Genomic DNA, 288,358 nt, shown 5'->3' with positions numbered 1-288,358 from the left:
CCTTTCCACATCTAACCCAGTGGGTATTCCGGCACCCTGCAGCCGCCCCGAACTTGTACCTGCAAAATAAAAAGACAGTTAGAGCGCATCGTGAAGCAGGCAACAAGCGCTTACTTACGTGCTTCCAGGCGCTTCTATTCATCACACGGGCTCCATCTTCAACTCACTTCAGCCCGCCATCCGCCATCGCCGGAACCCTGCAAAACAAGAGACATCATTACTAAAGACTTTAAAGACATTAGAATTACTCGAAACTTACCGTTTGTGCAGTAAACGACGGACAGCAGTCCTCTGAAGTCAAGAGGCCTGCTCCCCTTATCCAGTGAAGAAACTGGTTACAGCACCCTGCCTCGAGGCAGATGGAGAGCACGGCGTTCACTTACCTAAGGTGAGAGCGTTAACCTTTGGGGTTCTACAGGAGAAGAGAAAGGGAAGAAGAGAGAGACATTCAATAACCCAGTTCATTAATCCCACATTTTCTATCTGCAGACATCTTACCCTTCAAACCAGACATACAGTGCACAGAGGTCCAGCCCAAAGAGCCAGTCGTGTGTTACACATCACCTTTGAAGATACGGTATACGCCCAGTCAAGACCGGCGCCTCTACGGGAATCAGGTGAGCGTTACAGAACGCAAAGCCTACCACAAAACTCCCGTCCAGGCGCTATGGAAACCTCGGATACCGACCAGCTAGCCCAGTTACTTGGGGAACTAAGGGCAGAAGTGCATGCAGCCCGTCAGGGAACGAACGCTCTAAGAAGGGAACTGATTATTTCCAAGGAGCGAACAGATGATCTCGCTAGACAATTGCTACAGTCACAAGCCGGACAGACCCCATTACCCGCATCTGGGGGAAATCTTCCTTCTACATCCTCTATGAATCCAGTGCAGATCAACCTACCTGGGAATGTACCTCTGGCTCCGCCCGAACGATTTTCTGGTGACCCAAAGAGGTTTGCAGTATTTATCAATCAGTGCCGGTTGCATTTCTTATGCCGGCCAGCAGCCTTTCCAACTGATCAAGCTAAAGTAGCTTTTGTGCTTTCGTACCTTAGTGGCAATGCGGCAGACTGGTCGATCCCTCTAGTAAATCAAGATGATCCGGTCCTCCATGATTTTCAAGCTTTTCAGCTCAGTATGGAAAAACTGTTCGCAAGACATTCACAGGGGCAGGCCTTGGACAATGAGCTTCTTTCGTTGCGACAAGGTAATCAAGACCTTTTGGCTTATATTGCGTCTTTCAACCGACTGATAGTGGAAACTCACTGGCCTGAGGACAAAAGGATTACGCTGTTTTATAGAGGTCTACGCGGAGAGCTCAAAGATGTGTTAGCCCAAGTAGTGAATCCCCCACAAGATTGTTCGGACTATATAGACTTAGTCGTTCAAATAGATCACAGACTGCAGAACAGGAAGGCCGATCGTTCCAAGTTTGATGCTCGAGTATTTTCCAAACCGCCAACTCCTTCCAAAGGAGTAGACTCCGGGGAACCCATGCAAAAAGGGGGTCTGAAAGGTCCTCTAACACAAAAGGAGCGGGAAAGGAGAAAACAGTTGCAATTATGCCTCTATTGCGGAAACTCAGGGCACTTTCTTCGAGACTGTCCGGTGAAACCTGCCAAGAAGGCAGTAGGAGCTGCAGTTACCAAAGTTACAAACTCTGAGCAGGGAAACGACCTCGCCCGACAAGAATAGAGGTCCTCTTGCCGAGCGTGAAAACCAGTTCCGTGACCTCGCATTTCGTGATACCTATGGTCCTCATTAGCCCTGATAATCCGGATCGATTACATGCAATTGAAGCTTACGTCGACAGCGGTGCCATCGGCAATTATGTGGATCATGAAATGGTTTTGAGGATGAATCTAACTCTTTGTCCCAAGGCTGTAAAGGACGTCATTACTACGGTGGATGGTACGGAGATAGCCTCCGGGCCAGTAACGCATACCACTCAAGAAGTGACGCTAGTAAGTCAAGATGGACACCATGAGAAGATCGTGTTCGATGTGATCAAGGCCCCTCAGTTTCAGATTATTCTAGGAATACCTTGGTTAGAGAAACACAATCCTCTGATCGATTGGCGAGCAAGAACGGTCCAGTTTCCAGAATGTGTCTCTACTTGTCACCCTCCACCTGGTGTTGCACTGGCAGCAATTTCTTCAGAGACTCCCCAGTTACCTCCCGAATACCTAGAATACCAAGATGTTTTCCGGAAGGAGCAGGCTAACTCTCTACCTCCTCATAGGTCTTATGACTGCCAGATCGACCTGATACCTGGATCTACTCCTCCTTGTAGTAGAATTTATGCCCTCACCGAGCCTGAGAACCTTCACCTTCGACAATACCTGGATCAATACCTGGCAAATGGGTTTATTCGTCCTTCCAAGTCCCCTGCTTCTTCAGCTTTGTTCTTCGTTCCAAAAAAGGAAGGAGACCTTAGAACTTGTATAGATTATCGCTCCCTGAACCAGATCACCGTTAAGAATAGATATCCGTTTCCTTTGATCCCTGAACTCCTGGACCAAGTCAGAAAAGCATGCATATATACAAAGCTGGATCTTAGAGGAGCTTACCACTTGGTACGAGTAAAAGAGGGCGATGAATGGAAGACGGCCTTCCGCACCAAGTATGGGCTATTTGAATATCAGGTCATGCCCTTCGGACTTTGTAATGCCCCGGCCGCCTTTCAATATTTTATGAACGATGTCCTCAGAGAGCTCATAGATGTGTGTGTTGTTGTTTACATTGACGACATCCTCGTTTATTCTTCATCGGAATCTGAACATCGGAAACACGTGAAAATGGTCCTCGAAAGATTGCGTCAACACAAACTTTTCGCTAAGTTGGAAAAATGTGTTTTCAACGTGACTGAAGTTGAATTCTTGGGATTCATATTATCACCTGGCGGAGTGCGTATGGATTCAAAGAAGGTCGATGCAGTTCTCAAATGGCCATCACCATCCTCCGTAAAAGGTGTGCAAAGCATGTTAGGCTTTGCTAACTTTTACCGCAGGTTTATCCCCGAATTCTCTCGAATAGTGCAGCCCATCACTGCCTTGTTAAAGAAAAACAAACATTTTGAATGGTCTACCGAGGCGGAACAAGCTTTCCAGGATTTGAAGACTAAATTTATCTCTGCACCAATCTTAAAACACCCTCGCCCCGAGCTCCCCTACATCGTGGAAACTGATGCTTCAAGCCTTGCCATGGGGGCAGTTCTATCACAAAAGGACCCGGTAACCAATCAGTTGCATCCCGTGGCATTTTGGTCCCGCAAATTCTCGCCTCCTGAAATCAATTACACGATTACTGACAAGGAACTTCTGGCTATCAAGTCTGCCTTTAAGGCTTGGCGGCATTATCTGCTGGGGGCCCGACACACCCTTACTGTGATTACGGATCACCGAAACCTGCAATATTTGAAAACCGCAAAAGCCCAATCCTCTAGACAACTCCGTTGGGCATTATTCTTTGCCGAGTTTGACTTCATAATTACCTATCGACCTGGTACAAAAAACGGTAAAGCTGATGCCCTTTCTCGGATGGGAGTGGAAGAACATTTGATCAACCCTAAACCTGTACCAATCATTCCCGAACAAAGAATTCTGGGTGTAATCGCCACAGAATCCATAGAGGAAGTTAAGGATAAAGCCAGGCAACTTGTAACTCCAGCAGACATACAGAATTGGCATCTGCAGGGAAAGGACTTTGCAGTAAAGGACAACTTATTGTATTTCCAAGAACGATTATACCTACCCAGCACAGATTTACAGAAAAAAGTAATCTCTTGTTATCACGATTCTTTAATGGAAGGACATCCCGGTATAGCCAAGACCTCAGAAAAGATCAAGCGCTACTTCTGGTGGCCGTCTTGGAAAAAAGATATCAGAGACTTTATAATGTCCTGTGGAGTATGCGCCCAAAACAAGAGTCAAAAGGAAAGACCAGCAGGCCTCTTACGCCCTATTGACATCCCACCTCGCCCTTGGCATACGCTTTCTATGGACTTCATCACCGATCTACCTCCATGCTCCGGATACAATACGATTCTAGTAATCGTGGACTTATTCTCCAAGATGGCGCATTTCATTCCGCTCAAAGGCTTGCCAACAGCAGCAACTCTGGCCCGAGAATTTCTCGAAAACATCGTCCGACTGCACGGTTTTCCTTCAGTTCTAATTTCGGATCGAGGTAGTCAATTTATTTCTCATTTTTGGCGAAGTTGCTGTCGGTCGGCTCAAATTGATGTGAGACTATCGACCAGTCACCACCCTCAGACCGACGGACAAACCGAGAGGACCAATCAAACTCTGGAACAGTATTTACGCTGCATGCTGCAACAAACTGAAAAAACTTGGAAAGACATCCTTTGGATAGCCGAATATGCCTACAATAACTCTGTCCATTCGGGAACTGGGAAAACCCCGTTTTTTCTTTTGTACGGCAGTCACCCTCGAACCTCAGAGTTGGATCCCCTCCAAGATCTTGAAACACCAGCAGTAGACTACCTGCATTCTACAATCACCCAAGCCTTTAAGGAAGCTGTTTCTCACCTTCAAAGGGCTAAAGAACAATACAAGAAAGGAGCAAATCAACATCGGAAGGAAGCCCCTCAATATCAAGTAGGGGATCAAGTCTGGTTATCCACCAAATATCTACCTCTAAAAGGGCCATGCACATTCAACCCAAGATACCTTGGTCCCTATTCCATCACTACCATAGTAAACCCAGTAGCGGTCAAGTTGGACTTGCCCCCGCACATGAAGATACATCCGGTCTTCCACGTCTCTCTATTAAAACCCGTGCAACCTCAAACCCGACTAACCAAATCTCCAAAACCTATCCTAGTTGATGGAGAACTCGAGTTTGAAGTCAAAAGCATTCTGGACTCCAAGATCTCCAAATCTAAACTATTCTACCTAATTGACTGGAAAGGCTACGGCCCCCAAGAGAGATCCTGGGAACCTGCTGAATATGTCCACGCTCCTCGCCTAATCAAAAGATTTCACCGAACATTTCCTGACAAGCCAAAACCCCCGGAGAAGCCCGGTTTGGGAGGGGCCTTGAGGGGGGGTACTGTCATGATCTCTGCTTCCAAAAGGTCAGGGTTTTCCCAACTCCCTTGGAAGCAGATCCATAACCCAGGTTCCGAGTGCCAACCAGTCCCAATTGGGACCTTTTGGACCCAGTCCTGGTGCCAGTGGCACCAGGCTCATAAATATGCCCAGTCCCAGCGCTGGAAGCGCCGGGCTCATAATGCTTGGGTGGACTTACCTGCAGCAGACCATGCTGCTTACTTGCCTGCCAGTTGAGTCTCTGATCCTCTTCTGTTTGGAACTACTTTTCCTGTTGGGTGGGGCAGGAGCCACTCCCTAGATTCAGAACACTGGAACTCTTCTGGAAAGCAGGAACTCTTTTCTTAGGCGTGGCTGTGGAAGGAGACACCTAAGCACTACAGGAGGCTATTTAAACCACACCCGATGGATGAATCTTGCTTTGCGTTATTCTGCATCCTCAGCAGCAGAACGCTCATCGTGTCTTCTGCATCTGATCCTGGGCCTAAGGAAAAAGGCTTACCATTCTGAATCCAGTCTTCAGCAATACCTATAAAGACAAGAAAGAACAGGTTAGCATTACGGTCTTCAGTGACAGCTCTTCACTTACCTGGTCCATCGGCTGTCACCAACGCCTCGCGCTGCATTCCGGCATCTGAAAGACAAAGGCTTACCTACTTTTCGTGCGCTCCGGAGGTCTTCACACTGCATTCCGGCATCTGAAAGACAAAAGCTTACCAACTCTTCGCACGCTCCGGAGGCCTTCGGCGCTGCATCCCGCATCTGAAAGACAAAACAAGGTGCGTTTAAAGACATTGGGGAACTTTAATACTCACGTGCCATTACTCCTTTCCACATCTAACCCAGTGGGTATTCCGGCACCCTGCAGCCGCCCCGAACTTGTACCTGCAAAATAAAAAGACAGTTAGAGCGCATCGTGAAGCAGGCAACAAGCGCTTACTTACGTGCTTCCAGGCGCTTCTATTCATCACACGGGCTCCATCTTCAACTCACTTCAGCCCGCCATCCGCCATCGCCGGAACCCTGCAAAACAAGAGACATCATTACTAAAGACTTTAAAGACATTAGAATTACTCGAAACTTACCGTTTGTGCAGTAAACGACGGACAGCAGTCCTCTGAAGTCAAGAGGCCTGCTCCCCTTATCCAGTGAAGAAACTGGTTACAGCACCCTGCCTCGAGGCAGATGGAGAGCACGGCGTTCACTTACCTAAGGTGAGAGCGTTAACCTTTGGGGTTCTACAGGAGAAGAGAAAGGGAAGAAGAGAGAGACATTCAATAACCCAGTTCATTAATCCCACATTTTCTATCTGCAGACATCTTACCCTTCAAACCAGACATACAGTGCACAGAGGTCCAGCCCAAAGAGCCAGCCGTGTGTTACACATCACCTTTGAAGATACGGTATATGCCCAGTCAAGACCGGCGCCTCTACGGGAATCAGGTGAGCGTTACAGTATTCTATCGGCGTTCCTTGTTTAAGAATCGATTTGTATATGTCTGGTGGACAGGGGTCTTTGGGGGAACCTGAATTATTGCTTTTATTTACCAGTTTAACGAATGTCTCCACTGAGATTTCTGGAAAGCTTCGTAGTTTGTTTGGGTGCTCCTCCCGGTTGTAGGTTGGGGTTGTGGTCAGATCGGACGGTCTGCTTTGTATGGTTTGTTGCATGTTGGTGATTTAGTTTTTGAAGTGGTCTGCAAGGTCGTTGCAGAGTTTCACAGACACAGTTGATGTGTTGTTACATCCTGGGGGATTTTTGATTTTCTTTATGATTTTGAAGAGCTCTTTTTGGGTGTTTGGTGCTTCGAAGATTTGGTTGTCGTAGTGTTTCCTCTTTGCTTTTTGTATTTCCTTTTTGTAAGCCCGGTTGTGTTGTAGGAATTTCAGTTTGTTCACTGCGTCGTTTTGTTTTCTCCAATCAAGTTCTAGTCTTCGTTTTTTTTCTTTTCATGGTGCAGAGGAATGGGGTGAACCATTTTGCTATTGACCGTTTATTAGAAGAAGCAAAGGCTTTTTCTTTGGCGATGTTGTCTATAGTAGATATAATCCAGGAATGCAGCAGGGTTACCTTTTTGTCTAGGTCATCTACTTCCATGAATGTTGGGTATGGTTTGTTTAGCTCCAGGAGTTCTTTCATGTTGGAGTTTGTGATGGTTCTCCAATTTCTTTTCATGGTTTTCGTTTTTTTTTTGTTAGCCTTGTCATTTTGATTACGAAGGGGATGATGAGGTGGTTTCTCCAGGGTATTTGAATTTGGGGTGCCTTGGTGAGGAGTAGCTTGTTAGCAAAGATTGCGTCAAATGTATGCCCTGCCGAGTGGGTTGCTCCTTTGACTAGTTGTTGTAGGTTCATTGCTGCTAGTTGGCTGGTTAGCGATTTTTGTATGGTCATGCTTTCTCCTTCAAACCAGATGTTGAAGTCTCTTAGGACTATCAGTTGATTGTGTTTGATGGCTAGGACGGTGATTGCTTCTGTGAAGCAGTCTACGAAGGTTGCATCCTAGGTTGGTGGTCTACATATTAGTACGAATTTCAAGTTTTTTTGGGTGTTACTGCTAGACGTATGATTAGGGATTCGCATTTATCGATGATTAGTGGGTCTTCCATTTTAATATACTGGTGTTCCATTTTGAATGATTGCCAGCCCTCCCCTCTTTTGGTTTTTCTGTTTGATTGGACGCATTTGAAGTATTCAGGCAAGCAGTTGCTGAGGGTGATCTTGTAATTGTCGTCTAGCCAAGTTTCTGTTACAAATAGGATGTCGATCCCTCCATCGCAGAGCAGATTGTATATCTCGGTGGCATGTTTGGACATTGATCTTGCATTGATGAGGTAGTTGTGGATCTTTTTGGTGTGTTTTGGTTGTTCCTTGTTTTGGTTTGTGGTTGTTTGGTTGCGGTGCATCATTGTTGGCGTTGATTGGGGTGGATGAGGATCCGCGAAGGCTGAATCTTTATTGTAGGAGGGCTTATGAGGATCAGCGGAAGCTGCATCTTCATTGAAGTGGTCTGCTTGATTGATAGCTTGGCTGTTCCGTGGTGTTGCTTCTCCGTTTGTGCTGGTTAGGTGAAGGTCTGTGAAGGCTTCTTCTTCGTTGAATTGGTCAGTTAGGTTCTTGTTTGGGTTGTTGGTTATAAGATCTTTGTCATCGTTATGTCCGGTATGGTGCGGGTGTTGAGGGTGTCCTTCTGTTCTTGTGATGTATGGGGTGATGGGGTCAGACTCTAGCCACCTTCTCCTTGGGTGTTCCCGTCTTTTTCCTGGTTGCCGCGGGATGTTCTTTGTGTGTCTTGATGTCTCTGTGTCATTGGGGTATCCTGGTTCTGGGGTTGTTGCGAGGTATGGTGTGAGATATAAGAAATTTTCCCTTTGGAATTTTGTTCTGGTCGTTTTGGTTTTTGGCATTGTGTTTCCTCTATTTGAAGTTGTTGCTTCGGTGGTAGGTTGGATTTGTGTTCCTGTGTCCAGTGCGGCTTTGTCTTGTGCCCTTTCGTGGCGTCCCTTTCTGGTCCGGGGCATTTTGGTGCTCAGAGCGGAGGTGCCGGTTGAGTGGTTGGCTGCTGTGTCTAATCATGGGAGTGCTGGCATTTCTTCTTCTATGTGTTGGTAGGCTTGGGTGATTTTGTGCTGTCTGTTCTTCCGATGGGTCGCTTTGTGTATCCTCCGATGCTGTCTGGCGTGGTTTTGGTGCTGGGCCTACTGTTGTCAGGGGTGTAGGTCAAAGTTCAGTGCTGTCTATGTAGGTCTCTCAGAAAGGGTGAGGGCGGTAGAACTATTCTATCACGGTCTGGTCCTCACTAGGTGTATGTTAAGGTGGTTACGCTAAGTTTGTGCTTGAGACTAATTCTGACTACGTTCTAGAGTCTCGTATGGTGGGAGGGAGCCTAAGGAGTATTGTAATCCTTATGATTCAAAAATTTGGGAGCAGAGTCCCTGCTAAATTTGGGAGCAGAGTCCCTGCTAAATTTGGGAGACCTGTATAGTGGGAGAGAGGCCTATCAATGTAATCTGAATGGCACAATAGTGGGAGAGAGGCCTATCAATGCAGTCTAAATATCACACAATGCAACTTGGGCACAGGGGCCCTGCCAAATTTGAGAGACCTGTACAGTGGGAGAGAGGCCTATTAATGCGATCCAAACGTCACACAATGCAATTTGGGCATAGTGGCCCTGCTAAACCCGAGAGACCTGTATAGTGGGAGAGAGGCCTATTAATGCAGTCTAAATGGTGTCCAGTCAAATGGTCGACAGACAAATGGTCGACAGACAAATGGTCGACACAATTTGGTTGACAGGTCAAACGGTTGATTTTTTTTTATTTATATATACATTTTTTAGGTTTCGTTTAGGGAAAAAAGGGTTTTTTAGCAAAAGAAAAGGGGTTGGGTGGTGGGGACCCCCCCCCCCCAAAAAAAAGTGAAAAAACAAAAACAAAATAAATTCGACCATTTGACCTGTCAACCTTTTGGTGTCGACCATTTGTCCTGTCGACCATCTATTTTCGACCAAATGACCTAGAACCAGTCTAAATATCACACAGTGCAATTTGGGAACTGGGGCCCTGCAAAATTTGAGAGACCTGTATAGTGGGAGAGAGGCCTATCAATGCAGTCTAAATATCATACAATGCAATTTGGGCACAGGGGCCTTGCTAAATTTGAGAGACCTGAATGGTGGGAGAGAGGCCTATCAATGCAATCTAAATATCACACAGTGTAATTTGGGCACAGAGGCCCTGCTATATTCGAGAGACCTGTATAGTGGGAGAGAGGCCTATCAATGCAGTCAAAATATCACAAAATGCAATGTGGGCACTGGGGCCCTGCTAAATTTGAGAGACCTGTATAGTGGGAGACCTGTATGGTGGGAGAGAGGCCTATCAATGCAGTCTAAATATCGCACAATGCAATTTGGGCACAGGGGCCCTGCTAAATTTGACAGACCTGAATAGTGGGAGAGAGACCTATTAAGCAATCTAAATATCACAAAATGCAGTTTGGACACTGGGGCCCTGCTAAGTTTGTGAGGCCTGTATAGTGGGAGACCTGTATAGTGGGAGAGAGGCCTATCAATGCAATCCAAATGTCACCCAATGCAATTTGGTCACAGAGGCCCTGCTAATTTTGAGAGACCTGTATAGTGGTTGACAGCCAGCTGGTCTGTTGGTTATCATCTTACACAGCTTGATCAGTCTCTCTTGAGGGTGTGCGGGGGAGGGGTAACAGGAAATAGTCACAGTGATTAACATTGGTTTTGCCAAGTGGTCAGGTTCCAAGGGTAGAGCTGAAGCTCTCCCCCGACTCAAGCCACTCCTACCTTACTGGTCCTTGTAGTTGCTGGTTGATGGCAGGCCACTGGCTTCCCCTGCTGACACCTCCTGGAGCTGCCTCTGTTGGAGCCGCCCTTGGCCTTGGGGCCCTAAGCCGCAGGGGGCTGCTGGATAGAGGGCTCCCCTGGAGGACCAGTGATCAAGGCAGAGAGGACCTATTACAGCGGGGATGGGCGGATAGGGAGGCGGGAGGCAGAGAGACCAGGAAGAGGGTGCGGGGTGGGAGAGGGACGCTTCTGGGACCCTAGTTTTGGGCACGAATTAAACACCAAGTGCCCAGAGATGGGCAAGGCTCATGCCCAGAGATGGGCAAGGCTCACCTCACGCCAGCTTCCTCGCTGTGGATGGAGGAACCAGTGTGAGCTGGGTCTCTAGAGGGTGTGGGGTGGGAGGGAACGCTTTTGGGGCCTAAGGGCCTAGTTTTGTTGGCTCTGGGGGCGAGGTGGGAGGCAGGAGGAGAAAGGTGCCAGGGGAAAGCGAGCGGCACGGGCCGCGGGGATCACTACATAGGCCCAAACTTAGGAAGGTGGCCGGGGGGGGGGGGGTCACAGGCCATGGCACTCACCTGCAAGCGCTCTGGATGGAGTGAGAGCATGCAGGGGGCCACTGGCGAGATGGACCAGGAAGCTCAGGGGCACTTCCCAATCAGGCTACAGGGCAGGGTGGGAGGCGGGAGTAGGGAGGGAGAGGGAGAGAAAGGTGCCGGGGGAAAGCGAGCGGTACAGGCCGCGGGGGTCACTACAGAGGCCCAAACTTAGGAAGCTGGCCCGGGGGGGTCACAGGCCACGGCACTCACCTGAAAGCGCTCTGGATGGAGTAATGGACAGGAGAAGGGAGTAGACAAGAAAACAATTGAAGGATAGATAACAGGGCTAAGTGTTGAAAACTGACATACATGTGATAACTGAAGAACGGAGGAGCACACTAAAAGCGCACAGTAACAAAACCTTACCTTTAAAGAGGAAAATGTCGAAATCCATGGTGTTTATATGTCATGTGCCACCATCCTGCTCTCAAATAGTCACCCTTCAAGAATGCACGTTCCAAATGAAAGAGAGGATCCCTCTGTTGGAATAAGATTTGTGTTGTTTTAAAACCAAAACGTACAGATCCCGAAAGTGCAGTCCCCAGCCTTCTGCATTGACCATCTATCGCCCCTGTCTCCAGCTTGCGAAATGAATGCCTTTCATCCTTGATGTTTTACGATGTCATCCGTGGCTTCGGTTTTCTTCTTTGTAGAACAACAAACTTCATTGATTCCTGTTCGTTTGCAAAGAGTGGCCCTCCTGGAAATAAAAACTTGACGTGCTTCCGTAAAACTGAACTTTACAGGTGTAGAAAATGTAGTCCAAATGCCCCTTAACTCGTCTCCAGTTTGAGAAATAATAGCCATCCTTCCTCGATGTTTTTCCAGGTCATCCATGCTCCAGTTTTCTTCTAAAGTGAAACAACAAACTCCATCTGATACTTTTTGAATGCCTTATTAACTTCACATGGCTAAAAGCACGAAATGGCACCGTTTAAATTGAATATTAAAGCGAGAGATTACTCAGAATGCAAGACAGTCCCAGAGTGTAATGAAAACATTACACGAGAAAATGAATTGCCACATTATGTGCCTACTGTTAACCTGGAGTTATATACATTTCTTTAATGTTGACATGGAACCACAGATAATAAGTATGAATATGAACTGCTATTTAACGATATTTGGAAATGTCATGAGGAAGAAATGACGGTAACATTTAATTAAAAACGTGCCTTTCACAGTGATTTTGTGAGTGGCTACATTTTCATGGGCAACTTTTTCACTGGATAACCATCTATCTATATCCATCTAACTCGTTTTCTCCATATCTATCCATGCTTCTCTATATCTTACTGTATCAATTTCTCTATGTCTTTCCATGCCGACCAGTCTTTGTATCTCTCTATACGAATAGTTCCATCTATCTCTATCCTTCTCTCTGTCTCCATCTCTAGCAATCTTTCCATACGTATATGAATCGCTCCATCTACCTCTATCCATCTCTGGCTCTGCATTTCTACGTATCCATATTTCCCCCCCTACACATCTCTCTATCTAGATTCATCTCTGTATGTCCCGACGCATATTTATATTCATCTATCTTTTTGCTTCTCAATATATCTATCCATCTCTCTTTGTTTATGCATGTCTCTATCTGTGTATATCCAGCATCCTCAATGCATCTCTCATATCTACCTATCCGTCTCATTTTATCTATTTATATACACGCCCAGCTATGCGTTTATCTTCCGCCATCCATATCTCTCTATCCATGTTACTCTATTTACCTCTTTATATGTATCAATCTAAATATCCATCTCTGTCTATCTATGTGCCTTTATACATCACAAAGTATGCATTTACCTATTGCTTTCTATCCATCTCTCCCTGCAAATGTAACTGTATGTATCCCTTTTCCTGTATCCCAATCTATCCATTCATCGCTCTCTATCCATCTACATTTATTCATCTTCCGGTATGCATTTCTACCTACCACGCTATCAATTTCTCTATATACATCTATCTCTATGCATATCTTTCTGTCTACATCTTTATACATCCATCTCTATGCACCTGTCTATAGCTCTATCCACCTCTCTCTGGATCTATGCACATTTCTTTTAGAACTCATTGTTACTAGATAGACTTGTCTGTATGTCTGTCTCTTTGTATGTCAGAAGTATTGTGTCTGATTGTATCAATCTGTGTATGTAACTCTGTACCCCATACTCTCGAAAAAACTGTTGTACAGACCGACTGTGCTTTTTAACAACCGGGTCCAGTTTATGAAGACACATTGTTTCCCAGTAAATAACTTTACATTCCTCCCTCCCCCATCCCATATGTAACTCCACTCATCTCCTCACTGTCCCTGTCACAATGTAAGCGTAGTGGCGTCTCCAGGAATCACATTTTGATCGTGGCACAGAAGGATCCATGGGCAAAAGTAGGGGGGCACCTATAAATGGGCGATGTGCATCCTTTTCTCAAACTGCTGCGGGCGATGAAGCACAAAGTGACAAAGGGGAGGTCAAAACTGTACATTTCTACAGCACAATGTTCAAGGAAATTTGGATACAAACATAAGTAATAACAAACAATTTTATAGGAAAAATTAACTATCCTAATGCATTTCCTGCCAGGCCATCAACTTTAAGTACAATGACAACTATGTATGATTGGTCAGTGTAAATTACACAAATTTTAATACTGTGCCTGTATATCTTGCAGTACACAGTGTTGGGTTTGAAGGTTTCAGCAAAGAACAGAAGTAGTTGCAAGGTCTTACCACCAAAATGGCAGATTACTTCAAAGTATACCTCAGTTTTCCCCAAATGGTGCAGGGCGCTGTCAATTCAGGATGACTCATGTGGCTCAATTAAAGGGATTTTCTAATAAAAGTGCCAACCTGCCTGGGGTAATGTTGAAATACACCTTGCTTTTCTTAAACACTGCAATGTCCAGCTCAATGTGCCAGCTGCCAGTTAAGCATAGCCATGCCAGTTTCAAACAACTCTATTTACTCAAAGCCAGCATAATGGCAGTTCCAACAGTGCCATGCAAGTTCTGACGAAGCCTGCCCTTGTATGACGTGTTCTGATGTAAGTGCAGCCTCAAATCCACCAATAATGCCAGGAAAAGCCTGTTCATTCGCCATATGTAATGTAAAGCCTGCTGTAATAGGCCAAGTGCAGCCTCAAATGCCCTAATAAAGTCTTATTATGGTTGGTAGAGTCATCATATGCACGTCAGAGCCCCACAAGTACAAACTGAAATGACCCAACACTTCTGCCACCCAGAATGTCATCCCCATACCTGGCATTGTACCCACACCACTCTGCACACAAGCCCCATACCTGGCATCCTCCCCCCAATACCTAAAGCACAAGCCCCATCGCTGGTACCCTGCCCCACTATACAGAGCACATGCCCCATTGCTGGCATCCTGTCCCCCACTTAACAGGGCACAAGTCCCATACCTGGCATCCTGTCCCCTACAGCCATAACAGAAGCCCCATATCTGGCCCCTGCCTCCCACTCCCCACAAATGAAGCCCCTCTCCTTCGAGGCCATGGCAACAGCCCATCCAAAAAAAGCTGTTACTAACAGCCTCATGATATTGGTCCTCAGGTGTCAACTCTCAATTGCATTCCTCATCTGTTCGGTGCTGTATTTCTACATAGAGAGGCAGACAGCACAGCAAACCAGGCCCACATCTGCCGCATGGGGGTTGTGTTGGAGGCACAACATTTTCTCTGGGAATCAGGTGCCCTTCCTGCCCTACCCTAGAGATGACACTATGTAAGAGATTACTTGATATTTGCAATCGTAGACCAAAATGACTATTTTGTGAACCGTTACTATTTCATTCAAATAACAGGAACCCTTGCATTGACTTCTCGTTGTTACTAAAGAACACAGTTTGAATTGTGTTAAAAAAAGTTAGTCATTATTCATTTTACCCAAATAAATTTGAATGGGAAATTCACTAGTAATTTCTTTGCAATGTAAAAGTGGCAGACCAGAAACAACACAATAACACTGCCATGTATGCATGTGGTCTTCATTGATTTATTAAGAATAATTTAAGAATGTGTATATAAATAGTAACGTTTGAAGTCAATATTATGTTCAGGTGAAGAGAAAAAATAAATGTCTTATTTTTTATGTTCAGGTCAAAATAGAAATAGGAACATAACATTGTGACTTTTGTGATAAAGGCGACATTGAAAGCAAAGTGGACCTTAGAATAGTGAAAACTGAAAAACAAGGATCATTGTTGGTTAGCCCTGAATCCCTCATAGTAAACAAATTCCAAAGATAGAATATAGCAATGAAGCTGAAACAAAAGATGCATGAAGTTGAAAGAAAGACAACAAGCTAAATTCAAGTTTCTATTCATAAGAGCTGTCAAAAGAGAACAACCTGCATTTTACATTGAGAGAATAGAAATACAGCAATTCATGTGGGTTATGTTTTCGGTATGATTATAATATTCATGTCAATGTGTGCTTGACACGAAACTAGGTACTACATTTATCTTCAAGTTCACGCAAGACAACCATTTTTTAAACTAAACTATAACGTATACCTATAAAGTTATGTTTTATTTAAATGTAGGTAATTGTGTTATTTATTTTGACAATGTGTACTAAAAAATATGTTTTTCTTTCTTAAATCTACACAGTTACGTCACAAAGATGTGTGTATGGCATGGCAACCATCTTCCTGTGGATGGGTTCTTCAATCGGAAACTGCAGCATTGCCATCACAAATGCAACAGTAATCTCCATATTCTGGGACGACGTGCCGCTCCAGTTTGCCCATTTGCAGTGCCCGCCATACGGACCAACATGTCAGCATTTCATTAATGAAGACATTGGGCCTCATCACGACTTTGGCGGTGACTCTTAAATCCGGCGGTCGCGCTATTACCGCCGGATTTAAGGGTCTGCCATATCAGAACTTTGGCGGATTTCGCCCTAGCTCTGAGCTGGGGGGAAATCCACCAAAAATTCGTGCTATTGCCGCCGGCGGGAAATCCGCCGGCGGTAAGAGCATGAATTTTCCCCATTGAGCCCAATGGGGAATGGGGCATTCCTGAATGGGCTCAATGGGGAATGGGGAATTACATTACCGCCGAACTCGTGATCCGGCGCTATTAGCGCCGGGGAGTTCGACAGTAGGGCTAATACCACCGGCGGTAATACTGCCGACGTTACCGCCAAAGTCGTGATCAGGCCCATTGTGGAGAGCAACGTTTGATTACTGATGTGTAACAAAACCTTTTTTCTCCCAAACGGAATGCAATGTGCTTAGAGAGAAAATGGATGATGGAGCTCCGTCGATTTATAATAAATTCCACAGAACTTTCACTTGCACAATTCAAGAACTAGGATTAAAACATCAAAGAATGGAATCTGAAAGATGCATGGAATGTGACTGTGGACCAAATCATGAATACTATGGCTTGGCATAAACAATCTGTTCTTCAATTGATTATGTGCAACAAAGGTTGCAATGGTTCTGTTGGATGTAATCAACTGTTTCCATTTCATTAAGAAATATAATGACCTTGTAAATTCCCGACTACAAGTAATGATTGAAAAGTGTAACTTGTTATCTTCTCTTTGTGAAAAGCGAGTAAACATGTATTTTGTGTGAATGTGTGTATGCGTGTGTATGCATCTTCTGTGTTTTGCGTTAGGTAAGGTGATGGCGTAGTTGCTGACAGCTGACGTTTGGCTACGCTGTGCACCGTCTCTACAAGAGGCATATCCTATTGGTTTTACATGGCAATGTCAGCTTGGAGGGCGGGTGTTATGATTTACTGCAGCCCATGCACTTGATATTAGGGTGATGGATCAAAGGATAAGATTATCACAACCTGTGTGGTTCACATGTGTACATTTCAGAAAATCAAAGCTAAGATGCATTGGAAAAATAATTGTGAACGATCGATATATGCTCAGAAATACCTGCCCTATCCATTGAGCAAATAAAATCCCTCAGAGAACTTCCTCTTTAAGAAGAGTGCTTACTAGAGATCATATTGTCAGTCTCTGCAAGGCACCGGTCATCACAACAATTCAATGGTGTTTCCGACCATCGTTAAATAGTAAACCATTGAACATGCGCAATGCATGTCAACGGCTTTCCCATGCTCAGATGTTCATTGCCTTGAATCCCGAGATGCCCCACCTCCAAGCACTACTCCTATGACCTCTTCAAAATAAGGTCTTGAACCATACACATCAACCTGGAGCACCCAAAACCTTTGCCCTGCAGAAGGTGAACATTTTCTACCAATATCACTAACAAATGCCTAGCTTTGGAATTGGATCTCCTTTCGGACTTGGTGAGTACCAGGTTCTCTGCGACACTTATCCTCAGTGCTGCCATGACCGCCTTCTTCTGTGTCCCAAAGTCCCTTGCTCAGCAAGGATCCTGTGTGCTGTCCCTCATCACCAGTCACGCCTGCCTCACACAGAATTATCAAGAGGGGAGGAGTATGATATGTTGCCTCTCCGAGCTTGGCTCTGAGAGGATGCTGTTGTAGTGTGAGCAGGGCTACTCACTCTGAGCCTCTCCCTAGATTGGCAAGAAAAAAGGGTGTGGGAAAGAAAAATAAATGTACAAGTTCCTCTCAGGGAAGGTGAGTATCACAGTTGTAAGTACTGGGATGAATAAGAGGAATGAGGAGGTAATATTTCCGGTTTCCAGTGTTCCCGCGGCTTCCTTGCCTCCCTTCTTCTGCTTCCAACATTTCGCCTGGCTCTGCTTGCTTAGCGCCACGTCCTCACTGTTCAGCTCTAATGTTTTGGCGGCGCAGCTTTGGGAGCCTTGGGGTCTGCATACTACATCGCGTTAGGACCCTGGAAGAGGAAAGGAAGAGAAAGCGAAAGCAAAAAGCAGCTTTTTATCACAGTGAAAGCAGACCTTTGTTGTGCAGGTCTGTGAACTCTGGGAGCTGCATTTTGCATCGTGTTGGATTTCTGGAAGAAGAAGTGGAAGTTGAAAGCAAAAATCGGACCCTTGCAAGCCTTGTAACCCCTGAAACCTGTAACCATGTGCCGCATTATTGTAAGCAAGGACTGGAAGAGCGGCAGTCTGGTCAGGTTGGGAAACCTAGGGCCTAAACTCCCAAACTCCAGATGTGATTGGTCGAAAACGCTGTCCGGTCATTTGGTCGACAGAAAAATGGTCGACAGACAAATGGTCGATGCAATTTGGTCGAAAGACAAATGGTCGAATTTCTTTTTTATTTTTATATATATTTTTCAGGTTTTCGTTTAGGAAAAAAAAGGGTTTTTAAGCTAAAAAAGGGGGCTGGGGAGGGACCCCCCAAAAAAAGAAATGTGAAAATACAAAAAAAAAAATTCGACCATTTGTCTTTCGACCAAATTGCATCGACCATTTGTCCTGTCGACCTTTTTTTTTCGACCAAATGACCGGTAACCGTCGAAAACTGCATACACCGGACCCAAAATTGTTTTTATTCAGTGTTATTTATTATTCTTTTGTTAGAAAATGTGGTCTAACTCAGTCCAATCCTGCTGAGGAGTTGTTGAGGCGCTGAGGCTACTCACTGTCACTGGTGGCTTGTCGATTGACTGTCACATGACACAACGGTTTACTGACCTTATCTTTTGGTGCATTGTCCCAGTGCATATTTGGTTCATTGGCTGTTTTAGACCAGCAGTTAAACCAAGTGACAGCCACAACACAACATAGGAGAAGGAAAACCACCATATTGAATTCCTAGATCAGATTGGCATTTTTCTTTATTGGGAGTAGCCAAGGTTGGGATATTGTAAAGAGAAAAGCCACAACTAGTCCCTTGATGATCCATCGGGTCAAGACTGGCAATGTGCTCGAGAAATACAGGTAGCAAAGGGAAAAGGAAAAAAGGGGGGAAAATCCCCCTGCCACTCTGGACCCCGATTTTGGGAAGGGTTGCGGGGCAGTTGGAGGAGCATATTAAGGCAGCAGAGAGGGCCACCTCTGCTACTATACAGAGGCTTCTGGGGGCGTTGTGTCCATCTGTGTCCAGGTCATCAGACACGAACCGCTGTGAGCCTGGCCAGCCCATCGCAACTATGAACACTGTCATGTGAGTTGTTGCTGCAGAGGAGGTCTCTTGTGTGGGGTATCCCCACATCAACTCTACTAGCTTGTCCCTCGACTGGTCTTGGTCCTCTTGGCTTTGGGCTCATTAATCCTTCCAGAGAAGTAGTCCCCATAAATCTGGTAAATGATCAGAGGTCTGTACGTGCAAACCAGGAGGGCCTCGCCCTAGCTGATGGTAATCTGTCTGGCTCGCTGCTGTCCCCACCAACTCTAATTTGGACGAGGAAGATAAGATGCTAAATGCAAAGTCAGTGTTGGATTTTTTATCAAACTTTAAAAAGGGAATTTTTAAGGCTTTGGCAAATTTGTATGGCCTGGTGAGGTCTCTTAAGAAGGATATTTCATTGATTGCAGTGTCAGAGTGTGTGACCCAACGGGGATGCCTAATGTCTCAACTGGGGAAGTGGGAGTGCAAAGGCCAGAAGAAGCGGTTGTAGTTAATCACTCCCAGGAGGCCAGAGTAGATATCCATGCAACCCATGACCCAACCTAGCTTATGCCAATCATACCTACAAAGGTGCCCACGGAGGCAACATACTTCAACTTTGTGACATTGAGGAAATTCATAGTGCTGGACTCCACTCTGGGATCGGCGCAGAATTTCCTACAACTGCCCCCTGAAGCTTTCCCCTCAGTGGGAGTGATTATGAATTCCCCTAAACTGGTTGAAGGACTTTGATCAACAAAACGACCCATTGGATTAATTCTAATATATGTGCAAGACCTGTTGACCCCCGGCAAATATGAATGGCTCGAAGGGTGCCATGGGTTTGTCTAACTAACAAATATACAGAAGGTAACTGCATAGCGGTAGCTTTTATGCAACCCTCTCTAACAGACTTTGTGGTGAATTGCAACCTGGGTTCACCAGGTAGAAAACATTGTGCACATATGGTCCAGTTGAGTCATTTTTATCCGGCGTGGGTAGGGAAGGGCTAAGGCTATGATGACTCGGGCTCATACAAAATGACCTAAGTCAGCTCCTTGCAGTGTTCCCTGTAGGGTAGACCGGCCTCTCATGTGCTCAAATGCAGTGGAATTGGATAATAGGGGACATTCTCAGACTAGTGCAGGTTTTGGGGGTGCAGCGCAGCTGGCACCTCCACTGCCCCTAACCAATCGTTATGAGTGTCTCAGTGGGATGGATGACATTGAATAACCATCACAGCCAGGGCCACATGCATGTTACATATCAGATACCCATAATGGCTCCCCTATTGGTTCTCCCAAGGTCCGGTCATTGGATTCGTTTTTGTTGGTCCTGTCATGGAACGTGGCAGGAGTTTAATCTAGGCTTGTCGCTCTTTGAAAAAGCAGACATAGTTCCCCTCCAGGAGATGTGGTCACAGGAGGAAGTAGGTATGGAACGTTTTGTGGCACACTCAGTGGTGGCTCTGTGAAATAAGAGGGGGCGGAACTATGGAGGTCTGTGCAAACTGGTAAATTCTAACCCTGTGAGCAGGTTGTTCCCCCTGGACTCTTCACACCCTTTCCGCCAAGTGGTTAGAATATGCAGAGTTGGCTTGAATGAGTTAATGCTGGTCAACTTTTATCATCTGTAATGGAGTGCCTTGCCCCCTTGATAGCCTCACAAAGCACGTTTCTCATCATAGAGGGGATTTCAATGTCAAGATGTGCAAAGGGTTCGATAATACATTGTACAATGACTCTGAGGATGCTTTGGCAGGGATCCCAACACCTGTTATGATGGATGGTAGAACCTGTGTGGAAGGACCGAGGCTGTGGCACTATATTTTTGATTGGGGGCTGCACACTGTTAATGGCTGATTCACTGATGACATTCCTGGTAAATCCACCTTCTCTTCGGCATTGGGCCGCTCTACAATTGATAACCTTTGTGTCCCGGTTAAGTCCTGGAACGCAGTTGTGGGTTTTGTAGTGGTGGGTGACATCTGCAGTGATGATTTTCCAATCAGGCTTGAACTCAAAATCCAGAGGAGGAGTGCCACGTCTCTGCAGTTGTACCTTCCTGAGGTGTTTTTGGATGCCTCTAGGCGGGGGCTCGAATGGAAGGCAAGCAAAAAGGAGGTTATGGTGAGGAAATCAGTCCAGACTAATCACAGTGAACTGATAATTTTGTTTGCAGAGCTGGGTGACCAGATCCAAACTGAATTGAGATCTTTAATGTCTAATCAAACTGACACATTTTCCCTAGTGGCTGGCAGGGGAACGGGACCAGTCAGGTCGGGCTGGTTTGACTCAGAATGCACAAGAGCAACATCTAGGCTACTTACAGCATTACCAGCATTACTAAATCTTTTGGCCCACAATACCGCCATTGTTGGTGGCAGGTCTCTCTTCAAGAAGGCAATGGCCAAGAGGAAAAGGGACATTGAAGCTGACGCGTGAGACGCATGGGTCAGAGCGTCAGCTAACGACGACTCTAGACTCTTTTGGGAAATATTGAACAAAGGGCCTTTTAATAAATATTAATCAAGTCCTCATTATACAGTGTGGGTGTGGGTATAGAAACATCTCGGCACCACCATACGGAGGTCCCTTTAGGGAATGTGGGGGATGGAAATAGGGCAAGGATCATGTTCACCATGGGCAAAATCTTAATAGCCATCAAGTGCCAGCATTGCGACAGGGTCACCTGGCCCAGATAATGTCCCAGCTGTCCTGTTCCTATCTGAGCCTGATCTGTGGGTGCCAGTCCAGGTTTTGAGTTTTAATGCAATCTGTGCAGGGCGCATGATACCAGCACCCTGGTCGCATGCCCTTATTCAGCCTATATATAAGAAAGGACCACAGGCTTTACCTGCTTCATATAGGCCTATCTCCCTCCTGGATTCCCTCTTTAAAATCTGTGTGTGCTATTTTAGCCAGATTGGAGGCATTGGCAGTGAGTAGTAACATTCTCTCACCTGTACAGCTGGGGTTCAGACCAGGTCTTGGCACTTCCAAGCAGTCTCTGAACCTCTATCTGATGGTGGCTCACTTGGTGCATGTCAAGAAAGAGCCAATCTATCTAGCCTTCGTGGATCTGAGCACATTGTTTAACAAGGTCAATCTGCCCACAAGCCCTGGTTAACCTTTTGGTTAGACTGCACTGTACAACTCAGGCCCATGTGAGGAATGGTGCTAATGGAAGACACATTGTCTTAATTACTGTGGAGTTGGGGTGCACCAGGGCTGTGTCCTGGCCCCCCTATTCTTTCGTTTATATATTACTGGCTTGCATGACAATCTGCTAACTTCCACACTGGATGTCCCTAGTTGGGGTAGCCTGCCTCTGCTGCTCTTGGTATACATGGATGATACAGTCCTAATGGCGCGTACACCCAAAGCTTTGCAAAAGCTTATCCATGATAAAAAAATAGTCATTGGCGCCCCTCTGCGAGAACGAACACGGCTAAATTACCTGTTCTTTAGGAAGGTACCCACTCGAGAATCTGCAGCCACACTTTAGCTCACCATACCTTTCACAGAAGGGAAATATCTATTTGCATATCAGTCTTTGTCCAACCCACATGGGCAGTCCAGCACCGAAAATGCTATGGCAATTCTCTTCTGAGCAAGAGTATGAACAGCGATTCCATGTGTTAATAGCCCCGCAAAGATATCGCCATACAAAAATATTGCCATATTTCTGTGGCGATAATAAGCCATGGAACCTGCGGGGGACACCCCCGGAACCCTCATAATTTGTTTAATGGAGCGGGGGACACCCCTGCAGCCCTGGGTCCCAATAACCCCATAAATTAGCTCTACTAATAATATCACCTATGGCTTTACCCCACAACCATATATGTGGCAATATTATTGGTGGGGATAATATTACCTGATACCCCAACAGCAACCCCAGATACGTGTTTTAGCCTTGTTGGGCCTCATCAGTGAGGTGGAGCTGTGCATCTCTGAGCACAGTGAGCAAGGGGTCCACGTCTGGATGACCCTAGGAAACTTAGAGTGACTAAACCTAAGTCTCTTAAACAATCAAAAAATAGACATAGGCGCCCCTCTGAGAGAACGAACACAGCTAAATGACCTGTTCTTTGGGACGGTACCCATTCGAGAGTCCGCAGTCACACTTTAGTTCACTGTATATTTCACAGAAGGGAAATCTTCATTTGCATATCAGTATTTGTCCCACCCACCCTGGCAGTCCAGCACCGAAATGCTATGGCAATTCTCTTCTGAACAAGTGTACCAACAACAACCCCAGACAAGTGTTTCAGCCTTGTTGGGCCTCATCAGTGAGGTGGATCTGTGCCTCTCCGAGCACAGTGAGCAAGGGGTCCATGTCTGAATGACCACAGGAAACTTAGGGTGACTAAAGCTAAGTCCCTTAAACAATCAAAAAATAGTCATAGGCGCCAACGATTATAGCTCCTTCATGGATGCATTGGACCTTGCTGTCAATGCTTGCAAATCTGCTGTAATGGCCTGTTACAAGGGGAAGCATACTATAAAGCTTTAGGTAATGTTCTGCAAGGGTGTACAGATTCCCCGGGTGCATAGTTTTGAATATCTGGGGGTCAGATGTTTCCTCCAACTTTAGTCCTGAGCCTCATGTGAGCAAGCAAACAACAAGATTTAAACAGCTGATGGGAGGAGTAACCAAGGCCATGGCTATGTTCAAGGCCAAACCAATTAATTTGGTGCTGAAAACATATAATGGCAAAGCAGTCTCAGTCGTCGGTTTGGCATGGAGCTGTGGGGCTACAGCAATGTGACCTTTATCCAGGTTGTGGAAAACCATTTTTTTAGAAGGTTTTGAGCTTTGTGTTTCGGCCACCAATTTTGGTGTACATTTAGAACTAGCCTGCAAATGTACTAGTGACACAATCTGAGCATAGCCTGTTCTTCATCGGTTTGGACTCTGGGGTAATGCCAAGGTTGTTCTGACCGAGGAGCTAATCAGATAGCTCATCATTAAAGACTTAATGGGAGAATTTCCTGATTGAGATATGTCAAGGAACAATTTGCAGAAGTTAATGGGGCTAATTTGTACCCACTAGTTTTAACTGTTGATGTAATCCGAAATATGTCATTGAGGGTCCATTTGTATACCGAGGGGAAGAGAATCTGTGAGATCCTGAAACCTGAGAATAGGAGGCTGGTAGTCATTATGGCGCCTGGTGTACAGAGTTACTTGCAATGGGCCGAGACACGTTCTCAGCGAATACCCATAACAAGGTCACGTTTTGATTGTGTCTTGTTACGAGCTGTGGTGGCAGCATGGTCCAGAGACATTGTCAACCAATCATGCCCTTTGTGCAATGCACCCCGGGAGAATATGCCCCAGCTCCTGTTTTTTTGTCCGAGTGTATACAAGAACTAGAGGGCAAATACTTAAACCATTGTTCCCATCCCAGGAGCTCAGCTGCAACGTGCTCGCCTTGGAAATAAGACGACACGAAGCAACACAGGTTGGATCCCCGGGTCAACGCTTAGAAACATCTGGGTATTAAGCACGTTATGAATACGCAACTAAAGCATATTCCTGTAACAGCGCCTCGATGCCCCCGGGCTGTGTGAGCGCTTAAAAAAAAGAAAATACACAAAAACAATTGTTACGGGAGATTGGGTTTGTTCAGTATGAAACTGCATTGACCTATTTCCTGTGGGTGGAGTAACCATGTGTTGGGTGGGCACTTCTGTCCTTCTTGAGGTATGCACTGTGCAACAGGAAGCATCTAATTAAATCTTTGTGAGCACGTTCTGGACACCCCTAGTTCAATTGTGTGGATTTTAGCCTGTGTGCCAACGTTTTTACATGTGATATTGTTATCTTTTTATTGTTTTTATGGAATCTATGGAATCTGTGGTGTGATTCTGATATAGACTCATGACTTAATATGTACACTCTGCTTGGATTCAACCCTTTGGCGTGAAGGTTCCACAGAGATCTTTGCAGAAGGTGAATTAACCTTATGAGGTAGTTTACCCACTTCCTATAAGCATGCAGGGGCCACTATGTTACCTGACAATTGTGGCCTCCACACTTCAAGGGCCTCCCGAGCACATCTCGGAGCCACTGCACATCCATGTTTCCACTAATTCTAACACGCGCGCGAGCACATACACACACACACACACACACACACAGACACACACACTCTCTCTCTCTCACACTCTTTCTCTCTCTCATGCAATCACATTCCCTCTACCACAAGCCCCTGCATTTTATCAATGTGTTAGTTTTGTTTGTCCCTACCCTATTGCTGCTTCTTGCCACCCCCACATTTGTTTTCCTGTTTTTCTTTATTTTTCCTCCATAGATTGCGTTACTTTGAGTGGGGAGGGGCACTACACAATTTTAGCAGATATGTTAACAGCACTGTAAGACCACTAGTGGTGACTGACACAGTATAAAAGCTTTATAACATACATTATTCATTATATTATATGTATGCATTACATCCACTTCATTCTATTATATGTATGTATTATAATTAAGAAATTGTATATTCATGTAACGCTGACTCTTGTTGTAACTAAGAAACTGTATATTCATGTAATGCGCCCAGATACCCCCGGGTTGGGAGCGCTCTATAAATTAATAAACAAACAAACAAACAAACAATAACTCAAATGACACATTTTATTATATGATACTCGTTAACTAGTCCTTTAAACCTATGTACATATTCACTGAACATATATATTCTTGGACTGTCAAATACTAACAAGTGATGTGATTTTAGACTTATGTTAAGTTTTGCAACTGCTAAGATGAAGATATCAAAATAATGTAACAGATCTTTTGAAAAATCAACTAAAACAATTTTGAATAAAAAAAACTACTGTGAGGCTGTGAAGCGAGGTGTGAGTAGTCTGCAGTCCACACCAGCAGTCTTTCTCCTGTGCCTGTTGATTGGGAGGACCCATATAACTGTGTCTATATCGTGGAGCGGTGAGCGGAGCTGTGAAGCGAGGTGTGAGTAGTCTGCTGTACTCCACACCAGCAGTCTTTCTCCTGTGCCTATTGAGTGGGAGGACCCACATAACTGTGCCTATATCGCGGAGCGGTGAGCAGAGCTGTGAGGCGCGGTGTGAGTATTCTGCAGTAGTCCACACCAGCAGTCTTTCTCCTGTGCCTATAGAGTGGGAAGACCCACATAACTGTGCCTATACCGCGCAGCGGTGAGCGGAGCTGTGAGGCAAGGTCTGAGTAGTCTGTTGCAGTCTGCGGCAGACGTGGAGCGGAGGGGCAGATGGAATCTTCCCTGAAGACGCCGCGCCCGCAGAAGGAACTAACTGACACTCTAATGCCGACTGGAGGACAGCGAGGAATGGAGCCTTAGATCAAGACACCGACACATGCCCGAGCCGGCTTCGTCTAAGAAGCAATAAAATAAAACAGAACATCTACAACCACAAGAGGGAGGTACGACTGCTTTACCTGGCGTGGCGACGTTTGAGCCAAGGCAGCCCTGCACCGCGGTGAAGAGGTCTGCTTCCATGGAATGGTATGGCGTCTGCGGTTGATGAGCAGGCCGTTGCAGGGGCGGACTTAGTGCCGCCCCAGACAGCAAGGAACCAGTGCGAGGGGAGTCCTGCGAGGTCGTGGTTGGACGGCCACACCCCCTCGAAGCAACCGGCATCCCGCAGACCAATGAGGCGAGTGAGGTTCCGACAGGAGCGGTCGGAGGGCATCCCCTGCAGGACTCTTTGCGGGTTCGCTTTAGCGACGAGGTGGGAGACGGTGGGTCCCCTCTGATACTTCCACATCTGGGTGGGGACTCAGGCACAGCTGAGCAGATGGTCGAGGATCGAACGCTTATGGAGCTGGCGAGTGCTAGCAGACCGATTAGAGCAGCACCCCCTAAGGCACCAGAGATGAGTAACATTAAAACAACACTGGAAACAGCGAATTTGAGCATGCAAAGCACAATAAATCAAAAAAGCATAATAGCTATGGTGCATTCCGCACCCCAGGCTCACCAACAAAATACAAGTGCTAAGAGCCCAAACTACTCCAAAAAGATAAACACATTGGGCCAACTGTGGCCTTCCAAAATCGTGAGGATGGCTCAGAAAGCGAATTGGAGCAGAGCAACGAGGAGGAAAACTCAGATCTGTACGCAGATGCAGGTCAGACCACAATGAGAACAAAAGGATTGAAAAATGGGAAAAAAACAGACAACCAGCAAAGAAACAATCGAGTCAAGCAAACATGAAAGCCAACAGAACAAAACAAGAAATCTATGATTCTAAAGCAAACAAGCAGAAAACTGCAGCAAGCAAGCAACCAAAAGCATACAAAAAGAGTATAGCTTCTACTAAATTCCTACCCAATCCATTGATGTCATGCCCACTAAAAACCTTTTTCACCAAATATCAAAAACGGAAATTAGATACATATACGGAACTCTCGGATGCTGAAATCCCAGAGGCCATCCAAGATACCCCCCCAGTAAACAAACTGTGCCAAACCGACGCGGCAGCTGGGCTTTTTCATAAATTACCTACAATACATACAAACCCCCTCTCATCATCGATAGTAGAAACTACAAGTCCAGACCAGGCACGACCCTTAGCAAAAATAGCAGATACACATGACAACACGCAATTAGACATGGAGCAACCAAGCCTGCAGATAGAAGGCCGAGACAATCTACAGCAGCAACCGGAAAGGCAACAACAATCAGAAGGCATCGCCAAACTGCCAGAGCAGGCCAGCACTCACCCTGAAAAACAACCCAGACACACTCCAGTAGAGCAAGTTTCTCCAGTAAGACAGTCCGATCTAGTACAGGAGGAGCTAGCAAAGGACCAGCGGTATGCCTAGACAAAAGCACATCTCAACACGGGGCAAGAATGGAAAGCATCAGTAAAAAAGGGAGAGCTGGGCCATCTGAACCCAGAAGTCCGAAGAAACAAGACACCGCCACCTCTTCTGCTACCGGAGACTGAAAACGAAGTCAACCTCTCAGTTGACAACTCAACGTTCGAGCCGCCACGTATCCCTAGGCGACCGGCCAATACCCATTCTTCGCCAAAAAACAGACGATTAAGCGAAAAATCTATAGCAGCCCAAAAAGAGTCACCAAACAAAAAAACAGACATGCTATTAATCATGTCAGCAATCACCATTGCTTTATCCCCATTTTGTAAACAATACGAATCAATTAAGGACTGCATACAAGACAATACTTCTGTACTTACCAACATAAATACCAAAATGACCTACATAGAAGGCTACATAACGGCGATGGAGGACAGAAACAACAACCAACATTGACATTATCTTATGCGGAGACCTAAACCCAAACTCCAATGAACACCTAGACAACCCTAATGAGCCGGTGTGACAGGGCTCAACGGAAGAAAGAGGAAAGGCTTGGACAATCTAACAAATCCGAGAGACCTCTACAACATCGCAAACTTTGTTTCTGCATCAAAACATGATCCCGACCTGGGAGCGCCTTAATTCTAACGCGACACTTGACTACATTTCTGAAAGTTAGGGATTACTGCCAAACCTATGCACTTTCCAGGTACAAAGAACCACCCACAGCGACCACAACCTGCTCCACTGTTCATGGTGGGGAAAGCGTCCTGTAAAACAGACCTATAACTACAGCGTTTTGGTAAATTACCACCAAACACGTCTCCGCTTGACAGCTACAGATGTGAGGATGATAAACGCCAAATACAAACTGAGTGGAACAGTGGGGTCACAGTCACAACCTGAAGTGAGGCCAAATTATCTTCCACTTCTTCTGGCCTACAGAGTAAAAGCGGCAGGGTAGGAAAACAGTGGGGACCAACCGAAACATGCTTATGGCAAGACTGTGGTCGAGAAAAGAAAAGCTCTACGGAAAGTGAAAAGAACAGCAAAAAAAACAATACAGTAGAAGCATGGTGGAGCTGACAAAATGAAGCAAAGGCTTATACCAGATGGCTAAAACAACACAGACTTAACTTGTATCAACATGATTCAGAAGAAATGTTGAGAACATTAAGCACTAAAAGAGCACAAGACTTCTGGTCACTAATTAAAAAGATGAACACACAACCTACAAATGAGATTTTGAACTCAGTATCGAAACTAAAATGGACAACTCACTTTGCTGCCCTCTTTGATTTTCCACAAGCCATCTTTCCAACCAGCGAACGAGTAGCCACAACATCGTGGGCCAACGTGACAAATCCAGAGGAGATCAAAAAGGCAATAGTTAAACACAAAATCACAAGAGCCCCGGGGCCAGACAGCCTAACAAATCTCGATTTTAAGCAGTCACCTAAGGAATGGGCAGCTGTTATCAGCACCATTTTGGACCATTGCAGTAGACCAAAAATGATCCCTGATACCTGGTTGAAGGCCATAATTGTCCTGATCTACAAAAAAGGGTGCAGAGAAGATCCAGAGAGCTATAGACCAATCGCTCTCCTAGATATCATTGGAAAAATCTACGCAACACGCCTATTGGAACTATTCAGGATATGGGCCAGAAATGCACCCTGCATGGACAACTTTCAAATGGGCTTCCAGAAAAATGGCAGTACAGCTGTCAACATCCTGCTGCTAAACATATTAAATTTAAAAGTCAAGGCAGGAGCACCGAAAGTCTACCTGGCTTTTGTGGACCTTTCTGAAGCCTTCGACAAAATTTACCGGCAAAAACTTTGGTCAAAACTAGAAGATTGGGAATGTCCAAAATCCATCTTGGAGCCAATAATTGCCCTGCACGCCAAAACAAAGATACGTGTGAAATTGAACAGACAAGGGGCACTGTCAGAGGAAATACCAGTCAATAGAGGAGTCAACCATGGTTGCCCCTTAACCCCGGCACTCTTTATCACCTTTTTAGGAGACTACCAACACTCGGAATCAAGGATAAGAGCATTCCCCCCCAAAATGGGAAAAACATTGATCTCAAGACTACTATACGCAGATGATGTGATTCTAATAGACCAAACCCAAATTGGTCTACAACGGAAAGAAACTAATCTGTCAAAGTATATTGAAGACAACAATCTGGAAATTAACAAAATGAAAACGATAATTCTGGTCCTCGACAAATCAAAGAACAAGGGAAACAAGAACCAAAATGTGTTCCTTGATAAAACGAAAATCGAAGTTGTAACCCATTTCAAATATCTGGGAGTGATAATTTATGGCTCAGTCAGAGAAACCACGATGCAGGAAATGCTCTGGGAAAAAGCAAAGCGGCTAACAGCACAAACTAGATCCGTCGACAATAAATTCGACAGATTCTCACTCCTCCCAGCCATCCAATTCTATAAGGTGAAAGTCGTACTGTTGCATATCTATGCAATGAACGCAACACTTAACATGCCCACGTCAATATTGAACAAACAAACTGGAAGGCCATGTGTGGAATGCCGTGTTGGGAGTACCTGAATCAACATCCATGGCAGAAATTAGACGCGAATTGGGCCTTGTATTCTTGGTGGCATTGGTGGAGCAAAGTTCAATGCAACTCTACAGAAAAATCTTAGTAGCCGACACACTGCCCATTTACAGCATCATAGCGGAAGAAGTCAAAAGCGAAAAATGCAAGGCATTAAACATACGGGTTGCTCGGCAAAAAGAAAAATTGATTCAGGTGGCATGCACATAAGAAGATCTGAGAAAAAACCTGCTAAGGGTAAAAAGAAAAATGGAATACAAAGACTGGATCGACACAATTGACAAAGCAAGCGAGAACAAACTGTTAGTCCACCTCCCGCCTACATTTAACAAAGTAAAAGTTCCTCAAAATTACTGTGTTAAATTTCCAAATAAACTGATGCGAAAAAAGTTCTTGAAAGCGAGACTAAATTTGCTAATGACTCATGAAATTTTGGCAATTAGAATGTCATTGGCGGAGAATGGATGCCGCCAATGCAAAAACCCAGAACAGCCAGAAACTTTAAGACATCGAGTGATGACATGTTCAAACACAAAACAAAACAGATGTATCTACCTGCAGCCCCTACTCACAGGTGTCGTAACGGTGGATGAAGACACTCTCTGGAATATTGACTGATATCAGGGGAGACCACAAGATGGACCTTGACAATTGTTAAACTAATAGACTTAGCACTGAAAAAGATGAACCAACGAACGAAAGAGAGTGCTGAAAATTCAAGCGAACACTAGAGTTGGTGGTCTCCTCGACCTCCATTCTGTGACCGAGTTCCTGCTCGAACCACACACACAACACATGTTGGAAGTCGTTGCAGTGTGACGGAGAGGTTTTAATGAATGAAATGAATGAATTTAATGAATTGCGCGAATTGCTTAACAAAGAATCTTGTAAAAATCATATCTGATTAAATTCAAGTAAAAAAAAAAACTACAATAATATAACATAAAGCTGTGACACTGAATGCTGCTTGCGCTTTGTTTATACCATGAATGCGTGTATGTGTAGTGCCACTAGGCACATATAACCCCAGAGAGATTTTAGCAGCAGTGTCATACATCACACAGGCTCCATCCATGCATTTGGATTTTAATCTGTTCAAGACATTCGGCTGCAGCTCTGGAATGTAGCATGTGTGCACCGCTGTGCTGGAATGTGGTGTCTGCATAAAGAAATGCTCTTGCGGTGAAGCTGCTATGAACTTATGATGTTTTTCTGCACACTTTGGAAACTGTAGCAGAAAGTCATGCACTTGTGATCTGTGACACCAACGTGTAAATTCTGCCCCGATGTGTTATTTGTCCCCTTGAATACTTTCGGTGAGCTCATTTTTCCTAATAACATTAGATTCCTTGACCTATAAGAGGTTCTGTAGTTAGTAGATCGAAGTTTTATTTCCGTTGACCGTTTGGAGGCGAATATGCGAAGAGTCCACTAAAGAATGATTGTTTTAGCTGTGAAATTCCCAAAATGTATGAAGCTGTAGTCACGCCTCATCCATCGTCTCAGTGTTCATGAGGTTGTGTGACAGCTGCAACCATGTGCCCAGTGTGTTGGTGGCTGGGCGGTACAGGGATTCAATAAGTAGGTGCCCTCGTTCTGCTACAAAGTATTGGTGAGGGATCAAAGAATCTGAATGCCCAGTTTTTTTTTGACTGGCGTGCATCTACTTTTAAATACTCCCAATGACAGCAGGTAAGGGAAGAGGCATAAACTGACTGGCCCAAGATGACACAATGGATGCAAGCTAGGGTTAGATATCTGGTTTCTTAGTTCTTTGGTCGACAACATTGTTGTCAAATAATATCTCCTTCCTGACTAAAACCAGAGGCGTGGCCAGCTCATGTAGTTGGGAACACCGCAGTCACATTAACTTCTGTAAATGCCCACACAGCGCTGCTCAGTGGGCACTTACAGATTTTGGGTGGGCCATGCCTGCTCAGGCCCTACCCTGTCTACGCTTCTGACTAAAACAGTGATGGTGACATCAGAAATCGCCTGACTAGTGATTGATTGATGTAGGTTTTTTGTATGGCACCACACGTCACCTTGCGACACACGAGCCGACGTACTAATGTTGGTCAAATCGGCATCTTGACAGAAAAAACTAGAAGCCATCTTGGAAAATGGCAGCCATTCCGGTATTCCGGATACTAATGCATTTTCTGGATTCCTGGCCAAATTAGACTATTGGTGTCATGTCCGGAACTTGTTTTAACAGGGGAAACATTTCCCGCCGCCATACTTATCGTAAAACCTTCAGGCTCCACTTAAACTCTACTAGTTCTTGTTTTACACCAAGGACATTTTGGATTCCTTTCAACAATTTTGTAATTTTACAAGCAAGACGTTGATGGAAATGGCCTGTGCTATCTCGAAAAGGTAACCTGTAGAAAAAATATCCAGTTTTTTTTAAAATAGGCTTTACCTTCTGCACACCTGCCATGTCATAATCATTACTCTCTGAGGCGTCACAATTCTGCAGAACCTAATAACCGATTCTTCTTCTTATCACGTTTGCCACAGCCACCACAAGCCCCTCCCACTTCCTATTACCTTTGCTATAAGGAGTCACTGTGGCCCCAAAAGGGGCTGGAAAATGGCTTCACGCTGCCCTCTCCAAGGACTGGCAAGCCAACCATTACAGAGAGGGCTGCAGGTACCAGGAAGAAAGGTGCAGCACAGGCTCAAATCACGAACTGGGGCCTTTGTATATGTGCTGCTCCCTCCGGTCCTATACCAGGCATAACATAATTTGAAAGAACATGTGCAACACGGTAGATAGGAACATAAAGGAAAGAATTAGTAGACGTCTAGTGTACTCATGTCAGAGTGCTGATAATCTGAGCAGCAATTATAAGATTACATAGAAGAAAGAAAAAGCACAGTTGAGACTCTTATACTGGATGAATCCTCACCAATGGTTGCTGGAAGGGGACACTATAGGAGGTCCTTTTGAAGAACCCCAGCTAGGAGAAGACTCTGGGGCTCATTAAACAAACATGTCGCACATCAGGCATAACACAAGCAGGAGCAGACCTAGAAATGCGGCCTATCCCGGCATGTATCAAGTGAAAAGTCTAGGCCCAGGCTTGCTTCCCCATGTGAGGAAAGAGCCCCCCAAGAGATCCACTACTGGGAGGGAGACAACCTAAAGCAGGGTCTCTTTAGTCTGGCATACCCAAAACAAAGGCGGAACTGAACTGCCCAATCGCTGAGGTACAGGCAACCTCACAGCAGGAAAGAAAGAGAAAGGATCAAGCAGTGTCAACCCATGGAGGAATGATACCTTACAAATGAGAAGTGTCCAGAGATCCTGGCCCATTGATGCGAAAACCTGCAATCTCCTGCAGAAATCCCAGAGGAAGAAGAACAAAAGAACGGCTTAAATCGGTATGATAACGTCACTCAGGGCAAGTGTCCAGTTCTTCGGTCGGTGAACAAGGGTCTAAAGAGAGAATTCCAGGACGCTGAGAAGGGTATCCTATCCAGGTTCCTTTCCAATAGGTTCCAACAAAATGGAACAGCCACATGCCAGAGAACATCAAGGTCCACTCCATAATCCTCAATTCTATGGGAAAGCATCAATGGCAGCAGAGGCTATGACACCAAGGGATGCAGTGGACAAGAAAGTTGATTCATCAAAAAAAAGGCAAACACAGGATCTACCCTTTCCTTAAAATCCAGTATGTACATGCTCTATGGGCCACAGTCAACTTTTCAGGAAGGCATACTGTTTGGGCCAGATCTAGACAGGATGATGAGGAAGACCTTTAACGATAGAACATATGTGCGGCACTTTCATGGAAGCAGGCACAAGCCAAGAAGCACCTCACCATACGCATGGTCTAAAAATTACTAGATGTGCAAGTGGAGGAGGAATACCACAGAGCAGAGGCAGATCTTCCTTCAGCAAGGGAGGCCTACATAATCCCAGTGTGCATGCAGTAATTTTGGAAGAGGATACACAGTGGAATTCACAGAGACCCTCCACTTCATCAGGACTGATCTACACATCACCAGCTACACAGTGAGAAGGAACAAGGGGGGAGCTTTCGGCACTACTAACCAGCATTTAGCATCTCCTTGCAAAGAAAGCCTTCATTATGGCGCTTTGGAAGGACAGGGAGAAGGCTTCTCATCTACAGTATTCCTTGTCCCAAAGACATCAGGTGGATTCCAGAGGATCCTAAACCTCAAAAAACTAAATCAATAGGTCCATAAATTAAAATTTAAAATGAGCGCTTTGCAGCTGATGCAGAAAGGAAAATTCATGACTTTGATAAATGTCTGCGATGCTTAATACCATACACTCATGCATGATATAATATGATAGGTTATTTATAACATGCTTAATACCCAAAGGTTTCTAAGCGTGGACCCGAGGATTGAAATTGTGGTGCTCCATGGCGTCTTGCTTCCAAGGCAAGCACCTTTCCCCTGAGCTATCCTCCCGAGACATGAATAGGACTCACCAGATGTCTCCCTGGTTTGCTGTTGCATATCACCAATACCAGTTCTGCATCTTCCCATTTGGCCCGTGCATTGCTCCAGGAAATTGTTACCAAAATAGTGAGACTGGCAGTTGAAATATTACATCAAGAGGGAAAAACAGGTCCAGCTGTATCCCAGATTTTATCCATATTTCATCATCTGAGAATTGGTTCATGATTGTCTTCAATAAGTCCCATTTAACACAGAACATGGACCTCATGTACATATGAGCCAGTCTGTGGATGGGCGCTGGAGGAGTCTTCTTTCTGTTGGGTCAGGCCTTAATGCTCAAAACCAGGCTTCATGCACTCCTACAACTACCATCTGCACCAGCCAGAACTTGGTTTATGTTCCCTTGTGAATTTGGTAGTATCAGAAATGTTATTTATTGTTTGACCTACCCCCTCCTACCAAAGTCTTTCCTCCTCTCTCAACTCAACCATTGCCTCACCTCCCTCTCTTAGTATGGCTGTTGAGAAGGAGGGTATGGTAGGCATAGTATTGTCAAGATTTCTAGAAGATTGTCTACTAGCAATTCCTTTTCACCCATTAAGTGTCATTCAAGAAATGGTGCACTGAGAAGTATCTGTTTGCAGCTACTTGCCATCTCAAGTTACACTTGACTTTCATCTGGATGATTTGTAATAGCATCTTGTTGTTTTGACTCTTAAGGTCCAATGGGTTGCCGTTATGGCTTCCAGGCTCCACCGTGGGGGATTGGATCTTCTAAATCCTACGATTCCCAGATTATTCAAATTATGTTTGCTCTGAATCCCCCATACAATAGGTTTCTTCCACCATGAGTTTTGCCTTTAAGGTTGTTGCATAGCCCATTGTTTGGACCCTTGCCTGCTTGCCCTCTGGAATTATGGGTGTACATTATTCATCTTTATCAGGAATTGGTTCTACCTGTACTATGTTCTTAACCCACTTCCTTCAAGGAGCTGGGGATCCATTGTTTAGCTGTAAAGACGACTGTTTTGGTGTGCTTGCAGAAAGTGTAGGAAGGGTTATTTTTTGTTATGTGTGTGCTGTAGTTAAAATATAAACCTTCAGCACCAATCCAACATAAAATGCATACATCTTAGAATTCATTACATTAATTAATGAAACAGCTAAGTTATAAAACATCATAAAATGCATAATTCATAATCGCTTAGGGACCAAACCAAATTCATATGGCGCCAATCAACTGACCATTGCTTTATTATCAATCAGCCTCATTGCCCCTTTCCAAATATAAAAGGCCCTAGCCGTAAAAACAATTGACCCAGCACGATAAATATAATTTCACAATTGATCGGATAGAACAAAAAACTCATGATTTTTATCCAGGGAATACCCCTTATTATATATGTTGATCATTATAAGACAGCTAGTGAGCACATGGCGAGAGGTGTCAATGGTCAGATTACATACCCTACATACCCTTTCTTCATAAGGAATACCCCTCCACCTACCTAGATGTTCATTAGTGGGGAGGATATTGAATCTTAGATAAGTTGTAAAACACATTAATTGCATGTTAGAGGATTTGGTCAAATAAGAGCACAGCTTGTTAGGGGTGAAACTCTGACCTGCATATAAAGAAAACATGTTTTTTATAATAACTTATTCAAGCTCTTGCCAGAGTCCCAAACAGCAGTTTTATTTTTGTAATAATTGCAAACCCTTGGGGCTGTCCATCAAGTCGGAGTAGGAAGGGTTTGGGTGCAACAGTTTCTCTGTGGCCTTTTCACAGAAGCCTTTGATGGCACTCATAAGCAGATGTGTGAGGACACTGATAGTTATGGAATGTTCAGTACCAGATGTGGTGCTGATTTCTATCATTCAGAGTTGGTTCACCAGGAGAGTGTTCGTATCATGGTAAGGAGGAGCTCTTGGTCTTTACGTTGTAGAGATAGCTTTATATTTAGATACATTGAGTGGCCATGAAAACAAAGTTCTGTGTTACAACTGTCAGCACTGTAACAATCTAATTCTAGGTCTCACTATTCAACATCCCTACAGTGGGGAAGAAGTCAAATTGTTATGTTATGCTATGTGTGATTCAACCAATGTGATGTATGCATTGCATTCTATGTCAAGACTGGAGGTGAGCATTATGCTCAACTTCTTTTAATTCACTCTTTCCAGCAAATTTAAATCTCAGTACTTTAAAGAGCCATCCTTTTTTTACCATAACACAGAAAATCTTCTCAAAACTTGACTTCCCATGAGCCCCAGTGTCTCTGGTAGTCCCATGTCCATATCCTGTCCCTGAGCTCCATGCCTGACTTCCTGCTCAGTTCCTGTCCTCTTTTTTTTCTGCTCTTCCAAGAGATAAGTTGCATATTCTTTAGCTCTACTTATTATACTGTATTAGCAATGTGTATAGCGTGGTATTCAGAACAACGAGTAGCAACATGTTTGATGTCATCACATGTTTGAGCGCCCATGCCTCACCTCTTACTCCTTTACCTCTATACCCTCTCCTTCCGCTCTACTCCCTTCTGCCCTACGTCCTGCTCTTATCTAGTCTTATCCTTCCCTCTCTTCTTCCTCACACCCTCTCGCCTCCCTTCTTACTTTGATTGTACCTCCACTCATACCTCCCATTCCCTCTCAACCTCTGTCCCTCTCCACTCCCTCCTTACCTCAGCAATGATGTTAATTGTTCCTTGTACTGTTTTTGAGTTGTGATTCAATTGCCATTTTATGGTTGTTGTATTTCTTCTTGTTCTCATGTAAAGCACTTTGGATTAAAGTGCTATATAAATTCAATAAAAAACAAAAAATGCAAATGGGGGATAAATGACTACACCGTAGGTTTTATTGTATAGATGCAAAACGTTTCTCTTGATTTGCTATTAAGGCTGAGCGCAGCGTTAATTTGTTCTGCCCGCGTGCGCGGCAAATGTCTTCAGAGCAGTGACGATTTTTAATTATATGCGGAGCACAGCTGGACCCGTAAGTATCTAGCTCTCGCCTGGGCCCTTGGCGGCACTCACCGAAGTGGTCCCACTCTCCCGACGTGCGGAAGCTGAACAAAGCTCAGTGTTAGCTTAGTGCCAGCCATGGGGACCGAGGGGGGGATAGGGCGGAGCACACATACTTTCGCCGTGAGATGCTTTCCTCATGGTCAAGAAAGAGCTGCATGCTACTTTTGGACACAATGTCCCAAGGCACGGACAGTGTTCTGTTCTTGTTTTTACTCGGCGATAACCATCAGTAATACCTGCACAAGCGCAGGCTTGTATTTATCAACAGACTTTCCAGCACGAGGGTGCAGCACGGACTCCAGTGAACGAGAGTCCCATTACAAGCAATCCAGCCAGTAATTTGCCGTATACAATGGCTGAGATAAGCAGGAGATTTGCCTGCAAGACATGTCAGAACAGAGCCCTCCTCAACCTACCACTTGAGCACAGTGAAGCAATTGAATAGACCCTCTCTATCCCAATAGGAGCAAAAAGTATATGGTATACAAAATCAGCAGAAACCTGTCAAGTGAAACCTAGTTCCCCACAAGGCTGCAAATCCCCCCTCCCTCCGAGAGCACGTGCCATTCAGCCTGCTCTGTTTAGACACCATGGCACTAGTGGACTAACATATCATGGAGTCAGACAAAGGTGTTGTGTGTGCAGGACTATGAGCTCACACTTTGTTTCAAAAGAGTCTTGGGTGACTCTTTGGTTGGCATAGTATCACAAGGGGTGCGCCCGGTCCAGGAGAGGCTATAAGCCCTGGAGAATCTCATTGGGGATGGCCTTAAGACAAAAGAGCCCAAGGCCAATGCCAGCACGTCCTCAGAGCAACCTGTCTCTAAGACAGCCAAGATGGGGAGAGAACAGACCTGAAAGAGAAAGTATTCTACCAATCCCCCGGGTCCTATCAAGGAGGGAAACAGAAAGCCTCTTGAGGTCATCGATGCAATCGAAAAGCTAAAAGACGCCTTCATGATGCAGTCGACTATGCCAAGCTTCCTATCCCCTTCCACAGGGGAGCAGAACATAGGGGGCGACAACTCCTCTTCAGAGTCAGTATCTTCAGACTCAAAATCCTCCCAAGTGTCTGAAAAAGGTACAAGAAAATGCAAAACAAAGCATTTGGAGGACTACAAAGAGGAATTAACAGATATGTTCGACCATGAGACAATTGTTCATCCACAAAAAAAAAAAGTGACCCTCACCTAGAGTGGCAACATACATTACACAGAGGCTCTGCAAGCCCATAGAGAAGGAGGTGAGACTGTGGATGCGCCCAGAATGCCCCAATCCAGAGTTACCAGGGAAGGTGGCTGAGATGCCAGAGTTAGATCCGAAGATGATCACCTTCATACCCAAGACCTCAAGAGATCTAAGGAGGGGCATGGGGTGAGCCTGGAAAGGGTGCCAAGAGAAGGTTTTAGATGCAGCAAGTGCCATTGCTAAGATCATGGACCTGGCAGAAAGGGCCAAAGATACAGCGAACCCGTAGATCCAGACACCCTAGAAAAATGGGCTCAGAGAGCTGTGTGCCTCCTCGGGAATGCAAACTGTGGCCTTTCATCTGAGAGTAGGAGAAGCCTACTGCTAAAGATAGACTCGAAGCTGGGTGATTTGGCTTCCTAAGAGGTGGGTAAGGCCGCACAAAGTCTACTATATGGCAAAGCTTTTGCGAAAGAGATGGGGATATTTGTGGGCACGTACACAGCCCTAGAAAAAGCTCAATCCTCCAACAACATTTTCCCCTCTTGAGTTTTTGCCAGGACCGGTTGCAGCAGAGGCCATACGTCCGGTCGTTTTCAATCACAAAGAAGACCTCAAATCCCGAGAGCTAATTATTGGAAAACCTAACAACAAGAGGCCTTTTTTCCAATGCAAGGCCACAGAAACCAGCAGCGTAGAGGACAGGGATATTATCGCCATCAAGGAGCCCAGTCAGGTGAGGAGCGCGGAAGCCTACCCCCCATTAGAGGGCAGGATGCTAGTATGCTTGCGAAATTGGAAAATGCTTTCCAGTGATGCGTGGTTACTGCAGACAATAACAGGGTTTCGTCTAGAATTGACATCAGAGCCAGTTCAGCTAAGAAGGCCTCACAGCTTTACACAGGGGTGCGAAGAGTGCGACCTACTACAAAGAGAGCTGCTCCAGCTAACGAGCAAGGACACAATAGAACACTGAGTCATATCTGAGAGAGTATTTGTGAACAAAATGTTCTTAGTTCACAGGAAAGAGAGAGTGAGGCCAGTCCTCAACCTGAAAGAGCTCAATGGGTGGCTGTTATACAGACACTTCAAAATGGAAGGGGTCCATCTCTTCAGAGACATTCTCCAAAAGGGGTATTGGCTGGTGAGGATGGATATCAAACACGCATATCTGCCAAAGAGCACCGCAAGTATCTCTGCGTCCGATCAGTCGAACAGATATGGCAGTTCAAATGCTTCCCATTTGACTTTGCCTCAGAACCTTGGGCTTTCACAAATATCATGAGACCAGTGGCAGCAGCCAGGAGAGAGCAGGGGATTTGCATAATTATTTACCTAGACAACATTTTCTTACTAGCTGACGACAAGCATGTGCTTATCGACCAGATGCAGTGCTCACTTCAGCTACTGACCTCCCTGGGATTCCTAGTAAACAAGGAGAAATCCAAGATAATCCCCTGACAGCACCTGGAACTTCTAGGGCTCATAGTGGACACAATGAAGGCAACGTTAGAACTGCCAGCTTCAAAAATGAGAGCGATAAAGAAAGAGCTGCTGGCAGCACTGGAGAAACCCATAATATCTCTCTGGTCACTGGCACGGATTGTCGGTTTGTTAGCGCCATCCAAAAAGGCCATCAAAATTCAACACCTGCAGGAAGGGCTGGGGTACCATCAAATAGTGCCCCTGGAGCAGAAAGGGAAGTTGGAACTGGAGTGGTCGTTTCAGAACATGGTAGCTTGGAACGGGCGCTCAATTTTCGGTGACGTTCCAGAGCTCGTCATAGAGTCAGATGCCAGCAGATCAGGCTGCGGAGCCCCGTGCGGGCTTCTGGAAACAGGCGTCAAGAGGTCTCAGGAAGAGTTATCTTTTCACATCAATTGCTTGGAACTGGTCACAGGCTCTTTTGCGATAAAAGGCCTTCACCAAACAGAAGGCAGATTGTTGTATCCTGCTCAGCATGGATAACATTTCAGCAGTCCGATACATAAATCACATCAAGGGCACAAGATCAGAGATGCTGGTGGAACTAACAAAAGACTTCTGACATTATTGCCTGGGTCAGAAGATTTCCTTGATGGCAGAGTATCTCCCAAGCATGCAGAATGTCGTAGCGGACTGGAACTCCCATTACTGGTACGATTCTAGCGATTCGATGTTGCACAAGGGTGTATTTGCCCAGATAGAAGCCCTGTGAGGCCCGCTGGACACAGACCTATTCACGTCAGATTGAACAAACAATTGCCAAAGTTTTTCAACTGGAAACTGGACCCAGAGGCGAAATGGGCAGATGCTTTGCAAACATGGTCTGGTCCAGTGCAGTAAATCTTTCCCCCCCTTCATGATGTTAGCCAGAGTTTTAGCAAAGATCAGGAGGGAGAAAGCAGAAGCCATCATAGTCGCAAGCATGGTTTCCAGTTCTGATGGAAAATTTGGCAGATTTCCCGCAAGTGCTTCCTCACATTGAGGTTCTGATAGCAGACCCGTCTGGGAATTATCCTCTGGTGAGGATGGGTAGCTTCCCCTGCTGGTGTGCATCAGGAGAAGTTGGAACCTGCCGGGCATTTCGGAGTCAGCTGCGGATCTTATGAAGCAATCCTGGGCCCCCTCTATACTCAAGAGCTACAAAGTTGCGTGGGGAAGATGGAGTTTAAAGTGCAGCTGGCTCAGGGTTCATCCCGTTTCAGTCCCTTTAGTTCAGGTACTCAATTATCTGGCATCTCTAGCCAGAGAGGCTAAGGCCTTGGGATGATAGGGGTCTAAAGGTCAACAATCTCAGCAAGCTACAATCCATTGGGTGGAGCCCCTATAGGGGAACACCCAACTGTAATGCGTTTACTGAAGGGAGTGAAGTTGAATACACTGTCCGTCCCTAAGTACGTGCATCTGTTGGACATTAACACAGTCCTGCGACTATTCACAATCTGGCTGCGTAACAGACACCTGTTAGTCCACCAGCACTCAGGGAAGCTAGCAATGTTGTTGTACCTGGTATCCTGTAGAAGGGTATCTGATGTAAGGGCGCTCGAAGTGGACAGGAAGACTTTTGGTCCAGAGGGGTTTCCTTCTCCGTGGCTAGGAGGACCAAGAGTCATTCAACAGTTATTTCATATCCCTAATGTTATTGTCAACCTAAACTATGCGTGGCAGAATGTGTCAGGGAATACGAAGCTAGGACAAGCGAGGTAAGACCAGCAGGGGTGTCGCAGTTGCTCATCATGCGCAGGAAAACATTCAAGGTGGTAGCTGCAGCTACTATAGCACGTTAGGTACGCAAAGTCATGTCCCTGGCAGGAATAGATGTTACTAGGTTTAGATCTCATTCAGTCAGGGGCGCAATGCCATCCAAAGCTTTTGGCAGAGGAGTGAGTCGTCAAGACATTTTGAAAGCAGCAGACTGGACTAGCAACTGTACATTCAGAAATTTTTATTTCAAGCCGATAGCGAGCATAGCAGCAGCTGTAGTACATAGCTTTGAACAAGCATAATGCTTGCCGCCGGTCTTGACATAGAATTTACCCCTGCTATAGTACAGGGAGTCTTCATTCTATTAAAGATACAGAGGCAAGCATTATCCCACCCAGCGACGCAATGTATTAAAATTGACTTGTATGAAAGTTTATCATAAGTGCTGATAATGCACTTCGCGTTGTATGATCCTCCCTACTACGTGTTTTCTCTGACTGGTGATGACCAGATGATGATCTGAGGGTCTAAGGCTGAGGGCAACTAGACTACGAGCGGCAGGTCGGCCGCGAGGATCGTGAGAGGAGCTTTGGCCTGGAGTGGCGATTAAGTGGCTGCCAGTGACGGCGTGTGGGTCTTGCAGTTTTGATTGCGTTTCCGTTAGTTCTCAGGATGTCAGTTGGAAGGCATCAAAGAAAAGGAAAAGACCTGGGCAGGAAGTGTGGCATGGAACCCAGGGACAGGATATGGACATGGGACTGCCAGAAGCACTGTGGCTCGTGGGATGTGACGTTTTGACAGGTTTTTCTGTGTTATGGTAAAAAAAAATATATATGGTTATTTAAAATACTGAGATCTAAATCTACTAGGAAGATTAGATTAAACGAAGTGGAGCATAATGCTCGCCTCTGTGTCTTTAATAGAATCAAGACTCCCTGTGCTAAGCAGGGGTAATCTTCATTGTCCTTTGTGGACTGTATCATAGTGGCCTTACTACAAGGAAAGTCAAACAAAGGTGGACCGAACATAAATCACAGATCAGAACCAAGAATCTGAAGTCCGCAGCAGCTATCCACTTTCAAGAAAAGAGACATACAGTAGCGCAAATAAGATGCATGGTCCTAGAACAAGTCAAAGCAACAAAGAGGGGTGGTAATCTGCTACAATGACTACAACAACAGGAAATATATTGGATTGAAACCCTGTCATCTTTGACAACACAAGGCACAAACACTGACTTTGCCCTTAATTGTTACATCTGAGGATATTTGCTGCAGATTTTCTGTCTCTGTGAACTAGCTGTATATTACGGCCTATTTGGTGTGTTAATAAGAACTTGTGAACTGCAAGAGCCATTGTCCAATTATGGATGTTGCATAACTGCCGCAGACAGCTCTAATACCATAATATGGTTGCCTGTTATGACTTGTTTTCACCGGGAGCTGAATGCAAGTCTTTTTTTTCGCTTCATCTCTTATTGAATTGTCCCTTTCACATGATGACAGAGATTCACATTATATTATTATAGCTTACTCCCTTTTGGTGAACCATTCAACATGTGGTGTGGTACATTCACGATGGGTGCCTCTCCCTCCTGGGAGACCTCAGACTGGACCGGTAATTACTCCCTTCACCAGAACGGAGTCGGACCAATTTTGGAGGCAGCCATGGCGCTAAAAGCGCCATGGCTGCCTCCAAACTCGGAATGAGGGCCAAAGTATTTTACGTAACTGGATATGGCTAGTACTTACCACCAGATTCAACTGGATGATATGATATAGCATTTATAATGCGCCTATGCACAAGTGTTTCAAGGCGCAATATACAGCATTTATCACGCATGATGGTGTATACCAATTTTGTAGGATGCCATTCAGGTTAATTTCGCCATCTTCAGTATTTCAGAAGGCGATGGATAAGTGGTTGGGTGACATGGAGCGTGTGTGGTGTTTCCAGGATTACATTTTGGTATGTGGAGAAAGTGAGGAGAGTCTTCAAAAGACTGTGAGGGATGTGGTAAGGATTTTAAGTAAAAAGATTATTACATTTAGAGCAGAAAAATGCACAATTGGGAAACGGGTTGTGGATTATTTTGGACATGAGATTTCAAAGGAAGCTCTGCGTCCAAAGAAGGAATTGGTTGACGGAATTAAGAAAATAAGATCTTCCAAGGACAAAGCAGAACTTAGGTCATTTCTAGACATGATAGAGTTCTATCATATATTATTTGATAATAATGTCGCTATAGTAGACAGGGTGAGAAGTCTGCTGAAGAAGAGTGTAGAGTTTGAATGAAATAGTGGATTTGAGAAGGAATTTCAAGACATAAAGAAGAGGATTGATATGGCCAATGCATTGTCTATGTTTGATACAAAAAAAGGAGTATCATATCTGTGGATGCCAGTGAGTCGGGTATTGGGGCTGTTTTGTCTCAGGGTGGTGTGGATGGCCAAGAAATGGTCATCGCTCATGCATCTAGGATGTTGAAAGGAGCTGAAAGAATTTATTCAGTTCTAGAAAAAGAAGCGCTGGCATGTCATTGGGGAATTGAAGAATTCTGGAATTTTGTGTATTTACTGAGATTAGTTTGAGTACAGACCATAAACCTCTTAAATCAATTTTCGAAAGGAAAGGTTTGGATAAAGTATCAAGGAGAGTGGCGTGTTGGGTGGCCCGACTGCAAGGTCACAAATTTGACATTGAGGTTATATCAGAAAAAGAGAATATAAGAGCAGATCATGTATCTAGACTGTGGGAAGAGAGTGAAGAGTCAAGTCAATCAGTGCTAGAAGATAGTCCCAACGATATGGTATATTTGTCGCATGATGGTGTGATCACTCGTGGAGAATGGGAAGAGGCATTAAGGTCAGATGAAATGTGGAGACGCATCATGGAATTTGTCCGGTCGGGATGGGCGGAAAATAGACTTTTGTGTGGAGAGGAGAGATCTCTGTGGGAGGTGAGGTCAGAGCTGAGTGGAATTTTGTACCAGTGGTATTGTGCTGCTGTTCCAGGTACATTGCGAAGAAGATTGGTGGAGATCGGTCACCAAGGTCATATTGGAGTGTATAAGACTAAAGGACTACTCAGAGGAGATTACTGGTGGCCGGGATTCGACAGTGATGTGTAGAGGATGGTGGGAACATGTGTAGAGTGTGAAGTGTCAGGGAAGAATGCAGTTGCCAGGCTCCAACCAGTGGTGAAGGTTGATGCACCGGATGGAGTGTGGTGTGACTTAGCAATGGATATTGCTGGACCAATGTATTTAGGAAGTGGACATGGAAGGTTCATTGTGGTTGTGATTGATCTATTTTCCAGGTGGACGGAGTTTATGATTGTGAGGGATGTATCATCACATTGTATGATAGAATTCATACAAAGTGTTTTTGAGAGGGAAGGATTTCCAAGGTCTCTCTTGACGGATAATGGGAGACAATTTGTGGGTGAGTTGTTTCAGGATTATTTGAAGTTGTGTGGGATAAAGCATAAAAGAACAGCATTATATCAGCCTCAGACCAACGGGATGGTTGAAAGGGTTAACATTTGTATTATGTAAGCCGTACGCGTGAGTGGGGCATTTGGTAAGGATAAAAAGATGGCTGTGAGAGAGCGGTTGTATGCATTACGATTGACACCACATACTTAGACCGTCGTGAGTGCCTTTGAGTTAATAAGGGGCAGGAAGCCCAATACCAAGTTATCCCCTCCATGGTTGGGGAGGGCCAGGGAGTCTGATTGTGCAGTGGAAGATGTCAGGGGAAGAATGATTAAGAGAAAAGAGGAATGGGTGAGAAGGATTAATAAAAAAACAGGAAGACTAATCAAAATTGATGTCAGAGATTGGGTGAGGATCAGGAAGGAAGTTCTAAAAAAAAAAAAGAGGATTTCATGTATTTGGATCCAGTCCAGGTGACGCAAGTGTTAAGGGGTGCTGTGAGAGTGCAAGGTGGACAAGTCTGGAATATGTCCAGAATAGCAAAGGTGGCGGTAAGGTCTGATGTGGGCAGGGTTCGAGAGAGATAAGTGCTCATACAAGTGTCCCCACTGGATCAACCAACATTTTACCAGAGACTCTGTAGAAATTTAGTGGAGAAATGTTTTTGGCATCATTTTGTACACAGATTGTGTATTATATCAACTGATGCCCATCTTTGATGATGAGAACACTTTTAAAGAGTATTGCAATGTAAATAGTTCCCTGAACATCTTCCATGTATATAGTTAGTGATGGTGGGGGTGATAATAATAAAGCTGTTCTATTTATTATTAGTAAAGTGGGGAAATGTGTTGTGTATTATGCTTAAGTGAGAGGGATGGAACATGAGGATAGAATATTAGATGGAAGTTCTTTAGTGGAATGTGATGTTATCATTTTGAGCAGTTGGTGCCAGATGCTGATGTTGCTGGTTGGGGGTCTTTATACTTCTTTATAACTTAAGAATAAATGGTGAATGCCAACCATTTAATGTGTGGAGGTCCGTCATTTCAGAACCCTTTCATATACACCAAAGCAAGCAGCTTCAACGTTGTATTCTGCAACGTTCAAGCTGCTTACTTTGGTGTGTATGAAAGTGTTCATATGCACTGCAGGTGTATATGAACACTTTCACATACACCCTGCACTGACACCGGCTTCTTGTGGCACCCCTCCAGACTAACGGCACCAAAATGGTACAGTATATGTGAGCTATTTTAGCGCACATATTAAACTGGAGGAGTGCCACAAGAATACCCTTCAAAAAAGCCAGGTTACGAATGTGGCGGTTGCTAGGTTGGTTTCCAACCCATCCTAGCAATGGCCACATGTATTCCGAAAGTGGCACATTCCTCCCGACTTTGGAAGAATGCGCCACCTTCAGAATAGGTCTTAAGTACCAAAAAGGTGGTTAACCCTTTTAACAACCTTTTCGGTACTTAACACCACGATGAGAATCGGTGCCTCGGTGTTGTCATTTGCAGGCAACGCAGTACATTTATGTAAATGGTACCCTGCACGGGACAAAGACTGATATGCAAATGAATATTTCCCATCTGTGAAAGGTACAGTGAGCAAAAAGAGTGTGCTGCAAACTCTCATCTCAGAACAGGATATCATGCCATGTTCTTTCTGGAGAGGAGCACCTGCTACCTTTTTTGATATACCCTGCACAGACAGTTAAGACTACCATTCTTCCGAAGGTTCTGAACTTTGCTTTTTTATTGTTAAAATTGACCCTTTTGGCTCTAACTGTCACACTCCCACCATACCGCTGTATTTGCATCACTGTGTCCTGGCAGGCTCAATGGCGCTTGTGGGACCGCTGCCTCCAGGGACACCGCCTCGGGGACTGCGGTGGCTTTTACTGTTGTTGCAGCCTCGAGCTGGGGGACCGCCATGTTTGCAGACTCGCGCATGCATGCTGAGCCAGCGTCTGCCTTCTGCACATGCACAGTGCGCATGGCTTGGTCCATTGTCCACGGCAACACGTCTTATGACGCTGGACTCCGGACCACATAAATAGTGCTTCACCCTCAGCGCCTTGCGTTGCAACCTTTCCTGGAGGTGACGCTTGTCCTCGGTTCCCGTTTTTGCTGCCCAGCCCCATTTTATTGGTCTCAGCTCCTTTTCTGTGTTCCCTCTGATCTCCTTCCTGATAATCTTCTTTTTCCATCATCTGCCTCCTGAACCCTTCTCTGCCAGCTTGTTTCCTTCCTGCTCCTGTAACTATCCTACAACTTCAGGAGTGGATCTTTTTCTCTCCTTGGGGTACCCACGTTCAGTGCCTTGCACCACAATAATCTGTGGGCGGTCTTCCCTGTGGTGATGGGAAAAGTCTCCCAGTTTCTGGCTGTGTTTCCATTTCTCAGTCCAGAGACGGGGGTTGACTTCCTCATAGCACTTCTGCGCACAAGATTCAATGCCAGACTTTCACCTACCCTGGATCAGTGAAGGGACAGAACAACGGGTACTCTGGAATCCGGGGGTGGGGAGAGGGCACATTTTGACTGTAACCCTGGAATTAAGGAGGTTTGCTCATTTAAAGATGGTTCCCGCCATAGCGCTCAATAACCATTCATCTCTATGGAGGGTGTCATTCAACGACTCAATATATCACGTCCCCTTTATAATCACGTGACACGCCAACAGCAGTCCTACCACTTTTCAGGCAGGACAGCGTTCGGATCAGTACACTGTGTGTACGAATATGGCACTCTGTAATAAGCATCTGGTTAATGGTGAGAATCCCTCGTTGGGTACTTTCAACATATAACGTCTTGCTTTTCCATGTGCTGTGGATTATTAGTAGCCTTTTAGAGACATATGCTACATTTTTTCAGGTTGTACTATACCATGGTGCCAAACGGAATTGTATGAGCTGCAAGCAGTATTTAACTGCAGAGAGGGCACACTCCTATTATATTGTGATTGGACATCAGTTGCTTAGTTACATGGGAACAGGTATGTGGGATATCTGCTGGACACGTCTGTATAAACTGACTATGTAAAGGGAGTCTCTGACAGTGTTTTTTGGCACTTTGCAGGTGGACTGGGTTTTGGAGAAGCTTGTATCTGGGTGTTATTTAAGGTATGTTAATCTCCTCAGTAGCAGGCATTGCCAACACATGAATGTTTTAACTTTATTTATTACATGGCGCTGTTATTATAACCCTCTACATTACATATTCCATCTGGATTTTCCTAGGAATTTAGCAAGGTTTCCTCCGTGAAGATGGGACTCCTTCGGAGATAGGCTGCACGTTATTTACATGTTCTATGGTGTGCTTTGTTCGCCTTTTTTGCAATGTTTTGCACATTGAATTTCTTTAAAATTGTCCGGTCTATTTTGGTTTACATAATTTTCTTATATTTGAAAATAATTGCTTTTGGGAATAATGTTTTCTCTTTTTTAACAATAATATCTGTTGTAAATATTTGCTCACATCCATTAAGATTGTAAGGCCGTTTCTTGGGGGCGTAGCGTTAATGGAAGCCGTAAAAGCATTGAGTAAGGTTTTAACACCTTCCATTAACATCAGTCCCCATTTTTAATCATTTGTATGGCGGAGAGGATGGGTGGAGTCTAAATTGCTTTTCCGCAACATTCCTCCCTGTCTGTAATACAAATGATCCAGCATTTGCACTGGCATGGTGTTTCAGGCTGGTACAAATGCTGCAGATCCCTATAGGGTCTTCTGGCTTTATGCACGGTCCTCTGGCTTTATGCACCAGCATAAAGCATGCAGACCCCCTGGGTAACCAATGCGCATGGCAGGCAGCGTGTACAATTACAATGAAATGCAGCCTGACATGCTCAATTGTTGGGCAGCATTTAATTGAAACTCTGAACACTGCTTACTAAATGTCTATGGCAAGCAGTGTTCACAAGTAAAATTAAACGCTGTCCGACATGCAAGAATTTCACTGTAATTGTGAATGCTGCTTACCATGCACGTGTGCCAGCGTTTGCTTATTTGCACAGTAGGGTGCACATGTTCAGGGCAAAAGGTGGAGTGTACACTTGTGTATGCCACCCTTTGCCCTGCAAACGTCACTTCGCTAATAACGCACATTTGGTGGCTGGGAACTAGCTACACCGAGTGCAAACATATAAGGTCCCTGTTGTCAAATTAAGTTTTGGAGCAACATGAGCTCCCTTGTCGTAGTCCTAAAAGAGTATCACTAAAGCCCTACATGTGTCATAAGACTTCACAGGCATGCTTGCAATGTGCAGATTGAAGCTTTGGTGCACAGTCCCACTGTATACTGTCTCGATGGTCCTGTTGACTTTGAAGGGTGCCTAACACCTGGGAATACGCGTGTTTCTGTAAAAATAAAAATGACTTTTGTTCCCAAACACTCAGTCACTCTGACTCTTTAGAACTGCTGTCCCTACAGCTAAAAATCTGCCCTCTGCTGGCAGATCATCACCCAAGAGAAATTTCCTAGTAACTGTGTAACAACAAGGAACTATAGTGTACAAAAAAAAACATAAAGTTAAAAGTAGATGGAATTCCCCTCTGAAATGAACTTGACTGACGTTTCTGGGTCCAAAAACTACAAACAAACAGGCAAATTTCCCCCTTTTGAATTCCACACCCAGAAATAGTGTTCTAAAAAACATTCCCACTTCGGGGGATTACTTAGGCACACCCATTCAGCTACTGCATGATCATCAGACACATTCTATGAAATTATCTATTTTTTAACGTTATTTATGCATTTGTTTACTATACAAACCTTAAGCACAGTTAAAAAAAACACTTGTATAAAACCATTTAAATACAATTAAAGGAACAACATATTAAACAGTATCTGCATATCTCAAATAATTATAATCACAGCCATATAAATACTCAGCTAAAATTACAGTAAGCCAATTTTAAAATGTATATGTTTCCATTCATCTGATATCATTTCGGTGTCAGCATCAGCTTAACAATAAATGGTTGGATTATTGGTTTAAGGTCTTTTGCACAGCCTCCCAAATAAAAGAAGCAGCCGCAGTGATGACAATTGAATCAGCTCTAGAAAGTGCATTCCAAAATTGGTCTGATTCAATTCATTCAATACCCATATCCTCTGACATATAGGGATTTAAGTCTAGGGCACTTTGTCCGAATATGACGGTCAGTTTCTATCTCTAGATGGCAAAGTCGACAAAGTCTTAGCTCATAAGGAATATTCTTCCAAGCTCCATGATATTCCCAACTTGGTAACAAGTTAAAGCGCAAATATAGAATAAATCTTTTCAAAGCCAGATGACAAAGCTTAGACAGATAGATACAAGGAGCGTTTAGAGAGAAACTTTGCGACAAATAAACCTTGTATCGTTTCTTAGTGGCTAGTATAGCCAAGTTGTTGATTCTATATTCTCTTGACTTCTGTTTTAAGATCTGTTCTATATTTGGTGAACCATATGCAAAAGGCAGACATACACCCAGACACGTCAAAAGTGATTTTGCCGATTGTTCTAATTCGAAGACAAAGGAATTATCTTTTCTATTTGCATCTCAATTTCCCATTATTCTCAGAAGCTTATTTGCATTGCTCAGGGGTGAAAACAATTTCAAATAAAGAAGGGTGCACTGGGGCAAGCCAAGAAGTGGTGAGGAAGTAAGTGCCAAATTCCATCCACAATGCCTCAAAGGGAATAGAACTGGGTAGATTCATAACAGAACAAAGTACTTTTCCCTCAAGCTTGTCAAGCTACTTGGCATGCCTTAAAGGAAGAGCCTGAAGTCCACACAATGTTGCTGATATAATACTTGCTCTGTAAATTGTTAACAAGCCTTCTTTGCTATTTCCACCGTGCTGGCTATATATCGTTTAATAACCAGCCATTATTTCCATGTCTTGGTGGTTACAATATCCCTATAAGAGTGAATGGTGGGATGGAGCCTTTAGGGAAAACCTAAATAGATGTAACTATCTACAACTTCAAGGTGGTCTTTGCCCAATTTCCATATAAAGGTGTTTTCTTTGGGCAATGAGCCCCCTGAACACATGATTTTATATTTCTTAGTGTTAATCATCATGTGATTTTCCTGAGCGAGAGAGTCTTTTGTGTGTTGAAGGCCAAGAGGGGCCTGAATAAAAAAGGACAGTGTTGCCCGCATATCCTAGGCATGACACTGCCTAGCTGTTAATTTTAGCAGGAAAATTTCACACAGGGTCGATCGAACTGTCCATATCTGAAACAAATAGGTTGAATAGCAGGGGAGCAAGAACGCATCGCTGATTCAATCCTGAATTAGTTTCACTGCACGAACTGAGCTTGCCCTCCTGATTTAGGCAGACTGCAACTGTCGTGCCTGTGTATAGTAGTTTGAGAACATGCAGTTTGTGCAAATCTATTCCCCAAAGAATAAGTTTGAACCACAAACGTTCGCGTGATACAAAATTGAAGGTGTTAATGCAGTCAACAAGACAGCAGTAAAGGTTGGAGTCTGCACAATGCCTTGCTTCTGCCATCAAATATTGTGTTGTACATATATTATCTAAGGTACAATACACCTTTCTAAAAACCGATCTGGAAAGGTTTTAATAAGCCTTGCTCCTGGGCCCATTCATTTAGTTTCACTAGCAATATTGTTGAGAATATTTTTTGGCTTGGATGAAGCATGGACAGAAGTCTATACTAGCACATATTTATATATATATACCTCCTCCAGCTGTCAGGAATTCACCATTTGGCCTCAATGTGTCTGAATATTTCTAACAAGACTTTAGACCAAAATTCAGTATTTTGTTCATACTAATATTAGCTATTACATCTGGCCCGGCGGCACAGGAGCGTTTCAAATCCCTCACCAAAAAACATGTCTGCATTTGATTTCTCTTTGATTTCTCTTCATCTGCTACAACATATAATTGAGTAATGTGTGCCACCCATTGTGAATCAGAGACTGCATTTAATGCTGTAGATGTAGATCCTGCCATAAGTTCCCTAAATCGAGACCAGAATATTGTATTACCATTACTCTTCAAGATTCTGAATAGAAATAGCCAATTAAAATTATTTAGAGTGTTTATATGGATGTCCGTGAGAAAATCAACTGCACCTTTTTTGTGTCTAATAATGCAGAGGGAGACCCCTCTTCCCCCCAACTTAACTATTTCCCTTACTGCACCCCTATATTTTTTTAAATGTCCCCAAAATTGGAAAAATGGTCGCTAAAAAGATGCGTCATTTCTCCATTCGATTTTTGTTTTTGCCAATATTTCTACGGATACTGTTTATGTTGAGTCAGCCAATTTTTACAGTGGGTACATTTTGCTTTTTTCTAATTTGACGAAAGATTATATTGTTTTCTAATCTTCACCTTATCCCTGCTATAGAGAATCTTTCTGTGCACGATCACAGGATCAATTTTAGAGGGATTAGCTTTGCTGACCTTGCTGTTGGTATTTGGCCTCTGACCATCTACATAGCACGCTATATTAGTCACCATAAACTCAATGTTCCAGTCATGTAAGGCTAGCCAAGGTTCACGATAGTCTTTATTTGCTGAAATGATGTTATTACTACCTATGGCCATTTTTGCAGAACACATTATGCGGTTTCCGGCATTGTTAACTTTAACTGCAGTTGTGAGATAAAGAATAGGAAAAAAATATCCTAATCTTGTAGTCCAGGAAAGTGTGGTGTGATCACTAAGATTGTTGTGGTTCATATTTAATAAATCACAGCTTCTGAGCATTTTTAAATTCACCATGAACATAGTCTAAATAAGATTTGCAGCGACCATTGGTGTGAGAATTAGGATGGTCTGGGTTTTCTCTAGGCAGACAGATCAAATAATTGCCATTGAGAAAGCGCCTCCATCCATGATCGGTGCCACCAAACTTATACATTTCACAAGATTAATGCATTTCCACACTTAAATCTGCAAGCGTATCTAAATGTAGGCCATGGACGTTAAAGTCCCCTGCAATCAAGAGCTTATCTGTAGGGTACTTACTTTACCACATTAAAATTATGCTTGCTATTAGATGTTGTATTTTAGATGTGGCCTTGCCGTTAAGGGGATCGTAAACATTAATAATCAGTATTCTTTCGTTAGATACTGGAAAGTGTAAAGAAGCCGACATTACATATGGGAGTGAGTGTCCAAAACATACAGGTTCTAAGGAAATACTAGCACGGGCACCAGTAGCCAAACCGCCGCTTGGGCGACATCTGTGTGAACTTTTAGCAAGGGTACAAAGTATATTATAGCCATCAATATTGAAATTATCTAAACTAAACTGTATCACATTATTAATATATTAAAAAAATAATAATATTGAAATTAGCGGTACATCAGGTTTTCTGCAATAGAAAGATGTCATAGGAAGTTAATCAAAGTAGGCCTAGAGGTTGGGCGAGAAAGGAGTGGTGACTTCTAGTGTTCCATGAGATCCAAGACAGTGTCGGATTAGAGGCTTTATGTCAAACACTATAGGTCATTGCTGCCTCGCAAAACCATTGCTCGACTTGATTTTTCTCTAGAACATTGGTGTCAGCACTCGTTAGAAGCTAGTTAAGACTCACATTCAGAGCACTGATTTCCCAAATGGGGAGTTGACTTGACCAAAGTTGGTTTCAATATTTTAATGGCTTTGCTAGCCAAGGCAAACACTGTTTCCTGCAAATTATTAAACCTAAAGCCAGAAAAGTTGAGCTCAGAAGCACAAGATTTTAGAAGTGCCACCATCAAGGGAGAGATAAACTCAATGATTGCCCAGTTCGAAGGGCTATCGAACTTTGGAAGATCTATGTGGATAATGTCAATAGAGTTTATCATTATTAGCTGGTTGATCTGTGAAAAGATTTCCATGATGATTCTCCGATTTAAGAAAGGGCTACGATCAGTGGGATATAGTTCCTCCAATTTAGCCCATTTGGCAAAAGAGTTTATATCCTCATCAATGGTAAAGTTTTTGTTATTAGAGTATTCTATGCTTTTCCCTCCTTCAGAAGTAAAGTATTAGAAAGTGGCCTCTGAATCTGTGTCAGTGTAGGATTATCACTGCTTTGGAAGAGCCCAAAAGGGGCTGCCATTTCAGGAGCTATGTTTTGAATGATAGTCTGCTTTTCTGTAGCCATGATATTTCTATTTGGGCAAGTTGCAGATGTGACAGGAACCATCTCCTCCAGAAGATGAACTTGTGGCACCTGTAACCAGCGATCTATGGGGCCTTGTAATTGGACCTGCCTAACTGTGCGTCACTTAAAGTGTGCGACATTGTGGGCTTTGAATTCAGAGCCAAATTTCCACTATTGCAAACACAGGCAGTCAAGGATTTTTTGCTTGGACCAGGGGATTTCTTCTTTTGACCATTTTGCTATTTTTTTGTCCCCTTGTTTAGCATTCCTTCCGGGCGGTATCAAGACAGGCAGCAGATTTTCTTTTATAGGTAGTTTTTTTGGAAGTGGGGATATCATAACTTCCTCTCATTCTTGAAAACGAACCTTTGAATCGCGCATTTCCCGACCATTGGGAGCTGCAGGACGCTGCGCCTGTGCCTGGAGTAAGCGCTGGGAGTTGTCATCACTCGCGCACCCACAGGCAGCCACAGACAACTACTCGCTTCCTGGAGGAGGCGGAGCTTTGTGGCTCACGTGACCGCTCACGTGACACCCTCTGCCACAAAAGCAGAGACAGCGCACCCTCGCGGCGTTGAGCCCGATAGGAGTAGAGGGCGTCGGCTGTTGTGTGGCTGTTTGGTGGCACGGTGACTGCGCATACCCCTACACCTGATCCCCACTCAAAATAGTTGCTGGGATGAAATCATTCCTTGCAGCTTCAAATAAACCGGAGACGGGGTTGAGAACAAGGCTGCAGGTAAGGCAAAGACTGGCGTCACTCCCAGGGGTGACTGAGAGTAATGAGTATCCCCAAAAATCGCAAATGATGAAACAGACTCGCCTACCTTTCTGTAAAAAGCGAAAAAGCGGTTCTGTGGGGGATATCACAGACATGGGGAGTATTAGCCCCCCTATAAGATCAAAATTAGACACTCTCTTATTAGTACCAAATACGCCGACTCAACCAATGGCCTGTACGGTTCCTTCACTTGGGGAGCCAACACCACAGACAATCGGAAGTCAAGCTCAACCTACAACACTCAAAAGGTCATTAGATCATGTAAAAGGATGTTCGCACCTTAGTGGGAAGCCAGATGGAAACCACCAATGTGAGAGGGGCACTCCTCCTAATGATTATACTATGAATCCAGCTGAGCCCCATCTCCCACTGGAAGATATACCAGGGGAGACCTTGGATAACCTAGACAATATGGGACTTGAGGATATAATCGAAGGACAGGTTCCTGAAAGCAACCAAGAGGTGAGAGAGGCGTTACCGGGTCCTCCTAGCGAAGAGACCCCCTTTTCGGGTGAACTAGGTGTTGACCCGATACAAAGATCTAATCAAACAGGCATTGAATTTGAGGTAAGTATGGAAGGCTCACAAGAGGTTGGGGAAAAGCCATGTATAAGTACCTCCCCTAAATTACCAAGAGAATCAGCAAATAATCTGGAGGTGGAGAGGGAAACACCGAATTACATGAGCAAGGATCCTCAAGTGTTTGAGGACTTTGGAGGTCACTGGGAAGACCATGAAATGGCCCAATGGGAAAAAGCCCACGTCGATCCTATAACTGTCAAGGAGGGGAAAATATCACAATTGAACCCAAGGGGGTCAAATTTAGAAACTTTTGACATTTTTCAACCTTATAGCGAAGATAACTGTGTTCCCTTAACTAAGGCCAAAAGTATTCAGAGAACACAAGATGGAAACCAGGTAGCCCACCAAGACTCAAAACGAAAAGAAGTTACCGAGAGGGGTTGTACATACGGGCACTTTGAAAAGTTATCAATTGAAGTGCCCGTTTATAATGAGAACTACCCTCCACAGAATTGCCTAGATAAGCGAGGTCCAATGGAAACGGAAGGGATGACCCTCCCAGGTACTCCGGGGACTAGCAGTAACTTGATGCAATCACCTATAAAATTGACTAACTTAAGCCTGGCAAATAAAATCAAGTATGATATCATGATACTGACGGGGAAAATTGAAAGGGAAAAAAGGAGAAGCTTTTCCCTAATAAATGAGAGGATGGCCGCTCTGGACAGGGATCAAACCAAAGGGGGACCCTGTATGATGGATGACGTGGAGACTACTTTGAACTCCCAGTCACCCATCAATCAACTGCAAAGGACCAGCTTCGAGAAAACCAAATCCATTTCGGATAAGAGACATCAAGACCCTAAGGGACAATCAATGATCAACGATCACAATAGGGCATCGGAAATGACACAGACCTCGATAATGGATGAGATAATGAAACCGCCAGCTTTCCTTCAGAAAGATCAAATAATACAACTTATCAGTGAGGCCTGTGCAATCGAGAGAGCTAAGGACAGTGAACATATTCAAAAAGTGGTGATGACCTCATTGAATATTTCGCTGGCTCCTTTTCTGAAACTATATGAAGTCATTAAAGATTCAGTCCAAGAGGTAACCACGACGATTCTGCAAATTAAGGAATCAAATCGGCAAACGGGTCTCTCTCTACAGAATTTAAACTCAAGAGTACATAAAGAAGCAGAACAAACTCAGTCTTGGCAAAATCGTTTGGGTGACTTGGCCAGAAGGGATGCTAGTGATAAATCACTCCTTATGGAAGCAGTATTAGAAGACTGTAAATGGATGAGATCCCAGCACAAACAGAGTAAATTGGACCTGCAAGTTGTAGAACAGCCTAACCGAGGTAACGGGCCAATGAAATTGAAACAAGGAAAAGTCACTAAGCCCATCGAACCAGAACAGCGATGTGGAGATGTAATTCTTATCTCCCCGAGCAGTAAGGAGGGCCAAAAACAAGACAATTCACCCATAAAAGAGCAATTGAGCTTTGCTATCTTTGCAGGTACGGGTAATAAATCCAAGGAACATCAACCTGAAACCTTGCCTGCAAATAATTTTAAAGAAAAGGGGAAAAAAACCAAAAACGAAATACTTAAACGAAAGGTGAATGGATCAAGAGCATTCCTGAGGAATCTAAGAACACCACTGAGAAGGGAAAACCCACAGTGTACCAAGAAGCCAAGAAGAGAACTCGTGATGGGTGTCATGGATTGCATAGAAGCCGAGGGGGTAACTGCGTCTAAAACATCTGTGGCATCAGCAGATGAAAAAATGGAGGACTTGGAACAATCAGCCGTTTTGAGTGATTTAATCGAACTTCTCTCAAATAACAGCGATGAAGAGGGGTGGGGAAACATCACGCCGTCAGAATGGAAAACAATTGACAACTGGGATAGGGACGAGCTGAATTGCCATCTGAAGGACAAGCAGACTGAGAAAAAGGATCGATCTAGTAAACCTAGGGAAGAAACAGAAAAAAGTACGATTTCGCCTTGGAATGATTATGACATGGAAATAGAATATTCGAGGTTTAAAACACTAGAAGAAAAAAGGAGGGAGTTGGCTTATAAGGGAAAAACCGTCCACTTTAAACCAAGGAAGCATATTCTAAAACAAAGAAGTCACAGTAGAGAAAAAGATCGTATGGGCAGTAAGAACAATAGAAAGTCGTTAACTGATAAGCAAACACCCTCCTCCAAAGACCACTTTGTGAAACTGGGAACTACATCGAAGGGGCCGAGGAAGGTCCTTTTGAATAGATGCTACGTGATGTCTCTATGCAAACAAACTCCAGCGCTCAGAGCGATTTCAGCTGACGATATAAGAATTGTGGAATTCCCAAAAGAAGGAAGGATGGATCAAGTAATATTACATCTCGTTTCAGAGGAAGTCAAACAAAAATTCCTAAAGGCTGAAGATTGCCTTAAACAAAAGGGCTATCGACTGGAGGACGTAGATTGCAGTAGTCAACTGAAGAATTCAAACGAAACAACAAGGGGCAAAGGGAGACCCATGGAAGTGGGGAGGGAGGACGGCAATAATAAAAAATATATGGTGAAGGATTATAATAATAAAGGACGAGATATGGAGGAATTGGGGAAAAGGCCCAGAAAACTAAGTGACAAAGTGAAGGATGTGGAAATAAAGAGTGATACTAAATCTCAGAAAGCAAATGCCACCTCGCTGGTGTTCTCAGATGAGAATTTGAAAAATCTGAGATTTACGGTGGACAACTCGGATAACCCAAAGAAGGGTAATTCTACATTGAACAAAAAAGGCCTGAAAGCGAATGAGCGGCCTGAACCAAAGAATACGAGCACCACTAAGAAGAAGCAATAGAGTGAGGAGGCCCAGCAAAGATCGGTCTCCTGTGCCTCATGGAATACCCGAGGCTTTCAACACCTATTCTCTAAGGAAAGTGATTTCCTGGCTGACTACGACCTAATTTCGATCCAGGAGTCGTGGTTGCGTGAAGCACCTATGTGTGAAGGCTATGAAGTCTACTTTAATCCGGCTAAGAAAGGCCCTAGAGGTAGACCTTATGCAGGCCTCATGGTATTAAAGAAATTGGACTCGTCACTACAAGTTTTGGAACATGTGATCCCAAATCCCTATGCGCAGATATTAACAATCAACCTTAAAGAAGACACTAAGGAGAATTCTGAGATTATAAATAATCAACAAAAAAAAAAAGACGACGATGACTCTAATCAATACCTATTGGAGTGAAAATATGCCGAACCAGAAAAATTATCTAAAAACCATCATGAATGCAATAGATAAATCTATGATTGAAGACAAAGAACGGCTAATTTTACTAAATGGGGATCTGAATATCAAACTCCTTGACAAGAAAGGTAAAATAAGAGATATAGAAAATCTACGAGTTAAAGAAAGTCTCTGGACAAAGGAAATGTGTACTCGGCGATAACCATCAGTAATACCTGCACAAGCGCAGGCTTGTATTTATCAACAGACTTTCCAGCACGAGGGTGCAGCACGGACTCCAGTGAACGAGAGTCCCATTACAAGCAATCCAGCCAGTAATTTGCCGTATACAATGGCTGAGATAAGCAGGAGATTTGACTGCAAGACATGTCAGAACAGAGCCCTCCTCAACCTACCACTTGAGCACAGTGAAGCAATTGAATAGACCCTCTCTATCCCAATAGGAGCAAAAAGTATATGGTATACAAAATCAGCAGAAACCTGTCAAGTGAAACCTAGTTCCCCACGAGGCTGCAAATCCCCCCTCCCTCCGAGAGCACGTGCCATTCAGCCTGCTCTGTTTAGACACCATGTCACTAGTGGACTAACATATCATGGAGTCAGACAAAGGTGTTGTCTGTGCAGGACTATGAGCTCACACTTTGTTTCAAAAGAGTCTTGGGTGACTCTTTGGTTGGCATAGTATCACAAGGGGTGCGCCTGGTCCAGGAGAGGCTATAAGCCCTGGAGAATCTCATTGGGGATGGCCTTAAGACAATAGAGCCCAAGGCCAATGCCAGCACGTCCTCAGAGCAACCTGTCTCTAAGACAGCCAAGATGGGGAGGGAACAGACCTGAAAGAGAAAGTATTCTACCAATCCCCCGGGTCCTATCAAGGAGGGAAACAGAAAGCCTCTTGAGGTCATCGATGCAATCGAAAATCTAAAAGACGCCTTCATGATGCAGTCAACTATGCCAAGCTTCCTATCCCCTTCCACAGGGGAGCAGAACATAGGGGGCGACAACTCCTCTTCAGAGTCAGTATCTTCAGACTCAAAATCCTCCCAAGTGTCTGAAAAAGGTACAAGAAAATGCAAAACAAAGCATTTGGAGGACTACAAAGAGGAATTAACAGATATGTTCGACCATGAGACAATTGTTCATCCACAAAAAAAAGTGACCCTCACCTAGAGTGGCAACATACATTACACAGAGGCTCTGCAAGCCCATAGAGAAGGAGGTGAGACTGTGGATGCGCCCAGAATGCCCCAATCCAGAGTTACCAGGGAAGGTGGCTGAGATGCCAGAGTTAGATCCGAAGATGATCACCTTCATACCCAAGACCTCAAGAGATCTAAGGAGGGGCATGGGGTGAGCCTGGAAAGGGTGCCAAGAGAAGGTTTTAGACGCAGCAAGTGCCATTGCTAAGATCATGGACCTGGCAGAAAGGGCCAAAGATACAGCGAGCCCGTAGATCCAGACACCCTAGAAAAATGGGCTCAGAGAGCTGTGCGCCTCCTCGGGAATGCAAACTCTGGCCTTTCATCTGAGAGTAGGAGAAGCCTACTGCTAAAGATAGACTCGAAGCTGGGTGATTTGGCTTCCTAAGAGGTGGGTAAGGCCGCACAAAGTCTACTATATGGCAAAGCTTTTGCGAAAGAGATGGGGATATTTGTGGGCACGTACACAGCCCTAGAAAAAGCTCAATCCTCCAACAACATTTTCCCCTCTAGAGTTTTTGCCAGGACCGGTTGCAGCAGAGGCCATACGTCCGGTCGTTTTCAATCACAAAGAAGACCTCAGATCCCGAGAGCTAATTACTGAAAAACCCAACAACAAGAGGCCTTTTTTCCAGTGCAAGGCCACAGAAACCAGCAGCGTAGAGGACAGGGATATTATCGCCATCAAGGAGCCCAGTCAGGTGAGGAGCGCGGAAGCCTACCCCCCATTAGAGGGCAGGATGCTAGTATGCTTGCGAAATTGGAAAATGCTTTCCAGTGATGCGTGGCTACTGCAGACAATAACAGGGTTTCGTCTAGAATTGACATCAGAGCCAGTTCAGCTAAGAAGGCCTCACAGCTTTACACAGGGGTGCGAAGAGTGCGACCTACTACAAAGAGAGCTGCTCCAGCTAATGAGCAAGGGCACAATAGAACACTGAGTCATATCTGAGAGAGTATTTGTGAACAAAATGTTCTTAGTTCACAGGAAAGAGAGAGTGAGGCCAGTCCTCAACCTGAAAGAGCTCAATGGGTGGCTGTTATACAGACACTTCAAAATGGAAGGGGTCCATCTCTTCAGAGACATTCTCCAAAAGGGGTATTGGCTGGTGAGGATGGATATCAAACACGCATATCTGCCGAAGAGCACCGCAAGTATCTCTGCGTCCGATCAGTCGAACAGATATGGCAGTTCAAATGCTTCCCATTTGACTTTGCCTCAGAACCTTGGGCTTTCACAAATATCATGAGACCAGTGGCAGCAGCCAGGAGAGAGCGGGGGATTTGCATAATTATTTACCTAGACAACATTTTCTTACTAGCTGACGACAAGCATGTGCTTATCGACCAGATGCAGTGCTCACTTCAGCTACTGACCTCCCTGGGATTCCTAGTAAACAAGGAGAAATCCAAGATAATCCCCTGACAGCACCTGGAACTTCTAGGGCTCATAGTGGACACAATGAAGGCAACGTTAGAACTGCCAGCTTCAAAAATCAGAGCGATAAAGAAAGAGCTGCTGGCAGCACTGGCGAAACCCATGATATCTCTCTGGTCACTGGCACGGATTGTCGGTTTGTTAGCGCCATCCAAAAAGGCCATCAAAATTCAACACCTGCAGGAAGGGCTGGGGTACCATCAAATAGTGCCCCTGGAGCAGAAAGGGAAGTTGGAACTGGATTGGTCGCTTCAGAACATGGTAGCTTGGAACGGACGCTCAATTTTCGGTGACGTTCCAGAGCTCGTCATAGAGTCAGATGCCAGCTGATCAGGCTGCGGAGCCCCGTGCGGGCTTCTGGAAACAGGCGTCAAGAAGTCTCAGGAAGAGTTATCTCTTCACATCAATTGCTTGGAACTGGTCACAGGCTCTTTTGCGATAAAAGGCCTTCACCAAACAGAAGGCAGATTGTTGTATCCTGCTCAGCATGGATAACATTTCAGCAGTCCGAAACATAAATCACATCAAGGGCACAAGATCAGAGATGCTGGTGGAACTAACAAAAGACTTCTGACATTATTGCCTGGGTCAGAAGATTTCCTTGATGGCAGAGTATCTCCCAAGCATGCAGAATGTCGTAGCGGACTGGAACTCCCATTACTGGTACGATTCTAGCGATTCGATGTTGCACAAGGGTGTATTTGCCCAGATAGAAGCCTTGTGAGGCCCGCTGGACACAGACCTATTCGCGTCAGATTGAACAAACAATTACCAAAGTTTTTCAACTGGAAACTGGACCCAGAGGCGAAATGGGCAGATGCTTTGCAAACATGGTCTGGTCCAGTGCAGTAAATCTTTCCCCCCCTTCATGATGTTAGCCAGAGTTTTAGCAAAGATCAGGAGGGAGAAAGCAGAAGCCATCATAGTCGCAAGCATGGTTTCCAGTTCTGATGGAAAATTTGGCAGATTTCCCGCAAGTGCTTCCTCACATTGAGGTTCTGATAGCAGACCCGTCTGGGAATTATCCTCTGGTGAGGATGGGTAGCTTCCCCTGCTGGTGTGCATCAGGAGAAGTTGGAACCTGCCGGGCATTTCGGAGTCAGCTGCGGATCTTATGAAGCAATCCTGGGCCCCCTCTATACTCAAGAGCTACAAAGTTGCGTGGGGAAGATGGAGTTTAAAGTGCAGCTGGCTCAGGGTTCATCCCGTTTCAGTCCCTTTAGTTCAGGTACTCAATTATCTGGCATCCCTAGCCAGAGAGGCTAAGGCCTTGGGATGATAGGGGTCTAAAGGTCAACAATCTCAGCAAGCTACAATCCATTGGGTGGAGCCCCTATAGGGGAACACCCAGCTGTAATGCGTTTACTGAAGGGAGTGAAGTTGAATACACTGTCCGTCCCTAAGTACGTGCATCTGTTGGACATTAACACAGTCCTGCGACTATTCACAATCTGGCTGCGTAACAGACACCTGTTAGTCCACCAGCACTCAGGGAAGCTAGCAATGTTGTTGTACCTGGTATCCTGTAGAAGGGTATCTGATGTAAGGGCGCTCGAAGTGGACAGGAAGACTTTTGGTCCAGAGGGGTTTCCTTCTCCGTGGCTAGGAGGACCAAGAGTCATTCAACAGTTATTTCATATCCCTAATGTTATTGTCAACCTAAACTATGCGTGGCAGAATGTGTCAGGGAATACGAAGCTAGGACAAGCGAGGTAAGACCAGCAGGGGTGTCGCAGTTGCTCATCATGCGCAGGAAAACATTCAAGGTGGTAGCTGCAGCTACTATAGCACGTTAGGTACGCAAAGTCATGTCCCTGGCAGGAATAGATGTTACTAGGTTTAGATCTCATTCAGTCAGGGGCGCAATGCCATCCAAAGCTTTTGGCAGAGGAGTGAGTCGTCAAGACATTTTGAAAGCAGCAGACTGGACTAGCAACTGTACATTCAGGAATTTTTATTTCAAGCCGATAGCGAGCATAGCAGCAGCTGTACTACATAGCTTTGAACAAGCATACTGCTTGCCGCCGGTCTTGACATAGAATTTACCCCTGCTATAGTACAGGGAGTCTTCATTCTATTAAAGATACAGAGGCAAGCATTATCCCACCCAGCGACGCAATGTATTAAAATTGACTTGTATGAAAGTTTATCATAAGTGCTGATAATGCACTTCGCGTTGTATGATCCTCCCTACTACGTGTTTTCTCTGACTGGTGATGACCAGATGATGAGCTGAGGGTCTAAGGCTGAGGGCAACTAGACTACGAGCGGCAGGTCGGCCGCGAGGATCGTGAGAGGAGCTTTGGCCTGGAGTGGCGATTAAGTGGCTGCCAGTGACGGCGTGTGGGTCTTGCAGTTTTGATTGCGTTTCCGTTAGTTCTCAGGATGTCAGTTGGAAGGCATCAAAGAAAAGGAAAAGACCTGGGCAGGAAGTGTGGCATGGAACCCAGGGACAGGATATGGACATGGGACTGCCAGAAGCACTGTGGCTCGTGGGATGTGACGTTTTGACAGGTTTTTCTGTGTTATGGTAAAAAAAAATATATATGGTTATTTAAAATACTGAGATCTAAATCTACTAGGAAGATTAGATTAAACGAAGTGGAGCATAATGCTCGCCTCTGTGTCTTTAATAGAATCAAGACTCCCTGTGCTAAGCAGGGGTAATCTTCATTGTCCTTTGTGGACTGTATCATAGTGGCCTTACTACAAGGAAAGTCAAACAAAGGTGGACCGAACATAAATCACAGATCAGAACCAAGAATCTGAAGTCCGCAGCAGCTATCCACTTTCAAGAAAAGGGACATACAGTAGCGCAAATAAGAGGCATGGTCCTAGAACAAGTCAAAGCAACAAAGAGGGGTGGTAATCTGCTACAATGACTACAACAACAGGAAATATATTGGATTGAAACCCTGTCATCTTTGACAACACAAGGCACAAACACTGACTTTGCCCTTAATTGTTACATCTGAGGATATTTGCTGCAGATTTTCTGTCTCTGTGAACTAGCTGTATATTACGGCCTATTTGGTGTGTTAATAAGAACTTGTGAACTGCAAGAGCCATTGTCCAATTATGGATGTTGCATAACTGCCGCAGACAGCTCTAATACCATAATATGGTTGCCTGTTATGACTTGTTTTCACCGGGAGCTGAATGCAAGTCTTTTTTTTCGCTTCATCTCTTATTGAATTGTCCCTTTCACATGATGACAGAGATTCACATTATATTATTATAGCTTACTCCCTTTTGGTGAACCATTCAACATGTGGTGTGGTACATTCATGATGGGTGCCTCTCCCTCCTGGGAGACCTCAGACTGGACCGGTAATTACTCCCTTCACCAGAACGGAGTCGGACCAATTTTGGAGGCAGCCATGGCGCTAAAAGCGCCATGGCTGCCTCCAAACTCGGAATGAGGGCCAAAGTATTTTACGTAACTGGATATGGCTAGTACTTACCACCAGATTCAACTGGATGATATGATATAGCATTTATAATGCGCCTATGCACAAGTGTTTCAAGGCGCAATATACAGCATTTATCATGCATGATGGTGTATACCAATTTTGTAGGATGCCATTCCGGTTAATTTCGCCATCTTCAGTATTTCAGAAGGCGATGGATAAGTGGTTGGGTGACATGGAGAGTGTGTGGTGTTTCCAGGATTACATTTTGGTATGTGGAGAAAGTGAGGAGAGTCTTCAAAAGACTGTGAGGGATGTGGTAAGGATTTTAAGTAAAAAGATTATTACATTTAGAGCAGAAAAATGCACAATTGGGAAACGGGTTGTGGATTATTTTGGACATGAGATTTCAAAGGAAGGTCTGCGTCCAAAGAAGGAATTGGTTGACGGAATTAAGAAAATAAGATCTTCCAAGGACAAAGCAGAACTTAGGTCATTTCTAGACATGATAGAGTTCTATCATATATTATTTGATAATAATGTCGCTATAGTAGACAGGGTGAGAAGTCTGCTGAAGAAGAGTGTAGAGTTTGAATGAAATAGTGGATTTGAGAAGGAATTTCAAGACGTAAAGAAGAGGATTGATATGGCCAATGCATTGTCTATGTTTGATACAAAAAAAGGAGTATCATATCTGTGGATGCCAGTGAGTCGGGTATTGGGGCTGTTTTGTCTCAGAGTGGTGTGGATGGCCAAGAAATGGTCATCGCTCATGCATCTAGGATGTTGAAAGGAGCTGAAAGAATTTATTCAGTTCTAGAAAAAGAAGCGCTGGCATGTCATTGGGGAATTGAAGAATTCTGGAATTTTGTGTGGGTACTGAGATTAGTTTGAGTACAGACCATAAACCTCTTAAATCGATTTTCGAAAGGAAAGGTTTGGATAAAGTATCAAGGAGAGTGGCGTGTTGGGTGGCCCGACTGCAAGGTCACAAATTTGACATTCAGGTTATATCAGAAAAAGAGAATATAAGAGCAGATCATGTATCTAGACTGTGGGAAGAGAGTGAAGAGTCAAGTCAATCAGTGCTAGAAGATAGTGCCACCGATATGGTATATTTGTCGCATGATGGTGTGATCACTCGTGGAGAATGGGAAGAGGCATTAAGGTCAGATGAAATGTGGAGACGCATCATGGAATTTGTCCGGTCGGGATGGGCGGAAAATAGACTTTTGTGTGGAGAGGAGAGATCTCTGTGGGAGGTGAGGTCAGAGCTGAGTGGAATTTTGTACCAGTGGTATTGTGCTGCTGTTCCAGGTACATTGCGAAGAAGATTGGTGGAGATCGGTCACCAAGGTCATATTGGAGTGTATAAGACTAAAGGACTACTCAGAGGAGATTACTGGTGGCCGGGATTCGACAGTGATGTGTAGAGGATGGTGGGAACATGTGTAGAGTGTGAAGTGTCAGGGAAGAATGCAGTTGCCAGGCTCCAACCAGTGGTGAAGGTTGATGCACCGGATGGAGTGTGGTGTGACTTAGCAATGGATATTGCTGGACCAATGTATTTAGGAAGTGGACATGGAAGGTTCATTGTGGTTGTGATTGATCTATTTTCCAGGTGGACGGAGTTTATGATTGTGAGGGATGTATCATCACATTGTATGATAGAATTCATACAAAGTGTTTTTGAGAGGGAAGGATTTCCAAGGTCTCTCTTGACGGATAATGGGAGACAATTTGTGGGTGAGTTGTTTCAGGATTATTTGAAGTTGTGTGGGATAAAGCATAAAAGAACAGCATTATATCAGCCTCAGACCAACGGGATGGTTGAAAGGGTTAACATTTGTATTATGTAAGCCGTACGCGTGAGTGGGGCATTTGGTAAGGGTAAAAAGATGGCTGTGAGAGAGCGGTTGTATGCATTACGATTGACACCACATACTGAGACCGTCGTGAGTGCCTTTGAGTTAATAAGGGGCAGGAAGCCCAATACCAAGTTATCCCCTCCATGGTTGGGGAGGGCCAGGGAGTCTGATTGTGCAGTGGAAGATGTCAGGGGAAGAATGATTAAGAGAAAAGAGGAATGGGTGAGAAGGATTAATAAAAAAACAGGAAGACTAATCAAAATTGATGTCAGAGATTGGGTGAGGATCAGGAAGGAAGTTCTAAAAAAAAAAAGAGGATTTCATGTATTTGGATCCAGTCCAGGTGACGCAAGTGTTAAGCGGTGCTGTGAGAGTGCAAGGTGGACAAGTCTGGAATATGTCCAGAATAGCAAAGGTGGTGGTAAGGTCTGATGTGGGCAGGATTCGAGAGAGATAAGTGCTCATACAAGTGTCCCCACTGGATCAACCAACATTTTACCAGAGACTCTGTAGAAATTTAGTGGAGAAATGTTTTTGGCATCATTTTGTACACAGATTGTGTATTATATCAACTGATGCCCATCTTTGATGATGAGAACACTTTTAAAGAGTATTGCAATGTAAATAGTTCCCTCAACATCTTCCATGTATATAGGTAGTGATGGTGGGGGTGATAATAATAAAGCTGTTCTATTTATTATTAGTAAAGTGGGGAAATGTGTTGTGTATTAAGCTTAAGGGAGAGGGATGGAACATGAGGATAGAATATTAGATGGAAGTTCTTTAGTGGAATGCGATGTTATCATTTTGAGCAGTTGGTGCCAGATGCTGATGTTGCTGGTTGGGGGTCTTTATACTTCTTTATAACCTAAGAATAAATGGTGAATGCCAACCATTTAATGTGTGGAGGTCCGTCATTTCAGAACCCTTTCATATACACCAGAGCAAGCAGCTTCAACGTTGTATTCTGCAACGTTCAAGCTGCTTACTTTGGTGTGTATGAAAGTGTTCATATGCACTGCAGGTGTATATGAACACTTTCACATACACCCTGCACGGACACCGGCTTCTTGTGGCACCCCTCCAGACTAACGGCACCAAAATGGTACAGTATATGTGAGCTATTTTAGCGCACATATTAAACTGGAGGAGTGCCACAAGAATACCGTCAAAAAAGCCAGGTTGCGAATGTGGCTGTTGCTAGGTTGGTTTCCAACCCATCCTAGCAACGGTCACATGTATTCCGAAAGTGGCACATTACTCCCGACTTTGGAAGAATGCGCCACCTTCAGAATAGGTCTTAAGTACCAAAAAGGTGGTTAACCCTTTTAACAACCTTTTCGGTACTTAACACCACGATGAGAATCAGTGCCTCGGTGTTGTCATTTGCAGGCAACGCAGTACATTTATGTAAATGGTACCCTGCACGGGACAAAGACTGATATGCAAATGAATATTTCCCATCTGTGAAAGGTACAGTGAGCAAAAAGAGTGTGCTGCAAACTCTCATCTCAGAACAGGATATCATGCCATGTTCTTTCTGGAGAGGAGCACCTGCTACCTTTTTTGATATACCCTGCACAGACAGTTAAGACTACCATTCTTCCGAAGGTTCTGAACTTTGCTTTTTTATTGTTAAAATTGACCCTTTTGGCTCTAACTGTCACACTCCCACCATACCGCTGTATTTGCGTCACTGCGTCCTGGCAACCTCAATGGCGCTTGTGGGACCGCTGCCTCCAGGGACACCGCCTCGGGGACTGCGGTGGCTTTTACTGTTGTTGCAGCCTCGAGCTGGGGGACCGCCATGTTTGCAGACTCGCGCATGCATGCTGAGCCAGCGTCTGCCTTCTGCACATGCACAGTGCGCATGGCTTGGTCCATTGCCCACAGCAACACGCCTTATGACGCTGGACTCCGGACCACATAAATAGTGCTTCACCCTCAGAGCCTTGCGTTGCAACCTTTCCTGGAGGTGACGCTTGTCCTCGGTTCCCGTTTTTGCTGCCCAGCCCCATTTTATTGGTCTCAGCTCCTTTTCTGTGTTCCCTCTGATCTCCTTCCTGATAATCTTCTTTTTCCATCATCTGCCTCCTGAACCCTTCTCTGCCAGCTTGTTTCCTTCCTGCTCCTGTAACTATCCTACAACTTCAGGAGTGGATCTTTTTCTCTCCTTGGGGTACCCACGTTCAGTGCCTTGCACCACAATAATCTGTGGGCGGTCTTCCCTGTGGTGATGGGAAAAGTCTCCCAGTTTCTGGCTGTGTTTCCATTTCTCAGTCCAGAGACGGGGGTTGACTTCTTCATAGCACTTCTGCGCACAAGATTCAATGCCAGACTTTCACCTACCCTGGATCAGTGAAGGGACAGAACAACAGGTACTCTGGAATCCGGGGGTGGGGGGAGGGCACATTTTGACAGTAACCCTGGAATTAAGGAGGTTTGCTCATTTAAAGATGGTTCCCGCCATAGCGCTCAATAACCAATAACCATTCATCTCTATGGAGGGTGTCATTCAACGACTCAATATATCACGTCCCCTTTATAATCACGTGACACGCCAACAGCAGTCCTACCACTTTTCAGGCAGGACAGCGTTCGGATCAGTACACTGTGTGTACGAATATGGCACTCTGTAATAAGCATCTGGTTAATGGTGAGAATCCCTCGTTGGGTACTTTCAACATATAACGTCTTGCTTTTCCATGTGCTGTGGATTATTAGTAGCCTTTTAGAGACATATGCTACATTTTTTCAGGTTGTACTATACCATGGTGCCAAACGGAATTGTCTGAGCTGCAAGCAGTATTTAACTGCAGAGAGGGCACACTCCTATTATATTGTGATTGGACATCAGTTGCTTAGTTACATGGGAACAGGTATGTGGGATATCTGCTGGACACGTCTGTATAAACTGACTATGTAAAGGGAGTCTCTGACAGTGTTTTTTGGCACTTTGCAGGTGGACTGGGTTTTGGAGAAGCTTGTATCTGGGTTTTATTTAAGGTATGTTAATCTCCTCAGTAGCAGGCATTGCCAACACATGAATGTTTTAACTTTATTTATTACATGGCGCTGTTATTATAACCCTCTACATTACATATTCCATCTGGATTTTCCTAGGAATTTAGCAAGGTTTCCTCCGTGAAGATGGGACTCCTTCGGAGATAGGCTGCACGTTATTTACATGTTCTTTGGTGTGCTTTGTTCGCCTTTTTTGCAATGTTTTGCACATTGAATTTCTTTAAAATTGTCCGCTCTATTTTGGTTTACATCATTTTCTTATATTTGAAAATAATTGCTTTTGGGAATAATGTTTTCTCTTTTTTAACAAGAATATCTGTTGTAAATATTTGCTCACATCCATTAAGATTGTAAGGCCGTTTCTTGGGGGCGTAGCGTTAATGGAAGCCGTAAAAGCATTGAGTAAGGTTTTAACACCTTCCATTAACATCAGTCCCCATTTTTAATCATTTGTATGGCGGAGAGGATGGGCGGAGGCTAAATTGCTTTTCCGCAACCTTCCTCCCTGTCTGTAATACAAATGATCCAGCATTTGCACTGGCGTGGTGTTTCAGGCTGGTACAAATGCTACAGATCCCTATAGGGTCTTCTGGCTTTATGCACGGTCCTCTGGCTTTATGCACCACCATAAAGCATGCAGACCCCCTGGGTAACCAATGCGCATGGCAGGCAGCGTGTACAATTACAATGAAATGCAGCCTGACATGCTCAATTGTTGGGCAGCATTTAATTGAAACTCTGAACACTGCTTACTAAATGTCTATGGCAAGCAGTGTTCACATGTAAAAATAAACGCTGTCCGACATGCAAGAATTTCACTGTAATTGTGAACGCTGCTTACCATGCACGTGTGCCAGCGTTTGCTTATTTGCACAGTAGGGTGCACATGTTCAGGGCAAAAGGTGGAGTGTACACTTGTGTATGCCACCTTTTGCCCCGCAAACGTCACTTCGCTAATAACGCACATTTGGTGGCTGGGAACTAGCTACCCCGAGTGCAAACATATAAGGACCCTGCTGTCAAATTAAGTTTTGGAGCAACATGAGCTCCCTTGTCGTAGTCCTAAAAGAGTATCACTAAAGCCCTACATGTGTCATAAGACTTCACAGGCATGCTTGCAGTGTGCAGATTGAAGCTTTGGTGCACAGTCCCACTGTATACTGTCTCGATGGTCCTGTTGACTTTGAAGGGTGCCTAACACCTGGGAATACGCGTGTTTCTGTAAAAATAAAAATGACTTTTGTTCCCAAACACTCAGTCACTCTGACTCTTTAGAACTACTGTCCCTACAGCTAAAAATCTGCCCTCTGCTGGCAGATCATCACCCAAGAGAAATTTCCTAGTAACTGTGTAACAACAAGGAACTATAGTGTACAAAAAAAACATAAAGTTAAAAGTAGATGGAATTCCCCTCTGAAATGAACTTGACTGACGTTTCTGGGTCCAAGAACTACAAACAAACAGGCAAACTTCCCCCTTTTGAATTCCACACCCAGAAATAGTGTTCTAAAAAACATTCCCACTTCGGGGGATTACTTAGGCACACCCATTCAGCTACTGCATGATCATCAGACACATTCTATGAAATTATCTATTTTTTAACGTTATTTATGCATTTGTTTACTATACAAACCTTAAGCTCAGTTAAAAAAAACACTTGTATAAAACCATTTAAATACAATTAAAGGAACAACATATTAAACAGTATCTGCATATCTCAAATAATTATAATCACAGCCATATAAATACTCAGCTAAAATTACAATAAGCCAATTTTAAAATGTATATGTTTCCATTCAACTGATATCATTTCGGTGTCAGCATCAGCTTAACAATAAATGGTTGGATTATTGGTTTAAGGTCTTTTGCACAGCCTCCCAAATAAAAGAAGCAGCCGCAGTGATGACAATTGAATCAGCTCTAGAAAGTGCATTCCAAAATTGGTCTGATTCAATTCATTCAATACCCATATCCTCTGACATATAGGGATTTAAGTCTAGGGCACTTTGTCCGAATATGACGGTCAGTTTCTATCTCTAGATGGCAAAGTCGACAAAGTCTTAGCTCATAAGGAATATTCTTCCAAGCTCCATGATATTCCCAACTTGGTAACAAGTTAAAGCGCAAATATAGAATAAATCTTTTCAAAGCCAGATGACAAAGCTTAGACAGATAGATACAAGGAGCGTTTAGAGAGAAACTTTGCGACAAATAAACCTTGTATCGTTTCTTAGTGGCTAGTATAGCCAAGTTGTCGATTCTATATTCTCTTGACTTCTGTTTTAAGATCTGTTCTATATTTGGTGAATCATATGCAAAAGGCAGACATACACCCAGACACGTCAAAAGTGATTTTGCCGATTGTTCTAATTCGAAGACAAAGGTATTATCTTTTCTATTTGCATCTCAATTTCCCATTATTCTCAGAAGCTTATTTGCATTGCTCAGGGGTGAAAACAATTTGAAATAAAGAAGGGTGCATTGGGGCAAGCCAAGAAGTGGTGAGGAAGTAAGTGCCAAATTCCATCCACAATGCCTCAAAGGGAATAGAACTGGGTAGATTCATAACAGAACAAAGTACTTTTCCCTCAAGCTTGTCAAGCTACTTGGCATGCCTTAAAGGAAGAGCCTGAAGTCCACACAATGTTGCTGATATAATACTTGCTCTGTAAATTGTTAACAAGCCTTCTTTGCTATTTCCACCGTGCTGGCTATATATCGTTTAATAACGAGCCATTATTTCCATGTCTTGGTGGTTACAATATCCCTATAAGAGTGAATGGTGGGATGGAGCCTTTAGGGAAAACCTAAATAGATGTAACTATCTACAACTTCAAGGTGGTCTTTTCCCAATTTCCATATAAAGGTGTTTTTTTTGGGCAATGAGCCCCCTGAACACATGATTTTATATTTCTTAGTGTTAATCATCATGTGATTTTCCTGAGCGAGAGAGTCTATTGTGTGTTGAAGGCCAAGAGGGGCCTGAATAAAAAAGGACAGTGTCGCCCGCATATCCTAGGCATGACACTGCCTAGCTGTTATTTTTAGCAGGAAAATTTCACACAGGGTCGATCGAACTGTCCATATCTGAAACAAATAGGTTGAATAGCAGGGGAGCAAGAACGCATCGCTGATTCAATCCTGAATTAGTTTCACTGCACGAACTGAGCTCGCCCTCCTGATTTAGGCAGACTGCAACTGTCGTGCCTGTGTATAGTAGTTTGAGAACATGCAGTTTGTGCAAATCTATTCCCCAAAGAATAAGTTTGAACCACAAACGTTCGCGTGATACAAAATTGAAGGTCTTAATGCAGTCAACAAGACAGCAGTAAAGGTTGGAGTCTGCACAACGCCTTGCTTCTGCCATCAAATATTGTGTTGTACATATATTATCTAAGGTACAATACACCTTTCTAAAAACCGATCTGGAAAAGTTTTAATAAGCCTTGCTCCTGGGCCATTCATTTAGTTTCACTAGCAATATTGTTGAGAATAATTTTTTGCTTGGATGAAGCATGGGAAGAAGTCTATATTAGCACATATTATATATATATATATATATATATATATATATATATATATATATATATATATATATATATATATGTACATATATATATATATATATATGTACATATATATATATATATATATATATATATATATATATATATATATATATATATATATTTAGCACAGGTACAAGTATAGACCTCCTCCAGCTGTCAGGAATTCACCCATTGGCCTCAATGTGTCTGAATAGTTCTAACAAGACTTTAGACCAAAATTCAGTATTTTGTTCATACTAATATTAGCTATTACATCTGGCCCGGGGGCACAGGAGGGTTTCAAATCCCTCACCAAAAAACCTGTCTGCATTTGATTTCTCTTTGATTTCTCTTCATCTGCTACAACATATAATTGAGTAATGTGTGCCACCCATTGTGATTCAGAGACTGCATTTAATGCTGTAGATGTAGATCCTGCCATAAGTTCCCTAAATCGAGACCAGAATATTGTATTACCATTACTCTTCAAGATTCTGAATAGAAATAGCCAATTAAAATTATTTAGAGTGTTTATATGGATGTCCGTGAAAAAATCAACTGCACCTTTTTTGTGTCTAATAATGCAGAGGGAGACCCCTCTTCCCCCCAACTTAACTATTCCCCTTACTGCACCCCTTTATTTTTTTAAATGTCCCCAAAATTGGAAAAATGGTCGCTAAAAAGATGCGTCATTTCTCCATTCGATTTTTGTTTTTGCCAATATTTCTACGGATACTGTTTATGTTGAGTCAGCCAATTTTTACAGTGGGTACATTTTGCTTTTTTCTAATTTAACGAAAGATTATATTGTTTTCTAATCTTCACCTTATCCCTGCTATAGAGAATCTTTCTGTGCAGGACCACAAGATCAATTTTAGAGGGATTAGCTTTGCTAACCTTGCTGATGGTATTTGGCCTCTGGCCATCTACATAGCACGCTATATTAGTCACCATAAGCTCAATGTTCCCGTCATGTAAGGCTAGCCAAGGTTCACGATAGTCTTTATTTGCTGAAATGATGTTATTACTACCTATGGCAATTTTTGCAGAACACATTATGCGGTTTCCGGCATTGTTAACTTTAACTGCAGTTGTGAGATAAAGAATAGGAAAAGAATATCCTAATCTTGTAGTCCAGGAAAGTGTGGTGTGATCACTAAGATTGTTGTGGTTCATATTTAATAAAGCACAGCTTCTGAGCATTTTTAAATTCACCATGAACATAGTCTAAATAAGATTTGCAGCGACCATTGGTGTGAGAATTAGGATGGTCTGGGTTTTCTCTAGGCAGACAGATCAAATAATTGCCATTGAGAAAGCGCCTCCATCCATGATCAGTGCCACCAAACTTATACATTTCACAAGATTAATGCATTTCCACACTTAAATCTGCAAGCGTATCTAAATGTAGGCCATGGGCGTTAAAGTCCCCTGCAATCAAGAGCTTATCTGTAGGGTACTTACTTTACCACATTAAAATTATGCTTGCTATTAGATGTTGTATTTTAGATGTGGCCTTGCCGTTAAGGGGATCATAAACATTAATAATCAGTATTCTTTCGTTAGATACTGGAAAGTGTAAAGAAGCCGACATTACATATGGGAGTGAGTGTCCAAAACATACAGGTTCTAAGGAAATACTAGCACGGGCACCAGTAGCCAAACCGCCGCTTGGGCGACATCTGTGTGAACTTTTAGCAAGGGTACAAAGTATGTTATAGCCATCAATATTGACATTATCTAAACTAAACTGTATCACATTATTAATAAATTAAAAAAATAATAATATTGAAATTAGCGGTACATCAGGTTTTCTGCAATAGAAAGATGTCATAGGAAGTTAATCAAAGTAGGCCTAGAGGTTGGGCGAGAAAGGAGTGGTGACTTCTAGTGTTCCATGAGATCCAAGACAGTGTCGGATTAGAGGCTTTATGTCAAACACTGTAGGTCATTGCTGCCTCGCAAAACCATTGCTCGACTTGATTTTTCTCTAGAACATTGGTGTCAGCACTCGTTAGAAGCTAGTTAAGACTCACATTCAGAGCACTGATTTCCCAAATGGGGAGTTGACTTGACCAAAGTTGGTTTCAATATTTTAATGGCTTTGCTAGCCAAGGCAAACACTGTTTCCTGCAAATTGTTAAACCTAAAGCCAAAAAAGTTGAGCTCAGAAGCACAAGATTTTAGAAGTGCCACCATCAAGGGTGAGATAAACTCAATGATTGCCCAGTTCGAAGGGCTATCGAACTTTGGAAGATCTATGTGGATAATGTCAATAGAGTTTATCATTATTAGCTGGTTGATCTGTGAAAAGATTTCCATGACGATTCTCCGATTTAAGAAAGGGCTACGATCAGTGGGATATAGTTCCTCCAATTTAACCCATTTGGCAAAAGAGTTTCTATCCTCATCAATGGTAAAGTTTTTGTTATTAGAGTATTCTATGCTTTTCCCTCCTTCAGAAGTAAAGTATTAGAAAGTGGCCTCTGAATCGGTGTCAGTGTAGGATTATCACTGCTTTGGAAGAGCCCAAAAGGGGCTGCCATTTCAGGAGCTATGTTTTGAATGATAGTCTGCTTTTCTGTAGCCATGATATTTCTATTTGGGCAAGTTGCAGATGTGACAGGAACCATCTCCTCCAGAAGATGAACTTGTGGCACCTGTAACCAGCGATCTATGGGGCCTTGTAATTGGACCTGCCTAACTGTGCGTCACTTAAAGTGTGCGACATTGTGGGCTTTGAATTCAGAGCCAAATTTCCAATATTGCAAACACAGGCAGTCAAGGATTTTTTGCTTGGACCAGGGGATTTCTTCTTTTGACCATTTTGCTATTTTTTTGTCCCCTTGTTTAGCATTCCTTCCGGCGGTATCAAGACAGGCAGCAGATTTTCTTTTATAGGTAGTTTTTTTGGAAGTGGGGATATCATAACTTCCTCGCAATACCAGTCACCCTTTTCAGGTGATTGAAGAACAATACTGTCTGCTTCCTGTGATACCGATTGGCTAGAGTGTTCTTCAACAGATGACATGTTAATCGCTTGCAGGGGAGATACTTTTAAGGTGTAGGGTAATGTCCTTTTCCCCCTAGTAGTTTCAGAAGAGCCAGCTTGCATAGGCTTGGAATTCTACAGGATGATATCAACTACCTTGGCAATCACCTGTTTAAATTCCTTCAGCTCTTGTGCAATAGTAGAGCACAAGATAATCAAGGCTTCCATGCTGGAGGCAATCGCGTTGAGTTCGGACATTATTTGTGTGTCATCTTTTCCGTTCCGATCACTGCGAACAAAGGAGCATTCCACTCTCACTTTCCCTTTCACTCTCGCTGGAAGATGTTTCTAAAGAGTCGAAGAGGAAGCTAATCTTGCAAGATCAGGGGAAGCAGAAAGATTAGTACCGATAAGGTTTTTGGTTCCATCAAATAATGGGACGGGCAGTTCTGTATTACCCAAAGAGTCCCACTGCAGCCCTAAACACAAATTCAATAAAGACTGGTTATTGTCTATGGTAGGTGGGAGATGCTTAGTTGTAGTTGGCTGAGGAAAGGAAGAAGGAACTATATTTTTCAAATCAGCAGGCATTAGTAGTGCATTTAAAAAAGCTGTCATGGAAGGTTGATTTCCAACCACTTGATCAGGCCTAACCTTTTTCCGCATTCTAGTTTTGTCTTCCGGGTTTTTTAGACTTTTATACCAAATTTTCTGGTGGCTGTGCGCTTCATCTCTTTGATGAAAAGAGCAAGGCAAGGAATTTGCTACTTATTTACTGATCCCTGCTCTCAGTGCTCACTGTGCAGTAGAATAGTAAAGGGCTTTGCTGTGCTGTGCTCAACACTTTGTATAATGCTGCGCCAATGTATCAAAGTTCAAGATGTCACTCACCAAGTCGTTGCTTCGCAGGTTTGTCCAGCAGTGCAGATCTTTTACGCTAGATTCAGACAGCATTTCCTATGGGAGACGAACGTCAGCAGGAGGAAGTATCACTCCACAACCTCAACTGCCACAACTGTCCTTAGAGGGCCTTTGTGCCATTTTCACGGCCTCATAGGGTACTAGCCTCTGCTCAATACACTTCTTGTTAAGAATGGTAGTATTAAGATGAATTGCTACTGTGTTGTATTCACTGTGTTTTCTCTTGATGGTTTATTGTTTTATGTTACTCTATGTTGCAAGTCATGTTTTGCTATAGCGCTCTGATGCCTGTGGGCTTTCAGCGCTTTATAATTAAACAAATAAATAAAGTGTGGTTTTATAGGTAAGTCCAGAACGTCACTTCCATACCAACGCAGCGTGATGAGAGTAGAAGCGGGGCTGCCAGTAGTTCCTTCAATGAAAATTGTTTGGACAGAGCGCCGGGCAGCAAAGGCTTCTCGGAGCATTAACGCCACCAACACAAGCAGACTTGTCTGCCACAACCGCCCTTAGAGGCCCAATTTATCATATGTGCAGTCGATGTGAGCAAGCCTGCTGGACATAGTTGCTTTCTATATAGGGTCCGGTACTGTGTAGCTCAGGGTTTGCTCTGTGAGCGCAACAATTCTAGATTGATTGCGGGGTTCATGATACGAAAAAAGATGGATGTTGTTAATTGTTCTGTTGTGCTTCGCTTCATTAAAATTATTTAGCACAGCATTATTTGTAAATTATGTGTCCCCACACAACCATAGCATGTAAGCAGAGAATGAACCACTTTTTCCGCTGGCCTGACACCACAGCAGGGAAATACGTCATTCCTTCTGCCTCTCCGCCCCCCAATCTACTCTGAAGAAACCAGGTGCTCTAACCGAGGTTGTGTGATGCACTCTGGGACAGCCACAAGCATGTCACTGTAAGATTCCTGTGGCTCCCGCTCAGTTAGGCAACATCAGTAAATCCGTCAGAAGGCCGACTACAGAGCTGTTGGCTTTACCTTTGTGTTAATTTGATACAAGTAATGGGGCCTCATTACGGGTCCGGCGGTCAACTTTCTGGTGCTACCAGCGGCCCGGGAAGTCAGGCGCCAGCAAATTGTAAGTCCCCATTTCCATAGTGGGAGTGGGGACACGGAAGCACCGGCACCATTAGCAACGGTGCCAGAGCTTCTGTGACCAGTCTACCTACTGTGGCCACTGCACCCGTCAGGGCCAGACCTGTGAGGCACAGCGGCCACAGCAGGCAGACTCAGAGTTTGCCGGTCCGGAAACAAGGTGCCAGTGTGCTTACCGGAAACCCTTGTTTCCAGACAGACAAACTTAAAATGAGGCCCATGGTGTTTCGACTAGAAGTACCCAACAACTGGTTTAATCCAGAGGTCAGAGCAATCCATTCAGCATGGTTGGGGTGATAATGTTTGTGAGAGAGTTATCTTGGTACATATAACAGGGTCCAACTTACCGAACTGCACAGTATTAAAACAGCAATAATTACACTATGCTTCCCACATGCCTCTGCTTTGAACCCCCTTTACAGCAAGTCCATGGGCTCAGTGAAGTGGGAAGGGACGCAGTGGGGAAGTATATACCATATAAAATCATAAAATTATATATTTGTATTCGGAACATATTATCAGTGGGATGTATTTCACCTCGGGTTTCCAAGTGACATAATAGATGAGGAGTGTGATACTGAGTTGTATTAAATGTCACTATATGTTCCCAGAGTTGATAATTGCCCATTTATATTTTCATTTGGGCTAAGAGCCACCTATACGCCGAAACAATTGCATTAGAGTACCGATAGGGGGAGAAGTGGCATATGAGGAGGGACACAAAAGCTTGAAGGTGTTGTTTGGTCATTTGCCCATCCATTGACTCCCCATGGTCATGCTAATCCCTATGACCATTCCCACCCAGTTCCTGCCCCTCCCCGCCCAAAACATCTACTCATGGGAACTCTTTGAGCTCTCTTCAATCAACTCTTAACATCAAACGTTGCACTCAAAGTGCCTGCAAGGGTTTTTTCAAAGCAGTCTTCTGGGAGTTAATGTCTTAATTGGGGTTATAAAGGTACTACTGGTGTAATAAACATGTATAAACCAGGTCTGCCTTCAGACATTCAATTTATAAGCACCATGCATGTCCTTCACTGAAGTCCTGTTAAATACAAGCATTGGCAACGCCAACAGTTTTGACTTGTGTATGTATTAGGCACTGCTATTATATGCCCAGGTACTCGCACCATTTTGCACCTGCTACCATCAAATGGTCGGTTAATACCACTACGACATTTCCTGACAAGTGCCTTTCCCATGCCTACATAAAAACCCAAACTGTTGGCATTGCCAATGCTTGTTATATGTTGTGTTCAAGTTAGAACATTAAGAGCAGTGCTTGAAATGGAAACACAGAAATGCAGGTACTCACTATCCTTAAGTACCTTCTTATTGTTGGGCAGTGCCAGTACTCTTCCCTTAAATGTATTGGCTTCCTGCTGGCATTGAATACCACGCAGGAGGACAGGGTGCTAAGTAGTGGTGTGTGTTTGACTCCGTAAAATGCAGCAGAGAGGTTGAGCAGGACCAGGAGGCATGGTTCACCTTTGCCTATCATGAAGAGTGCCTTGTTGACGACCTGGAATGGTGGCGGTGTTGGTGTTGCATCTTGGTCGGAAGCCAGAGTGGTATTCTTGAAGAAGGTTTTGTTGGGCAAACCTCTTGTGAAGTTGGACCATAAGAGTATTGTCGATGATTTTGCCAATGAAGGATCGATCCATGAGAGTGCGGTATAGTTTGCTAGCTAGTCTAAGTCTAGTGTGTGCTTCTTTAGTAGGTGTAGGATTGGCCCGATTTTTTATTTGTCTGGGAAGATGCTGTGCACCAGTGAAGCGTTGATATTGTGAAAGAGAGGGGGTCTTGAATTGTAACCACCTTTGGACATAGAGTGTGGTATGGTGGGGTTGTCTATGGTCCATGATCTATTGATCGCAGTCAAAACACACCAGGGCCCACCAAGCCATGCCCCTTGATGCTGGAAGAGGGAAGTTATGGGCATGAGAGAAATGGTACGCTTTTCTTCCGTAAGTTACAGAATTTACACAAATTGGCCACCCCAAACTGGTTTGCTCAGATTTTTATTTGTCGGTGGCAACTCTAGAATACGGTTCAAAATATTTGACATACAAAAGGAGGTACCCCCGAAATGAATTCCCGCAAAATGTGCGATCCTAAAAATCCAGTCTAAAATGAGGTATTCTTGGCCTTAACCTCAGGTATGTATGGAGCCGTTTATAGGCCTGTTTTTTCACTGTACCAATGATAAGCATAAACCTCTATTCACTGTTAGTCAACTAAGGTGTTCTTTTAAATGAAATGCAATGAATGCGTATATGACATAGAATAGACATCCCACCTTTTTGGCAGAGGCCAGAAATTATATTACTGAGCTTTAGGAACACATCCTTTTTTGTTCTTCCTAAAGCAGATTTGTTTCTTGGATGAATCCCACATGGACTTGTGAATCGGTAAGCATTTGGGAAATATATGTGCATTTATAAGGGAGGTTTAACCTTGATTCATGGAATTATTTGCGTGAAAAACGCAGATTTGCGCGCCTTTCTTCCCGAAAATCCCCATACTTCAAACAGGGATTTTCGGGCAGAAAGGCACGCAAATCTGCGTTTTTCACGCAAATAATTCCATGAATCAGGCTGTAATTCTTGCATATTGATCAGCAAAAGCCTCACTAACCAAATATCCAAATGCAGAATAACCTATTGTGCCCCACTCGATTGGATCTACTTGATAGACATATGAAAATCAGTCAGCCACCGCAAACCCTAAACAGGAGCCATCTCCTCAAACCCACAAAAACCTGTTATAAAAGGCATAAACCTATAGACATTTAGGGAGTTCGTTGCTCCAGCTCGGCTCCTCAAATGCAGAACATGTAAAGGTCAGAGAGCATATACCCATTCTGGCATTGGCAATATCTTCAGAGTGTTTGAACCTATGTCTTGAGTTCCTTTATCTCTTCAAAAAGTTATTTCTTGTGGCTTACATTCCCGCCGCAGGGGGCTGAAATGATCGGTAACGGCCTGTCAGCCCTCACCAAGGTAGGCCCGAGCAAAGCAAGGACCTCGGCGAGGGATGTGGCCTGTTACCGGCCACGTCAGCCCCCCGCCAAGGGGGTGAAAGCCATTTGCCCCCTGGGATGCAAATAGTTTATTTATTTTTTCTCCGTCAGGAGATGAGCTAAGCGCAGAGTGTGCAAGCCCATCTCCTGTAGGAAAAAGAAAGGTAACAAAATGGTTGCGGGAAGCAAATGTGAGCGGGCACCACAGGAGTATTAAACTGTTTAGTATCCTTAAAGGTCTCTGATGCAATGGGTCTTTTTTATAGAAATTAGATCCTATGTACAGGAGCTGGCTGAAAAAAGCCTGCAGACACCTAAGCCCAAAAACAGTAGAAGCAAAAGATTAGGTAAAATACCCAATCATACAGCCGCTCTCTGGAATACCAAACCGGGTTTTATGTTAGTTGTAATTTACTGTATGCAATTTGTGTGAACAATACAGCTGATTCATGGAAAAATTCAAAAATTCAAAGTTGTGATAGTTTTTCAATGTTGATTTTATCCATCAAACCAAGGTTTTTTTATGAAAAAAGTAACAAGTAATCACTAATAGTATTCTTAGTGAGGAAGAGTTTGCCACAAGTCACTCTATCCATAGACTTATATTGTGCCAATGCATTTCGGAATAAAACAATTCCTTCATCAGGGCAAGTCTGATCCATTTAAACGTAACATTTACATGTAATTGTGCCAGTCATATCATGGTTAATATCCATATATAATCAATCCCATATTCGAAAGGACATATGTGTATAAACATGAACATGAACAGTCATCATCCAAACGGTTAAGTAAAATGATAAATGAAAGGTTACACATACCCAGTAATGTAGTGTGCAGAAACAGTAGGCAGGTCGGAAACAAGAGAAACAAATCAGATCAGTACCAAGGTGAGTTAAGATGTCATATAACGAATTAGGAGGGAATCGGGTCCATTACCTGATGTAAGTGAATGAATAGTGGCAAATTCTGTGCTTCAAAAACCGCACTGCTGCACCGAGCTCGGCGAGCAGTAACTATGAACAAGAAGGTATATATAAGGAGTCTATCCAAGCGTAGCTAAACGTATTGGATCGAGCTAAAACAACTGTGGATAGTAGCTTACCGTTAGTAGAAAACCGAGCAGAGCAGTTCTCTCCGCTGAAAGCAGACTGTCCTTGTTGCATCGGCGCGTTGCTGAGCAACCTGGTTTTATAAGACACGTGATCGCGGCTCCACGAAGAAGGGCGTGAGTCACGATCCCTGTCTGCAAGCAAGCCAATGGGCTTGAAAATGATGAAAATAAGTAATTATAGGGTGTCCTAGGCTAGTTACGGGAAAAGTCATCGAATAAAATAGAACAAGGAATTGAAAATCCGTAACCCATGGACATAAAAAAAATACTACAAGTGGATAATCAATGGGGATAGAAATATCTCAAGTTGATGGCAGTAATGACTGTTCCATGAACACCTATCTAGAGGCTATGTTATTCCTATATATGTGCCTTCATGTGATTATACAATAAACAGCTCCTTGGAAACAAACATTGTGGCTATATCATACACTACATGTGTGTGCCTTAATGCCGCTAGTGGTTTCGTCCAGGCAGACGGCACCTGGGGTCCTGGATAAAGCTCCAGGATGCACAGCATGCAGGTCACTACGTTGAGAACATTTTCTATTCATTTAAATGTATACAATTAAATCAATTCCAAGTGGCCATGAACATTCAGGTCATTTGTGTAATGGTGCCATGCGCACCTAGGTGCTAATCCAAACAGAAACATTCAACATACAATTAGAGAAAACAATGAAAATTGATCTCCTCATTTAGTCCATTTGGTACCAAACTGCCAAGTTTGTCAATCCAGTATGTCTCTATGCGATTCAAACGTTGGCATAAATCCTCATGAGGGCTATTCTTGGTTAGAACTTCCAAAATCACAAATCTTATTTGTGACACGTTGTTTCCATTGTCCAAGTCAGGAAGCAACTTACCAACTACAGCACCTCACTGTTTCGGAAAATGACGGATCGCAATAATCTCTTACACCATTTCAGCTTCCACCAGCCAAACCTACTGAAGAACCTGCCATACAGTCAATTACTTAGGGTCAAGAAAATAGTGAGTGACCCTGAAGACTACAGAACACAACAGATGGAGATGAAAGGAAAATTTCTGGCCCGGGGATACAAGCAGAATGAACTTGATCTAGCATCCAACAAAGTTGATGCCTTGTCACGGGAGACTCTATTGTCAGTACAGAATCCCAAGAATAAGAGAGAATTGAAGACACCGGTACATGTGTCCAAGTTTTCTACGCAAAGTAACAAAATCAAGAAAACCATCATGAAACACTGGGAGATTTTTAAGAATGACACCCGAGTACAAGATTTATTTAGCGAAAAACCAGTCTTTGCATACCAACTCAGCAGGAACCTAAGAGACAAACTGGTGCAAACAAAACCTATAACAAAGGAACCTACGACACAGCGAACTGGGACATTTCCTTGTCTTCATTGTGTCAACTGTAACCTTGTCATTAAAGGGAACATCATTAACCATCCAAGGACAGGGCAGAAGATTATGCTTAAGACTTTTGGCACTTGTGACAGCAGTAACATCATCTATGGCATTAAATGCCCTTGTGGGAAATTCTATGTTGGACAGTCAACACGAGCAGCTAAGTTGAGGTGGGGTGAACACCGATCCTGTATTCGCAATGCAAACACTAATTCAGCCGTGGCACGTCATTGGACGGCCAATGGACACGACGTGTCACAAATAAGATTTGTGATTTTGGAAGTTCTAACCAAGAATAGCCCTCGTGACGATTTATGCCAACGTTTGAATCGCAGAGAGACATACTGGATTGACAAACTTGGCAGTTTGGTACCAAATGGACTAAATGAGGAGATCAATTTTCATTGTTTTCTCTAATTGTATGTTGCATGTTTCTGTTTGGATTAGCACCTAGGTGCGAATGGCACCATTACACAAATGACCTGAATGTTGATGGCCACTTGGAATTGATTTAATTGTATACATTTGAATGAATAGAAAATGTTCTCAACGTAGTGACCTGCATGCTGCGCATCCTGGAGCTTTATCCAGGACCCCAGGTGCCGTCTGCCTGGACGACACCACTAGCGGCATTAAGGCACACACATATAGTGTATGATATAGCCACAAAGTTTGTTTCCAAGGAGCTGTTTATTGTATAATCACGTGAAGGCACATATATAGGAATAACATAGTCTCTAGATAGGTGTTCATGGAACAGTCATGACTGCCATCAACTTGAGATATTTCTATCCCCATTGATTATCCACTTGTAGTATTTTTTCTATGTCCATGGGTTACGGATTTTCAATTTCTTGTTCCATTTTATTCGATGACTTTTCCCGTAACTAGCCTAGGACGCCCTATAATTACTTATTTTCATCATTTTCAAGCCCATTGGCTTGCTTGCAGACAGGGATCGTGACTCGCGCCCTTCTTCGTGGAGCCGCGATCATGTGTCTTATAAAACCAGGTTGCTCGGCAACGCGCTGATGCAACAAGGACAGTCTGCTTTCGGCAGACGCGGAGAGAACTGCTCCGCTCCGTTTTCTACTAACGGTAAGCTACTATCCACGGTTGTTTTAACTCGATCCAATACGTTTAGCTACACTTGGATAGACTCCTTATACATACCTTCTTGTTCATAGTTACTGCTCGCCGAGCTCGGTGCAGCAGTGCAGTTTTTGAAGCACAGAATTCGCCACTATTCATTCACTTTCATCAGGTAATGGACCCGATTCCCTCCTAATTCGTTATATGACATCCTAACTCACCTTGGTACTGATCTGATTTGTTTCTCTTGTTTTCGACCTGCCTACTGTTTCTGCACACTACATTACTGGGTATGTGTAACCTTTCATTTATCATTTTACTTACCCGTTTGGATGATGACTGTTCATGTTCATGTTTATACACATATGTCCTTTCGAATATGGGATTGATTATATATGGATATTAACCATGATATGACTGGCACAATTACATGTAAATGTTACGTTTAAATGGATCAGACTTGCCCTGATGAAGGAATTGTTTTATTCCGAAATGCATTGGCACAATATAAGTCTATGGATAGAGTGACTTGTGGCAAACTCTTCCTCACTAAGAATACTATTAGTGATTACTTGTTACTTTTTTCATAAAAAACAACCTTGGTTTGATGGATAAAATCAACATTGAAAAACTATCACAACTTTGAATTTTTGAATTTTTCCATGAATCAGCTGTATTGTTCACACAAATTGCATACAGTAAATTACAACTAACATAAAACCCGGTTTGGGATTCCAGAGAGCGGCTGTATGATTGGGTATTTTACCTAATCTTTTGCTTCTAACAAAATGGTTGCGGCCAATAAAATGGACAAGGGATTAGGTCCCTTTTCGGATGACGGCGGCCATGACAACATGTTAGAAAATGGGCAGTGTCATCCAAAAAGGAACATAGTCCCTTTTCTATTTCATGCTGAGGGTGTAGGCAGTGATTATACAATCGTGCCTGGGAAAGACAGATTGTGATTGGCCAACCTGTCTTTCCCGGGTATGAATAAACATTTAATTTCTTGGTGTAATGTTCCATGCAAGTCTCTTTGGCTTTCCTTCAGAGATTTCTCACTCTAGGAGACTGATGATCCCCTGTTGTCATCTGGACGTGTTCAGGAACCAGGTCGGGTTAACTATCATGAATTTCATAATGTTGGTTGTACCATCTTTTGGAGCACACTTCAGTTCCTTGGGATGGGCATATAGATCCACGCTCCCTGTAGTATTTTTTGCACTGTTGTTACATAGATGATGTATGACAGCAGACAGTTCCCTTACTCAAGAGATCAGCGCATAGCAAAAATCATCTCACAGGCAATTTGAAGGACAGGCTGGTGGCTGCGGATGCTATGATGGCTGCTAATACAGATGCAATCCTCCATTGAACGCAGGAGGTCAGACCAGATGGTCACCAGGACAATAGTCTTCCAGATAAGAGATCAGGAATTTCCCCCTCTGCGGCTCCTCAGACAAATTGTTTATACGGGGTAACAAGGGTGGCAAAATGGATTCACTGGAATGCAGGATTGTCAATATGATCAATTAGAGTGGGACCCAGTGCTGCACAGCTCCACCGGCAGCATGGCTTTGAGAAGGTCCTTGGTTTCCTCTCTGTGACGGCTTCTGATCCTCAGGCTCAAATTACCTTCAGTAGATATCCATGCAGATGGAGGGGTGTGCACCTCAACAGTTCATGTAGTGGAGAGAATAAGCATTCAGCCCTCCTCCCAGAGACCCTGCTCAAATGAAATATTGTCCCTCTCAAGGCTTTTCCCTGTCTTCTTTAGTGTTTACCTTTTAAGTGAAACCTTTTAATAATTTGATGATTTGATAATTAAGTTAGACATTGATTTTCATTGTTATATCTATAAAATCCAACTATTTTTAAATGTTCTGATGTCCCCTCCACTGATCTTGACTAACTCCTGACTGTTTTTACTGAAATCAAAACTTAGATGCATTCTAATTTTCTCTCCCTGAATACCAAATAAACTGAGCTCACTGTTATCTCTTCTCGTTGATCTCAAAAATCTCTCTTCCTTTAACCATTTCTGTTGACTGCTGTTCTCAGTGCTCACAAAAAAATTAACTCCACCCATGTGACCAGGGGATGGAAGCCGCTACCTGATCCTGACCCTTGGGCTGGTACTATGAGGGAGGATCTTGTGGGAGGAGGCGGCTGTCGGGGAAAGGTGGTGACCCCATCAGGAGGGATACAGTATTCGTCCCTTCACAGAGAAGAGGACTGCATCATTCCTAAAATGTTGATGGCTTGTTGTCACTATACAAGCATTTCCCATTGTAAAACCCCAAAACCTCTTCTTGAAAAGCCCTCTAGGCAAAACATCATTCATACCACATAAAAACATAATATCCCTTTAACATCTCTTGGCTCTAATGAATCTCTGAACAGAAATCCTGAACAATATAACATTGGAAGTCACAGAACCACTATGAACTTCAACTCCCAGAAAGCCTCAGGTACTGAGACGAGGAAGAGGAAGAAGGAGTTAATACAGATCAAGAGAAACACCAAGTTAAACATCCAGTTTATTTGTTTTGAGGAGGTCAGAGTGAGCGGGACATTTAAAAAGGGTGTCGGCTTAAAAAACATGAGACCAAAGGAGAAGGAAGCGAAGGTGGAGATGAGAGAAATAGAGCCGAAGCAGACAGCTGTCTGGGGAAGGACAGCACTGGAAGAAGCAGCATTTCCACTCCGCTACTCGCAAGTTTTCCATACCTGTGTGGGGTCAGGCCACAAGGCACACTGTAGGCATGGAGACAGAAGTGCTGAAGAGTCGGCAGCCCTAGCAGAGCTACCAGGAACACGGTTGTGAAGAGGATCAGCGGTTGTTCTGGTGGGTTAAAGCATAGCCGCCCAAAGAGCTGGAAGGAAATCTGCACTGAAGAGGAAGCTGCTCCAGAGGAGGAGGTTCACTGCAGCAGCATGCCATGGGTTGGAGACGCTTCAGTACACTGATGAGTCTACCCAGAGCCATTGGGGACCTCGGAGCGTACCGAGAGGCATATGAACAACAAATATATTTGAATACCGATCCAGTGAAATACAAAGACAGCACTTGAACAAACCTGCCTACATGAGATGTCAGTACGGGGAAAGTTGCAGCAAGTGTTACCCCAATCAAATGAATCACAATGAAGCATAAAAAAAAGAAGAATTTGAACAAATCCCCATACATAAGAAGTCAGTGTGGGGAAGTTGAAACAAGTAGAACCTCAGGCCAATGAGGTGGAGAGCACCGTGAATTAACACAACTTTGTGGACTTAAAGGACAGTGCACTCAATAAAAGTTCTGGTAAAAGGATACCTTGCAGGAGAATACACCAGGAGATCTGTAAGACCTTGAAAGGGTTTCCTGGCAGGAGAGTATACCAGGAGACCCATGCAAATTGTTTAGAGAGAGGAAAGATACCTGGCAGGAGAGTATACCAGAGTATTAAGAATTCCTGGCAGGTGAGTATACCAGGAGGTCCATTTAATTGGTATAAAGAAACATATTTGTTTTGCAAACGTTATAGTAAAGAAGAATACTATAGATACTTTTGCTATCTTTAATGAATTATTTTCTGAAAGAGATATGTTCACCATCCTTAAGAAACTGTTACTTGAAAGAGACATTTTCGGCATCTCTGAGAAACTGTTATTTGAAAGAGATACTTTTGCCATTCTTAAGGAACTCCCACTTGAAAGAGACATTTATGTCATTCTTAAGAAGCTGTTACTTGAAAGAGACACGTTTGCCATCCTTTTGCCATTCTTAAGAAGCTGTTATTTGAAAGAGACACTATGATGCTTAAGAAGTAATTGTTTGGAAATAATCCAGGGGAAGGGAAATCACCCTCTAGATCCAAGAACTACTTAACTTGGTTATGAACACTTTTTGCCAAATATAAGTCAGATACATTTCCGTACACCCTTAGTTCATTTTAGTGTGAGGGTCAGAATAGTATGTTATGTTTCGGACACAAGGGCAGTTTGACAACGAGACACAGACTGTTCTTTAATTTTAGTTTTCTAGGTAAGGAAACTCTCTTTAGGATATGGGCAGAAAGGCCTTCATCCAATCCCTTTTTATTTAATAAAGATATCTGATGTTGAAAACATTACAACTTTTGTCCTCCTCTCATTTGTGACCCCTCACAGTTGGGAGTTCTATTTGACCAATATCTTGATACCTTTGGGCGAAGCGGGGTCGGCAGCGGGATGTTGAAGCTGTCACAGCTTACACAGGTGCTGCATGGAGGAGCAAAGCACAATTCCATCAGTAGTAGCAGTTAAAGCCCACTGTGTCCACGGAGTGAGCGGGGCTGGCAGCAGGTGGTTGAAGCTGTCACAGTTTACCCAGCTGCTGCAGGGAGGAGCCGGGCCCAATTCCAGCAGCAGTTAAAGCCCCGTGTCCATGGAGTGGAGCGGGGCCAGCAGCGGTCTGATATGCCTGCTGCCAAGTCTGCTCCTGTGTATGTTGCCTTTGATTATTTTGGCTGAAGCATTGTCATCCAGCATTTGGGTCACAGCAGATTGCAGCAGGTATTATTATTACTGGCTGGCTTGGTCAGCTGGGTCTGTCTGGATGTGAAATGAGACGAGGGTGGAGACCGAGGCAAAGCTGAGTGAGGGTGCTGAAGTGACTCAATCAGGATTTAATCAGGGCACTGGGCTGCGCTGTGTGCCTCCAAGTGTGGACACTAACCAGACATCATCACCAGGTTTTCCTGCTAATTACCTCACCATTTTAAGATAAGTTATTTTTGCCTTTTTGATTTTTCTGAATTTGTGGAACTAGGTAATGGACACTCATTAATATTGGGGTTACTGGCCCTAGGAGTCATAATCTTGATTCTGCAGGGCCAAATTACTGCTATCTAATTTCCATGCTGCACCCGCCTGTCTGTTGATCAATGTAATCTAGATATTGTGTTGCTTTTGTTATTTTGGGCCATGGTGAAAAGAAAGGCCACCAACCGTCCATTGATGCTGAATGGAGGCAGGTATTGTGCCACAAAAACTGAAAGGCAAGAAGCGGGGAAAGCCTCCGGAAAAGTCTTCTTCTACTTTGGATATATACCTGGAACTGTGGCAAGGCAATTGGAGGAAAAAATACGTTTGCTGAAATGGCAATTTCTATGAATATTAACACCCTCCCGGAAGACATTAAATCATCAATGCCTCGGTCATCGGTTGTCAGCTCTGAGGGGGTTGGTCATCTATGTCCCAATATCAGCTCAGGGCAGGCCCTTGCTGCTCATGCCACTAATGCTGCCTCGAGTTTGCCCCTTGGGATTGATCCACACTCTGTTGGTATGGTTCCTGGCTATCCAACCTCCCAGCTTCCGCATGATCTTTGTTTGATTCCGCTAGCAGGCGGTGAAGATTCTCAGACTTTGACTGGTGTGTCCAAGTTTTGGGGGCCTAATGAGGAAGCAGACAAAGCTACTGTCATGATTCCTGCCCCTCATGTCCCCAGCCCTCCAAGATGTCAGGATGGAGCCAGGCCACAATTACCTACATGGCCCTCAAGGGCCTTTCCATCCCTCCAAAGACCCACTTGGAGTCAGACTTGGCGCTTGTGGCACCAGACTCACTCACTCCCATAGGATAACATTGGGGATTGGACTTGTAGTGCATTGAGGGGGACAAGATGGATGCCCCCACATATTTCGGTTCCCAGAACTGCATGTGCAGTCTAGTCTTTCAGGTGTGGTTCAGTCCAGAGACACCTGGGATACCCAGAGACTATTTAAGCCACGCCCAGGGTGAGAAACATGCTTTGCATTTTCTGCACCTGCAGCGTGACACTCACCATGTTCGGATCGGTCTCCAGTAGGCCTGCATCTTTCTTCTGCGCTCAGCTCCTGCAAGAACAAGAACACAGTTAGGAACAGCCTTACCTTGCGGTGCTTCTGCCCATCATTCATCGCTCCTTCTGTTCTGCGGGCCTCTTCGGCGGTGTCATTCCCATCCCGGCACGCCGCTTCCTAAGGAAAAGTGAAAAGAACAGAAAAAAGGCATTAGTAAGCATTCTGCAAATCTTCGCTTATTTTTAAATACTGTACGAGCTTTAAACGCTTACCTGAATCCCAGCCGCTCTGTGGGAACTCTGTCTCTGGAACTTCTCATCCATCTGCAAGAGGGAAAAGACACTCCAGGTTAGCATGGAAACATCTAGAGGCGCCGCATACCAGGCTTACTCACCGCATTTGTTCTTCATAACCGGCATCCACACTGAAAACGTTGCGGCACCTAAAAGACACAGAAAAATAACTCAGTTCAATACAAATACGAAAGGGGTGCATCGTGCATCGCGCTCTCACTCACCTTCAGCACTACTCATCTCAGCAGCACGCCGCCATCCCCGGACGCCGGCCATCATCTAAGGAAGGAAAGGAACAAAGTTAGAGAACTGTTCAAAAGACTCATTATACTTACCTGTCAGACTCTTGCCAGTGAAGTAACTAGGCAGCGACGAGCCTGCATCAATCAACGAGCCCCTGCGCTGAAAGCAGGACGGAGAGCACACTATCCAAGAAAACAAGGTGAGCTGTGGATCAAAGGGAAGGGCTGGACCCTGGGGAGGAAGGGGTTCAAGCACACAGAGACAATAGGGAGTTAAACTCTACCAATCCTGTGTTTCAGGCCCAGTCTCCAGTCGAATAGCCTCCAGGGAAGGGTTCGAGGTCGTAAGAGGTCAGAACAGGCTGAGTGACGTCCCAGTGGATACCAGGTGAGCGTTACAGCTACTGATGATAAATTGGGTGGTTTGGCTTGTAAGAATTCCGCTCTTGATTATTTAAAACTGGCTAGCGAGAATTTGGCTTCCAAAGACTTAATGATAAACTTTAAATCTGGCATTTTTATACCTTATCCATACTCAATGATCTCAATGATCCGTTGAGGTCCCTCAGGAAAGATATTCTGGCCAATTCTGTTCCATCTTACAGTGTTAGCCAAAGCGTTGTGCCAAAAATGTCATCAAGGAACGCTGAGGAGCAGAAAGTGTCAGCAGAAGGGTCAGTTGCCAAAGCAATGTGGTTATTAGTGTGGACATACATGGCCCATCTTCCTCTACAGAGGTACAGGGGCATAACCAGGTGGTGTCTGGCGATGTTCTATATCTGAAGCTAACCAGGAACTTGTTACAACCTCCGCCTGATCCATTGCCCCTTGTGGCTGTGACAATTAATGTCCCCCCCCAATAAAGGGAATATTTCAAGACTATGGGCCTCATTACGACCCTGGCGGAACGGGTTAATGGGTGCCGCAAAAGGATGAGGACCCGTTACACCCGTTCCGCCACATTACGAGGTCCCAGGCGTGCTTACCGGGTCCCACGAGGGGAAGAGGGAGCAAACAACGGGCCACTCGTAATCGGCCCGTTGTTTGCTCCTTCTCCCATTCCCATTCAGCCCTATGGGGGTTGAAATGGGAATGGGGAAGGTCCGGGTCCTTGGAGGGAGGAATTACCGGGCCCTCCGAACTCGGAATGGTCCAGTAATTCCTCATTCTGGGAACCCAGACGTGATCCAATAGCGGCATGGCTACCGCCGAGGTCGTAATGACGCCCTATAAGTCTCTTTTCAACAAATCCGCCCACTGGATCAATACCAACATTAATGCAAGAGTCAAAACTTCTTACTCCAAAACATATATTAAAGGCCAGAAGTGTGCCTGGATCGGTTTAACTAATAGGTCTGTGAATGGTGATTGTGTGGTCGTAACTTTTACTAGGCCCTGTAGTACGGGGCACATTGTTAATTATAACTTGAGGGAACAAAGCAATGAACATAGCATCTGTGTGGTGCCTTTGAGGGGGGGTAGGCACCTATTAATTGGCCAAACTCTGCCAAAATACGGTGCCCTAAGGTATGTTCCTCTGTGGAAACCCGGGAGCTCTCTGGCTTGGTGTCTTGTGAACGGGCTGCTGGCAGGATGAGCCGACAGTCTCTTGGCACGGTGCAGGGCGTCAATCCGACCGGAGCCTTCCTTACCACTAACCAACCGCTTTGAATGCCTTACCGAGATGGATTCCATTGATGGACTTTCACAGCCTGGGCATAGCCTGAGCCATTTGCCACCTGCTGTCGCCCCTTCTTCAAGTGGGATGTTGACCGAGAGGCAGTTTTGCATATCATCCCATGACTGTTCAGTGGCTCAGCCTCTTGCAGTCATGTCGTGGAATGTGGCCGGTATTAAATCAAGGCTGGTCATTGGAGGAAGAGTTTGTGGATGAATTTGTTGATTACTGTGTTGCTGCCCAGAAGGATGCTATGGCTGCTGACTTGGGGGCACCCCTATTCCTTCCTCCAAGTGGTCATGATTAGAATTCAGGAATGACATTGTGCTGGTGCATTTTTACATTTTTATAACAGTTCACATATCCAATATTCTACGGGTTGTTTGTCAGCACTGACCACAGTTATGGAGGGACTGGCTAAGTTGGTTTGATCACAAGATATGATTCTTATCTTTGGTGGGGGTTTAATGTAAAGCTTGAAGAGGGTCTAGAAAATAAATTGTCTTATGTATCTGAGGATAATCTGGCGGAGTTCTCTATAGAACTTGTGCAGAAGGGGTAAGGCTCTGGCAGAGTTTATAAGAGTGGAGGATGCGCTCAGCTAATGGACATTTCCCCGAAGATATACTGGGAAAATGTGCTTTCTCTTCTGCGTTAGGCCGTTCCACAATTTACTATTTGCGTGTCCCTGTAAAATTCTGGGATTTAGTTCTGAGCTTCCGTGTGGCTGGTGAGGTTTGTAGTGACCATTTCCCGATGGTGTTAATGCTAAAAGATTCTGGGAGGAGGGTATTGAATTTACAGCCATATCTATAAAATGTGACAGCAGATTGTTCTAGACGAAAGCTGATGTGGCAGCTGATTGATCAGGAGAGGATAATGAGGAAAATAGTCCTCAATGGTTGGTGGAAGATCAAGGTTCTGCTGGAAGGGTCATGTGAGCCATGTGCCATTTTGATCAAATTCATGTCCATAATATCCAAAATTTCGGGTGCATTTACCATTGCTGCTTGTAAAAAGAAGCCATGGAACAGGTTGGTTGGTTTAATTTAGATTGCACTAAAGCAAAATCTAGGCTGCTTGCTGCATTAAAAAAGAAATTGCTTCAAAATTAAGATTATTATTGTTAGGGTTATCTATAAAAGAATCATAGCAAACAAGAAAAGGGAGATCGAAACTGAAGCCTGGGCTGATTGGGTCTCGGCCTCTGAAAAGAATGATCCTAAGATTTTTGGGGAAATTGTAATCCCAGGGGCTGAATACTACTGTCTCGGATCAGGCTTGGCTAGATGTTATTCAAGCTTATATAGTGTGGGACCTGCTGGTGTTTCCCCCTTCAGGGACTGAATGGTGGTTTCTCTTGCAATAACTATGGTTGATCCGGGGACGAAGATTGTATTTACTGTCGATGAGATCGTCACAGCTATCAGTTGTCAGAACAGGAATAGGGTGCCAGGCCCAGATAATGTGCCAGCTGATCTCTTTTTAAAGAGCCAGATTTGTGGGCTCCAATTCAGACCTTGGGATTTAATGCAATATGCTCAGGGGATGTGATCCCTGCCTCCTGGTCTTGTGCTATTATACAACCTATATACAAGAAAGGCCTGAGGGTCCTACCCACCTCAGATTGACCTATTTCATTTCTGGATGCTATTTTCAAAATCTTTGGGTGAGCAATCTTGGCAAGGCTGGAAGCCTTGGCTGTCGGAAATAATATTCTATCTCCTATCCAATTACAATTTAGATCTGGCCTGGGTACCTCTGAACAGTCTCTGAATATATATCTTATAATTTCTCAATCTTTTTTTGTTAAAGAGGAGCCAATTTATCTGGCATTCATGGATCTCAGCACAGCTTTTGATAAGGTCAACCGGGAAAAGTTGTGACGGGTACTCAGCTCCATGAATTGTCCGTCAGCATTTGTAATGAGACTGCATAATTCCCCCATGTCCTGTGTTAGGAGTGGGGTAAATGGGCTTTGTACTGATTTCTTTCCAATGAAGTTAGGTTTGCGTCAGTGATGTGTCCTGGCGCCGCTAATCTTCTGTTTTATATTAGTGGTTTGTACGAGTGCCTGTTAAATTCTACCTGGATGTCCGTAGGCTTGGAATGAGAGTTCTGTCTACACGGATGATACTGTTGTAGTTGCGCATATGCCTTGTGCGTGCCAGAAACTCATCCTGGATCATACCACATTTATGGACTCTTTAGATTTAAAGGTTAATGCAGAGAAATTGTCCGTGATGGTCGTTTGCAAGGAGAGACATCATCCAAAATGTCAAGCAATGTTCAGTAAGGGTGTGCTAATTCCCAGAGTTAATGAATTCGACTACCTCATAATTAGGTTTGCATCAAATTGCACCCCTAACTCACATATTGACAGACCACAAAATGTAAGCAAGCCGTTGGTGGGGAGACCAGAGCTATGGGTATGTTCAAAGCCAAGCCTGTGGATATGATCCTAAAAGTGTATTATGGATAGGCGGCATCAGTGGCAAAGTATGTCATGGAATTGTGGGCTTAATATTGCCTATGTCATTCAGGTAGTGGAAAATTATTTTTTCAAGAGACTGATAGGTCTTGCCCGTGCATTCCTCATTCATTCAAATTCGGCTGTGATTTTATTGGTGACATCATTCTGGCACAGCCATTATTTCATTGGCTCTGATTACGGGGCAATGCTAAGGCTGAACTTACGAGTTGATTGGATATTTAATTCTTAAAGACCCAATGCTGAGGATTCCCTGCCTGGCCTATATTAAAGCCAAGCTTGTGGAATTAAATGTACCCCAGTTTTATTTTATCAGATATTTTGGCCGTTAGTGTGCTTAGAGCTTTAAAAGCTATGTTTTGATCATATATCATGGAGAAGCTTGACTCTTTGGAGATGATGAAGCCAGCGAATAGGAGGCTTGCGATTATTGCGGCCTCAGGACTTCAAAGGTATATGTTATGGGCAGAGAATCCTTCCCAGCGCATTCTTATAACTAGGGCGCGTTTTGATTGTCTCCCCTTCCGAACGTTGGTGGCGGTCTGGGAACGTGAACGTCATAATAATGATCAATCGTGCCTTTTGTGCGACGCTGCTAGGGAAGATCTTACTCATTTGTTGTTATTTTGCCCGGCTTGCTCAGAACTAAGAGCGAAAATGTTGAGGCCACTTTTGCGTGAATTTGGGTTTTGACAGTATAAACCTGCATTGTACTACTTGCTTTGGGCTGACTCTCCTCGTGTGGGTTGGGAGCTTCTGTTATTTTTGCAGTATGCACTGAATATGAGGAAATGTTTTTGAAATTTTATGAATGTGGTATGTTCATTCTTATTTTTAACATTCTTTTCGATTTTATCGGGTTTATATTTTGTGATTGCGCATTTTTGTCTGTTGTTTTTATGGAAATATTTTCTGTAATTTCTGAAATAAACCAATGAATGAATTAATGATATGTCAGCGCACATTGGCAATCACTAGTAACACCTACTGCTATCTCTAGCTGCTTCCACAAATTCATCCTTTCTTGAGACTTGCCCATATGAGCACCAATGCCAGTGTTATTGTGGGCTCTAAATTGGATTATTGCAATTCTCCCTTTATGGGACTTCACAAAGCTCAAATTCATAAACTGTGTTTCAAAATAATACTGCCAGAATGGTCACTAATGCTCTGTTCAGCGCCCGCATTACCCATGTGTTATGCATGTGTTATAACCTCTGTGTCAATAGTCTTCTCTTGGGATTTCACCTCTCCGGGACCAAGACAGCTTCCAGGATATCCTCAGTATAAGTGGACTGTTTTGGCTACCTTTCAGCTCTTTCTGCTTCCCCACTTAACCTAAGGACTATGGGGTGTCAGCACATCCACCCAACAAAAATCAATATTAAATTTTTCTCAGCTGCACTTCAACCTGCCTCATATCCACCTCACCCAGTAGCCCCTCTTGTCCTTGGATCACCAGGTCAGCAGGATTGGCAGGCTCCACACAACATGGTGGTCTTCTGGGGGCCACAGTCTAGTGGCATGGTGCAGGAGGATTAGTGCACTCATATGGCCAGGCAGGAGCTCTGTGGCTGTGTTCTCTATCAGTCAACCACCTTTTACATCCCTTCTGGACCTCTAGGAAGCAGCCTTCACTCCCCGGCTCCTCCAGTGCTTACACCAACCTCACCTTTGGGCTCCGGAGTGCTATATCTGCCAGTGATAAAACCTCTTTATTCTCAGAGCATTTTGAGTCCCATGCATCCCACCTACACACAGTGATTATCACTGAAACATGGATTGTCCACATGGTACTACTTCTAAACCTGCAATACTCCAAATGGAATCTGCAACCTTTTCTTCCACTGACCAAGCAAGGTGGTGGAGTGTTTTTTTTTAACAACAAGTCTACTCCATTTACCACCGCCTCCAACTTGAACCTCTCATGTTAGACCGCTCACTGGCCTGTCTTCACAATCTCCCAACCCCACTTCAATGGCAACCATTCTGCTCCAATATTTCTCCTTTCCTCACTTATTTACTCAAGCCTTTCCATTGAACTGACTTTTTCTAATCACTTCCTCTGGCACATTTCCATCTCCCTATCTCAGATAAATATGTCAACTAAACCAAAATCTTGTTTCTCCATTCACATCCTCATAAATTATTGTTACTAACCAACTGTCCAAGCCATGACGCTCCTCTCTCTCTCTCTCTCTCTCTCTCTCTCTATCTCTCTCTCTGTCTCTCTCGCTCTTGTTGTCTCTCTCACTTCTTCTCTCTTGTCTCTGAAACTGTGCCCTCTATTTTCTATCCAAAATCATCAAGATTGGAGATACACTAGCCTATATTCCGTCTCCTACTCTCTTCTCTTCACCTCCCACTACCCCATCCCTCCCATCCTTATGCTCCTGCCCTCTGTGAAAAAACAGAGGGTGTTTCACTGCCTAGACCCCAGGGATCCTTACTCAGGTGGCAAGGGCACGGCCATCACCTTTGGATCCAGACCCTAGGGGTGGACAAGTGCAGTAGTATCACCTGGGAGAGGGGTTCTCGGGGGGTGGGGGAGAAACGCATGATGGTGAGACATGGTATCCCCCTTTCCAAATACCCCTGTCCCATCCTATTTTATAGGATATGCCAACTTCCCAGATCCCCCCCTTTCCTACACAAATGCTGAGCTGAAGAAGGGGAGGTCTGAGGTTAAAAGGAGTACCACCCCTGCAATACATGGGACATCTCCCACTAATAAAATCAGGCAAGGTCAGGCACTTGATCTTAATTACATACACCTGGTCATACATTAGCTCTCCCAACATGGTTAAAAGGTGGAACACTGAGACACACTGTGAGCAAGGCAGTGCACGAGAAGGAGCAGTTGTCCCAGGGTGATGCCGAACCAGACGGAGCAGAGCGACAGGCTGAGAAACAAAACCGAGGTACGGAGAAACCTTAGTCACCCCGGCGAGAGATTGTTGCCTCCGAAGGGCCATGAAGGTTGCACAAGGAAAGACCAGCCAGAGAGAAGAGGCAAACCTCTTTTGTGTTTCAAGGATACCAGCCAGCCTCCCGGGTGAACGGCAGAGTTAGGGAGGTGCAGTGGCAGTTGTGGTATCAGCCTTAACATCAGGATCAAAACCGCAAAAAGACGAAAATGAATTAACACAGCCAATGAGTTGATGAAAGCATGAAAGTCAGGTCTTTGTTAAATGAAACTTGATTGAAACAGTATCCAATGAACGAGGGTTGCAGGTGTGCCAATAAGACGCGAGAAAAAACAAAGCATTGTAAAGAACTGTAAATTAAAGATACAAAGTAACAGAGTGGTCCTGCGAAAGAAAAAACGCCCAATCGAAAGTCTCTGCGAAATGTTTGATACCGTAGAAGCAGCGGGAAGAGAAAGAAACTGAGATGTAAGATTTTAATTTTTAGGTTTGATCCCGGCCACTGAAATTTCACCTCGTTTTGTGCGGTTTCACGCAGAGCGTGGTGTTTCATTTTCATGTTGGTTTCATGTAGCGAAATGAGAAACTTTGCATGGGCCTTTTTTCGATCCTTGCTAGTTTTGTGCAGCGACACAAGAAACTTTGGCATGGTTTTGATTTGGGCTAGGTTTGCCCAGCAACACGAGAAACGTTGTGTGGGTCTTTTGCGATACGTGCTAGTTTCACATAGTGAGACGAGAAACTTTGTGTGGTTCTTTTTCGATCCATACTAGCGACATGAAAAATTTCACACAGGTTTTCACTGATCTGTGCTAGTTTCAGGCAGTGACACAAGAAACATTGCATGGACCTTTTTTGATACATACTAGTTTCGCACTTCGGCACTGCAGAGGGTTTTCAATCCGTGCTAGGTTTGCGCTGCAGCATGAGAAACTTTGCTTAGGTTTTTGTTTCAATTCGTACTAGGTTTGCAGAGTGGCACAAGAAACGTTGTCCAGCTTTTTGATCTGTACTATGTTCACAGAGCAGAGCGAGAAACTTAAGGTAGCTCTTTTTGATTTGTGCGGGGTTTGTGCGACCGCACAAGAAACTTTGTGCAACTGTTTTTGGTTCACGCAGTGGCATGAGAAACTTTGCATCGCTCTTTACGGTTCACACAGTGGCATGAGAAACTTTGTGCCACTCTTTTCTTTGCGGAGGGTGGAAATGGAATCTAACAATTTCACCAAGCCTTAGTGGCGAGGGATAAAGAGACATTTCAGTGGGGCGTTTACCTCAAAAACATCAAAACAATTGGTGGATTCACGCAAGCTGTTATATGAGAGGTATTATGTGATCCAATATAACACCATTCATTCCAGAACTTTGGAATAGTGTGGAATGAAACAGACAGGCAAGTTCATTGGGTTCAACAGAAGGTTCTTTTTTCAATAGTTAGGTCACTGCTATCTTCTTGCAGGTGGGGAAGAACCGTAAGACCAGAGACAGATTAAAGAGAGGAGACCTGAAAGAGAAGTTAAGGGGGTGCTAGAGCCTTGATAATCTAGTGGCAAAAGGGTCGATAGGAGGACTGGATGTGCTGGCACCTTCAAACAAAGTTGTCAGAGGTGTGAGGGAAGCATGGTATTGCAACTAGACACTGACAAAAAAGCTGCACGTTTCAAAACCTTCATTGACGTTTTAGAAGGGGTTGGACAACTCCTATCTTGCCCTATAACTAAGATGGGAGTATTTGTGACCATTAAACAAAATGAAAATACAGTCCTAGTCACTCATTAGTCAAAATAAAAGTGGCCTCTACTAATAAACATAATGCCTGCCCTCTTTCTGATACAATAAATGTGTAAAGGGAATGTGTAATGCAAAAAGGAAGATTAGTGTTCAAAAGAAATGTCAGTGTGGCTGAGTAAACTCCCTTTCTCCGTTTTGTAGCATAGGATAAGGTGGCACACTTGGACATTGGAACACATTCTGGCTTCGGACACAAGGATGCAGTTCGTCTCGTGGACCAGGTTCCACTTGGCCTTCCACGAAAAGTCACTAGTCCTTCAGTCGGGTTTGTGCCTCCAATGTTTCTTCTTTAATCACAAGTTCTCATAGGCTTCTCTCAGTCGGGCCCAAGCCTGCCAGCTCACCTAGGCTCCCCTCAGTCAGCTCAAGCCTGCAACAGTTCACATAGGCTCTCCTCCGTCAGGCTAAAGCCTTTCAATCCCACTTTGTGGGGTTCCCTTCCCAAGCTTCAATCACACCTTCCTATGCTTCCCTCTGCCAGGCTCAAACCTCCTTTCCCTTTCCATCTGCTGTTGAGTTGACCACTTCAACCTTCTTCCTTATAGCGTCACTTTTTCTCTCCTACACCAAATCCTCTTGGTAAAAGTAGTTTCAAGCACAGTAGTTCAAACATTCACCTCCAGGTTTCCCTCTGCTAGGATCAAACCTAACAGTTCAAATACATCTCTCACACCCAGGTTTCCCTCTGCAGGGATCAAACCTACAGGTTTCCCTCTGCAGGGATCAAACCTAACAGTTCAAAGACATTTTTCACATCCAGGTTTTTCACATCCGTGAACCGTAATGCTGATTTCGCGGAACGCACCGAAGCAGATTCCAGTGTGTCTGCACGTTTCGGTTAGTGGGCAGAAAATTCACCCACCCTTACTCTCCACTGCTCGCCACTACAAACTCTTCTCTATTCTCATTCTCATTCTTCTTTCTGTCACATTGGACACTATTGACCTTCCTTCTCACCTTCACACGCTTTGTCCTAGGCTTGAAGAACAATGCTCAAATGGATTGACTCCTAACTTTCTACATGCTACTTTCCATCTCTTGGAACAATGGAACCTCTTCTGTCACCCCCTTCCAGTCAGAGTTCCTGAAGCATCTGTCCTTGGTCCTCTCCTCTTTACTCTCTATACCCCCTCTCCAGGTAAGCCGAACGCCTCCTTTGGATTCTTCCACCATCTTTTTTCCTGACACCCAAATATTCTCCTCACTACCTAGGAACTATTCACTCGCATGTCCAACTGTCTCTCTGGAATCTGCCACAGAATGGCACTTTGCTCTTTCATGCTGAACTCCAGTTCCAAAAGTCCCATGTCATCCCCATCTGCCATTTCATTTCTACCTGACCTGCTCAGCCACTACTCGAAAGTCCACAACCTGGAGGTTCGCTTTGATAGTGACCTCAAACCTCAGCAATGTGTTACCACCCTGGCTATGGCAGTCAGGCTTAACCTGCCAATCATCCCTAAAATCTGTCCCAGCCTCACCGTTTACGCTGCTGAAACCTTTAGCACTTCAGGAGGCTAACGAAGGTACTGAACTTTGCCAACCACACACTACTCAACCTTCTTCTTTTGTTCTCTTACTTCACAAAACTGCTCAGAGCAGGATGGCTCTCCATACAGCACCACTTCCAGTTCCTTCTTCTGGTCTTTAAATCCATAGACTATTCCCCTACACGTGTGACTCTCCATCCCTGCTACACCAGCTACTAGGGCATTCCGATTGCAAACCTTCCTCAACTTCTGTGTACCCCGCTCGCCCTACACAGCCTCACGCTTACTGATCTTCACCCTTATGGCCCCTTACCACTGGAATTCCCTCTCCATTGACATTAAAAAAGGGTCAAGCTTCAGCGCTTAAGGCTGAGCCTAAAACTCGCCATCTCTTCAAAGAGCATGTGAGACGCAGAGACAGCCTCGGACTGGCCTATAGGGCAATAGGGCAATGCCTGAACCAAAAACGCTAAATGCTAGTGTGGGCCAGTTTTTTGGGTCACTTTTTTCGCCAATGTAGGCCAGTTTGATGAGTTACTTCACTATGCGAGTGGTAGCTTTGGCCATCGTTGCTGAATACATAGGATTTTAATTGCACAATGTACATCACATTTTATCATTTTTGGCATTTGGAACTGTGGGCCACTTGTTAATTGGTGCCTGAGACAATAGTATGCTCCAGTCTGACCCTGCCTATAGAGGCACTGCCCACCTCTGTAACCTCCCTTACCCCTATATGTAGAAAACTGCAAGCCATATTGTATATAGTGATGACTGGACCCTAATGTACGTGCTGTAAATATATGCATTGTCACTGCGTTGCCCCCCTTCTCGTGTTCCCACTTCCTCTTTCCTATGCTCCTATTCACATCTGAAGGTTTGCCATGCAGGCAAAGGAGCCGTCATATTGGATGGGTTCACAGAACTGTACTAGTTCCAGTCAAACCAACCCCAATAAACATGGAAATGTATTGAGCTGTTAGTAATTAAGCATGCACTTACTATCTTAATTAAGTTTACAAACAATGCAAAAACTGAACTGCTCCAAACAATTTCCATTAAAGAAAATGTAAACAGCAGAAGAAATCAGGAAAGCCATCCATAAAGGGTATCACTACATATTATCCCCACCAAAAATATCACCATATATATGGTCGTCAGGAACGTCCACCGGTGATATTTTTGGGGGGGATCATTTTGGGGGTTTTTGGGAGCAGGGGCTGCGGGGGTGTCTCCCGCTCCTTTAAAAATAATGCAGGGGTTCCGGGGGTGTCCCACACAGGTTCAATGCCTTAATATCGCTGCAAAAATATGGGGATATTTTTGTATGGAAATATTTTTGTGGGGATATTAAGACATGGAACCCCATAATGGGAGGCTGACCGAGGCCCACGCAACCAAACCGAAAATAGAATCGACACCGACCTCCCGCCAATAACGCTGCGAGCACAAATGTATTCTTTGCCTTCGTCTCACTGAACAAAATTGGATTGGATTCGATTTGCCAAAAAAGGTGTTTTGTAAGGTTTTTATTTTTTGCCATTCATCACACCTCAATAAGTAAATCATGAACCAATTTCAATTTCCTGTCCCTTAGCAGTTACATAGTTGTCAGCATGATCCATTCCATTCTGTGGGTGCTTAGGCAGACCTGCGCTTTTCTTTTCATTCTGGGAATTGCAATCCGAGTTTTATAATGGGAAAGGTGAAACTACAAGTACCAGAATGCAAAGAAGAAAAAAAACAGGACTGGATAAGCACCTACAGAATGGAATGGATCATGTTGGCAACTATGCAGTTATTGCCTCTTGTGGCAGGCCTCTCTCCTACTCTTAGTGATGGTCCCTGCATGTCCATCCAGCAACCCCGTTCCTCTGCTGGACATTCTGTAGCTAATTTCCGGCCCTCTGCAGTTCCTATTCCAGGGAACGGGCAAGTGGCGTGTCCAGACTATTTTGACTGGGGTGGCCCAGGTGGGGCCCTGACTTATGTAGGGGTGGCAGGAAGTACGACCGCACACGCACATAATGGTCATAGTTCATAGGATAATAGGGTGGCACCTGGGGTGGCCAATCAGATTGCAGGAGTAGCACGTGCCACCCCCAGGCCACACCCTGGACACGCCCCTTGTAAGGGCACGCTTTCTATAGCTCCTGAACAGCCTTGTAGCGCCACACTACTCACTGTGTGTACCTGGCGATTGAGACCGTCCACCTCTGCTAGAAGAAATGCCCTCATCTATCACCTGCGTCCCAGAAAAGCTACCACTTTTAGCTGAATCCCGGCTATTTTCTGAACTTTGTCATCAGAAACCCGCACACCTGGGGGTCCTGTGTGCGAATATAAGAAACACAGTATTTCTTAAAATGTTGCTACGAAGCAGTAATACTATTATGGTGAAAGGTGTTTCGAAATCGAATAATTCCCATGCATTGTTTATGAGGATTGTGTTGCAGAAATGATTGCAAATGTCCCATATATTGTTAAAGGTCTCCACCCTTAGCAAATATAGAGCTAGATGTGACAGGGTGCTTAGATGTCCATTGAAATTGACTTATGTAGTGAGGATACCATCACCTGTTCAGTTGCAAAAACAATTACAAAGTTTGGCAACAGCTAGGAAGAGGTTTAGTACCTGGGCATGTCTTAGCAGTGCCTAACAAATGGTCACTTAGTAGATATATATCATACACCCCTTGCTTGCATTTCCCTGATTCCTTGAACTTACATATGTTTTTCTCATTGTCTTCCTTCTCTCTTACTCCCTCCAAATCTCCCTCACCTTCTCTCCTTTTTTGTCACACAGACTACATACAGTCTGTTTGCTACTATGTGGAGGGTCACGATTCGCCTCCACCTGGGCAAGGTTCAGCCTTTTAAGACCACTATGAAGGTGATGTCCACAGTTCAAAAGAATAGTAACATAACATAAGAGCCAAAATTGCTGTATTTACAAATGCTTGCTTTTAACAAGAAATTCAGTGCAAGGAACAGGTGCAAGGATACACGTTGCTCACACATCAAGTAGCCAAAGGCAGACTTAGGCAAGACATTTTTATAACACTAGAAGCTGGGGTATGTCTACAATTAAGACATCGGGCCTCATTACTAGTTTGGAGGTAGCCATGGTGCTATTAGCGCCATGGCTGCCTCCAAAATCGTGTCCGGGTTCTGTGAATGAGGAATTAGGTCATTCCAACCTTGGAGGACCCGCTAATTCCTCATTCACAAAACCAATCCCCATTCTCATTTGAGCCCCATAGGCCTCAATGGGAATGGGGATGGAGCTAATGACGGGCCCGTTAGTAACGGGCCCATCATTAGCTCCCTGGTCCCCTTGCGGGACCCGCAAAGGACGTCTGGTCTGGCCAGACGTTCTGAGCGGGTCCCGCAAGGGAACCTCGTAATAGGGCGGAATGGGATTACCGGCACCATTACCGGTGCTGGTAAACCCATTCCGCCGACCTCGTAATGAGGCCCATTATCTTTTAGAAGACTGCTCAGAAAGCTCAGAGCTAGCTCAGAATATCTGAGGGCATGTGTTTTGGTCGAGCAGAGGAGGATAGTGGGTGACAATGGCCATTGGATGTACATTGGTGGGTGAAAAGCAAAACAAAACCCTTATCAGATCCCATCTCTTTCGCCCATCTTCACTTACCATGGCAATGGTTTCGGTTTACAGGTTGAGCTTACAATGACACTTAATAGCCAAAACTAAAACAGCATCTACGTCAACAGTTTTGGCTTTTGTGTAGACATGGAAACAGCATTTGCAACACACTGCCATAACGGTAAAACATGACCATAAGATGTCAATACCTGGAAAATGCTATGAGTACCTGAGCATGAAGAGCAATAGGGCTAAACAGGCCAATGAGCGGGCAATCAGTGGGCAAAATAACAAAGCAAGGTCCGCATGCTGTGTGCTCCTCTTCCTCCCATCCCATCTCCTCGTTTCTTCACTCAAAAGGAATAGTTTTGGCTTACAGCTGGCACTATACTGCCACCTACTATCCAGAGCTGTCAACGCTGTCGACTCGCAGGTTGAACCAGCAGAAAAAACAGCAAACCCTTGTGGACACAAACAGTTTCAGGAAGCCCACAAGCAGGGCAGGATGAGAACAAAGGTAATCGCTTACTAAAGTGATGATCCTGTTACATGCAAAGCGAGCCTTTCACCTCTGTACAGTGGCTTTACTGAAGGCTGCTTCTGCCAGTGACAGAGCTTTGACCTCCTAAAGCTAGAGGATTTTACAGTCCCAAAGTGTATAGCCTTGCGACCACATCTCCCCAACACAATATGTAGGTGCTTTGGTGTCAGGCACACAAGGTATTGGCGGGGCTGGGTTGAACAAATGGTAATTTCTAAAAATAAATTAAGCACCGTTATACCAGCGTTTACAATTAGGTTAAAATCCAGATAATTTTGTTTGTCCCATCACTACATATATTATTTACTGATGTTTCAAATTGTCTAGAAAGTCACTGCTAGTGAAGGCACGTTCTCAGAACAGTTTCGCCCAAGATCGCAGGGCACTCCAGTGTAATTCCACCACTTCTATTACCTATTAATGGGTAACTCGAAAGTACAATGCAGTGAACCTTTAGCTGAGCGATGCAAAAAAGATGAAGTGCTTGTCTTCCCAACTAATCACAACCCACAACGAATTGTCACTTCTGTTGGGGCAAATCCAATTATCGGTGATATTAACACTACTACAAACATGTAAATAAAAGGCCACTGTGCTTCTTTCTAATTCGAATGCAATTGTCCTGAATGTCTGGGGTTCACAGCACTTGTTGGGCCTGATGTGCGCAGCGTTTCTCAATGGGATTGCGCCATTGTAAAACGCGTTTATAAATCAGGCATTTGTGCAGTTAGTGAGGGGGGCATCGCTATACAAAAGGTGCACATTTTAGGAGTGCGGGCCACGGGAGTCTGAGCATCGCATAAGTGACCCTTGAGCCCACTGTGAAAAGTTGTCATCTATGCCTAATACCCCAAACAAAAAATGGAGGCAGGAATCCTGAAGGGGTGAAAGCAGACCAAAGTGTGCAATTCGGCTAATTGCCAAATGAGACAATGCATTAAATCACAAAAAGAGTGTGTTTCTGTTATGCTGAGTAATGGTACTGTTGCTATGAGGGGTTGGATGCAAGCCGAAACGTGCACACAAAGTGCGAGGGGATCAATCGCGATATACGTGGAGGAACACGTCACTTGCTTGCCACCCCAAAGCTGAAAATTTCTTCAATTTGCAAACCATAATCCAGCCCATGATGCATCCGAAAATATTGACGCTCTAGTGTACCTTGGCGTCATCGCGTAAGGGCCTCTTTTCGGATGTTATCACATATTATTGAGTGAGAAGAACTTTTGCAAATTTGTACAGGACACTGACATTTTTCCCACCAATCAGTTTTGGACTAGAATTTTAAATGTACCGTAACCTCCCTCTCTATAGCTGCCATCACTTATGTACAAATAGTATTGTAAGGTAGAGGTTAGTAATGAAATGTTTTTTTATTTTACTATGAAATGTATTGTACACTTGGTAGGTTTGTACATTTAGTAGCTTTAGTTACTTGACCTTTTGATGTAATATCCCTTAACTGCCATGGGTTTTCCCCCCCAGTGCCAAGGCCTTTTTTGGTGATTTTGGTATTTCGCCATTGCCTCATTACACGGTAGGCGGTAAGGGTTTACCGGTACTGGTATTTTACCGGTACCGGTAAACCCTTACCGCCTTACTACGAGGTCCCTTTGCGGGTTGGTACATTAACGCCTGCTTTTAGCAGGCGTTAAAAAACGAACCTGCAAAGGGACCGGGGTGCCTTCCCCAGTCCCATTGAGTCCTGTGGGGCAAAAATGGGAATGGGGAAGGGCCAATGGTAAATGGGGAATGACCGCCACGCCAACCTTGGAATGGGGCGGTATTTCCCCATTTACCATTGGGGGACTCTTTACAATACCAGCAGCAACCATGGTGCTAATAGCGCCATTGGTTACCGCCGGTGTTGTAATGAGGGCCATTGTGTATTTACCGTCAGGGACCTTTCTCACACTATGGTTGTAACCAAATATTGCGCATTTTTGTTTTCCAAAAGCACCTTTGTCGTATGCACCTAAAGCGATCAGGTTAGAGGTAGTCGAGGCTATACTTTTCAGGTGGTGTTTCTTGTCTTATTATGGCTGTGTGCAGCCCCTCTACCTTCACTCCCCCTCTGCTCTGGAGGGTTGTATCAGGATCCTATTCCCTGTGGCCATTCCCACCCTTCAGAGAAAAATCTGCACAAGGAAGAAAATGGCACTTAAGGGGCCCACCCTCCTTGGTGTTGGGGCTACATGCCAACACTCCCGATTTAGGGGGGCGACTCCCGATTTTTCTGTGGAAAATATTGCTATTTTTCACGTTCTCCCCCTAAAATAATTCTAGCCGCAATTCATACCTACGGGAAACTTTATGTCTCCCGATTTCTCAGATGAAATCTCCCTCCCAGATGCCTCGGAATGTTGGCATGTATGGACCAGACTTTCAAGACGATCAACAACATAAAAGAAGGACTGACTGTGGTGGTGTGCCCGTACTGGCCGCGCTCTCTTTGTCAAGTCACGGCGCACACTGATCATGGCACGGGCAGAGCGCAGAGCTACACACGACAAGCAGAGTGAGGACAGCGCACAAGGAAACAGGAGCTTCCGTGCCTTTCTCCATATGGAGAAAGAAATAAAGGCGGATTGAACACCATCCGGATGTCTGCATTGGACAGTTAATTTATGGAGATAGCAAACTTACCACAATTTCCTCAGCCCATGATTATAGGTGGGCCTCCATGGTATGAAGTACCCTCTTTACAAAAGCGGTGAGAATGGGATGATTTGCTTTACACAATATCACACAACCTCAGGCAGACACCCGACGAAGCAGTGCTACAAAGGGAAGACGGGCAAACTACGCAGCATTGAATCAAGACAACATGCAGGGAATTGTGGCACCACCAACATTTCTTCAGACTCCAGGTGAGCTACCAGTTCCTTGGAACCAATGGAAATCCCAATTCCAGACACACCTTGAAGCAGTAGATGGGACGGAGTTTGCACTAGGCACGGAAAGCCAAAAACTGTTTGCATAGGCGGACGTATTGAGGAAACCCAAAAGGTCATCTCACGACAACGCATATGAAGAGGCAATAGCCAGACTAGAGACACAGTTCGGCAGGGTTCCTAACATAGTGCTTGAACGTCCAAAGTTCTATAGCAAGCTCCAAACATCCCCAGAATTAATTGTTGACTTCGTAACTGCACATAAAGTGTTGGCAAGTGGGCTTTTGGCAACATGGCCGACCAACTCATATGGGACCAACTCATTGTTATGACACCAAAACACAAGAAGCTTTGTGGGTGAGCCACGATCACACACTAGAGCAAGCACTCACTATCGCCAAAACGGTTGAGCAATCATTGCGCTCCACAAGAGAAGAGAGTCTGCTAATACTAAGGAATAGGTATGCACCGTGAGAAGACGACCCACAAGGCAAGAGCGGGAAAGGAAATCGTCTATCGATCACAGACCAGGGCATGACCCTCAAAAGAGACGTCCACCAGAAATAAAACGATCTGGGAAAAGTACAGAATGTTTCAGATGTGGTGACCGAGATCATCAAGCCATCAATGAGTCATGCCCAGCAACAGGTAGAGAAAGTTTGGAGTGCCACAGGATTAGTCACTTCACTGCTATGTGCAACACCAGAAGACGGCATACGTAGCGGCTGTGCAAGACAATTCGGATGCTGAACAGATCGTACTCAGCCTCGAGAGCAAAGAACCTGGAAGCAGGTAGCACTGTTGAACAGTCAATATCGATAACACCAACACCAAGGTGTTGGCGGACTCTGGTTTCGATTACACCATATTGCCAAACAATACGTACTTTCAGCTTTTTCCAACCCGCAGAGGTCATCTACATGCACCAGATGTTAATCCTGGTGGATATGGAGGTCACAAAATTGACCTGATTGTGCTCAAAAGAAGCACAGTCTCCTTTAAGGATGGCATCATAGTCATCAAGGTATATGTGTCACCAAACGGCCCAGCACTTCTAGTTGGGACGACCAGAGAAGATTGGAAATCAAGTTGGACCCTTGCTTACCAGAACAGGTGATCATTGTTCATCAGCAATCTGCACCCGCTTTGTTTGATTCCCAGAGGACATATTTCGGGACAAACTGCTATGTTAAAACAGTACATGGACATGATATTATTATGGAAGGGAGACAGGCCGGTCAAACACAAGGTCAGGCTCATTCCCCTGACTGCATGGAAATAACTCAAATCACTCCTTTCTGAGCTTCTCGACCATGGCGTGATCAAGCCAGTGGAGGCCACAGAGTGGTTAGCTCCACTCATCCTCACAAAAAGGCAAGACAGCACGAAATTGCAGATGTGTGTGGGCCTTCACAGTGTAAACATGAGCATTGAAGCAGACTCATACCTACTACCAAACATCACAGAATTACTGTTACTAATACAGGATGAAATGTTCACCAATTTGGATCTGAAGAATGCATTCCACCAAATCCATCTTCATCCTCCAGACTCCAATCACCTTAAGGCTTTCGTGACGCCAGAAGGAACCTTTCAGTACACACGAATGCCATTTGGTCTCTGCTCAGCGGCCACGGTGTTCCTTCGCCTTTTCACCAACCTCCTCATGGACATTGCCCATGTAGCGTTTTTTGAGGATGACATACTGGTCTATGCGAGGATGAGGAATCGCACAACAAGACTCTAGCGCAGGTGATGAGCACATTAGAACTCAGCGGACTAACATTGCACATGGAAAAATGCATGTTCCAAATACCTAGGCTACACCATTTCAGTGGTGAGAATACGCCCTAAACTGTTGTTAGTCAAAGCAAACATGAAGGTTCTCAGACGGACCACGAAAAAGCAACTCTGATCCTTCATGGGGTTGTCCGAGTACTACGCCAAGTTCGTAGAAGCCTCTTCAGCAAAAACCAAACCTCTTCAGCTTATTCTAAAAAAAAGCCTCTTTCTAGTGGTCAACGGTTTGTCAACTTGCATTTGATACCATTAAATCCAGCATCTTGAGTGCTCCCATTCTCCGTCCTTTCTTTCCAGATGAGCACACGATCGTCACATTCGATGCCAGTGCCTATGGACTAGGAGCGACCATGATACAAAAGGAGAGAGAAAGTCATTCTATTTTAGCAGTTGCTTTGCGTGCTCTCACAATTTACTCAGTCACAGAGAATGAGATGCTAGCATGTGCATGGCCCACGGAACACTTCAGAAACTATATCTGGGGAAGGACATTCACCTTAACACATGGATCACAAGCCTCTACTTCATATTTTAACACCAGGAGGCACATGCAAAGCCACTTCAAGGTTGGCCAGACTAGCAGCTAAACTACAAGAATTCCCATTCAAGGTTGAATACGTTCCAGGCTGACAAAGTTCACAAGCTGACTGCCTATCCAAATTACCACTGCCACACAACCAGGAGACGAATGGGATGCCAATGACTGCGTTGAAGCATTGATACACGACGCAGAAGAACCCACTGCACCTAGAATATTGGTGGATCAATGGCTACAGCTAACCAAAGCTGACACTACACTCCGGCAGCTAGCAGACTTCACCAAGTCAGGATGGCCATCTGAAAGGAACACTCCTCTCCAATTTCATCCTTACAGCAAAGTACAAACTGAAATTAAAGTTGGTGAACTGCTACACAGAGCAGACAAGCTCATTCCACAAACAGCACTCATGAAGGACCTAATGGCACTTGTACGCAAACGTCATCTCAGTTGAACACTGTCCAAAAGGAGGCTACAAGAACATTATTGGTGGCCAGGCATGGACAGTGACACAGAAAGGCACATTGCAGTGTGTGCAGCGTGCAAAGAAGAAGAAATGTCTTGTCACACGTACTCCACCAGTGACATTGGTGTAATGGAACAGGCAGCCCTGGTGTGAAGTGGGCATAGACTTCACCGGTCCCATTGATCACATGCCTGCAGAACACAAATATGCTTTAGTATTGGTGGACTACACATCCAAGGGGGTCGAAGCAGAATTTATGAGTGAATTCATAACACATTTGACTATTGAAGCTTCCACAAGAGTATTCAGGAGGGGAGGATGTCCAGAGGAAGTAGTCTCGGATAACGGCGTAGAATTCGTATCAGCATAGATGAATACGTTGCTGTCCAGAAACGTTATCAGGCACATCCGGGTGTCCCTCTACCACCTGAGAGGTAATGGACAAGTAGAACGAGCAAATCATATGATTAAAGAGGCAATTCAGCAAACAAGAGCATGCAGCACAAATTGTCATGAAGCAGTGAGTGCAAAGAAAGATTTCAGCGCACAGGGTTACAGTAAATTCCACAAAGGGAGTGACACATTCCAGCTAATGAGAGGAAGCAAGGCCAACATGAAGCTCAACCCAGCATGTACACATCAGAACGATCATGAGGATACCATGGACATCTCAAAGATCATGAGAAGAGTGGCAAGCCATCAGAAACCCCAGAGACAAAACTTTGATATACACAACTCAACGGATGCTAGAGACATACATGTGGGCAACGTACTGAAGATACGTATGCCCCAGGAGGACATGGATACTTCATCCAAGTACAGTCAACCACTGACTGTCACCAGAACGCATCATGATGCAACAATAGTCAAAGGAGGAAAAAAGTGGAGCATGGCCAGAGTAGCAAGACCAGAAGAAGAGAAGAAATTAAGCAAACAGTGAAAGTGTTCTGTTGAGAATTTGTGGTGCTTCCCCTGACAGGATAAGTGAAAGGTTTGATGCACCAACCAGTGAAGAGCCAATATTGCTCAGTGGAAGGGAGGAAATGAGAAGAGGCGAGAAGGCCCTGAATTGCATGAAGCACACTTACAGCCAGGTGAAGAGAGACCAATAAGAAGAGAGAGGTTCAGTCATTATGAACTTTATTGACAATTGTTCAAATGAACTGTAATCAGGACAAATGCGGATGAAGTGGTGACACTCCCATCCTGGCCTCACGCTCCTTGGCACATCACAGCGTATGCTGCTCATGGCACGGGCAGGGGCGGAGCTACAATCAACGTGCAGGGTGAGGAGAGTGCAGGAGAAGACAAGAGCTCCCATGCCTTGCTCCGTGGGGAGAAATAAATAAATAAAAGCGGATTGAACACCAGCCGGGTGTCTGCATTGGACAGTTACTTTATGGAGAGGATAAAGTAACACTTATGACAATTTCCTCAGCATATGCCATATTTATTTATAGGTGGGCCTCCATGATATGAAGTACCCTCTTTACACTACCCCAATCACACATCAGCACCTCTCTCAATCCCCACACCAACCCCCCCTTAACCCGACCCACCTCACCACTGACCCCAATCCACATTATTCCCAGCGTTGCTGCTACATATAAATTGTGCAATTTTGACTGTGGAATTAAAAACGTTAATAAAAAAAGCAGCTGTTTCTCTGATTGTTATTAGATGCTTTATTATTTACTCGTTTCTCAGCCAAATAATGCATGTGGCTGGGACTGGATGGTTGGTGGTTCAAGCCCATCCTAAAATGAGCAACATTCTGGTGTTATGATGATTAAATTGTGCTCTAGCACATTGAAGCATCTCATATTCTAGATAGAATTACCAATAATTCTCTCAGACCCAAAGAATATGGGAATGTACTACTTTATTATTGGCATAAAAATAAAGTAGGGCATTCTGGTGAAATACAGGTAGTATCATGCACTCACGCTCAATTGTGATTATGCAAAGGTATTATACCTCGATTTGTGTCTCTGTGACATCATCCTATGTGGCAAACTAAAGCCTATTGAAGGGGGAGGGAAAATATGTACCTACAGTATGTATATGTGTTAATAACTTCATTGACTGTTCCTTATCTGGCGGGCACGGCATGAACCACCTATAAATATGTATAATACTGATTACAGTGGAAGAATGTCAGCGGGTTGGTCTTTGAAACATTGTATAGCATGTTGCTACATAGACCCTCTGATTGGTTGGCATGCTTTCCCAGCCTTGGACTTTTGGCTTGTTAGCCGCACGTTAGTAAAACGAAACTCAGGTCCCCAAGCAACGTCAGACTACTCGCCACTTTGCCAGTTAGTACATCATTTCTCATGGGTCAGGCGCCAAGCCAAGGCATCGCCTTTGTAGTTGACCTCAAAGCCTGTTCTCTGTTCTGGGACATTAAAGGGAGTGTAGGCACACGATTATCTTCGTTGAATAGCCCTGGTTTTCGACTTCTGAATCACGTGTGAGGAGACCACAAATGTGTCCATCTTGAGCTTCTATTTACTGCTATTCGATTCAATTGACCTAGGGTGTCATTACCCTTCTTGGCCTCTGGAGTCTTGCTCACTCCATCTTCCATAGGTTTTTCGCATCTTTAATTGTCTTATACTTGGCTCTTGCACATTTCTTTTCCTTTGCTTAATCTAAGAGAAATATGTCTTACGTACATGACATATGCTTTTGTCTCCCCTTGTGCCATACAATTATTCCTTGAAGTAGCATCCTTGATCCCAGGCCAAAAGACTCCTCTTTCTTCCTCGCACAATGCGGTTTTACCAGTGTCTCCTGACTCTGCAGCCCTGCCAAGTCTCCAAGGTAGCTTGGTTGGTTTTAATGAGTCCGACGTCCATCTTTCCATCATGGCCACTCTAGCCATGTTATGTTTTCCTCTGCAACAAGCTTCTATATGTCTCATCTATCAAAGTGTTTCTGCGTATAGACACTTATTAGTCAGCAGGTTACTTTATCTTCTTTGCATATACGATTTCTTCATATTCAATTACATGTTTCTCTTGTTACTTCAGTTACATCTTTTTTCTTTGAGTATTTGCATATCGTTTCAGTGAGTCTCAGTGTCTTTCCTCTTTGACGTCATTCTGCTAAGGCTAGATTTCACTTATAGCGCTATGATGTCCAATAGTGTCTGCAGGCATCCTTACACCCTCTCAGTGCGAGGGTACATTCGATACGGTTGTCTGAGTGCATATTGTTTCTCGATGCGGTATTGGGATAACTGGTGTCCCACATAGGGCTTGTCTTCTACTGTTCCAATATGACGGAGGTGAGGGGGCGGGAGCTAGGGATGACATGTCTACCTGCTGCTCTACAAAGTTGTCACCCGCCCTTTCACCAAAACCAGGATGGGGATTCTAAATTTTAAAAAAAACTCTGGGGTTGAGGGCCCAATTCCGGGACAGTCCCAGCAACACCGGGACGTCTGGTCATCCTAAGCAAGAGGAGCTGTGGCAGAGACCAGGTACAACAGTTGGGGCACACAGTCGCCTCTTTGCCACTTAGCCCCTTATTTCGAATGGCCCAGATGCACGGAAAAATCATACAAAATTGTATTCATTCCTTCTTCGATATCCGCTCCCTCCTGATGAAGAGCTTGAAGAGTTCCCAAGTGGTGGGGAAATACCACACCACAGTTCCAATGCAGAATTCCTGCACTGCTCATGAACTCTTTGTGGGTCATGTCGGTCGCCATGTTCATTGCACTGGAGAGCACTGGCTCTGTTTGAACCGTTGTGCAAAAGGTCCCTTCTGTGCAATGTTCTTCCTTTCCATCACGTAGTGGAAAAAAAGCAGGGAGTAAATGTGAGGCGATTCCAGCCTCTGCTCTTTGGTTTTGCATTACATGCTGGAAAATTATAGGTGTCACTTACAATGTATGCTTTTCAGGCAGCATTACAGGCTCATGTTAACCCCAGTGTTAACACTGAACTGCTGCCGAGTCCCCTGCAAGCAATTTTAAAAGTTCACAAAATGGGGTGGTACACAGTAAAACCGGATGTATTCCCCTGTACTCTACAGTTTTACTCTCCATCTTGTGAAGGAATAAATGCTGCCTGCAAATTACGTTTGCACGCTGCATTTATTAATGAATTTCTATGGAATCTACCTGGTCTTCAGTAAGTGCGAAACCAAGCCCATTACATAGGAAACCATCTCTTTCACGCCTACATGAAAATATCATGCAGGCCTGATACATAACACACTGGGCCTCATTAGGACCCAGGCGGACTTCGCGGTGCTAAATGCACCGCGAAGCATGGCGGAAAGCCGCCGATAGCGCCATGGGGGTTGGCGGATTTACCGCCCCATTCCGACCTCGGCGGAGCGGTAAATCCCCAATCCCCATTCTGCCCTTCCCCATTCCCATTTTTGCCCCATAGGGTATAATGGGAGTGGGGAAGGAGTTAATTACGCCACCGTAAAATACGGTGGCGTAATTAACAACGAGGTCCCGTAGCGCCATGGTTTTCTCCGCCTGGTAAAACCAGGCGGAAAAGGCCGCCATGGCGCTACGGGAACTCGTAGTATGGCGGAGAGGTACGCCATGCACTACGCTGGCGTAACACCCTCTCCGCCAGGGTCCTAATGAGGCCCACTGACAAGACGGAGGAGAAATACGTAGCAGAGATCTTATGTACACTCCTTGCCTCTCCCGCGTCCTGTCAGTACTGCAAAATGGGGCGGGAAGGTAAAGCAAGGCGTGAAAGCATTACACCTTGCTTTTAGGTCATTACTTACCACTCTGCCCCATTTAAAACAAGCATTGGTAATGCCAACAGTTTAGGCTTTTGTGTACGTATGGAAAAGGCACTTTCCAGGCACTGCCATAGTGGCATTAACTGGCAATTGTTGGTAGCAGTTGTAAAAGGGTATGAGTACATGGGCTTCTAATAGCAGTGCCTGGCAAATGGCAAATCTTTTATACACAAGTCCAAACGGTTGGCTTTGCCAATGCCTGTTTTTAAAAGGACTTCAGTGATGGACATGCATAGTGCTTATAAATCGAGTGGCTCAAGGCAGACCTGGTTAAGACATTTTTATTACACCAGTAACACATTTACAACTCCAGTTATTTCATTAATTATCAGAAGACTGCTTTGAAAAAACACCGGCAGTCACTTTTAGTGCAAAGTTTGATGGTAAGTCTTTAGTAAAGTGAATTCAAAGACATACCATGAGGAGGTGTTTTGGGCGGGGAGGGGCAGGAATTGGGTGGGAATGGCTTTGGGGTTAGCATGGCCAGGGGCAGTGAATCAAACACTACAAGCTTTGTGTCAATTTCTCCCTATCTGCACTCTAATGCAATACATTCTGCTTATAGGTGGTGTAAATGCACCACCTAATAGCTCAAACAAACGAGGCTGTTAGAATGGATTCCCATTGAAGCCTACTGTTTTTTCCAGGTGATCATTTTAGGCAGATTCCATAGGAATCCATTGCATTAACGCCAGCATGAAAATCCATGCCAGTATTTATGCACCAGCATTTATATGGAAACAAAGGCGGACACATTATGCATCCGCTATGCTCCCGAACTCCACCATGTAAATTGAGCAAAATGTGCAGTCCGCTGTCGTGAATGGAGCAATGACGGCTGCTATGTTTGCATGTTGGCTGCCATTGCAGACCCTTGCCATGCCCACACAGCAAAGATCACCTCAGGCTCACTGCATGCGTGTGGTGAAAGGCACAACAACCTGAGCGGATTCAGGGCCTTGATATGCAAAAAGGCAGTGGCTCCTTGATGAGAATGTTGGAGTTGGGCGCACCGGGTAGTACAGTGCAAATGTGCAGATAAACCAGGCTCTTTCCCCTAGAGTGGACATCTCCACAGGAATGCTGTTGTTAGTGACATATCATCTGCATGGTATAACAGGAGACGGGTCGCCACTGCCACGGCCCTAGGCTATTCCCTGGATCGCCTTGCCCACCCGCTACCCGCACATGTGTCCCCGCTACTTCAGGGTATTCTTTAACTTGGAAATTACTCTGAGCAATGCCTGTGCCAGTTTCTAAGATTCATGTAGGACCATCTTAAGCACTTTTGGGGCTCGAGCACCTTTTGGGGCACCCCTCCAGCGAACCAAAGGAATTCATGCATCCAGAATATCAGTACACGTCTCCTCACCGTGAACCCAACACGTAGTTGATATGCTGCTCGCTGTGATGAAAATAAGCATGGTTACTCCCTTTCAGGCCCCCTATCCTCTTAATTCTTCCTGTAATCAGAATGATAAACAAGTAGCATTGCCAGGCCAACATGAGCAGTCCATGAAGAGGGTACTTGAGTTCTACCATAGGGGTAGGACACTCCTCATCAAGAACTGCCACGAGGAAGGTATACGGTCCATAACATAAATGCAGGATAAGGACTATATAAAAAAGGTGCGCGTAAACCTCAATAGACAGACAACTCAAATTAGCTGCCTCACAGAATGCAGAAGTGCTTAAGTATGGATACAGGAGACCAATTGGCAGCCAGGAGAAAGCTACACATACCATAGCAAAGCTAGTGGATGAGTATTAGACGCTACCAGGAATCTATCTGTATCCAGACAGACTGAGATTAGAAGAGGGAAAAGGTTTTCAAGTAGTGTTGCCATTAAAGAGTAAAGGAACACATGGCTGTGTTGTGCAATATAACAATGTTCATTATAGAGGAAGCATCACTATAGACAGTGAAACTCATACCCTGGGAATGAAATCACTGTATAGGGCACCAATTTTTAAAGGTTTAGGGACTGGCCATTTTGACAAGTTAGGCAATACAAGATTAAATCAGATGCCCAGGATCACTCTTAGGTTAAGCTCTAAAGCTGGCATTTATGAGTTTGAGTTTTTGATTTGTAACACACTTGTTTCCTCGGTATGAGTAAAACGGACAGAGACTTTATCTGGGCGCAGATGTTTATTGAAGAAAAAAACAGGCAGCTGCATGGTAGGAGATTATAAAAAGAGGTGTTTTGAGCTTCTTCCAAAATGAAAACAAGGAGTCAAGCTTCCAAAGGTCAGCAAGGAGAGAATTCCAGTAGCAAGGACCAAGCACAGAAAAACCCCTATCACCCCAATGTACAAAATGAGATGCGGGTACTAGAAGTATATTTTCAACGGACATAGTGGATGATAGACAGTGGTCTTAGAAACAAGGTGGGTGGGAGTCAAGCCATGGGGACACTTGAAAACAAGACAAGCCGGTAATAAATAGACTTTAGTGTCTCACTAATCTGCAGGTTGCAGTTGAAATGAGACTTCAAATGTAGCCAAGATGTTTTACTTTATGCGTGAAAGAAATAGGAAGATCAAAAAGGGCAGGGCAGGAGGGGAGGTGATGTGAATCAGCTAAGAGATCTTTGGGACCAAGTAAAATAACCTCTATTTTGGTGGGCTTATGTTGCAACCTGCTTGACAACATCCAGCCTTTGATTTCTTGAGCAGCCATATATTCATTTAATTGAGTCTGATGAGTTGCAAATCCCAATTTAGATCTGTGTATCATTGGCATAAGAGTGGGAGCATAGGCCGAATTTACAAAAATGCTCATGAGCAGTCAGATATAGATATTAAATAATAAAGATGAAATGGAGGAACCCTTTGGGACATCAAAAGAACAGGAAGAGAGCTAGAAAAATGAGTTCCTATTTTCACCTGTTGGGTCCAGTCAGACTGGACAGATGAGAACCATTTTATGGACTCTTCCCACACATGATCAACTTCGTCCAGCTTAGATTTGAGTATATCGAAGTTGACTGTGTCGAATGCCGCCATTAGGTCAAGCATGACCAGGAGACTGAGGTTGTCTTCATCAGCTGATCTCAGGATGCCATCCCAGACAGCAACAAAGAGCTGTCTCTGTTCTGTGGCGGGCCCTAAAACCTGATTGAAATATGTCAAGACGATGATGATCTTCCAAAATCATTTGTAGTTGAGAGGTGGCAACTTTTTCAAGGATTTTCGCAGGCCATGTCAGATCTGCAATCAGACGATAGTTTTGTTAATATAGAAGTCAAAAAGGATATTTTAAGCTCCCTTGGGACCGTGGCTTGGGCAAAAGAGAAGTTTATAAAGCGGGAGATGAATTTGCTTAATTCAGAAGCATGCCGTTTGGCCAACCATGCAGGGATGGAACCATAATTAAGATTTGTTGGTTTTAAGCTTGTAATTAGGATAGATATTTCCTCAGGTGTGAAGTTGCAAGTATTCAGATAGAGTTTTGTGTGATCAATATCAGGTGGGGAGGATTGGGAAGTAGGAATTTGTGAATCAATGTTGCATCGAATGGCATTAACTTTGTTCATAAAGAACTCATTAAAATAATTTGCTAATTTGAGAGACGGAGACAGGATAGATGATGTACATGAGGGATTTGAAGGGCTTTTATGACAACAAAACGCTCTTTAGGCTTATTAATTGCTATATCAATCTAGCTCAGGTTATGCCAGATTTTTTCTTTCTTGTGGTAGTCCTGCTTTAGGGACCTAAGAGAGGCCGAGTACCATTTATTAAGGTTATTTTTTTTGAGTGGTTCTAAATTTAATGGGGGCAGTAATATCACAGACGTTTCGTACATTGATCACATTAGAGTGAAAGAAGTGTTTGCATGTTGAATTTGTACTACAAGGTGACAATGCTAAAGATAATGAGGTCCCTGAAATTGCGTTGGATTACGTGAAGAAATACAATGGGTAAAGTTTCCTGAAAAAATAGTCTCTGGCCTTTTTATACTATCAGGTCCACTTTACCACTTTATTTCCCAGTTCGCACCATGAACAAAAATAATAAAATTTGATAGGACTGACTTGGAAAGTTCACATATCACATAACCTAAAATGACCATTTTTAAAAACAAAATGTTATAGGAGCATATTATGCAAAATGGGAATGATTATAGCATCATTGTCTCCATCAACAAGGGAAGTATATAAGTACCAGCATACTAATTGATATGATCTTAAAAGATTTCATCTGGGTTGTTCTTTTGTATTTTAAAGATTTAAATAAGCCCAGAACACAGGCATGTGAAATTGTTATGTATAAATGTGTAGAAAAACCTTTGAATTGTAAAACAAAAAAAAGCATACCGTTTTTAGTGTCAAATGAGCAGGCCGTAATATATGTGTGCTAAAGGCCTGCAATATCTGGTGGTCTGCACTCTTTTGACTAGAACCTCTTACACTCAAATGACCTACAGGGAAAGAAAGATTAACTAAACAATGCCAACAGCATGTGAGAAGGTAAACATTTTCACAGAAGAAAGCACAGTAATGTCAGTGATACAAGATAATTTGTCCAGGATCACTGTATCATCTGCTGGCAAAGCCGGTATACAAGCATGAAAGGTTTAGTTCCAGAGTCTTGAATATGGATACCTAATCACCTCTTGGACTAACATTTTATACTAATCATTGGAGGTGGATGCATAGGTTTTACAACTCCTCTGAACAAACCAATGTCTAGACCTTCACCACACTGATGCTATGTTCGTTTGTATAGCAATCAATATCTAGTGCAGGTAAATTTCTAATAATAGCACCTGTTGTGCTACAAAACAGAGTAAATATACATGCAGGCTTAGCAACCTCAGACAAAGGAAAGACTGAGTCGACCTTGCTGTAATTTGGTATTTCAATCTTGCATATGAACACAGACCTCTGCAAAGAGTGCTTAACACGCTGAGCTATCTTCTGAACCATCATGACACTCAAATATATCAATATGTATTTCAACTTCGACTGTTCCACATGATCAATATACTTCACACAGAAAGGTCAGAATGCTACAGGAGTTGTTTCGTAGTGTGTGCACAAACTATTTACACAACAGTGAGCACAGAAAGTATTAAATGATGATTGTACTTGTCAACAGCATACAAGCAATAGGTTTAGAGCCTCAGCAGCACGCCATACCATATCCTGGTATGTGCTATTTAACTTTGGTAAGCAATGGAAAGAGACGTCTTTAGATCAGGCAGCCTTGTGGGACCCCCCGCCCCTCCAAGATGAGCGCCCATGGCAAGTGCCCCTTTTGCCCTCCTATAAAGATGCCTTTGATTGCATGTGCAGAAATAAGAAATCCCTGTATAATGTTGTTATACATTAAATGCCAAATGACACCCTTCTTACAATAACAGATATCCTAAAAGTACTAGATCGAACAACAGAGCTTCTCGCACTCTCGTATAGTCGGTTGGGCATTTAAGTTGAGTACAAATTTGGTTTTATATATATTCATCACATTTATTTCCACTGTCTTAATGTAAACTTTCAATCCCTTTGCACCAGTTACCTCCAGCAAGCCTTTTTTTAGCTTACACCTGTTATTCTCTTCTAGCAACCAACCAACATGTTCTCAATATGCTGGCCACCTCCTATTGCCCGACACTTAGTTACACATAGATTAACACGCAATACTCAAACCCATGCCAGAATTGTGACTTTTCATAAATAAGAACTGAGCTCCATAGACCTTTTGCATTTGGGTCAGTCTAGCAAGTCTAGCAAGAAACATTTTGGACAATTGCTGAGCCCTAAATGTAAAGCAACTTGCGACCCTTTTTCCAAATCAATATAAATGAATTCTACTGAGACCATTGTGAACCCCTAGAGTCCATACTATATTACACATACCCTTTGTGTACTCTGTAGAAAGGATAAATCCTGAACAGTCCCTGGTATGGATCAGCTATCACTCATCCTCAGAGGTTCAGCACCAGGCCACCTGGCATGAGCACTCTCCCAGTGGTGATGGAGTTCAGCATGATCACCAGGCCTTGCATAGCATAAGCAACGACCATAGAGAAAAATAAGGTATTGTTCTGAGTTATGGCGATCAAGCAATATGGATGGGGTGGGGAGAGAACCACCTAATGGAAACTACAGAAGGGCAATCACATAACCTGCAGAGTTAAAGTGGCATTGGCAGGCACAGCGCACAGAAATTGGGACCAATGTAAGTAGTCATGGCCGACTTGACCTGGAAGTTCCTTTAACCTGTCATGTAATAGTAAATCCCATACTGAAAAGGGCAACCCTCTTAAGGAGGAGCCCATGTCCCTTTCCATACTGTTGTCTGAAATGAACCTGCTCACCTGCTAGATTCCCGTAGTCCTTCTGTAGGATTGTTAACACCTTCTCTGCTCATGTTAACACCCTTCTTCTTTATTTTACTGGCCATGCTCTGAGGGTATCCCTCCTTGAAAAACCTCTTCTGCCTGGTTTAGGCTTTTATGGTAACTCCTTGTGGAAAATGTTGGTCAGTACAGGTGCAGGAACATTCTCCACTGGCTCCCAGGACCTGTCCTCTAGGACAAATCCTTTCCTTTCTATGAGGTACTGAACGTTCCTTTATTTATATGTGAATCTGAGATTGAGTTAACGTCAAATGCCTCTACATTCGTGACTAGGATTGGACTCAGTGAAATTCCCCTAACCCAAGATGCGTGTGTCAATTTCACCAAAGGTATGAGAAATACCAGTTGTATCCGCTAATGTGTAGGTAACTTTAATCTCACTGCCACTGGATTGATTATTCTAATAATCCTGAAGGTTCTCACAATCCATGGTCAGGTTTAAACAAAGGTAGCAGGCGCTCCTCTCCAGAAAGAACATGGCATGATAACCTGTTCTGAGATGAGAGTTTGCAGCACACGCTTTTTGCTCATTGTACCTTTCACAGATGGGAAATAACTATTTGCATATCAGTCTTTGTCCCGCCCACATGGGCAGTCCAGCACCGAAATGCTATGGCAATTCCTCTCTGAACAAGAGTACCAACAGCAACCCCATACACGTGTTTAGACATAAAATCAGTATCTTTAAATACATTATGGATAACCAAATCGATTGACCTAGCCAGCGCTACAGATAAGGGGTGCATCCACCACTTTTATTCTCTTAAAATAGGCAAATACTCTTGAAAAATAAAAACAGGGAGTACAAATACTCCCAATAAGAAAATGGCAAATGGACACAAAGGGGCTTGTGCCCCTGTTTTCTCCCAAACAGATCATTGGATGTGTTTCGACCAGTAGTTTGTGTAGTACCATAGGAAGAAACGACTATAATTATGAAAGAGGTCAAATCTATATTTTAACATGCATGAATAACTTGGTGCAAAGAAGTATTTATCACAAAAATATTTCTGTTTCACAGTTGAACATATTTTTACTTGTTTTTAAAATACTCCAATTAGGGACGGGCTCCTGTTTTTACTCCCTAAAAAATCATTTTACTCTGAACTTTCAAAAATTGGGAGTAAAATACTCCCACTTCAAAATCTTATCTGGACCACTGGACCTAGAGCCCATACACAAGCCGGCTTCCTTTTCAAATCTGCAAGAAATGTGTATGTCTCTTTTACCTTAATCAATTGTACTTGAATTGACTGTGTGACTTCCCTCAATTTCTGTAAATGCAAATCTACCACAGGCACACTTCATCTCAGCACAGACTGTGGGAACGTACTGTTCTAATGATTAGTTACGTCTTTCCAATCGCTATCTGTCTGCAGATGGTAACTCGAATACAAAAACCTCTAGTAATATTTCTCAAAAAGCTTTCCAAATCATGACTATAAACTGGGAGCCTCTGTCTGAATGTATCTCTTCCGGTAAAGGCTGTAATCTCAAAACTTCCTGTATGATGTACAGATCTAATTGCACAGCAGTGCGAAGCTTGATCAGTGTGATGAAATATACCGAATTGGTAAATTAGTCTTTTGCCTCCAAAATTGTATTGTACCATTGCCCTATAGATATGCCTATAATTACGTCCATCGAGATTATCTACCATGGTCTGCGTGGGGTACTTAATGTGCGCACTCATCCACAGATGCAGTCTGTTACGTTTTTACTGCCACACAAGTCCCACATGATGCAAAATAATTGTTAATCTGCATTTTCTTCTTTGGACAGCAAAACATCCTTGATACCAATTCCATGGATGTCTTTATTCCTAGATGCCTTGCTTAGGGCATACAATTGCACCAATAATGGCTACTAGCCTACCTGCCATTAAAGGTAAAGAAAGCTTCTTCTTATTAAAGAAAGCACCCATGTACATATCAAAGCCTTGAACTTGCTCAGCTACCCATTCAGGGCCATTGACCTAAAATGAGTTTATCAATATTCTGTTCAGAAATTCAACATTCGAATGACATGACACCTCATTACAAGGTTGGAGGAAGCCTTGCCAGTAAAACCAGTAAAACCAGCAAGGCTACCTCCAAACTTGCAACAGGGTCCGGCACCCGCAAATGGGCAATTACCAGGGTCTTTTGCCCTTTCGCAGGTGCCGAAGCCGGTAGATCCACATTCCCACTTGAGCCCTAGAGGGCTCAATGGGAATGGGGACACCTGTAGCACCGGCACAGTTAATTACTGTGCCGGGGCAACAGGCTTGCTGTGCTCGCCGGTGCCTTTCATTCCCTCATGTCAGTCCTGGCGGAATGAAAGGCACCCGCAAGCACAATGTGAAGTTTGCCGGTCCGGATACAATGCTACCGGTAAGCTTACCGGTACCGTTGTATCCGGACTGGCAAACACGTAATGAGGCCCATGGTAATAACTACCCACCTCCGATGAAGTATCCAAATCTCTGTAGCTTTCAAACTCTCGCTCTTGTCGTAAAATCTAGATAACGCACCAGCATTCCCATTCCAGGTCCCATGTTTAGAGGTAAGTGTAAAATGGAAACTAGAAAACAAACTGTGACGCTTTCCACTGACCCATCCTCTCCAGTGTGCTGAGGATTCTTTAATAGCCAACAGTTTCCTATCATATATAGTGTGATGATTCCTTTCTGTTTCTGATAGGGTTGTGAATAAACTGATTAGATGAGGAAGGAATAGCATCCGAAATGCCAAGCACTCTCCTCCAGATTAAACTCGGAAGTTGGTTCAGTGTGTCCAAATGTGCAATATTTCCATTCCCTAGATTCGTTTTGGGACTGCCTTCCCCAAGTAAAATGTTATCAATGGGATGGATGAAAATGTGCAGTTCTTGTTTTTTATGAATTTCAACTGGCTGGACAACCATTGCTTTGTGTCGTAAATGAGCCCTTATATACATTTTCCCAGGTCTGCCAGTGATTAGGAAACCAAGGTACAGGAAGCTATCCACAGTTTCCTATCACACATCTAGTGAAAGTCAGAAGTTCCCATTAGGGAAAGTGGCAAAATCTTGTCTTTTTCTGCATTTACTATCAAGGAGTTAGCAGAGGTGTAATTTGCAAAGGAATTTAATATTCTCTGCAAATCTACTGGCTTCCAAACTAAAAAGATCAAGTCATTGGCATAAACCAACCAGATTGGACGTCAAAGGCCCAGCCGTGGACGGACAAAGGAAGATTGTTCAATAAAGTCGCCAACATCTAAAATATAAATATAAAAGAAGGCACCCCTGACTCAAACCATTACGTGTGTGGATATTTATGGTGAGCTTACCCTGTTGGTTAAATCAGACTTGAACAGTAGAATTGGCATGAATGGCAATAATAATTCTAAGTAAGCCATCAGGTAAGCCCAATTAATCTTTATGTATGATCCTCAGGTGTCCTTTTCCAGCACTCCCAAATGCATTTCTCCAACTCAATTTTGATTAACCCCTGTTCCCAATCTACCATGGGTGTGATGTTTCTGCAACCACAAGATGCCCAGAATAATGGAGAAGTCAGGGGAAGTAATACGATTAAATTACAGGATTTCAAAGTATTCACCTTGGATCACCATGTTTACTTCTTTGGTTCCAAAACATTGTGATGAATCCCGAGATGGTGTCACTTCTCCCTGAGGGGGAGCACCTTCCCATGAGGCAATGAAGGTGAAGCCACTACCCAATAGTCCCCCTCCTGGTGGCACTCAGCAGGAGGATCTCATGGGAAGAGACTTCCCCTCTGGAGATGAGGGTGGACATCTCAAGAGAATGCGGTCTGACACCCCTCACCCAAAGCCCTACCCATATCTATATCCATAGACCTTAACACTTTATCTAGTACCCCATGTACCTTTGTAGGGCCAGTGACATAAGATCCACTACGATGAGCAAGAGTAAGCAATACCTAAGAATGACTCCCTCAACAAGTACGGAGATGTAGAGGAGTTTTGGAACAATGAAGAGCCATAATGAGAACTTGAATGGATATCTAGTTGTCAGTGCCCATTCAGAATAAAGAGGAAGGAAGGACTTACTCATGTGTCGAGCCCTCCCTGGAGGAACCGCAAGTGAAGAAGTGGTGTGCAAAGTTCAGAGCAGAGACAACTGTGCGGGACGCGAGCGAGGGAGCGATGATGTCCTGTTCGGTATGGCGGGGAAGGACCACACAGAACGCTGGCAAGTCCTAGGTCCAGGCGTGCGAGGAAAGTGGATGGTGCACACAGTGCAGACGTGCACGCCGATAGAAACTACATGCTGCAGAGCCGCCACTGCCCACCACAGTACAAAAGAAACTGGGGGAAGACCGAAGCCAAAGCCTGGAGGAGCCCAAACCTACCAGAGAGAGCCAGCAAGAACCCCAAAGGTACCAGGGTTGCTGGCACGGTTGGTGAGGGCATGAGGGAGTCGAGAGGGACTCCAAACACACTTAGCAGGGGCAAGGAGGGAAACCCGGGAAAACAGCCCACCCACTGGTCTGGGACCCTCACCCACAAAAGAAGAGCAAGAGAAATCATCTTCTATAGGGCAGTACCTGGCAGGAGAGTGAACCAGGTCTACCTGATGTAAGCCATAGAGAAACTATGGTCTGGGACCCATACCCATAAAGATTTATCTTCCAATGAAGGTGAAGTAATCCCAATGTCAACCTTTCTGCGCTCAGAAACTGAGAACCCTACCAGTGCACGAGGTCAGCAACCCTACCTGTGCACGAGGCCAGCGGGTGACACACAGAGCAGCAATTCTGGGAGGTGTCCCAGGAGTCTCATGCACAGAAAGACAAACAAGAGGGAAATGTGTAAGTGTTGGTATCTCTCAGAGTGATATAGACAATTACAGGGGGGCATACCCAAGATGAGGGAGGGGAGGCCCAATTATCTGGGGGTGCGGGGTCATGCCATTACACTTACCAGTATCCACAAGAGTGAAGCGTAAAAACTCATAGCTAAGGCACACACAGTCAGGGGAAAATGCCACGTCTCACAGAGCCTTGAGAATTACATGACAGAGATCGAGATTCTGGGAGAGCAAGGGAACAGGACAAGGCACCTTCATGGGTAGCGTGAAAGGTCAAACAGATGGGGTATGGGACCAAAACGAGGGAATGGAGAGCGAGAGAGACGAACATTGAGACCAGGAGGAAACAGGAGTATGGTAACCATGGAAACAGCAGCTCGAGCTCTAGAGTGATGTTCTCAGGCACATCATATGTAGAACAGAACAAATATAAGGACTCAAGGCCTACTTGCCTGGCAAGTGCCTTCTACCCATGTTTTAGTTAATCACATGGCAATTAGGTCAGCCATTTTAAGTGGGAGCCCCTAAATAATATTGCCTGCTGATGAACACATTGCCCTGCTAGATTCTCTCAGTCTTTCTCCAATGATTTTGGACCCTCCAAGATACCCTAGGAGCAATGAAACGTACCCCCGCCATGTGTACACCCTTCTTAACTTTCCTGGCCACATCTTTGACAGAGCCCTGAAAGCAGGTTTGAAAAGGATTCCCAAGATCTTAGGATGCACTACTCCAAGAAATGTATCATATTGTGGCCCTCGGAACTCTCAGGCAAGCAATAGAATCTTACATTGTCCCACCAGTACTTGCCTTCCACTCAGTGTTTGCGGGTACCACGTTTATAAGTCTGGACTGAAGCTGCTCCAATCCATCCACCTGATCTTCAAGGAAGGATGTTTGTGACTCGGTGTTGGTCAATATTTTTCAAAATGATTCCACATTATCTTTAATGTCTTTTTTGCCTTAGACCTCTTTGGACACCTCGCCTTAAAGCAAAGTTCATTTTGCATTAGACTGTTCCTGTAATATTCTTGCAATATCTTTATGAATGGATGAAGAGTCATGGTATTCTTCCAGTTTGGTGATGTAATTTGGCCACTTATATTATATTTGGTGTTTTATATCTCGACAGCCACTATAGTTCTTATCATCTATTAAGATAAGGATAACATTTGTAGAGCAGAGGGGTTCGTATTTTTTCCACTTTATTTTATTTATTTTTTTGCTACACTTCACACATCTGTGAAATCCATGATCTTTTAGACAACACTCTCATGTGTACTTTTCATGTTTACCTAGTATTTTCGCTTCCTGGTGTTTTAATGATATGTTGCAGGCATGGGGCTGAACGTGCGTCACTTTAGAAAGCCAAAACATGTGGTCCATGGAGGAATGTGTTACTTCATTTAACCTCTTGCTTCCTTGTTCCTTGTAGCCGTTGTGCTGCTTCAAGGAGTGAAGATCATGTTTTCTGAACTGCAGTCAGATAATAGTTACATGCACGCCAGGGTAGCCGACTTATGAATTTCCCAGAGGGGGTGCCCAAATATAGGAAGTGATATCACTGGCAGTTATATGACCGCATTTGCACGTAGTCGCCAACTTGGTGCAAGGGGGTGTGGAAGGGAGGCGCAGAACAGTGGAAACATTGGCTAGCATGTACTGCATATACTAAAGTCAAGTCGCTGCCCCTACTACCACCCCTCTATAATCACCCCGGTTGTATCAGCACTCGAAAGGCAGAGCAACACAACTAGGATGGGAGAACGAAATGCTTGCTAAACAGAAGGTTCAGCTGCAAGGTGGAGTACCACCACCACCAACACCAAAAAAAGGTTCCCAATTCAAGGGAAAACAACTAAAGAAGTTTCCTGATTAAAAAGGACAACCGTGCTTTGTCATGATCTACATCATACCCTTCATACTGCAGCAAGACCATCACCCCAAAGCTGGTCTAAATGCCCACCTGAAGCTATGGCAGGTTTTTAGACCGTATTGCTGTACCAGAAGGACCCTCTGGAAGTTGGTCACTGTAGTGCAAGAGACACTACTACCCCTGAGAACTGGGCAGACATACAATTGGGCAGCAATATTGTTTTGGGGCCACCTTCTGTGAATATATATATCATGATTTGTACCTATTTGCTGTGTTTTTGATTAACATTAGATGCTATCAGTATCTTCGCTACAGTTTCAGTAAACCACTTGCATTGTAGTGGCTTTTATACTCAAATAGAAACACATTAATAAGGCTCACTTTTTGTTTAATATTTATGTATATTTATGAACTTGTAAAGATAATGCATGAGCAATAAGAATGGCATAGTCAAATACACAGTTCACGTATTGCTAAAGCATGGTGTGTGGGTGCCATTGCCCAGTAAAACTTCAACAAATCAAATTTACAATAGTGCTGCTGTAGATTGGCCAGTCTGGAGAACAGGTGAGCTGTTTTCATTGCAGCACCTTCCCCATGCAAAATGTATTTTTACGGACAACAGTTTGTTGAATAAATTAATCTGTAATGGCTTCAACATCCAGATGTGCAGCTTCATCTTTGTGTCCATGAAGAAAAGCAACAGCATTTCATCGAGCTTGGCCCATTGTAGTCTCAGATGTGCTTTGATGTGCCGAAGGCAAGAAAATGAACGTTCCGATGAACAAGAGGATACAGGGAGAGTTAATGCAATTTTAAGTAGTCGTGCCAGTTCTGGGAACAAATTGCGCATAGGACTGCCCTTTCACCTTGGAACAAATCAAAGACATCCTGAAAAAACATAACAATAGTCGTATCCCTCTGTACAAGCTCAAGGAACATATTTCTTTGCAGCTCTAGATTGCATTCATGGAAGTCAGTCTTATAAAAATGAATGACATATTCACTGGTGGCGTTCCCTGTAAGAAACTTTTCTATGTTAACCATATGGTCACCTGCAGTTGTATTGAAACGTTCTGACAAAGCTACCAATGTACGGTCCATGAGTTCATAATAACCTATAGAGGTCTTTGGGAGACTGGAAAATACGGGGAACTGACTCTTCATCCAGGCGCTGTGGGATTTTCCTAGCTCGTCTTTGCACAAAATGTTCCTCTAGTTCTACATTGAAATAATTGGCCGCTGATATGGTTTTTGAGAAGAAGTCTTCAAATCGTTCACGCAGTTGTGCAATTATGGTCTTAAGGTTTTCAATCATAACTGATGCTTCATGAACCTTAAATTGACCTTCTGTAGAGCTGTGTTCACAGTTTCAACACAGGAAAATACCATGTAAAGAAGATGAAGACCTAGAAAGGTTTCTAGTTTATGGAGCTGCAAGTGCAACCCATGGGTTTTTGCTCCCGCTTCATTGTGGACACCGGATGCAAGTCCCAGAAATGCTATTACAGAACTGTAGTTAGCAAGCACAGTCTTCAAAGATTTTGCTCGAACTGTCCATCTGGTAGGACCGAATGGAAGCAGTTTAACACTCCCTTCCTCTTGACAACGTTCAAAACAAGCAAGGCATTTTGGGGAATTTCGAATGAACCCAATCGAGTCCCTTACAAAAACCAATAGATCCCTTAACTAGTCAATTCCCAACATCTACATCATGAACTACTAAGATCAGATTGTGTGCAAAGTAGTGCACAGAAATAGCTAGTGGTGCCACCTCCTGTACCAATGTCTGCAAACCATGTCAATGTCCAGCACCATTATAACACTGCCCCTCACAGTTTTTCATTGTATAGCCAAACCTCAGGAGGACATCTTTTAAAATGGCAAACAGAGCCAAAATGCCCAACGCTTTTAAAAATGGAGGCAAAGCAAGAAGGGTGCACAGATGTCCAAACTATTTTACCCCTACATCTGTGCACCCCTATTCCCAAAAGGGTGCACAGATGTAGAAGTACACCCAACACAAACCGATTTTAAAAATGGAGGCAGAGCAAGAGGGGTGCACATTTGTACAAATGCACCCAACCCAAAACAATTGTACCTCTACATCTGTGCACCCCTCTTGCCATGAGGGGTGCACAGATTTAGAAGTACACCCAACCCAAAACAATGTTACCTCTACATCTGTGCACCCCTCTTGCTTTGCATCTGTGCCTCCATTTTTAAAATCGTTTTGGGATGGGTGCACAGATGTAGAAGTACACCCAACCCAAAACAGATGGAGGCACAGATGCAATGCAAGAGGGGTGCACAGATGTACAAATACATCCAACCCAAAAAAAAAATTGAAACTGAGGGACAGATGCAAAGCAAGAACCGCTTGCTTTGCATCTGTGCCTCCATTTCTTAAAATCGTTTTGGGTTGGGTGTACCTCTAAATCTGTGCACCCCTCGTGTCAAGAGGGGTGCACAGATGTAGACGTATACCCAACACAAAACGATTTTTAGAAACAGAGGCACAGATGTAGAAGGCAAAAGGGGTGTTGAGGAAATAAAATAACGGCAGTCGGGGATAAGGAAAACGAGGACAAAACTGTAACAGGAAAAAAGAAACCTTATCTGATGCTGCTTCCCGGACGTGCTGCTCTCTGCTTCGGCTGGTGGTGTTGTGTCCCGTGTGCCTGCTGCGACTTCCTTAAACACGGGTGAACCCGGAAGCAAAACAACAGGAGCTTCTGGTAGCACCTTACTCCTCCTCTCCAAGACCATCCACCAATATGAGGCCTATAGGGCAGGGCTTAGTTAGAAATGTTTGCGCTTTTACCCGGGCCAGAGAGAGACACAGTATGGATGGAACAAAGGGCCCCTCTATACTGTGTCTCTTCTCACTGGACCGGGGGGGGGGAATTAATTCTGCAGGCGGGTGCCCGGGCCCCACAGAACCCACCTACTCGGCGCCCCTGGTGTGCGCGACAGGTCTACTTTTCATGTGCTTTTCACTGGGGGAGTGGGCACAGCCTAAAATGCTTCCTTATGGGAATTCAGGACGAGCATACACGGCCTGAGCATTAACGGCACCGACTGCTAAAGCTCATGTGCTAGTCCTCTTGCTGCGTACTCAAGCTCAGCAGTGCTCCTGCTATAACTGAGCAGAGGCTGCACGACTGTGGCTACCCCAACGGCACCACATAGGGGCACAGAGTATGCAGGTTCTCCGGAGCCCAGGTACTCCCCGGGAAAAGCCATCTGCGCTAAAAGTCCCTATACTTTCAATGCAACTTTCAGAAATCTGTCCAGGGGCACTTCCTGGGGAAATCAGAAGTCAGCTTCCTTGGCACCAAGCAATGACAACACACACTCTATCACCTCCAAAACAATACTGCTCAGGCGGCTCAAATAACAGAAGCAATCGCATAGTTTGAGCTACCACTGTCAAATCGCCACATCGTTTTTGTGCATCATATGTTTTACCTTATGAATGGACAGACACAGAGACGGGTATTTTGTGTGGCTACAGAGCAGTTGGCAAAACCTCAAAGTAAACGATGTGATCTGGCCAAGGCAGCCATTGCCCAGGCTGTAGACCATGCCTCCAGGTCACACAGCGGGTCACACAGCGGTAATGAAGATCTTTATTAGAACACACACATTGAACAACGGCCATTGTACCTTGTACTGATATGGCTAGCCCCATGCAATCTATTGCAGCAAAATGGGGAGGAAGGATAGCTCAAGTGCAACGTGTTTGTTTTGGAAGCAAGACAATGCAGCGCAACACAGGTTTGAATCCCACTCCCGCGCTTAGAAACCACTCGTTGATATTAAGCGTGTTATAAAAGAACAATCATAAACAATTATAATTGCCTATACCTATAAAGTGTAGGCTCCTTGACACAATGGCCCTCATTACGACCCTGGCGGAAATCGAAAAACGATGGCGGAAATGCAAGACCGCCATCGAATAGCGCTCGGTGCGATTATGACCCGTCACCGCAAAGTACGAAGCCATTAGCGACACCGTAGTGAACGCCAACGCTAACTGCACCAAGTACGCGCGCGCGCGCCATGCCAAACCGCAAAAACCACCATGGTGCAAGGGTACGCCAATTCCGACCCTAGCAGACATGTACCTAACGCCATCAAGCATGGCGGAATGTACCATACCGCCATGGTGAGAAGTACGGCATCGCGAACCAACCGTAAACGGCCCCACTGAGTGCCTGTACACCGCTCCCTGCCCACAAAGTACAACTCCCCGTAGGTGCAATGAAGTCACAATGCAACCATTGAAATGTACAAGTCACCCATGCATGGCAACGAACAAAAGAAACACAAGAGGGGCCAATGGGAGCTGCAGGGCACAGATGGCACGAATACAGAAGCCATCCCAATGGACATGACCACAGTCCCCCACCAAGAAACGCACGCAAACACAGGCACCTGTGACCAGCAATATTCGGAGAATCACATCATTCCACCAGTCCACCTGGCTGACCGGCATCTGTTACACAAAACCCAATCCCCCGCCCCTGAGCATGACAACATTCAAACTGTCATATTGGCAGCCCCCATCCCTGACCTCACGGGCTTCGTAGGCAAACGCGCCCAGTACAGTACCACGCAACTAAACTCCGAAGCTGGAACCCAATGCAGATCTCCTCACAATACATCGCCCCCCAAATAGGCATATGCCACATCACTTGCAAAGAAGAACGCTACACGGGCCAAATCAGAATAGAAATTTAATGCACATCAAAATCACCAAGCCCATACAGCCATCAGGCCATGAACTCCAAAACACTTTTCACCATTGTGGGCTGCATCCGCAAGAAATGACCAGCCACTACTTGTGTGACGCCCTGTTCCCTCATGGTACACAGAGCCACATTCACGTACGAAAAGGCAACATGGAAGCGCACAGAACCGCAGGGCCGTCCCAATGGGGAGGCACTAGTCCAGCTGAAAGGCCGAAATGTTGCTCCGAGCCACCAGTACTGCGTAAGGGCATGTGGCCCATTGGCGATCGTCCCATAAGATCGTAATGCTGCTCCACTGATTAACACGAAGCAGCAGGTGTCGGGAGTAAAACCCATCTGCAGGAGTGGCATACAGATGGCAGTGGCAAAAGGGGAGGAGATACCTGTCAACCAAAAGAAAAGAAAAAGAACAGAATGGCCATCAGAACTACATTCCAACAACTCACTTCAATGATCACACTAAATCCACAGCCATATGCATGCTCGCCCACTCCAAAGGATCATCACCACCCCAAAACCACTAGCGACTCATAACCATCTATATCGAGGTGCAAACACCATCACAAACGAGTGTACCTGTGCATGCGTCTGTCAAAACAGAATCCATCAGATGGGAATGTTGACGTGCATGGACACAAGTGTCTGAGGGCGCGTCGAGACAGGGAGGGCTCAACAAGGCCAGATAGACGATGGTCCCACTATGGCAGCCCTGCATCACATAGCGTAGGGGAGGCGGATAGATCCCAAGAAGCCCTGTACATGGCAAACTCTGTATCAAATCACCTGCCCATGCATCCATTCATCATTCCCTCATCCCGGGATCAAAACGCCTGAATAATTACTCACATAACATTAGAAACATCCATTGAGTCTGTGCGTTATGCAGCCTGCAAAATCCACAGTGCCCCAGCCCGTAATTCCAGTGTTGTGAAGTAACATGTATTTGGGAACGGCCGGCCTCATCGCCCACGTCGCTATTGCGCATCCCAAACTATTCATGTCAATCATTGCATCCTCGCCATGGCCCCTGTCTCAAGGACATTGAACAATAGAACGTTATATTTGCAGTCAGACCTGTGGGCATCTCCTCGCCGCTAGCTGATAACCGAAAGCGCCGCCCTTCGAATTCCTCATTTGCAACATCACGGCGAAAAGGCATCTGTGGCCGCTTGAAATCACTAATTAATCCATCGAGTGCGGCTGTGTGTGAAAATGGCAACTGCCTTCACCCACAAATGGGACGCCCCGCCCGTCGTTGCAACTCGGTACAGTGATGCATGAGGGCCACCGTTACTCGAGTACTACGTTCCACTGACCCTTCACAAGTCTGTTCGCGACTGCACAGATAGTATGTGAAACAATGGGACCACAGCAGAATGAACATGTCAACCAATGTTACACGGCCATCGGGTACAAATACATGATTGCAATAGCAAGATGCCATTCCCCGAATTGCAGCGTTGTGCGCGGGACGTGCTCGGCCAAAGGGGAGAGCAGTTTGCACAGGTGGAATGAATCACCACAGGTGGAGGCCATACAGCCTGAAAACACATAAATTGCACACCCAGTCTCCTCCCACAACCACACCGAAATGCTACCGGCAGGACTCGCGATGTTGGCCCTGGGGGACCTGATAGCACTGCAAGTACTCCAACTCCAAGAAGAAGACGAACACCAACTACAACCGGCCGCACGGTGGAGACGCAGGAGGAGGAGGAGGCCAAGGCAGGGCCAGCAAGGGCCGCCAGCACAGCCACTACCACCACGCAGGCAGCCCGCAATCCCACGCCTCCGAGCACATCCGTTCAACCTCACTGATGAGCAGATCCACACCCTCTACCGTCTGGACCGGGACACCATAGCCGCCATTGTGGACATGACACAGGCTGACCTTGTCAGCATGATAGATAGCCCAACCGCCATCCCACCCCTACTGAAGGTGGTGTCTGTACTACACTTCCTGGCCACAGGCACCTACCAGCACACAGTCGGACAGTTGCATGGCATTTCTCAGCCACTGTTCTCACGGACACTATTGCAAGTGCTCGATGCCCTCCTGCAGCACGCAGACGACTACATCTCCCTACCACGCTCGGAGCAGGAAATTACGAACACAAAAGTGGGATTCCATGCACTTGCCGGCATACCGGGTTGCATTGGTGCCATCGACTGCACCCATGTGGAATTGGTCGTCCCACATGCCATGGAGGCCCAGTACCGCAACCGAAAACAATTTCATTCCCTGAATGTACAAATGGTGTGTGACTCCAACAGGATCATTACACATTGTTGTGCCCGATTCCCTGGATCAACCCATGATTCTATGGTCTTGAGGAACTCTACAATACCACGCTACATGGAGCGACACGCAGGGAACAGATCCTGGCTACTCGGTGAGTCTCATTACATGCATGATAATGTGGGCTATGTGATTCGGCAATGACCTGGCAGGAAGGGGGGGGGGTGTGCGTACGTAGCAATGGCATTCCACATCATACGTTTCTCATCCACATACAGGTGATGCTGGATATCCACTGAAGAGATGGCTCCTCACACCAGTCCGGAACCCACGGGACCAGCATGAGGAGGACTACAACCATGCCCACTCACGTACCCGTGTAGTCATTGAACAGGCATTCGGCCTACTGAAGGGTCGTTTCCGCTGCCTCAGCAGGTCTGGCGGGGCACTCCTGTACCGCCATGAGAAGGTTGCAAAGATGGTGATGGCATGTGTCATGCTCCACAACATGTGCGTACGTAGAAATGTGCCCATGCCCCCTGACGCAGAACTGCATGCACCTGAAGATGGTCAGGATGAGGGTGGGGATGTGGCAGCACCTCAAGGAGTCGGCGAGGCACAGGAGGCCCGTGAAATTCGTCAGCATCTCATTGATGTATGCTTCTAGCACTCACGCCTGGTGGCTGATACATGGACACGGGACTCGTGGCACTGTGTGTGTCTGGGACATGCACAATATGGACTGTACGCCTATGATGGCCTAGTACACAAAGATCAATGTCCACACATCTCATTGGTTGATCGTGCACTGTTTATGGCATATGTGATATCATGTTGAACACCCTATCGACCCGCCACCCAAGTGAGCCCAACACACCCCCTCCACCCTCCTACCTCCCCCCCGAACACCAGTGTCCAAAGATGCTCATTGTCAGTGGGGAGTCGCTATTGCAAGCCCCCTCTGTGGGTATCAGGGGCACCCCTGCCTGTGGAGCGCAGGTTCCTCCCAGATCTACGTTGGGGGCTGCCCTGGACGGAACTTGCAACGGATGATGTCTCTGCCTGCTCACGTCCATGCATGTCCCTAAGGGTTTGTGAGAGCTCAGTGAGCACACGGCGCACTGCGGCTAGTTCGGCACATACGTCTTTGGACGTCGCATGCAGTTCCCCCCTCAGGCTCTCGGTGCTTCTCTCCATTTGGACTCTCAGGCTCTCGGTGCTACTCTCCATTTGTGCCCTTAGTGTCTCTGTACCTCTCTCCATTTCTGCCCTAAGTGTCTCAGTTGATGTTTCTATGTCTGCCTTAGTGCCCCCACATTCATCGGCATGGTCCTTGAGGAGCGTGGCCAGTTGCTGCTGTTGCACGATTAACTGGTCGAGGGACTGTTGCCTCTGCTGGGCCATGGCCATTTGCGGGGGTGTCACAGAGGGGCTGTTGTCCTCATGTTGCCTTGCCACAGGGCTTGTGGGGGATGGCCGGTCGTCGTCTTGTGGGTGCCCCTGCGTGGTATCCTCAGGTTGTACGGGATCGGACAGACAGGGGGATTGGGAGAGGTCATGGATGGATCTGACTTCGACATCCCCGTCTTCTGTGTCGGAGCATGCTGCCATCAATGGGGTGTCACCTATGGTGCTGCTGCCACCGGAGCCAGTGCCTTCTGTGGCATCCGTTGGGGGGACCTGTGGTGGTGGTGGTGTGGGCATGCTGGCTGCTGGGGTGCCTGTTGATGTTCCCTCCTGTGTGCTGCCACCTGATTTGTGCTGCTGCCGTGTCTTGATGCGTGCAGCTGAGGTGGAGGGTCTTTGGCCGTTGGTCTTGGCCCTCTTTGCAGGTGTGCTGGTAGGGGTGTCCTGGAGCTCGTCGTTTGGATCGGACCCTGTGGTGGAGTAAAGGAGGGCGAGGGTTATTGATGGGTCTGTGGGAATTGGAATGGCATTGTATCACATGCATTGGGGTGGTACCTGAGGGTGATTTGGGTCGGGGCCTTGGAGGTGGTTTCATTTGTGTGTGGAGTGAGGGTGCAGTTGTGTGGCAGCCTGCAGTTAGGGTGTGCCTGCTGCACGTGTAGTGCGTGTATTAGGGGTTTTTAATTATTTATGTATTTATTGTGGGTTTTAACGTGCGCTATCAGGCCGATGTGTGTGGACGTTCTCCTGGACATGTGTTTCTGTTGCACTATGTGGACGCATGGTACTTCACATGATTGGACATTGTGGATTTGGCATTGTTTTGTTAGGGCCACCTACCTGAATCTTCGGATGTCTGCACTCCTTTCTCCATCCCTCCGACTCCCTCTATGCTCTCCATTCCGATGGTGGAGGCACAGATTTCTTCCCAGGGGGTCAACTTGATGGGTGATTCAGGACCTCCCCCGGTGGCTGTGGCAATGTTGCGGTTGGCAGAGAGTATGCTGCGGACGCGTATCCGCAGGTCGTCCCATCGCTTACGGCATTGCTGTGGGGTGCGGGGTGCGGTCCCCACCGCACTTACCCGCTGTGCCACCAGAGCCCATATGGCCTTCTTGTTCGCAAGTGCCGTCTTGGTCATTTGCGTGGAGAAGACGGCGGCGGCATTCTCCTGGAGGGTCTCTGTTAGCACGGTGAGTTCCTCACGGGAGAAGTGGACCTGCCGCTTGCGGTCGCACGCTTTCTTCGCTACTTTTCCCATTTTTCTTGGTTTCGCTAGGGTGGATGACGGGTTGGGGTGTGTCTCAGGGTAGTGTTTATAGTGGTTGTGTGGATTTCGTGGTTTTATGGGTGTACGGCGGGATGTTTCCCGTTCCGGGCCCATGTTTAAACTTCCGTTTCCGTATATTTCCGGTCACCGTACTTTCCGGTAGGCGCACACTGCGGTGTCCGCTGAGATGGGTGGCGGTATTGCACCTAGGGCGCCGTACGGCGGTGGTGTGGGCCGTTTTGGGGTCATTTCCGCCATCGCAGACTTTGCACTTCCGCCATGCCGTGGTGCTCGTGCCCGATGGGTCGGAATGGGCCGCACTTTGCTCCTTCGTGCAATGGCGGAAACGCTAGTTACGCTGTGGCGGTCCGGTCAGTCACTTTCCGCCAGGGTCGTAATGAGGGCCAATGTGTGTGTGATCCTGGTCTCCTTCCGGTCTATTTTACATTCCTTATAACCTCAGCGATAGGGAAATCCTTTGCCTGAAAAGTATCCAACTATTGTGCAAATTCTTTCTCATCTTTCACTTCAGTGTCATTTTTGAATCTCCTGCATTTTGTCGAAGTGTACCGTTCCACATTATAGGGGCACGGGGGTACAATTCTTGGGGCAAGGGCAGACCCACTTTACCAGAAGCTACTGGGTAACCTGGGTGTTTCTGGTTATGGCTATCTTGACAAACCTGCAGTTGTGCTACTTCATCCAGTAAATCGTCCATCTGCTGGAGCCACCCACTCCACTCGTCGATTTGTTTAAGACCAATATTAGACAAATGCATACATGTAGTAATCTGGTGATGCCATGAAATGAGGACCACTGAGAGACATGTTTGTGATTAATGTGTATTTTTTACTGATACGTGATTTTAAGATGTGATGGACGTACGACTAGAGGAACTAGGGTCATGATTTAAAAAAATGAGTTTAACTGTAGAGCCATTTCAAGAATGGGACAACCACAAAGTGTGGTTCTTAAGGTGCCTCATGCACCTCAGAATCATGACTTCTGGAAACAGAAAATCTTAACCTAAGCTTACAAATCTCTGACCCTCCTAGGACACCCTTATATGCTAACCAAAGTCCAAATGGATGGCCAACATAAAAGTTCAGACCTATTCTTAACATGTCTTTTAGACCCCTGGCTACGCCTATGCTAAAAAACAATGTTTGCCAAAGGTTGGCCTACAAGAGGGTTCACAAACCTTAGCTTTCAATGTTCACCCCCTATTTAGGAGTACATGAGCAGAGGATGCTTCCCTGGCAATCCTCTCCAGGGAATACTCATGATTCGGACCTCTCCATGCTCTCTTCTTCTCAGCACCTTCTTTTCTCTGGTGTCTCTCCGGCCTCTTGTTCACAGAATTCAAATCAGTTAGGCCTCTCCCTCACCACTTCTTCACAGACTGAATGTTAGCGCTCTCCATGGCCTCTGCTTCTTCGCACACAATGCCTTTAATTCTTGTGGGCCTCTCCACAGCCTTTAGTGTCCCACTTTTCAACACTCTTCAGCCTCTTCAAGGCCTCACTTTCAACACGTTCAGCCTCTACAAGGCCGCTTGGCTCGCAAAGCAATTCTCATGGGCCTCCATATGGCCTATTGGTTTTCCTTGTGCTCTTGGCTCTCAAGGCAGTCCTCTTAGGCCTTTCTATGCTCTCTTGATTCTCAGTATTCAATTTTCATAAGTCTCTCCCCGGCCTCTGTCCTCAGCACTCAATACTCGTTGGCCTCTTCACAGTCTCTGCTTCACAACATTAAATTCTCGTAGACTTCTCCATTGTCCTAGGTCCACAGCATGCAATTTGTGTAGGGCTCTCCACAGTCTCTGGTTCACTTAGCCACAAGGAGTATTCCCCCCTCATTCAAGGTCTTTTTCCTGGCAGACAATATTTGGTCCCCTCCTGCCATGGGTTCTTCTCCATTGTACTTATCATGTCAACACCAAGTCCTAAGGCCTTCTTTCCTTCTTCTGTCCTCTACTGTAGAACCTTGCTTTGGGTTCCGCCTTCACATCAATTGTCCTGATGGCTTTGTCTTTGTCATGCATCTGACAGAGCGTCCACAGAATGACTGACAGCTCTACACCACCTTGGTCAGGTAGCAGTGACCCAGTTTATACAGGGAGCGCTGAGTTGCACCTATGCTTCCTCTCAGCACTCACCCTGTAATGACTTTTCCCAGCCTCTTTTATGCCTGGGCTGGTGGTTATCTTTATAAGATGGCCCAGGATTGGTCTTTCCACCAGGCAGTCTGGGGCTTTCGTTTGTCTTTTTCTCCAGTGGGACGTATGCTGAGTTGTTATCTCGTTATTGTTAATCTTCTGGTATTGGGAAAGATTTGAATTTCCAGTACTAGGTTTAATTGCTGCGCCCAAGGCTTTAAATATAGGCCGGCCATCAGTGCCATTTGGAACTACATGCGAGCGAGCCGGCTCTGAGGTGCCTTTTGTACCTTTTACCTTTGCTTTGCGTTTCTACTATCACCCTAATTAATTAATACATCATTATTTTAGTTAGAGTCCTGTTAAGAACTAATCTTAGCTATTTTGTTTCTGCCTGGCACCTTGGCTGTGTTTTACCTCAACACACAGGAGGGAGACGACGGAAGGGGGTGTCACTCTGACTCTGCGAGTCTGCTAGACATATCCTGACCGATGATGAAAAACAGGATAACATATAGTTCTTACCTTTGTTACAGGGGCTCCCAGGTTACAGCACCAGATGTTAAGGGGAAAGCAAGAAATTCAACTTTGGTTGAACGCCTCCGGGGCACAGTGTGCAGCGATAGGTGAATACATACTTCGCTCAGGATACAGTCCATACATACTGCAAAGGTGTTGAGCGTCTCCAAAATAGCCAATGGAAGTATTTGTGCACCTCCTTATTTGAATCGAGCACCAAGACCGCCACCTTGTGCGTCAGCCTAGAAGCTTTGTAACAAGTGTAAGTGAGATACTTCTCTTTCTGCCCTGCTGCAACGTACCTTGTGTCCCAACCAAAGAAGCACTTACGCAGTGCATTCCACACCTGCTGCCCTGGAGATGCACTTATCCTGCCCTGGTGCAGCCTATTTTGGATCCAGTCCGAACAGTTGCTTGCTCAGCACATTCCACCTCTACCGCTACCTCGCCTTCGAGTCTGCACCTGGTATGGCTCAACGAAGAATTCAGTTGAATTACTTAACTGACTCGTCACCATAGGCTGAAGTTGACTGTAAAGCGGATGCAGCTTCCATAGTTTCCTACAAAAGAAAAACATATGAAATTCTAAACATTAGAATTCTAATTCTTTCCATCCCAACAAATGTAAGGAAGGAGTTAACAGCGTTGGCTGAAGCCATAGTGGCTCACTGCACGTGCGTCCTTTTGTACCAAGGCTTAACCCAAATTTCCTGAAGCATACCCATATAAAAGTCATACGATAAGAACAGACCTTAGTAAGAGCCATGGGTTCAGAAGCCTATTGCCTTTCAAGATGGAACCTTCTCTGCTGAACTGGTACTACTTTCCGTGAAAATCTCCTCTGGAAGGCCTCTTGGTATGTTTGTTGTTCTTGGCAAAGTTGACTTTAGGGAATATCAAGAGTTTTGGAGACCTGTTTCAGCAAGAAAAATTGATTTAATTCCATTGAGCCACTTTGCGGCTCAAATGACCTTTAACTGATAAGACAAGCAGAGTTGTTTCCGTGCTTCTTTAATGCAGAGCTTGTGCTGATGTGTTTAGGCGTATTGCCCAGCATAGTAACTGTGTGTTTGTCTCTTTTCAGGATGCACTTTAGAGGGAGAACACAGGCCTTAACATCCCAGAGTACTGCCCAAAGCTAATGCCTTAATATAAGAGTCGTTGCTTAGCCTATGAGGTTTCTGCCAGCCCCAGAATATGTTTGTGGCATTGAATATCTAGTAACACCTGTCACTTTTAAACACTGGCGGCTATATATATGTAACAAACACCTGTAAAGTTATGGTGGATTTAAAAAGTCTTGGAAAAAAGTCCACCTGAAATTTTAAAGTAGTATATTCCATTTGTACCAAGTCACACACACCCCATGATGCCACCTAGTAACCATTGCTGCAAGTTCACCTCCAGTTCAGGTCCCCATCAGCAAGGCATTGTGGGTATGCAAATTAGCTCAAATGCAGCATTTTTCTACTGAAAATGACCTTTGCCTTAAAGTACAGTGCTAATTTTCATACCCACGATGCCTTGCTGATGTGGATCTGAACTGGAGGTGAACTTCCAGCTATGGTTACTGGGTGGCGCTGTGGCATGTGTGGCATATATATATATATATGTATATATATATATATATATATATATATATATATAATTAATACCCATAAGTGGCTTGAAAGTCAATGTCTAGAATCAGTAAATCCAAAGGATATGCATTGAAATATTAAACAAGGACATGCCATTCTATTATCAAGAAGATGATGAAGACCCAAGTGAATTTTTAACCATTCAGCCTCTACGTTAACCATACATACCTTTTACATCACTCATAGTTGTTTCCAGCTGTTATAGCAAAGATCACGTGTATGCAATCCATTAAGAAACCACAAAGTCGGTCAGTGAAACAAGTTGAATAGGCACATTTCATACAATTGCCAAGTGTTTCTACAGCAATTTCCCAAAGCATATTCGTGCCATGGGAGGGTTATCAGGAAAAGGGGCGTTTACTGCCAAAACCTTTGCCCCTAGACTCATGGATGAGGTGTGGGGAGGCTGTGACATTTTTATGGGGTCAGTTCAATCCCACTTGCGCATGACTGTAGAGGAAAGCAGAGCATTGTTCTACATTCTAAGCCAGGTGTTGTGTTATAAAGGCAGCTTGAACGGAAGCAGAAGGCGATTGACAAAAAGCCTCGGTTCACCAGCATCGTAATGCACTGTGATCTAATGTAATGTGGTCCTGTATACCTCCCATTAACCAGTAGACGGCCTTGCTGCATGTGGTCCTGTATCAAATGATGGGGGGCGGTTAGGGTTGTTAATCGGATACAAGGAGAGGCAGTTGTAAAACCTGAGATGTTGAGGGGTGCAAGCCGAAGTACCGAAGTATTCTATGGGGTTGGCAGTGATGCTTTAGCGTGTGTTTAACCATTGGGAGAGCACACGTCGTGATAGATTAGAGCATTGCAAGTATTTGATCGCTAATGATTTGGGTGGGGGTGATTGATAGAGGTAAGGAAGAGAGTTCTGTCATACCTCCAGTAATGTTGATGCGGTAATGGTAGGCATGAGATTTCGTGTGTGAGAGAATGTGTGTGTGTGTGTGTGTAGCGTATGGTGTTAGGAGATTTAGGGGCGAAGAGGGAGTATACAAAACAGGGGTACATGCCCTGGGAAACATAAGTGCATTGGTCATCACCCAGGAGCAAAGTAATGGAGAACCACCCAATTGGACAATATAAGTGCCCTGGGGCAGCACCTAGGAGCAAAATCACACTAGAGAACCTAAATGCATTGGGATAAGAACGCATACAGAGCAAAACCTCAATGGGATCCTGTCCCCTACCTCACCACAGAGGGATCTGGGTCCAGTTGAGGGAGTGTTGCCGGATGGGGGCATGAGTGCCACGGCCAACAGATAAACCGTTGTCACCCTTTGACTTAGCTTGTCGTCGGTTGCCCGGACAAAGCTGGCCTCAGGTGTCTCAAGATGAGCGGAAGGAGTGGTTGCTTGGCCTGTCTAGCCAATCGATTCCTAGGAAATGAGGGGCACAGTAGGATCACCCTGTGTATGTGGTATAAGGGAACCTGTAATACCAAAGGTCCTCCAGGTAAGCAATATTTTGTTAATCATTGGATCACTTTGGTGACATGCAAGAGGGGAGATGGCCCACTAGAGAATGCCACCAAAGGGGAAAAAAGCATCTGATCCAAGGCCGAAGTTAGGCTGGCATCCGTCTCTCGCTGGAACTGCAAAAACATGCCCACTAACTTTCTCATATGGATATCCGAGCCCAGGTCACTTTGGAGTGGTCACATTGCCCTCCTAACCATTCGGCTCCTAGGAAGTATGTTGAAAGATGTGGATCGCCTTGTGGTAGGTATGGGAGGCAAGGTGGGCCACCAGAAATGCCAACAAAATCACTGGTTTCTATGCTGAGCTAAGGCCTCCTATCTCTGGTGATGCATACAAATGCCCCAGTATCTTTCTGTGCCAGGATCCGGGCGTAGCTTGGTATGGTGTTGACCAGAGCATGAGGGAAGGGGGTTGCAACAGTGCACAGGAGAGGGGGAATCCCAAGAATGATGACGCGGTTCAGGTAGAACATTCAACGTGAACACCTTTCATTCTAGATTGGTCCTCACTTGGAAAGAGAAAAACATTAACCGTAAAGAATACATTAAAATAAGAACATAGCTCAAAAGAAATAAAAAGGGATAGGGTGGCGGGTAAAGACAAGAAAATAAATTCAGACTGCAAATGCCAAGTAGAAGAGGGGCAAAGTAACAGCCGGCGAGTAGACTAAATCAAAAATAAAGACAATGAAAGTAAAAAGATGAACATTGAGAGGAATTACAAGAAAGTGAGAGTGGAAAGTAAAGTAAAGATGGTGGGAAAGTGGCAAAAAAGCAATGGGGGCATAAAGCAAAATAAAAGAGCAGACAAAAAGATGTTGAGGCTCAAACTTGGCTTTGCTTGCTTTGTTTCTCCCTCTTTTCCATTACCCCTTGCCTTACTTGTTCCTATGCACTTGCACTATCAGAAATGTCGACAGCCCGAGTATGATAGTTATTTTTCACATTCTGTATTGTTTCAAGGACTTTAACTGAATGTAAATGTATTTTCCTATGTTCCCTCCCTCCTTGAAGCGCTTTGAAACACATTGTGTATAGGGGCTATATAAATAATCAATCAATCAAAAGATAAGAAACGTCACGTAAAAGGGGCTGAAGCCACCATGCTCTGATGGCTGTTAATAGTGGCTCCTCTTTGGTTTCTCCCTCTCAGCCACTGACAAATGACAAGGAAAAACCAACCAAAGACAACACTTCATGAACCTGATGGCTGGAACTGGCGCTGTAATCCTAGTTATGCATTTTCATGAATAACTCTGAATTGGACGGTGAGAATGCTGGGCGGTTGTGCTGACCATGTCCACAACCAGCCTGCATGACATGGTGCAGCCCTGCGTGCCACAGAAGGATGGGTTGACAGCAACAGGTCAGCCAGCAGCAGCACGTCCACAGGGACTATGCCAATGAAAAGGCCACTGCCGAGGAAGAGCACCTGTCCTCAGTGCCATCCTCCACACAACAATGTGTGACAGTGCTGCAGTGTTTGACTAAAGGTAATCAGTTCAGGAATGATTTTGCCTCCATTTGTACATCAATTTACCATAAGAGGAAAGCACATTTTCTCAATGGCCGGTGACTAGACAGTCAGTAACTTATAGACTCGAACAAAATATTAGTGCCAAGGCACTTCTTTTTTTACAAATCAAGCACTGTGATAAACCCACCCTTTACAGTGACATATGGCCCATAACACAATTTCTGTGTCCCGCACATCTTTATTGTATTATTATTTGTTAATATGGTATTTATTGAGTGGGGGTCTAACTTCAAGAAGCAACAGAGCGCTTTACAGAGGTATAGACCAATACAAGTACATAACGCAGCTCTCTACATAGGTCTGCAACATTACAGATGCATAACAGAGCACTTTTCAGTGTTAGCAACAGAACAGATATACAGCGGGGGTAGGATACATAAGGGCACAGAGGAGGGGTACAGCTGTACCTGGGGTAGGAGAGCGGAGGGCGGCCTCTTGCGAGTCAGGTGGCACGAGGGGCTACGCAATGGCCTAGGTGTTGTGGAGGAGATAAGGTGAATTCTTTTCAAACGAGTTGACCCCCTTAATAGCCCTTTAGGCACTGAAGAACCTAATAGAGTTCTGTCACTGGTTATGTGGTAAAACATGACTCAATAAGGCCATGAAATGTAGACAGTTTATTAAATACAGAAAGATTTAATGCGAGAAATGGTGATGATAGGATAAATCAAAAGAAGGAGAAGGAAAACAAATTTCAGATATCAGTGGGCTACTTCTCCCTCAGAACTTTCCCCAGAAGGTTTCCCTCCATGACTAGGCTTCTCAAAGGGTGGTGGCCTACAGGAAGGACAACGAGAAATTGCTTGTGTTGTTCATCAGATGCCACTTGGGAATGTATCCCGGAACATTTACCCCACTATGAAGCTTATTAAATTATGAGTGATGTTATCTTTAACAAGTAAACACTGTGAACAGACTCCCTGCTAGGGACTCATAATTGTGGTAGAGAAGGAAAAGTGAGAACAAATAATTTGCCCAAAATCACACACTGTAGTCAAGTGCTGAAGCACAGATTTTGGCACTTGACCACATATCTTCTCAGCTCTAGTTGGTACAAATATATTTTAATGTTTGGCTTTCAACCTCTAAAGTAATACTCTATTTGGTTATTACCCTATTTGATCCGACAGATGGCAATTCTACTAACGATTTGCTGCATGGGGTGGTCAAGATATTGGTGCAATGGTTCTCAGAATGAGTGATGGGTGAGAGGGCTGCGATCCCAATGGGAGACTTTAATACGCATTGCCTTTCGATGGTAGAAATAGATATTGGGGCATCAGGGGAAGACAGTATATGTGAAGAGGTTAATCCACCTACTAGACATCAAAGTACCCTCTTAGAGAAGGGGAAATAATGGCTGAACTTATTAAACGACTTCAATATATACCCAATATCACCAACAGATGGTCCTGAGATCCTAACTCTTAGGGCCCTCCAAAGTGAAGGGCGGACTTCCTGCCTATATGCTAATTTTTCTCCTGAGAATATAAGTATACGAAAGACCAAGTTTGAGGCAAAATTTAATAATATAAGTGACCATGCATTCTTGTCTCTTAAATTAGCACGTCGAATGGGTGCAGCTAGAAAGACATTATGAGCCCTAGCAACATTAAACACAAAAGGAAACCGGATAAAATGGACGGTTGCAAACATTGAATTGGCCAATCAAATTGTCTCTCAATTGGTATCCCAGGGTGATGTCTACTGTTTATTTTTTATTTTTTTATTGTTTTGGTTTATTAGAAAAAAACCTGTACAATTCTTTTTCATAAAAAAATAGAAAATTGCACTAGAAATTAAGTTTTAAAAGAATAAAACCACACACAAGGACCAGTCCCCCCTTAAACAAGTATACACCTTACACATTACATTACAATACAAAGAAACAGGTTCATGCAAATCAACATAATGACATGCCACAAATCTGAGCTTATAACATGGCTGGTGAAACTGCTAAATATAATTAAGATAGCATTGCACAAAGGATATATTGGATTCATAAGGCAAACATCGGATTCCAGTCCAGAGGATTAAAGAGCATGATCTGTTTACAGAGATCACATTTGTACTTGACTATGGAACAACAAAGATTATAATGTTCTCTACAGTGCCCATAACAAGGGAAACATTTGGATTGAATTCTATCTATTACCAAAGTCTTTCATACTGATGAGATGTTACACAATTTAAACAAAAGGCGATACTTCTGCCAATTTGGTCTCTATGATTAAAAGCAGATTCGTTAGATTATGAATAATTTTTTGGCTATGCCCTTCCATGCAGCGTTTCCATAAAAATTCCTTTGCAATGTCTGAATTCGAATAATAGTGCTCAAAGATTTTGGCGTGAGATTTCTCAAAGAACGGACAATCGATCACAAGATGTTTCAACGTTTCAGGCGCTTCAATGTTTTCACTGAAGCGACACATTACTGCTTCTATACTTTTCGAATTACCAGTCCATTGTTTTGTCCGATCACGCGTTAGGAATTGATTTAGGCGAAATCGCATATAAGATTTTCTTGCTTTAGCGGATGGGAATTGAATCAGATATTTTAATCTGCATTCCCATTTACCTAAAACACAATTGTATTCCTTATAAGATGAATAAGTGCCCATTACATCCAGCATTTTACACCAATGTCTACTGTTTCGGAGGCACCCAATGTATGGCTGACATGGCACAAAAGATTGTGGAGGCTGTAAGACATGACAGGAAAACACATTATATTATGGACAACAAGGATACATTTTACGAACCAGAGATACAAAAAATCAAAAAGCAGTATCGCAAATCTGCCTGATTGATTACAAAAATGAAACTGCTAAAATATGAGGGAAGGGTAATAGCCCTGAAAAAACTGAAGTCCAAGTTTAAAATACAATTGAGACAACACAAGGTAAATAAAAATTCCCAAAACTGGAAGGTGCACTACAGGTTAATCAGGGCTAAAAATGCCAAATGTTTTTGCCAATTACATCGCTCAAAGATAGCACAAGGTGAACTCTGAAAAATAACCAACATAACGGAAGCCTCTTGGGTACAACACATTAAAGAAACATATTGGGAAGACCTAGAAAAAACATAGGGCCTCATTACGAGTCCTGCGGTAGCCGTGCCAGAAAAACCGGCAGGCTGCCACCGGACCGGTAATTCCATTCCACCTCCGTGATTGCCGGAATCACCGGGCATTACAACCCCAGTGACCCGATAATTCTGGAGGTGGAATTCTGTTAAGCCCCATTCCCATGGAGTCCAAAAGGACTCCATGGGGATGGGGACCATGGAAACACTGGTTCTGTCTATGACAGAGCCGGTGCTTCCATGTCCGCCTGCAGGCGGGTGCTGTTACTCCCGCCAGGTGAGACCTGGCGGGAGTGACACCTCCCGCCTGCATGACACAGAATCAGCTGGTCAGGAAACAACAGTGGTGGCAGATTTACCGCCACCGTTGTTTCCCGGCTGGCTGACTTGTAATGAGGCCCATAGACAACTCAAACTGGTCAAGGGGAGAAAGGTCCAGACCTCTAGAGCACCAGGCCGGATAACCTCCCAAATATTGTAATAAAAATGCATCCCTTGTTATGAGCAAAGTTCTTTTTTCAGGCCTTTAAGGCTATTGAAACTAGTAGTATCCTTCCGAGAAAGTTGGTGATCCTCTATTCCCATACTAATACATAAGAAATGCACAAGAGCCGATCCGAAGAATTTTAGACTGCTGGCAATGTTGAACACCAGCAGCAAAAGTATTCTAAAACAACTCAACAACTGGTCTGAGTGCAGAGCATTGCGTGACATGACTCAAACGGGTTTTCGCAGTGGCTGAAGCGCCACCCATAGCATATGAGCCATGCAGTTAATGTTGGCAGAGATTAGAAAAAAGCCAGGCACTAGCTTATATGTCTGCTATGTGGACTATACAAGTGCGGTTGACTGGGTAAAGAGAGCACTTTCATGGGAGAAGCTAGTTACATGAGGCATAGATCAGACACTCCTATATTTCATCAAATAATTGTATACTGATACTAAGGTCACAGTAAGAACAACTCAAGCAGGTACACTAATCCAATCTATAGACACAAATTTGGGCCTGAAATAAAGTTGTGTACTTGGTCCCATGTTGTACAATCTTTACGTGAGTGACTTTTCCAAAATTGGGGTAATTTACCCCCAAAACTAGCCGGTTTACCCGTGTCCTATCTGTGCTATGCTGATGACACGGTCCTTATGGACCAGACCCCACTGGGACTTTAGAGATCTATGGTCTGTTTGGAATATACCAAAACAAGACAAAACTTATGATTTTGGGAGGCAAAGTAATCTCAAATTCAGTTGGTATCTTGGAGGGGTCAAACTTCATGTAGTGAACTCCTATGTTGATCTGATAAGTCCTTTTCTTTCACAACTTAGTAACCATCTACACAAGGGGTTAGCACTGACGAAGATACTGGGCAGGTGGCAGGTCATTCGAAAGTTTGTGAATAGAAGATGTGTGAGGCCTATGTAAAAAGCAGGGTGCCGGCGATAATGTACGCCCTGGAAATCCTTCGAGAGAGACATGTATTGTGGTTGGGCCAATTCAAAGGAAGATTATTGCACTCTATGTTAGGAGTACTTCAGACAGTGCCTGTCAAGGCCTTGCACCTCGAGTTGGGCCTGACATCACTGAGAACATGCTGGAAGATCCCCAGTTATTTGTTATACATAAGAACTATGCAGAAATCTGATGAACCCCACATAATGAGGAATATTTTGGCAGAACATGCGAAACAGTTAGCTGCCAGACCAAGGGGATCTCCTTCAAACCTGGCATATAGTGAATTTAGTACCACTGCGCAACAGCCCTTGATATGATATGTCATTTATAATGCGCCTGTACACAGGTGTTTCTAGGCCCGACAAGACAAGGGAGGAAGGACAAGCAACCAGTCGGTGCAGGAGACAGGTAGGTCAGCAGGGGGCAGAGAGAGAAAGCAGAGGAGAAAGGGAAGGTCTTAAACTGCTTCCGGAACTTCAGGTGGTCCAGCTCAAGTACGGTTGAGAGGGGCACGGAGGCCATTACAGATGGAGGTACCTGTAGAGGAGATAGATCTACCCCGCCACTCATTGCCTGCAGAAGCGTCTGACCCTCAGAGAGTTTGAGGTAGCTGAGCGAAGGGCTCGAAAAGGAAAGTATTTTGGAAGGGAACGTTGGATGTAGTGTGGGTCCCAGCCCCAGAAAACCTTGTGGATGATGCAGAGGGTCTTGAACTTGATCCTTGCAGCCACCGGTAGACAGTGCAGAGATTTCAGGGATGGAGAGATACGGTCCCTGGACTTGAGGCCAAGGACAAGTATCACAGTCCTGTTCTGGATTTGTTGAAGAGGACGGAGAGTAGAGGAAGGCAGATTGAGAAAGAGGGTGTTACAGTAGTCCAGCCTAGAGAGAACCAGGGCGCTGGATACAGTGAGCCTATGGGGGAAAGTGAGAAAAGGAAGAATACCTCTGAGGAGGTGCAGCTGGTAGTGGGCCTTCTTGGCAAGGTCTGTGATGTGAGGGGAGAAGGAACGAGTGGAGTTGAAGATGACACCAGGGTTTTTAGCATCACAGGAAGGCAAAGGAAGAGTGCCCAAGGAGGGCGGCCAGAGTGAGAGAGGGAAAGCGGGACCAGAGGTCCCAATGAAAAGGATCTCCATCTTACTGGCATTAAGGCAGAGATCATTGGAGGCGCACCAATCCTGAATAGAGAATAGAATGGAATGAGTGAGAGAGAATAGGAGGCTGAGTGGAGCCTGAAAGAGAGCTGAGTGTCCTCAGCATAACACTGAAAATTAGAGAAGGTAGAGGTCAGGTAGGACATACGGGCCAAGTAGATATTGAAGAGCCAGGTTGACAGGATAGAACCCTGGGGAACACCACAAGTGGAGAGAGAGGTGGTGGAGAGAAAGGACCCAAGTTGGACCTGGGAGGGTCAGTCCAGGAGGAAGGAGGTCAACCACTCCAGGACCTGATCTATTATGCCTAGGTTCTCACAGAGTCGGTTGATCAGGATGGTGTGATTGACTGTGTCTAAGGAAGAGGAAAAGCCAAGGAGTATGAGGACAGAAGGAAGGCTAGAGTCTAGATTAGTGAACAGATCTTCACAGGTGTTTAGGAGAGCAGTTTCCATGCCTCTGGCTGCTCTGAAGCCAGACTGGTGGTCATGGAGATAACCAACAGATTCAGTGTGGAGAGTAAGTTGGGAGATGGCCAGCTTTCCCAAGAGTTTGTCAGGAAAGGAGTGATAGATATCGGGTTATCGTTTGCCGGACAGCTAGGATCTGCAGAAGGCGTTTTAAGGAGGGGGTGCACAAAGTAGTGTTTGAGGAAGGAGTGGAAGTATCCAGTGGCAAAAGAAAGATTGCAGAAATCGTCCATGGCTAGAGAGAAGGTGTAAATGTGGTCCTTGATGGTTCTGGAGGAGCATAGAAGCACCTGTTTAGATGACACTTTCATAGATCGGACTTATCCAGAAACATCGTCAGGTGTTGTTGGAGAGAAAGAGGAAAATGGAGGAGGAGCGGGAGAGGCAGCCAGAGGGGCCGAGAGGGGTAGAGGGAGAGCAGGAGGAGAGAGAGAACAGGATGTCCTGAGTTTTAGTGGTGAAGTAAGAAGCCAGAGCCGTACAGGGGGCCTGGGAGGGAACAAGAGAGGTGGAAACTGCAGAAGCATTGGCCAGCTCCTTGCAGATTTTAAAGAGTTTGGCCATGTTGTTAGAGGCTGCAGAGATGTTTTGGGTATTCCTCTGACCGATGCAGAGGACACAGAGCATTTTAAGGCAAAGTTCAAACTGAAATCAGCATATGATGACAAGGTGGAAAACAGAAAAATTAAATGAGAAAAAGAAGTATGCTGAATATGTAAAACAGAGCTTTGCATTGAATTCCCCATTGAGCTACCTCAATAAGAGGAGCAGTATAAAGCTGTGCAGATATATAGCTGCGCATGAATATACTACTAGTACAAGAATATACTGGCACATGGAAGGGGATGCCAAGAGATAAAGGTAAATGTAGGCTATGTACCGCTCATATAGAAACAGCTTGCCACATCCTTACTGGCTGCAAAGACCTTCTTTCCCAGGATAAGAAGGGTTATAGCAGATTCCATAGCATTGAAAATGGTTATCTCACAGACCAATTTTCGTCAGCTATCTATACAGGGAATTCTCTGGTCATTACTGCTGCATAATTCCACATATGGAAATACTAGTATGCTGAAAAGAGGAAATGACAAATGGTTTAGAGATGAATTGTTGAGCAAGGGCATGCGAGGATTGTATTGATTTATGATGAATTTTAATGTTTATGTTTATTTTTATATCAGACATATCAGGAATGTATTGTGTTTGTTAAGTGTGTATTAAATGCGTATGTGCATAAAGCATGTAATTTGCTATAAGCACTAAATCCATTTTGAAAAAAAAATAATCCTCTATATTAAAGGGCACAGACCACTTAATAAACCAACCTGTGGAATGTATAAATCTTTATAGAATACTGTTAATCAAAAGGAGAGTTTATCATAGCTTTATTTTCCCCATGCTGAATAAAAGGCTACAAGTATCACAATGCAAAGTAATATGAGCTTAAAAGGTCGGTCCCCTGAGGGATTTGCAGCTACACTGTCAAGACTTAAATGCATGCAACAAAAAAAACAGTGTGATAAAGTAGCCTACACATAATCATTGTTTCAGACATGTGTTGAGATGTCGCTTCTCTGCGGAGCGTCACCACAGAAAGACCCGGCTCATTTCTATAATGACACGCGGGAGCCGGGGTATGCTTCAACCTTTCTTTATTAACTGCCTCGGCGGAACTGCCGAGCCCACCTCCCCGTCCCTCCCCTTCCCCTGACATCACGTCCCGGACGTCATGTCCTTTGGGCCCCAACGGAGGCCCGCCCACACAACGATGTGGGCAACCTGACATCTCCCCCCTTTTTAACATGCGAGTTCAGGTGCTCCCTTCTTACCCCATCTCCTCAATGAGTCGTGTTGGCTTCATGAGGCTCCTCTGCGGTCGTTTTGCCTTAGTTGGGGTTGGTGCTTCCCTGGCGGGTGTGGGGAGGTGCGCCTCACCTTCTGACTCTTCCCCGTCTCCTTGGTACGCTTCTTCGCGTGGTCTGTCCTCATCGCTGTCTCGGTCCCAGGTCCATTGACCTTCTTGAGTCAGTCGGACTCGTTTGAAATGCGAGCTGTTCCTGGTCACCATTGAACAGTCGTCCCTTTGTGCTGTGACCATGGAGCCCTTCTTGTGCGTCACAATCAGGGGTGTGGGTGCAAAGGTGGCCTCTTCTTTCCGATTCTTGGGTTGCCTGAGCCATACTTCGTCTCCTGGTTGCAATATGTTCTCGCGAGCTCTCCTTTTCCTGTCCGTGATCTCTTTCGTCTTTGCTTTCCTCGCGGTGTCATTTGCTTTCGCTTCTTGTTCTAGCAGCATCGGTTCTTGTGGCCTCAGGTCTTCCGGTAGTCTCGTGGTGATCGGTCTTCGGAATAGCAGGTCAGCTGGGCACACTCCCGTCGTGCTGTGGGGCGTGAGCCTGTATTCTCGTAGTAATTGGTTAAGGGCCTGCTCAAATGGCTTGTTTTGTACATGGGCGATTTGAAGGGTCCTCTTTATGTTGGCCATGAACCTTTCAATCATGCCGTTGGCCTGAGGCCATCGGGGGGTTATACGTCGATGTTGAAACCCCATGTATTTTGCGAATTGCTGGAAGTCTTGATTTATGAACGTAGGACCGTTGTCGGACTTTATGATCTTGGGGATGCCATAGGTAGAGAGCATCCTGTCAAGTGCCGGAATGACGCTCGATGTGGCACTGCTTTCTACTATCTGGGCGTCCGGGTATCTTGAGTGTTCGTCCATAAGTACGACCACGTGTGTCCCATTGTTCAGTGGTCCGAATAGATCTACTCCGAGCTCCTCCCACACTTTGTTTGGCAGCGGTGATGATTGTAATGGGTTTGGGTGTGGCGGGGGCGCCACTTGCGCGCACACGTGGCAGCTTCCCACGATGGTTTCTACCATGCGATCGAGTTGAAGGAACCAGACTTTCTGGCGAAGGAGGCGCTTTGTGGCGACTACGCCTCGGTGTCCTTCATGCGCTAGGTGCACTATCCGCTCCCGGAGCGTTCTCGGGATGACGACCTTGCATCCCTTTAATATGATGTTGTCCTCTACCATAGTCAGCTCTTCCCGGACTTGGTCCAGCCACTTGATGTCTTCCTTCGTAGTGTCCGATTCTCCTCTGGCCTGATGTTTCATGAGGGTCGTCTTGTCCACCTGTAGGCAGTGTCGAGCGATTTGCAGCGCTGGGTCTGCCTCTGATTGTATCGATAGTTCCTGCCACCCTACTGGGAGTGGTTGCAGGTGATGTATGATGTAATTTATGTACGCGTCCGCTATGGACGGTTGAGATGCTGTCGTGGACATGGGATGCCGGGAGAGGTAATCCGCTGGGTTTTCTTCCTTCCCTGGCCGGTGCAGTATTTGGAACCTGTAATCCTGTAGGCGTAGGCCCCATCTGGCTATTCTCTGCGGCATCCTGGCCTTCGGGCTGCCGTATATGGTGAGCAGTGCCTGGTGGTCCGTGATGATGGTAAATTCCTTGCCAAACAGGAAGAGATGAAAATATTCGCAGGCCCAGACGACCGCGAGGCTCTCTTTTTCCGCCTGTGAGTATGCCTGTTCCGTGGTTGTCAGGCTCCGGCTGGCATATGCTACCACATGTGTGATGTGTGGCTCCCTGGGATCCTTCTGGGTCAGTATGGCACTGAGTCCCACCGGGCTGGCATCCACTATTAGTTCGGTGTCACGGCTGGCATCAAAATATGCCACGTCTTCCGCCTGTGCGATGGCCTTCTTTATCGCCTCAAACGCTGCTTGGCACTCTTTCGACCATGTGAATGGCGTGTCCTTCCGGGTGAGTAGGCGCAGGGGGTTACTGACTGTGGCGTAGTCTTTCAGGTATCTGGAGCAGTAGCTGGCCAGTCCTAGAAACGACCTTAGGTCTGTGGTGTTCACGGGGGCGTGGCTGAGTTGAGGGCTTCTACCTTTTCCGGGTCGGGTCTCATGCCTTTATCAGAGAAGATGTGCCCGAAGAACCTCAAAGATCCTTTCGAGAACTCACACTTAGATTTGTTCAAGGTTAGCCCTGCGTCGTCCAGTGCTTGGCATACCCTGTGCAGTGCTAGGTCGTGTTCTTCCTGTGATTTGCCGTAGACCAGGACGTCGTCCGAATAGTTCAGACAGTTGGGGACGTGTCTGATAACCTTGTGAATCTCCTCCTGAAAAATCTCAGCGGCAGAGGATATGCCGAAGCTGAGTCTTTTATATTGCAACAGGCCGAGATGGGTGACGAATGTGGTGATGTAGCGGGACTCTGGTGCGATTTCAATTTGGTGGTATCCTTTCGTAAGGTCCAGCTTAGAGAAAACTCTCGCCCCGTGGAGAAGGTGAATCATGTCCGTGATTCTGGGCGCCTGATGCCTTTCTCTTTCAATGGCTGTGTTGGCTCTGCGCATGTCTATGCATAATCGTATTGAACCTTCTGGTGACTTCTTGGGGACGGGGACGATGGGTGATACCCATGGCGTCGGGCCCGACACAGGTTCTATGACATTCATTTTGATAAGCTTGTCCAACTCTTCTTCCACCTGCCTCTGGATATTGAATGGAATTCCTCGATAATGTTGGGCCACTGGTTTGACCTGAGGATTGATGTGGAGGTGTACTTTCCTGTTTCGCAGTTTGCCTAGGCCAGTGAAGAGTTTTGGGAATGAGTTTTCGATTGCGTCCGGTTGTGCAAAGTACTTGTGGGCCATCAGCTGGTATAAGATGTGTACTAGTCCCATGTCTACTGCAGTCCGGAAGCTCAATATGCATCCGCTGTTAGCTTCTGTGTCTAGAATGTATAGCGGGATCTTTGCGGAGTGCCCTTTATGTGTGCACCAGGCTGTGATCATGCCTTTGCATGGCAGGGGTGTCGTGGAGCCATAGGGATATATGTCTACTGTGGACTTCCTAATTCTAGGCCCTGTGGTCAGGGACTGGTATGCGCTTTCACTGATAATGTTGACCGTCGCCCCGGTGTCTACGAGAAATTTTAGTGGGGTGTCATTCACTTGAAGTGTTAAAATGGGGCTGTGTTGGGTGGCCGCAGTGTTGTCCTGTAGGGCCCACACGTATCCTTTCCTCCTTTGATCCTCCTCTGACGATGGGGTGTCACTGCTAGTGGGGGACCTGGTCTCAACATACCTTACGAAACGCCGTCTGTGTGATCGTCTCATGTCCTCTGACGAGCGTTTGTCTTCGCGAGTGTACCGGCTTCTGCGGTCGCTGTCTTCTTTTCGGGCGCGCCTTCTTTCCTTGTCCACTGCGGGTCTGGTAGGACTCTGGAGGGTGGGCCAGCGCTTCTGTCTTGGTAGCGATGTTTAGGTGGTGTGTGCGTTGGGGCGTTTTTGCACATGGCCCTGTAGTGGTCCATTCCCTCACATGCGGCGCACTTTTGCCCTACAGCCGGGCATGTCCCTGCGTGCGGGTATTCGTAGCCGCATTTATGACATGTGGCTTCGAGGTGTTTGTTGCCTTGATTGGGGTGGGTATATAGTTTGTTGATCGACTCAGTGTTTTCACTGTGTTGATGTATGGACACTTTTCCTAGGCTATCTAATTGAGAGTCCACCGCTGCTTCCATGCGGGCCAGCGCTAGGATTTCTTCTAGGGATCGTTGTTTCTGTAGGAGCTGCTTGCGAAACGGCTGTGAGAGGCACCCAGCGATTACTTGGGACCTGAGTGCCTCTTCATTGGAGTATCTGTGGAATTCACAATGTTTCAGTTTGATGCGGAGGCGCATCACGAAATTGTCTATCGACTCCCCTTTTTCCTGTCTTGTTGTGTGGAACATGTGGCGTTCATAGTCTATGTTTGTATGTGGCGTAAAGTATTCAGACAGTTTGGCATGTAGCTCCCCATATGTGACCCTTTCTACATCCAGCAGCTCCCCCGCAATGTCTCTTACCGCCGGTCCCACTGCCATGAACAGTGTGTTTTTCAATCTTGTGTCGTCCGTCAATCCTATGGCACCTGTGTAGAACTTGAAGTCCCGTAGCCATATGTTCCATCTGGGCCCTAGATTAGAGGCATCTCTAATCTCGAAAGGGTTGGGCATGTGCATGACTTGGGATGCTCCTCCCTCCTGGTGTGCATGTTGGCTGTTGTCTTGTGCGGTATCCGCGTTTCCAGACGCTGCCGTCGCCAATCCTGCCCCACCCGAGGAGGATGCCGGCGTGGTCGCCGTGTCCGACATGTCCGTGTTGTTGTGATTGAGTCTGTGTGCCCGTGGATGATTATGGCGCTCTGGCAGTGCTGCTGCTGCGTGTGGGGGACCTTCTTCCTCCCCTCACCCTTTTGTTGCAGTGCGGCCTTGTATACCTGGTCTGCCCTGTCTTGCACTGCTCGTGGGAGGGAGGCCATGGGTTGTGACGTGACACGAGATGACAGCGTCCTCCACGTGCCAAAACTCTCGTTATCCGGTCTTCTCGTGCGTGCCAGCGCTCCCTCGCGCGGATGCCCGTGCGTTGTCCTTGGGCTCTTGTTACGCGGGAGGCGGGGCCACCCAGACTCAGCACTCCTGTGCTCGTGGGGTGCCCGTGTGCTGATCTCGGGCTGCCTGTGTGCAGATCCCGTGCCTCTGTGACGCGGGAGGTGGGAGCCCGTGTGCCGATCCCGGGCCTTTGTCACGCGGGAGGCGGGGCCGTGCAGAGACACCCGCCGTGCCCGAGGCGCGCTGACGCGCTTTACTGCTCGACCGCAGACCTCGGCACGGCGCCAGCGGGAGTCCGTGCCCGCCCATCGCCAGTGTTGAGATGTCGCTTCTCTGCGGAGCGTCACCACAGAAAGGCCCGGTTCATTTCTATAATGACACGCGGGAGCCGGGGTATGCTTCAACCTTTCTTTATTAACTGCCTCGGCGGAACTGCCGAGCCCACCTCCCCGTCCCTCCCCTTTGTCCCGGACGTCATGTCCTTTGGGCCCCAATGGAGGCCCGCCCACACAACGATGTGGGCAACCTGATAAAATGCAGCTTGTTATTATGCATTGTATCGAAATCATGTGAAATTCCCCAAAAAAATCAAATGATTTTTTTTGCTCGTCAAACAAGCAGACATTTTGTCACAAATCGATTGAATAGTGTTTAGCGATATTTATGAACACACGCTATTGTAGGCCCGAGATGAAATTGAAGGCCTCTTCAAATAGCCCAGTGAAAACATCTTGTAAATAAAACATGTGGAGCTTGCTAGCAGATTTCTTATTTGCTGTCACGCCAATTGTAGATGGGCATACAACAAAAAGACATTGGGCCTCATTACGAGTCAGGCGGTCCGGAAATAACGGTGGCGGTAAACCACCGTTGTACCCGGATCGCCTGATCTCGAGTCCTGCAGGCGGAGGTGTCATTCCCACCAGGTCTGACCTGGCGGGTTTAACACCGCCCGCCTGCAGGGGGACGTGGAAACACCGGCACCACCACGAGATGGTGTCAGTGTTTCCATGGTCCCCATTCCCATTGAGTCCTAAGGGACACAATGGGAATGGGGATTTACCGAATTCCGTTTCCGGAATTCCCGGGTCACCGGGGGTTGTAAAGCCCCGGTAATTCCAGGAATCACGGAGGCGGAATGGTAATTCGGAAAAAAACGGCAGGTTACCGCCGGACTCGTAATGAGGCCCATTGTATTCACTTGTTTGACAACCACAAGTCTGTACATTCACAGTGGTTTTATCCATTCTGTAAAGGGCCAGTGTGCACAGGCAGTCCTAGACATGCAAAATATAGTCCACTGCTGGAAAGCACAACAACTGTACATGGAAGCATCTCCAACACAGCGCTCTGACATCACACAGCTCTCACATTTCCCACAGCTCGCACTTGTGAATTCACCTTCTGGGAAAGGGCACACAAGTATGACTCCTGCAGTGTGGCTTTCATTTCGGATCTGTGTGAAATGACCGAATGCAAAAGTCTGACTACCAAAAGTCAGCCCCCCACCTTACCCCTATACATTTTTATTAACTTTACCCCCCACTCCCCACATATATATTTGCGGAAAAATGGGGATCGGGCTTTTGGGGGTCTGACTTTTTGCCCTCGGTCATTTTGTCCTATTCCTTCATTTCCTCTTCCATATTCCTTCTCACCCATTGTGGTTCCCTGCGTTCTCCTTTTTACACAGCCAATCTTTGACTCTGTCACTTCTGAGAGTTGGCTTGATATAACCAGATTATATCCGTGGCATTTACATGGGGTGCCTAAAAAGATGCTACCTGACAGCTCTGGCCTCTACACTTCAATGGCTTCCCATGCACATCTTGAGGGTATTAATAAAATTGATCACAAAAATTGAACAAAGGGTAGATTTGACTAAATTTCTTCACTACTATTAAATGCGATCGATTTGAATCCGAAAAAACCGAACATGAACAGCAGGGGTTGCAAGGGTGTCCCCTGCTCCCCATGTTCAGTATCTTCGCATTCGAGGGTTGCATAGGTGTCCCCCGCACCCTTAACATTGGCGGCAGGGAACAAAAATTGCTCGCCCCCGTTTTTAATGAACGGTCAAAACGGCGACCCGCGCAGTTACACTGCAGCAGCCCACCCGCGAACAAACCGGTCACAGGCAGACAACCCATATCCCATCTTGAGACTATCAGAAAGCAATGATTCCTCTAACTCTGGTACTTCCTTCCAAGGTACTAAAACCCAACATCATTGTTTACAGCGAGATGTCTTATCATCCCTCTTTCTAGATCAGCATTCCGTCTGATCCACTAGCCACCACTAGCCATGCACCTCATCTGATACAATCACATCCCTTATGCCTGGTCCCTGCTGCATCTTCCCATTTTATTAGTTGTGTGGGCATCTTTACAATTCCTGCTTCTAACCCCCCACATGCTTTCCCTTTTCCCTTCTTCCTCCACAGACTACGGGTCTGGTTGCCCCTGGGCCAGGGCACAATATGCACATTTCTCTGCCAAGATATCGACATGGCAAGGCCAGTGCAGTAGTGTTTGACATAGTATACAAAACCTTATAACATATTATTGGCAAATGGTGAATTTTAAACCTGTTAGGTTAGTAAAATGGTATAAAGCTAACAACTTCAGAGCATTCAGTTATTTGAGTGGTCCACAGTGGCTTAGAAAGCCATCCTTCCCTGGTCTGTTGGGCAGGTCCTTCAGGCATTGCCATATTGACCAATGGGCCAGTGAGAAGATGCAGCCATTGCAGTTCTTCCAGCCACCAAGTCATTCACACTTCTTGAGGAGGCTTCGCACGGACAAAGGTCACTGTAACGATCGCTCCCCCTCCCCATGCTGACTCTACCACCATCCACTACCGGAAGAGACCTCCCAATAAATACCCTACTGATTGCAAAGAGACATGTTAAACAAATGTTTGCACGGCTGTAACTGCAGATATTGGCGAATGCGCTGGCAAAGTGGTGTTCGAGACACACTGGTCCTTAATACAAGGTTGGAAGTAGCCTTGCCGGTAAAACTGGCAAGGCTACCTCCAAACTTGCAAGAAAGTCTGGCACCCGCGAATGGGCAATTACCGGGGTATTCCAGCCCTGCCGGACCCAGTAATTGCTCTTTCGTGGGTGCCGGAATCGGGTGATCCCCATTCCCATTTGAGCCCCATAGGCCCCATGTGCTACAGGCTTGCTGTGCTGGCGGGTGCCTTTCATTCTGCTAGATCAGACCCGGCGGAATGAAAGGCACCCGCGAGCACAAGTCAGAGTTTGCCGGTCCAGATACAACAGTAGCGGTAAGCTTACCGGTACCGTTGTATCCAGACTGGCAAGCTCGTAATGAGGCCCACTGTGTACCACTGGCAACCTCCTCATTTTGGCTCTGGCTGTGATGGAGGAGAGTGAGGCCTGAGGGGCTCCCATATGCATACATCTAGCCCGGTGCTGCCATACAGGTCACTCGCAGTGGAGTAACTTTGCTGGAAATGTTGTCGGGTCGAGGGGGAGACATGACCTCTAAAGGAAAGGGGCCCCTGCCAAATGAGGGAGACAGAATAGTGTGCCACGACTGTTGGGGAGGGACAAACACCACTGCACCCTTCCTCCCCCTAAAATTACACCCATGGTCACTCATGCTTTGCGTCGGCACTGGGTAGCTGCGCAAGGCAGAACAAAACTTGAACAGGTTCACTTGAGAAAATAGCAATGAAAAAGATTAGAGCAGGAACCAAGGCCCAGGGGAGAGGGGACGAATAAGCTAGAAAGCATTAAGGTATGGCAAGTCATTTTTCACATAGTTCGATGTTCTCTGGAGAGTACCAATTTGACCTCTTTCCGGTTCTCACAGAAGAGCGACGTTTTTAGATTTCCAAAGCTCCTGTGATAGTTCCAGCCAGCCAGTGCTGGAAATGGAAACAATGTATTGGGGCAACTGTCACCTCGTTGGAGGGACGGGGTTATGGGAAGGAGGGGGCGGGCTCATGGGGTGTGACTCTGCCAGGTTGCATCATCTCTTCATAGAACTCAATCCTATTGATTTGCATAAAAGCAGAGCATTATGGGAACATCATAATGTCCACAATTTTACATGTTAAAAATGTCTTATCATCATTCAGTAAAACCCTTTTAAGTGAATAAGGGACACTTCTGTTTTGATAAGCCAAATACTCACCCTAATACACAGATTTCTTTAAGTAGTTGCAAGACATCTAAACTAGCGTGGAGTCCGTGGACAGCTACCCCACCGTATGTAAGGCGTTCGCAGTGGCGGCCTGCAGTGCCGAGTTTTTTGAAAGCCTGTTACTCGTCGTGCAATTTAACGCGCAGATTGTTTCAGAAAACTAGGCAACGTTCTGTGGTGAGATTTTAAAAGCGGTTTGAGTTGGGAGAGTCATGTGCTGATCCCTGGGTTTGGGGGACAGAGCGGGTAGCGTAGTACTTCCAGTTCCCCCTACCACAGCTTTGTCTGGGACCCTGAATGTTTGTGTTCGTTATATTAGCAGGGCTTAATTAGTGGATGTGTTTGCCCGGGCTGTGCCCCATAACTTCTTTCAGGCTCGCTTCATTTATGATGTGATGTTTTGACAACTTTATATTTTTAACTGGCCGCCTGAGTCACTCAAGTCACACGGAAGTGTGAGCGACGCCGGTTCTGTTGTTCTAGTTATCGAGTGTCATAAATAACAATGAGCCGGAGGGTGACAGACCTGGGCCCTCATGCGGGTCCTGCCAGCAAACTGCTCAAGTCATCCTACCTGAAACTACAGAAATAGCTGCCCGCAATGCCACAGCAGGGCGTGTGCTGGCAGCAGCCAGATAGCTAGGATATCGGGTGAATCTCCTAGACAGGAGGGCAGGCTGGCATGCATGTGTACCAACCAGTGTCAGACTCAGGCTTGCTTTGTCACAATTCTTCGAGCAGAGGCAGTCAGCAGGCCCATGCGGGGCCTTGCTAAACTCATCAAGTGACATGTCTCCTTTCTCTTCTGGTTTGTGGCCAGCATGCTGTGCACTGATAAGCAGGAGCACCTGCCATGGGCAGTGCACACAGCACACCCAATAACAAGCTGATGGTAGTTGCAGTTGCAACCCTAATATGTTGACAGTCCAGGGCTCAAGTCGAGGGTACACAGTGGGGGGAGGGGGGGACGGAGTCCACACACCTTATTCAGAGGGTGGACCCAGTCCCCCCAGCTAAAATGAGAAACATTGAATGTCCTCTTTGAATTTATGAATTAAAGCCGACCTCAGTGATCAAACCGCCTTGTTGGGTTTGCAGGCCTGACACTTCACCACTGTGCTATGTAACCTGATGAAGAACAACAAACAACTAAAGGTGAAATGAAATGTACCATTTCGGTCCTGCAAGTCCCAGGGAAAACATTTGTATTGGTTCTTGGAGTTTAAAACATACACACCTTTTAAAGTTTTCAAAAACACTATTAGAAGAAAATATTTTCTCTTGGTTTTGTGTATGTGTTGATTTTATGGAAGGCAAATGCCATGCCTCCTGTGCAATTTGGGTGGTTATGCAAAGCCAATTTTATTAAATATACATATTTCACCTTGATATGATCATTTCTGAGGACGTCACATCTCATTCGTTTGTTGAGGAGTCCCCCACTTTAATTTTTAGGACTTGACCTCTGGTTGACACTCAGGGATGTCATTTCACCAAAATGCCAGGGTTTGGGGAAGTGACATCACACAACCCTTGACCTCTGATGACATGAAGTGATGTAATTTGAACCCACCCCGAAGTGATATCACGGGAAGTGATGGAACAAGACCTTTCACCCCTTGACAAAACTGGAGGTGGCATCACATAGCATTGTTCCGAAGCACACTATGAAAAAGTTGGTTATGATATCACTATAATGTGATATACATTTCATACAAGAATTTATCGCCTTATGTATCGTTAAGATCAGTTTGTATAGGCCCATATTACCAAATTACTGTGAATGCAAGCAGACTTCTAAGGCCAAATGATAATCATGTGCTATTATATAACACTTACGCTTAAGCGCTTTATATAGAACAAATATACATACAATATCACCCAACATGTGGTACTCATTTATCGATCTCAGAAGGATGAAAGGCTGAGTTAAGGTGTTTAAGAACAGACTAAGGGGTCGATTCATGGAATTAATGTGCGCCGAAAATTCCCGTGCAGAGGTGCCAAAACGTGTGATTTGCAGTAAAAGTGCGAAAATCGCAGTGCAAGTGCGAAAATCGCAGGGAAACCAGCGCACATCGATTCATTGAAGTCCGTGCGCGAGAAAAACATTGGATGTGCGCTAAAAAACTGCGCCGCGCACGCCGGCGCACAGGTCATCCAACAGCGTGCGCCACGGCCACTGCGAAATCGCACATAGCGCGGCGCACATCACAAAAGTAGGCGGAACACGGGGCGTAACACTCGGAATGGGGAACAACGTGTGAAAACATGGGCGTCACGGGGGGAAGTACAGGAGGCAAGTGCGCGGAACGCCCACACGCTCGCCTACAACCCGTAGTCATGGAATCGAATAGGGCAAACCAGCGCACGGTGAAAGACGCGCACAGGGCCAAACAAGTGCGCCACAAGAAAGCAGGCGGTAGCGTTCCTGCGCCTGAAATAAATGTGCGCCAAAATGTGCGCTAACAAAAAGTACCCATATACAGCCATGATGAATGGTCCATACAGTGGCCCTCTAGGACAAATGAGGTGCAAAGGGGTACCGACAAACACGGACACCCGCTGTGTGAAAAATAGCATGTGCGTGTGTTTCTGGGTGCGTGGAAAGTTCCACACGCGATTGGCCTGGGTACGTGTACTTCGGGTGCGCGGGAAGTTCCACACGCGATTGGCCTGGGTACGTGTATTCCGAGGTGCGCAGGAAGATTCACACGCGATTTCAGCAGGGTACGTGTATTTCGGTGGTGCCGGGGGATGCTACACGTGATTTGGCCGTGTGGGTCCTCCCACGTGTTCCCTCTACACCCTCCACGGCCCCTGCAGGCAGCCCACACCACAGGGGACTACCCTGCCCCCCTGCTCATGTCCCACAGGCAACCCATCCACCATGACCATGCCCCCCAGCCAACCCACATGTCATCTTGCACTACTGATCACCAACACATGTCTCCCAGCACCCCCACCCCCCAGCATCCAGGGGCACCCTCCACCAGGCCCCCACTCATGTCACCCATCACCCCCACCCCCAGCAGTGCAGGGCACCCTCCACCAGGCCCCCACTCATGTCTCCCACCACCCCACCCCCCAGCATCCAGGTGCACCTTCCACCAGGCCCCCACTCATGTCCCCCTGCACCACCACCCCCCAGCATCCAGGGGCACCCTCCACCAGGCCGCCACTCATGTCTCCCATCACCCCCACCCCCAGCAGTGCAGGGCACCCTCCACCAGGCACCCACTCATGTCTCCCACCACCCCCACCCCCAGCATCCAGGGGCACCCTCCACCAGGCCCCCACTCATGTCTCCAACCACCCCCACCCCCCAGCATCCAGGGGCACCCTCCAAGGCCCCCCTCATGTCTCCCATCACCCCCACCCCCCAGCATCCAGGGGCACCCTCCACCAGGCCCCCACTCATGTCTCCCACCACCCCCACCCCCCAGCAGTGCAGGGGCACCCTCCACCAGGCCCCCTCTCATGTTTCCCTGCACCCCCACCCCCCAGCAGTGCAGGGCACCCTCCACCAGGCCCCCACACATGTCTCCCACCACACCCAACCCCAGCCGTGCGATTTGCCTGGGTACATGTATTCCTGGGGTGCGCGGGTAGTCTCCCATGCAATACCATCAGGGTACGTGTATTATGGGTCCGCGTGAACTTCCACACGCGATACCAGCAGGCTATGTGTATTACGGGGTTCGCGGGAAGTTCCACACGCGATTGCCCTGGGTACGTGTATTTCGGGGTGCGTGTGAAGTTTCACACGTGATTTTGCAGGGTACGTGTATTTCGGGGTGCGTGTGAAGTTTCACACGTGATTTTGCAGGGTACGTGTATTTCGGTGTGCGCGTGAACTTCCACACGCGACTGGGCCTGTGAGAGTGGGGTACGTGTATTCCAGGGGTGGGCGGGAATATTTACTCGTGACTGGGCCTGGGAGAGCGTGTTACGTGTATTCCTGGGGTGGGCGGGAAGATTCACACGGTCGCCTACAACGCGCCGAAAAATAAATGGTTCAATCCTGAAACACATACGCCAGCATGAAGCAGGCGTACGTCGACCCGCGCAGCATAAAAGTGTGCGCAAGCAACAAACAAGCTCAGACGCCAGGATGAATATACCGTTCCTAGCAGCAGTGGCCGTGGGTTACCAAAGGAGGAGGAGGAGGATAGTGAGGGCCCGAATTTTCACTTCCAGAACCAGCCTTTTTGGGATGCGTGATGACCAGGTGTATGGGAGGTACAGGTTTCCACCACACATAATACTGGACCTGGTCAGTGAGTGGGAGGATGACCTCACATCACCCACCCTGTGTTCCCAAGCACTCAGACCCCTGGAGAAGGTCCTCAATGTACTGCACTTCTTGGCCACAGGATCATTTCAGCGGACAAGTGCCATAGTGGGTGGGGTGTCACAGGCCACGCAGTCAAGCTGCCTACACCAGGTCTTGAACATCATCACTGCACGCCCATCAGTCCGCAGGCATATATACCTGCCCAGGACACCTGCAGAAAGGCAGGCTGCCGCCCTTGATTTCTACGGTGTGGCACAATTCCCCAAAGTGCTAGGTGCCATTGACTGCGCTCATGTGGCACTACGTCCCCCCAGGGCATCTGAGCACATCTATAGCAACCGCAAGCACTGGCATTCCATCAACGTGCAGGTAGTATGTAATGCCAAGGGAATCATCACCTGAGTATATGCCAACTATCCAGGGTCCACCCACGACAGCTTCATTTACCGAATGTCTACCATAAGCCGGGACCTAGAAGCTGGGCGGCTTGGCGATACATGGCTGCTTGGTGAGTATGAATGCCACTACACATGCATGCATTTGAGATGCAGAGTTATGTCACTACCCCACTAATGATACCCATCACCTCCTCACCAGGGGACAGTACCTACCCTCTGAGCACCCACATGATGACGCCAATTCGGAACCCCATCACGCCTCCCGAGGTAAAATACAACACAGCCCATATTGCAACCCGGGGCATAGTGGAGCGCACATTCGGAGCGCTCAAGTCACGCTTTCGCTCCCTTGACCGTTCTGGCGGGCAGCTGTTATATGCGCCCCCAGTAGTGTGCAGGATCATAGTGGCAACATGTGTCCTGCACAATGTTGCAACACGCCAGGGCCTGGCTGTGGACATGGTGGTGCCCCCACATATCCAACCACATGCACGCCCGCTGCGCATGGGAGGGGAAATGGCATGGGCTGAGGCAGCCGTATGCAGCTGGTGGCTAATTACTTCACATAGAAATCACACCCCTGTGGAGTGCACACAGCCCTGGCACATACCATCTGATAAGCAATGATGACTCGACCTGACAATTATGACGAACAAAGGGACAGTCAACTGTCAGAACCATAGCAGCCTGAGATTGTTCATGTGGAAGTGTCACAATGTGTGCATCCCTACCTACACAAACACCACCAATGCAGTGTCATCAAAAGACACACTTCCATGCTGCAGAAATGAATACCCACTTGCAAAATACTACATGAGAACAGTGCCATGTCATCCAACCCCTCCCCGGCACGGCCACGCAACACACCATGCCATGTCATGCAATGTGAGAGCAAACAAATTAATCCCCACAACATGCCCCAAGTGTCACCAACTACAGTGTCCCTAATGGAAACATGGCCACACATGAAATGCTCACAGTAATGCAGGACCTACAACACACATTACCAAATACTTACCAAGAATACCAATCACCTACACAACCTCCAACCTACCTTAAACATGACATTACAGACTTAAAAAATTGGTAGCCTCACTACCTGATGATGCCAGCACTTCGAACACTTCCAAGTATACAGTGTTAGCGCCACGCAAGAGTGTAGGTGCACTGCTTACAACATGGACTCCAGTTCCAAGGTGGACCGCCTTGTGAAGACATGAGAAATGGACCTGCAAATTAGGAGGATGAGATGGATGCAGAGGCACATATCAATACACCATGCAGTGTACAATACAACAACAATATGCACTATGAATGTATACACAGCATTGACTACAGACTGCCCACACATCGAATGGGAGTCCAACGTCACCATGTACGTCAATGTTACTTGGGCACACCCTTTGCAAGCCCATGGAAACGGGAAGCAGGAGGGATGTGTGTCACACAAACCCAAGCATCTGAACCAAATTCAATACAAGCCTGCATGTGCCCAGCCACAATACAGCGTATGCACACGGGAGCCACACAAGGCAACACACTGTCCAAAAAAAAATAACAAAAAAAATAACAACAAAATCCAAAATGGCCATTAATGGGCCCAGGGGGTGGGGGAGCCCACCCAGGAGGTCCGAGGACAGGGTGCACACCAAAACCCACCTGTGTGGATCTTGCGGAAAAAAAACACCTCCTTGGGCTCATGGCCTACACGGCTACCCTATTGTGAGAGAATCACTGCTGTCGCTCTCCTTACCCTCTGCAGCTGCATCAGGAGGTGGTGGCACTATGGGAGGCAGCCCACGCAAAGCCCTAGTCTGTTTCTCCATGGCAGCAAGCATGTGGGTATGGTAGGTCTCGTTCTGGAGGATAATTGTGCGTAGATCCCCATGCAACAACTCACGGGATGCCCGGACCTCCGCCCTAGTTGCCTGCATCTCAGCTGAGAGCGTACGTGTGAGACGCTCCAGCTGCTGTTCTGTCCTTCTGTTTGTTGAAGCCTCAAGCTCAACAAGAGTCGTCCTGAGGTGAAGGAGTCCCACCCTCAGGGCTTCCCTGTGGCCCTGGGACTCTATGGAAATGGCTTCCCGCAGAGTCGCCAGTGCCGCCCGCCTGTCCCTGTCGGACGCCAACATGTCCTCCCTGTGTGACTGGCAGATGGAGTCTGTTGCCTGCTGTAGTCGCCCCATCAGCCTTTCGGGGGGGACAATGGAAGTGGCCACCCTATCCATGGCCTGAGCCATCATCTCTGATGATGCTGCCTGTTGGGTTGCCATACCGTATATGGATTGCTCCCATGCGGTATTGCCAGGTGGCGTACGGCCACCACGTCGGCGGGCACCACACCTGTCTGGGGCAAGGCGAACTGCGCCTTGCTGTGCCGGCACTGCCTGAGGCTGCAGGACTGCATTCCCCCTCTGATCTGCTGGCCCAGGAACAGGATCAGATGTTGCGGAGTGTGACCCTGCATCCGTAACCACCAAAGGCGTACCTGCCAACACTGACATCCCCACTGAGGGTTCTAACCCTGGTGCAGGTGGATCGGGCAGAACAGAATCCCTCCCTGCGACGGCACATAGGTCTCATCATCCGAATCGACACGTGAATACAGCTCGGGGGAGGTGCAGCCAGAGACACCCCTTTAGAGCACAACCTGCAGCAGTTGTGGGTTCTCACCCACCACCACATCACGTCCCTCACTGGTGGTCGGTCGGGCCTGAGACCCCTCCTGGGTCTGCACCATCTCCACAACCCCAGCAGTATCAAGTGTGTCATCCCCTGCAAAGACATAAAAGAGAACAAATGAAAACAGGCATTAGCACTATGGCACACAATTAGGGCTGAGAGGCTACAGAAACAGTACTTGATTGAAACATGTCCCACATGACTAAAACCCTCCCATGCATGCACCGTCACTGCGTGTGAAGGGTAGGCAGATGGCACACATTGATGACACCAAGATGGAAGATGAACACATTTGCTGCATGCTGCCTAGCAGTGGAATCACACATTGGCCAGTGATTGGCAGGTCAAATACACATGCCATCACAAAGATGGCATGTACCCTAGCCATAAAGTGAAGAGGGAGAGGAGGGCACCAATTGTTCATTCAGTCCAGTTTGCTCATGAAATTGATTTTTTCATTGAAATGGTTCAAATGTTTAACCTGGAGCTGCCAGTCCAAAATGGTCCTATAGCACAGGGACATGTCTAAACAAATCATGTCCAGGAAACAAAGCCAGTCCACTGTACCATAGCCATGTCAGACATGTGACAATAGGACTGAGAAATGCAGAGTAAAAGTGGTGGTATGCAAACAATCTGCCTGAATCAACAAATGTTGTGGCAAGATGACACTTCAAGGGCAGCTGGCGTGGTGTTGGGCTGGATGTCTAATGTTGGCAGAAGGGATACTGCTATACCCAAATGCTGGTGCGCAGAATGTATTGGATGAGGTACATGGGTGACCCAAACCACTCAGGCACACACACCCTCACCTGGCACCCAAACAGAAGCCCTCCCACACACACCATGCACATGGATGACACACACATGCATGTGCACTCACCAGACAATGCCTCGTAATCTGCCAGTTCTCCCACGCCTTGGATCTGTTCCTCCGTGACGTAGGTCCCAGCAACCTGCTCATGTGGAGTGAGTTCTATGTCCTCTGCTGGAGACCCACCTCCAGTCACTAGAGTTGCGGCATGACTTGAGGCCAGCTTATTCTTTGCCCTGCGCTTCAGGTCATTCCAGCGCTTGTACCATTCAGTAGCTGTGCGCCTCACGATTCCAAGGGCACTTATGATGTCCGCGATGGTCTGCCAGTGTGCCTGACATTGTGCAGATGTGGTCTTGGATCCTGCAACAATCACCATTTCGCGGTCATGTGCGGACACATACTCTGCAAGTGCATTCAGTTCGGCCTCATTGAAGCTGGGCTTCCTTGACGGGCCGGACTGTGTAGCCGTGTCTGGGGCATCAGCCTCTACTGATGAGCACTCTTCCTCTTCCGCTTGGAAGCTGGTGGGGATCCTGAGTGTCCTATGCCGCTCTGGACACTAGGGGTAGGAGCCCCGGTGGACTCTGTACTAGGAGAGTGGGATTGCACACTCAGCATGGGAGTTGGTGCAGGCATTAGCTCAAGTGTGATGGTGTCAGGGGGAATGTCAGCATGATGGACTTGGACCGACACTGTCCTGGCTGGGTGTGTGAGAGGTGGGGTGGATGGAGCTGCAGCTGCCCCTGCAGCCTCCCCAGCCTGCCTACACGGGGCAGCAGATGACCTAGCTGCTCCTGATCCACGTGGCCTGATGACACCAACGTGCACCGGCGCACATGGCCTAGACCTGCTGAGCTGGAAGTCAGCCATGGAGTCACCCTGTGCCAGGTCTGGTTCCACAGTGGGCTGGTCCAACAAGGGCTGAGCATGGATGTTGTCAGCCACATTACCCTCAACCAGCAACCCTGCAAGTCATGGCCACGTCCCCTACCAGATCCACCACGGCCACCACTTGGGGCTCGGCCACCTTTGCCACCCTTATGGCTTGTTCGCCTCCCAGCCATGGCACTGATGTTATTGTGCGTATGGGAGTCGATGTGAACTATTGTCCTGGGCAATTGGAGGTCAAAGGGGTTGGGTACCAGATGGTAATCGTACCCTAGTGCTCTAGCAAGGCTGTATGTCACCCCTGGGGAAAGATGACGGGTCACGCAACGCACAGGCACCCCAAAAAAGGGAAGTAAGGTGCACGCAACCCCTCCTAGACCACGTGTGTGGAAAAATAAACCTGCACTACGCTGTGGTACCCAGAAACACAAGAATGAACGTATGCGTGTCACACGCAGCCTAGAATGACCTCTGAAGGGTTATGCGACACACGGGGCAAGCACAGATTGAAGTGGGAGAATGGGAGAAAAGACTCCCCCCAATCTCCTCGCGCCCCTGGCCTAGAGGATCGAGACCCAGACACCTGCCACGAGATGAATTTGCCTATCTACCAGACGACCAAATACCTTGGTAGAGGAACATACGGATGTGCCCACCAGCCTGCCCCCAGCCTGCCCTGCTCAAGCCGACACCTGCGGCATGGATGAACTCGACTTAACCCGCCAACAATAAGGAAATACATCGTTAGAGATGCCATGACGACCTAGCCAACTGTCAAGACCACCCGTGCCACCATGCACACTGGACACCCCTACACCAATCCACACAAAGTACATACTCAGTGCTATGACGTAGGTGACGGACACACCCACTGACGCGCATCTTTATTATTTTTCACATAGGTTCTCCAAAATGCAGAAACGCAAGACGACAAAGCTCTCATCTACATGCTTGCTGACGCTTCTCCCGACCCTTGCATTGTGATGAAAATACGACGAAGACATGATACTGCCTGTGAAGCAATGTGACACCGCAACTTAAGTGCCGTGCATTAAACATCCCCACCTATGCATCAGGCCCTGGTAGGCCGCAAGCAAGAGCCCCCGTGAACATTGGGCGAGCAAGAGTACAATTGCTGACCCTGCAGAACGAGCCCAGCGAGAACTGATAGCCAAGGGAGCGATGTTGCAACTCGTATGCTACCAGCCGACGCCAAGGTCACACCTGCAAGCAAAGCCAGACATGCAGAGGAAAATACAACTTTAAATGTGCAGAATTCTGCCTCAGCCACGGTCTCTCCTCACGTGACCAAGCCAAACCTGACAGGATGCCAGACCCAGGAGGGAGAAGTTGCCTGGGTCCCACGTTTGAGACACAGGCTGCAACAATGAAATGACCCAATGGACACCTACAGCAATGGGAATGGTCTGCTCTCAGGCATATGAGCAAATCCACGCATTGTCTGCATGAACACATAGTTACATATTGTTGCAAATGACAGGTACACCGCGAGCTGGGAACAACGATGGTCCCAGGCTGGGGGGGTCGCGAGTGGACCAATCAGAACATGGGGCACTCATCACTTACGCCACTAACATTAGCCAATCATTAGGGGTCTTCGTGTAACAATTTTGAAGTATCTAATAGAAGGGACAACCCATGTATATCACCTGACTGACCCTTAACCACTAACAGCATTCTCTATACGTATGCTATACTAACCCTACCACTCAAGGAACCAATCCAGAGTGGCGATAGGTTTTTTGCTAACTTTCCCAGGTGAGGCAAGTAGCGCGTCATACTGAGGCAAAAAGGGGCCTGCGAGCCCCACGAATTTTGAGAGTCTGGACGGACGCGTACGATCCTAGACCCATCCCTGCCGTTATTCAATAAACAGCAGAACCACCTTGCTTCTTGTGTGTGTCTCATACTCATTTTTGGGATATGCGGGAGGAGTTGGGGCATCCCAGCCCGGAAGTCCGCGGAAGGCCCAGCCGACCCCGGGAGAAACTCCCCGACAAGTTGGAGGCACTGCTGAGATCTGTTTACGATCTACCTTTTATTTTATTTTTCCGAGTACTCTCGTTGCGAGGAGGCCCGGCGGCGCGGCCCCCTCTGCCGCTGCCCCCTTTTTGAGGACTACAGGACCATCGCGGAACTGCGAGAAGACCGGACAGCGCAATCCGGATATTGGCCCTCGGGAGCCAGTTGAGAAGTATCCCGCCCGCGGTTGGCGAGTGTCCAGACGTGGTCCAGACGAGGGGAGGTGGCGAGCCGCTTGGAGGGGTGCACGCAGTCGAGCGGCCCTGCGCCGAGAGAACTTGGTGAGTATGCCACACCCAACAAGCAATGTGAAATTATGAGGGAGGGCGGAGGAATGGAATAAGGGAGGTGGGAGGTGTTACCAAGGTGCGCGGCGAAGATTTGAAAAATTAGTGTTGACGGTGAAGTGAATGGTAGCTGGACAAGTGCGAGAGCAGTCCGCTACGCTACGAAGAAGAGTGGGCGGAGCACGAAAACATCACGTGCGGCCGCTCGTAGACACTGATTGGCCTAGGTCGCGACCACCTGTAAAGGTGTGTGTGTGTGTGTGTGTGTGTGGTTTCCTACGAATTGGCAATTATTGATCAATGAGTAGATGAGTATCCCTATTGATCGAGTATAGAAACTCGATAGATAGATGACGTTTTCCTGTAGGCGGTAGCTAACTGGTTGCCTAATACGGAAGATAATTGGCTGGTTAAGCCCTCCTGTTGAGGGGCGTATCACACGCGAGGCGACGCAGCGTGCGCAGTCTGATTATATTATTGGTTACCTTGTTCCAGGCGTGACAAGAGGACAGCTGTGGGGTTAACAGGGATAAATAGCAAAACTTATTTCGAGCTTTCTGAAATATGAAAAGAAGTTACCGGTAGTTTTGGAAGAGGTCAGTGACGTCACCTGTAGGGCTTTCATAGGATACCTCGAGCACACCGCATTGTTGAAGCGTGGTGGGGAAGCGAATAGTGGTAAGGGGGTGGGCACGGAGGTCAACGGCAACAATTATATCGGAGTCAGGTGGAAAGGGGGACGTGACCGCGCACGGAGAACGCCGGCCACGACGAGTGCGGAAGGAGGAGGAGGGGTGAAGTAAAGTGGGACGGCTGTATAAGCACGTCACACAGGGCACGCAGCCGCAGGGGACTAAGTGCGCCTCGGCCGTAGGGGGGCGTAACAGTATTAGGTGAGAGAAACAAGGACAGAAAAGAATACATAATTGCAAATGCTATATTTTATTACTTTCTTTTAGCGGACGATCGCAAGTCCCCAAAATTACGGGGCCAGGTAAAAACATCTGAAATTGTATAGTGTTCATTATTAGCCAGGTAACCACTACTACGTCACGGGAGGCTAACAACACAATATTACCATGTCATACGGGATAGGATCGGGAGGGTGGGGGAACACCCTCACTACCCCGCTACAACATATATGTAAAACACTGTCACCCCATAGGGAGAAACTGATTAAATACAGCATAGAATGGACGCAGGGGACGGTCAACAAAATGACGACACCCTGGCCGCCTAACGGCAGTTTCGACCCATATGTCCAGCACTCACTACTGACCCATCTACATAACACATACAAGGGGAAGAAGTTGACGCACCATGTGGAGGTGTTTAACTTATGGAGGATGTTCCAGGGGTCCCGACCAGGACCGACCGGAATGTTCACTGTGGGGGAAACAACGGAGGAGAAGAAGGTAAAGGAGGAAGAAGAGAATGGGGAAAAAGAGAGTGAAAGGACACAGGTTACGGGGAAAGGACAAGAGGGAGGAGAAAAGCATAGCAACATAAATGAAACAGAAATAAAAAAGGAGCAGGCCGACGACATGCCCTTAGCGAAAGTAGTGAAAAAGGAGGAAGGAGGATTATATCCTATAACGGAACTACGAGAAGTGGTGAGGCAACAATTAAAGGCGGCTGAGGGGTATTCGAACCCAGCATACAGCCCACCACCATATACAGCTAGAGGCGGCTACACGGGGGGGAGGCGACACGTACGGTAGGGTCACCCTATACGAAGATGCCCACAAGGGAAGGGAAGGCTAGTGAAGAACAAACTGCAGCCATAGGATACGACGAGTGGGTAGCTGCGCAGGTGTTATTAAAATTGCGAGGTTCCTTAACAGGAGAAGAGAAGGGGGTAGTAAGAAAAATGAACGAGGACAATGACAGTAAGAACGAGATGAAAGGGGAAGGGGGGAAAAGGAAGGAAGGGGAACTGTTACGAGAAGAGGAGGATATTTTGGAAGAACGATTGGCGGAGTTAAGGAATGAGCAAAACGCCCTGATCAAACAGCTTGAGAGGGAGGAAAGAGAGAGAAGGAGAGAGAAGAAAGAAAGTAAGAATGAGTTAGAAAAAATGAGGGAACAAACTGAAGAACGGAAGAGGGAAGCTGAAAGGGTAAAGGCGGCAGCAGAAAGGGTATACGGAGCAGCACAGCGCGACAAGAAAAGGGAGGAAGAAGAGAAAGAAAAGGAAATGGAAATATGGAAGAGGAAAATACTATCAGAAACCACAAAGAAATATGAAGAAGGGAGGGTGATAGAAAGAATATTAGAATGGGAAAGAGAGAGGTGGGAAAGGAGGAGAGAGGAAGAAAGGCTATTAGAAAAGATGAGTAGTGAAGTAATGGAGGTATTAAAAAAGAAAAGAGAGGAAATAGGTGGAGAAATAGTAGAGAAAAAAGAAGGCGAAAGAGGAGAAAGGAGAGGGGAGAGCGGAATAAGGAAATATGTACGCAGGGACACAGAAGCAGCAACAACATCAGCGCAAAGGGGAGCAATTGGTAAAGAAGAAGTGGGAGGAACGGATTTAATAGATTTAAAAACAGTGACGATTAGGGGGAAAAAGACAGATTGGGGGTTGTCACTCTTGGATGATTTTTGCAGCGAGGAAGAAGAAGGATTGGGGAGAGAAGGAAGAAACGGGGAAAGGGAAAGCTTAGATAAATTGTACATCACCCGGACCAACAGGGAATCACCTTGGGCCTGCAGAAGGAAGGAAGAACTGGGGGGAAGTGAGGAAGAAGAGCAAAGAATGGCGGGGAGGCCCACACGTGCAGCTACACCCTCATCATCCCGTCCAACATGTCCATCTACACCCACACCCGCCCCTCACGAACACACACCTTACGCTGGCAGGCTTAGAGATCTCCCTGGACGCAGGCAGGAAGAATGAACACACACGCCCACATCAAATAAAGGAAATAATAAACGAAGGGGAAGAGATGAAGGGGAAACATCTATGAGCAGGGAAAATATGGACATAACAGACAATGTAGATGACACGGAAGAGGAGGAGGGGTATGCAGACTCAACACTGCGACACCCGGGGGGTCAGATAGAACACAACCTAATGCCACTCTTGGAGAGAGGAGGGGTTAGACCACAATACGTCCCTTGGAAGCATGCAGACAAAGAAAACATAAAGTGTAGGCTCCCCTCACTAAGTGGAGGAGCGGGGAAATGGATATATGAGATGGAAAAACACACTGCAGGACAGAAACTGGCAGTAGGAGACGTGAAGGGCCTACTAATATCCATATTAGGGGATGCAGCAGATGACATCTGGAAGAGAGCGGGCTTCCCGGGGGTCACAATAACAAACACATCACACGACGGGGCGCCATTTGCAAATTGCAGACATGCATTATGCAAGCACTAAGGGTACAATACCCAGACACCACAGGCATAGGAGAAATTACATCGCGCAAGATGCGTGAGAACGAAGATCCTGTTGATTATATCCAGGAAATTCAAGAGAAGTGGCATATGGAAACTAGAGAGCAGTGGGACAAGACACCAGCAATATTTTATCACATACTAATACAAGGGCATCCGGAGGCAGTGCAAAAACAATTGAAGAAAGTAGTGGTTGATGGAAGCAAAGGCTTGGCCGGAAATACAACCGACGATAGTACATCATTGTAGGACGTGGCAAGAAAAGATGAAACAGAAGGAAGAAGATAGGAAAGCGTAAGAGGCTAAATTAGTGCAGAAAAAATTGACTAAGTACACGATGGAAGGTGCACTAATAACTACACCTACAACAATGACACCAAACCCCACGCAAGTAGTGGCCGCACAAGATCCCTCCCAAATACAATCACCACAAATTATAGCACAACAGCTGCCACCACCCCCACCATACACGGCTAATATGGCAGGAGGATACTCGACATCTGGAGCTGGATATTATAATTACAACAGGGGAAGGGGAGGAATGATGAGGGGGAGGGGATATGGCTATAACGCACAACAGCAAGGGGGAGGATTCCGAAGCTTCTACCCCACTGGGCAACCAGTATACCAAGACAATTCAGGAAGTTTCCCATGGCAGACCAGGGAACCACCTGTATGTTGGATTTGTGGATTGATAGGACACGTGTCACGCACATGTAGAATGAGACCCTCCACACAAGCATGGGGGGAACAAGGACAACAAGGGCCTACAAGGGAACAGCAGGGTTACCAACAACAGCCGGGACTGCCACAGGGCAGCACGCAGCAACAGTTAGTAACACAACAACAGCCACAGACATATTCACTACCGCAACAACAGGTAGCGATATCACAACAACACCAAGTGCAGCAGGTACAGCAGCCCACTCAAGTACAGGACCATAAGGTAACCTCCACCAATACACAGCTACAGCAAACACAACTGGGAAGGGTGACTGTCCTGGGACACAACCCTTACACAGGAAGTGGTCAATCATTATACCCACAATAGGACAGCCCACAGAAGTCCTTGGTGTGTCCCATCCTGTCGGTAACACCTAATAGTGCGGAGGAACCACGCATTGAGGTAACGATAGGTGACAAAAAATTAACATTCCTTGTTGATACTGGGGCAACCCGGTCCTGCATAAGGGAAGGCAAATTTAAGATGTCAGGTGAGGCCATGAACACCCAAGGATTCTCTGGGGCTAGAGGTTTGGTTCCCTTTACTGATAACATCTCCTTATCAATAGGGGATTATGACATGTCCATCCCGCTCCTGTATTCAAGGGAGTCACCAGTAAACATACTTGGGAGAGATATAATGAGCAGGTTGAATATGACACTCTCCTTCACGGAGGACGGCATAATTTGTTCCACCCCAGGAATAAACATGCTCACTGCACAGCAAATTATGCAAGCATATTGTGGGCAGACAGTGACTCGGGCTGAACCAGTAGATGGCGAACTGTTCCAGTACGGAACAGACATGGCATTTGCATGGATGCCAGGAATAGAAGGGAAGATCTGGAGGAGGCCAGCAGCCTATTTGTTCAGACCTGAGACACCAGCCAATGAACCAGAAGGAAAGGTGATTTCAGTGAGCGTCGAGAGCATTATAGCGACTGCTGATTATATCGCAGTACATGCCCAAGACCAGGAAGGAAGAGCATGGAGGGCAGTGATAGCGCTAGCTGAGGGGTGCAGGCTCACCCAGGTGTCCGATGAGGAGCTCTTTTCAGAAGACAAGGAAGAGGGTGAAATGGTATTTATGATGAGTGTAGATATATGGCTAAGAGTGACATACAAGCAAGTGGCACAGAAAATTGCAATAAAAGAAAAAGAGACATGTATTGCTACCTGTCTGTCCACAGTGCACTCCAATGGGAGGAACACCCCCCCAAATCAAATTCAATCGTTATTAAATTAAAGTAAACACTCTAATTCACAATTTAAAACAAAATAACACACAAAGTGTAATCTCATATTGGTCAATGAATAAATCAAAAACGAATTCCACAGTCCATTTGTTTAAAAAGGAAAAACAAACTTTTACTAGTCTTTTTTCGATTTCAAAAAGGGAAAACATATGTCATTAGTATTTCTCAATGTATACGCATAAATACAATCCATTTAGACAAAATAATGTCCAGTAAATTCCTCATTCACATAATTAACGAAGAAAAGACGAAGAACGCTGGCACATACTCCAAGACACTTCTTTGTGAGAGTCTTATGAGCATCAAGTTCGGTATCAAATTCTCCCTACAAAGGAGCAATATTGTGTGGACCAGACACTCCCCGGCCCTTTTTCTAAATGTCCATCAACGCCCAAATCCAGCAATTTGCAGTTTATCAATCCCAAAAGGTACCAATTAAATAGAGTTTCTTAGCCGACGCGTTTCGGACTGTAAATCAGTCCATCTTCAGGGCAGCAGATACCAATGGTTCCAGGACATATGTTCATTCTCAATTGTAAAACCTATGGTGAAAGGTAAAATGAAAAATCCCTCCATTAGGGCAAAATCCACATAGCATTTGTATGAAAAAGATCAATTTGATAGAGCTTAAGAAACTTATACAAAACAATTCCAAAACCAACCTCGTAAACTCTGAGGCGGGGTCTATGCTCCTAAACTTAGTAACCAACTCAACTGTGGGTGCTGCACTGCCACTGCAGACGATCACAGGATAACCCGAATGGGTAACGCCAATGCCCTCCCAAGGCGGGTCCACTTCAAAGAAAAAAGTTTGTTCTAAGAAAAAAACAAACAACAATGGAATTGTTTGTAACCTCCTCCATTCAGTAAATTTCTACAATATTAAGTGAAAAATAGCCAAGAGTTATAAATGTATGCAAAGCCTCCCTAACATACTGGTCCCTAAGACCGTTGAAAAAACCTTAAAACTACAAAATAACCACTAGCCATAAAATTAGCCTAACTGAGTTGGTAAAAACCAACTGTTCTAGGAGTCAAGCATCCCAAATTCAACCTTTCTTACTCAAACAGGCCAATTTACTCAACCTTTGAGTCCATCCTTACCCCTTAGTCCGGTGTATCCGTCGTAATTCCTTGAGTCCGGCGAGGGAGTGCATCTCACTTCTCCGGTACTCGAGGAATCTATTTTATACCCCTGTGGAGACTCATGGAGCATGCGTAAGGAGAGCCGAGTCGGCACCTAGTGCCGACTGCTGTTCTTCCTCGCATGCGCATAACAGTACAACCATGTACTGCGGTTCGATCTCAGACCGATCTCATTGAGCATGCGTGGTGAGAGCAGTGTAAGCACTCAGTGCCCACTACTGATCTCCCACCATGCGTGCTACAGTACATCCGTGTCCTGGGGCTTAATGTCTGTTTCTACGTGCCGAGTAGCGCCGATACAACCTATCAGGCGCTACTCTTTTGCGCATGTCGCCTCACTGTATTACTCGATCGTCCAGAAATTTTCAATAGTTTTAGTGTAAGCGCAAAGGGGATAGGCATTGGATGCCGCCCCTGCGCTTCGGCGCCCGTAGTTCACCTGGTCAAGCATGATCCTGTAAAACAACCGGAGCATAGCTCCGTTCGTATAATGACTGCGGATAGGAGGCCTCGCGCTGCGTATTAATTCAAGAGACTCGAGCTGGAGTTGTCAAAGACACCCGATCCATCAAATGGACTAGTGAGCCAATATACAGGTGACATTTTACTGATAAAAAAATTAATGAAACGTTATCAGCACTATACTTGGGGATAGAAGAGTTAAAGTGTATCACTGTCCTGCTGTAAGGGGAGCACGCAGAACTAGTCTGCTCCGGTCCCCATGTCTGCCCAACTGCGATACATGTGTCGTGGAACCAATGGTAGATACTTTAATGTTCAGAAGCAATCTCAAAGAATTACATATCTTCCACCATCCTGCCGTCATGTAAACCATAAACGTTCACAATCTCTACCATTCTGCCATCATGTTAGCATAGATGTTCACATTCTGTTTCATGGTTACTTAGAGCTGGGTACCACTAAGTCTTCATACCGGGGCCTCAGGTTCAAGCCCCAATCCCCATATTTGCCAGGGTAATCATCAGAAGTACTTATCAAAACATTTCATACGTAGCACATTAGGTCAAAATCCACATTCATTACTCTAGGGCTAAGGCAGTCAAGTTCCTCAATTCACCACATTTCTCTTTGTTGAAGTGTTCTTGTCGTGTCACCTCCTCTGGGTTTAGGTTTAACCTGTTCCAGTATTACGAATCTAATCTGTGCTATTGAATGTCTGGCTTCTAAAAAATGCAGGGCTACAGGAGATTTCAGATTCTTAGTTCTAATGTTTGATTTATGCTCCGACCATCTTACTTTTGCTTTTCTAGTGGTCATGCCTACATAAAACAAGCCACATGGACATTTCAAGCCAGAAAATTGCAATGGCACTTGAAGCACCCGCATCTACCCCAGTTCCCTTTTACGAGGAAGATATGGCAAAAGTTCCAACATCACTGTGGACCACTAGTCCCTATGACGTGCAAGAGTATCGGGGGAGTAAGAATAAAACTGAAAAAGGGTGCAAAACTCCCTAGAGTGAAGCAATACCCACTATCAAAAGAGGCAGATGAGGGCATATACGAAACAATAACGGCCCTAATAAATAACGGCATACTGGTACCATCAGAATCACCATGTAACACGGCCGTGTACCCAGTGCACAAAGCTAAAGGAGGGTCTTGGCGTTTTATCCAGGACCTCAGGCCCTTGAACAACATTGTGGAAGCAGAATACCCCATAGCAGCAAACCCGGCCACAATATTATGTGGAATTCCAGCAGAAGCCTCACGGTTTACAGTGATTGACCTCAAAAATGCCTTTTTCTCAATACCCCTGCATCCAGATTCACAAGACTTGACAAGTTTCACGTATAGAAACACAAAATGGAAACACACCAGGTTACCACAAGGGTATTGCGAGTCGCCCTCAATTTTCAACAGAGTAATACAGATGGATTTGGGAAACGTTGAACTGGAAAGTACGGTGCTGCAATATGTTGACGACATAATAATTTGCAGCACAAGCGAGAAAAGGTGCAGAGAGGACTCATTGAAAATGCTGACAATATTGGCAGAAAAAGGTTACAAGGTAGATAAAGAAAAGTTACAGTACTGTCAGGAACAAGTATTATACATTGGTCAACTAATATCCCAACACGGAAGAAAGATTGCACCACAAAGAGCACAGGCTATATCAAACACGCCATTGCCGCAAACAGTGAGGGAGCTGCAGCAGTTCCTGGGATTGTGCAACTACTGTAGAGCATGGGTTTTTGATTACAGCTCATACATAGGACCCCTACTTGAGGCATTGAGAGAAGCAAACAAAGGGGAGAAAAAATTGAGGTGGACAATGGAAATGAAGGAAGCATTTGACGAGTTGAAAAACGCAATATCAACTGCTCCGGTACTGGCCACCCCAGATTATGAACGACAGTTCCTTATCTTTTCACATTGCGATTCAGCAGTAATGAAAGCAGTATTGGCTCAGAAAACAAGCATGGGATACAAACCAATAGCGTTCTACAGCGGTCACTAGGACCCTGTTATGTTAGGTCATTTCCCTTGTGAACAAGGTCTTGCCGCAGCTGCCTTCGCGGTAGAGAAATCATCATCTATTACAATGGAGTGTCAAACCACACTATTCGTGGAGCATGCACTATTTGCAATATTGAACAAGCCTAAGTCGACACTAACCACGCAAAGGGCGTCAGGTTATGAGATCATCTTATCTAGACCAGAACTATCTATTGTTAGATGCAGTACAGTTAACCCTGCAAGGTTTATAGCGGAAGTTATTGAGGAAGGTGATTATGCTCACGACTGTACGCAGACTACCGAAATGTACTCCTGTACTAGAAACGTTGAAGAGGATGTGCTCAATGGAGGAGAGCGCCTGTTCATTGATGGGTCATAAACAATATACCAGAGTGATGGGATAAGGAGAACTGGGGCAGCAGTTGTAAAAATGACAGAAGTTTTGGTGTGTGTCCCGGTGAAATGTGTACAATTACCACAGCACTATTCGGCTCAAGCAGCAGAATTGGTTGCACTGATCTTGGCGTTGAAGGAAAGCTTTGACAAAATAGTTACTATATATTCTGATAGCGCATATGTCACATCAACTGTCCACTCGGGGTTGACAAAATGGCAGAGAAGGGGGTTTAGGAGAGCTGACGGCACCCCAGTGCAACATGCTCTCTTGTTAGCTGAATTAATTGAAGTAATCAATAATCCCCAAGAACTAGCTTTGGTCAAATGTCCCGCACACACTAATGGAGAAGATCATATCTCAAAAGGGAATGAAGCAGCAGACGCACATGCCAAACATGCGGCGTATTTTGGTGAAATATGGAACCCCGCAGAGTCAGAGAGAGGGAGATGGAGGGGGATAGCTAAACAGATGTTGATGAAAGAAGGGTACACCCATCTCCCAGCCACACAGATAATGGAATTACAGGTGGCAGCACCAATGGCAGAAAAGGAACTATGGGTAAAAAGAGGATGTACAATGTCGCCAACTGACGCACTATGGCGTCAGGGTAACACTGGAAAGATGGTCATGCCATTGGCACTATTGAACACCGCCCTGGGCCAGCTCCATTACCCAGCTCATACATGGAAAGAAGTTATTGCAGCACGAATCAGGGAAGACTGGTTCTGCCCCGAATTAAATTCTCATGTAACAAATTTTATCAGCAATTGCCTTACATGTCAACAGTTTACGGCCGGTCACATGCTGCAAGTGATAAAAAAAAGGTACTATACCACGGCCAGAGGGACCCTTCCTGCACATCCATATTGATTACGTTGATATGATCAATGTATGTCAAGGAAATAGGTATATGATTGTAGTGCTATGCCCATTCTCCAGGTGGATTGAGGCAGGACCCTGCTCACATGCAGATGCTTTCAGAGCAGCTAAATTTCTAGTGAGGGAGGTTTTCCCCAGGTGGGGAGTGTGTGAAGTACTGCAGTCAGATAACGGCCCGCACTTCGCTAATGAAATGTTTCAACACATCACGTCCTTACTGGGCATTAAGCATAAATTTGCGTGTGCATATCACCTGCAGGCCAACGGTGTATGTGAACGCCTGAATGGCCTATTGAAAGAGGAAATAGCAAAGATACAGCAAACAACAAAGAAGAGCTGGTTGTATTGTCTTCCGCTAGCTCTATTTGAGCTAAGGAATAAGCCAGGGTCTGACCACCACCTCACTCCTCACGAGGTGGTGACCGGACGTCAAATGCGCCTTCGTCTAACGCCTACATCAAGAGCATTCACAGATTATGAAAACACTGCAACTGTTCTTGGTGATGAAATGTACCAATATGTGTCTTCTTTGATTACTAGTGTAGCGTTTGTATCTCAACAGCTCGAGCGCACGTGGGGCGGGTCTAAGAGTTATCAACAAGAAGACGCCGACAAAGAACTGGAAAAGGAAGGACTGAGCAAAATTGCTAAAGGTGACCACGTGCTACTCCGCAACTTCAATAGACAGTGGAACAGCCCACGCTTTACTGGTCCTCATGTGGTAGAGGAGGTATCTACGAGAGCGGTGAAGTTGCAGGATAAGCATGCCTGGAATCACCTACACGACGTGAAGATTTACAAACTCCACACCCGCCCTAGCTTTACCGACAGGGCCATTGGAAGAACAACGACAGCATCACCTACAGAGAAGGAGATGTCGACCACAGCTGACGACATTAGTGTCACTACACCCTATCACCCCCCAGAGTCCCCAGAGACAAATACTGAAATAGACACTGGACACTTGCCCACAGCCCATCCCATGGTCACGAGATCAAAAACTAAACAGACTTCCGCTAGTTGAGCCCCAAACCCCCTGCCCACTATGGCCACCCCCAATTGAAGAACATTGTTTTGCGCACATACACATGTAAACACGTGTATGTTTTCTCTTTTTTTCTTTTCTCGCACATGCAGGTACCGTGTATAATTGTATTGTTAGGAAAATAAGTAACTAACAGCGTACATTGCCCAGGATGAGATGCTACCCGCAGACGATAACTACCCTGAGGCCCTATCACACCAATTTGTATATCATATAAGAAGCCCAAAGTACCTAAAAAGAAGGAGTGTACGTGTCTACTACACCGCATTTATTTTGGCCATAGAACAATCAATGCCCCATCTTCACCAGCACTTACCTGCTCTAAGAGATAGATCACTTAGATTGGCGTGGGAGCAGCTCTTCGCCTGGGCACTGAACGACTACTTGATAGGGAGGGCTTGATAACGACAACTAACCATAATAACAAGCGTATTGAGAATTTTCAGGCGGGCAACTTTAACGTCGCAAGAATAAGCTGCCGGACTGCAGCAAGGTAAGAGCAAATGCCGGTGAGACTAGCTTTTGTAATAAAAATGATAGGAGTTTTGGTCATCACTGGTCTACTGGCTGCCTCTGTATGGCAGAAAAGTTATGCTATCAATATTATGGTTGCACCCAAGCCTAACGTACCCCCTCCCACAGCTGCAGCAGGTGTTACGTCAGGTGGTACTAGTAACCCTCCACATAAGGGGAGTAGAGTTAAACGCAGCACATACTCAGATAATAAAGGTATTGATAATTACATAACGGATTCAGCACACGTATCGAACAACATGTGGTACCAGCACATGACACAAATAGGTAAGCAGACAACAGAAGACAGCTGTTATGTCTGCTCATTGATCCCATACGCTATGAGTGCTTCTAGAACATTCGTCACCACAGAAATAGAAGAGAAGACGGCATGATGTATAATATATTTGGCACTATTCCAAATGAGAGGGCGATTTCAAGGAACAGTGGTGAGAATGGTGTGGAAAACGCGAGACACATATCCATACGAAAACAATTTCCTCAAGTCATATTTGAGTTAACACAAGAGCAGTTTACATGCTGAAGCGTTCAGGTACATGACAAGTGGCCCTGAAAAGGGAGAAACGAAGAAAGTAACACTGCAATACCTACCATGTGATTGGTACGCCACTGAAGTTCCTGGTACACAAGGCTGTTGGGAAAGACCACTGGTAACAATAACAGGGAAGGTATACATGAACAATGAATGGGACATAGGTGTGGTCAGTAGCAACATGGTAACAAGAGAAAATATTACCACAATAAAGGAACATAATGACAGATGTTGGACGATATGGGGCAAGTACGTACCCATGCTGACATGGATGGAGAAGGATGAAGATCCAATGAGCATACTACTGCTGACCGCGCCCAAGTTATGCTACCAACACAGAGGAGATGTGGAGGTGGGATACAACACCAACTGTGCAAGCGTGTTAGAGTTACCAGAGGGGGGTGCAGGAACAGCAGTGTTAATGGATCACTACTGGGCCTGCGGAAATAAGGCATATCACACCCTGCCCCCGTTGTGGAATGGTATATACACAATGGTACACATCAATGTACCATCACTAGTGGTGCCCCAAAAACATGTGAACATGGCCAACTTCCCCAAAATGGATGAAGGGAACAAGAGGAAGAAGAGATCGGTACAATCACAGAGGCGTTCGGACAACGACAACAACAACAACAATAATGTCCTGAACAGGAAAAAGAGACAAGGAGAACCTCTGACAGGAAACTACCTGTGGGGAAGGTCGGAAACAGCACTCACTTCAATCCCACCAGAACACAGATTATTCAGCAGAGCAGCAATGTTCTTCTCATCAATAATACACCCTGGACTACAAGCTTATGCAAACGCTAAATGGCTCCAGATAACCCGATGGGAACTGATGATGACCATTAATTCAACAGTAAACGGATTCAACGCAATAAAAGAGGAACTACGAGCGGTGAGGATGGTAGCACTACAGAACAGATATGTATTGGATCTCCTTACAGCGATGGAGGGAGGAGTTTGCGCAAAGATAGGACAATCATGCTGCACATTTATTCCTGCTAACGATGCCGACAATGGTACACTCACCGAAGCAGTATCACAACTGGCCCAGATGCACTCCAAAATTATGGAAGAAAGTAAAGGAGTGAAGAAGGATGACAGCTGGTTTTCATTGTTATGGTCATGGATGCCATCATGGCTGTCGAACGGGCTGAAGATCATTGTTGGATGTATAATACTGGCTGGGGCTGCATTAATTATAATAAGGTTCTGGAAGGCCTGGAAGGCACGCACTACAGACGAAATGATCGAAATGGTTGGTATGCACCCCTTGATGCCAAATGATGATGACCAGCACACAGACACCATAATAAAAGAAAGAGAGAAACTGCGCAAACAGATCATCACCAACCACCTGGACCCGCCATCCGTAAAACTCGAAAACCCAAGAAACCCGAGGAGCTACATCGGGAAATGGGTATACTGCACACCGGGAGGAAGTTGTGTGTATATGTATTGGTCATTTAAGGACCATGTCAACCACTATGGACACCTGGGAGGAGTAACTAAGATATCGAGAGTAAGAGGAGATAAAGAAAAGGATATGTTTGTGGTTGACAAGTCGACCAGAGGGGGGACTGAAGTGGGAGAATGGGAGAAAAGACTCCCCCCAATCTCCTCGCGCCCCTGGCCTAGAGGATCGAGACCCAGATACCCGCCACAATATGAATTTGCCTATCTAGCAGATGACCAAATACCTTGGTACAGGAACATACGGATGTGCCCACCAGCCTGCCCCCCAGCCTGCCCTGCTCAAGCCAACACCTGCGGCATGGATGAACTCAACTAAACCCTCCAACAATAAGGAAATACATTGTTAGAGATGCCATGACGACCTAGCCAACTGTCAAGACCACCCGTGCCACCATGCACACTGGACACCCCTTCACCAATCCACACGAAGAACATACTCAGTGCTATGACGTAGGTGACGGACACACCCACTGACACGCATCTTTATTATTTTTCACATAGGTTCTCCGAAATGCAGAAACGCAAGACGCACAAAGCTCTCATCTACATGCTTGCTGGCGCTTCTCCCGACCCTTGCATTGTGATGAAAATACGACGAAGACATGATACTGCCTGTGAAGCAATGTGACACCGCAACTTAAGTGCTGTGCATTAAACATCCCCACCTATGCATCAGGCCCTAGTAGGCCGCAAGCAAGAGCCCCCGTGAACATTGGGCGAGCAAGAGTACAATTGCTGACCCTGCAGAACGAGCCCAGCGAGAACTGATAGCCAAGGGAGCGATGTTGCAACTCGTATGCTACCAGCCGACGCCAAGGTCACACCTGCAAGCAAAGCCAGACACGCAGAGGAAAATACAACTTTAAATGTGCAGAATTCTGCCTCAGCCATGGTCTCTCCTCACGTGACCAAGCCAAACCTGACAGGATGCCAGACCCAGGAGGGAGAAGTCGCCTGGGTCCCACGTTTGAGACACAGGCTGCAACAATGAAATGACCCAATGGACACCTACAGCGATGGGAATGGTCTGCTCTCAGGCATATGAGCAAATCCACGCATTGTCTGCACGAACACATAGTTACATATTGTTGCAAATGACAGGTACACCGCAAGCTGGGAACAACGATGGTCCCAGGGGGGGCTCGCGAGTGGACCAATCAGAACATGGGGTACTCATCACTGACGCCACTAACATTAGCCAATCATTAGGGGTCTTCGTGTAACAATTTTGAAGTATCTAATAGAAGGGACAACCCAAGTATACCACCTGACTGACCCTTAACCACTAACTGCGTTCTCTATACGTATGCTATACTAACCCTACCACTCAAGGAACCAATCCAGAGTGGCCATATGTTTTTTGCTAACTTTCCCAGGTGAAGCAAGTAGCGCGTCATACTGAGGCAAAAAGGGGCCTGCGAGCCCCACGAATTTCGAGAGTCTGGACGGACGCGTACGATCCTAGACCCATCCCTGCCGTTATTCAATAAACAGCAGAACCACCTTGCTTCTTGTGTGTGTCTCATACTCATTTTTGGGATACGCGGGAGGAGTTGGGGCCTCCCAGCCCAGAGGTCCGCGGAAGGCCCAGCCGACCCCGGGAGAAACTCCCCGACAAGATGTTAAATACGTGCGCGACTCACCTTCTGCCAGGAACAAAAGCGTGAAAAATATGCGCGTGTTCACGTTGGCAACACCCCCGCCAATAGAAAAATTGTACGCTGTCTGAGGAGACAGGACAACAGTAGAAGGGAACGCTGTTTGAGGAAACAGGCCCAGGAAAAAGAGGAAAAGAGAAAAAGCTGTCAGAGGTAACAGGGAGTACGAACTTGAAATGCTGTGAAGTAAATCGCGTGTGAACCGACAAGAAGTACAGATTTCATCCACTCGCTCTCCACGAAAAGCACGTACAAGGAAATGGCGTTCTACACGTACCTTTTATAGACACGTCACAGACGCGCATTCGCGATGAGGCCATTTACACCCATTACACGCTTTGACACTCGGGCGTGTATCTTTTTTTTTTACAGGCGCCATTCTCTACGGCCATGCGCGTGACGTCATAGCTGCGCATGGGGGCCTTTGGGCCAATGAAATCGTGTATGCGTGCAGACGCGCTTACGCGCTAAGGGCCTTTCCTCGAATTACATGCAGACGTGCAGGATTTTCACGTGCCAAATCACTCCGTATCAAGCTGGCCACGCGTAAGCACACGGAAGAGCACGCTCCTGCCCAGAAAGCCGATTTACTGCCCCCCAGAGCCCCGAGCACGCTCCCACCTGCCATCTGCTGCTGCCTGACTGCCTGCTGCCCACGTGCCCTGCCATTTGCTGCCTGCACATCAGCCAGGGGTGCTGTTGCTGTGACCACCCCTGCTGGAACCGAAGACTCCCGACTGGGATTCCATCACCCCACAGCCCAGCCCCAGGACCCAGTTGCCCACCTACTCCTGCCTCTGGGGTTGTCATGTGGGGCACTGCAACATCTGGCACCACTGACAACCCCCGGCCAGAGAGGCAGAGGGGCACCAGCTTCAGTGCCAGGGAAGTTGGTGTCCTGGTGGAGCAAGTCCTGGGCCAGTATGATGCCCTCTTCGGAAGTGTGCGCGCCGACAAGGAAGGACGGACTCGGATCTGGACGGACATCGTGACTGCCATCAACACGGAGGGGGTGGCAGTCCGCGACTTCCAACATGTCAAGAAGCGCTGGGAGGACTTCAGGTCCAGGATCCTGAACAAGGCCCGGCGCCTCTTGAAGGCAGCGGATGCTAAGGGGCGCCGGGGCCACTTGTCGGAAGATCAGATGAGGGTCCTGGAACGCATATCCCCAGCGCTCCACGTCCAGGTCCTTGAGAGGCAGACCCGTCTGGAGTCGAGCGGTAAGTGTACATGCATCATGATTGTAAGCTGTGCGTGTGGTGATGTGCCAGTAGTGTGCCGGTTGCACATCTGTTTGTTTGGGGCCGAGTATGGGTGGGGGTGTACAGGGCCGTGAGGCTAACACATGCGAGGGCTGTCATGTGTGAGACATGGATGGTGCTTGTGTGTGTAGGCTTGCATGCCAAATGCAGTTGTGTGGCCACACATGTTTGGATGAATGTGTATGTAAGTAGGCATGTTCGAAATGTCACACATGTATGTGGTTTTCAGCTGCATGTATCAGCACTGTGTACATGTGCATGTGTGTGTATTTGACAAGGGTGCAACAGTGATGCAACATGGATGCATGTGACAGCGGGATGTGGAAGCCTGATTGGCAGATGTGACATGGAGGCCCATCTGAACACTGCGACAGTTGGCTGAGGTGTACACATGCATGCAAGTGTGGTGGTGTCCGTGCATGTGTAGTGCACTCCCTGTGTTGCATGTGATGTCTGGCTCACCCTTGCCTGAGTGGGGGCCTGGTGGAGGGTGCCCCTGGATGCTGGGGGGTGGGGGTGGTGGGAGACATGAGTGGGGGCCTGGTGGAGGCTGCCCCTGCACTGCTGGGGGGTGGGGTGGTGGGAGACATGTGTGGGGGCCTGGTGGAGGGTACCCCTGCACTGCTGGGGGGTGGGGGTGATGGGAGACATGTGTGGGGGCCTGGTGGAGGGTGCCCCGCACTGATGGGAGGTGGGGTGGTTTTAGACATGAGTGGGGGCCTGGTGGAGGCTGCCCCTTCACTGCTGGGGGGTGGGGGTGGTGGGAGACATGAGTGGGGGCCTGGTGGAGGGTGCCCCTGGATGCTGGGGGGTGGGGGTGCAGGGAGACATGAGTTGGACATGAGTGGGGGCCTGGTGGAGGGTGCCCTGCACTGCTGGGGGGTGGGGGTGCAGGGATACATGAGTTGGACATGAGTGAGGGCCTGGTGGAGGGTGCCCTGCACTGCTGGGGGGTGGGGGTGCAGGGAGACATGAATTGGACATGAGTGGGGGCCTGGTGGAGGGTGCCCTGCACTGCTGGGGGGTGGGGGTGATTGGAGACATGAGTGGGGGCCTGGTGGAGGGTGCCCCTGGATGCTGGGGAGTGGGGGTGCAGGGAGACATGAGTTGGACATGAGTGGGGGCCTGGTGGAGGGTGCCCTGCACTGCTGGGGGGTGGGGGTGATGGGAGACATGAGTGGGGGCCTGGTGGAGGGTGCCCCTGGATGCTGGGGGGTGGGGGTGCAGGGAGACATGAGTTGGACATGAGTGGGGGCCTGGTGGAGGGTGCCTTGCACTGCTGGGGGTGGGGGTGGTGGGAGACATGAGTGGGGGCCTGGTGGAGGGTGCCCTGCACTGCTGAGGGGTGGGGGTGGTGGGAGACATGGGTGGGGGCCTAGTGGAGGGTGCCCCTGGATGCTGGGGGTGGGGGTGGTGGGAGACATGAGTGGGGGCCTGGTGGAGGCTGCCCCTGGATGCTGGGGGGTGGGGGTGGTGGGAGACATGAGTGGGGGCCTGGTGGAGGCTGCCCCTGCACTGCTGGAGGGTGGGGGTGGTGGGAGACGTGAGTGGGGGCCTGGTGGAGGGTTCCCCTGCACTGCTGGGGGGTGGGGGTGATGGGAGACATGTGTGGGGGCCTGGTGGAGGGTGCCCCTGGATGCTGGGGGGAGGGGGTGGTGGGAGACATGAGTGGGGGCCTGGTGGAGGCTGCCCCTGCACTGCTGGGGGGTGGGGGTGGTGGGAGACATGAGTGGGGGCCTGGTGGAGGGTGCCCCTGCACTGCTGGGGGGTGGGGGTGATGGGAGACATGTGTGGGGGCCTGGTGGAGGGTGCCCTGCACTGCTGGGGGGTGGGGTGGTGGGAGACATGAGTGGGGGCCTGGTGGAGGCTGCCCCTGCACTGCTGGGGGGTGGCTTTGGTGGGAGACATGAGTGGGGGCCTGGTGGAGGGTGCCCCTGGATGCTGGGGGGTGGTGGGAGACATAAGTGGGGGGCTGGTGGAGGGTGCCCCTGGAGGCTGGGGGGTGGGGGTGCAGGGAGACATGAGTTGGACATGAGTGGGGGCCTGGTGGAGGGTGCCCTGCACTGCTGGGGCGTGGGGGTGATAGGAGCCATGAGTGGGGGCCTGGTGGAGGGTGCCCCTAGATGCTGGGGGGTGGGGGTGCAGGGAGACATGAGTTGGACATGAGTGGGGGCCTGGTGGAGGGTACCCTGCACTGCTGGGGGTGGGGATGGTGGGAGACATGAGTGGGGGCCTGGTGGAGGTTGCCCTGCACTGCTGGGGGGTGGGGGTGGTGGGAGACATGAGTGGGGGCCTGGTGGAGGGTGCCCCTGGATGCTGGGGGGTGGGGGTGGTGGGAGACATGAGTGGGGGCCTGGTGGAGGCTGCCCCTGCACTGCTGGGGGTGGGGGTGGTGGGATACATGAATGGGGGCCTGGTGGAGGGTGCCCCTGCACTGCTGGGGGTGGGGGTGATGGGAGACATGTGTGGGGGCCTGGTGGAGGGTGCCCCGCACTGATGGGAGGTGGGGTGGTTTTAGACATGAGTGGGGGCCTGGTGGAGGTTGCCCTGCACTGCTGGGGGGTGGGGGTGGTGGGAGACATGAGTGGGGGCCTGGTGGAGGGTGCCCCTGGATGCTGGGGGTGGGGGTGGTGGGAGACATGAGTGGGGGCCTGGTGGAGGGAGCCCCTGGATGCTGGGGTGTGGGGGTGGTGGGAGACATGAGTGGGGGCCTGGTGGAGGCTGCCCTTGCACTGCTGGGGCGGAGGTGGTGGGAGACATGAGTGGGGGCCTGGTGGAGGGTGCCCCTGGATGCTGGGGGGTGGTGGGAGACATAAGTGGGGGCCTGGTGGAGGGTGCCCCTGGAGGCTGGGGGGTGGGGGTGCAGGGAGACATGAGTTGGACATGAGTGGGGGCCTGGTGGAGGGTGCCCTGCACTGCTGGGGGGTGGGGGTGATAGGAGCCATGAGTGGGGGCCTGGTGGAGGGTGCCCCTAGATGCTGGGGGGTGGGGGTGCAGGGAGACATGAGTTGGACATGAGTGGGGGCCTGGTGGAGGGTACCCTGCACTGCTGGGGGTGGGGATGGTGGGAGACATGAGTGGGGGCCTGGTGGAGGTTGCCCTGCACTGCTGGGGGGTGGGGGTGGTGGGAGACATGAGTGGGGGCCTGGTGGAGGGTGCCCCTGGATGCTGGGGGGTGGTGGGAGACATAAGTGGGGGGCTGGTGGAGGGTGCCCCTGGAGGCTGGGGGGTGGGGGTGCAGGGAGACATGAGTTGGACATGAGTGGGGGCCTGGTGGAGGGTGCCCTGCACTGCTGGGGCGTGGGGGTGATAGGAGCCATGAGTGGGGGCCTGGTGGAGGGTGCCCCTAGATGCTGGGGGGTGGGGGTGCAGGGAGACATGAGTTGGACATGAGTGGGGGCCTGGTGGAGGGTACCCTGCACTGCTGGGGGTGGGGATGGTGGGAGACATGAGTGGGGGCCTGGTGGAGGTTGCCCTGCACTGCTGGGGGGTGGGGGTGGTGGGAGACATGAGTGGGGGCCTGGTGGAGGGTGCCCCTGGATGCTGGGGGGTGGGGGTGGTGGGAGACATGAGTGGGGGCCTGGTGGAGGCTGCCCCTGCACTGCTGGGGGTGGGGGTGGTGGGATACATGAATGGGGGCCTGGTGGAGGGTGCCCCTGCACTGCTGGGGGTGGGGGTGATGGGAGACATGTGTGGGGGCCTGGTGGAGGGTGCCCCGCACTGATGGGAGGTGGGGTGGTTTTAGACATGAGTGGGGGCCTGGTGGAGGTTGCCCTGCACTGCTGGGGGGTGGGGGTGGTGGGAGACATGAGTGGGGGCCTGGTGGAGGGTGCCCCTGGATGCTGGGGGTGGGGGTGGTGGGAGACATGAGTGGGGGCCTGGTGGAGGGAGCCCCTGGATGCTGGGGTGTGGGGGTGGTGGGAGACATGAGTGGGGGCCTGGTGGAGGCTGCCCTTGCACTGCTGGGGGGCGGGGGTGGTGGGAGACATGAGTGGGGGCCTGGTGGAGGGTGCCCCTGGATGCTGGGGGGTGGTGGGAGACATAAGTGGGGGCCTGGTGGAGGGTGCCCCTGGAGGCTGGGGGGTGGGGGTGCAGGGAGACATGAGTTGGACATGAGTGGGGGCCTGGTGGAGGGTGCCCTGCACTGCTGGGGGGTGGGGGTGATAGGAGCCATGAGTGGGGGCCTGGTGGAGGGTGCCCCTAGATGCTGGGGGGTGGGGGTGCAGGGAGACATGAGTTGGACATGAGTGGGGGCCTGGTGGAGGGTACCCTGCACTGCTGGGGGTGGGGATGGTGGGAGACATGAGTGGGGGCCTGGTGGAGGTTGCCCTGCACTGCTGGGGGGTGGGGGTGGTGGGAGACATGAGTGGGGGCCTGGTGGAGGGTGCCCCTGGATGCTGGGGGGTGGGGGTGGTGGGAGACATGAGTGGGGGCCTGGTGGAGGCTGCCCCTGCACTGCTGGGGGTGGGGGTGGTGGGATACATGAATGGGGGCCTGGTGGAGGGTGCCCCTGCACTGCTGGGGGTGGGGGTGATGGGAGACATGTGTGGGGGCCTGGTGGAGGGTACCCCGCACTGATGGGAGGTGGGGTGGTTTTAGACATGAGTGGGGGCCTGGTGGAGGTTGCCCTGCACTGCTGGGGAGTGGGGGTGGTGGGAGACATGAGTGGGGGCCTGGTGGAGGGTGCCCCTGGATGCTGGGGGTGGGGGTGGTGGGAGACATGAGTGGGGGCCTGGTGGAGGGAGCCCCTGGATGCTGGGGTGTGGGGGTGGTGGGAGACATGAGTGGGGGCCTGGTGGAGGCTGCCCTTGCACTGCTGGGGGGCGGGGGTGGTGGGAGACATGAGTGGGGGCCTGGTGGAGGGTGCCCCTGCACTGCTGGGGGGTGGGGGTGATGGGAGACATGTGTGGGGGCCTGGTGGAGGGTGCCCTGCACTGCTGGTGGGTGAGGTGGTGGGAGACATGAGTGGGGGCCTGGTGGAGGCTGCCCCTGCACTGCTGGGGGGTGGGGGTGGTGGGAGACATGTGTGGGGCCTGGTGGAGGTTGCCCCTGGATGCTGGGGGGTGGGGGTGGTGGGAGACATGAGTGGGGGCCTGATGGAGGGTGCCCCTGGATGCTGGGGGGTGGGGGTGCAGGGAGACATGAGTTGGACATGAGTGGGGGCCTGGTGGAGGGTGCCCTGCACTGCTGAGGGGTGGGGGTGGCGGGAGATATGAGTGGGGGCCTGGTGGAGGGTGCCCCTGGATGCTGGGGGTGGGGGTGGTGGGATACATGAGTGGGTGCCTGGTGGAGGGTGCCCCTGGATGCTGGGGGTGGTGGGAGACATGAGTGGGGGCCTGGTGGAGGCTGCCCCTGCACTGCTGGGGGGTGGGGGTGGTGGGAGACATGAATGGGGGCCTGGTGGAGGGTGCCACTGCACTGCTGGGGGCTGGGGGTGATGGGAGACATGTGTGGGGGCCTGGTGGAGGGTGCCCCGCACTGATGGGAGGTGGGGGTGGTTTTAGACATGAGTGGGGGCCTGGTGGAGGCTGCCCCTGCACTGCTGGGGGGTGGGGGTGGTGGGAGACATGGGTGGGGGCCTGGTGGAGGGTGCCCCTGGATGCTGGGGGTGGGGGTGGTGGGAGACATGAGTGGGGGCCTGGTGGAGGGAGCCCCTGGATGCTGGGGTGGGGGGGGTGGTGGGAGACATGAGTGGGGGCCTGGTGGAGGCTGCCCTTGCACTGCTGGGGGGCGGGGGTGGTGGGAGACATGAGTGGGGGCCTGGTGGAGGGTGCCCCTGCACTGCTGGGGGGTGGGGGTGATGGGAGACATGTGTGGGGGCCTGGTGGAGGGTGCCCTGCACTGCTGGTGGGTGGGGTGGTGGGAAACATGAGTGGGGGCCTGGTGGAGGCTGCCGATGCACTGCTGGGGGGTGGGGGTGGTGGGAGACATGAGTGGGGCATGGTGGAGGTTGCCCCTGGATGCTGGGGGGTGGGGTGGTGGGAGACATGAGTGGGGGCCTGGTGGAGGGTGCCCCTGGATGCTGGGGGGTGGGGGTGCAGGGAGACATGAGTTGGACATGAGTGGGGGCCTGGTGGAGGGTGCCCTGCACTGCTGAGGGGTGGGGGTGGTGGGAGATATGAGTGGGGGCCTGGTGGAGAGTGCCCCTGGATGCTGGGGGTGGGGGTGGTGGGATACATGAGTGTTGCCTGGTGGAGGGTGCCCCTGGATGCTGGGGGTGGGGGTGGTGGGAGACATGAGTGGGGGCCTGGTGGAGGCTGCCCCTGCACTGCTGGGGGGTGGGGGTGGTGGGAAACATGAATGGGGGCCTGGTGGAGGGTGCCACTGCACTGCTGGGGTCTGGGGGTGATGGGAGACATGTGTGGGGGCCTGGTGGAGGGTGCCCCGCACTGATGGGAGGTGGGGGTGGTTTTAGACATGAGTGGGGGCCTGGTGGAGGCTGCCCCTGCACTGCTGGGGGGTGGGGGTGGTGGGAGACATGAGTGGGGGCCTGGTGGAGGGTGCCCCTGGATGCTGGGAGGTGGGGGTGGTGGGAGACATGAGTGGGGGCCTGGTGGATGGTGCCCCTGGTTGCTGGGGGGGTGGTGGGAGAGATGAGTGGGGGCCTGGTGGAGGCTGCCCCTGCACTGCTGGGGGGTGGGGTGGTGGGAGACATGAGTGGGGGTCTGGTGGAGGGTGCCCCTGCACTGCTGGGGGGTGGGGGTGATGGGAGACATGTGTGGGGGCCTGGTGGAGGGTGCCCTGCACTGCTGGGGGTTGGGGTGGTGGGAGACATGAGTGGGGGCCTGGTGGAGGCTGCCCCTGCACTGCTGGGGGGGGGGTGGTGGGAGTCATGAGTGGGGCCTGGTGGAGGGTGCCCCTGGATGCTGGGGGTGGGGTGGTGGGAGACATGAGTGGGGGCCTGGTGGAGGGTGCCCCTGGATGCTGGGGCGTGGGTGTGCAGGGAGACATGAGTTGGACATGAGTGGGGGCCTGGTGGAGGGTGCCCTGCACTGCTGTGGGGTGGGGGTGGTGGGAGACATGAGTGGGGGCCTGGTGGAGGGTGCCCCTGGATGCTGGGGGTGGGGGTGGTGGGAGACATGAGTGGGGGCCTGGTGGAGGGTGCCCCTGGATGCTGGGGGGTGGGGGTGGTGGGAGACATAAGTGGGGGCCTGGTGGAGGCTGCCCCTGCACTGCTGGGGGGTGGGGTGGTGGGAGACATGAGTGGGGGCCTGGTGGAGGGTGCCCCTGCACTGCTGGGGGGTGGGGGTGATGGGAGACATGTGTGGGGCCTGGTGGAGGGTGCCCCTGGATGCTGGGGGGTGGGGTGGTGGGAGACATGAATGGGGGCCTGGTGGAGGCTGCCCCTGCACTGCTGGGGGGTGGGGTGGTGGGAGACATGTGTGGGGGCCTGGTGGAGGGTGCCCCGCAGTGATGGGAGGTGGGGGTGGTTTTAGACATGAGTGGGGGCCTGGTGGAGGCTGCCCCTTCACTGCTGGGGGTGGGGGTGGTGGGAGACATGAGTGGGGGCCTGGTGGAGGGTGCCCCTGGATGCTGGGGGGTGGGGTGATGGGAGACATGAGTGGGGGCCTGGTGGAGGGTGCCCCTGGATGCTGGGGGGTGGGGGTGGTGGGAGACATGAGTGGGGGCCTGGTGGAGGCTGCCCCTGCACTGCTGGGGGGTGGGGATGGAGGGAGACATGAGTGGGGGCCTGGTGGAGGGTGCCCCTGCACTGCTGGGGGGTGGGGTGATGGGAGACATGTGTGGGGGCCTGGTGGAGGGTGCCCTGCACTGCTGGGGGGTGGGAGACATGAGTGGGGGCCTGGTGGAGGCTGCCCCTGCACTGCTGGGGGGTGGGGGTGGTGGGAGACATGAGTGGGGGCCTGGTGGAGGGTGCCCCTGGATGCTGGGGGTGGGGGTGGTGGGAGACATGAGTGGGGGCCTGGTGGAGGGTGCCCCTGGATGCTGGGGGGTGGGGGTGCAGGGAGACATGAGTTGGACATGAGTGGGGGCCTGGTGGAGGGTGCCCTGCACTGCTGGGGGGTGGGGGTGATGGGGGCCATGAGTGGGGGCCTGGTGGAGGGTGCCTCTGGATGCTGGGGGGTGGGGGTGCAGGGAGACATGCGTTGGACATGAGTGGGGGCCTGGTGGAGGGTGCCCTGCACTGCGGGGGGTGGTGGGAGACATGAGTGGCCTGGTGGAGGGTGCCCTGCACTGCTGGGGGGTGGGGGTGGTGGGAGACATGAGTGGGGGCCTGGTGGATGGTGCCCCTGCACTGCTGGGGTGTGGGGGTGATGGGAGACATGTGTGGGGGCCTGGTGGAGGGTGCCCTGCACTGCTGGGGGTGGGGGTGGTGGGAGACATTTGTGGGGGCCTGGTGGAGGCTGCCCCTGCACTGCTTGGGGGTGGGGGTGGTGGGAGACATGAGTGGGGGCCTGGTGGAGGGTGCCCCTGCACTGCTGGGGGGTGAGGGTGATGGGAGACATGTGTGGGGGCCTGGTGGAGGGTGCCCCGCACTGATGGGAGGTGGGGGTGGTTTTAGACATGAGTGGGGGCCTGGTGGAGGCTGCCCCTGCACTGCTGGGGGGTGGGGGTGGTGGGAGACATGAGTGGGGTGCCTGGTGGAGGGTGCCCCTGGATGCTGGGGGGTGTGGGTGGTGGGAGACATGAGTGGGAGCCTGGTGGAGGGTGCCCCTGGATTCTGGGGAGTGGGGGTGGTGGGAGACATGAGTGGGGGCCTGGTGGAGGCTGCCCCTGCACAGCTGGGGGGTGGGGGTGGTGGGAGACATGAGTGGGGGCCTGGTCGAGGGTGCCCCTGCACTGCTGGGGGGTGGGGTGATGGGAGACATGTGTGGGGGCCTGGTGGAGGGTGCCCTGCACTGCTGGGGGGTGGGGTGGTGGGAGACATGAGTGGGGGCCTGGTGGATGCTGCCCCTGCACTGCTGGGGGCTGGGGGTGGTGGGAGACATGAGTGGGGCCTGTTGGAGGGTGCCCCTGGATGCTGGGGGGTGGGGGTAGTGGGAGACATGAGTGGGGGCCTGGTGGAGGGTGCCCCTGGATGCTGGGGGGTGGGGGTGCAGGGAGACATGAGTTGGACATGAGTGGGGGCCTGGTGGAGGGTGCCCTGCACTGCTGGGGGTGGGGGTGCAGGGATACATGAGTTGGACATGAGTGGGGGCCTGGTGGAGGGTGCCCTGCACTGCTGGGGGTGGGGGTGCCGGGAGACATGAGTTGGACATGAGTGGGGGCCTGGTGGAGGGTGCCCTGCACTGCTGGGGGGTGGGGGTGATTGGAGACATGAGTGGGGGCCTGGTGGAGGGTGCCCCTGGATGCTGGGGGGTGGGGGTGCAGGGAGACATGAGTTGGACATGAGTGGGGGCCTGGTGGAGGGTGCCCTGCACTGCTGGGGGTGGGGGTACAGGGATACATGAGTTGGACATGAGTGGGGGCCTGGTGGAGGGTGCCCTGCACTGCTGGGGGGTGAGGGTGCCGGGAGACATGAGTTGGACATGAGTGGGGGCCTGGTGGAGGGTGCCCTGCATTGCTGGGGGGTGGGGTGGTGGGAGACATGAGTGGGGGCCTGGTGGAGGGTGCCCCTGGATGCTGGGGGTGGGGATGGTAGGAGACATGAGTGGGGGCCTGGTGGAGGGTGCCCCTGGATGCTGGGGAGTGGGGGTGGTGGGAGACATGAGTGGGGGCCTGGTGGAGGCTGCCCCTGCACTGCTGGGGGGTGGGGGTGGTGGGAGACATGAGTGGGGGCCTGGTGGAGGCTGCCCTGCACTGCTGGGGGGTGGGGGTGATGGGAGACATGTGTGGGAGCCTGGTGGAGGGTGCCCCGCACTGGTGGGAGGTGGGGGTGGTTTTAGAGATGAGTGGGGGCCTGGTGGAGGCTGCCCCTGCACTGCTGGGGGGTGGGGTGGTGGGAGACATGAGTGGGGGCCTGGTGGAGGCTGCCCCTGCACTGCTGGGGGGTGGGGATGCTGGGAGACATGAGTGGGGGCCTGGTGGAGGGTGCCCCTGGATGCTGGGGGGTGGGGGTGCAGGGAGACATGAGTTGGACATGAGTGGGAGCCTGGTGGAGGGTGCCCTGCACTGATGGGGGGTGGGGGTGCAGGGAGACATGAGTTGGACATGAGTGGGGGCCTGGTGGAGGGTGCCCTGCACTGCTGGGGGGTGGTGGTGCAGGGAGACATGAGTGGGGGGCCTGGTGGAGGGTGCCCCTGCACTGCTGGGGGGTGGGAGTGATGGTAGACATGTTTGGGGGCCTGGTGGAGGGTGCCTTGCACTGCTGGGGGGTGGGGGTGGTGGGAGACATGAGTGGGGGGCTGGTGGAGGGTGCCCCTGGATGCTGGGGGTGGTGGGAGACATGTGTGAGGGCCTGGTGGAGGCTGCCCCTGCACTGCTGGGGGGTGGGGGTGATGGGAGACATGAGTGGGGGCCTGGTGGAGGGTGCCCCTGGATGCTGGGGGGTGGGGGTGCAGGGAGACATGAGTTGGACATGAGTGGGGGTCTGGTGGAGGGTGCCCTGCACTGCTGGGGGGTGGGGGTGGTGGGAGACATGATTGGGGGCCTGGTGGAAGGTGCCCCTGGATGCTGGGGGGTGGGGGTGGTGGGAGACATGAGTGGGGGCCTGGTGGAGGGAGCCCCTGCACTGCTGGGGGGTGGGGGTGATGGGAGACATGTGTGGGGGCCTGGTGGAGGGTGCCCTGCACTGCTGGGGGGTGGGGGTGGTGGGAGACATGAGTGGGGGCCTGGTGGAGGGTGCCCCTGGATGCTGGGGGTGGGGGTAGTGGGAGATATGAGTGGGGGCCTGGTGGAGGGTGCCCCTGGATGCTGGGGGGTGGGGGTGGTGGGAGACATGAGTGGGGGCTTGGTGGAGGCTGCCCCTGCACTGCTGAGGGGTGGGGGTGGTGGGAGACATGAGTGGGGGCCTGGTGGAGGGTGCCCCTGCACTGCTGGGGGGTGGGGCTGATGGGAGACATGTGTGGGGGCCTGGTGGAGGGTGCCCTGCACTGCTGGGGGGTGGGGTGGTGGGAGACATGAGTGGGGGCCTGGTGGAGGCTGCCCCTGCACTGCTTGGGGGTGGGGGTTTTGGGAGACATGAGTGGGGCCTGGTGGAGGGTGCCCCTGGATGCTGGGGGGTGGGGGTGGTGGGAGACATGAGTGGGGGCCTGGTGGAGGGTGCCCCTGGATGCTGGGGGTGGGGGTGCAGGGAGACATGAGTTGGGCATGAGTGGGGGCCTGGTGGAGGGTGCCCTGCACTGCTGAGGGGTCGTGGTGGTGGGAGACATGAGTGGGGGCCTGGTGGAGAGTGCCCCTGGATGCTGGGGGTGGGGGTGGTTGGAGACATGAGTGGGGGCCTGGTGGAGGGTGCCCCTGGATGCTGGGGGGTGGGGGTGGTGGGAGACATGAGTGGGGGCCTGGTGGAGGCTGCCCCTGCACTGCTGGGGGGTGGGGGTGGTGGGAGACATGAATGGGGGCCTGGTGGAGGGTGCCCCTGCACTGCTGGGGGTGGGGGTGGTGGGAGACATGAGTGGGGGCCTGGTGGAGGCTGCCCCTGCACTGCAGGGGGGTGGGGATGCTGGGAGACATGAGTGGGGGCCTGGTGGAGGGTGCCCCTGGATGCTGGGGGGTGGGGGTGCAGGGAAGCATGAGTTGGACATGAGTGGGGGCCTGGTGGAGGGTGCCCTGCACTGATGGGGGGTGGGGGTGCAGGGAGACATGAGTTGGACATGAGTGGGGGCCTGGTGGAGGGTGCCCTGCACTGCTGGGGGGTGGGGGTGCAGGGAGACATGAGTGGGGGCCTGTTGGAGGGTGCCCCTTCACTGCTGGGGGGTGGGAGTGATGGGAGACATGTGTGGGGGCCTGGTGGAGGGTGCCCTGCACTGCTGGGGGGTGGGGGTGGTGGGAGACATGAGTGGGGGCCTGGTGGAGGGTGCCCCTGGATGCTGGGGGTGGGGTGGTGGGAGACATGAGTGGGGGCCTGATGTAGGGTGCCCCTGGATGCTGGGAGTGGGGGTGGTGGGAGACATGAGTGGGGGCCTGGTGGAGGCTGCCCCTGCACTGTTGGGGGGTGGGGGTGATGGGAGACATGAGTGGGGGCCTGGTGGAGGGTGCCCCTGGATGCTGGGGGTGGGGTGGTGGGAGACATGAGTGGGGGCCTGGTGTAGGGTGCCCCTGGATGCTGGGAGTGGGGGTGGTGGGAGACATGAGTGGGGGCCTGGTGGAGGCTGCCCCTGCACTGTTGGGGGGTGGGGGTGATGGGAGACATGAGTGGGGGCCTGGTGGAGGGTGCCCCTGGATGCTGGGGGGTGGGGGTGCAGGGAGACATGAGTTGGACATGAGTGGGGATCTGGTGGAGGGAGCCCTGCAATGCTGGGGGGTGGGGGTGGTGGGAGACATGATTGGGGGCCTGGTGGAAGATGCCCCTCAATGCTGGGGGTGGGGGTGGTGGGAGACATGAGTGGGGGCCTGGTGGAGGGTGCCCCTGCACTGCTGGGGGGTGTGGGTGATGGGAGACATGTGTGGGGGCCTGGTGGAGGGTGCCCTGCACTGCTGGGGGTTGGGGGTGGTGGGAGACATGAGTGGGGGCCTGGTGGAGGGTGCCCCTGGATGCTGGGGGTGGGGGTAGTGGGAGACATGAGTGGGGGCCTGGTGGAGGGTGCCCCTGCACTGCTGGGGGGTGGGGGTGATGGGAGACATGTGTGGGGGCCTGGTGGAGGGTGCCCTGCACTGCTGGGGGGTGGGGGTGGTGGGAGACATGATTGGGGGCCTGGTGGAAGGTGCCCCTGGATGCTGGGGGTGGGGGTGGTGGGAGACATGAGTGGGGGCCTGGTGGAGGCTGCCCCTGCACTGCTGAGTGGTGGGGGTGGTGGGAGACATGAGTGGGGGCCTGGTGGAGGGTGCCCCTGCACTGCTGGGGGGTGGGGCTGATGGGAGACATGTGTGGGGGCCTGGTGGAGGGTGCCCTGCACTGCTGGGGGGTGGAGGTGATGGGAGACATGAGTGGGGGCCTGGTGGAGGCTGCCCCTGCACTGCGGGGGTGGGGGTGGTGGGAGACATGAGTGGGGGCCTGGTGGAGGCTGCCCCTGCACTGCTGGGGGGTGGGGGTGGTGGGAGACATGAGTGGGGGCCTGGTGGAGGGTGCCCCTGGATGCTGGGGGGTGGGGGTGCAGGGAGACATCAGTTGGACATGAGTGGGGGCCTGGTGGAGGGTCCCCTGCACTGCTGGGGGGTGGGGATGCAGGGAGACATGAGTTGGACATGGGTGGGGGCCTGGTGGAGGGTGCCCTGCACTGCTGGGGGGTGGGGGTGCAGGGAGACATGAGTTGGACATGAGTGGGGGCCTGGTGGAGGGTGCCCTGCACTGCTGAGGTGTGGGGGTGATTGGAGACATGAGTTGGACATGAGTGGGGGCCTGGTGGAGGGTGCCCTGCATTGCTGGGGGGTGGGGTGGTGGGAGACATGAGTGGGGGCCTGGTGGAGGGTGCCCCTGGATGCTGGGGGTGGGGATGGTAGGAGACATGAGTGGGGGCCTGGTGGAGGGTGCCCCTGGATGCTGGGGAGTGGGGGTGGTGGGAGACATGAGTGGGGGCCTGGTGGAGGCTGCCCCTGCACTGCTGGGGGGTGGGGGTGGTGGGAGACATGAGTGGGGGCCTGGTGGAGGCTGCCCTGCACTGCTGGGGGGTGGGGGTGATGGGAGACATGTGTGGGAGCCTGGTGGAGGGTGCCCCGCACTGGTGGGAGGTGGGGGTGGTTTTAGAGATGAGTGGGGGCCTGGTGGAGGCTGCCCCTGCACTGCTGGGGGGTGGGGTGGTGGGAGACATGAGTGGGGGCCTGGTGGAGGCTGCCCCTGCACTGCTGGGGAGTGGGGATGCTGGGAGACATGAGTGGGGGCCTGGTGGAGGGTGCCCCTGGATGCTGGGGGGTGGGGGTGCAGGGAGACATGAGTTGGACATGAGTGGGAGCCTGGTGGAGGGTGCCCTGCACTGATGGGGGGTGGGGGTGCAGGGAGACATGAGTTGGACATGAGTGGGGGCCTGGTGGAGGGTGCCCTGCACTGCTGGGGGGTGGGGGTGCAGGGAGACATGAGTGGGGGGCCTGGTGGAGGGTGCCCCTGCACTGCTGGGGGGTGGGAGTGATGGTAGACATGTTTGGGGGCCTGTTGGAGGGTGCCCTGCACTGCTGGGGGGTGGGGGTGGTGGGAGACATGAGTGGGGGGCTGGTGGAGGGTGCCCCTGGATGCTGGGGGTGGTGGGAGACATGTGTGAGGGCCTGGTGGAGGCTGCCCCTGCACTGCTGGGGGGTGGGGGTGATGGGAGACATGAGTGGGGGCCTGGTGGAGGGTGCCCCTGGATGCTGGGGGGTGGGGGTGCAGGGAGACATGAGTTGGACATGAGTGGGGGTCTGGTGGAGGGTGCCCTGCACTGCTGGGGGGTGGGGGTGGTGGGAGACATGATTGGGGGCCTGGTGGAAGGTGCCCCTGGATGCTGGGGGGTGGGGGTGGTGGGAGACATGAGTGGGGGCCTGGTGGAGGGAGCCCCTGCACTGCTGGGGGGTGGGGGTGATGGGAGACATGTGTGGGGGCCTGGTGGAGGGTGCCCTGCACTGCTGGGGGGTGGGGGTGGTGGGAGACATGAGTGGGGGCCTGGTGGAGGGTGCCCCTGGATGCTGGGGATGGGGGTAGTGGGAGATATGAGTGGGGGCCTGGTGGAGGGTGCCCCTGGATGCTGGGGGGTGGGGGTGGTGGGAGACATGAGTGGGGGCCTGGTGGAGGCTGCCCCTGCACTGCTGAGGGGTGGGGGTGGTGGGAGACATGAGTGGGGGCCTGGTGGAGGGTGCCCCTGCACTGCTGGGGGGTGGGGCTGATGGGAGACATGTGTGGGGGCCTGGTGGAGGGTGCCCTGCACTGCTGGGGGGTGGGGTGGTGGGAGACATGAGTGGGGGCCTGGTGGAGGCTGCCCCTGCACTGCTTGGGGGTGGGGGTTTTGGGAGACATGTGTGGGGGCCTGGTGGAGGGTGCCCTGCACTGCTGGGGGGTGGGGGTGGTGGGAGACATGAGTGGGGGCCTGGTGGAGGGTGCCCCTGGATGCTGGGGGTGGGGGTAGTGGGAGATATGAGTGAGGGCCTGGTGGAGGGTGCCCCTGGATGCTGGGGGGTGGGGGTGGTGGGAGACATGAGTGGGGGCTTGGTGGAGGCTGCCCCTGCACTGCTGAGGGGTGGGGGTGGTGGGAGACATGAGTGGGGGCCTGGTGGAGGGTGCCCCTGCACTGCTGGGGGGTGGGGCTGATGGGAGACATGTGTTGGGGCCTGGTGGAGGGTGCCCTGCACTGCTGGGGGGTGGGGTGGTGGGAGACATGAGTGGGGGCCTGGTGGAGGCTGCCCCTGCACTGCTTGGGGGTGGGGGTTTTGGGAGACATGAGTGGGGCCTGGTGGAGGGTGCCCCTGGATGCTGGGGGGTGGGGGTGGTGGGAGACATGAGTGGGGGCCTGGTGGAGGGTGCCCCTGGATGCTGGGGGTGGGGGTGCAGGGAGACATGAGTTGGGCATGAGTGGGGGCCTGGTGGAGGTTGCCCTGCACTGCTGAGGGGTCGTGGTGGTGGGAGACATGAGTGGGGGCATGGTGGAGAGTGCCCCTGGATGCTGGGGGTGGGGGTGGTTGGAGACATGAGTGGGGGCCTGGTGGAGGGTGCCCCTGGATGCTGGGGGGTGGGGGTGGTGGGAGACATGAGTGGGGGCCTGGTGGAGGCTGCCCCTGCACTGCTGGGGGTGGGGGTGGTGGGAGACATGAATGGGGGCCTGGTGGAGGGTGCCCCTGCACTGCTGGGGGTGGGGGTGGTGGGAGACATGAGTGGGGGCCTGGTGGAGGCTGCCCCTGCACTGCAGGGGGGTGGGGATGCTGGGAGACATGAGTGGGGGCCTGGTGGAGGGTGCCCCTGGATGCTGGGGGGTGGGGGTGCAGGGAAGCATGAGTTGGACATGAGTGGGGGCCTGGTGGAGGGTGCCCTGCACTGATGGGGGGTGGGGGTGCAGGGAGACATGAGTTGGACATGAGTGGGGGCCTGGTGGAGGGTGCCCTGCACTGCTGGGGGGTGGGGGTGCAGGGAGACATGAGTGGGGGCCTGGTGGAGGGTGCCCCTGCACTGCTGGGGGGTGGGAGTGATGGGAGACATGTGTGGGGGCCTGGTGGAGGGTGCCCTGCACTGCTGGGGGGTGGGGGTGGTGGGAGACATGAGTGGGGGCCTGGTGGAGGGTGCCCCTGGATGCTGGGGGTGGGGTGGTGGGAGACATGAGTGGGGGCCTGGTGTAGGGTGCCCCTGGATGCTGGGAGTGGGGGTGGTGGGAGACATGAGTGGGGGCCTGGTGGAGGCTGCCCCTGCACTGTTGGGGGGTGGGGGTGATGGGAGACATGAGTGGGGGCCTGGTGGAGGGTGCCCCTGGATGCTGGGGGTGGGGTGGTGGGAGACATGAGTGGGGGCCTGGTGTAGGGTGCCCCTGGATGCTGGGAGTGGGGGTGGTGGGAGACATGAGTGGGGGCCTGGTGGAGGCTGCCCCTGCACTGTTGGGGGGTGGGGGTGATGGGAGACATGAGTGGGGGCCTGGTGGAGGGTGCCCCTGGATGCTGGGGGGTGGGGGTGCAGGGAGACATGAGTTGGACATGAGTGGGGATCTGGTGGAGGGAGCCCTGCAATGCTGGGGGGTGGGGGTGGTGGGAGACATGATTGGGGGCCTGGTGGAAGATGCCCCTCAATGCTGGGGGTGGGGGTGGTGGGAGACATGAGTGGGGGCCTGGTGGAGGGTGCCCCTGCACTGCTGGGGGGTGTGGGTGATGGGAGACATGTGTGGGGGCCTGGTGGAGGGTGCCCTGCACTGCTGGGGGTTGGGGTGGTGGGAGACATGAGTGGGGGCCTGGTGGAGGGTGCCCCTGGATGCTGGGGGTGGGGGTAGTGGGAGACATGAGTGGGGGCCTGGTGGAGGGTGCCCCTGCACTGCTGGGGGGGTGGGGGTGATGGGAGACATGTGTGGGGGCCTGGTGGAGGGTGCCCTGCACTGCTGGGGGGTGGGGGTGGTGGGAGACATGATTGGGGGCCTGGTGGAAGGTGCCCCTGGATGCTGGGGGTGGGGGTGGTGGGAGACATGAGTGGGGGCCTGGTGGAGGGTGCCCCTGCACTGCTGGGGGGTGGGGGTGATGGGAGACATGTGTGGGGGCCTGGTGGAGGGTGCCCTGCACTGCTGGGGGTTGGGGGTGGTGGGAGACATGAGTGGGGGCCTGGTGGAGGGTGCCCCTGGATGCTGGGGGTGGGGGTAGTGGGAGACATGAGTGGGGGCCTGGTGGAGGGTGCCCCTGGATGCTGGGGGGTGGGGGTGGTGGGAGACATGAGTGGGGGCCTGGTGGAGGCTGCCCCTGCACTGCTGAGGGGTGGGGGTGGTGGGAGACATGAGTGGGGGCCTGGTGGAGGGTGCCCCTGCACTGCTGGGGGGTGGGGCTGATGGGAGACATGTGTGGGGGCCTGGTGGAGGGTGCCCTGCACTGCTGGGGGGTGGAGGTGGTGGGAAACATGAGTGGGGGCCTGGTGGAGGCTGCCCCTGCACTGCGGGGGTGGGGGTGGTGGGAGACATGAGTGGGGCCCTGGTGGAGGCTGCCCCTGCACTGCTGGGGGGTGGGGGTGGTGGGAGACATGAGTGGGGGCCTGGTGGAGGGTGCCCCTGGATGCTGGGGGGTGGGGGTGCAGGGAGACATCAGTTGGACATGAGTGGGGGCCTGGTGGAGGGTCCCCTGCACTGCTGGGGGGTGGGGATGCAGGGAGACATGAGTTGGACATGGGTGGGGGCCTGGTGGAGGGTGCCCTGCACTGCTGGGGGGTGGGGGTGCAGGGAGACATGAGTTGGACATGAGTGGGGGCCTGGTGGAGGGTGCCCTGCACTGCTGAGGTGTGGGGGTGATTGGAGACATGAGTTGGACATGAGTGGGGGCCTGGTGGAGGGTGCCCTGCATTGCTGGGGGGTGGGGTGGTGGGAGACATGAGTGGGGGCCTGGTGGAGGGTGCCCCTGGATGCTGGGGGTGGGGATGGTAGGAGACATGAGTGGGGGCCTGGTGGAGGGTGCCCCTGGATGCTGGGGAGTGGGGGTGGTGGGAGACATGAGTGGGGGCCTGGTGGAGGCTGCCCCTGCACTGCTGGGGGGTGGGGGTGGTGGGAGACATGAGTGGGGGCCTGGTGGAGGCTGCCCTGCACTGCTGGGGGGTGGGGGTGATGGGAGACATGTGTGGGAGCCTGGTGGAGGGTGCCCCGCACTGGTGGGAGGTGGGGGTGGTTTTAGAGATGAGTGGGGGCCTGGTGGAGGCTGCCCCTGCACTGCTGGGGGGTGGGGTGGTGGGAGACATGAGTGGGGGCCTGGTGGAGGCTGCCCCTGCACTGCTGGGGAGTGGGGATGCTGGGAGACATGAGTGGGGGCCTGGTGGAGGGTGCCCCTGGATGCTGGGGGGTGGGGGTGCAGGGAGACATGAGTTGGACATGAGTGGGAGCCTGGTGGAGGGTGCCCTGCACTGATGGGGGGTGGGGGTGCAGGGAGACATGAGTTGGACATGAGTGGGGGCCTGGTGGAGGGTGTCCTGCACTGCTGGGGGGTGGGGGTGCAGGGAGACATGAGTGGGGGGCCTGGTGGAGGGTGCCCCTGCACTGCTGGGGGGTGGGAGTGATGGTAGACATGTTTGGGGGCCTGTTGGAGGGTGCCCTGCACTGCTGGGGGGTGGGGGTGGTGGGAGACATGAGTGGGGGGCTGGTGGAGGGTGCCCCTGGATGCTGGGGGTGGTGGGAGACATGTGTGAGGGCCTGGTGGAGGCTGCCCCTGCACTGCTGGGGGGTGGGGGTGATGGGAGACATGAGTGGGGGCCTGGTGGAGGGTGCCCCTGGATGCTGGGGGGTGGGGGTGCAGGGAGACATGAGTTGGACATGAGTGGGGGTCTGGTGGAGGGTGCCCTGCACTGCTGGGGGGTGGGGGTGGTGGGAGACATGATTGGGGGCCTGGTGGAAGGTGCCCCTGGATGCTGGGGTTGGGGGTGGTGGGAGACATGAGTGGGGGCCTGGTGGAGGGAGCACTGCACTGCTGGGGGGTGGGGGTGATGGGAGACATGTGTGGGGGCCTGGTGGAGGGTGCCCTGCACTGCTGGGGGGTGGGGGTGGTGGGAGACATGAGTGGGGGCCTGGTGGAGGGTGCCCCTGGATGCTGGGGGTGGGGGTAGTGGGAGATATGAGTGGGGGCCTGGTGGAGGGTGCCCCTGGATGCTGGGGGGTGGGGGTGGTGGGAGACATGAGTGGGGGCCTGGTGGAGGCTGCCCCTGCACTGCTGAGGGGTGGGGGTGGTGGGAGACATGAGTGGGGGCCTGGTGGAGGGTGCCCCTGCACTGCTGGGGGGTGGGGCTGATGGGAGACATGTGTGGGGGCCTGGTGGAGGGTGCCCTGCACTGCTGGGGGGTGGGGTGGTGGGAGACATGAGTGGGGGCCTGGTGGAGGCTGCCCCTGCACTGCTTGGGGGTGGGGGTTTTGGGAGACATGAGTGGGGCCTGGTGGAGGGTGCCCCTGGATGCTGGGGGGTGGGGGTGGTGGGAGACATGAGTGGGGGCCTGGTGGAGGGTGCCCCTGGATGCTGGGGGTGGGGGTGCAGGGAGACATGAGTTGGGCATGAGTGGGGGCCTGGTGGAGGGTGCCCTGCACTGCTGGGGGGTGGGGGTGCAGGGAGACATGAGTGGGGGCCTGGTGGAGGGTGCCCCTGCACTGCTGGGGGGTGGGAGTGATGGGAGACATGTGTGGGGGCCTGGTGGAGGGTGCCCTGCACTGCTGGGGGGTGGGGGTGGTGGGAGACATGAGTGGGGGCCTGGTGGAGGGTGCCCCTGGATGCTGGGAGTGGGGGTGGTGGGAGACATGAGTGGGGGCCTGGTGGAGAGTGCCCCTGGATGCTGGGGGTGGGGGTGGTTGGAGACATGAGTGGGGGCCTGGTGGAGGGTGCCCCTGGATGCTGGGGGGTGGGGGTGGTGGGAGACATGAGTGGGGGCCTGGTGGAGGCTGCCCCTGCACTGCTGGGGGGTGGGGGGTGGTGGGAGACATGAATGGGGGCCTGGTGGAGGGTGCCCCTGCACTGCTGGGGGTGGGGGTGGTGGGAGACATGAGTGGGGGCCTGGTGGAGGCTGCCCCTGCACTGCAGGGGGGTGGGGATGCTGGGAGACATGAGTGGGGGCCTGGTGGAGGGTGCCCCTGGATGCTGGGGGGTGGGGGTGCAGGGAAGCATGAGTTGGACATAAGTGGGGGCCTGGTGGAGGGTGCCCTGCACTGATGGGGGGTGGGGGTGCAGGGAGACATGAGTTGGACATGAGTGGGGGCCTGGTGGAGGGTGCCCTGCACTGCTGGGGGGTGGGGGTGCAGGGAGACATGAGTGGGGGCCTGGTGGAGGGTGCCCCTGCACTGCTGGGGGGTGGGAGTGATGGGAGACATGTGTGGGGGCCTGGTGGAGGGTGCCCTGCACTGCTGGGGGGTGGGGGTGGTGGGAGACATGAGTGGGGGCCTGGTGGAGGGTGCCCCTGGATGCTGGGGGTGGGGTGGTGGGAGACATGAGTGGGGGCCTGGTGTAGGGTGCCCCTGGATGCTGGGAGTGGGGGTGGTGGGAGACATGAGTGGGGGCCTGGTGGAGGCTGCCCCTGCACTGTTGGGGGGTGGGGGTGATGGGAGACATGAGTGGGGGCCTGGTGGAGGGTGCCCCTGGATGCTGGGGGTGGGGTGGTGGGAGACATGAGTGGGGGCCTGGTGTAGGGTGCCCCTGGATGCTGGGAGTGGGGGTGGTGGGAGACATGAGTGGGGGCCTGGTGGAGGCTGCCCCTGCACTGTTGGGGGGTGGGGGTGATGGGAGACATGAGTGGGGGCCTGGTGGAGGGTGCCCCTGGATGCTGGGGGGTGGGGGTGCAGGGAGACATGAGTTGGACATGAGTGGGGATCTGGTGGAGGGAGCCCTGCAATGCTGGGGGGTGGGGGTGGTGGGAGACATGATTGGGGGCCTGGTGGAAGATGCCCCTCAATGCTGGGGGTGGGGGTGGTGGGAGACATGAGTGGGGGCCTGGTGGAGGGTGCCCCTGCACTGCTGGGGGGTGTGGGTGATGGGAGACATGTGTGGGGGCCTGGTGGAGGGTGCCCTGCACTGCTGGGGGTTGGGGGTGGTGGGAGACATGAGTGGGGGCCTGGTGGAGGGTGCCCCTGGATGCTGGGGGTGGGGGTAGTGGGAGACATGAGTGGGGGCCTGGTGGAGGGTGCCCCTGCACTGCTGGGGGGTGGGGGTGATGGGAGACATGTGTGGGGGCCTGGTGGAGGGTGCCCTGCACTGCTGGGGGGTGGGGGTGGTGGGAGACATGATTGGGGGCCTGGTGGAAGGTGCCCCTGGATGCTGGGGGTGGGGGTGGTGGGAGACATGAGTGGGGGCCTGGTGGAGGGTGCCCCTGCACTGCTGGGGGGTGGGGGTGATGGGAGACATGTGTGGGGGCCTGGTGGAGGGTGCCCTGCACTGCTGGGGGTTGGGGGTGGTGGGAGACATGAGTGGGGGCCTGGTGGAGGGTGCCCCTGGATGCTGGGGGTGGGGGTAGTGGGAGACATGAGTGGGGGCCTGGTGGAGGGTGCCCCTGGATGCTGGGGGGTGGGGGTGGTGGGAGACATGAGTGGGGGCCTGGTGGAGGCTGCCCCTGCACTGCTGAGGGGTGGGGGTGGTGGGAGACATGAGTGGGGGCCTGGTGGAGGGTGCCCCTGCACTGCTGGGGGGTGGGGCTGATGGGAGACATGTGTGGGGGCCTGGTGGAGGGTGCCCTGCACTGCTGGGGGGTGGAGGTGGTGGGAGACATGAGTGGGGGCCTGGTGGAGGCTGCCCCTGCACTGCGGGGGTGGGGGTGGTGGGAGACATGAGTGGGGGCCTGGTGGAGGCTGCCCCTGCACTGCTGGGGGGTGGGGGTGGTGGGAGACATGAGTGGGGGCCTGGTGGAGGGTGCCCCTGGATGCTGGGGGGTGGGGGTGCAGGGAGACATCAGTTGGACATGAGTGGGGGCCTGGTGGAGGGTCCCCTGCACTGCTGGGGGGTGGGGATGCAGGGAGACATGAGTTGGACATGAGTGGGGGCCTGGTGGAGGGTGCCCTGCACTGCTGGGGGGTGGGGGTGCAGGGAGACATGAGTTGGACATGAGTGGGGGCCTGGTGGAGGGTGCCCTGCACTGCTGAGGTGTGGGGGTGATTGGAGACATGAGTGGGGCCTGGTGAAGGGTGCCCCTGGGTGCTGTGGGGTGGGGGTGCAGGGAGACATGAGTTGGACATGAGTGGGGGCCTGGTGGAGGGTGCCCTGCACTGCTGGGGGGTGGGGATGATGGGAGACATGAGTGGGGGCCTGGTGGAGGGTGCCCCTGGATGCTGAGGGGTGGGGGTGCAGGGAGACATGAGTTGGACATGAGTGGGGGCCTGGTGGAGGGTGCCCTGCACTGCTGGGGGGTGGGGGTGGTGGGAGACATGAGTGGGGGCCTGGTGGAGGGTGCCCCTGGATGCTGGGGGTTGGGGGTGGTGGGAGACATGAGTGGGGGCCTGGTGGAGGCTGCCCCTGCACTGCTGGGGGGTTGGGGTGGTGGGAGACATGAGTGGGGGCCTGATGGAGGGTGCCCCTGCACTGCTGGGGGGTGGGGGTGATGGGAGACATGTGTGGGGGCCTGGTGGAGGGTGCCCTGCACTGCTGGGGGGTGGGGTTGGTGGGAGACATGAGTGAGGGCCTGGTGGTTGGTGCCCCTGGATGCTGGTGGGTGGGGGTGGTGGGAGACATGAGTGCGGCCTGGTGGAGGGTGCCTCTGGATGCTGGGGGGTGGGGGTGGTGGAAGACATGAGTGGGGCCTGGTGGAGGCTGCCCCTGCACTGCTGGGGGGTGGGGTGGTGGGAGACATGAGTGGGGGCCTGGTGGAGGGTGCCCCTGCACTGCTGGGGGGTGGGGGTGATGGGAGACATGTGTGGGGGCCTGGTGGAGGGTGCCCTGCACTGCTGGGGGTAGGGGGTGGTGGGATACATGAGTGGGGGCCTGGTGGAGGGTGCCCCTGGATGCTGGGGGTGGAGGTGGTGGAAGACATGAGTGGGGGCCTGGTGGAGGCTGCCCCTGCACTGCTGGGGGGTGGGGGTGGTGGGAGACATGAGTGGGGGCCTGGTGGAGGGTGCCCCTGCACTGCTGGGGGGTGGGGGTGATAGGAGACATGTGTGGGGGCCTGGTGGAGGGTGCCCTGCACTGCTGGGGGGAGGGGGTGGTGGGAGACATGAGTGGGGGCCTGGTGGAGGCTGCCCCTGCACTGCTGGGGCGTGGGGGTGGTGGGAGACATGAGTGGGGGCCTGGTGGAGGGTGCCCTGCACTGCTGGGGGTGGGGGTGGTGGGAGACATGAGTGGGGGCCTGGTGGAGGGTGCCCTGCACTGCTGGGGGGTGGGGGTGGTGGGAGACATGAGTGGGGGCCTGGAGAAGGGTGCCCCTGGATGCTGGGGGGTGGGGGTGCAGGGAGACATGAGTTGGACATGATTGGGGGCCTGGTGGAGGGTGCCCTGCACTGCTGGGGGTGGGGGTGATGGGAGACATGAGTGGGGGCCTGGTGGAGGCTGCCCCTGCACTGCTGGGGGGTGGGGGTGGTGGGAGACATGAGTGGGGGCCTGGTGGAGGGTGCCCTGCACTGCTGGGGGGTGGGGGTGATGGGAGACATGAGTGGGGGCCTGGTGGAGGGTGCCCCTGGATGCTGGGGGGTGGGGGTGGTGGGAGACATGAGTGGGGGGCCTGGTGGAGGGTGCCCCTGGATGCTGGGGGGTGGGGGTGCAGGGAGACATGAGTTGGACATGAGTGGGGGCCTGGTGGAGGGTGCCCCTGGGGGCTGGGGGTGCAGGGGGACATGCGTTGGTGGGCAGTAGTGCAAGGTGACATGTGGCTCCCTGCGCACCCCTGGAATACACGTACCCTGATGGAATCGCGTGTGATACTTCCTGCGCACCCCTGAAATACACGTACCCTGCTGCTTTTGCGTGTGATACTTCCCGCGCACCCCTGGAATACACGTACCCTGCTGCCACGTACCCTGATGGAATCGCGTGTGATACTTCCCGCGCACCCCTGAAATGCACGTACCCTGCTGTTTTTATGTGATACTTCCCGCGCACCCCTGGAATACACGTGCCCTGATGGAATCGCGTGTGTTACTTCCCACGCACCCCTGATGTACACGTACTCAGGACAATCGCGTGTGAAACTTCCCGCGAACCACTGAAATACACGTTCCCCACTTGGCGTTTGCTGTTTGGCAGCCCTGTGAACTCGTCCAGGGTTAGCACAGCCCTTTGCAATGATTTGTGAATTTTGAAGGCTTTTCCTTGCGCGAGGGCGTTCTTGGGGGCGTAACTGGCGCTGCTGCATGGTCGCTGCGCCACTCTGTGCCACAGCTGGTTTCGGAGGCTAAAATCCATGAATACACTGTGCGATGAAAAGGATTTTTTCGCACGCGGCTGGCGCAGTGTATCGCACAGGGACACTGTGCGCCAGCCGCGTGCGCCACTTTTGTGCGAATTTCTATGAATTACCCTAAAATCAGTGACTCACCCCCTGAAGTGTGCCTGAAATAAACCTTTAATGTGTCTAGCAATTATTGTATAGAATTCTAGAAAGACAAATTATTTGGTATTCCCATTTTTCCTTATTTAGGGTCACTGCTGAAAGTGTTAGACTTGTGAAAACTGTTCTTTTAAAAAACAATGTTTAAGAGGCCTGAACTAGAAAGCCAGCCACTCCAGAAGCAAAGAGCCACATGGTGCTGGCCAAAGCCCAGGACCTTGCATTTAAAAAAAAAAAAAAAATATATATATATATATATATATATATATATATATATATATATATATATATATATATATATATATATATATATATATATATATATATATATATATATATATATATATATATATATATATATATATATATATATATATATATATATATATATATATATATATATATATATATATATATATATATATATATATATATATATATATATATATATATATATATATATATATATATATATCTTTCTTTTAGCAGTAACAAGGGAGACCATGCGACCCCTGGCAACCCCTAAATGACGTCCCTGTTTACACTTTGGGCCAGCACCGGTGGTGCTGCCCCACCGTTGCACAGGCATGCTAGAAATTATTTGGGCCCCCTGACAATTATTTATACACATAGGAACTGGGAATAACTGATGACGTGATGGCCACACATTGGGCAAGCTCTTCACGAGTCAATGACTCAGGCTGGTGGCCTTCAAGCGGGGAACATCGCGCGTATTTAGCTGAAATATTCCAACAGTAATGCATTTCCTAAATTCGGATTACGTGGAATTGCGATTTAAATATTTGAGTAACACGTTCGTAAATCTCGCTCGGGCCTCATTTCCTACTGCGCAGCTGCGCCTAGATTCCTAAAACAAAGGAGCATGCTGGTGTTTGGCTGGAATACTGTACGCATATTGTAACTGGCCTCCTGGAAAAACAAACACAACCAAGAACGTGTCTGATAGGACGGTGGCCTAGGAGAGAGGAGGCCCCATCGGCCCCATCGGCCCCGCCCCTCTGAGTCAACAGGAAAGCTCTCAATGTAAATACATTTAACAGGATACAGGAATTTCCTCACGAGCTCTGCCGAGCTTCAAAGATGACGTGCTTTCAGATTGTACAAGGAGACTACAAAACTAAAAAGCTCGTTAGGTGAAGCTGGCTGTACCCAGCAGAGATCTGTTTGTAACGACCTGGTGGGTCGCATGGATCCTGGCAGGGCCAACTCAGCCTTTCCTCCTCCCCAGATTTTGAAAACTAGGACTGTTGAGCAGCTTAACAATGCGAGCTATTACTTGAACCGGGGCCAGAACGTTTGGTTCGCAGTGTGCACAGTATAAATTGCCATTATTATCATAATTGTAATTGGGTATTTTTATATGACGACCGAAATGTGACAATTTTCTGAAGTACTTTGAATGGTTGGAATTTCAGCTCTTAAATGATGTAGTAAATACCTGAGGACTGTTAAAGAGGAGGAGAATGAAATTGAATATTGAATGAAGCAACCTTCTACCCACTGAGCTCACGTCATACTTACGTTGGGGAGGCGGGGTGGCTTGACCCAATCTACCATGTGTTCCCAAGCAGTATACGTGTAAGTAAAGCTGTGAGAGGCAGTCCGCCCTTGTTTTTCTCCCCGAAAACCATTGGCATAAAAGTAGCGATATTGAAGGCATCACAGTCAGGCGCGCATGCCCTGAGTATATGGCGGGGTGGAGGGGGGGGGGGGGGGGGGCTTTTGGCTTTTAAGCGTGTAGATTAATTGCGCAGTTGCTAATGCTGTCACTTTGAGCAGCATTAGGGATCCCCCTACAATTGTGTATTTTTAGAACGTTGCAAGGTAGCATGGCAGGTTAGGAGACAGTTGCTGAGATATTATATGTTGAGATCAGCCTATACATACTTTTTAGGATTTCTAGAATTCCTTCTTCAAAATGTTCTCTAAAATGGGCCTTTTCCACCTGGGAAGCAGTTGAGCTTGGTTATTTGCTTATATTAATGGGAAGGGGGTGTGGGGGGGAGGTTTGCCTTCATAGTAAAAAAATCAAAAGTAGGTACCCGTGGTCAGGAACACCCAATGAGGTCCTGCCTCATTGGGTGTTCCTCAATAGTGACATGTCTGCCTTACCACATCTCATACCCCCAACCCTGAAACGGCAATGGCGATGTGATAGTGAGCTAAAGAATCTGGGTAAGACTCCTGAAACCGAGACTTATTGGCCGGACTCCCAGGACCCCTTTTGTTTTTGCACAATTAAAGTAACTTTAGGTCTCACCCTAAGTTACTAGGGTAATCCAGACGTGGACGCATTGCTCGCTGCTCTTAGAGAGGCACAGTCCACCCTATTGATGAGGCCCAACGAGGCCGAAACACATGTATGGGGTTGCTGTCTTTACTCTTGCTCAGAGGAGGATCGCCTGGCATTTTGGTGCTGGACTGCCCCACAGCAGGACAAAGACTGATATGTTATGGATATTTCTCCTCTGTGAAAGAGATAATGAGCTAAAGAATCTGGGTAATACTCTGGAAACCGGGACATACTGGCCGGCAGAAGTACTCCCATGACCTCCCTTGTTTGTGTAAATGTATGACATTTCTGAATTCCTTGTCATCACTTGGCACTGAGGTTGCTGTAACTCTAGAGCTTCTCTCTCACCCCGATTGTATGTCCGCCATTCAGGCATGGTGTGCAACGAATTGTCTCTCTCTCAATACCAGTAAGACAGAGACCATCCTCATCAGAACACCTGTGCCCTTTTTCCTCCCTACACTATGGCCACCCTCACTGGGCCCTCTAACCCACCATCATGTGAGGCCAAAAACCTTGAGGTTGTCAGGGTGATTTCCCGGGGGTCGGTAGGGCCGTCCACAGACCTCTGTGGTTAGGGAGGCCCCCAACTCCTCCCGCAGTCCCCAATGAGTATGAGACACACGCAAGAGCAAGGCATTACTGCTGTTTATTAGATGAAACGGCAGGGATAGGTTCTGGGATCACAGGTCATCCGGGAACACTTCTCACAAAAGTGGGCTCGCAGGTCCTTTTTCTGCTTGCGTGACGCCACACCATGCGTCACATGGAAAACTTCCCCCAAAACCTAACGCCACCTCGGGTTGGCTCCCCGAGTGATAGAGTTAGTATAGACACATATAGAATCGTTAATAATTGGTAGAGAAGAGGTAAGGTGGTACGCCTGGGTCGTCCCTAGAAATTGTTACAACACAATGGTTACATAGGGAAGGTTAGTGATTGGCTAGGTTGTGATGCCGTCAGTGGTTAGCCCCCGTACCCTGATTGGTTCATCCATGAGCCCCCAAGCCTGGGACCATCGTTGTTCCCAGCTCACGATGTACCTGGTGTCAGAAACAATGCATGACTATGTGTCGGTGGTGGACAATGGACAGGTCGGCCATTTGCTGCAGGAGCGCTTCTTTCTCACTGCCGTCATGTCCAATTTGTCACCTTATTGTTGCAGTCTGTGTCCCAACATGAGACCCCAGAGTTTCCCTGGTCCTTGGTACTTGGCTTCGCATCAGGTCGGCGTAGTCACGTGTTGTGAGACCGTGGCTGGAGCAGAATTATGAGCATTTGATTTGTATTTCGGCAGAGAGGGGCGGTTAGCTGTGGCAGGTGTAACATTGGCTCATGGCTCACGACACGGGGGGTCGCGCTGTTGATATGGGTCCTTCTGTATAGGTGTATTACGTCACCATGGTTTTAGTATCAAGGAAGCGTTTGCAAGCATGTACACAAGCTCTTCTTGCATCTTGCGTTTCCTCAGTGCTGTAGTTTAGCCTATGTGAAAAATAACAACAATGCATGGATGAATGTAACAGTCCCCTACGTCATGGTGCTGAGTATTTTCTTCGTGTGAATTGGTGTGGGTATGACCAGTGTGAATGGTGGCACATGTGTTACCGTCCGTTGGCTATGTCGTCATGGGATCTCAAACAATGGTGGTTTTCATTGTTGCTGTTTAATCGATCAGATCCATATGATCGATGTCGGCGTCACTGAGGTTCTGACATGTGGTTTCATTAACGGGCAGTTCCTCTGACCGTGTGGGACACGGCAACAGTGAATGTTGACGTCTGGGTAATCTGTGAGTGGGTCCAATTCCTCTCTTGGGAGGTGCTTGGGTCGTGACGTTCTAGGCCATGGTCTGGATGAGAAGCGGGGGAAGGGAACGTCCCATTTTCCCTCTTCAGTTCCCCCTCTGGTCGACTTGTCGACCACAAAATTATCCACTCTCTTGTCTCCTCTCACTCGCCATATCTTCGTTATCCCTGCCAAGTGTCTGTATTGGTCCACATGATCTTCGAAAGACCAGTACATATAAACACATCCTCCAGTACAAGACCAGTACAACAAACCCATTTCCCAACGTAGTTTTTCGGATTCCTTGGATTTTCAACTTTGATTGATGGGGGGTACAAGTCTGCCTCTACTATTTGTTTGCGCAGATGTTCACGTTCCTTAATGATAATGTCTGCATTCTTATCATCTTCAGCTGGCATTATGACATGCATGCCTATAATTTCTTCTGCTGTGCGCTTAGATCTTGTCTTCCATACCTTCATCCCCATTATTGCAGCCATTCCTATTATCACACACCCTGCTACTATTTTGAGGCTGTCTGACAGCCAAGATGGCATCCATGACCATATGTAGGAAAACCAGCTGCCATCCTTCTTCACTCCTTTTGCTTCGTCTTCCATTTTGGCATGCATCTGAGCGAGTTGCGATACTGCTTTTGATATTGTACAGTTCTCTTCCTCGTTGGCAGGGTTGAATGTGCAACACAAGCTTCCAATTTTCGCGCAAACACCTCCTTCCATTGCTGTCAAAAAGTCCAGTACATATCTGTTTTGTAGGGCTAGCATCCTTATTGCTCTTAATTCTTCTTTTATTGCGTTGAATCCGTTCACCGTGGAGTTAATGGTCATCATGAGCTCCCACCTGATGATCTGTAGCCATTTGGCATTAGCGTAGGCTTGCACTCCTGGATGTATTATTGAGGAGAAGAACATTGCTGATCTGCTGAATAGCCTATGTGCTGGTGGAATGTCACTCAGGGCTGTCTCTGATTTTCCCCACAGGTAGTTCCCTCTCAGTGGTTCTCCTTGTCTCTTTACTTTTGACAGGTGAGTGGTGTTGTTCCAGTGTTTTCTTTACACCATCTTCAGTGATCTTTTCCTCCTCTTGTTCCCTTCGTCCATCTTAGGGAAATGTTCAAAGTTAACGTGCTTCTGTGGTACCACTAGTGATGTACGTTGATGTGTACCATAGTACATACTCCATCCCACATTGGCGGCAAACTGTGGTATGCACTTGCTCCACATGCCCAGTAGTGGTCCATCAGTACAGCTGTTCCTGCACCCTCCTCACAAAGCTTTATTGTACCCTTGCATCCTTCGTTTGTTCCAATGTCTATTTCTCCGTCATGTTGGTAACACAGCGTTGGTGCTGTCAGTGGGAGTATTGTGATGGGTTCCTCTTCTTTATCTAACCAAGTCAGCAGTGCTGTACTCTTCATCCATTCTTTATAGCACTTGTCGTTTTCTTCTTGTACTTTCATCACTGATGACTTTGCCAATGTCAGCATTTTGCTCCCTACAACTCCGTCCACCCATCCATCGTGTATACTTTTCCGTATATCAGTATCAGTGGTCTTTCCCAGGATCCTGGCTCCCCTGCAACTTCTTTTGCATACCATTCGCATGGTAGGTAATCCAGTTTGACTTCTTGTGTTTCTCCTTTTTCTGGTCCTTCAGCTATACACTTGAGTCCTTTCTTCTGCTGCCATGAGTCATCATACATGGGAAGTGTTTGATGAAGTTATTTTCATATGGGTACGTCGATCTTGATTTCCACGGAAGCGTGGCCTTTTTCCCCTGGAATCTTCCTCTCGTTTGGAACAATGCTAGATATAGCAAGCATTCAGTAGTTGTTGCAGGCACTTCAGTTGCAACAAATGTTCTTGAGGCGCTTATGGTGTACGGGATCAATGAACACACATAGCAGTTGTCCTTTGTCGTATCCTTGCCAATTTTTGACATGTGTTCATACCACATGTTGTTAGAGGCGTGTGCTGATTCTGTGAGATATGTGTCCACCCCATTTACATCACTTGATATGCTACGTTTGTTTCTCGTAATGTTTTGCCCCATGCTAGTTGTACCACCTGGCACAGTGCTCCTTGCAGGCATTGTGAGGGATGTGTTAGTAGTGGGAACTGCAGCCACATAAAAAGCATAGAATGCCTGCCAGACAGTGGCAGTAACCAGACCAGTGGTAAAAAATATTCCTACTAGTTTAATTACAGTTGCTAATACCACTGGCATACTCACTCTTACCTTTGCTGCAGTCCTGCAGCTACTTTACTTTAGATGATATAGGTGCCCACCTGAAAATCTCTAAAATTATGCGTTATTACTGTTAGTGTTTTTAATCAAGCCCTGTGTATTAGGTAATCATTCAATGCCCAGGCAAAAAGCTCTTCACACGCTTTCCTTACCATCCTATCTCGTAGGGCTGGTAGTGCTTCATGGAGATATGGGAATGATTGAGTAATTATCATAAGGAACGTGTTATAATATACACATACTCTTCTTCGTTTTAAATGTTTTGGCCTTTTTTTTAACATTTACAAATTGGTGTGACAGTGCCTCTGGATTATCATCGCCTGTGGGCAGCATTTACCCCTGGGCAGTGATGTTTGTTGTAATTTTGTATGTACTTTTGTCTTTTATTGCAAATATTATGACAGTAACCAGTACCTGCATGTGCGAGACAAAAAAGAAGAGAGCATGTACGTGTTTACACAGTGTGGTGTATATTTGCAGATAATCTTGTCAATGTCCTTTATTGGCTAGTGGCTGTGGAGTGCTAAGTCTGTTTGTTTTGCTGGGACCTTGTAATCATGGGGTGGCCTATGGGACGCTGATTGTTTGTGTCCTTTGGGGTGTTCTGATCTTGCGCTGTGTCGAGTTCTTGTGTCGTTGCTGAAGCGTTGGCCCCTTCGCTGAGGAGAGGGTGGGTCTTTGCTTTGTAGGGCTTGATGTCGTGGATATGCGTCCACACTTCCTTGCCCCTGAGCTTCACCGCCCTGGGGGCTACCTTCTCTAACAGATACGGACCTGTGAATCTCGGACTACTCCAAGTCCGCCGGAAGTTCCTCAGGAGTACCTTGTCTCCCTCTTTCACTATCCACTGTGTAGTCTGCTCTTGTTCCTCGTTGGTGGCTTCTCCTTGCTGATCGTTCTTCGACCTGCCCTGTGCCTGTTTGATCTGTTGAGAGATAAAAGCCGCACTGGTAACCAAGTAAGAGTCATATTCATGCATTTCATCACCAAAAACAGTACTTGTTGCTTGGCAGTCATTTGTGGCCTTGATGGTGGTGTAAGTGGGAGGTGCATTTGGCGACCAGTCACCACCTCATCGGGTGTGAGATGGTGATCTTACCCTGGTCTATTTCTTAATTCAAACAAAGCCAAAGGAAGGCAGTACAGCCAACTCTTCTTTGTTGTTTGCTTGATTTTTGCTATTTCTTCTTTTAGGAGACCATTGAGGCATTAGCAGATGCCATTTGCTTGAGGGTGGTACCACATGCAAACTTATGTTTTATCCCTAAGAGGTTAGTTACGTGTTGGAACAGTTTGTTAGCGAAGTGGGGGCCATTGTTCGACAGCAATACCTCGCATATCCCCCACCTCGGGAAGACCTCCCTCACCAAGAACTTTGCTGCTCTGAATGCATCAGCATGGGAGCATGGACCAGCCTCGATCCAGCGTGAGAATGGGCACACCACTACAATCATGTATCTGTAGCCTTGACATACATTGATCATGTCAACGTAGTCAATATGGAGGTGTAGAAAGGGTCCTTCAGGCTGGGGTATGGTACCTTTTATCACTTGCAGCGTGTGACCGGCTGTAAATTGCTGGCATGTAAGGCAGCTACTGATGAAATTAGCAACATTGAAAGGGGCCCCTAGGGGACCCTGACGTCTATGGAAACAAGGCGAGTCACCACACACGATAGAGATGCCAGACACAAGGTTGTATTCCCAAAGCTAGGGTTTTATTGCAAAGCAAAAGTCTCAGTTGGCCAACTCGGTCTCACGCCCCGCGACGTGTATCTCTAGACCTCGAGGGACGCAAGAGAGCGAATTACGTACATCAGTTACATATATACAAAATGCATATCAAACAATCAGCTATGACATGTTTAACACCCCCAAGAACCAAAAAAGGCTAGATAACATATCTAGTCAAACAGCCGCTCTCCGTACATACCCTGTACGGGTGATATAGTTTAAACTTAGATTGAAATGTAAGTACTTTTCTTCTTATGCATAAGTTCAAAGAAGAGACACTTGATTGAAAGTAGTGGTGAGAGTAATATGTTTATCAAAAACATATATTTCGAACACTGAAGAAAAGGAAAAAGTCACTAATTCTGTTTTAGTGAGGATACAGCTGCCACTTCTCATATTTTAAATAGACTTTGTGTACCAATGCATTTCGGAGCAAATAGCTCCTTCATCAGGGTGAGTCTAATCTAATAACATAGAATAAGAATGTATATCGCATAACATATGAAATAACGTAAAAAATAGCGCAATATGCAATCATAAATCACAATAGAAAAGGTAATAAATTAGAAATCACATACCAGAAAGTAGATGAGGGTTCAGGTCAAAGTAAAACATGTAATAAAATAAAGTAGACAAAACCGAGAGTTAATAAGTGCAAGTAGCGAGGGAATTAGACCATGTGAATGGAGAGAAAAACAATGTAAATGGACTCACGAGAAGTGTTTGGCCTCGTAGAAACAAAAACTACAGTCACAGGCAGAAATGTGAACTGTTGTCGGTAACAGCAGCGTACAGAATGCAGCCAATTCGAAAAAGCTGTAAAAAGCAAAAGTGTGTTTTAGGTGGAGTCAATGAAGCGCCGTGGCGCTGTGATTAGAAAGAGGCGTCTTCAATGGTTACCTAGAAGATATACAGGGTCAATGCCGGCCAGAACGCCGTTCTGCATCGCTGTAAGCAAGCGTTGCTAATGGTAACGCTGCTATAAATACCCACGTGATCGCATCGCGTCAGGAGAGTAGCGCGATGCGGCACGTACTATTAGGAGACTGTGTATGAGATTTGTGGGCATATTTGGAGCTAAAAATACAATTATCAACCCTCGGGTGAGATAGAAAGGAAAAATGAATAAAAGAAAAACGAATATACAAAAATGATAAACATGGAAAAAATACTGTAGAAAAGTAAACAAAAGGGAAGGTAATAGAAACATGTAACTACACAGGCACCAAATCTGGTAGCCCATGTGAAAGTGAAGGATAGTGAACTAGCATCACAGCCGTAGTAGGTGGCACTAGAGGTGTCACCTTGGGTCCCAGACGGGTGTCCGGGAAAGGCTGCAAAGATGCATGGGCACAATGCGTGCAATCCATGTGTCAATTAAGGAAATTAGCAAGTTTTGACAAAACAACTCTGAAGATTTGGAGCACTCCGTAAGTGTTATCAGTGCCTAAGGATACTGGCCTAGACCTCACAATATGTTGAGGACCGCATTAAATGTCTATTAACAGTCAAACCATTACGTATGACGTGCAAAACCATCAATAACTAGTTCAAGGAACATTATGTAATGTCACATGAAATCAACATAGATACATCACATTCAAAGATAACAATAATAATTGATTTCTTCATTTAGGCCATTGGGATACAGGCTCCCCAATCTGTCAATCCAATATGTCTCTCTTTGGTTAAGCCGAAGGCTCAGATCTTCATGTGGATTGACTTTGCTTAGCACTTCAAGAATCAAAAATCTGATTTGAATCAGGTTGTGGCGTTTCTCGTTCCAATGGCGAGCCACTGCCGAGTTGGGATTAACATTACGTATACAAGAGCGGTGTTCGTTCCAACGTACTTTAGCTGCTCTCATGGATTGACCAACATAATATTTCCCACAGGGACACTTTATTCCATAAATGATATTCTCACTATCACAAGTGCCAAATGTCCTCAGCAGAATCTTGTTGCCTGTGCTGGGATGGTATATGGTATTACCTTTGATGACCAGGTTGCAATTAGTACAATGTAGACAAGGATATGTCCCTGTGCGTTGAGTACTGGGTTCTTTTAAGGGAGGTCGTGTGCGTACTAATTCATCGCGTAAATTCTTGCTTCTTTGATAGGCGAATACTGGTAATTGTTCAAACAGTTTCTGTACTCTAACATCATTCTTAAGGATATTCCAATGTTTCTTAATGGAATTCTTTATCTTGTTGCTCTGAATGGAGAATCTTGAAACATATACTGGTGTTTGTAGCTCCCTTTTGGGTTTAGTGGTACCGGTAAGAAGTGTATCACGCTCAACAGTTTGTACTCTTTGGGACGCTGAGTTCAGTTCTTCCTCTGTGTAGCCACGAGCTAGGAATTTGTCTTTCATAGCTTGCTGTTGAGTTAAGCATTCTGCAGGATCGCTCACTATTTTTTTCACTCGTAAAAGTTGGCTGTATGGTAAATTCCTCAGAAGGCTTGGTTGATGAAAACTTAGACGATGTAAAAGATTATTGCGATCGGTGGTTTTGCGATATAGAGTAGTGTTGTAACCAGTATCTTTCTTGGTAATGCTAACATCAAGAAATGTGATATGTTCTCTAGATATCTCACTCGTGAATTGAATGCGTGGATCGATACTGTTCAAATATTCAAAAAAGACCATGAACATGTCGTGAGTGCCCGTCCAAATTCCAAATATATCATCGATATATCGTAACCATAGGTAAATGTTCTGATTCCACTCTTGTTTTTTAAGTGCATGCTCGGATTCAAATTTGTGCATGAAGCAGTTAGCATATGACGGTGCCATTGTGGCACCCATCGATGTCCCTGAAGTTTGTAAAAAGAACTTATTGCGATACTGAAAATATGAATTTTCGGCAATGAATTGAAGAAGAGTCAAAATAAATTCTTTCTGTGCACGGATTGGTGGCGATTCTAGTAAGAGCCATTCAACAGATTCGATGCCTAGATCATGCGGAATGGATGTGTACAAACTCTTAACATCGATTGTAAACATAAAGTGCTCTTGATTGAATATTATGTCATTGAGCTTCTGTAGAAAATGCGAAGTATCTCTGATGTAAGTGGAGGTTTTTTGTATCAGAGGTTGAAGAAAAAAATCGATATAAACTCCGAGTGGTTGGTTAATGCTGTCCATACCAGCGACAATGGGTCTTCCTGGAGGTCTGACTTGATCTTTGTGAATTTTAGGTAATGTGTAAAAGTTTGGAATCCTTGGGTGAGTAGTAATAAGAAATTTGCGGGTATGTTCATTTATCCAGTCAAGTTCGTACGCTTTATCCAGCAGAGTTTCCAAGTTTTGTTTAATGGATACAGTGGGGTCATGGTCCAAGGGTGCATAGACAGTGCGATCTTGTAGTTGTCTCATACACTCAGCATCATAATCTGTGGTATTCATGATTACCAACGCTCCCCCTTTGTCCGCTGGGCGGATAGTTATCTCTTTGTCGCAATATAGGTCCCGAATTGATTTCATTTCATGTGGTTTCATATTCTTGTATGGTGGGATTTTGTAACTAATACGTTCCAAATCCTTAGTAACCATTTTCTGAAAGATATCAATCGATGGAACTGAGATAGGTGGTATAAAGCTACTCTTAGTTCGAAACTCTTGAAAATCTGGAATATCGGTGGTACTCTCATATGGTTCAAGTTCCTCGAAGAATACCTTGAGTTTCAATTTTCTGATAAACTTATAGAGTTCGATCTTGGAGTTAAACAAGGTTGTACTATAAGTGGGCACAAAGCTTAACCCTTTCTGAAGTGTATTAACTTCAGTTTTACTCAATGCTTTCTGAGATATGTTGATAACTAGGTTTTCCTCAATTGTAGTCGTGTTTGTGGCTTGTTTCTGAGGTTTCCTCCTCCCCCTGCGGGTTCTTTTGGGCGCGCTCCTAAAAAAGCCGAGCTTGCGGGTGTTTGGATTGAAGAACTAGCTGGGCGATTGTCGTCACCCGATGGTCGTTCCGTGTGTGCGTCAGTATCCCTTTGTGTTTCTGAATCAGAACTGGATGTGGTGTCTGTTGGATATTTATATGGTTTCTTTGAGGCTACTGGTCCGTATTTTTCCATCCACGTATATACTTCTTCGTTAATATAGTCGTAGGTATCTCGTTTGAATTTTTTCACCTTTTTCTGTTCTAACTCAGTTTTATAATCTTCAAGTTTTGTATTAATTTCTGTTAAGATAATATCATATTCTTCTTTCCCCAGTGACGTCACAAGCTCTTTCTCTATTTCTTGAATCTCGGAGTTAAGAGAAATTAAATTTTTAGATAGTTCCTGGATAGTTAAAAGAATCAAGTCTAGGGAACACTTGTTCAGAATGGCCTCCCACTTGTGTACAAATTCTTTGCTTTCTTTGCAAAGGGTAGGACGAAGTTGGATGCGTAAGCCTCTTGGTATACGTTGATTTTTGAAGTAGCGACCTAGTGTGATCGCATGAAGTTTTCGGTTGATTTCCTTGCGAATTAGGTATTCTAGTTGTTTTATGCGTTTCGCCGGATCCTTAGTAGTAGTGGCATGTGTGCCTAAAGTCGTTTCGCTAATTAGTTCGAGAATGGCAGCTGCTTCCTCAGTCGAAAACCCTAAGGTTTCTGCACATTTCGATGATAGACCTTCGATGTCTTCAAAGGACATGTTGTTAAATGAAAAATATATAAATTGAAAATACTAAGATAGATGTGATCGCTGTGTGCCTCCACTTATGTGTGTCTCAAAAAAGGAGGAAAAAGAAGCAAATGAAAAAATAAAGTGGGCACCACACTTGTAGTAAATCTGTATATTAATATTAGACACTCAAAAAGAATTGAGTCAAAAATAGGACCAAAGCTCAAATAGATGCTTACAGGAGCTGGCTGCAATAAGTCTGGAGACACCCTGACTCGTAAATGCAAGAACCAAAAAAGGCTAGATAACATATCTAGTCAAACAGCCGCTCTCCGTACATACCCTGTACGGGTGATATAGTTTAAACTTAGATTGAAATGTAAGTACTTTTCTTCTTATGCATAAGTTCAAAGAAGAGACACTTGATTGAAAGTAGTGGTGAGAGTAATATGTTTATCAAAAACATATATTTCGAACACTGAAGAAAAGGAAAAAGTCACTAATTCTGTCTTAGTGAGGATACAGCTGCCACTTCTCATATTTTAAATAGACTTTGTGTACCAATGCATTTCGGAGCAAATAGCTCCTTCATCAGGGTGAGTCTAATCTAATAACATAGAATAAGAATGTATATCGCATAACATATGAAATAACGTAAAAAATAGCGCAATATGCAATCATAAATCACAATAGAAAAGGTAATAAATTAGAAATCACATACCAGAAAGTAGATGAGGGTTCAGGTCAAAGTAAAACATGTAATAAAATAAAGTAGACAAAACCGAGAGTTAATAAGTGCAAGTAGCGAGGGAATTAGACCATGTGAATGGAGAGAAAAACAATGTAAATGGACTCACGAGAAGTGTTTGGCCTCGTAGAAACAAAAACTACAGTCACAGGCAGAAATGTGAACTGTTGTCGGTAACAGCAGCGTACAGAATGCAGCCAATTCGAAAAAGCTGTAAAAAGCAAAAGTGTGTTTTAGGTGGAGTCAATGAAGCGCCGTGGCGCTGTGATTAGAAAGAGGCGTCTTCAATGGTTACCTAGAAGATATACAGGGTCAATGCCGGCCAGAACGCCGTTCTGCATCGCTGTAAGCAAGCGTTGCTAATGGTAACGCTGCTATAAATACCCACGTGATCGCATCGCGTCAGGAGAGTAGCGCGATGCGGCACGTACTATTAGGAGACTGTGTATGAGATTTGTGGGCATATTTGGAGCTAAAAATACAATTATCAACCCTCGGGTGAGATAGAAAGGAAAAATGAATAAAAGAAAAACGAATATACAAAAATGATAAACATGGAAAAAATACTGTAGAAAAGTAAACAAAAGGGAAGGTAATAGAAACATGTAACTACACAGGCACCAAATCTGGTAGCCCATGTGAAAGTGAAGGATAGTGAACTAGCATCACAGCCGTAGTAGGTGGCACTAGAGGTGTCACCTTGGGTCCCAGACGGGTGTCCGGGAAAGGCTGCAAAGATGCATGGGCACAATGCGTGCAATCCATGTGTCAATTAAGGAAATTAGCAAGTTTTGACAAAACAACTCTGAAGATTTGGAGCACTCCGTAAGTGTTATCAGTGCCTAAGGATACTGGCCTAGACCTCACAATATGTTGAGGACCGCATTAAATGTCTATTAACAGTCAAACCATTACGTATGACGTGCAAAACCATCAATAACTAGTTCAAGGAACATTATGTAATGTCACATGAAATCAACATAGATACATCACATTCAAAGATAACAATAATAATTGATTTCTTCATTTAGGCCATTGGGATACAGGCTCCCCAATCTGTCAATCCAATATGTCTCTCTTTGGTTAAGCCGAAGGCTCAGATCTTCATGTGGATTGACTTTGCTTAGCACTTCAAGAATCAAAAATCTGATTTGAATCAGGTTGTGGCGTTGCGATCACGTGGGTATTTATAGCAGCGTTACCATTAGCAACGCTTGCTTACAGTGATGCAGAACGGCGTTCTGGCCGGCATTGACCCTGTATATCTTCTAGGTAACCATTGAAGACGCCTCTTTCTAATCACAGCGCCACGGCGCTTCATTGACTCCACCTAAAACACACTTTTGCTTTTTACAGCTTTTTCGAATTGGCTGCATTCTGTACGCTGCTGTTACCGACAACAGTTCACATTTCTGCCTGTGACTGTAGTTTTTGTTTCTACGAGGCCAAACACTTCTCGTGAGTCCATTTACATTGTTTTTCTCTCCATTCACATGGTCTAATTCCCTCGCTACTTGCACTTATTAACTCTCGGTTTTGTCTACTTTATTTTATTACATGTTTTACTTTGACCTGAACCCTCATCTACTTTCTGGTATGTGATTTCTAATTTATTACCTTTTCTATTGTGATTTATGATTGCATATTGCGCTATTTTTTACGTTATTTCATATGTTATGCGATATACATTCTTATTCTATGTTATTAGATTAGACTCACCCTGATGAAGGAGCTATTTGCTCCGAAATGCATTGGTACACAAAGTCTATTTAAAATATGAGAAGTGGCAGCTGTATCCTCACTAAGACAGAATTAGTGACTTTTTCCTTTTCTTCAGTGTTCGAAATATATGTTTTTGATAAACATATTACTCTCACCACTACTTTCAATCAAGTGTCTCTTCTTTGAACTTATGCATAAGAAGAAAAGTACTTACATTTCAATCTAAGTTTAAACTATATCACCCGTACAGGGTATGTACGGAGAGCGGCTGTTTGACTAGATATGTTATCTAGCCTTTTTTGGTTCTTGCATTTACGAGTCAGGGTGTCTCCAGACTTATTGCAGCCAGCTCCTGTAAGCATCTATTTGAGCTTTGGTCCTATTTTTGACTCAATTCTTTTTGAGTGTCTAATATTAATATACAGATTTACTACAAGTGTGGTGCCCACTTTATTTTTTCATATGTTTAACACCCCCCCCTTTATTGGGTTTCTTTGAACTTGGTGTGATGATGGACATCTCCGACCACTATGACACCTTCAAACATCTATTCTAGTAACAATTTGCAATTTGTGAGTGCAAAGGCATATTTCGGTTATTGAATAGAACACGGCGCTTCTGTTCTTGGAAGCGAACTGCATACGGGGGGGAGTTGCATTGCGGACCTTGCTATCTATCAGGTGCTATTCGCGTCCTGGGAGCTGACATGCTCTAGCGGGCTCAGCAAAAGGGGGGCCGTTAGAAAAGCATAATTCAAGCCTTTAGCTGTATTATTGTAACATATTCTACCATATAACGAGACTGGCTGGCACCTGTGAAATGATTAAATGCCCTGCAGCTCTGCTTCAAGGCTACATTCGGGAGGGAGCCGGGAATTCTTCCTGGCGCTGCCTACGTTTGTGTTTCAGCGAACTCTTGTTATCCTCACAGCCTTGTCCTTTTCACATACAGACAACAATGTTTCACAGTCGAGTAGTGTAAGCGGAAAATATACTGCGAAGCAATAGGAACAGAAAGCAATGAGCAATGCTTAGAAAACAAAATGGCGATTCTTGTTACATCAAAATGGCCGTTCATTGGCAAACTCGAAAACCTATATTCTGTCATATCGTGCATGAGACGGTTGGCCCACGGCCACCAAAATGCGTTTGCGGTCTCAAAGTAGAGGTATCCGTATTTCTAGACTGACAAACCCTCCTTTGGCCGTATGCCAAACATCTCATCTATTTATTGAAACCTCCTCTAGTGATGATGAATCTGAAGTACTTATGTCTAGTCTTGCATGCTATCGTGGACATCATTGTCTTCATCAATATCTATTGCCATCAACTCTTTTACTGCTCTCATCTCATTTGGGTCTGGGCTAGTTCGATCATGAGGTTGTTTTTTCTTTGTTATCATTTGCATGCATCCTTCCGTACATCCCACAGTTACCTCTGCGCAAACTATGGGTAAACAATGTATACAACAACAGCACGTTAGGAATATTTCCGAACACCAGTATTAATATTGAGATCAACTTCCATCCCCAAGATCGTAACATTCCCCAAAACCAAGATCCTATTCCCCAGCTACCTTCTCCAGTGGGGAGTTCAGAACTTAGAACGTGCATTTTCTTTATTGCTCCAAAGATCGTCGGGGAATAGTCATCGACATAAACGCAACATGCTGATCCCACTATTTTGCAAATTCCCCCACGATCAACCAGGATCACATCGAGAGCCATTCTATTTTGCAGCGTCATTAACCGGATTCCTCTTTCTTCCAACATAATGTTAAATAATATATCTGTTGTTGTGTTTATTGTATTCTTTAGGATTCTGGACAGTTGCCTTATATTATAGGAGTTCACTATCTGTCCTAAGAATGGAATGAATGATTTTGCTACATCAGTTGCTATTAAAACACCTTTGTCAGTCCTTTTGACTCTAGTTTTGGATAATCTGGCCATGTCTGCTGTTTCTAAGAGGAATACTCCTGGGAACAGTAGCCCTAGGTAACATGTACCTCCCCAGTTTCTGGGCAACCAAGGGTATGCTTTCTCTCCACATATAAAGTAAACTGGATCACCTACGTATACTGGTTCTATTTCCCATTTTAGTACCACTGTATTCATATAACCAGTATATGTTCTGACTGAAAAAGAGCCTTTCTTTTTTAGACAAAAAGGGACAGTTCTTGGGCTATAATTCACCGTGTAAGATGGGGGAATTGCATCTTTGTCCCCTTCTGTTCTTACATGAAAAGTCATTGCAGATGTTTTTTCTGGCGGGGACAATCTATCTCGTCTATTTTGTCGTGTTATCTTCCGTGTACTTTTCCTCGTGGGCTCTGGGGCTATTACTTGTGCTTTATGGAAAATGGAACAACCCACAGGCTTCATTATTATCTCCTCAAACTCATTCATGTTGGTTCTGTCTAATTGACCCGTATTACTCTCATTCCATTTCCCATAGAACATTGCACCTAAAGATGCACTACATGCAGAACTTAATGGTAATGGCTGCACATACCACCCTATTCCTTTCCCGGCATGCTGTGGTAAATGGGCACATACACAGCAGTTTGTTTTCTTCAGGATTGCATGTGTCATGTTCATTATCAGCAGTAAGGTGTTATTTCCAAAACCTTTCCTGTGTTTTTCTTCCATTGGGGGTAGGGTATAAGTGATCACCTGAACCGGGCTTTCAGTAGTGGATATATTAATTATTGGTAAAAACATTTCTAGTGGGTGTATTGTTTCTACCCACCATAATATTAGGGCTGTCGATATTGGTGCTACCACGCTCATAAAGCACATTATTATCGTTAGTACCAGCATACAATTTGTTTTACCATGCGTTTTTCGGTGGTGGTGCAGGAGGAGGCTGAAACCGGTCCCGGCATGTTTCTCGTTGTCCTTCTTCCTTATCACAGTTCGTTGTGGATATCTCTCTTCGTCGCGCTTGCTCTGATGTTTGTAAGTTCAATGGAATTCTTTGTCACAGTTCAGTTCTGCCTGTCCTTTTTAGCCTGAATTCGATTATTCGTTTTTAGGCGAGATCACTTGTCCCTTCTTATACTGCTCAGAGGACCTTTGATCAGTTATCTTATCGCCTTAGTATCATGTGCGCCCAACTTGTCCGCTCTGGTTCCGGACACATGTACTGTTAATCAGTTATCTCACTTGCCATAGTACCATGTGCGCCCAGCTTTTCCGCTTTGGTTCCGGACACATGTACTTTTTATGATCGCACCGAGGAGCCGCGAGTCTTGAATTGTCCGATTTGCACAATTCTCACGCTTCTCTCCTCTACACCTCTGGTTCTTTCTCCGTCCATGAGCTGAACCAGAGGTTGACATAAACACCAAAAAGAACTGCGGATCACTTTGTCTTCCGAGGCCGCAGGTTGTATCGCCTTGCTCCTGGTATCGTATGATCCGTGAACAGTGCCGGTGCACTTCCAGATTCAGGCTCGAAGTCAGCCTGTGGTGCTACTGCAGGTGCTGGTGTGCGCCGCGCCAATGATGCAGATCCGTTTTTTGGTGTGCTGGTGGGCGCCAAAGGGGTACACGATTTGGTTTTGCTGGTATCTGCAAGGCAGATTTCGCGTCTGTCAGCAGTGATGTCGATTCTGCTGGGCAACGTTGGGGTACTCTTTGCCCTTCCACCTCTTTGGCAATCGTCTCAGGCTTTGTTTCGAGTTTCACTTCTCGTTTTGGCAGATTAGGTGGCTGCTTACTGGCAACAGTTTCTTTCGTTTCTGGGACCGCTGTCTCTTTCCGGTCATCAGTGTCAGGCAAGTCTTTCAGTGCAGTTGGAATCTTCTTGGCATGGGTGGCATGGATCCACGACTTCCTTCCAGCCACCCGTATTGCCGTCTGCGTCGCCAAAAGTACTTGATGGGTCCGGCGCCACCTGAGTGCTAATGATGACTTTCTTTCAAAGATTTTTAGCAGCACTCAGTCTTCTGGCTCCAGCGCGTGCCCCGGACCGGTGTATCTCACTGGTAATGCCTCCTGCACCTGCTGATGAATCAAACGCAATTTCTGCATTAAAAGGCCGCAATAAGTACTAAGCACAGGATGTTCTATTTCACTAAGTCGTTTTGGCTGAGGTGCGCACCAAACATTTGGCGGCCTCCCCATTACGATTTCGTACGGGGAGAGCCCAGTTTTAGCCTGTGCAGACGTACGCATGCATAATAGTGCTATTGGTAATGCATCTACCCAACTCAACTTGCTTCCCGCACAAATCTTACTAATCTTTGATTTAAGAATCCTGTTATGCCTCTCCACAAGACCGGCAGAACTCGGATGCCTTGAACTATGGAATCTCTTATCAATCTGGAGACCAGCACATATCTGTAATACCAATGCACCCACAAAATGCGGTCCATTATCAGACCATAGGACCCGGGGCAAGCCAAATAAAAAACTTCTAGGTGGTTCGTTACCTTCTTTCCTTTGTATGTGTTGTGGAGATATGCTAGCAGTGAGTGTTGTGTGTACATATCAAAACTGCCATTGGGCAGCCATGGTATTCTTATTTTGTTGTCTGTCCCTTGTGTGCATTCAATACTGTACTTTACTATTTTATCTCTATGCGGTGTTAGTGTAGCGCATATGTGCTGAAGTGGTGTTGTTGGTGTGCTGGCCCTTTACCCTGCCTCTATCCCATAATACACAGACATTATTAAAACTTTTACCTCCTCACCACCGTTACCTGGCCCCGTAAACTGGGGTCTTCCGACTTTCCGCTGCAAAGCAAACAATTGTATTACAGTACAGTTGTGCTGGGTGGCACCGCCCTTCTTTCCTTAATTATAGCGTCACCTTCCTTATGCTTCTCTTCCAATGCTTGGACCCCCTTTGGCCCGTGGCGTGCAAAGCCCCCTTTGACTTAGCGTCCTGCGCAGCGTGGTTTTGATCCGCCCTGCCTTTCCTGCGCCGCTGCTACTCGGCGCACCTCCGATCGTAGTTTCAGCTCCTCCCCCTTTCCCCTCTCGTTCCACCGGAAACAACATTCCTATTCCCCCTTCCTCTCTCCCACTGTTTTCCACCACCTCCCGGAGCTATCCCTTTATTGAGGCAGGCCGGCGTTCTCCGTGCGTGGCCGCCCCTCCCCTTCATCCCTCACCCCGGTTTCGGTCGCAGTTCAGAAAACACAGCGTAGTCCTCTGCAACTCTATGGGTGATGTCACCAGTTCTAAGACTGTTGGGTACAGGTACGTACAAGCATGACAAGAAAAATGAAGTGCACGCTACTTCACAATGATATTCCCCACAATCCCCACAGCTGTCTTCCCACCACGCCTGGAGTGGAGTATTCATTAATCACTTCATTATTAAAGTAGACTGCACACGCTGCGTCGCCTCGCGTCTGATATGCTCCCTCACCAGGGGAACTTAACCAGCCCACTATCTTCTGCACCGAGAACAACCACGTTACCTCAGCGAGGGATACGTTATCTATTCACCGAGCTATGACATTCAACCAATAGGAATTCCCATCTAGTCATCGATCAAAAACGCCAACTCGTAGGAATGCCGTTTTACACAGGTACCGACAATCAAAACCAATCAGCGCGGTTCACGGGTCGCATGTGGGTGCCTCAAGCCCCACCCTACTCACTCTGCAACACTATACGGGGCGGCCTTCGTGCCCGACCCCGCAATACTTCACACATCAACCGCCGCTCAATTGCCAAAATCTTTGGACACACCGTAAAGCCTCCTGCCACCCTCGTTACAGTTCCTCCCACTACCCACACAACTTTACATTGCTGGTTGCGTGTGCCATACTCACATCGACTTTTGCCTCCCGGTGCCTCTCGGCTGCAGGTACCCCTCCCAATCTGCTCGCCACCTCCCCTCGTCTGGACCACATCTGGACACTCGCCAACCGCGGGCAGGATACTTCTCAAGTCAGCTCTAGACGGCCACTCTCTGGATTGCGCAGTCCGGTCGTCTCACAGTTACGCAATGGTCCTGTAGTCCTCCAAAGGGGGCAAAGGCGGAGAGGGCCGCATTGCCGTGCTACCTTGGCGCAGGCTGCACCTCCCTTTTGCCTCTCCCCAAGTGTCAGATCTCAACAGATCTCAGCAGTGCCTCCAACTTGTCGGGGTGATTTCCCAGGGGTCAGCAGGGCCGTACATGGACCTCCGGGGTTAGGGAGGCCCCAACTCCTCCTGCAGTCCCCAATGAGTATGAGACACACGCAAGAGCAAGGCGTTACTGCTGTTTATTAGATGAAACGACAGGGATAGGTTCTGGGATCACAGGTCATCCGGGAGCACTTCTCACAAAAGTGGGCTCGCAGGCCCTTTTTCTGCTTGCGTGACGCCACACCGTGCGTCACATGGGAAAACTTCCCCCAAAACCTAACGCCACCTCGGGTTGGCTCCCCGAGTGATAGGGTTAGTATGGACATGTGTAGAATTGTTAGTAATTGGTAGAGATGAGGTCAGGTTGTACGCTTGGGTCGTCCCTAGAAATTGTTACAACAGAATGGTTACATAGGGAAGGTTAGTGATTGGCTAGGTTGTGATGCCGTCAGTGGTTAGCCCCCCGTACCCTGATTGGTTCATCCATGAGCCCCCAAGCCTGGGCTCATCGTTGTTCCCAGCTCACGATCAACCTGGTGTTAGAAACAATGTATGACTATGTGTCGGTGGTGGACTATGGACAGGTCTGCCATTTGCTGCAGGAGCGCTTCTTTCTCACCGCCGTCATGTCCAATTTGTCACCTTATTGTTGCAGTCTGTGTCCCAAACGTGAGACCCCAGAGTTTCCCTGGTCCTTGGTACTTGGCATCGCATCAGGTCGGCCTAGTTACGTGTTGTGAGACCATGGCTGGAGCAGAATTATGAGCATTTGATTTGTATTTTGGCGGAGAGGGCCGGTTAGCTGTGGCAGGTGTAACCTTGGCTCAGGGCGCGCAGCGTGTAGTTGCAACTTCGTGGCCTTGGCTGTGAGGCCCTCGTCGGGGTTCGTTCTGCATGATCAGCTTGTTGCAGCTACGTCTCAGCTGCTCTGAGCCTGTGGCTCTGGTTTTGTGGCCTACTCTGATCTCGTCTATGGATGGGGGCATATGGCTCACGACACGGGGGGTCACGCAGGCGACATGGGTCTTTATATATAGGTGTCTTACGTCACTGTGGTTTTAGTAGCAAGGAAGCGTTTGCAAACATGTACACAAGCTCTTCTTGCGTTTTGCCTTTCCGCAGTGCTGTAGTTTGTGAAAAATAACAACGATGCATGCATGGATGAATGTAACAGTCCCCTACGTCATGGTGCTGAGTATATTCTTCGTGTGGATTTTTGCATGGTGGCACATGTGTTACTGTCCGTTGGCTATGTCGTCATGGCATCTCTATCGATGGTGGTTTTCATTGTTGCTGTTTAATCGATCTGATCCATATGATCGATGTTGGCGTCACCTAAAGTTCCGACATGTGGTTTGAGTAACGGGCAGTTCCTCTGGCCATGTGGGGCGTGGCCACAGTGAATGTTGACGTCTGGGGCATATGTGAGTGGGTCGAATTCCTCTCCTGCGGGGTGCTTGGGTCGTGACATTCTAGGCCATGGTCTGGATGAGAAGAGGGGGAAGGGAACGTCCCATTTTCCCTCTTCAAGGTCATTTTCTCGGGTCTGCCCTCTCCTTCACTCTGGACATTATTTACCAAGAAGTTCCACTTCCAGCTCCACCTCCTCAGAGGCATTCTTCATTTCTCACCTTCCCCCAGAAGCTCAATGTCTCTAAAGTTCTGGTCCTCTCCAGGCTGGACTACTGCAACAGCCTCTTTCTCAATCTCCCTTTTTCCTCCCTTCACACACTACAGCTAACCCAGAATAGGGCTGGAAGACTTATCCTTGTTCTCAAGCCCAGGGACTGTATTTATCCAGCCCTAAAATCTCTCTACTAGCTCCCGGTGACTGCAAGGATCAAATTCAAGCCCCTCTGATCATCCAAAAGGTTGTCTTAGGCTGGGACCACGCTATCTCCAACTTTCCCTCCCTAAATACTCCCCTGCTAGTTCTACGCTCCTCTAACTCCAATTCTTTGACTGTCAAACACTTCTCCAAGCAGAAAGTGGGGTGCAGGTTTCTCTCCTTGGCTGGTGCCTCCCTTTGGAACAGCTTCCCTGCCCCTCTCAGACTAGAGCTGGACCTCCTTAAGTTCCAGAAACCGCTTAAAACTCTGCTCTTCTCTACCCCTTTACCTCTTTACCTTCCCTGCTAATAACCCCACTGCTGCTATGAGTAGTGGCCTTATACTCATGAATCCCACAGGATCCCCGGCCCTTCCTCCCAGTCAGTACCACCATTGCACTGCCGTGCTGGCCCCTGCTTAGTGGCTCACATCCCATCCTTAAGAGTTGCCTGCACTAGCACTCAAACTGAGGTTCTCCTCCATGGCTCCCTGCAGTATTGTGCAATTTCCTTATATGTCAACACGAGACCTCGCCACGAGAATCAGCTTGTGGATGGATTCAGCTCCTGGAATCCATGTGTACATTGACTACGTAAGAGAGAACTTTACAGGGTTTCAAAGGACAACCGATCATTGGAGCGGTCAGTCGGTGAGGCTTTCATCTACCCATACTTTGATCCCATTTATGTAAATAAATAATATCTTGATATAAACAAATATCTCTGCCTCATTACTAACCTCACCCACTACACTCCCCTTAGCACTTGCCCACTCCTCTTCCATACCCATCCCCTGCACTTCTCCTTAATGCACATAAATGTCTGAATACCACAAGACCTAGTAGGACCACGATTGTATATGTACTGGCTTTGCCATTGTTATTATTTCCCTGTTCCCTTCCCATTTATGCTTATGGTGCTCTGGATAGGAATACCACAGGCTTCAGCTCAGGACGCAGCCATCCCCCGCGTGGACCTACCCTGCACGCCTGATGGAAGGGGAGACTCCACAGAGGAATAAGGCAATGAGATAGCATCCTGGAGCCAAAGGCCGATGGTGGGCACAGACGCCTTCCTCCAGTGGACCGCCCCACAAAGGTAACAAAGAGGCTAGGAGAGGAACAAAAAGCCCCAGTGTGATCCAAATAGAGCAGATCTGCCCGCCGCACTTCCAGATCAGAGCGACCCAGCAAACCCCCTCAGGGAGGAGGGAGAGAGGAAGAAGGAAGGAAGAACAATCTCCTGTGTAACATGAAACGTAGAAACCACCTTAGGAAGAAAGCACGGTTGGCGCTTAAGAAACAATTCATCGGGGGAAACCACAAGGGTGGGAGCCTCCCAGGAGTGGGCACCTAGCTCCCTCAATCACCCTTCCAAAGTGATAGCCACCAGGAAAACCACTTTTAATGTGAGGACCCTAAGCAAAACCTCCTGCAAAGGCTGAAAGGGAGAAACCAGCAGAGCCTGAAGTACCAGAGGGAGATCCCAGGAGGCTAACCCAGAAGCGGAGACAGGCCAGGCTAGAGAAAAACTCCAGAGAAGTCTACCCACTAAAGAGCGACCACCCACATCCGGACCACCAAAGGAGCGGATCGCAGCACACTGAGACGGCAGGGTGGAAGCAGAGAGACCCAAGTTAAACCCATCCTAAAAAACTGCATCACGAGAGCTCCCGAGCCCAAGGAGGAGGTACCACCATGACTCAGACACCAGGAAATGAATTGCCCCATTGTCTCTCGTAGGCCCTCAAGGTAGAAGTACGCCGGTCCCTTTGAATGTGAGAAACCACCTCACCAGAGAGCCCCCCAAACCGCCTAAAACTAAGCATGCCCTTTCAGTCTCCAAGCTCCCCAGACCAAGTTCCTGAGCGGTTCCTCTGGAGAGCTGGAGCACCTCATTGATAAGTGCTGGGACATGGAAGAGTATGACTAGGAGTAATGAAGATTACCAGTAAGTAATCTGGGCATTTACTGACACTGTTCTGAACCTAATCAATATGGCTCAAGTCCCCATACATCTCTCTGCACAAGCAGTCCTACAGAGTGAACATCTGACATATTCAAATGTAAGTGCCTTTGCCTTGTCCATTTCTCCTCGGATATGGGGTAACCTACGTTTTAGACATTTGAAACCTGTAGCAGGGCAAAATCAGCCTTATTGCCCTTATGCGTCAATACATTGAATACCATTAAATTGGATAATAATAATGATAGCACCTGTTATTAAAGTGCTTAAAAGAGGAGATAGAGGAGCCAGGCATGAAACGCTCACTGGAACACGTGTCTTCAATGCTGCCCACTCTGCCATGGTTTCAGCATGCTATGCAATTTCGCGGGGGTCTGAGCTAGAACTCCTGTGATACCTCAGCATTGACTACGCTGGCTAGGGCTCATGGGAGTTGGAATCCAAACTATCTGGAGAGCCAAAGGTTTCAGACCCGTTTGCTAGGGGAAGTGATGTTGTGATGCACCCTCGCATGCATACATTGCAGTCCTTCACCCAGTCTTGATGATCCTGTATCTCTTACTGAAATGACTGCCTTTGTCTTTCAAGGTAAAGGGGAGAAGACAGTCTGTGTGACAGTGTGCCTTTGGGAAATGCATTGCCGCTGGGGATCCACTGGCAAACATGCCATGCTGCAAGGTGACTGGTTTGTCATATGATTGGTTTCCTCTACCCAATGGCCTGGATTGTGGAGTCTGCTGACACACGTGCAGTGTGGTCAAAGGCCACATCCTGATTATTGGCTGCTTCTCTAGACATAGATTTGTTATGCTTCATTGTGCATGCTGTCCGCACATGCACACTTTTACTACATGTAAATGGTTCTGCACTATGTTGTGCAATTTGGCACGTGAGCACATTGACATAATTTGATTATTCGCTCACATATTGATGAGGCACTGTCCATCGGAATGGGCCACAGAGTTAAGACTGTGGAGACTGTGGCTGCTTTTGATTGGCTCTGTTTGGGGCTTCACCACTCTGCCTCTCAGAATGTAAGTTACCCTTCACATTGTGGGCTAATTATTGCTTTCTCTTATTTGGTCACCTATGATCCTGTGCACCCTAATTGGATATCGCACAGTGTGTGCATTTTGGTCAGCCATGGCCCTGTGCACACTGATTGGATAATGCACTGTATTTGCATTTTGGTCACCTATGTCCCTGCACACCCTGATTGAATTGTAAATTGTATTAGAATTTTGGTTGCCTACGGCCCTATTATTGTTATTGTTATATAACTTTTATAGGACGCACCTCGCCCAAAGACTTCAGTGCGCAGCAAGACAGAGTAGAGTAGAGACGAGTCAGAACCAGAGGGACATCAGTGAAAAGAGAAAGGTCTAATCATTTGAATTGAAGAGAAACTTTTTAAGAGATCTTTTAAAAAAGGATGATTCAAAACAGAGACATAGAGAGCACCCTGTGCACCCTGATTTAATTAACTTTCCCCCGTACTATACTTAGCACTTGCCTCACGTCTATTCTCCTGCTATGGAACCTGTTATTGGCATGTACATTTTGGCATCGATCCAAACGCTAAGGATACTTTCGTCCTCCTCCCCCCTCGGACCTAGCCACTCAAACCCCACACACCTTCCCATCTCACCATGTGGCTACCTAACCTTCTCCCCCTCAGTAGCATCTCTATCTCTTACTCAGGGACTCCTCTTACCCCTCTGCTCCCTCTCCCACCATTCAGCCACCCCCTTCAATTGGTCTCTTCTATTCTCCCTCTAAATTGCACACTTTCTTTACATTTCTCCCTCGCACTACACACTCTTACCTGATCTATCACCTGAAGTGTCAACCCTCAGCCAACCCCCAGAACTCTTCTGCCCCATACTAACCTCCACATGGGCCTTTGAAATGCCCAGTCAATCTGCAATAAAACCAGTACCAGTCATTACCTAAGGAATTGAACTATGGGGCCATGCTTATGGCCCAGAGCGAATTAGATGTGAGGCTAAAATATTATGTAAACTATTCTGTATGCCATCTGCTCTGTCGATTGAATTTTTATGTCTGGAATTTGAACTAACTGGGATTTTATCAATGTTTACCCAGAGATGATTTATGTGTTGGGTAAACCTGACTAGCTTAAATATTGGCACTATGATGGTGAAATCTACAGAGGCGTGTCTCTGTTTGGAGAATTTTATGAAGCTGGGTTCTATTGGCAGCATAATAACCTTGTCGAATAAATGGCAGATTGGTTTGGACTGTATCGCTGCCCCTACCACACTGTACATGCTATTAAACATAATTTAAAATTTGGAAGATCGTATCTCTAGTGCATCATATATCATGGCATTTCCAAGTCGCTATGTGATACCACAATATCTTCTCTTAAAATGTAACATTTATTTATTTTATGTAGTTATTTGTAATCAGTTATAAAACTTTTACAAAATTCAAATACCATAGAACACAATTCAAAGACAGCTTATAACCATTTCATCATCCATCATATAAAACATTATTCGTATTGTACATGCATAGCAATAGTGCCGCACACATATATTGTACAGTCTTGAGGAACTTTCAAATTACAATTCATAGTAACACTATGTCTAAAATAATAAATAGTAAAACTGCCAATTTCTTTAACATGTAACATTTGTGATGCATTGGAGGTTAAATGCAGCCTCTTGGGAATTCCTTGTGCTGATCGCAAGTGTAGACTTTGTGGAGATGACCTCATTGAAACCCTGGAACACATCTTGTTAATATGTGATGGTCTGAGAATAATAAGGTCTAAGTACATGAACATGTACAAAAATCAAACTGATTGCACTGATTTGGCTCCTTTATGATCTCAATTTATGGAGGGAAATGATCGTAATCTTATTTATTTTTTGGTTACATTTTATTGGAAATGCAAAGAAATATTTTGGATCATATGAATTTCTTGGAAGATGACAACCGTTTCATACTCTGGTTCCTAATTTGGTTTTCATTTATTTTATTACGGCCATGCTTTTGAATGTTAATGGATGTTTTAATGATTGACATTTGTTTTATACTGTTGTGTATGTTATATATATTTCTACTTGTGCATTTTCTCTTTTTAATATCTGTTTTAATCTAACGATGTTTTATGGTGTATATACAAAGCCTAACTGCTATATGTACATTAATTCAAAATAAATAAAATAAAACCACTTTCATTACCAGCCACCAGGGCTTTAAGTGCGGTAAGAAATCGAGGGGGGGCCCTCATTTGGGGGCGTGGCTTGTGGGAGAGGCGTGGCCTAAAAAGTACGCAAATCGTAGGGTATACACACAAATATATATAAATGTTATATATTTGTGTGCGTACCTTACTATGGTTTGTGTACTATGCAAGCCATCTTTTCTAAACATAGAGATATGTAACATATTTCTACGTTTATAAAAGATGGCTTGTAAAGTACACAAACCATAGTAAGGTACGCACACAAATATATAACATTTATATATATTTGTGTGCATACCCTACGGTTTGCCTAGTTTTCAGGCCATCTTTTTTTTAAAGATTTCGGGTTTATAAAAGATGGCTTTGAAAGTACACAATTCAAGCCATCTTTTATAAAGCTTTGACTACGGACAAAATTGTCCGTCGGCAAAGCTTTATAAAAGATGGCTTGAAATGTGTACTTTCCAAGCCATCTTTTATAAACGTCGAGGAATCCCCAGGTTCGCCGAGGGTTAAAGACGCCTCGGCGACCTGGGGAAACAAAGGGACAGTAACTGCCTCTGGTGACCTCTCGCACGAGGGGTCACCAAAGGCAGTGACTATGACTGACGGAAGTGGCAGCCAGTCACAGCGTCGCTGTGGCTGGCTGCCACTTCTGTCAGATCGCCTGACTTCATGGCAGGCGCATCTCCCGTCGCGGCTCAGTCCCGGAGGAGCCTGAGAAACTCGGAAAGAAAAACTGCAGCGTTTTCCAACACAACTGTGTTGTGTTTCTGCCTGCTGTGGCTATCACTTTGGGTCTCCGGTGCTCCCAGGGGAGCACCTGAGACCCAAAGTGAAAGCCAAGGCAGGCAGAAACACAACACGGTTGTGTTTACATGCCGCGTAGTATTTCTGCCTACAGCTGATTTCCCATTTGGGGCTCTCGGGCTCCCCATGGGGAGCCCGAGAGCCCCAAATGGGAAATGCTAAATGCTGCGTTGTGTCTGCCTAAATCTGCTTTCCCATTTGGGGCTCCCGTGGGGAGCCCGAGAGCCCCAAATGGGAAAGCAGATTCAGGCAGAAACAACGCGGTTGTTTTCCGCAATGCCGCGTTGTTTCTGCCTGAATCTGCTTTCCCATTTGGGGCTCTCGGGCTCCCCGAGAGCCCCAAATGGGAAAGCAGATTCAGGCAGAAACAACGCGGTTGTTTTCCGCAATGCTGCGTTGTTTCTGCCTGAATCTGCTTTCCCATTTGGGGCTCCCGTGGGGAGTCCGAGAGCCCCAAATGGGGAAGCAGATTCAGGCAGAAACAACGCGGTTGTGTTGGAAAACGCTGCGGTTTTTCTTTCCGAGTTTCTCAGGCTCCTCTGAGCCAGAGGAGCCTGAGAAACCTGGAAAGAAAAACCACAGCATTTTCCAACACAATAACGTTGTATTTCTGTTTGCGGTCGCTTCAAAAGCGACCGCAAACATAAATACGTTTTTAAAGCTGCGGTTTTATTTCTAAGTTTTCCGGGCTCCTCCAGCCCGGAAAACTTAGAAAAAAAAACGCAGCTAGTGCTTATTTTTTAAATTATTTAAAAAAAATAAATAAATAGCACTTACCGAGATTCAGCTGCAGCTTTCCTGCTCTGGTCTCCGGTTCCCGTCCTCCGCGTACAGCACTAATGAAGGGAAAGCCACCCAGCGGTAGCTTTTGTTTACTATAGCTGGCTGGCTTTTCCTTCATTAGTGCCGCAAAAGCAAAAGCCAGCACAGGAGGGCCTCCATTTCACAGAATGGATGCGCCCATGTGCTTGCTTTTGCGAATTTTGAGCTTGAATAGCTCAAAATTTTACATAGGAAGTTTTAAAAAGGAGAATGCTAGTATTTTTTTTTTTATGTTGCCTATCTATTTTTTAAATAAAATGTTTTACTAGACCATGCCTTTAACTTGAATCTGGGTACTACAAGGCAGTTGGCGTTGGCAGCTCTGGTTGGTCTGATAGAGGTTTTTTTAATGTATTTTGTTCATGAGGTAGCTAGGGTGGCATTGTTTAAAGCTTTATGTGTCAAAGAGATCAGTTTTAACTGTATTTTGCTATCTGTGGATAGCCATTTCTGTTGGCGTCTGATGGCAGAGATGTGTACTCTTTTATTTATGCCAAGCGCTGCTCGCAAGGCGTTATTTTGTAGTGTTTGTAGTTTCTGGATGGTAGTTTTGTTAGCACCACTGTAGAGGGCATTGCAGTAATTGATCCTAGAGCGAATTAATGCTCTAGCCAGGATCATGCAGCTGTCATTGGAAAAGAAAGGCTTGCCAGCTCTTTTCAGTTTGCAAGTATATGCGGTAGTGGAGGCCAGAGATTTTACCTGTTTGTCAAATGCCAGAGTAGCGTCTAGGTAGAAGCCGAGGGTTTTTACTTCCTTGGAGACCCTGATAATGTTTCCGTCAATATTGAAGGAGGAGAATTCCTGGCCAAGTTTGTTAATGTTTGCGTGTGATTCCAGGATTATCAGCTCTGTCTTGTCGTCGTTCAAGCATAAGCCATGGGTGGCCATCCATGCTTGAACGATAAGATATAGTCTATTCACCAACTCTGAGTCCTTAATATGATCTGCATAAAGTGGGAGGAGAATCTGTGTATCATCTGCATAGTTAGAGTAGGTGATAGCCAGAAGATCCAGATCGTCGAACAAGGGTTTGGTGAAGATGTTGTATGAAGTTGGCGAGACGCAAGAGCCTTGGGGAATGCCACACAGGATGGGGGTAGGGTCAGCTGCAGCCGATGGGGAGAATACTCTCATTGTTCTCTCACTCAGGAATGATTCCAACCATCTGATGGCCTCAGCAGAGAAATGAGAAGCAGAGGCCAGGTGTCTGCAAAGGACCTTGTGGTCGACCAAATCAAATGCAGCTGAGAGATCAAGTAAAAGCAAAAGTGCTGTCCTTCCTCTATCTCTCAGGTAATCAATTTGGGTCTTTAAATCGATTAGGGCGGTTTCCATTCCGTGTAGTGGGCGGAAGCCTGATTGTCTAGCTCCTAGGAGGTTATGCAGATCAAGGTGTTTTCGTATCTGGATGTAGGCGGATTTGTCCAATATTTTGAGAAGGAGCGGTACCGTGGTAATGGGGCGGTAGTTATTTGGGATGAGCGGATCTAAAGTTTGTTTTTTGAGGAGTGGGAGCACCCAGGAGTGTTTTAGGTTAGCTGGGATAGTGCCTGATGCAAAGGAGGCATTAATCAATTTTGAAATGCATGGTGAGAGGTCTCTGGCAGCATCTTTTATTAACTGTGCTGGGCAGATATTGCCTTTACAGTTAGATGGTTTAAGCGAGAGTATGATTTTTTCAACCTCTAGAGGCGAGGTTTTGGAAAAATTAAATTTGTTGTTGTGCGCCTCGAGAGAGTCACTAGATAACGAGGTATTGGGGATGTGCTGTAGGTTCAGCATATCTTTTTTTGCTGCATTTTGTTTTGGAACGTATTAATTTTATTTGCTAGCGCATGTTGGATGTCTGCGCACCAAGACTTATCCTTGGTAACTAGATCGGGTGTGGCTATTGGTGACTCTAATTCTTTCAGTATGGAGAAGAGTTCCCACATGCTAGTGTTGGAGTTGGTGATGTGTTCATCATAGAAATTCCTTTTAGCAAGGCATACTTCATTTTTAAAGCGTGAGGAAATGGAGGTTAGTTTGGCTTTATTTTCGGCTGAAGGGCATAGTCTCCAGGAGTTTTCACTTTTTCTTTTTAAAAGTCGTAGGTCTCTTAATTGAGGCGCAAACCATTTGTTAAGGTGAGCTTTGGGTTTACTTTTTCTGAGCTTGAGAGGGGCAATTTTGTCCAATGTGTTGAGCATGCTGTTGTTATATTCGACTAAAGTACTGGGGTCTAGATTGTCAGGCAGAGCATTTAGAGTGGGTAGGATGGCAGGGATAACTTTATCCACTGTGATACTTTTTTATTTCTGGTTAGGCAGGGTGGCACTGGCAATGAGACCGAAGGAGAGGGTCTGAGTGTTGATAAATTAAAGGCTACAAGTGAGTGATCTGTCCATGGTTGAGGAGAGATGGAGGAGATAGAGACTGTGCATTTATAGTCCGCTATCCAGTCTAGTATTCTCCCTTTTGAGTGAGTGGGTTTATTGACTTTCTGAGACAGCCCTGATGCGTTGATGATATTGGCTATGACTAAGGCTTGTTTATCCATGGGATCATTAAAGCCTAAATTGAAATCTCCTAGTAAGAGGAGCTGAGATGTTGGTTTGAGGTTGTTAGTAATTATACTGTGCAGATCCTCCTCAAAGGTTCCGAGAGGACCTGGGGGTCTGTATATTAAATGGATGGTGAGGGATTGTGTGTTATTTATATGGAATTTAGCAGAGAGGTTTTCACAGGATTGCAAGGTTTGAGAAGGGTCTGTTCTGAAAGAAAGGCTCAATTTTGAGATGATGGCAATTCCGCCACCTCTAGAAACATCTTGGTCTTGTCTTGTTACGGTGTAACTTTCTGGGATGGCTAGCATTAGTGATGGGCCTGCTGCATTGTGTAACCATGTCTTGGTTACCACCAGGAAATCCAGATTATTTTCTGTGATTAAGTCGGCTATGTCAAGGGCATGGGCAACAAGGGATCTCATGTTGAGAAGTGCTCCTCTAAGTGGCGATGCCTCCTTGGACGTGATGCCCTGGCTAGGACTGGATAAGTTAATGTCCGTAGACTTGTGCTTATATCTTTTAGTTTGTGTGGCATTTGTGATATCAATCTGTTTCAACTTGTGTGGGTAGTTAGTTTTCAGGTTGGTTGGCTGTATGGTTCTTCTCAGTGGTTCGTATAATTTGGTGAGTCTTGCACGAAGTTTAAGATTTCTGTCTGATAAGGTACATGGGAGGGAGGTGATGATTTCAGTCCCTGTGGCACCAAAGTGTTTGGATTGAGAGGTGGTGGGATTATTGAACACTATGTTAGGCAGAGTATGTGAGATGGGGTCTGACACAGAAAAGGAAGGCTCAGTATGGCATTCCTGGCTCATGGTGATAGATAGTAGGGTGGCAGCCATAATGCTATAGTATAACAATAAATTCAGCATCTTCCAACAATTCAGGATGTGGGCACGTAGGTGCGTGAGACTAAGTCTGCACTAGGAAAGGTAAGAATATTAAACAGTAGGTACCTAGGTTTGAATAAGGCTAGTGACAATCACTGTTCCGTATCGATAGTTTGGGGTACGGGCAGACATTGTATGGTACAATTGGATCACAGATAAGCCGGTGATTCTATAAGCAAATGGGCGTGAACGGTACGTTTGCCAGGCACTATTGATTGGTGCGCTTAGCAATAGGAGATGTCATGGCTAAGTCTAGTATCTAAGGTTAATGCAGCAACAATAGGCAACAATAGGCAATGCAAAGGGAGGCCATGGCATAAATCACAGTTAATACGGCAGCAATAGACAATGCATAGGGTGCACCTGGGCGTAGTCGGAGTTAATGCAGCAACAATAGGCAATGCATGGGGGGCACCTAGGTGCTTGCAATAGACAAGTTAGGATAAGCACACACAATGTCCAGGATCAAAGTGGTCACACAGTGTTCAACATATGCAGGGTGCAGATTTCAACATTGACTAGGGTACACACAGTTAGGATACGCAGCGTGGTCAGCGTTGGCTAAATTGCACCAAGGGGACAGGTTGGCTGGCAGAGAAATCTGCACAGTTATTTGGCAGTGCACCGGTGGCCGTGTTACAATAGGTTCAGGCAGTGAGATCAGCAGAGTTATTTAACAGAGCACAGGCAACAATCACAGGCATGTTCAGGTAGCAAAACACCAGAAGCCTATATTCCTAGGCCTATGGAACTGGGTGTAATATCAACATAGGTCATAAAGTCGGCCAGCAGCAGGAGCAGAGATGCCTAGGAGCAGTGGAGTTAGGTGCCGTGTCGGTACAATACCATCAGAGAGAAGGCTGTACTATAAGAATGCAAAGCAGTAACAACCTAGTACAGAGCAATATCTAATCACAGAAGGATGTGAGGGGTGGGCGCCATGCTGGTTGATAATGCGCTGGCTGCAGAATCAGTAAAGGTGCAACCAAACAGGTCAGCACAACTGGTTTACAGAGCACAGACAATATTAGCGAGATTCAGGCAGTAAGATTTACACAAGTGGTTAACAGTGCGCGGGCGACTGTAGTAACAAGGTTCAGGCAGCGCATTGCGGCAGGAGCAAAGATGCCTAAAAGCAGTGGAACTATAGTAAAAACAGTGCAATATTGTACAATACCATCAGACTGAGAGGCAGTACTATGAGAGTGTAGAGCAATACCATCCTAATACATAGCAATAGCGTCTGAGCACATTGGATACAGGGTAAAGGCATCTAAATACAAGATGAGACCAGGCCAGCTGGGGGTTATAACAGACCTTATGCAAGCTAATGACATTGGTTATGTGAATCAGGCAATCAAGCGTTGTGGGCAGAAGTGAGATTGGCACGCGGTAGTGGTCTAAGGGTAGTGTAGAGAGCACTCAGCACGTCGCCCATGTAGCGTGAGTGCCGACTTATGCCACAGGTAGTAGCGACCACCTTGGGCTTAAGAGGGGTGCAAGGGGCGCGGGAAGTTCGGGCAAGTTACTGCTGTTGCAGTGATGTTGCAAGGGGTTCTGTTAATATTATTCGCCATGGTAATTAAGTGAAAAGTCGACATCCCCCTGGTCAATATTGGTGACGTTACCCTTCACATTGTATCTAAAACTCATCAAATACAATTTACCTCCATTCTCTCTGAACACTCCTCTGCAAGCCTTCATAACCAAGCCACTGACACTGGTGGGAACCTCCTTGACCTCATCTTCCTAACATCCACCCTCCACTCCTCTGCCCTCTCGACTGATTGGCCACCTTTTGATTAGTCACTCCTTCACTTGACCATCTCTGTAACCTTCCCACTCACACCGCTCAACTACCACTAAGATGAAGTACAATCCTGACTCTATGGCACCATACCTAGATCCAGTAAAGTCATCGAATCCAATCCCTCTTCCCACTCCATCGAACTGGCTTTCAGTGAGTTCAATGCCACTCTTCCCACCTCTTTTGACTATCACTATCATGATAACTCCTTTACTCTCTTTCACCATCGCCCTCAAGCAAGGATAACTCTGGCCATTCAGCAACTGAGGACATCCAGGGTCCCTCCACCTAAACTGTTGGTTCAAAGATCACTCTCCCACTATTCTTGCTACTAATAAAGAATCTCTTCTTGCCCATGATGTCATATCATATCTCCTCTTCTACCTTTGCAAACTCTCCTTGACCATCCAGGCAATGTTCCCTCATCCTAGAACACTCCATACCCTCCTGTCTCAGCTAATGACTTTGCCCCCTCCAAAAGTACAAAGATATGTGATATATTATCTAATATTCTATGCCTCCTACCTCCTCGACTCTGTCACTTATCACCCCACTCTCACTTCTCTATCCCACTTTGCCCCAATCCACCACCAAACCCCTACGGATCCTCCACTCAGTTAAACCATCCTGTGCACCTATTGACCCCTTTGCACCTCATACAATTAAATACCTCACACCTATCACCTTCTCATACATTTCCTGCATCTTTGATCACTCTCTCTGTACCCACTGGCAAATGTCTGGCCTCCTTTAAAACGGCCAGTGTCATCCCTATTTTAAAGAAACCTGCTCCTGGCCCCAAAAAGCCCTCCACTCCACCACTCCAAAACCAATGAGTGAGCCATGTACAACCAAATTGCAAACTACCGTGAGGATCACTCTGTTTGTGACTCCTTAAAATCTGAATTCAGAGGCAAACACTCTACTGAAACAGCACTCAACCATTTCACCAACTCTCTAACCCCTGCCCATTACTCCCACCCTTCCTCCATTCTAATCCTACAATCCTACTCAATCTCACCACAGCCATTGACACAGGGGGCCACCCTGCCTCCTCCAAACACTCTCCTGCCTTGGCTTTATGGACACTGCACTTAGATGGGTTGCCTTGTACTTATCTGACCTCTCAACATTCTCAATCTCTTGTAACTCAGGCCCCACTCTCCTGCACCCTTGCCTAGGGGCTACAGGGGGAAGAGGAGGCTCAAAGATTATGTCACTGGTCCTGTCCTCTTTATGCTCTAAATTGCCTCCCTGGGTAAGCTAATCTTTTCATTCGACTTTCGCTACCACATGTTTGTCAATGGCACAAGATCTTCTTTGTATTTTAATCCTGTACTCCTGCAATCTCACAAAACATGACTAGCTGCCTCACAACCTGCCATAATTGCCTAATGCTGAATTCCTACAAAACAGACATTGTATTACTCTCTGACACCGATGCCAATCCCCTTGTCCCATCTCCCATCTCCTACCCTACGGACATCCTCACTCCTTCACACAGAGCTCTCAAGGCTGTAGTCTTCTTTCAGAGCGACATTGGATCCCACCAGTTCATTGTGTCCACCTTCACAGCTGCAAGAATAAATCTCCTCAACTTTACAAAATCTCTTCAAACCTCACTCATGACTCAGATAAAATACTAATGTATACTCTTGTGCTCAGTAAATTTGTTTCCTGCTCAAGCCTACTTGTTGGTCCCTCTTTTTGGTCTCTCCCTCTACTCCTTCTTTCCTCTCAACAAAGTCCTCAACTTTTCTACTGGCACCCTCTGCATCATACACCCAATCGTTCTTTACCTCTGCACATGAATATCATGCTGGCTGTCTTTCAGTGCAAAAGCTCTCCTTAAATTCACATCCATCCATGGTTTCCACTATCCTGCTGACTGCATCTCCATATGCACCCCATCTCCTACTCTATACTCCTCCATCCTCTATGCCATATGTCCACTGCCTCCCCGTGCCACCTCCAACATTCGCTCCTTCTACTTACTTCCCCCGCTCCACTGGAAGAGACTCCCCACAGATATCAAAACTATCCCATCTTGAACCCTCCTAGACTAGACTCATGCTCTACATTCTGTCTTATGAAGGGGCTCCCACAAGTCTCCCCCATGGATTCCAGTTCACCTCAGCCAAGCTATTCCATTCATATGTTCAGCTGTTAATATAAGAATATGTATAAGAGGACTCAAAATGTGTACTCGCCACTAGCCATCGGCTATAGATAATTGAATCTTGGTAAGAAAATAAATAGTGTACTGTGTGCTGTGTGTATGTAGAGAACTGAGGGCATGAATAACATTCATGATTGGCAAGTTACTTACAATTGGAAATGTTCACCATGTCTGAGGTTCTGTTATCTGTTTGCATCAAAATCTGGACACACATTCCAAAATACCTTCATTATATACTAAAGGCAATGTGATTACTTACAGGAATTTGTCCCTTCTCCCCAAGGGGGAGCCCCGTGGAGGCTAGGAAGATGAGTCCACTCCGCAGCACCCTCCCTAGGGGTAGACACAAGTGGGACCTCACTGTGAGAGACTCCCCCTTTGGGGACAAAGACTCTCGTTCCTGGAAGGAACTCCCTAGAAAATATTCCAACAATACCTCTTTGAACATATCCTATGAAGACTTTGTAGAGGAGCAGGTAGACGCATATACCATAACTCCCGCCCCCTCACCGCCGTCATACTGGAACATCAGAAGAGCTGTATGTAGTACAACCTGTGTTGTCCCTTTACCACATCAAGTGTACGAAAGACAATATGCACTCAGCCAACCAGACCATATATACCCTTGTACTGAAAGAGTGGAAGGATGTCTGCACGCCACATTGGACATCATGTAACGCTGAATGAAATCTGACGAGGGCAGAGTAATCTCATGACGAAGATATATGAGGACATACTGAAACGATATGAAAATACTTAAGAGTAACAATGTAACTGAAGCAAAAAGAGAACATATACGAAATGATACAGTAATCATGTATGCAAAAGAAGATAAAAGTAACTTGCTGACCAATAAATGTAAATACACAGCAAGGCAAGGTAGATGAGACATATAGAATCTTGCTATATAGGGAAATATAACATGGCAAGTACAGCCATGAAAGGAAGATGGACGCCGGCTCGTGTAAAGATTCATTCTAGATACCTCAGAAACAGACCAGGGGCGCAGAATCGGGAGATGCTGGAAAACAGCTTTGTGTGCAGAATTAACAGGAGTTTAGGTTGGCCTGTAATCAAAAATGCTATTTCAAGGAACAGCTGCAAAGCACAAAGGGAGAAAGACGAATAAGCCATGAACGTGAGACATATTTATCTTTCATTAGAGAAGAAGAAAACATTTACAAGAGCCAAGTATTGGATAATTAACAATGGATAAGTCTCCTACAAGATGGAGGCCAGAAGGAGCAATGATATCCAGCATAATTGACTCAATTAGCAGTAAATAGGAGGTCGAAATTGACAAATTTGCGGTCTCCATGCACGTGATGCAGACGTAAAAAACAATGGCTATTCATTAAGCCTCAGTTCAAGATAGTGATGTGTTTATACTCCCTCAAATGATCCAGAACAGAGAGAAGACTGCAATGTCAACTACAGACAGGAAACTTTGGCTTATAGTTGGGCTGATGATGGATGAGGGATGAGAGATGATGGACTAATTGGGAAAGTGGGGAGTAATCTGACATGACTCAAGCACCTGGGTTTCATTTTGCTTACGTGCTACTAGCTGATTCGAAAGTCCAAATTTGGGTGGGAATGCCAACCAATCAGTGGGTCTATGGGACAACCTGCTATACATTTTTGCACAGAACAATCTGCTGCCATTTTGTCTGCTGTAATCAGTATTATGCATATTTAGAGGTAGTTCAAGGCGTGTCCTACAGATAAGGTTCAGCCAATGAAGTACTAGCCCATATGTATTCTATAAATAGATATGTTCCCCTAACCAATCCCTCCCGGCAATAGGTTTCGCAGTTTGCCACGTAGGATGACATTATAGATGATGCACATTGGAGTATAAGACTTCTGTGTGATCAAGTTTGTTTGTGAGTGTACAAGCATCAGCCCGATGTCTGCCAGTTTACCCTGCTTTATTAAATTGGGAATAAAGTAGTATTTTGCCATATTGTTTGCGTCGGCCCGGTTATTTGGTCTGAGATCTTTATTGGTAATTCCATCGAGCACAAGCACATTTTGGTAGTGATGTTGATGGTTCAGGTCTGATCAGCCTAGGCCCAGATCCAGACCCCCGGACGCTCGACTGCTCCTGCCATTAGCCAGAAGACTGCAGATATTCCATTGGACATCAGCATGCAAATGCATGTGTAAGAAGATATGGTTTATAGCTCCCCCTTTGATGAAATTCCTGTCCTTTCCCCGCAGGTGCCACGTGGACGGAAGGTGAACTGGTTGGTTGAGGGAGAGTTGATGCAGAGGGACTCGAGCTGTGCCACGGTTGTAAGTAGAACATTGAAAGTGACAAAAATAGGGGGAGACTGTGTTGTAAATAATACATTTAGCTAGCGTGAAATGGGACATTACTCAATTGATAAAAATGTACACAAAGACTCATGGTATAATGACCAGTGGAGAAAGGTCCTATAAGAACATTAGAAATAAAGTCAGGCAACCATATGATGCCAAGATTGCCAATAAAAAGAAGGCATATCGAAAAGATAGAAACCTAATTAAAAAATGTAGGAATCGATAATATGGAAAAGCAGCTACAAATAAGGAATCTAGCTACAAGATATAAGAATTGGCACAAACAACACAAACTGAGTATGAATAATGCTAATTGGTTGCTTCTGTTTGGGTGGTTACGGGCCCATGACAGTAAAGCCGTCTGGTCAAAATGTAAAACTATAAGAAGGATATAACACCTATTGAGTTGAATCCTATCCCTGAAATAAAATGTACAAAATACATTGCTTAGGTTTATTATGATTTAGATTACTTTTTTTGAGATAGATGAGGAACTACTGAGTAACATGATATCGGGATCAAGGAGCTCCCGGCCACCGGGACCCGACGGGATATCCAATATTGTGCTAAAAGCACAGCAACAGTTATGCGCCCGGATACTCGTATTGCTAGGTAAACATATAGAAAAAACTGGTATTATTCCAGAAAGTTGTGTTAAAGACATTCTATTACCTATTTTTAAGAAAGAGGATAGAAATGACCCACACAACTATAGATTAATATTTTTAATGGACACAAGCCAAAAGATCTTCGCTGGTATATTACTTAGGAAAATTACTAAATGGGCAGAGGAAAAGGAAATATTTAGCCCCTATCAGACAGGTTTTAGAAAAAATCCTAACACCTTGACTAACATATGTGTGATAGAATATTTGAGGGCAGAAACAGAGAATACAAATAGCTTGTACCTCTATAGCTGTTGTGCAGACTTTTCTAAGGCTTTTGATCTCATCCCCCATGCTATTCTTTGAAAAATAACAAACAGAATGGGGTATAGCTAAGAATCTCCTGTACATTATACAATTACTTTAAACAAATACATCTATTGCCATACGGTTGAACCTCACAGGAGATTGTACAGAATTCAAAGAAACCAATAGTGGCCTAAAACAAGGTTGTGTGTTAGGGCCGATTCTGTACAACTTGTTTACTGCAGACATGAAAACAATGTTTGAACAAACAAACATGTCCCACCAACGATTAATGGCATTCAAGTACCATGGCTGGCATACGCTGATGATATCATTTTCAAACATACACAAATTGGTTTGAAAAGATCGTTAAATGCGCTGGTAAAATATGCAGAGAGCAATGCTATGATCATCAATATAGTTAAAACAAAAACACTGCATTTGAGCAAGAAAAATATTGTCAGAGAAAATGTTGTCTGCCCTATGGTGGACACTCCACTGGTCAGAGTTACAGAATATAACTGTCTGGGCTTTTTCATAACAGCCAATCTTAGTGGGAAATGTTACCATGAGAAGGTGATGGATAAAGTTTGGAGAAAGTGGTTGGCAATAAAATATTACAAAGTTTAATGTGGTGGTTATAATATAGAAGGATTGCTGGAGATATACTGAGTTAGCATAATATCTTCAATACTTTATGGTATGGTGGCATTGAATCATGAACAAATACATGGCTAGAACATCTAGAAGATAACATTTTATGATCAATCGTATATATACGGAAAGCTGTACCTGTGGAGGCATTACGTTGGGAGTATGGTGTGACATAATTAAACACTTTGTGGTATGTTCAAAGAACACTAATCTATGCCAAGTTCATTAGTAGTAACCAGGAGTCCAAATACCTGCTTTTGCTAATGGGCAAAGTATTGATAATCGACAAAAAATAGTTTTACGGCTAAACTCAAAAGGTCTGCAGTAACTTTTATTGAACAGCTAAATTTAGAACCAGATATATTAGAACAAGACCCTAATTATGAGGTTAAAATAAAGAAGAAAGCAAGAACTTGGAATATATCTAAGAACGTGGATAACCACCATGCGAAATCTCATTATTAGGATCTGTCTCGCCAGGGATGGCTCAGTCGCACACCGGCACCTTATTTGACCAAACTAAGTAGCATGGATCTTAAAGATTTTTATTATGCTTGCGTATGAATGTACTACCTACTATGGAGTTTATAGGCTTTTGGTCAAAAATTCCGTACTCAGAAAGATTATGTAGGTTTTGTAACAGTGAGGTTGATACCTGTCGCCTTGTTCTGACAAACTGTAAGACTTTGGAGCATCTCTATGTATGGGGCTATGCACATTTTGTCACTAATTTAAAAGACTGTTCATATCAATTTTGGTGCAGTATTTGCGGGGCAACATCGGCTGTCGTTAGTACAGCTGTATTTGATACATGGAGAGAAGTACAGAAGAAGATCAATTAGTATTTTTAGGAATTTTGAGTAAATGATTGTGGAAATAGATTGGAATAAGTGTATATTTTATAATATTTGTAGGTATTAATGAACTGGGAAAGGTTGAATGAAATTAAGATCAGTAAAGTTAATATAGGTGTATTCCTTTCTTCCCTTATTATGGAATTGTGTAAATTGTTCTATTTTATTAAGTAGAAATTATAATATATCTTGCTGGTATGTTTTCTTTTGTATTTTGTTTCTTAAATGTGCTTAAAGTTTTGTATTTTGGAACTAAATGCACAATAACAATAAATAAATAATATATTTATACATATAAAAGTAACAGGATTTATTTTGGGGATCATAAAGAAGAGAAGTAGATACCTCAATTCCTGCTTCGAAGGGGACAGAAGGATATGCATTAAAAAGACTCCAAATAGGGGTGTTAAGCATTCCCGAGACAAGGCCAATAAGAAGAGTGTGTATCACACTCCAAGATGGAGTACAAATAAGATGAGATACATTTACTAAAGATAGCAAAAGAAGGCGTATTTAGGGAACATTTATTAAAGTGCACATGTGTGGAGTTATAAATATGTCAGTGTAAAGCTTTTGGTGTGTTTAAACTAATAAATATAAAACAATCGTAACAAATTAAGGTGCTCATCAGATTTTTTATCAAGAGATTGAAATCAATCAGAAGGATACAAATTAAAGGAAACAAATAAATAAATGGAGAAGAGACTCTTAAAATAGTCATGATAAAATAATGAGGAACTAAAAATTGATAGAAAGTGTAAATGAAGGAACAAAAAGAACATTGTTGCACAGAGTTTTAAAAGCGGATAAAACATTTAGATTTTTGGATAATAAGCGGCGAATGATGGTGCCTGCTCAAACTTATCAGTTCGGTATATTTGAAAAAATAAAGAATAGAATAAAAGGTTGGGTAAGGATAGACAGTCGAGATCCACTTGCCACTATGGGGGACACTCCACTTCTATACCTATGTAGGACATTACCAAGATACACAGCTAAAATCAGGAAGTATCATTCAGAGTGGGTTCAAGACATGGCCAATACGACACTCATGCCGTGGCCTGAGGAGGGCTTGTTTTAAAAAACAGTATTGCGACATATGATGACATGTTTGCATGTCACATACAAGGGAAAGAAGTTAGAGAAAAGGTTGGCTATTTTAGAATTGTGGAAAATGTATCAGAGCGAGAAAGAAGATGCAGCCGAGATGCTTAATCATCATAAAGGGGAGGATGTAACACCTTAAGCTCCCCTTTCTGCTCCTGGAAAAAAGGACATAGACACAGAGGAGAAGGGAGTTTATCTCTTAAAGAAAATGAAAGCAGCAGCAGGGGTACGTCAATCTGAAATATGAGCCCCCCTGCTTATAACAGGGAGGACAATGCGGAAGAGAGCAAAAGCAATGAACACAAATATATATTAACATTCAATGAAAGTAAACAGCATCATGAGAGGAAGGATAGACAAGATAGACAGATGGAGATAGAGGCGGAAGCAAGAAAGCAGAAGGAAATAGAAGACATAGCCAAGGGAATAACAATAGTACAGAATTGATGGATGGGAGGACAAATATTACTCAGGCTGGATGATAAGGGCATTGATGGGGTTTGAGAAAGAAAAGAAAGAGAAGAGAGGGAAAAGAAACAAAAAGGAAGACGAGAGAGCATATAAAGAAGAAAAAGAAAGAGAATATAAGCGAAGGGAAGAGCAAAGAAGGTACAAGACCAACAAGAAAAAGGAAAGGCTAGAAGAGAAGAGATGAGAGGAGGTAGAAGCACAAATAATAAAAGTGTGTATGTTGCAAAGAAGGCGAGAGGAAGTTGAATTAAGGGAGATGAGGAGAAGTAAAGAAGAAATGAACAGAAGTAGGGGACTAAAAGATGACGAGAGAGAATATCTATGTCATAGAAACATAGTGCTGATTGAAGCCCAAGACCAACTTGAGGAAGAGAGAGGGTACAACAGCCCCGCAGGGAGCTGCAAAGTATACCAAAATACCAACATGGGCTGATGTGTGAGACACAGAAGATGTAAGGAAAAGAATTGGAGATTTGTATAGACAAATGAGGGATAAGAAGGGTGTAAAACCAAAGAGAAAGTACACAGATCTCTTTTGAGGGAAACCGGAGGAAGGTCAGATGACGCCACAACAGACGAGCACAGAACATTGTCTTTAAGTAGACTAGATCTTGATGATGCAGAACAGGATAATAGCCATACATGTTGGGGCATAATGATGTCACATGAAGAAAGGGAAAAAAAAAGTGCACGAAGGTAGGGCGTATGCAGATTTTCAAAAGATTTGAGTGAAGGAAAAGGGGTAAAATGGTCATATTTAGAGGATCCCAAAGAGAGAACACCAGAATGAACAACATATACTGAGAGACCACAGGCATGATCGCAAAGTTCTGGAATGTATCCCTGCCTTATGTAAGTAGATTAAGGGCACTACCAGGACGGAGACAAATGGGCAAGACCTGCCACACCTCGAAAGTGAGGAGCGTAGGCAGGTATGATTACGGACCAGGATTTTTATGATTCACATTATTAGGGAAAGAGGGAAGACGACCACAATATATTCCATGGCCACAAATGGATAAAGACAATTTAAGATGTAAATTACCAACTTTTACTTCCGGTGCTGGAAAATGGATTTATGAATTAGAGAGAATGACATCAAGAATCATGCCATCATAGGAGAGAGAGCTGACAAAATTTGGAAGCGAGCAGGATATGCAGGTGTGACTACACAGAACACGACACATGATAGAGTGCCATTCAACAATTGCAGAGCAGATGTACGGCAGGCGCTCAGACTACAATATCCCGATAAATCAGATATGGGTGTGATTATGACTAGGAAAATGGGTGTGCATAAGGACCCTGTCGCATATATTAAAGATATTCAAGAAAGATGGCGCCTGGAGAGCGTGAACCATGGGATAAAACAGTAGGATTATTTTACCACATTTTATGTCAGGGACTACCTGAGCCAGTGCAATGGCAGATGAAGAAACAGGTGGGAATGGAATGAAACCATGGCCAGAAATACAATTGATGATCGTGCATCACTGCTGATTAATTCAGGAGAAAAATAAGAAGAAAGCTAAGAGCAGAAAACAGGAAGAGGAAAAGTTAGTTCCGGAAGAATTGTCAAAAATAGCCATAGAGGGAGCTCAATTCACGAGGAATGAAGGTGGGGTGACTCAGGAGCAATGTTCCCTCTAAGCCATGGGTGCACAACATACGGCCGCGGGCCAGTTGTGGCCCGCCATGCCATTTTGTCCGGCCCGCGAGGCACAAAGACTTTCCTAATGGAGTGCGGCCCGCAAGCAGCGTCGGCTGCCCTCCATTAGGAAAGTCTTTGAAACTCTTCCCTTCCTGGCAGGACAAAACACTGGCCCTCATTGGCTCAGCACACACGCACCATGTCGCTCCTACGAGCCACGTAGTGTGTGTGTGCTGCACCAATGCAGTGCCAGCACTACGGCTGGCGTGGTCAATAAAGCTTGATGCCAGAAGGCATTTCAGCCTTGCCACGCCAGCCGTAGTACCACTCCACTTACCTCGCCAGCCTTCCAGCTAGCCTGCCTTCCAGCACGTCCGGTAAGTAATCTGTTTGTTTGTGTTTGTGTGTCGGGTCTGTTCTGCTGTATGTTTGTGCTGTGTTTGAAATGCAGGAGCGGGGGGGTGTCGGGTGTGCATGAATGTTTGTTTTTGTATGTTTGTGCTGTGTTTGTTGAGATGCGGGGGTCGGGGGTGTCGGGTGTGCATGAATGTTTGTTTTTGTATGTTTGTGTTGTGTATGTTGAGATGCGGGGGTGGGGGTGGGTCGGGTGTGCATGAATGTTTGTTTTTGTATGTTTTTGTTGTGCATGTTGAAATGCGGGGGTGGGGGGTGTCGGGTGTGCATGAATGTTTGTTTTGGAGTGTAAGTGCGGTGTATGTTGAGATGCAGGGTCTGTATGGGTGCATGCTTGCTAGTTTGTATGCTGAGTTGAGGGGTGGGGGGTTGGATCTGTATGGGTGCATGTTTGAGAGTTTGTGTGCTGAGTTGGGGGTGGGGGTTTGGGTATGTATGGGTGCATATTTGAGAGTTTGTGTGCTGAGTTGGGGGAGTGGGGAGTTCGGGTCTGTATGGGTGCATGTTTGAGAGTCTGTGCTGATTTGGGGGTAGGGGTTCAGGTCTGTATGGGTGTTTGCTTAATAGTGTGTGTGCTGTGTTGGGTTCGGGTCTGTATGGGTTCATGCTTGAGAGTTTGTGTGCTGAGTTGGGGGGTGGGGGGTTTGGGTCTGTATGGGTGCATGCTTGAGAGTTTGTATGCTGAGTTGGGGGGTGGGGGTTTGGGTCTGTATGGGTGCATGTTTGAGAGTGTGTGCTGATTTGGGGTGGGGGTTCGGGCCTGTATGGGTGTATGCTTAAGAGTGTGTGTGCTGAGTTGGGGGCTTGGGAGGTTCAGGTCTGTATGGGTGCATGTTTGAGAGTTTGTGTGCTGAGTTGGGGGTGGTGGGGGGTTTTGGGTCTGCATGGGTGCATGCTTGAGAGTTTGTATGCTGGGGTGGGGGTTTTTGGTCTGTATGGGTGCATGTTTGAGAGTTTGTATGCTGAGTTGGGGGGTGGGGGGTTGTGTCTGTATGGGTGCATGTTTGAGAGTGTGTATGCTGAGTTGGGGGGGTGGGGGGTTTGGGTCTGTATGGGTACATGTTTGAGAGTTTGTGTGCTGAGTTGGGGGGTGGTGGGGGGGTTGGGTCTGTATGGGTGCATGTTTGAGAGTTTGTGTGCTGAGTTGGGGGTGGTGGGGGGTTTTGGGTCTGCATGGGTGCATGCTTGAGAGTTTGTATGCTGGGGTGGGGGGTTTTGGTCTGTATGGGTGCATGTTTGAGAGTTTGTATGCTGAGTTGGGGGTGGGGGGTTGTGTCTGTATGGGTGCATGTTTGAGAGTGTGTATGCTGAGTTGGGGGGTGGGGGGTTTGGGTCTGTATGGGTACATGTTTGAGAGTTTGTGTGCTGAGTTGGGGGGTGGTGGGGGGTTGGGTCTGTATGGGTGCATGCTTGAGAGTTTGTATGCTGAGTTGGGGGGGTGTTTGGGTCTGTATGGGTGCATGCTTGAGAGTGTGTGTGCTGAGTTGAGGGATGGGGGGAGTTCAGGTCTGTATAGGTGCATGCTTGAGAGTTTGTGTGCTGAGGTGGGGGGTTTGGGTCTGTATGGGTGCATGTTTCAGAGTTTGTATGCTGAGTTGTATGTGTGCATGGGGCATAGTTTCTGGTTGGGGGTAAGGGGGTCATGGGGCACAGTGTTTGGTTGGGGGTGAGGGGACATGGGGCATAGTGTTTGGTTGGGGTGGGAGCCATGGGGCATAGTGTTTGGTTGGGGTGAGGGGGCCATGGGGCATAGTGTTTGGTTGGGGGTGAGGGGGACATGGGGCATAGTGTTTGGTTGGGGGTGAGGGGGCCATGGGGCATAGTGTTTGGTTGGGGGCGAGAGGGCCATGGGGCATAGTGTTTGGTTGGGGAGAGGGGGACATGGGGCATAGTGTTTGATTGGGGGTGAGGGACATGGGGCATAGTGTTTGGTTGGGGGTGAGGGGGCCATGGGGCATAGTGTTTGGTTGGGGGTGAGGGACATAGGGCATAGTGTTTGGTTGGGGGTGAGGGGGCCATGGGGCATAGTGTTTGGTTGCGGTTGAGGGGGACATGGGACATAGTGTTTGGTTGGGGGTGAGGGTGCCATGGGGCATAGTGTTTGGTTGGGGGTGAGGGACATGGGGCATAGTGTTTGGTTGGGGGTGAGGGGGCCCTGGGGCATAGTGTTTGGTTGGGGGTGAGGGGGACATGGGGCATTGTGTTTGGTTGGGGGTGAGGGGGGCATGGGGCATAGTGCTTGGTTGGTGGTGAGGGGGCTATGGGCGTAGTGTTTGGTTGAGGGTGAGGGGGCACAGGCACAGTCCAAAATAACGGAATGTCCAATCAAGGGTCAATAAAATATAATTTATTTCTATTTAGGTATTGTATATCGTCTGTTTAATTAAATTGTACATAACAATGGAAAATGTGTAGTACAAAATGTAAGTTTGAAATACAAATAAAAATCGTTACCCCTCAAAAACATATTATTTTTCCATGTGTTTAATACAAATTGGGGGTTGAAAAAGCCTCCTGCCATGCCCCGCCTACCGCCCCGCCCACATTTACTTTTCGGCCCACTATAGCCATCACATAAGGTACTTTCGGCCCTCTGCCAAAATCAGTTGTGCACCCCTGCTCTAAGCTGTGCACATGTACGCTTCCCCAGCTTCCTTATCGGTACCGCTCAGAAGAATTTTAGCAGCCCACACAAACAATTCCCACCTATTCAAAAAGATTGAATAAGGCACAAGCCGCAGCAGGTACCTAATATTTGATTTCTCTCAAAATGAAGTTAAATTATACTAACTATTCTTGATATTCTGGTCTAGCCTATTTATATTGCCCTACTATACAAGCTTGACCTTAAAACCCTAAAAACCCTAAAATAGAATACACCCACAAGAGGTTAAAATGATGATGAAAATGTGGCTGCATGGACAGGACATATAACTCAGATATGCATGCACACATTAACTAAATTATCTTTCCTGCACACCCATGCCTATACTTGATTCTACCACACTTCTACCGTATGACTCGAACTCCGCCCCAAGCTACATTCAGATATTACGAGACAGCCTTAGCTTTGCCTACCTTAGCTCTGCAAAAGATTACCAGACTTAGATACAAGTCTTGTTTTATGTTTGTTATAATATGAATGATATTCAAGCACAAGAATTTCTGTTACTCATGGTGCCTTAGCGAAAGCATTACCTGCACTATGTAACCCAAGTGTCAGCTCAAATATCGGATACTGAGTGTAAATAAGCAGGCTACTAGGATGTGTAACCTTATCCCATGCTTCCTATTCTTTGTGCATATGTCACCCAAGCACTCTGAAGAGCCCCCCTTGCAAGTTAATGCATTATAAAACTGAAAAATTAATTTGCCCCCTACGGATTTTGAGTAGGCAAATGTCATGCTCAGCGTCTCCTACATTAGCATTGCTAACATTACCCTATAAGTGGGGAGCAACATTGCAATATCATTTACTTGGCCGGCAGGGGATAATGGGTATGGACTCTGCCAGGCATTATTTGCATATATAATTAAGGCAACTACAATGCTTTTCACACAATCTGCAACCTTTCAATATTTTCAGAGTTCCATGGGGGATATACCGTAACAAAATATATGATAGCTCGCTGCTAAACAAAATTGATTTTACTGAGCAATAGTATAATCCTACCCAACAATTGAAAGGTGTGGTATGTTGGAAACAATATTGTATGCACTTCATAGTAATTGTGCAAATGCAGATTTATGACATTTTCTTAAACTGCACATAATATCATCTTGAGACATTAAATTGGATTTATTTGCAAAGCATTGTGGGTATGCAAATATCCCAGTTGGTGTTTTACTGCTACTATTCCTCACTTTTTACAGAGCCCGGTAAACTAATATTGGAGGATAGCACAGGAGCCAGGGAGGGGATTAGTGAAAGGGAACAGGAGAACACTCCTTTGTGGTAAAGAACAAATCAGCAACTTTAGAAAACCAATTGCATGATTTGGAAGTACAGTATAGTGAAAGAAATGTTATTTTTTTTGCTAAAGGATAGGAAACTATAACAAAGGTCTAGGAAAATGCACCTTCTATTTCTTTCTATGCTCAGCTGCTGAGGGATTCTCTATTTAATCGTGGGCTTGCATTTATTGCCCCTAGCATCCCCATGCATCTTTTTCAACTGATAACAGTTAATTTTAGAGGAATCCCTAGTTAAAGAAGAAGGTACTCAATATGCTGTACCTGTGAGAATTGCTCGGATTGACTTAAAGGGCAAATGTATGTGGTTTTCTTTAATGAGCACCAGCAGAAACCTCAATAAAGCTCTTGTTGATTTTTGTTCAGGCTGTGGTGGGCAAGGGTGGACAAAACTATAATCTGCATTATGTGCTCTGTAATTTCATTTCCTACATCAGGGTTACACACAGGGCTCTTATAGGATTTAACTCCATATTTGGAATCAAAGATGTTTCAGGGAGTAAGAAAGTAATTGGCTTTGCCAATAGAGTTTGTAAATGTTTATTAAAATATGTTCTTTCCCCTTTAAATTCTTCCTGCGATAGGGCTGTAATATTATTGAGGTTTCTACCAATGCTATTGCTCTGCTGGTCACTGATTCGAAGAAATACCAGTGGAACTTTGTGGGTAGAAATGGGGTAGATTCCTATATGTTCATTTTTACCCGTTTTGGTGGGCACATTGCCCTGTTTTTAGGGAGTAACATTGATGGTCTATATGTCTCATAGCTGTAAGGCTGGTTTTGAGTATATATTGTTACAACTCACAGAATATCATGTGGATAGTAAGCAGAGGCCCAGGAAATCTGATCATATTCTGTCTTGCAGTTATTCTGATGCAATTATCGTCCTAACACAAATTTTGAGAGGCATCTTCTCCTGGCCCTTGAATTCCTCCCTTAAATTGACACATGAACTCTTACTGACATGTTTTGTGCCACATCCCTTTCAGTTTCAATTATTCCATTTGCAAAAATTGCATGATGTCTGAATTTTTCGACAGCCACATTAGCGATTATTGATTTTTGTTTTTTATAATAAAATGTTTTCCCAATGGCATTATGCACTTTCTGTATTGTCTCTGAGCAGTGTTGATAAATGAATAGCAACAACTAAACCTATTGTTTATCCTGATCATGCAAAGCTTTTTTGTGCATACAAGTTTTTCTCTCTGCTCAGGAGTACATTTGGTAGGTATTATGGCATATCTTGAAGTCTTGGACTGGTTGATGAGCTCTCTTTATAATCTCATATGAAATATTTGGATTTTGTAGCCTATATGCTTGGAAAAAGAGCTGTAAAATGCTCCTTTTACACTGATTTGTAAAGAATGTCATTGCTTGGGAAGGGAAAATTACCTTTCAAACTCTTCGGAGATGGTATCTCACTAACTATGCATGCTTATTCAGTTGCGCACATGGAAAATAATGTGCGCATAAAAGCCAATCATTTCCACACTTAGGGAAAGATAATTAGAGGGAACATTGCACAGGAGATGCAGCCAGCACAGCAGAACAATGTAGTGTATCCCACATATCAGAGTGGGAGGAGGATGAGGTGGATTTCAAAACACTCAGGGAAGAGGAGGATTTAATGGCAGACAGCTGCAACAATGCTGGAATTGCAGGAAAATGGGACACACAGCCAGAACATGTAGACGTAGAGGAGGCATGCAGCAAAATTGGCAAGCTCAAGAGGAGGATGGGCTATGTTCTGCAATATAATACAGAATCGCAGGAGTATTACGCCCAAGATCACACACAGGCTCAGACAAATGTGCTGCAGCCACAGCTATCACAGCAAGAGCCCATGCAAACACAGCAAGTACAACCCCAGCAAGCGCGGAGACAACTGACTATGGTACCACAATAGAATATGACTGCAGGAGTCCAGCAAGCGCCCTCGCCCAAATTAGGGAGTGTGACTGTGGAAATCCTTTCACAGGGACAGCAATGAATTTATATCCACAATAGGACATCCCACAGAGCCACCTGATGTGTTCAGTACTTTTAGTGACACCAGACCCCCAAGAGGAACCAAGGGTCAAGGTGACGATAGGAGGCAACACTTTTTCATTTCTTGTAGACACTGGAGCAACTCGTTCTTGTGTCTGTGAGGGAAATTATTCAATGTCAGGTATTGCCATGAATGCACAGGGATTCTCCGGGGCAATGCGCTTAGTTCCTTTTACAGACAAATAACCAGTCTCTATAGGAGAACACAATATGTCGATGCCATTATTATATTCTAGACAGACACCAGTTAACATATTAGGGCGTGACTCAATTGCGAAACTTAACATGATGATATATTTCCTGACGAAGGAATAGTGTGTTCCACCCCGGTTATACATTATATGAATGTGAGAGAGCTTATATTAGCCTTTATAGGCCAGAAGGCATTACAAGTGGTCCCCTCGGACCCAGAAGTATTTTTGTATGGAGTGACTATTTTATTATCATGGTTGCCCAGAGTGATAGGTAAACTATCAAGAATACCTGACAAGTTTCTGTTCAGACCAGAAATCCCTATGGATGATGAAGAAGGGCAAATTTTCCCCTTGCAGTGGTCAGAGAGGAAAGGGTGGTTCTTCACGGGATACATGATGAGGGAAGAGGGTGGAGAACACTGATAGCCCTCAGTGAAGGATAAAGGATGACAGATTTGACAGACGAGGAGCTGTTTAAGGATGATTACTCAGATGGTGAGTTAGGTTTTTTTTATAAGTCTCACTTATTGGATTAAAGTAAAGAACAGAGGAATACTGCAGAGAATGGTGCTGGTAAAAAAGAAACTGGCCCTCATTACGACCCTTGCGGAAATCAACCGACCGGACCGCCATAGCGTAAATAGCGTTTCCGCCATTGCACGATGGAGCAAAGTGCGGCTCATTCCGACCCATCGGGCACGAGCACCACGCCATGGCGGAAGTGCAAAGTCCGCGATGGCGGAAATGACCCCAAAACGGCCCACACCGCCGCCGTACGGCGCCCTAGGTGCAATACCGCCACCCATCACAGCGGACACCGCAGTGAGCGCCAACCGGAAAGTACGGTGACCGTAAATATACGGAAACGGAAGTAAAAGCATGGGTCCGGAACGGGAAACATCCCGCCGTACACCTATAAAACCACAAAATCCACACAACCATAAAAAACACTACCCTGAGACACATCCCAACCCGTCATCCACCCTAGTGAAACCAAGAAAAATGGGAAAAGTAGCGAAGAAAGCGTGCGACCGCAAGCGGCAGGTCCACTTCTCCCGTGAGGAACTCACCGTGCTCACAGAGACCCTCCAGGAGAATGCTGCCGTCGTCTTCTCCACGCAAATGACCAGGACGGCACTTGCAAACAAGAAGGCCATATGGGCCCTGGTGGCACAGCGTGTAAGTGCAGTGGGGACCGCACCCTGCAACCCACAGCAATGCAGAAAGCGATGGGACGACCTGCGGATACGCGTCCGTAGCATACTTTCTGCCAACCGCAACATTGCCACAGCTACCGGGGGAGGATCGGAATCACCCATCAAGTTGACCCCCTGGGAAGAAATCTGTGCCTCCACCATTGGAATGGAGAGCATAGAGGGAGTCGGAGGGATGGAGAAAGGAGTGCAGACATCCGAAGATTCAGGTAGGTGCCCCAAATGAAACAATGCCAAAACCACAATGTCCAATCATGTGAAGTACCACGTGCCCACACAGTGCAACAGGAACACATGTCCAGGAGAACGTCCACATACATAGGCCTGATAGCACACTTTAAAACTCACATCAAATACATAAATAATTAAAAATCCTAAAAACACCCTCTACACGTGCAGCAGGCACACCCTAAATGCAGGCTGCCAAACAACTGCACCCTCACTCCACACACAAATGAAACCACCTCCAAGGCCCCGACCCAAATCACCCTCAGGTACCACCCCAATGCATGTGATACATTGCCATTCCAATTCCCACAGACCCATTAATAACGCTCGCCCTCCTTTACTCCACCACAGGGTCCGATCCAAACGACGAGCTCCAGGACACCCCTACCAGCACACCTGCAAAGAGGGCAAAGACCAACGGCCAAAGACCCTCCACCTCAGCTGCACGCATCAAGACACGGCAGCAGCACAAATCAAGTGACAGCACACAGGAGGGAACTCCAACAGGCACCCCAGCAGCCAGCATGCCCACAACACCACCACCACAGGTCCCCCCAATGGATGCCACAGAAGGCACTGCTTCTGGTGGCAGCAGCACCATAGGTGACACTCCATTAATGGCAGCATGCTCCGACACAGAAGACGGGGATGTCGAAGTAAGATCCATCCATGACCTGTCTCAATCCCCCTGTCTGTTCCATCGCGTACACCATGAGGATACCACGCAGGGGCACCCACAAGACGACGACTGGCCATCCCCCATAAGCCCTGTGGCAAGGCAACATGAGGTGATCAGCCCCTCTGTGACACCACCGCAAATGGCCATGGCACAGCAGAGGCAACAGTCCCTCGACCAGTTAATCGTGCAACAGCAGCAACTGGCCACGCTCCTCAAGGGCCATGCCGATGAATGTGGGGGCACTAAGGCAGACATAGAAACATCAACTGAGACACTGAGGGCAGAAATGGAGAGAAGTACAGAGACACTAAGGGCACAAATGGAGAGTAGCACCGAGAGCCTGAGAGTACAAATGGAGAGAAGCACCGAGAGCCTGAGAGTACAAATGGAGAGAAGCACCGAGAGCCTGAGGGGGGAACTGCATGCGACGTCCAAAGACGTATGTGCCGAACTTGCCGCTGTGCGCCGTGTGCTCACTGAGCTCTCACAAACCCTTAGGGACATGCATGGACGTGAGCAGGCAGAGACATCATCCGTTGCAAGTTCCGTCCAGGGCAGCCCCCAACGTAGATCTGGGAGGAACCTGCGCTCCACAGGCAGGGGTGCCCCTGATACCCGCAGAGGGGGCTTGCAATAGCGACAGCCCACTGACAATGAGCATCTTTGGACACTGGTGTTCGGGGGGGAGGTAGGAGGGTGGAGGGGGTGTGTTGGGCTCACTTGGGTGGCGGGTCGATAGGGTGTTCAACATGATATCACATATGCCATAAACAATGCACGATCATCCAATGAGATGTGTGGACATTGATCTTTGTGTACGAGGCCATTATAGGCGTACAGTCCATATTGTGCATGTTCCAGACACACACAGTGCCACGAGTCCCGTGTCCATGTATCAGCCACCAGGCGTGAGTGCTAGAAGCATGCATCTATGAGATGCTGACGAATGTCACGGCCCTCCTGTGCCTCGCAGACTCCTTGAGGTGCTGCCACATCCCCACCCTCATCATGACCATCATCAGGTGCTTGCAGTTCTGCGTCAGGGGGCATGGGCACATTTCTACATACGCACATGTTGTGGAGCATGACACATGCCATGACCATCTTTGCAACCTTCACATGGTGGTACAGGAGTGCCCCGCCAGACCTGCTGAGGCAGCGGAAACGAGTCTTCAGTAGGCCGAATGCCTGTTCTATGACTACACGGGTACGTGAGTGGGCATGGTTGTAGTCCTCCTCATGCTGGTCCCGTGGGTTCCGGACTGGTGTGAGGAGCCATCTCTTCAGTGGATACCCGGCATCACCTGTATGTGGACAATAAAGGAATTTTGAGGAATGCCATTGCTACGTACGCACCCCCCCTCCCCCCTTCCTGCCAGGTCATTGCCGCATCACATACCCCACATCATCATGCATGAAATGAGACTCACCGAGTAGCCAGGATCTGTTCCCTGCGTGTCGCTCCATGTAGCGTGGTATAGTGGAGTTCCTCAAGACCATAGAATCATGGGTAGATCCAGGGAATCTGGCACAACAATGTGTAATGATCCTGTTGGAGTCACACACCATTTGTACATTCAGGGAATGAAATTGTTTTCGGTTGCGGTACTGGGCCTCCATGGCATGTGGGACGACCAATTCCACATGGGTGCAGTCGATGGCACCAATGCAACCCGGTATGCCGGCAAGTGCATGGAATCCCACTTTTGTGTTCGTAATTTCCGGCTCCGAGCGTGGTAGAGAGATGAAGTCGTCTGCGTGCTTCAGGAGGGCATCGAGCACTTGCAATAGTGTCCGTGAGAATAGTGGCTGTGAAATGCCATGCAACTGTCCGACTGTGTGCTGGTAGGTGCCTGTGGCCAGGAAGTGTAGTACAGACACCACCTTCAGTAGGGGTGGGATGGCGGTTGGGCTATCTATCATGCCGACAAGGTCAGCGTGTGTCATGTCCACAATGGCGGTTATGGTGTCCCGGTCCAAACGGTAGAGGGTGTGGATCTGCTCATCAGTGAGGTTGAACGGATGTGCTCGGAGGCGTGGGATTGCGGGCTGCCTGCGTGGTGGTAGTGGCTGTGCTGGCGGCCCTTGCTGGCCCTGCCTTGCCCTCCTCCTCCTCCTGCGTCTCCGCCGTGCGGCCGGTAGTAGTTGGTGTTCGTCATCTTCTTGAAGTTGGAGTACTTGCAGTGCTATCAGGTCCCCCAGGGCCAACATCGCTAGTCCTGCTGGTAGCATTTCGGAGTGGGTGTGGTTGTGGGAGGAGACTGGGTGTGCAATTTATGTGTTTTCAGGCTGTATGGCCTCCACCTGTGGTGATTGATTCCACCTGTGCAAGCTGCACTCCCCTTTGGGCGAGCACGTCCCGCACACAACGCTGCAATTCGACGAATGGCATCTTGCTATTGCAATCATGTATTTGTACCCGATGGCAGTGTAACATTGGTTGATATGTTCATTCGGCTATGGTCCCATTGTTTCACATACTATCTTTGCAGTCGCGAACAGACTTGTGAAGGGTCAGTGGAACGTAGTAGTCGAGTAACGGTGGACCCTCATGCAACACTGTACCGAGCTTAACCGACGGGCGGGGCGTTCCATTTGTGAGTGAAGGCAGTTGCCATTTTCACACACAGCCGCACTAGATGGATTAATTTGTGGTTCCAAGCGGCCACAGATGCCTTTTCGACGTGATGTTGCAAATGAGGAATTCGAAGGGCGGCGCTTTCGGTTTTCAGCTAGCGGCGAGGAGATGCCCACAGGTCTGACTGCAAATATAACGTTCTATTGTTCAATGTCCTTGGGACAGGGGCCATGGCGAGGATGCAATGATTGATATGAATAGTATGGGATGCGCAATAGCGACGTGGGCGATGAGGCCGGACGTTCCCAAATACATGTTACTTCACAACATTTGAATAACGGGCTGGGGCACGGTGGATTTTGCAGGCTGCATAACGCACAGACTCAATGGAATTTTCACATGTTATGTGAGTATGGAAACAGGCGTTTTCATACCGGGATGAGGGAATGATGTATGGATGCATGGACAGATGATTTGATACAGAGTTTGCCATGTACAGGGCTTCTTGGAATCTATCCGCCTCCCCTGCGCTATGTGATGCAGGGCTGCCATAGTGGGGCCATCGTCTATCTGGCCTTGTTGAGCCCTCCCTGTCTCGACGCGCCTTCAGACACTTGTGTCTATGCACGTTACCAATCCCATCAGATGGATTCAGTTGTAACAGACGCATGCACAGGTACACTCGTTTGTGATGGTGTTTTCACCTCGATATAGATAGTTATGATTCGCAAGTGGTTTGTGGGTGGTGATGATCCTTTGGAGTGGGCTAGCATGCATATGGCTGTGGATTTGGTGTGATCATTGAAGTGGTTAATTCAAATGTAGTTCTGATGGCCATACTATTCTTTTTCATTTCATTTGGTTGACAGGTATCTCCTCCCCTTTTGCCACTGCCATCTGTATGCCACTCCTGCATATGGATTTTACTCCCGACACCTGCTGCTTCGTGTTAATCAGTGGAGCAGCATTACGATCTTATGGGACGATCGCCAATGGGCCACATGCCCTTACGCAGTTCTAGTGGCTAGGAGCAACATTTCGGCCTTTCAGCTGGACTAGTGCCTCCCTATTGGGACGGCCCTGCGGTTCTAGGCGCTTCCATGTTGCCTTTTCGTACGGGAATGTAGCCCCTGTGTACCATGAAGGAACAGGGCGTCACACAAGAAGTAGCTGGTCATTTATTGCGGATGCAGCCCACGATAATGAAATATATTTTGGAGTTCATGGCCTAATGGCTGTATGGGCTTGGTGAATTTGTTGTGCATTAAATTTCTATTCTGATATGAACCGTGTAGCGTTCTTCTTTGCGAGTGATGTGGCATATTCCTATTTGTGGAGCGATGTATTGTGAGGAGATCTGCATTGGGTTCCAGCTTCGGAGTATAGTTGCGTGGTACTGTGCTGGGCGCGTTTGCCTACGGAGCCCAGTGAGGTCAGGGATAAGGGCTGCCATTATGACTGTTTTGATGATGTCATGCTCAGGGGCGGGGGATTAGCTTTTGTGTAACAGATGCCGGTCAGCCAGTTGGATTGGTGGAATGATGTGATTATCGGAATTTTGCTGGTCACAGGTGCCTGTGTTTGCGTGCGTTTCTTGGTGGGAGACTGAGGTCATGTCCATTTGTATAGCTTCTGTATTCGTGCCATCTGTGCCCTGCAGCTCCCATTGGGCACTCTTGAGATTCATTTGTTCGTTGGCAGGCATGGATGACTAGTACATTTCACTGGTTGCATTGTGTGACTTCATTGCACCTACGGGGGGTTGTACAATGTGGCCAGGGAGCGGTGTACAAGCACTCAGTAGGGCCGTTTACGGTTGGTTCGCGATGCCGTACTTCTCACCATGGCGGAATGGTACTTTCCGCCGTGCTTGATGGCGTTAGGTGCATGTCCGCTAGGGTCGGAATTCGCGTACCGTTGCGCCATGGTGGTAATTACTGTTTGGCATGGCGCGCGCGCGCGTGCTTGGTGCAGTTAGCGTTGGCGTTCACTACGGTGTCGCTAATGGCATCGTACTTTGCGGTGACGGGTCATGATCGCACCGAGCGCTATTCGATGGCGGTATTGCATTTCCGCCATCGTTTTTCGATTTCCGCCAGGGTCGTAATGAGGCCCACTGTCATTTCCCCACAAAGATTTAGAGAAAGTTCCAAATGTTTTATGGACCACAAGTCCATATGATGTGGATCTATTCAAAGGAGTAGGGGCAGTTAAAATCAAACTTAAACCAGGAGCTCGTTTGCCATGAGCAAAGCAATACCCCATGTCCAATGTTGTGGATGAAGGTATATTTGAAACCATTTCCGTTTTAATGAAGCAAGGAATATTGGTACCATCTGATTCTCCATGTATCAAGGCTGTGTACCCAGTGAGAAAATCAACGGGGGGTGTGGGTCGTGGAGATTCATACAGGACCTTTGCCCCTAAACAATATAGTTCAAGCAGAGTTTCCTTCAGTTCTAAATCTAACGACAATATTGTGGAATATCCCATCTAAGGCCAAGAATTTCACAGTCATAAACTTAAAAAGCATGTTCTTTTCAATTCCTCTTCATGAAGACTCACAAGACTTGACTTCCTTTTCGTACAGCTATATTCGCCTTCAACATACTCATTTACCCCAGGGGTACTGTGAGTCCCCCTCAATCTTTAAGAGAGCGCTTCAGATAGATCTGGGTAATGCCCAGCTCGAAAGTACAATACTTCAATATGTAGAGGGCATTTTGGTGTGTAGTGAGACAGAAGATGCAGAGAAGATTCAGTTAAGCTCATGACTATACTATCAGAGAAAGGATATTAAGTGGACAATGAGAAGCTACAATATTGCCATAAAGAGGTCTTGTATATAGGACAGGTGATTTCTCACGAAGGGAGGAAAGTGATGCCTGAGATAGCAGAAGCAATTATGAAGACCACAGAACCTAAAACAGTAAGGGATATGCAACTATTTTTAGGCCTATGTAACTAGTGTAGGGCCTGGGTTTTTGACTACTGTACATATATTTGGCCACTTTTAAAAGGACTTAAAGAAGCACAGGTGGGCAAAAGTAAAATAACATGGACAGATGAGATGACTGAGGGATTTCAAGACAATTAGTACAGCCCCTATGTTGGGAATTCCAAACTATCATGAACAGTTTTACTTATTTTCTCATTGAAATGGAGAAGTTATGACAGCAGTCCTTACACAGAAAATGACTTTAGGACATGGACACAAACCATTGGCCTATTATAGTGGGATTTTAGATCCAATTATGAAAGGGCATTATCCCTGTGAGTATTCTTTAGCTGCTGCTGCATTCACGATTGAAAAAGATTCAAGTATAAGAATGGGGTGTTCAGTAAAACTATTTATAGAGCATGCATTATTTTCGCGATTTTAGAAAAGCCCAAAAGTACATTGACCACACCAAGAGCAGAAGCAGCATAGAAAATCATTATATTGAATCCTCCGATTCAAATTGTTGGATGCAAGACAGAGAACCTAGCAACGTTCATAACAGAACCAGTAGGGAAGGTTGATTATGTACATGATTGCACAACGTATACTGAACACTGTGATGACTTTCCCCAAGCCAGGGAGAATGCTATCGGGAGGGGTGGAGTTCTTTTTATTGATGGGTTGTCAAAAATTGACCAAACAACGGGCAAAAGGCATACTGCATCAGCAGTAGTGATGTTGAACCAAGAGGGTGAATTTGAGGTAGTGATAAGTGCGAGATTGACATTGCATTACTCAGCACAGGCTGGAGAATTAGTGCCACTTATCACCACGCTCCAAAGATTTGACTCCGCCTATGTGACATCAATTGTAAATGCAGGTTTCTCACGCTGGAAAAGAAGGGGCTTCCTCCACGCCCATGGCACTCCAGTACAACATGTAGCCCTATTGAATAAGCTTATTCAATCATGAGCACTCCCTTTGATGTTCGCAGTCGTCAAATGAGTAGCCCACACTAAAAGAGAAGACGTAATTTCCTGTCAAAATGAAACTGCAAATTTATAAGCAAAAAAGGCAGCCGATTTTCCCACCAGTTCTAATTTCAAAATAGAAAGTGTTAAACAGATGACAAGGCGATGCATGTTGGTAAAGGAGGGCTTTAAAATGCTGTCTATTGTCCAGTTAATTGAGATACAAGAACAAGCACCACAACAAGAGAAGGATCTGTGGAAGAAATGGTGGTGTTCCTTATCCCCCACAGAGACAATTTGGAGACAGGACAGCACTGCAAAGCCAGTTATGCCTCTAGCATTATAGAGGGATGCCCTGTAACAGCTTCATTATCCCATGCATAAGACTCAAGAGAGTCTTGCTGCTACAATTGCAGAAGAGTGGTTTCGCCAAATTTGTTAGAGCATGTGGCACAGTTTATTGTAAATTACATTGTGTGCCAGAAATGTACTGCAGGGCACACTTTGCGAAGAGTGAGAGGAGCAATTCCTAGACCCAATGGCTCATTTCAGCACCTACATATAGATTATGTAGATATGCTGCAGACATGCAACAGCTACAGATATATGATGGTCGTCATATGTCCTTTTTCTAGATGGATCGAGTCAGGTCCATGCACACACCCTGACACCATGTGCACTGTCAAGTTCCTTGTCCGTGAAGTGTTTCCAAGATGGGGTGTATGTGAAGTTTTGATAATGGACCACATTTTGTAAATTAACTTTTTGAACAAATAGTTCTACTATTAGGCATTAAGCTTAGATTTTCTTTAGCTTATCACCCACAGATGAATGGCATCTATGAACGATTCAATAGATTATTAAAGGAAAGGATTGCAAAAATAAAGATGACATCAAGGGATGGATGGCTATATTGCCTATGCATTGCCCTATATGCCCTAAGAAACCAGCCTGGCTCAGATCTCCTCATGAGTTGGTGACTGGATGCCACATGAGAACCCCCTTTGCTCCTCCAACTAGGTTAAAAAATTATGCCCATAATGTACCGAAGGTACTAGTTGATGAGATGCAAGCACCTCAAGACCTTCCTCTTTCCTTCTGCCTTCTCTCTTCCTCTCCCCTGTTGATTTCCTGTCTGATACTGCACTGGTCACCTTGCTACCCTCTAATTTCAGGCCCAGATCCCTGTCCACCCAGTTGCACACCTGCACTGCCTCCCGCCAACCCTTGCACTTGGGTCTGTATTTGTAACCCTACAGTCCCCCTACCTGCACTTTTGGACACCTGCTGTCTGCATTTACCCTTGCACCTGCCACCTGCTGGCCGCACTTCTTGTTATTGTTCTGAGCCCATGTACAGCACTGCCCACCCTCTGCTTTCCCCTGGCAGTTTACCCCTCCCGCCTCCCCTGCACTTGCGGGATCTCAATCTCACCTGGCCTAGTAAGATCGTTTTCTCTGTCCTCCCTCTGTTCCCCCTCTCTTGCATCACCGCGTCTTGAAACGCTAGTGTACAGGCGCATTATAAATGCTGCATCATATCATATCATGCATGATGATGTAACAACAATGATTGCAAGTGTTTCTTTCATTTCTCAACAGATCAAAAACCAAAGGGAGGGGTCAAAGAGAAGCAACAAAGATGACCAACCAATTGAAGTAGAAGATTAAAACAACGCAGTCTATACCCAGTGGACCAGCTGCTGGTACAAAAGTTAATACGCACTTGGAGTACGCCCTGCTTTGAAGGACCATATGAGGTAGAAGTAGTTACTCCTACAGCTGCCAAGTTAAAAGGAAGAAGAGCTTTGCTGCATTTGTAAGACATCAAACCATATAAAGGAGAAAATTCAACTGCTCCTGCAACTCCCGACGGTGAAGCAAGAGAAGAAGTTCCATGCATGCCGACTCGTTCAATGGCCAAGAGAAAAGACAAGGAAAATGAAGAGCCCAGCAGCACTTTGAAATAGAGACTATTATCTTTCAACATCCGATAAGGAATAAATAGACTTGCAGTCATCCTGGCACTTTTTAGATAGGCTAATGGAACAATGTTTTTAATGTACCAGAGCTGATGTTATATGTTACCCATTATAATAATGAGGCACACATTCTTATTTATTGTTTTTACATATATATCACAGTCTTATCCAACTTTAGTAAGAAAATACATGAATGTAGTAACATTTTTCGGTAATCCAAAAAATAATTATATTCTTTTCAGAATAATTATAGCAATCATCTTGCAGTTCTTGATCTAAAGGGGTGACCCATAAAGAATTACACATTCAGAATTAAAACAAAATGAGGCTTCAGAATATAAGAGACTCATTTCCATCAAGAAAATTATTGAGCTTTCTGGAATAATAATTGTGATATCATTCTGTGTTATGATTTGTGTTTTCCTCAATGCAGACATGGTGGGTAACAATGAAACAGTTACTATTGTCCCTGATGAAAGCCCGAACAGTATTCTTTACAATCTTACTAGGCATTTAATTGGATTTAAAAGGGCTGTTGGGGAAGATCATGAAGATATAAACATGTATCTTGATAATTCGGCTCATTTAAAAATAACCCATGGTATTAGCAAATGAAGGAGGTGAGAGAGATATCGTCAGATGAAAGCTGCTATGTCTGTTCCTTAATACCATATGCCATGAATGCAGCAAGAACCTTTATTGCCAAAGAGATCCCTGCACATGATGCAATGTGCCTCAGTCATCTAGCAGTGTGTACAACCAGAGGGCAATTCAAAGGTAAATGGCAACTTTATGATGGCGATCCAAAGGCACATTTCCATATGAAGATACTTATGTGAAGGAAATGTTGATGGAAAGTGGCATGAGGTGGACAAGCAGAAAACGTATGTATCATTCCCAGATTGAAGAATGAATAAAAACTGTTGGAATGAAGAGGATGGACTACTCAGATATGACTTAGTGATCGGGAGAACCAGGATGCTGGGAGAGACCTTAGCTATTGATCCATGGGTGTGTTTCCACCAGTACCAGATGGGAAGAAGGACTATTATCTTGCCCTGCCCACTTATTGAAGAAAGAAACAATAGGCATAGTGCAAATAGTGAATGACAGATGTCTAGAATCATGGGCCAAGTATTCCAAGTTACTAACATGGGTCGACAATGAAGCATGACCAGTATCCATAATACCATTGAAGAATGAAACAACATGCTTCAAGAATGAGTCTCGGTTCTGGTTGGAGAGAATGAAGAATGACAGATAATCGAGATTCCAGGAATTAATGCAGAAACTGCAGTATTGATGGACCGATATTGGGCCTGTGGATCCAGAGCTCACATGTAGTTGTCTAAAGATTGGGTAGGAGTATGTTCTATTATATTGATACATGTTCCAGCATTAGTGAGTCCTCAAAGTGATCTCAGTATCAATGAATTTCCAAAAATGAATGAACACTAGAGAAGGAAGAAGTTGCTTATTCTTCGCCGACTGAAAAAGGAGAACTACTTTTTGTCAAATTCAATAAAGTCCTATGGACACATTGCAAATGAACAAAAACAGTTCAGCAAGACAGAAATGATAATGACATCTCTATTCATGCCATGATTCCAGATGGCATTAAATACCAGGTGGCTGCAGATTACCATATGAGAGCTGTTACAGATGATTAATGCAACAATAAAAGGATTTAATGCAATAAGAGAAGAATTGAGAGCCATCAGGCTGATGACTCTGCAGAACAGGTATGCCCTCGACCTAATTACAGCAATGGAAGGAGATGTCTGCGCCAAGGTCAGGCCTTTTTGCTGTTCATGCACACCATCCTATGACAGAGAGAATACAACCCTGACAGAAGCAGTAACTATGCTGGCAACCCTACATATGAAGATGGAAGATGAAGCTGATGAGACAGCAGCAGATGACTGATTCTCATTCCTATTATCGTGGACTCCAACCTGGCAAATACTTGAAGCAAAACTAGTGTTTGTATTTCTAGGATTCTGTCTTACAAGGATCTTCTTGATACAGTGCCAAAAGACAGCCAAAAAAGCTATTTGGGTGAGATAATGGTTGATATAGATGCTGTAACAGGTGAATAAATGCAAAAGGAGGAAAGCACCCATGGGAATATGAAGAAAAGCACCCTTGCACCTCCAGGAACAAAGTTCTACTATCGCAAGGTTCATAAGAAATATGTAGGACGTTTGGCATTCTATCCACCATCAGGAGAATGTTGCCACATGACCTGGAGTGTGGATGAATATATAACAAATGCAGGTTACCTGATGGGGGTGACAAAGATATGGATCCCAAAGAAACAGCAGTATGAAGAGAAGATGAAGGAGATTGAAGAGGAGAATGTGTACTTGACCAGAGGTGGGAATGTAGAGGAGCAGGTAAGTAAAGGGTCACCGACAAACACGGACACCCGCTGTGTGAAAAATAGCGTGTGCGCGTGTTCCTGGGTGCGCGGGAAGTTCCACACGCGATTGGCCTGGGTACGTGTACTTCGGGGTGCGCGGGAAGTTCCACACGCGATTAGCCTGGGTACGTGTACTACGGGGTGCGCGGGAAGTTCCACACGTGAATGGCCTGGGTAGGTGGGGGTGCGCGGGAAGTCCCACACGCGATTGGCCTGTGTACGTGTACTTCGTGGTGCGCGGGAAGTTCCACACGCGATTGGCCTGGGTACGTGTACTTCGGGGTGCGCGGGAAGTTCCACACGCGATTGGCCTGGGTACGTGTACTACTGGGTGCGCGGGAAGTTCCACACGCGACTGGCCTGGGTAGGTGGGGGTGCGTGGGAAGTTCCACACGCGATTAGCCTGGGTTCGTGTACTTCGGGGTGCGCGGGAAGTTCCACACGCGATTGGCCTGGGTACGTGTACTTCGGGGTGCGCGGGAAGTTCCACACGCGATTGGCCTGGGTACGTGTACTTCGGGGTGCGCGGGAAGTTCCACACGCGATTGGCCTGGGTATGTGTACTACTGGGTGCGCGGGAAGTTCCACACGCGACTGGCCTGGGTAGGTGGGGGTGCGCGGGAAGTTCCACACGCGATTAGCCTGGGTTCGTGTACTTCGGGGTGCGCGGGAAGTTCCACACGCGATTGGCCTGGGTAGGTGGGGGTGCGCGGGAAGTTCCACACGCGATTGGCCTGGTTACGTGTACTTCGGGGTGCGCAGGAAGTTCCACACGCGATTGGCCTGGGTACGTGTACTACGGGGTGCGCGGAAAGTTCCACACGCAATTGGCCTGGGTAGGTGGGGGTGCGCGGGAAGTTCCACACGCGATTGGCCTGGGTACGTGTACTTCGGGGTGCGCGGGAAGTAACACACGCGATTGGCCTGGGTACGTGTATTCCGAGGTGCGCGGGAAGATTCACACGCGATTTCAGCAGGGTACGTTTATTTCGGTGGTGCCGCGGAATGCTACACATGATTTGGCCATGTGGGTCCTCCCAGGTGTTCCCTCTACACACTCCATGGCCCCTGCAGGCAGCCCACACCACAGGGTACTACCCTGCACCCCTGCTCATGTCCCACAGGCAACCCATCCACCATGGCCATGCCCACCAGCCAACCCACATGTCACCTTGCATTACTGATCACCAACACATGTCTCCCATCACCCCCACCCCCCAGCCACCAGGGGCAGCCTCCACCAGGCCCCCACTCATGTCCCCTATCGCCCCCACCCCCCAGCAGTGCAGGGGCAGCCTCCACCAGGCCCCCACCCATGTCTACCACCACCCCCAGCCCCCAGCAGTGCAGGGGCAGCCTCCACCAGGCCCCCACCCATGTCTACCACCACCCCCAGCCACCAGGGGCAGCCTCCACCAGGCCCTCACTCATGTCTCCCATCACCCCCACCCCCCAGCAGTGCAGGGGCAGCCTCCACCAGGCCCCCACCCATATCTACCACCACCCCCACCCCCCAGCAGTGCAGGGGCAGCCTCCACCAGGCCCCCACCCATGTCTACCACCACCCCCACCCCCCAGCAGTGCAGGGGCAGCCTCCACCAGGCCCCCACCCATGTCTACCACCATCCCCACCCCCCAGCTGTGCAGGGGCAGCCTCCACCAGGCCCCCACTCATGTCTCCCATCACCCCCACCCCCCAGCAGTGCAGGGGCAGCCTCCACCAGGCCCCCACTCATGTCTACCACCACCCCTACCCCCCAGCAGTGCAGGGGCAGCCTCCACCAGGCTCCCACACATGTCCCCCTGCACCCTCACCCCCCAGGGGCAGCCTCCACCAGGCCCCCACTCATGTCCCCCATCACCCCCACCCCCCAGCAGTGCAGGGGCAGCCTCCACCAGGCCCCCACTCATGTCTCCCATCACCCCCACCCCCCAGCAGTGCAGGGGCAGCCTCCACCAGGCCCCCACTCATGTCTACCACCACCCCCACTCCCCAGCAGTGCAGGGGTAGCCTCCACCAGGCCCCCACTCATGTCTACCACCACCCCCACCCCCCAGCAGTGCAGGGGCAGCCTCCACCAGGCCCCCACTCATATCTACCACCACCCCCACCCCCAGCAGTGCAGGGGCAGCCTCCACCAGGTTCCCACACATGTCCCCCTGCACCCCCATCCCCCAGCAGTGCAGGGGCAGCCTCCACCAGGCCCCCACTCATGTCTCCCATCACCCCCACCCCCCAGCAGTGCAGGGGCAGCCTCCACCAGGCCCCCACCCATGTCTACCACCACCCCCACCCCCCAGCCACCAGGGGCAGCCTCCACCAGGCTCCCACACATGTCCCCCTGCACCCCCACCCCCCAGCAGTGCAGGGGCAGCCTCCACCAGGCCCCCACCCATGTCTCCCATCACCCCCACCCCCCAGCAGTGCAGGGGCAGCCTCCACCAGGCCCCCACCCATGTCTACCACCACCCCCAGCCCCCAGCAGTGCAGGGGCAGCCTCCACCAGGCCCCCACCCATGTCTACCACCACCCCCAGCCACCAGGGGCAGCCTCCACCAGGCCCTCACTCATGTCTCCCATCACCCCCACCCCCCAGCAGTGCAGGGGCAGCCTCCACCAGGCCCCCACCCATATCTACCACCACCCCCACCCCCCAGCAGTGCAGGGGCAGCCTCCACCAGGCCCCCACCCATTTCTACCACCACCCCCACACCCCAGCAGTGCAGGGGCAGCCTCCACCAGGCCCCCACCCATGTCTACCACCATCCCCACCCCCCAGCTGTGCAGGGGCAGCCTCCACCAGGCCCCCACTCATGTCTCCCATCACCCCCACCCCCCAGCAGTGCAGGGGCAGCCTCCACCAGGCTCCCACTCATGTCTACCACCACCCCTACCCCCCAGCAGTGCAGGGGCAGCTTCCACCAGGCTCCCACACATGTCCCCCTGCACCCTCACCCCCCAGGGGCAGCCTCCACCAGGCCCCCACTCATGTCCCCGATCACCCCCACCCCCCAGCAGTGCAGGGGCAGCCTCCACCAGGCCCCCACTCATGTCTCCCATCACCCCCACCCCCCAGCAGTGCAGGGGCAGCCTCCACCAGGCCCCCACTCATGTCTACCACCACCCCCACCCCCAGCAGTGCAGGGGTAGCCTCCACCAGGCCCCCACTCATGTCTACCACCACCCCCACCCCCCAGCAGTGCAGGGGCAGCCTCCACCAGGCCCCCACTCATGTCTACCACCACCCCCACCCCCCAGCAGTGCAGGGGCAGCCTCCACCAGGTTCCCACACATGTCCCCCTGCACCCCCATCCCCCAGCAGTGCAGGGGCAGCCTCCACCAGGCCCCCACTCATGTCTCCCATCACCCCCACCCCCCAGCAGTGCAGGGGCAGCCTCCACCAGGCCCCCACCCATGTCTACCACCACCCCCACCCCCCAGCCACCAGGGGCAGCCTCCACCAGGCTCCCACACATGTCCCCCTGCACCCCCACCCCCCAGCAGTGCAGGGGCAGCCTCCACCAGGCCCCCACCCATGTCTACCACCACCCCCACCCCCCAGCAGTGCAGGGGCAGCCTCCACCAGGCCCCCACCCATGTCTACCACCACCCCCACCCCCCAGCCACCAGGGGCAGCCTCCACCAGTCCCCCACTCATGTCTCCCATCACCCCCACCCCCCAGCAGTGCAGGGGCAGCCTCCACCAGGCCCCCACCCATATCTACCACCACCCCCACCCCCCAGCAGTGCAGGGGCAGCCTCCACCAGGCCCCCACCCATTTCTACCACCACCCCCACACCCCAGCAGTGCAGGGGCAGCCTCCACCAGGCCCCCACCCATGTCTACCACCATCCCCACCCCCCAGCTGTGCAGGGGCAGCCTCCACCAGGCCCCCACTCATGTCTCCCATCACCCCCACCCCCCAGCAGTGCAGGGGCAGCCTCCACCAGGCTCCCACTCATGTCTACCACCACCCCTACCCCCCAGCAGTGCAGGGGCAGCCTCCACCAGGCTCCCACACATGTCCCCCTGCACCCTCACCCCCCAGGGGCAGCCTCCACCAGGCCCCCACTCATGTCCCCCATCACCCCCACCCCCCAGCAGTGCAGGGGCAGCCTCCACCAGGCCCCCACTCATGTCTCCCATCACCCCCACCCCCCAGCAGTGCAGGGGCAGCCTCCACCAGGCCCCCACTCATGTCTACCACCACCCCCACCCCCCAGCAGTGCAGGGGTAGCCTCCACCAGGCCCCCACTCATGTCTACCACCACCCCCACCCCCCAGCAGTGCAGGGGCAGCCTCCACCAGGCCCCCACTCATGTCTACCACCACCCCCATCCCCCAGCAGTGCAGGGGCAGCCTCCACCAGGTTCCCACACATGTCCCCCTGCACCCCCATCCCCCAGCAGTGCAGGGGCAGCCTCCACCAGGCCCCCACTCATGTCTCCCATCACCCCCACCCCCCAGCAGTGCAGGGGCAGCCTCCACCAGGCCCCCACCCATGTCTACCACCACCCCCACCCCCCAGCCACCAGGGGCAGCCTCCACCAGGCTCCCACACATGTCCCCCTGCACCCCCACCCCCCAGCAGTGCAGGGGCAGCCTCCACCAGGCCCCCACCCATGTCTACCACCACCCCACCCCCCAGCAGTGCAGGGGCAGCCTCCACCAGGCTCCCACCCATGTCTACCACCACCCCCACCCCCCAGCCACCAGGGGCAGCCTCCACCAGTCCCCCACTCATGTCTCCCATCACCCCCACCCCCCAGCAGTGCAGGGGCAGCCTCCACCAGGCCCCCACTCATGTCTACCACCACCCCCACCCCCCAGCAGTGCAGGGGCAGCCTCCACCAGGCTCCCACACATGTCCCCCTTCACCCCCACCCCCCAGCCACCAGGGGCAGCCTCCACCAGGCCCCCACTCATGTCCCTCATCACCCCCACCCCCAGCAGTGCAGGGGCAGCCTCCACCAGGCCCCCACTCATGTCTCCCATCACCCCCACCCCCCAGCAGTGCAGGGGCAGCCTCCACCAGGCCCCCACCCATGTCTACCACCACCCCCACCCCCCAGCCACCAGGGGCAGCCTCCACCAGGCTCCCACACATGTCCCCCTGCACCCCCACCCCCCAGCAGTGCAGGGGCAGCCTCCACCAGGCCCCCACCCATGTCTACCACCACCCCCACCCCCCAGCAGTGCAGGGGCAGCCTCCACCAGGCCCCCACCCATGTCTACCACCACCCCCACCCCCCAGCCACCAGGGGCAGCCTCCACCAGTCCCCCACTCATGTCTCCCATCACCCCCACCCCCCAGCAGTGCAGGGGCAGCCTCCACCAGGCCCCCACCCATATCTACCACCACCCCCACCCCCCAGCAGTGCAGGGGCAGCCTCCACCAGGCCCCCACCCATTTCTACCACCACCCCCACACCCCAGCAGTGCAGGGGCAGCCTCCACCAGGCCCCCACCCATGTCTACCACCATCCCCACCCCCCAGCTGTGCAGGGGCAGCCTCCACCAGGCCCCCACTCATGTCTCCCATCACCCCCACTCCCCAGCAGTGCAGGGGCAGCCTCCACCAGGCTCCCACTCATGTCTACCACCACCCCTAACCCCCAGCAGTGCAGGGGCAGCCTCCACCAGGCTCCCACACATGTCCCCCTGCACCCTCACCCCCCAGGGGCAGCCTCCACCAGGCCCCCACTCATGTCCCCCATCACCCCCACCCCCCAGCAGTGCAGGGGCAGCCTCCACCAGGCCCCCACTCATGTCTCCCATCACCCCCACCCCCCAGCAGTGCAGGGGCAGCCTCCACCAGGCCCCCACTCATGTCTACCACCACCCCCACCCCCCAGCAGTGCAGGGGTAGCCTCCACCAGGCCCCCACTCATGTCTACCACCACCCCCACCCCCCAGCAGTGCAGGGGCAGCCTCCACCAGGCCCCCACTCATGTCTACCACCACCCCCACCCCCCAGCAGTGCAGGGGCAGCCTCCACCAGGTTCCCACACATGTCCCCCTGCACCCCCATCCCCCAGCAGTGCAGGGGCAGCCTCCACCAGGCCCCCACTCATGTCTCCCATCACCCCCACCCCCCAGCAGTGCAGGGGCAGCCTCCACCAGGCCCCCACCCATGTCTACCACCACCCCCACCCCCCAGCAGTGCAGGGGCAGCCTCCACCAGGCCCCCACCCATGTCTACCACCACCCCCACCCCCCAGCCACCAGGGGCAGCCTCCACCAGTCCCCCACTCATGTCTCCCATCACCCCCACCCCCCAGCAGTGCAGGGGCAGCCTCCACCAGGCCCCCACCCATATCTACCACCACCCCCACCCCCCAGCAGTGCAGGGGCAGCCTCCACCAGGCCCCCACCCATTTCTACCACCACCCCCACACCCCAGCAGTGCAGGGGCAGCCTCCACCAGGCCCCCACCCATGTCTACCACCATCCCCACCCCCCAGCTGTGCAGGGGCAGCCTCCACCAGGCCCCCACTCATGTCTCCCATCACCCCCACCCCCCAGCAGTGCAGGGGCAGCCTCCACCAGGCTCCCACTCATGTCTACCACCACCCCTACCCCCCAGCAGTGCAGGGGCAGCCTCCACCAGGCTCCCACACATGTCCCCCTGCACCCTCACCCCCCAGGGGCAGCCTCCACCAGGCCCCCACTCATGTCCCCCATCACCCCCACCCCCCAGCAGTGCAGGGGCAGCCTCCACCAGGCCCCCACTCATGTCTCCCATCACCCCCACCCCCCAGCAGTGCAGGGGCAGCCTCCACCAGGCCCCCACTCATGTCTACCACCACCCCCACCCCCCAGCAGTGCAGGGGTAGCCTCCACCAGGCCCCCACTCATGTCTACCACCACCCCCACC

General features: G+C 47.8%; 1 long non-coding RNA gene across 1 annotated transcript; it reads left to right on the top strand.

Moving 5' to 3' along the window:
* Positions 1-48,779: 48,779 nt before the first annotated feature.
* Positions 48,780-279,404, top strand: LOC138473622 (uncharacterized). The gene is made up of 3 exons (XR_011268819.1): positions 48,780-48,828; positions 256,083-256,157; positions 278,678-279,404. It is a non-coding gene; the product is annotated as an uncharacterized lncRNA (long non-coding RNA).
* Positions 279,405-288,358: the final 8,954 nt, after the last annotated feature.

The sequence above is a fragment of the Ambystoma mexicanum genome, chromosome 8 (assembly GCF_040938575.1).
Source record: "Ambystoma mexicanum isolate Mex_15411 chromosome 8, UKY_AmexF1_1, whole genome shotgun sequence".
Taxonomy (NCBI): Eukaryota; Metazoa; Chordata; class Amphibia; order Caudata; family Ambystomatidae; genus Ambystoma; species Ambystoma mexicanum.
The sequence above is the reverse complement of the archived record's forward strand: the minus strand, read 5'-3'. Positions and strand labels throughout refer to the sequence as shown.